The sequence below is a fragment of the Salvelinus alpinus genome, chromosome 2, assembly GCF_045679555.1.
Source record: "Salvelinus alpinus chromosome 2, SLU_Salpinus.1, whole genome shotgun sequence".
Classification (NCBI taxonomy): domain Eukaryota; kingdom Metazoa; phylum Chordata; class Actinopteri; order Salmoniformes; family Salmonidae; genus Salvelinus; species Salvelinus alpinus.
In genome coordinates, this window is record NC_092087.1 from 70,356,589 (window position 1) to 70,642,681 (window position 286,093).

At 42.5% G+C, this 286,093-nt stretch overlaps 16 protein-coding genes and 4 long non-coding RNA genes across 36 annotated transcripts; 12 read left to right on the top strand and 8 right to left on the bottom strand.

Annotated features, from left to right (window-relative positions):
- Positions 1 to 224: 224 nt before the first annotated feature.
- On the top strand, positions 225 to 15,631 carry LOC139567575 (protein disulfide-isomerase-like). The gene is made up of 11 exons (XM_071388937.1): positions 225 to 538; positions 2,543 to 2,749; positions 4,615 to 4,748; positions 5,064 to 5,201; positions 7,049 to 7,153; positions 7,436 to 7,561; positions 7,838 to 8,038; positions 8,629 to 8,749; positions 9,690 to 9,871; positions 11,568 to 11,684; positions 13,996 to 15,631. The coding sequence occupies exons 1-11, from the start codon at positions 400 to 402 to the stop codon at positions 14,062 to 14,064; spliced, it is 1,539 nt and encodes a 512-aa protein (XP_071245038.1). The 5' UTR covers positions 225 to 399; the 3' UTR covers positions 14,065 to 15,631.
- Positions 15,632 to 16,555: 924 nt separating this feature from the next.
- On the top strand, positions 16,556 to 18,826 carry LOC139567578 (protein phosphatase 1 regulatory subunit 27-like). Its single transcript, XM_071388939.1, has 3 exons — positions 16,556 to 16,997; positions 17,287 to 17,437; positions 17,860 to 18,826. Exons 1-3 carry the CDS (start codon positions 16,766 to 16,768, stop codon positions 17,987 to 17,989), a joined length of 513 nt encoding a protein of 170 aa, XP_071245040.1. The 5' UTR covers positions 16,556 to 16,765; the 3' UTR covers positions 17,990 to 18,826.
- Positions 18,827 to 20,005: 1,179 nt separating this feature from the next.
- LOC139567579 (anaphase-promoting complex subunit 11) lies at positions 20,006 to 22,523 on the bottom strand. The gene is made up of 3 exons (XM_071388940.1): positions 22,412 to 22,523; positions 22,081 to 22,200; positions 20,006 to 20,363 (listed from the first exon to the last, which is right to left on the bottom strand). Exons 2-3 carry the CDS (start codon positions 22,187 to 22,189, stop codon positions 20,218 to 20,220), a joined length of 255 nt encoding a protein of 84 aa, XP_071245041.1. The 5' UTR covers positions 22,190 to 22,200; positions 22,412 to 22,523; the 3' UTR covers positions 20,006 to 20,217.
- A 329-nt stretch (positions 22,524 to 22,852) lies between these two features.
- Positions 22,853 to 25,873, top strand: LOC139567577 (THO complex subunit 4-like). Its single transcript, XM_071388938.1, has 6 exons — positions 22,853 to 23,308; positions 24,489 to 24,653; positions 24,766 to 24,913; positions 25,034 to 25,103; positions 25,223 to 25,418; positions 25,585 to 25,873. The coding sequence occupies exons 1-6, from the start codon at positions 23,075 to 23,077 to the stop codon at positions 25,597 to 25,599; spliced, it is 828 nt and encodes a 275-aa protein (XP_071245039.1). The 5' UTR covers positions 22,853 to 23,074; the 3' UTR covers positions 25,600 to 25,873.
- A 925-nt stretch (positions 25,874 to 26,798) lies between these two features.
- Positions 26,799 to 42,916, top strand: LOC139567574 (rho GDP-dissociation inhibitor 1-like). Its single transcript, XM_071388936.1, has 6 exons — positions 26,799 to 26,932; positions 33,287 to 33,478; positions 36,634 to 36,717; positions 37,566 to 37,642; positions 38,600 to 38,663; positions 39,988 to 42,916. Exons 2-6 carry the CDS (start codon positions 33,289 to 33,291, stop codon positions 40,185 to 40,187), a joined length of 615 nt encoding a protein of 204 aa, XP_071245037.1. The 5' UTR covers positions 26,799 to 26,932; positions 33,287 to 33,288; the 3' UTR covers positions 40,188 to 42,916.
- A 3,468-nt stretch (positions 42,917 to 46,384) lies between these two features.
- On the bottom strand, positions 46,385 to 57,960 carry LOC139567580 (protein phosphatase 1 regulatory subunit 12C-like). 4 transcript variants are annotated; one of them, XM_071388945.1, is made up of 20 exons: positions 57,610 to 57,960; positions 56,893 to 57,067; positions 56,652 to 56,782; positions 56,249 to 56,367; positions 55,236 to 55,395; positions 54,890 to 55,034; positions 54,439 to 54,513; positions 54,043 to 54,122; positions 53,069 to 53,178; positions 52,908 to 52,969; positions 52,530 to 52,660; positions 51,452 to 51,539; positions 51,207 to 51,324; positions 49,664 to 49,773; positions 49,098 to 49,162; positions 48,965 to 49,004; positions 48,638 to 48,742; positions 48,218 to 48,268; positions 47,950 to 48,000; positions 46,385 to 47,493 (listed from the first exon to the last, which is right to left on the bottom strand). In XM_071388945.1, the coding sequence occupies exons 1-20, from the start codon at positions 57,831 to 57,833 to the stop codon at positions 47,407 to 47,409; spliced, it is 2,127 nt and encodes a 708-aa protein (XP_071245046.1). In that variant the 5' UTR covers positions 57,834 to 57,960; the 3' UTR covers positions 46,385 to 47,406. The 4 variants fall into 4 exon arrangements, with proteins under 4 accessions (XP_071245046.1, XP_071245045.1, XP_071245044.1 ...); XM_071388944.1 differs by having other exon boundaries at positions 52,530 to 52,663; positions 57,610 to 57,959; XM_071388943.1 differs by having other exon boundaries at positions 52,908 to 52,972; positions 57,610 to 57,959.
- A 491-nt stretch (positions 57,961 to 58,451) lies between these two features.
- LOC139567581 (nicotinate-nucleotide pyrophosphorylase [carboxylating]-like) lies at positions 58,452 to 89,775 on the top strand. 5 transcript variants are annotated; one of them, XM_071388947.1, is made up of 5 exons: positions 58,452 to 58,583; positions 87,986 to 88,277; positions 88,549 to 88,859; positions 89,134 to 89,265; positions 89,506 to 89,775. In XM_071388947.1, exons 2-5 carry the CDS (start codon positions 88,025 to 88,027, stop codon positions 89,719 to 89,721), a joined length of 912 nt encoding a protein of 303 aa, XP_071245048.1. In that variant the 5' UTR covers positions 58,452 to 58,583; positions 87,986 to 88,024; the 3' UTR covers positions 89,722 to 89,775. The 5 variants fall into 5 exon arrangements, with proteins under 5 accessions (XP_071245048.1, XP_071245049.1, XP_071245050.1 ...); XM_071388948.1 differs by lacking the exon at positions 58,452 to 58,583 and adding an exon at positions 72,326 to 72,448; XM_071388949.1 differs by lacking the exon at positions 58,452 to 58,583 and adding an exon at positions 78,830 to 78,938.
- A 3,371-nt stretch (positions 89,776 to 93,146) lies between these two features.
- On the top strand, positions 93,147 to 95,025 carry LOC139567582 (uncharacterized). The gene is made up of 2 exons (XR_011673427.1): positions 93,147 to 93,908; positions 94,684 to 95,025. It is a non-coding gene; the product is annotated as an uncharacterized lncRNA (long non-coding RNA).
- An 18,920-nt stretch (positions 95,026 to 113,945) lies between these two features.
- LOC139567584 (integrin alpha-X-like) lies at positions 113,946 to 141,555 on the top strand. 2 transcript variants are annotated; one of them, XM_071388952.1, is made up of 31 exons: positions 113,946 to 114,094; positions 116,385 to 116,499; positions 119,422 to 119,519; positions 119,756 to 119,823; positions 120,192 to 120,306; positions 120,524 to 120,654; positions 121,570 to 121,712; positions 121,814 to 121,967; positions 125,665 to 125,800; positions 125,993 to 126,069; positions 126,321 to 126,444; positions 126,587 to 126,729; positions 126,962 to 127,102; positions 127,296 to 127,493; positions 127,614 to 127,744; positions 127,919 to 128,073; positions 128,575 to 128,741; positions 128,953 to 129,075; positions 129,230 to 129,300; positions 129,409 to 129,550; positions 129,959 to 130,057; positions 130,406 to 130,485; positions 130,722 to 130,799; positions 130,905 to 130,983; positions 136,198 to 136,305; positions 136,407 to 136,448; positions 136,570 to 136,695; positions 138,151 to 138,264; positions 138,365 to 138,394; positions 138,494 to 138,604; positions 138,700 to 141,555. In XM_071388952.1, the coding sequence occupies exons 1-31, from the start codon at positions 114,019 to 114,021 to the stop codon at positions 138,916 to 138,918; spliced, it is 3,594 nt and encodes a 1,197-aa protein (XP_071245053.1). In that variant the 5' UTR covers positions 113,946 to 114,018; the 3' UTR covers positions 138,919 to 141,555. The 2 variants fall into 2 exon arrangements, with proteins under 2 accessions (XP_071245053.1, XP_071245054.1); XM_071388953.1 differs by lacking the exon at positions 130,722 to 130,799.
- A 3,503-nt stretch (positions 141,556 to 145,058) lies between these two features.
- LOC139567585 (uncharacterized) lies at positions 145,059 to 147,486 on the top strand. The gene is made up of 3 exons (XR_011673428.1): positions 145,059 to 145,777; positions 145,927 to 146,016; positions 146,786 to 147,486. It is a non-coding gene; the product is annotated as an uncharacterized lncRNA (long non-coding RNA).
- Positions 147,487 to 147,489: 3 nt separating this feature from the next.
- On the top strand, positions 147,490 to 147,893 carry LOC139567586 (uncharacterized). Its single transcript, XR_011673429.1, has 2 exons — positions 147,490 to 147,680; positions 147,832 to 147,893. It is a non-coding gene; the product is annotated as an uncharacterized lncRNA (long non-coding RNA).
- An 18,862-nt stretch (positions 147,894 to 166,755) lies between these two features.
- Positions 166,756 to 198,360, top strand: LOC139567588 (integrin alpha-X-like). Its single transcript, XM_071388956.1, has 31 exons — positions 166,756 to 166,879; positions 171,402 to 171,516; positions 173,234 to 173,331; positions 173,565 to 173,635; positions 174,031 to 174,145; positions 174,363 to 174,493; positions 177,014 to 177,156; positions 177,258 to 177,411; positions 183,079 to 183,214; positions 183,409 to 183,485; positions 183,643 to 183,766; positions 185,592 to 185,734; positions 185,957 to 186,112; positions 186,306 to 186,503; positions 186,624 to 186,754; positions 186,929 to 187,083; positions 187,581 to 187,747; positions 187,959 to 188,081; positions 188,235 to 188,305; positions 188,420 to 188,561; positions 191,818 to 191,916; positions 194,235 to 194,314; positions 194,524 to 194,601; positions 194,707 to 194,785; positions 195,028 to 195,132; positions 195,234 to 195,275; positions 195,397 to 195,522; positions 196,567 to 196,680; positions 196,780 to 196,809; positions 196,908 to 197,018; positions 197,120 to 198,360. The coding sequence occupies exons 1-31, from the start codon at positions 166,831 to 166,833 to the stop codon at positions 197,177 to 197,179; spliced, it is 3,423 nt and encodes a 1,140-aa protein (XP_071245057.1). The 5' UTR covers positions 166,756 to 166,830; the 3' UTR covers positions 197,180 to 198,360.
- A 1,898-nt stretch (positions 198,361 to 200,258) lies between these two features.
- On the bottom strand, positions 200,259 to 205,533 carry LOC139567592 (uncharacterized; the record flags this gene model as incomplete). The annotated part of the gene is made up of 3 exons (XM_071388960.1): positions 200,259 to 201,360; positions 204,848 to 204,949; positions 205,047 to 205,533. Coding segments are annotated over 3 exons (921 nt in total), but the record flags the coding sequence as incomplete, so codon positions are not given.
- A 3,716-nt stretch (positions 205,534 to 209,249) lies between these two features.
- LOC139567593 (uncharacterized) lies at positions 209,250 to 212,079 on the bottom strand. Of its 9 annotated transcripts, none has more exons than XR_011673435.1 (6): positions 211,591 to 212,079; positions 211,157 to 211,270; positions 210,872 to 211,003; positions 210,231 to 210,417; positions 209,825 to 210,136; positions 209,250 to 209,678 (listed from the first exon to the last, which is right to left on the bottom strand). It is a non-coding gene; the product is annotated as an uncharacterized lncRNA (long non-coding RNA). The 9 variants fall into 9 exon arrangements; XR_011673434.1 differs by having other exon boundaries at positions 211,157 to 211,273; XR_011673438.1 differs by having other exon boundaries at positions 209,250 to 209,361; positions 209,542 to 209,658; positions 211,157 to 212,079.
- An 88-nt stretch (positions 212,080 to 212,167) lies between these two features.
- LOC139567591 (group XIIB secretory phospholipase A2-like protein) lies at positions 212,168 to 215,176 on the top strand. Its single transcript, XM_071388959.1, has 4 exons — positions 212,168 to 212,557; positions 213,531 to 213,619; positions 214,318 to 214,483; positions 214,824 to 215,176. The coding sequence occupies exons 1-4, from the start codon at positions 212,302 to 212,304 to the stop codon at positions 214,940 to 214,942; spliced, it is 630 nt and encodes a 209-aa protein (XP_071245060.1). The 5' UTR covers positions 212,168 to 212,301; the 3' UTR covers positions 214,943 to 215,176.
- A 13,049-nt stretch (positions 215,177 to 228,225) lies between these two features.
- LOC139567587 (uncharacterized) lies at positions 228,226 to 240,765 on the bottom strand. Its single transcript, XM_071388955.1, has 6 exons — positions 240,535 to 240,765; positions 236,022 to 236,766; positions 234,317 to 234,445; positions 229,868 to 233,043; positions 229,567 to 229,628; positions 228,226 to 229,473 (listed from the first exon to the last, which is right to left on the bottom strand). The coding sequence occupies exons 2-5, from the start codon at positions 236,724 to 236,726 to the stop codon at positions 229,610 to 229,612; spliced, it is 4,029 nt and encodes a 1,342-aa protein (XP_071245056.1). The 5' UTR covers positions 236,727 to 236,766; positions 240,535 to 240,765; the 3' UTR covers positions 228,226 to 229,473; positions 229,567 to 229,609.
- A 153-nt stretch (positions 240,766 to 240,918) lies between these two features.
- On the bottom strand, positions 240,919 to 260,997 carry LOC139567589 (uncharacterized). The gene is made up of 4 exons (XM_071388957.1): positions 260,901 to 260,997; positions 250,304 to 250,803; positions 245,862 to 245,990; positions 240,919 to 244,484 (listed from the first exon to the last, which is right to left on the bottom strand). Exons 2-4 carry the CDS (start codon positions 250,712 to 250,714, stop codon positions 241,944 to 241,946), a joined length of 3,081 nt encoding a protein of 1,026 aa, XP_071245058.1. The 5' UTR covers positions 250,715 to 250,803; positions 260,901 to 260,997; the 3' UTR covers positions 240,919 to 241,943.
- Positions 260,998 to 261,249: 252 nt separating this feature from the next.
- On the bottom strand, positions 261,250 to 268,349 carry LOC139567590 (protein starmaker-like). The gene is made up of 4 exons (XM_071388958.1): positions 268,094 to 268,349; positions 261,912 to 264,548; positions 261,668 to 261,742; positions 261,250 to 261,445 (listed from the first exon to the last, which is right to left on the bottom strand). Exons 1-3 carry the CDS (start codon positions 268,154 to 268,156, stop codon positions 261,686 to 261,688), a joined length of 2,757 nt encoding a protein of 918 aa, XP_071245059.1. The 5' UTR covers positions 268,157 to 268,349; the 3' UTR covers positions 261,250 to 261,445; positions 261,668 to 261,685.
- Positions 268,350 to 268,706: 357 nt separating this feature from the next.
- On the bottom strand, positions 268,707 to 276,433 carry LOC139567618 (secernin-2-like). Its single transcript, XM_071388988.1, has 9 exons — positions 276,321 to 276,433; positions 275,317 to 275,485; positions 274,577 to 274,758; positions 273,155 to 273,354; positions 272,330 to 272,545; positions 271,818 to 271,983; positions 271,173 to 271,353; positions 270,723 to 270,882; positions 268,707 to 270,622 (listed from the first exon to the last, which is right to left on the bottom strand). Exons 2-8 carry the CDS (start codon positions 275,482 to 275,484, stop codon positions 270,727 to 270,729), a joined length of 1,269 nt encoding a protein of 422 aa, XP_071245089.1. The 5' UTR covers position 275,485; positions 276,321 to 276,433; the 3' UTR covers positions 268,707 to 270,622; positions 270,723 to 270,726.
- A 1,385-nt stretch (positions 276,434 to 277,818) lies between these two features.
- On the top strand, positions 277,819 to 278,850 carry LOC139567619 (gamma-crystallin M2-like). Its single transcript, XM_071388989.1, has 3 exons — positions 277,819 to 277,918; positions 278,122 to 278,364; positions 278,504 to 278,850. The coding sequence occupies exons 1-3, from the start codon at positions 277,889 to 277,891 to the stop codon at positions 278,801 to 278,803; spliced, it is 573 nt and encodes a 190-aa protein (XP_071245090.1). The 5' UTR covers positions 277,819 to 277,888; the 3' UTR covers positions 278,804 to 278,850.
- Positions 278,851 to 286,093: the final 7,243 nt, after the last annotated feature.

Below are 286,093 nucleotides of genomic sequence, written 5' to 3' on the forward strand. Positions count from 1 at the left end.
ACCTTTTCTGCATAAAACCTTAAGCCTTCATTCTAAGGCATTTTAGTTATTTGTGTTAACAATTCTGAAATATCATCAAGAATGTGACCGCAAAGAATTGCAATCGATTTCAATACACATCCATTGACAAATTGGATTCACTTCCAGGTACCTTCAGCTGTGGTCCAGTCACAATTCAACACGAGCAGCTTTCAAGCTGATAAATGCGCCTGCGCACTACTGCTGACCCTTCTGGTTCCTGCGCGTAATGCCACGACGTTAGTAGCGGTAGACACAACATACAAGCTACAGTTCTAACTGTAAGACGAGAAAATACATAAATACACCACTTTCAGTCTGTAGCCCATTCACGTGTAGCACGAACACATTTTCTGTTAGAAACCGCAGTCTACAGCAACTATGTTGAAGTTGTTTATACTATGCACACTGGCGGTTTTAAGCCGGGCTGATATCGGCGAAGAAGATGATGTTCTGGTGCTGAAGAAAAGTAATTTCGAGGAGGCTTTGAAAGCTCACCCAAACATCCTAGTTGAATTCTGTAAGTAAACTACCTGATCATATAAAGGCTTAGACAACATAACTTGTTTGCTTGCCTGCTAATTTGTTCACGCATCTATGCTAGCTAGCGGAGTTCGCTTGCAGCTGTGTTATCAGCTTCACTTCAGTTACGGCGAAGGTGGAATGGCATACCAACGTCTTCTAGCTAGCGTTCCTGATTTGTTATCTGGGCAAACGTTAGCGACCAATTTCACTAACTAACGTTAGGCCTGTCTCATACATTAACTGTTGATTGCACTGTTGGCCGTTGAATTTCAAGTAGTAACGTTACATATTTTGAAGGAATCTGAGGCAATGTCATTCCCAGCTAGCTAACTGTAACTAGTGACGGTAACTAGTTACTGCACATTTGATTAACCTTACTAGTACGGGACTTTGTTGCATTTAGCTAACTATCTAGCTAGTGTACCTGACACACAGGCAAATTGAACATTCAGTGAATCCGGTCTAGCCGTCACAGGACTGATAAATAAAAAACCGAGTATCATTCGTCTGTGACCTCTCTTGTTGGTGAAAGTGCCGGTTTCTTTACCAGCCTTGGTTGCTTCATAGATCTAGAAGTTTATAACGTGACTACAGCTTATTGTTTGTTTAGCTTACAAAGGATGGCTTGTGCTTCTGTGTACCCTCAAGAGAATACTTCATGCACGATTTAGATGTGCAACAGTGCAGGCAAAGCATCTCTTGAGTGATGACACCATTCAGTCGTGTGAATACATCAAGCAGACTCCATTAGTTGCAAGAGTGACGTGTATGGTTTGATTCATTCACCACTTGAGTTTCGATTGCTAGATATCGTTTCCTGGTCATGCAGACTTTCTACTCCGGTTTCAGTTAGGAGCTTTGAGTTTTGATTAGGAGTTTTGATGTACGTTTACTGACATTCACATAAATTGCTGCAGTGGTTTTGCGACACATTTGTTAAATGCTTATGAACTTGGTTGTTTCCACTTTTTCTTAAGTGCAATGGGTTTCTTTAATAAATAGTGTTGATGTTACCAGCAGGCTGGTCCTGCTACAACTGTCAAACTCTGAGCTATTCTGAACTTTTAGCTGACAAGCCTACAGACCAATCGGAGAACTCCACGACTCGGACATTCCAATGAGCGACGTGGGGGAGGGCTAAAAACTGTTCGCTCACGTGTCTCACGGACTGGCTGGACCTGAAGGGTTAGATGAGATGCTCAGTTGACGTGTACTTCAAAGTTCAATAATCTGTTCAACTTTTGTTTAACTCTCCTGGCTGATGGAACTTGGTTTTTCTCCACTGAAACTAAGAAACACTGCAATGAAAACGCACCAACCCATTTTTATTTAAGTTTTGAAACGATGATAAAAAAAAATATTTTGTTAAAGTACTTGCTGTAGAACTGTTTTATAATTTGAGGAAATATCCTTTGGTCTTTGAACTTAAAACCAAGCTTAATAGACTTGTCAAGGTTATGGTGATATCTTGACATCTCAAGGCCCATTAATCACACCATCACAGGCAGTCAATAGGTTAAGTTTGTTCAAACTTTCATGGGTTTTTTCATAGGGTTCATACATTCAGAACCTTTACAAGCCATTCTATGTCCTCCATTAGAAGTCAGATTAGAAATCCACCTCTCTTCTCAGGCAACATTCTCACTATTTTAGTTATAGCCCAAGACTAGTCGTTTCAGTAAGCTCATTGAAAACTAACTTGCCGGATTAGGTTTTTCCACGCCCTCTAAATAGCCTACTGTAAGTAAATGTTTTGCTCACTTAACTGGAAATTCTAAATACGCAAGTCTCCCTCCATACAAACATTGTACCAATATTGGTGTTTATTTTGTAATTAGAAATCATCCCTTCGGCCCAAACGTAGCAACACTCACATGTTAACGTAGTATATCAACAGAGTCACTACAGTATTTGCATCTACTTCACCCGTCGGTGTGAATCTCTCAACTCTGAAGCTGTGTGGTCTAATTCTATTTCTATGATTTCCTTCTCGCTCCAGATGCCCCGTGGTGTGGCCACTGCAAGGCCCTGGTCCCGGAGTATGCCAAAGCTGCCAGCATGCTGAAGGCAGAGGGCTCAGAGATCCGCCTGGCCAAGGTGGATGCCACAGAGGAGGCAGAACTGGCCCAGGAGTACGGTGTCCGGGGGTACCCTACCATCAAGTTCTTCAAGGGGGGAGACAAGGAGTCGCCCAAAGAGTACTCTGGTGAGTTGTGGAGTGATGTATGTTACAGCTAGGGCTGGCACGATTGTCGTATAACCGCCAATAACTGTGAACTAAAGAAAGTACTAATCAGAATCGTCGTACCCCGTTAATTTCAGGAGAAGGGATGGGGTTCAACTTCATATTTAAGGAGATGTAGTTCACCCAATAGCAGTTCGTTTTTACATGAAGTGGATAAAGTTTATTCATTTTATGAGCAGAATGTCACGTCCGGGATGAAGCTTTATTTCCAAAAGTTCCAAGCGGTCAAAACATTTGCTTTTCAGACTGGGGGGGTTCACGAAAGCTGTGTTTTCATTAGGTATGTTGTAACTCATTTTCCTATAATGCACTGGTCTATAAGCTACACTTTTTTTTTTTTTACAAAAAATTTAACTATGACAACTGTGTCTTTGCATGACAATTAATCGTTACCTAAAATTCCATAATCGTCACAGCCATTGTTACACCATATACTGCGCTTGACATGATCGTGGACTGAGTCCATAGGCAGAACTGGGCTATTTCTGTGTACTTGGATAGCCATTACAAATTTAGCCCAGTTTTTCACTTTCTCAATTCAATTGGACAAGGCTCTACCCTAAATTTCTTTTGAATTTCAAATAACCAATTATATCAAATAAGATTATCAACTGCTAAAGGATTCTATTGTAAGTTATTGATCTCAATGACTAAATCTGGAACAACCTAATTACTCAATGCCAAAGTACCTCAGGGACTGGGACAACTGTTACCAACAAAGTGATAAGCTGTGTCATGTAGTCCGGTTATGATCATCAGGCATAGATCATGTGTATGATCAGATAATTATTTTCTGAAGGATGGCTCAGACACTAAGTACTACCTTTTTTTATGCTGGTAATGTGATCTTATCAGCCAAGTGTGTGTTAGCCAATGGCCCATTCACTCTTCCCCATATAACTGTGACTAAATGAAGGGGCCCCTCCCTCCTCCACACATTCTATCCATGCTCTCTCCCTCCCATCCCCCCAGCCAGGCAATGTGCAGTTCCTCACGTTTGCTCACTGACTGGCTGCGTTTTCTTTTCTTTTTTTAAGGGGGGGGCGGGGGGGGACAGCCCTAACTTCCAGCACTCGCTCTCTCTGGGCTAAAAGCGGAGCACTCACAAGGCCACAGTATCCCTTCTCCAGCTGTGTCTGTCTGGCCTGGCTACAGCGTCACTCAGCGGTGTTGCTCCGCTGTTGCGTCATTGGCTCGTTTTGGAATTACGTGCAGGTTAATCATGAGTCAGTCCACTTAATTGGGACACGTTGGTTCTTAGAGAGCTTAAGTCTTCTCGGGTGGGGCAAACTAATCTAGCTACCTTTTTCCTTTGTCTACCAGTAACAAGGCTGGTGTGACCAAATCAGTTAAGAAATACTTTATTAAATGATAGGTCTTAAATGGTCCTTTGTCCCTCATAACGACTATTCAAGTAGTATAATGGTAGCAATACTTGTAGCTGTGTTTACTCAAGTACACCACTGTCGTGGCAGAGTAAATTTGCTTTTCTGCCTGTTCACCCTGAAGCATTGTTTGATCTGTCGGTGGCGGCCCGTAGCATTAGTTTCTATTCAGCCAGCCCTGCTCATGTGACCTGGGCCCTGTTCCAATATTCAAAATGCATCCTTGCGTCCGCCCTTGCCGTCATCTCTGATCTGTACATGATTAGGAAACATGAAGGCAGGCTTGCCATTCTCTTGTATTGTTTACCATGGGCAACCTTGTCTGCTCAGTGAATACATTACAGTACAATAAACAATGGAAGTAGGGAATCAATCTCATACATTATTAATGTTTGAACGCTGCCATAGTGACTTACTAGAACTGTTGTTCCCTTCCTGCAGCTGGCAGACAGGCTGATGACATCGTCAACTGGCTGAGGAAGCGCACTGGACCAGCCGCCACCACCCTGGGGGAGGTCGCCGAGGTGGAGTCCATGATCGCCGACAACGAGGTAGCAGTCATCGGCTTCTTCAAGGTGAGACGATGACCTCTGACCTACTACTCTGGCCTAGCTGCGCAAGGTCACTGTGCTACTACAAGGTCAATCTGTAGGAATTCTTTGAAGGAAAGTTTAGTGCCAACTAAGTCCCGTTTCCCACTAGACGGCTAGTTGTTTCACACTTTTTCAGTACTGATCAATGGGTTTGGCTTATTTTCAATAAAAATACATACAAATCATTCTCACAGTTCAAATGAGTTATTAAGGCGTAGATGGGCATGTGTTAATCATTAATGAGTCTTACGGTTCATGTATGATGGCATCTAAGCTAAGCGTCTCTTCGTCTTCCAGGATGTCGAGTCTGAGGGAGCCAAGGCTTTCCTGAATGCTGCAGAGGCCGTCGATGATGTTCCGTTCGGCATCACCTCCAACGACGCCGTCTTCTCCAAGTACGAGGTGTCCAAGGATGGCGTGGTCCTCTTCAAGAAGGTACGGAGCGAATACTTAGATTCATTATGACGGAATCACGCAAATGTTTTCATCTCTTTCAAAATTACTACCCTGATCATGGTGTAATTATGATCATCGAGTTAGACATGCCTAGATGATCACTGATGGGTTAGTGGCAGCCACTGTATTAGGTCATAGGGTTTCCCTGCTAGTCTCATTGGCTGGTCTCTAAAATAAAGTGCAGTGCTTTACAGTTCAAAAGAAGGGGCAAGCTATTTTCTTTGATTTAGCCCCCCTGAGATTCTTCCTTCATACTCAAGTCTCTGTCTGAGGAATTTGAGCAAGGAATTTGAACAAGCATTTCCCCCGGTAATAGCAAGATGAGGGATTCCTCTTAATTCAGATTTTACAGGGAAGGTCAACTGGTCATTAAATTTGGCTCCGACATGTAATGGTCTTAACCTCTCCCCTCCCTCAAATGACAATGATACTTAAAAGGGCCAGATGTGGTAATTGGATATCTGTATTTCGAAGCCAAGCCACATCTTGTCAGATTAAACGGACCTGGGCTGAACTAGGTCACAGTCCACATGGACTTTCCATTAGTTGTTATGCGACATGTTATGGCCACATTCCTGCCTTTTCATAGATATCAGACGTTATGTCAAATACATTCTTCCTTTCACCTGATAAGTCATCACTGGTCAACAAGGAAAGAAGCCAGCCGCTAGTGGGGGTTTGGGTTGAGTAGTTGTAAACATGGTCTGAAAGTCTTCCAGTATGAGGCATATGGCTGAATATCAAACTTGAGAAATAAGGCACCGATGTCTATGGGAGAAAATGTGTGTTAGATCTCAAGTTAGGATTTGGCTCCTATTCAGCAGAAGTAAGATTCCATCTGACATTTGAAAACAGATGCCACCCATAAGCCTTTGGATTTTCATGGCTGGACAAGAGTAGACCAGACCACACTTGTCAACCTGTTTCCATCTCTATCTGCTGAGAATATTTTTTATCCTACTTTTTTATATCATTGCCCTTCAGTGGTCAGGGAGGGCCAGCTTAACGGCAGGCCTTTACACGTCGCAATTCATTAGATTTCTGCCTGTCATTTTAAAGGCTTAACCCTCCATCTCTAATGAGACATAGATGGGATTCCTCCGTCTTATCGCCCGGTAAGCCCCCTGCTCATCAGTCATCATACTACCCCACTATTGTCTGCTTTCTCTCTGTGTGTGTAATTCAACCTTGACACACACACTCCTGCTGTCTCCCAACTTTCCCTTTGTGTACCAGTAAGGGCTGACCGGCACTGTACTGCTATTCTTAACACTCAATAAAACCCCATTTAGCCTAACGTTGATTCCTTCAGCTGGGGTTACCAAAGGGATTCAAATGAGCTTGTTTGGTAAATCTGTTTGGGTTGTGGGGAGTTCACAGGCAGAATATATACTTTCCCTTTGTGTACCAGTAAGGGCTGACCGGCACTGTACTGCTATTCTTAACACTCAATAAAACCCCATTTAGCCTAACGTTGATTCCTTCAGCTGGGGTTACCAAAGGGATTCAAATGAGCTTGTTTGGTAAATCTGTTTGGGTTGTGGGGAGTTCACAGGCAGAATATATACTTTCCCTTTGTGTACCAGTAAGGGCTGACCGGCACTGTACTGCTATTCTTAACACTCAATAAAACCCCATTTAGCCTAACGTTGATTCCTTCAGCTGGGGTTACCAAAGGGATTCAAATGAGCTTGTTTGGTAAATCTGTTTGGGTTGTGGGGAGTTCACAGGCAGAATATAATAAAATGGGACTAAACTGGAAAGTTGGTAACGTATTAACGTGTTTGGCTTCCAACTAATGTTTCCTTCTTTCTTCTCCTCTACAGTTCGATGAGGGTCGTAACACCTTTGACGGAGAGCTGAGCAAGGCTGACCTGCTGGCCTTCATCAAGGCCAACCAGCTGCCCCTGGTTATCGAGTTTACCGAACAGGTAATGGCCGTGCTTCGTACCGATGTGCTCTCAAATATCCTCTCACTCACTGACTCACTCACTCAAGCACTCAGAAAAGACACCTTTTTCCAGATGAACTCCCTCTCCTCTGTCACACTAAGCTACAGAATCTATCGACAGCCTCATCCCCACCAAGGCCCTATGACGGCTGTCACGAGAACCTTCAGTGCCGTTCCCACAACTTTAATACAAGCGTTTTATATCCTGAGCTTTGTTCCCCGTGTATGACATTCGTGCTTCATGACATTGTTTTCTCCGCAGACCGCCCCCAAGATCTTCGGAGGAGAAATCAAGTCTCACATCCTCATGTTCGTGCCCAAGACTGCCGCCGACTTCGACGACAAAATGGTTGAGTTCAAGAAGGCATCAGAGGGATTCAAGGGCAAGGTGGGTGGACCAGACTGAACGGATTCAAAGTGACGACCTTCATTCATTGTCCCTTATCTCCAGTAAAGGCAGTGTGCTCGTTATTCCTGATCTATTTATTATGAGAAAGGGAGAGTTATTTTTTTTTTATCCAGCGCCTTTAAAGTCATTTACTGCATGTGCAGCACTGTCGGTATGTACCATTGAGACTGTACTGGAGTGTACATAGAATACCTACCTAGACTAAAGGCTAGATACATAAGCCTCGTATTTCATCCTCTTCCTCGCCTCCCCCAGATCCTGTTCATCTTCATCGACAGCGAGGTGGACGACAACCAGCGCATCCTGGAGTTCTTTGGGCTGAAGAAGGAGGAGTGTCCTGCCATCCGCCTCATCACGCTGGAGGATGAGATGACCAAGTACAGGCCCGAGAGCGAGGCCATCACTGCCGACAACATCGTCGCCTTCTGCACACTCTTCACCGAGGGAAAACTCAAGGTGTGTGTTGGCCTAACCGACTACAGACATTCCAAGTGTACATGCTCTGTGTGTGTGTTTTAGGACGTAGTGTTACTCAGATTACAGGGTTATGCTGTTACTGGGCTTTCTAGATCATTGGGGTGCCCTTGACTGCTGATAAGTTCAGTAGGCCACAGCCCAGCCTAGACGGTGAGAACAGCCGTGCCCTACTGTAGACATTGATGAACCAGTCTCTCTTACTGTTAGGTCACTGCAGTGCAGTCATCATGCCTCGATGGCTGTGCGTCAATGGCAGTGGCTTGAAAGTGCATATGTAGGCTAACATGCTGTGCCAGTTGTTAGGACTTTTAGGGAGACAGCCAATTGTGGGCCTGCATCACAAACCTGAACTAGCAAGTATTGGTTAGACTCCATATTTATTTTATTGGTGTGAGGGAGTATCTGCGCTGTGCAGGTTTTGCATCATTCCCATTCTATAGGAGATTGCCTCATGACTTGGGAATCAAGTGTTGCTTCGTTTGGAACTAACATAATTCAGCTCATTCTTAGTTTTGCAAAAGTCATGTAATCCATCGTAAATCTCTCCTCTTCGTGTCTCCCCCCCACAGCCCCACCTCATGAGCCAGGACATCCCTGAAGACTGGGACAAGAACCCCGTCAGAGTCCTGGTCGGCAAGAACTTTGAGGAGGTCGTCTTCGACCCCAAAAAGAACGTCTTCGTTGAGTTTTGTAAGTACTACCCTCTCTCATCAATACCATATGTAAGCCCCAGGTGGTCGACAGGCTCACTTTTCAGGGGTCGATGGCCCTGATATATTTTGAGGTGCGCTCTTTTGATTACACCGCCCACGTGGAGGGAGGACGGGAGGTGGGAAGCTGTCCTGAGTCTGAAACCGGAGTCTTTCTCCTAGCCCTGGCGATGCACCTTTGCGCTAAGCCTCAGCAGATGTACAAGAGACCGGGATCTAAGATCATTCCATCAGCCCTCCACACGAATTGATGTGTAACCCAAGACTGAGTAAGGAAACATTGGGATAAATTTAGTCCCGGGAGGAGATTTTTATAGCTCACAACTACTAAACTTTCCTCCACTGTTGTGGTGAGCCAGAGTGAGGAATTTTCCATCCCTGGGCTTTAATATAATGTCGCTTACGGTCACTGACGTGGGGGGTAGTCAGGTTCTCGTACGACTGTGGAGGGTATTTCCTAGCCGGTTGAGGGGAGCGAGGGCGATTAGCTGGGGGTGCATGTGCCATGCTCTCTCTGCATGTTTGAAGTGTCCCAGTGTTTGGGTTGCCGGGGCAGGATGGCATTGTAGGGAGGCACAGCTGTCGTAAACCTAACTGCCAACCTCGGCAACTATAGCCCACAGGCTTGAATTAATGGGCCGTTGGCAAGCCATTCCCCTATTCCTGTCACTTTCCATTGTATAAATGATCCGATACAGCTGTGCATTATGCTTTCCACGCAGGTGTATCTGTGCATCAGTGAGTATTTATATTCATGCTGTTGCAATGTCGTGATACTTCTACTGTGGATACAAATGGAAGGCAAAGTAACATCATGCAATACAATAACCAGCCTAAGCATTCAGGTGATGATCAATGAGCTTGTATGGGACATGAAAATGTTCTTATCCCGGACTGCTCCTCTGCTCACCCCACTGCAGATGCACCCTGGTGCGGCCACTGCAAACAGCTTGACCCCATCTGGACCAAACTGGGAGAGAAGTACCAGGACAGCGCCGATATCGTCGTGGCCAAGATGGACTCCACAGCCAACGAGATCGAGACAGTCAAAGTACACAGCTTCCCCACACTCAAGTTCTTCCCCGCAGGCGATGAGCACAAGGTAAGTCTACTGAAAAGAGGTGGAATGTCTGTCAGTGTTAGCAGCCATTTGTAACTGTTGGCAGTTGACTCCCAAATGTATATCATGACAACGTTTTCATTGACATGGTCCTCGGCTGGTCAGTTCCTCTGTCCCACACTAGGGGATGGAGTTTGAGGTGAGACGGAGGGGCTCTGCTATATACCCAAATGTGATGAGATTATTGCATCACTACAACCCCCTTTTGGAATGGCCAAGGTCTAATTCCACTTTTGGATAACATGACCATTTATTTTTAATTGGCTCATTTCCCCAACATAGCCAGCGTTAAATTGCCTGGCATTTGAGCACGTGTCTCACTTTTGAAAACCAAGCCCTCGCAAGAGAAATATTGAATCCCCCGTCGGTTAGTAGCACAACCATTCTGGGCTTTGACTCTTTCGGTAAACATCTCAGAAGCATGGCTATTGGCCATCCATCCACCCTACTGAAATATCATCTTTCATTTCACAGCATTGCAGGTGGGTGTGCGGTTATTATGATCAGGTTAAGTAGCTGTCACACTCACTAGGAGGGTTGATTTAGCTGCGCCAGCCGCACATGCAGAAACCTAAGCCTGCTGGCCCTCTGAGTGACTCTGCCATTGTGGTGGTGTTTACCACCTCTACCCAACCCCTCTTTTTATGGCTGCCCGATAATGCCCTCGCGTTCTTGGGATCCTCTTGAGACCCTCACCCCAGCTCTTAAAGAGCAGGTTGGCATTTATTGTCATGAGTCTTGTCTTGGAGGCAGAGCTGAGCATTTCCCATTAGATAGGCCAGCTGAAATGTCAAAATTGGCTATATTTAAAAAAATGCTTTTTAATTTCAGGTTAGGCAATAGGTTTAGCAGTGTAGTTAGGGTTAAGATTTTACCACTTCAGAACACGATTCAAGCTGACAAAATGCACATCTGCTCTTAAAGACCACCCTGGCACTCACCCCCCCCAGAGGCATGCCAGCCACCCTACTGAACTATAGCCCATAGCAGTCAACTACAGAAAGCTTCCTGGAAAAGGTTGGCAGCCTTAATCGGGAGCTTTGTGTTGGTATTCCCCTTGCGAAGAGCCCTGGGGTTAACCCTGACCCTGAGCCATTCCTCCCTGTGACAGAGCCAGAGATGGCTAGGGAAGGGGGCAGCTGCACGAGTTGCCCCAGGCTCGGCCTCTGTCTGTTGGCTCACTATGCTCTGTATTAACTGACTGGCTAAGACTACATGGGTCTGGAGGCAGAGCTCTGCGACTGTCCTCAAGACCAGTCCTATAGTAACTGGTTCTATAAACGAGAAGGGCCATAAACAACACACCTTTGGCCTTCTCTCATCCATCAATAGTTGTGCATCGCCTCTTGACTGCTCATTGGTACAGATCTGAACATGGCTGGAGGCCTGAAAGGTTATTGGCTCCTGATTTAAATTAGCACGTGTTGTTGAGGGACCCCACAGGCTGATCTGATTAATTAGACATTTGGATAAGATTTCAGTAGTTATTTGACAAATGGACCACTGGACTTTCTTGGGGTTTTATAGCTCCAATTTTGCCACATTTGATAGTTGGTGGTGCATGCAGTCAGTCTTGCTTGGTTAGAGCATTTTCTTCTGATGGAAAAGCAAAGGAGAATTATCAATTTGTATTTGAATCCCTATAGAAATTTGATGCATGGGATTTTCTTCCATGCAGGTGGTCGACTACAATGGTGAGAGGACACTGGAGGGCTTCACCAAGTTCCTGGAGAGCGGAGGCAAGGATGGCGGAGCACCGGCTGGAGAGGAAGGAGAGGAGGATGAGGGGATTGATGTAAGTACACCCCTTGGATTGGTATGATAAACGGTTTGTCTTCATGCTTAAGCAGACACTACAATTATGTTTGCATAACAGATTTGCAGTAAACCGCAAGGCATTGCTATGCGGTCAAAATGAAATCGTGCAAACCGTTTCAAAGCCCATTCGTTTTACTTGCAGTTTTGATCTGAAAACGCCCACCTTTTTCACAATTACTTATTTTTTACACGGTCATATGCTAAGTGCACGCTGAAATGTGAATGTTGCTCAAGGCCGCTTTCAAACTGTCAAAAAAATGATGCGTTTGAATTACAGCCAACCCCTATCCAGTAAGAGTAATGCATTGCTGGACAGGGCAGGAGAATGCAGCAATGTTGGAGAAGGTGTAGCTTTTGGTGCAACGCATCCTGATCAATTGAATTCTCCCCAGAAACGTATTTATTTGTCAGTGTTGAAGTCTGGTGTCTTTCCCCATCTCACTTTCCAATCCAACCTGGAGGACACTGGGTCTAGTGGAGATGTAGGTCAAGCTGACGAAGACTTCCATGAACTCGGTCTTCAAGCACAGCAGGCAGCCAGACAGACATGCTCAATACATGACCCATTAAGGCAGAGACAGTCATTAGTCCAGCAGCCCATGTCTGTCATCAATGATGGAGATGACAAACCTTACCCACTCAAAATCCTGACCTGAGATTGTAATAATTCTGACTAATAGAATTTATACCAGGGTATTCCCTAATGCCCAGGTGTATGAAGTAATGCACGAAACGGAGTAAGATATTTTGAGAAATTGAATCATGTTCCTTATGATGCCATCATCCAAGACTTCTTGCACAAGGGAATGATGGGATTTTTCTCTCCATTTTGAAGCCAAATGACAAGAGCCAGTAATCTTTATCTAATGCTTCTAAAAAATAAAATAAAAAGCCTAGTGGCTTTTTGAGATGCGGTTGGGGTTTCACTCCTTCCCTGGCACCTAGCTGGGTGCTAAGACCAGGGCCTGCATCCAAAACCCACTGGAGATCCAGCTCAAACTAGTTGAATGGCCTCATCCCACTACCACACACCCCACCTACCACACCCCCTTCTCAGAAGTCTAATTGCAGACCATTCCCCGACTGCGGTCGCTAATGCCCACTGCAGCTGTCGCCGCTGTTTACCAGGCTCTCCCTTGGGACCAGACCTCATGTCCGAACGTGCAAGTCAATATCCTCAACCCCACCTTCCTCACCCCCACATCCTCAGTCAACAGTATCCCTCCCCCCGGCAGCTGTGACTGAATGGCTTCTTTGCAAGACTGTCATTTCAAATTTCTTTGGGTTGCATACACATATTTAACAGATGTTATTGCGAATGTAGTAAAATGCTTGTTCCCAGCTCCAACAGTGCAGTAATATCTAACAATACACACATCTAAAAGGTAAAATAATGGATTTAAGGAATCTATAAATATTAGGATGAGCAATGTCTGAGTCCGAAGTGTTTGTGTGATGTATAGACAATGTGGATAGAATGTGCAGTGCATTCAGAAAGAATTCAGACCCCTTGACTTTTCCACATTTTGTATCACTGCCTTATTCTAAAATAGATTACATAATTTCCCCCCCATAATGACAAAGCAAAAAACAGGTTTTTAGATATGTTTGCATGTTCTTTTTTAAATAAACTGAAATCCCATATGTAAGTATTCAGACCCTTTACTCAGTACTTTGTTGAAAAAAAAAACTAAATTTTATCCATTTTAGAATAAGGCTGTAATGTAACAAAATATAGTTAAAGGGGTTTGACTACTTTCTGAATGCACTGTGTAGATGGCTGGATAAATGGATATGTGAAGAATAGTATATGTACAGCACTAGTTAAATAGGATATGCCTTGTCTACAATGCAGTATATACATACGAAGTTAGAAAAACAGTAAGTGTTATTCATTTTTAATGACATACTGTTTGGGTTACCATGCTGTATTTGTTCATGCGGTCTGCCAAAAGTGATGAATGGGCATTTCAGTTAAACCTCAGTGCCCCACATATGTCTTGTACTTAGGTTGTTTTCATATGTACATATGTTTCGCCATAGATGGACATGGGTTTCTCCAACAACCTTTCAAGCATGTCATGTTGCCCATTTTTTTAAATTTGAGCATATATGGTTTGTGTCAGGACAGCCACACACAATGAGCTGCGTAGTATCCTCCCACCACAGTGTTCAGTATAGCATCCAAGCTTTCTACTCCCAAGAACTGCATGCCCAGTCAGGGCAGACTCGGAGAGCGGCTTCCTCCAGGCAGGTGTTAAAGACCCTCTCCTCTCTCCTCCTCCTAGGATATGGAAGACCTGGACGAACCGGACAGTGATTCTGACGCCGACGGTGGCGACCATGACGAGTTATAAGACCCGGCGAAGGAGAGACGAACCCCCACCCCTTTTACCAACCAACCACCATCACTTCCACCCCTGTTCTGTGAACACTAATACTTCTCCTTTAACTGCTCCTCAGTCAGTCTGCAGATGTGTGCAGGACCCTCGGCCAGCCCCCCTCCTGAAGCCACTTCGACAACCTCTATCCCCTTTCTCCCTCCCGCTGGACCACATGGACTCGTCTGTCCCCTTGTCATGGGAACTCAACAGAGCAGAACGGCACCTCGTGGTCTTAACGGCTTTTTTCATTACCAACGTTCCACATCAATCAAACGATGGCGTTGTATTGCCAAAATGTTAAAAATGGCATTAAGATACTGTGCTTGACATATCCAGTTGGATCCACAAATTGGGTTATGTACCTGTCATTTCTTGTCGAATTACTTTCCCCCAGTCTGCCGCAGTGAGGATGGTGCAGTTTTGTGGTGTAGCTGGTTTTTAGGTTTGGGATTTGGGGGGGGGCTACTTATGTTCTTGTTCCTCTGCTAGGCTTTCTGAGGGCCAGAGGTGTTATATGGTGGGATGTATGGACTGATCTCTCAGGGGACTTGGGGCCATCCTATTGTCTTTTTGTAAAGAGTAACAAAATAAAGAAGCAATGTGTTCCATGTAGCAGAGGCCCCTGGAAAGCAATATATGCATCTGTAGCTGAGACCAATCTTGAGGGTCACTGTATTCTTCTCTCTCTGCCTTCATTCCCTCTAAGTCTGCAAATCATGCTTTTCAGTTCAGTTACCCTCATTTCAGCATGGCTACTGACTTACTTTTTTTAAAGAAAGAAAAAAGATACTTTGGAATTAGCTTGTTTTATTTAATTGTATTTTCATTCAATATATATTTTTTAAAATCTGTCATTAAATAATCTGTGTATACCAGTAATGCCCAGCTAAAGTTTTAAGCTGGGGTAGAGTTGGCCCTCTGACTCTGTTAAACCTGGGATTTGTGGGGAGGCCCAGGACGGTTTCTGTTTGTATCACTGTGTTCATAGCCTGGACCCAGATCTGTTTGTGCAGTCTCGCCAACTCCTATAGTCTTGACCAGACGACACAAATAGATCTGAGACCAGGCTACTGTGTTTATGCCGTCAGATTCCACATGGTTACTGTGGGAAGGGTTGGATACTTAAAAGGAACTGTGTTTTGGGACTCTTGAGAGCGGTCTCTGTCCTGGTTGTCTTTGGGGAGGTGGGGAACAGTGCAACAGCCCTACCCCCACCGTACCTGTACTGCCCCCATCCCTCTTGCTTTGGCTCTAACTGACGCTCTTGTCCCCATGGAGATGTTTGTGTGCCTGGTGGTGTGTAAGCGTGATTGCGTGAGTCTGCTTTTTTTTCTTCTTACGTCCAGGGACAAGGTTGTGAATGTTTTTGTGATGTTTGGCTGGGATGGGAGGGTTGAGTAGGGCAGACCGGGGTGAGGTTCAACAGCAGCTGTTCAAGGGGGTGGGGGAAATGACTTAGAAACAAACGCATTCCATCACATTGAATTTGACGTGGAAAAGTGAAAACTGGTGGCCAAATAAATAAAAATATGAAAAATAACTTGGCTTTTATTCTTGCACTTTTTTAGCACATTGCTTCAATATATCAATACCGTGGAGTTTTAAAGGGAGACTATCTCAACTGGATTGCCTACCATGATAACATATGTATGCCAGTAAATAGTACTTATGCTATTAAGATGGCGCTGACAGATAGGGCAGCCGTGCTTCTAGCTCCCACAAGTATTTCACTACACCCGCAATAACGTATGTAACCAATAAATGTATTTGAAATAGGCTGTAACTAGGGCCCAATGCTTCTAATGGTTATAACACATGGACAGTAAGTACTCCTGTCTGGAACTATGATTCAATGAAGAAAAAGTGCCAATTTTTAAGTCATGCTTACTGGATTAGTCTCTTGCATTAGATTTCTCACGACAACCAAACTAAAGCCAAATTGACTGATTTACACTTCTGTAATGTTAAGGGTATGCATAGTATATGACTGACAGATTCGATGACTGACAGGCCGAAGTCTAATTGAAACGCTTTATCAACATTGCTATTTTCAACAGCCCAGTCATTACACCCCCCCCCCCCCCCCCACACACACACACACACTTGGCCCGATGCCTAGCATTGGCTTCTATGTCCTGTTTACGAGAAGGTTCTCCCCCTTCAGTGGTGCGTGACCAGTGGCTGTCATGCATCTTGAATGGTGAGCATCTGGGAGCTGGAGGGGTCAAGTTCAAAAGCGGGGGGGGGGGGGGTCTAATAGGCTGTGGGTGAAAACAGAAGCTGTGGTTACTGCTACTGTCATGGCTGGCACTATGAGCTGCATCCAGTGCTTGTGACAGGATGGTAGGAGGGTCCCGCCTCTTAGGGTCACTCATCCAATTCTAGAACTTGACCTGTCAGGTGACGGAACCTAAAATAGCCCTGCAGAGAGTATATAGAGGTCTATACGCAGGCCCTGGATTTCAGAACAGGACTTGCCCCGCTGTCTGAAACATACAGGACACTGCACCACGAGAGACGTTGACAGAAGAGGAAAGGCCTTTTTTTTTGAAGGACATATCTTAATTCAATAATTTCACTGCCTTTTGCTTTATCATTTTACCATTGAAAAAGGCTTGAAGATTTTCAACAGATTTTTCTTTTTCTTTGTGCAAGCCTGAACACTTTCATAAGGATGAAGTACTACCAGGAGCCAGTCTGCCAGTCCATGGGCATCAAGGCTTATGGCCCTAAGGAATCCAGCAGCTCTTCTTGCACCCACTCTTCTCCACAGATCAAACCAGTCCGCAGCGTCCACTTCCCCAACGACATTGTGTTCCAGGACTACGTCCGGCAGGGCGAGCTGGACAGGATCGGACTCTTCATCAGAAAGAGGAGGGTCAGCTTGGAAACCATCTACCACTCTGGTGAGTCACATGAAATCAGAACAACATGGAAACCATTTTAATCCATTCAAGAGCTTGAAACATCAGAAGTATCTTCAGACTCTGGTTAGATTTCAACTGGGAGTAACAGTTCCAAAGACTTGATCATTTATAAGCCCTCTAGTATTGATGCAATGACTTGTCTCTGTGGAACATGCAGTAATGGAATAATGCCTCAGTATAAACTGATAATTGAGTGTTCCCTTCATTGTCCCTAAAATGAACCTGTACTGATGCTATTTGCCATCCATTCCCATTGACTGCTCTGCAGGTATGGCAGCGATCCATGAGGCTGTCCTCTCTGGGAACCTGGAGTGTGTGAAGCTGCTGGTGAAGCACGGAGCAGACGTCCACCAGAGAGACGAGGAGGGCTGGACACCTCTCCACATGGCCTGCAGTGACGGATTCCCTGACATTGCAAAGTGAGTCAACGCACATAGCATACCCACATCTAGTCACTAGCTTTAGTTTTTTATCCACACACATTAAGATAGGTCAGTGGTCTCGCACAAGTGGGACTTCAGCTGATGTACTATTAACAGCAACTTGAAGCCTTGAATGCTCTGACTAACTCGTATTTATGCTGCTGGCCATACCATGTCAATGCATCATCCCTGCAGTTCAGGAATTCAATGCACTTCAGGATAGGGGAAGATTCAGATTTTTTATGTTACTAGGACGCAGCTCACACTGCCGGTTTAGTTTCAAGTGCTTGCAAGGAAGACAAACCAAAACACGCTTCGGCTGAATTTTGAGTATCACTCATACGCCAATAGCAGCAAGTTACGCTGAGGATCCGCCACATTCCTCTAATGCTTTCCCCCCCCCCTGCTTCTCCCACTAGGTACCTGCTTTCTATTGGCGCCGACCCTCAGGCGGAGAACGAGTGTGGGGAGACACCTGCCGATCTCATCGACCCAGAGTGCACCGGGGTTCGTGAGCTGCAGGGGCTGCTTGGGGTGGAAGACGACTGAGCTCTCGTCATCTAACCTTAAAACGTCACTGAAACTTCAGTCTCCTTCCTCGCCCAGGCCTCCCGGTTGACCCTCCACAATGGAATGGGCAGATCGGTAGAACATCGTCATTCTGTGCCCTCCCTCCCTTGTAGACGTCCTGGAGACATATCTGGTCTGGTGGGAGGAAGGCGGCCAGCCAACAGTAGATGGTTGCCTTTGAGAGTGAACTGAACTGCTGTGGAAAGGGGCTCCTCCCAGGCAATCTCAGCAGGCATCGCTTTGTAATGCTGTTTGCAGGTGCAGAAGTAAGTTTGAGCTTTTGTACTTTTTTTTTTTTTTATAGAGGGTGAACGCAGCACTGAAATGAATTAGATAACAGTATGGTAATGAGCTTTTCTAATTACTTTATAGTTGATGTGTTAAAGCTTTTTTGGAAGTTGCGAAACATGGATCTGTCATTGTCCTCTGACTCGTAGGGCCACTCTGAATTGGGGCTTACTGCCCACCGCAGTAAACCAATGTGATAGGTCGACTCTACCTACTGGCAGCATTTATAGTTCAAGATTTGTCATTTACATCATACAACTTTTCAATTTGAAACAAAGACCCTGCATATGTACCACATGAATATGTACCCTGCATACTGTATGTACTCTAAAATGTACCACATGAATGTTGTTAGTCTAACGCTTTACCTCTATACTTTTGCAAACACCACTGGAATGGCTAATTGTGTTTACAATTCCTTTTACAATCATTTGTAACTGAAACCGTGTGCAATCAATTGTGGTTACACGGCTTTGTAAATAATTGCCTTTTTATACATTTTTTCATTAAAATTGTTTCATATAAAAACAACTTAGTGGTGATCTATTTGGTCTTCATCAACTTGACAAAACTGTTTGAAGGGAAAGAAAATGTATTCTTTTGAATTTAATTTTAAACTACAGTAACCAATCTTGGTTCCAATTAACCTTGGTGGACTGAGAAGCATTTCCAACATTGAAGCAAGGTACAGTTCCTGGTAGGCTTTCCAAGTAAGATGGCTCTGGCCGGGGATCAACTTAATGCTTGTTAATTGGACCAGCTCTCTGCAGGAAGGTGATTATCCATGCCTCTGCACAATGAGTAATGGCTGAGGTGCTGGTTTCTGATGGATTGAGACAAGTAGAGTTTGGGAAAGGGCGGCTGAGGAAATCTAAAGCCAAGTCAGGATTGTGCTTTAGCCACAAGAAAATACCCATCAGTATTAAGAGTGGAAGTTTCCCGTACACCACGTCTAACATCAAACCTCTCACATATTAGTGGGCTGTATGTAGCTGATACTGTTGAGTGGTTTGAGAGAAGTTTCTATGTACTTCGGGTGGGGCTCCACTTTTGGTTTGTTCTGCGTGGTCCTGACTGTCAAAACAATAGGACATGTACACTGAGTGTACAAAACATTAGGAACACCTTACTAATATTGCGTTGCACCCAAATGCTTAAATTTGTCAGGCATGGACTCTACAAGGTGTCGAAAGCATTCCACAGGGATGCTGGCCTACATTGACTCCAATGCTTCCCAGTTATGTCAAGTTGGATGGATGTCCTTTGGGTGGTGGACCATTCTTGATACACACGGGAAACTACTGAGCGTGAAAAACTCAGCTGCTCTGCAGTTCTTGACACGCTCAAACCGGTGCGCCTGGCACCCTCTTGCCCATTCACCCTCAATGGCACGCAGACACAATCCATGTCTCAATTGTCTCAAGGCTTCTTTAACCGGTCTCCTCCCCTTCATCTACACTGATTGAAGTGGATTTAACAAGTGACATCAGTGAGGGATCATAGCGTTCACCTGGTCAGTCTGTCATGGAAAGAGGTGTTCCTAAAGTTTTGTACACTGTAAATCTCAGGGGCTATCGATACCAATTCAATGAATTTGCATTGATGAATCATTGGTCAGCTTGTTAAAGAGGAGAGTTACTCATTCAATGTAAATACCGAGTTTGAGAAAACCACGATATTTAAATGTAAATCAGTAGCAGCTCAAGATTAAATCCTATTCACATTTATTCACACTCATTGTTATTCACACACCCCTCCACAGAATACAAACTTTGACAGCCTCAGAGAAAAACAAAGGAGCTGGAAATGTACAACAAAAAACAGAAGCATATGTATTCCGAAACACTACAATCCTCTGATTGTGACGCATCAGTCTCAGTCTTTGAAAGGGCATTCAAGTGGACGTTCTCCGGATGAGCTCATTCTTTGAACTTCCACTCCTGCCGACACATGGGGCACTGCTGCTGGACCTGCTGGGAGTTGAGCCATTTGAGGATGCAGTGCATGTGGAAGCAGTGGGAGCACTGGCCCCAGACCAATGGGCAGTCATCTCCAGGAACCTTACCTGGAAAGTAGACATTGTTGCTGAAAGGTCTCCCCTCAATAGAGGATAAGTGTCCACGCTGTCACAATGTTGAACACGTCGTGATGTCAAAGGACAATTTATGCATAACCGTTGAGATATGAAGGCATCGATAGACATACAGTGCATTCGGAAAGTATTCAGACCCCTTGACTTTTTCCACAGTTACATTACAGCCGTATTCTAAAATCTATACACAATACCCCGTAATGACAAGGCAAAAACAGGTTATACATTTTTGCTAATTTATAAAAAAAAATTTAAACAGAAATATCACATTGACATAAGTATTCAGACCCTTTACTCAGTACTTTGTTGAAGCACCTTTGGCGGCGATTACAGCCCCGAGTCTTCTTGGGTTTGATGCTACAAGCTTGGCACACCTGTATTTGGGGAGTTTCTCCATTCTTCTCTGCAGATCCTCTCAAGCGATGTCAGGTTGGATGGGGAGCATTGCTGCACAGCTATTTTCGGGTCTCTCCAGAGATGTTCGATAGGGTTCAAGTCCGGGTTCTGGCTGGGCCACTCAAGGACATTTAGAGATTTGTCCCACTCCTGTGTTGTCCTGTTGGAAGGTGAACCTTCGCCCCAGTCTGATGTCCTGAGCGCTCTGGAGCAGGTTTTCATCAAGGATCGCTCTGTACTTTGCTACGTTCATATTTGCCTCGATCCTGACTAGTCTCCCAGTCCCTGCCGCTGAAAAACATCCCCACCGCATGATGCTGCCACCACCATGCTTCACAGTATGGATGGTGCCAGGTTTCCTCCAGACGTGACGCTTGGCATTCAGGCTAAAGAGTTCAATCTTTGTTTCATTTGACCAGAGAATCTGGTTTCCCGCGGTCTGAGAGTCCTTTAGGTGCTTTTTGGCAAACTCATGTGCCTTTAACTGAGGAGTGGCTCCCGTTTGGCCCCTACCATAAAGGCCTGATTGGTGGAATGCTGCAGAAATGGTTGTCCTTCTGGAAGGTTCTCCTGTCTCCACAGAAGAACTCTAGAGCTCTGTCAGAGTGACTATCGGGTTCTTGGTCACCTCCCTGACCAAGGCCCTTCTCCCCCGATTGCTGAGTTTGGCCAGGTGGCCAGCTCTAGGAAGAGTCTTCGTGGTTCCAAACTTTTTCCATTCAAGAATGGAGTCCACTGTGTTCTTGGGGACGTTCAATGCTGCAGACATTTTTTGGTACCCTTCCCCAGATCTGTCTTGACACAATCCTGTCTCGGAGCTATACGGACAATTCCTTCGACCTCATGGCTTGGTTTTTGCTGTGACATGCACTGTCAACTGTGGGACCTTAAATAGACAGGTGTGTGCCTTTCCAAATCATGTCCAATCAATTGAATTTACCACAGGTGGACACCTGAGCTCAATGTCAAGTCTCATAGCAAAGGGTCTGAATACTTATGTAAGTAAGGCATTCGTTTTTTTATTCCTGTTTTCACTTTGTCATTATGGGGTATTGTGTGTAGATTGTGGAGGATTTTTTTTTACATGTTTTTATCCATTTTATAATAAGGCTGTAATTTACCAAAATATGGAATAAAGTCAAGGGGTCTGGAAACTTCCCGAATGCAATGTACATGCACTAAGAAGCATATTGAGTTTGTGCATACATTCATTTCAGGGAGTTAGTCAAATGGTGATGAGACATGTCGAATAACTCAGTAGTTAGTTAGTAAGCAGCTTTTTATATAAACTCACAATCTGGGCAGCAGCCATTAAAAGACATTCTGCAGATCCCACAGTTCTCATCATTGGCCATCCACAGCCAGGATGCCACGCCGTTCCACTGCTTGATTTTAACCTTCATCTCCCGTGTACCTGATGGGCACACGTTGTATGAATGTTCAAGGTGGCTAACCTAGCTAACTACTAACGTTAGCTTAGTAGCTAGCTAGCTATACACAGTAGTTAATTTAATGTTTGCTCGTCTAGAAAGCTGGTGCACCACATGATGTTACTTCGCTGTTGACATTTGTAATAACTAGCTAGTAAGTAACATGGCAAATGTATTGCAATTCTAAAATCCTACCTTCGATTTTAAAACGAAAACACAAAACATTTCCTGAGAGTTCCGACACATTTAACGTCACATCCTCGAATCGGGGAAATTATCGCCACCCACGCCTGTGGAGGATAAAAATGGGTATTTCAAAAGAGGTACAATACTGCCATCCAGAGAGATGTTTATTTGTTTTATTTAACTAATCAAGTCAGTTAAGAACAAATTCTTTATTACAATGATGGCCTAACCCGTACGACGCTGGGCCAATTTTGCGCCGCCCTATGGGACTCCCAATCACGGCCGGTTGTGATACAGCCTGGAATCGAACCAGGGTATGTAGTGACGCCTCTAGCACTGAGATGCACCGCTGCGCCACTCCGGAGCCTGTCTCGTATTTTCCTTTGGTTTATTTGCACCGGTACCTTTGTGATTGCAATGCTGGATAGAGGCACTAGACAGCAGCAGAGAGGACATTGGTGGTGAAAGAAGCGCAAAATCGAACGGAAATGGTAGTAAGAATACACCTACGTCACTTACTACAATTATTTTAAGCCCACTCACGTCACTCAAACTTTAGCTATTCGCCATTGATCAGCACCGAGGAAAGCGGCTAGATTTTGCTATCAAAAGCGTCATTCTTAAAGTAAATTTTCCATTTATTTGTTGATCTCTAATACGACAAGTGCCACCATGGCTGATAAGATGGATATGTCTTTGGATGACATTATTCAACAAAGTAAGAAAGGCGAAGGTGGCCGCGGAAATCGTGGAGGCCGCAGCCGAGGATCATCGGGTCGAGGTGGGAGTGGAGGCCGACCCGGTGGAGCTGGCTCTGGAGGCCGGACCGGCGGATCCGGGCCCATGAGGAGTCGACAGAACTTCAGTGGAGACCGAAGTGACAGCAGACCCACGCCATACAGCAGGGTAGGAACACGGAGGATCACAGAAAAAGGAGGCATGGCAGAGGCGACGACGACGAATGTTAAATAATTTAGCTGATCTTGTTAAATGTGCTGCGACACGTACCAGGTAGTTCACAAAGTTGCTGATGGATGTGGAATTATCAACGGGAAGTGCGCTATAGGGCACAACTCAAAGAAGAAACCACTGTTCGGAAACGTTTATTCCTTTAATGACGTACAAAGTCGTGTTTGTGGGCCCATGGTCTACATTGCATTTCCCCGCTTCAGGTCAAACAGTTACTAGCCAGCACTATTGAATGTTTCTGGTCATGTCCTACGTTTCTGGGAGTGAAAGTTAACTAGCTAGCTAACATGTTCACCCTCGTGGGCCACTTCAAAACGGAACTGATCCGCATTCATGAACTAGCTAGTTAACAGTTGTTTGTGTAGTGTGAATGCGAGCTGCCCCAGATATTCACTTTTGGTCTGTTTAACGTGTCCCTCGTGGGTTTTTTAGTAGTCCACAAATTCTTAATCTCGTTTGTCGACTGGCGCATTGTTGGCCCTAAATTAAGTTCAAGATTTGTCTAATTATCAAGAATTGGACTGTTTTATGCAACGAAGCTAACAAAATGGCGACACTCAAAATGGATGTTCAGTCAACTGAGTTTTTTTTTTTCTTTGTTTCATATTTTGACCCAGACTGCAAAGCACAACACCCCAAAGAACTTTATTGAACTTTCCATGGTCGGTTAAGGGAGCATGTCAAAATGACTTTAACACGTTTTGAATCAAGGATTTTTCTTTGGATGGACTTTTTCTACACTTGGAGTTGAAGCAGAATCTGGATGCTGTCCTTGCCATCGCGCTCAAGTCAGTTTTTTTGCCTGTACTGCCATTCTAATTACCTACACATTCTTCAAACCACCTGTAGGGCAGGAACCATTTTGAGTTTGAAGTCCTGCCATCTGTCCTACTAGCTTAGTTTTGGTTCTTTCCTATATTAATATAATTGTTTTTATTAAATCATGTGTGCTGTTACACTGACCATGAATCCACCATAGACCAATGTGTCTAATGGTAGTAATGAAGCAAGATTCCCCTGCCTGCCTAAGGAACTGACTCAAATGTGCTCAGTCTGATCAGCAGGAGCAGGGGAACCAGAAGTCAGCAGCTGCATTTTTCTCATTGTACCTTTACAGCCCAGAGAGCTGCCGGACAAATGGCAACACGACATGTTCGAAGGTGGCTTCAGCAGTAATGCTGCTGGTGGTGGTGGTGGGGGAGCAGGAGGTGGCGGTGTGGAGACTGGTGGCAAGCTCCTTGTCTCAAACCTTGACTTCGGTGTCTCTGACGCTGATATCCAGGTAATTTCTACAGTCAAATCGCTACAAAGATGTTGGCCTTTTCGCCAAACCGTTTTGACGTTAAACATGAATTGTACCGGTCATGTTTCTTAATGTGTTATGTTTTTTCCAGGAGTTGTTTGCGGAATTCGGTACGTTAAAGAAAGCGGCTGTGCACTATGACCGGTCTGGCCGCAGCCAGGGAACCGCTGACGTCCACTTTGAGAGGAGGGCTGATGCACTCAAAGCCATGAAACAGTACAACAATGTACCACTCGATGGTGAGTTTTAATTTGAATTAGTTGATTGCTATTATTTTGAAGCTTGTTTGTCATGAAATGTAGTAATTGATGAACTCTTCTGAACAAAGATGCCTAATCTTGTTTTCCTTTTGCTCACAGGCCGCGCCATGAGCATTCAGCACGTCACGTCACAAATTCGAGACGATAACCAGAGACGACCATCACAGAGGTATGTGATTCTATAAGCTTTCTTTATTTTGTCATGTATGATATGTGATATATATATATATATTTAAATCTAGTTAATACCAGTTGTAGCTCATTGATTGTCTTTGAATCTGTTTACAGTTCAAACGGAGGCAGTGGTGGATTCAACAGAGACAGAATTGGACGCCCCAATTTCTCAGACAGGCGGGGAGGTGGAGACAGGCGGGCCGGCAGAGGCTCCAGGGGCAGGGGTAGAGGCGGACGTGGTGGTGGAGGCAAACCGCAGCAGTTGTCTGCTGAAGAGCTGGATGCCCAGTTGGATGCTTACAATGCTAAGGTACATCTTATTTTTTTTTAAATTTAACTAGGCAAGTCAGTTAAGAACAAATTCTTATTTACATTGACAACGGTATGAAAGTATAGAAATATAAATTATTCGATGCAAGTGGCTTGATCTTTGTAGCTGGAATACGGTCCTAATTTTCACTTGCTTTTTATTGCAGATGGAGACCAGTTAGAATTCCCAGAAGCACTCATTTGAATCCCTCATCATCCTGTCGGATCTGAAGCTTGTTATTGTGGACCTGAAATGGACCAGATCTTTTACACTTACTGTTCTTTGGCATCATTTTAATGTGTGGCTGGATCTTGCTTTATTCCCTTTTTAATATTATGAACACTTTTTGTACCGTTTTGGGACTATTGTAGGTTTGAGGGGGAGTATTATTATTTTTTTGGTCCTTTGCCTCCCCTTCTCCTTGTGCATAGTTGTAATAAACCTACAAAACAAACTGTTCGAGTGCATCTGCCTCTTGTTGAAGGTCTGTACAACACTATGGGCTGGTTTCCCACACATTAAGTTTAGTCATGGGCTAAAACTATTTTGGTGTAGATACTCCAAAGAGATTATGTTAGTCCTGGACTAGGCTTTATCTGTGCCCAGGAAACCGGTCCTAAAAGCCTGAGGCACTATGGTCAATATGATGTCTGCATTGGCCGTGCATCATTTGTGGTGATACAGCCTCTTCAGAATTCGGGGCATTCATACTACTTGTGCTTTGTGGAGTGAGTTGGTTTTTACAGGACCTTCCGCCCTCAACTGTCAAACAATCATGTCAATTAGGAGTTGTATGGAGCCCTCTGCATTGTTACAAAATTTGAGGTGGACTGATGTGGTGCGGAGCTTCATTTGGCTGCAGCGTGCCTCTGGAGGCTCCAATTATGTCACACCATCCACATGGTGCCTCCGACCACATTTTCACCTTAGGCATTAATTGGCTTTTAGACCTCGGTGTATTATGTAAAATGTGTGGAAAGTATTGAATTTCCAATGGTAGTTCACTGTACTGCTATATCAAATGCTTGTAAAAAGCTAAAGCATTTTATAACATGCTCAACACTTGTGAGATTGTCAAACACAATGTGTAATGTTAATACCATTTCATACTATTGTGGTTACTAAAATGTAAGGTATTACAGTAATCTTCAAACTAACATCACTGACCTGTTCCATTAGTATTTGAAATGGTCAAAGAACTAGATGGACCAGTTGATTAGTATTCTGTTAGCAATGAAGGATGGGGATAATAAGTTGACCTAAAAATATATATATATAATTTTAACTATTCAAATGAAGTGTTAAATACACTAGCACTACTTGTTCAAGACTTCAAACTAGCCCCACCTAAAATCTATTCAGGGCGCGCGGCACCAGCAATTGCGCGCCGCGGCATAGTTCCCGGAAACGAGTTGTATGGGGCGGCGCCGTTCCTTGTTCGCCATACTTGCACAGAGAAGAGCGACAGAAGCACTTATTCTACAAGCGCCTGGGGAAAAAACAGCAGGAAAACGGTAAAGACATGCTTTCACAACCTATACAATAGTTAACAATCAAGCATATGACGGTTCATTATGTTTTAGACTTAATTTGTATCTGGTGTCATTTCCTCCCAACTTTGCGAGCAATTTGCTGAGTTGTGCTAGCATGCCAACCACGGTAACGTTAGCCTGCCAACGTATCTACATACTTCACACCCTGGCTGCAGCAGTGCCCATTTGTAGCCAACGAAACATGAAATAAACCTTGGTCTACTGTTAAGTTCCACTGCAGCAGAGTAAAATATTATGTAAAAGCACGGTACATGTGTAGCATAGTTTAGTTTAATTGGGTGGCAGGTAGCTAGGGAGTCCAACACCCATGTTGCTAATTAGCCAGCTAGCAATCCTCGTGCAGCTTGGTGACTTGCGGCAGTGTCTAGCTAGCCGGTCAGAGACTAGTTAGCCAGTTGACACATTAGCTAGCTATTTGGCTGTCTGACGTTTGGTTACTTTGTCGCCTGAAACAGTGCTAAATTCGACGATTAGGCAACCTTTGTTCTTAAATAGTTTAACACATGTTTAGCTAATTATTTAGCTATTCGTTGGGATTCTCACAAGTCGGCACCTGTCCCTGTCAGTAACTACAGTAACCGGACAGTCTTTCTTTGCAGCAAGCTAACGCTAAAGCTCAAGCTATCTAGCCACCTACAGACAACAAAAGAATGGAAATGAGATTTCTTTGTTAGCTGTTTCCCTTCCAGGAAGTAATTCAGGTGCATAACGCGATGTTGATAAGATAACAATTGTATTTACGTACTATATTGATCTGTAGTGCACACTGCATACCCAGTTTCATTGCAACACAAATTATAATTTTACAGCTGGTGGCTGTGTAGAGTATTGTCAGTGATTGCACAGGGGAAGGAGACTGTACTGCACCTGTGCAGAGCACAATACATTTTGTTCACAAGTTTGAATAAATTATTAGTCATTATTTAAATTATAATCAATTTCAAATTCTAGTTGGTGAATGTGATGAAGGAAATTCATTAACGTAGTTAGATTTGTGTCTTCTGTCGACCTGAATTTTAAGTACCACATCCTGTCTGCTTGGAAAGATTTGACATCTTCCTCTCAGACTGGGCGGGGTGTAGTGGACCCTTCAGACTAGAAGCCATGGTAACATTGATTGAGCCCTGTACGATGGAACATCACGGCTCATTAAATGGAGCATCCATAAAGTTAGCATTTACTTGGAAATTGCTTTAAATTCTCATTATTTGTCAATTAATAATCAATCCTTGACAAACAATCTCTCGTACACTACTGTTCAACAGTTTGGGGTCACTTAGAAATGTCTTTGTTTTCTACATAATTCTTTTTTTTGTCCATTAAAATAGCATTAAAAAACGACAGATTTTTAATGGATTATCTACATAGGCATACAGAGTCCCATTATCAGCAACCATCACTCCTATGTTCCAATGGCACGTTGTGCTAGCTAATCCAAGGTTATCATTTTAAAAGGTTAATTGATCATTAGAAAACCCTTTGCAATTATGTTAGCACAGCTGAAAACTGTTGTCCTGATTTAAAGAAGCAATAAAACTGTCCTTTAGACTAGTTGAGTATCTGGAGCATCAGCGTTTGTGGGTTCGATTACAGGCTCAAAATGGCCAGAAACAAAGATCTTTCTTCTGAAACTCGTCAGTCTATTCTTGTTCTGAGAAATGGAGGCTATTGCCAAGAAGATGCTGTGTACTACTCCCTTCACAGAACAGCGCAAACTGTCTCTAACCAGAATAGAAAAGGGAGTGGGAGGCCCCGGTGCGCAACCGAGCAAGAGGACTAGTACATTAGTGTCTAGTTTGAGAAACAGACCCCTCACAAGTCCTCAACTTGCAGCTTCATCAAATAGTGTCCGCAAAACACCAGTCTCAACGTCAACAGTGAAGAGGCGACTCCGGGATGCTGGCCTTCTAGGCAGAGTTCCTCTGTCCAGTGTCTGTGTTCTTTTGCCCATCTTAATCTTTTCTTTTTATTGGCGGTAAGTATCTGGTGTGACCATAATTTGCTTCATGCAGTTCGACACATCTCCTTCGCGTAGAGTTGATCAGACTGTTGATTGTTGCCTGTGGAATGTTGTCCCACTCCTCTTCAATGGCTGTGTGAAGTTGCTGGATATTGGCTGGACACGCTGTCGTAAATGTCGATCCAGAGCATCCCAAACATGCTCAATGGGTGACATGTCTGGTAAATATGCAGGCCATGGAAGAACTGGGATATATTTCAGCTTCCAGAAATTGTGTACAGATCATTCCTACATGGGGCTATGCATTATCATGCTGAAACATGAGGTGATGGCAGCAGATGAATGGCACGACAATGGGCCTCAGGATCTCGTCACGGTATCTCTGTGCATTCAAATTGCCATCGATAAAATGCAATTGTGTTCGTTGTCCGTGGCTTATGCCTGCCCACCATGGGGCACTCTGTTCACAACATTGACATCAGCAAACTGCTCGCCCACACAACGCCACCTGTCCGGTACAGTTGAAACCGGGATTCATCCTTGAAGAGCACACTTCGATGGCCACTGGCACGCTAGAGAAGGTGAGCGTTTTCCCACTGAAGCCGGTCACGACGCTGTACTGCAGTCCGGTCAAGACCTTGGTGAGGACGACGAGCACGCAGATGAGCTTCCCTGAGATGGTTTCTGACAGTTAATGCAGAAATTCTTTGCTTGTGCAAACCCACCGTTTTATTAGCTGTCCGGGTGGCTCGTCTCGGACCATTCCGCAGGCGAAGAAGCCGGATGTGGAAGTCCTGGGCTGGCGTGGTTACACGTGGTCTGCGTTTGTGAGGCCGGTTGGACGTACTGCCAAACAACGTTGGGGGCGGCTTATGATAATTTAATGTCTATTTCTCTTATCTGGCAACAGCTCTGTTGAACGTTCCTGTAGTCAGCATGCCAATTGCACACTCCCTCAACTTGAGACATCTGTGTTGTGACAACACTGCACATTTTAGGTGCCTTTTATTGCCCCCAGCACAATGAGAGATGTTTTGTGAACAGTTGTTTCCCAGGCAAACTAGCCTTTTGTGAAATAGGCTACAGTTTTCATGTTACAAACTCTGACAGTAATCTAACATCAAATAGATCGTTATTATAGATGCGTGGAAAGGCTTTTTTTATACAAAAGTAGAATGCATTCGTCCAATTAGTTGGAGTGTTTGCTGTCAAGGTTCCACGCTGTCTTCAAGATAAGATGACACGCCTTTCATATTAGGCCTGAATCATACTTGCAGACTCGGGCGGTTTGTCTTGCTGTCGTACCGGCCCATTAGCCACTTTGGCTCTTGTATATGGGCGGTGGTAAAGTACTGGCATTAGGTCAATGGTGGAACTACGACGCTGTCACACGGAGGGTGGGCTTCTGTGAAACTCTTGAGGCCAGCTCACATAAACACATTAGAAACAACTCTAAATTCAGCACAAGGTTTCCGTTAGGAAAATGTGTGCCTGACGTTTGACCGGCAGCATTTTTATTTACTGGACCCATATGCATCGGGTGCGTAACCTAATTAGGGCGTCCACCCACGGTGCTCAGTAAGACACAAATCCCGTTTAGGTTATGGTAATTCATTTCAACAGAAAATGCAAGTCGAGAATGCAACGATGTTACCTAATTCCGATGCCCGCATATACTTTTCCTCAGCCAATAAGATGAGTAACGAACAGCAAAATCACTAGCCTATGTTAATTTACTATCCCCCATAGTGTAAAAGTTGACCTATTCTATTGTTCAGCTTGTTGAGAAAGAAACAGCCTATTCCAATAAGACTCTGGGACAGTTGTGCGACGATAGATCCCAAATTCATACAACCAGTAGCCCTAGGCTACATAAAACAAACGTTAAAAAGCCATGAGTCTGTTGCAACCGATAAGAACATTTATCCTTAAAAATTTGATCAACTATTATTTCTTAAGATTTTTCAGCGCACAAGGCAGTAGGCTACGCGTGAATGTTCGTTCCATAGTGCAATTAGCGGGTAAACAGCATTGTCAAAAGCAAGCAGTTAAATGTGACAGAGATGAAAATATCCGTTAGAAATGTGAAAGAGGGGAGATCTAATATGCAACAACTAGCATGGGTTGCTAATATAACAATGAGTTGATATACAATAATTGCCTTTACGGATATGGTCTGATTTTGACTAGGCTACTTTGAAGCATGGTAAGATATTTAGTAAAACGTTCAGGACTCCAAAAAGGAAGTATATGTTTTCAAAATGCATACTGCCTCCAGCTGATTGCAAAGTGGTGTGTGAAGCCCTGATGAAGCCTGCCTTCTATTGCTTATGCATTTGCTGTTTGAGATGCTGTATCGGCAGCTCTCTCGCTGTCTTGCAGATTTTCCACTTAAAGGCTCTGTAGCTGTATGCTGTGCGAGTGTGATAAATGAGATGCATAACAAATATACACACACGGAAATGTAATTCAGCTAAATTATGTAAATGAACCTATAGACCGATAAGCATGACCAGTCAAATGTATTTAAAATGACTGGTATTTCCATCAATGAATAGGCTAAAAAGCATTATTTCGCAATGGGATTCTATTTCCTCCTTCAGGATAATTGGCCAGTGCCAATTGTATTCATTGGCTTTTCGAGAGAGAAAAAATGTATCTCCCAAAAGCCGGGAAACCCCGACACAGCAGTACTTATTTATTTCCGATTTATTTTTCTTTTGTTTTATGATGTACTTTTTGTCCTTATGTCTTTGTTCCTCTGTAGATTGGCTTTAGTGAGTGATTTGTTATCTAATACTTGTACTATGCACTGTACACCATACAAAACTCCAAAACGAACTGCATCATTCTTTCTCCCTGCTTCATTTTCTTCCAAATCAAAGTCCCACACCATGCTGCTAGTCAGATTTTTAAGTCTTACACTCTTTGATTAACAAGGATACAGATGTGCATTTAACTCTTATGACTAAATGCCAACATTGAAATACTTTCCCTCCCCAAGCCCCAGCAAAGAATGATAGATCACCAACATCAAGTGGAAAATAACTTTATTAGTCTAAAAACACATGGACGTTGATGGAACTGAAGCTCCATTCCGAGCGCTGGCGCTGCAGTAGTAGTGGCAGACACAGACAGAGGATTCATGATTAGGCTATTGTGGGAGAGAACGCCTTATTGGGAATGTTGGACGCTTCTTGGCATAAACACAGCTCTTCCTGCTTTTGTGAGCCCCTCCAGTTGTCGTGACTCGAGTATATTGAGGAGAGGCCTCTCATTCCAATTATAACCCCTAGATGGGGATGATGCATCTGGAGTGTATTTTATTGGCCATCTTGTTTGTTGTGAATGCTATTAGGCTTGCTGTCAAACGGTTTTAGTTAGCATCAAATTAAGTCGGCATGAGTTCAAAGGACAGAGATGGGCAGGTTGAATTTTGAGAAGCAATTTCAAGAACAGTTTCATTCAGATTTTACGTGAGGAAAGCCCCACAAATTAAGCCTGGAGGTTGGCCCAGATCCAAACATAAGTTTTGTCATTACAATGACCTTAGGAGTTGGCCATTACAGATCTGGGGCAAACAGGCAACAACAACATCTAAGGACCATGTTCATTGATCGCATTGATCTAAAGAATGTAACCTACATGTGGTCTATTTTAGGGGCATGTGAATTCTGTATGTCAACATCGTTTTGACCACATCTGTCAGTGTAGTTGAACTTACTTGATACAGTGACGTCTTCCTTTCATTCTTTAACACATGACAGGCAGTGTAAGTCGATTGGTGTGAGCTTGTCAGGCTAAGAGGCCCCTGGAGACCAATGGTTGTGAGAGACTGACTGTGTTTGATTGGTCTTTATTTATCCCTCAATGCTAAGGAACACAGCCCCTGCTCCTCTGACCTCAATCTTGTGTGTTTTAGGGGCCCATGTACACATGACCTCATTCGATGGTGATGGTCTCCCACCAGTGCTGACGCTGTTTCAGTGTGCCCAGATTTTTCACATTTGACCCAGGATTAAGTCATTGGTAGTAAAAGAGGACTTCTCACTCAATGACCAACACTTTTTTTTAGTTCTGCACCTTTTTTGGTTCTTCTGATCAGGGAACCTTTCTGCATTTTAGTTCCTTATTTGTTGCCTTATGTGATGTCATAGCAGCATTTCATAGTAATTGATGAGATGCTGTCATCCTTTTATTTGATTAGAATATTCTACATCCTCTGAGAAGAAGCCACATGGGAGGAGTAGCGATTAGTGGAACTATTTATTTGCCAATAATCTTGGTCGTAACATTCCTCCTCTCTCTCCCTCTCTTCTTCCTCTTCCCCGCTCTCTCTCTCTCTCTCGCCACAGACATGGCTGAGGACGATTTGACTCCGGAGCAGCTAGCAGCCATCGCTGCGGAAAACGATGTGGGCGAGACGGTCAACTACAAGCCCCCGGCCCAGAAGACCCTGCAGGAGATCCAGGAGCTGGACCAGGATGACGAGAGCCTCCGGAAGTACAAGGAGGTTCTGCTAGGAGCCGGCGCTGCTGCTGTCGCTGGTGAGTGTGTGTGTGTGTGTCATTTCTCTCTCAATACGTGTGTGTGTGTTTGTATGCGTGTCTGCCTGGCGCCTGCTTAGTATCAATAAGACATTGCTTAGCTCTGGGAAAAGGCTATAGGTAATGCCCAGGGACTGTTTATCTCAGAATAAACTAATGTTTCTTTAATGTTGGGGCCCTTCCAAATAATGGATAGCTGTCCTGATTTCAGCTCTCATCTGGGGCAGACCGTTGGACAGCTGGTTATTACTGATAGTATACATGCAGTCCTCGTTCCTAAATGTTGCTTCTAAGAAAGAATGATCTGACACCAGGACTGGTTTTCATAGCTGATTTTGAAAAGGCTTTTGATAAAGTACGACTGGAGTTTATATATAAATGCCTAGAATATTTCAATTTTGGGGAATCTCTTATAAAATGGGTTAAAATTATGTATAGTAACCCTAGGTGTAAAATAGTAAATAATGGCTACATCTCAGAAAGTTTTAAACTATCTAGAGGAGTTAAACAAGGTTGTCCACTATCGGCATATCTATTTATTATTGCCATTGACATGTTAGCTGTTAAAATTAGATCAAACATTAATATTAAGGGATTAGAAATCCGTGGCTTAAAAACTAAGGTGTCATTGTACGCTGATGATTCATGTTTTCTTTTAAAACCACAACTAGAGTCTCTCCACGGCCTCTTAGAGGATCTAGATACCTTTGCTATCCTCTCTGGATTAAAACCAAATTATGATAAATGTACCATATTACGTATTGGATCACTAAAATATACACATTTTATATTGCCATGTAGTTTACCAATTAAATTGTCTGACGGAGATGTGGACATACGTATAAAAATCCCAAAAGAAAGAAATGATCTCACTCCAATAAATTTTTATAGAAAGTTAGCAAAAATAGATAAGATCTTGCTACCATGGAAAGGAAAATACCTGTCTATTTGTGGAAAAATCACCCTGATTAACTCTTTAGTCATATCACAGTTTACCTATTTGCTTATGGTTTTGCCTACACCTAGTGACCTGCTTTTTAAATTATATGAACAAAAAATATTCAATTTTATTTGGAACGGCAAGCCAGATAAAATTAAAAGGGCCTATTTATATAACGAATATGAATTCGGAGGGCAGAATTTATTAAATATTAAAGCATTAGACCTCTCACTAAAGGCATCAGTCATACAAAAGTTATACTTAAATCCAAACTGGTTCTCTGGTAAATTGGTACGAATGTCTCATCCTATGTTCAAGAAGGGCCTTTTTCCCTTTATTCAGATTACACCTGCTCACTTTCGGTTGTTTGAAAAGGAAATAATCTCCAAAATATCCTTATTTTTTAAACAAGCCTTAGAAAGTTGGTTGCAATTTCAGTTTAATCCACCTGAAAGGACGGAACAAATAGTACAACAAATATTGTGGTTAAATTCAAATATAGTAATTGATAAAAAAAACTATTTATCTAAGACATTTTTTAAAAATGTATAATTTTTGTGAATGATGTCATAAATAGGACTGGTAGAGTTATGTCACACATGCAGCTAACACAGACATATGGAAATGTCTGCTCTACCCAAAATTACAACCAATTAATTGCAGCATTACCACAAAAATGGAAGAGGCAAGTAGAAGGGGGAAAAAGTAAGGAACTTGTATGTCGGCCCTATATTAAAGAACATAAATGGTTAAAGAAAAGTGTGATAAATAAAAACATATACCAATTTAATTTAAGGACCAAAAAACTGACAGCGGTGCCATATAAATTGCAAAATAGTTGGGAAGAGATTTTCGATGTACCCATTCCATGGCACATGGTTTATGAATTGATACGCAAAACAACGCCGGATTCAAAACTTCGAATTTTTCAATTTAAATTACTGTACAAAATTCTTGCAACTAATAGAATGTTATATATATGGGGGATACAATCTTCCCAGCTCTGCAGATTCTGCTGTGAGGAGGCAGAGTCATTAGATCATTTATTTTGGTATTGTCCATATGTAGCTCGTTTTTGGTCACAGGTCCAGGAATGGCTGAAGAATTGCAACATTTGCCTAGAACTAACGCTACAGATAGCAATACTGGGGGATTTGAAAAGCCATAGTCAATCAATCAATAATATAATAATTATTTTAGGGGATTTTTTTTTTTTTAATTTACAATCTGTAGAAGCTATGAGAATAGGAAGGTTCAAATCTTTTGTGAAGCATCACAGCACAGTTGAAAAATATATGGCAAATAAAAATCCGAAATGGATGATGTTGGAAGATAGATGGGAAGGGTTGAGTGGAACTGAAGGGTGGGACTAATAACAAGATAAACAATGTAGGGCATACGGGATATGTGAAATGTGTATAGGTGCGGAGCTTTTGTGAAATAGCACAGTTACAAGTGGAAATAAAACTGGATGGACAACAGAAATAGAGGAAGGACTAAGAACAAACAAGAGAGAACTATTATAAAGTAGACTGTGTCTGTAAAATGGGTATAAGATGTAAATTGAAGGTAAAAGCAGAAATGTTTATCAGTTTACTCCAATTGGGGGATCGGTGGTAGGGTTGCGGGGAATAATAATAAAGGTATATTCTTTAAAAAAGTATATATGTCTATATAGGTATGTGTATGTATATATGTATGCTTGCGTGTATGGATATATATATTTACCCCAAAAAATATGGGGGATTGGAAATGATGCAGACAATTACATTGGAAGCAATATTCTTTCCGCAATATTAAGCTGATCCACCCCTAAAAAATAAAAAAATAAAAAAGAATGATCTGACTAAGAAGTCTTGGTCTGTACAATCGATTAAAAGTTGTAATGTTTAAATGGAAGCCTAGGTAAGGGCCAGAAGTTCACATATATCCCTACTTGGATGTATTTAGTTCAGTTGTCATTCAGACACAAATGCAGAATTATATAAAAATACATTTAAGTGATGTCTTTGTGCTAAATGTCAGATTATAAAATATGTTTGTGATGTATTTTCACACCGAATGACCTATAAAGTTTAAAGGTCTGAAACCAACCATTTACAAACATTACATATCAGCAAACCAATGGTTAAGTAAGTAGGGTGTAACTGTGTCAAGGTTGCTGTGGGTCAGTTACGTGATCCATATGGATGTTCTTTGTCTGGTCTTGTTACAGATCCCAGTGTTCCCAACGTCCAGGTGACACGGTTGACACTGATGTGTGAGACTGCCCCGAACCCACTGACCCTGGACCTGCAAGGTGAGCTATAATACTGTAGTACTTTGTTTACTGTAATCCCCAGAAATGGACATCTTATCGTACGCGCGTCTCAAAACATGGGGGAAATGGTTCCGAGTGTGTAACTAACTGACGTTGACAAACTGATCTGTTAGCCTGTGTTCTAAGAAAAGACCTGCTACTGTCACCTGATTCTCTTGAGGTGAGCAAGAGACCTTGTGCTGCTGAACAGAATGACCTGAGTCATCCTGAATGACGCAGGCCAGTGCCAGTAAAAGATGCGTGCATCATACTCGTTCGTGTATGTACTTGTAGTGATGACTGGTCAGTCATAAACTAACACAGAGAAAGGGTTCCTGGGGAACAGTATAACACAGCCACTCGTGTCAGCGGTAACATGCACTAAACTGTGAATGAATAGGAATAAATTGGGTGTCTTTTGAACATTTCAAAGCCTTCCCTCATGGTCTTTCCATGTACAGCACGTATTGCAAATTCTCGGGTAAAAACTGGTTCGACGCATTCATCGTGGGGGGAATAAAGAGGAGAATACTGTATTGCTTCTGTTTCCCCAGTCCAGTGTGTTACACTGCTAGATGTTGAGGGAGAGTGCTGCAGCACAGCTAGAAGGCAGCATTAATACCCCTGATTAAGTGTGCTAATGAGGCAGTGCCACCGCTGGGCTGAGATAATGACCCCCGCTGAGGTGTCAGAGCTGCCTAGGACTCTACATGACTGTTAAAGACATCCTGCTTTCACACTCCACACTGGGGCCTTGTGGATGGCAGTCCCCTGCTGCATGCCCTAGTTAGTGTGTGTGTGTGTTGGAGAAACCTTACTGTTTTTTCCCCTCGTTGTCTTTCTAACAGGAGATCTGGAGGCCTTTAAGAAGCAGTCCTTTATCCTGAAGGAGGGAGTGGAGTACAGAATAAAGATCAGCTTCAAAGTGAGAGCACAGCCAAAATAAAGGAAGCACCAACATAAAGTGTCTTAATAGGGCGTTGGGCCACCACGAGGCAGAACAGCTTCAATGCACCTTGGCATAGATTCTACAAATGTCTGGAACTCTGTTGGAGGGATGCGACACCAATCTTCCACGAGAAATTCCATCATTTTATGTTTTGTTGATGGTGAAGGAAAACGCTGTCTCAGGCGCCGCGCCTGAATCTCCCATAAGTGTTCAATTGGTTTGAGATCTGGTGACTGAGACAGCCATGGCATATAGTTTACATTGTTTTCATGCTCATGTAACCATTCAGTGACCACACGTGGCCTGTGGATGGGGTGCATTGTCATCCTATAGCCAAAATAATCGCCCGCCCAGCATTTTTATGCAAGACTCGAAGCATGATGGGATGTTAATTTCTTATTGAAACCAGGCGCCACACCTGTGTGGAAGCACCTGCTTTCAATATACTTTATATCCCTCATTTACTGAAGTGCTTCCATTATTTTGTCAGTTACCTGTACAATATGTAAGATATTGCACAAAACAATTAAATTGAACTACATTGATTCTCTTTTTGTTATATTTGATTGAATTGACCTGAAATATAACGAAAGAGAATCAATGTAGTTAAATTTACGTGAATGAAAGCTCTTTGTATGAAGACCCCATCAGTTAAATGCAGAAGACACATTTCAGTTGAATGCATTATTGTTCAACTGGCCAGGTATCGTCCTTTCACTTTCCCCATAACAAGGTGGTGGCTATACTTTTCTCCCCCACTAGAAATCAAACACTCAGATTGTGCTGTTAATGAACTTGGCTTACCTGTAGGTATTGTTTTTTTCTCCAGATTTCATGGTTCCATAGGTCTTTAAATGGCCTGTTTCTGTCAGATGAGCTTGCGATAAGCGAGATTGATTTTCCATGCCACTAACAATGTCTCGTTCTCTGTAGGTGAACAAGGAGATTGTTTCGGGACTCAAGTATGTCCAGCAGACCCACAGGAAAGGAGTGAGAAGTGAGTGCTTGCTGCTTCCTATCCCTCTTGTTTGTTCCCTCCTGACCTCCGTCTCAACCGCACAGGCCTTCCTCCCATACTAACTGTGGAAAATTATTGCCTAGACTCAAGCGAATGTTGACATCAACATTGAAGTTTCCCACCACCATCAGTTTCTGCAGATTTCTCTGTTATGGGAATGTACTAGGTGATACATTGTCATGGTTTCCAAATGTTGGTCTTAACAGAATTGAAGAGATAAGTGAGGGAATCAGTTTAAATGAATTAGTTCAATGAAGAGCTGTAAACACTTAAGTCCTGTGGAGACTACCATTGTTTAATGACGTTGACAGACAGCCCCGGCCCACACACTGCCTTCCCTTTTTAATCTGCCAAGAGAAACAGGCAGAAGGGCCAGGGACTGAAATTGAGATATTGTTTGAAACCGGATGCACAAGTCAAGGCTGAAAAACAGACTCAACACTGTCAATAGGGATATTATTGAGAAATAGTTTTGAGGCTTTCATCTCACATTTTTCCTGGGCAGAAAAAGGCAGAGGGGCAGGGTGTGAAATATGTTTGTTTGAAACTGGATGCAAGTTGAGGCACAAAACAGCCTTGTATCAATTGCTTTATTAGTGAGTCGTGTTTGTGAGGCTTATTGAGAAATCGATAGATTAAAAATAAATTAGAGCAGGCCTCCTGAGTGGCACAGCGGTCTATGGCACTGCTAAGCAGTGCTTGAGGCGTCACTACAGACCCGGGTTCAATCCAGGGCTATGTCATAGACGGTGGTGCGAAATTGGCCCAGTGTTGTTAGGGAAGGGTTTGGCCGACTGGGATTCCCTTATCCCATTGCGCTCTAGTGACTCTTCCCTTATCCCATTGCGCTCTAGTGACTCCTTGTGGTGGGCCCGGCACCTGCAAGCTGACTTTAGTCCCCAGCTGGACAGTGTGTCCTCCGACACATTGGTGCGGCTGGCTTCCAGGTTAAGCGAGCTGTGTCAAGAAGCAGTGCGGATTGGCAGGGTTGTGTTTCGGAGGATGCGTGGCTCTCGACCTTCACCTCTCCCGAGTCCGTAGGGGAGTTGCAGCGATGGGGCAAAACTGTAACTACCAATTGGATATCACGAAATTGGGGAGAAAAGGGGGTAAAAGTACAAAAAAATGCAATAAACTGGAGCAAAACAGTCATTAGTCATGTTTTTCATTAGAGCTAGTATAGTAGTTACTAGTTACTCCTTGTTTCATTCACTTTTCTGTTTAGTGCCTAATGAACACCACCCTGTATTTTTTGTCCTCCCTGGTGAGTCAAACAGCCCTTCTTTTCTCTCTGTCTCTGTAGTTGACAAGTCAGACTACATGGTGGGGAGCTATGGGCCGAGGCCGAACGAGTACGACTTCCTGACCCCGCTGGAGGAGGCTCCTAAAGGCATGCTGGCCCGCGGCACCTACAACATCAAGTCCAAGTTCACCGACGACGATAAGCACGACCACCTTTCCTGGGAGTGGAACCTCAACATCAAGAAAGACTGGAAAGACTAAGAAAGAGGCCTTCAAAACCAAACCCCACAACCATGTCCCCATTTCTCCATGAGTTTATGTTCTTCTACTTCATTCCATCCTCATGTCTTCAATCTTCATTCCGACCCTTCCTCTTCATTCCGACCCTTCCATCCCTCTCTCGTCTCCCACGTTTCTCCCCATTTATCCGTCTGCATTAGTAGCAGCAGCAGAAGCAACGGCCCCCTCTGTCCGTCCATCCCCCCTCTGCTTTCATTGGTTGCACAAAGTCCACCATAATTGATTCACTGTCCTCAACCTGCCATCCATGCAACCTTAAAGGCCCAGTGCAGTCAATAATGAGATTTTGCCGTGTTTTGTATATACATATATATCCACACTATGAGTTTGGAATAATATTGTTAAAATTATGATAATGCCCTTTCAGTGTTGGCGCTGTTTGAAAAGACTGCCTTGGTGGGATGGAGTTTTGGCCCCCTGGTGACTTCACCAGTCAGTAAATTTGTTAAAAGACCAATAAAAATAGTTCCAAACCTCTCTGCCAATAACAGCTAGTTTTCCCTTCCCCACTGAGGCCACTCCCAGACAGTCCTAGCCAAATTCTTGCTTGAGAAATTGCTCTCTGCTAAGAAGCTATTTTTGTTTATTTTTGACCATTGTTTTCAATTAAAATCACAGTAAGGTACTTAATTGTTACCCAGAAATGAATAGATATATAAAAACGGCTGCATTGGACCTTTTTAAGTCTCTCATAGCTGTACTGTGCAGGATCTATCCTCCAACCCCACCCCTCATGGTTTGTCCTGCTTGAAGAGATTAAACCCCCCTTTGCTCCCTAAATGGTCTTCCTGTCAGTAAGAAGTACATGTGGAAAAGCAAGTGTACAATCAACTTATAATTTTGCCTTTTTTTTTATATATATATAATTGTATGAATACTAGTATACTGTGGCTTTGTTCATGTCACTGTTGATATTAATCAGCTTTTATGGTCATTCCTTCCCCGCCATCTTGTTCTGCCCCCTTTTAGCATTCCTTTGCTTGCCTCCTTGCTATTTTTTTTTTTTTTACCAAGACCTGCCTTGTTAAAGATATTCTCCTGAACTTTTGTATTCTTTTTTGCCAGTAGTTCTGATAGTAGCACCCACGAGCCAAAAGTAGTCCCCAAAAATTGCACGTGTCACAAATGTGCAGATATGTGCACCACGTCATTGCTCTCTCTCTCTCGCTCTACTGTGTGTGCGTCTTGCTAGCCGTCACTGGTGAGGGGCTGAAGGTCATTGGCTGAAACTTGAATTATTAAGGGGCTTGCCCAAGTGTGGGTAAATATAGGGAAAACAGTTCTGGAGCATGTCTTTTAAGCATACAGTGAATTAATAATGAGCTGCTTTACTTCAGCTCCTCCCACCCCCCTTAAATGTATTAACCCTTTCCTCTTACATGGGGATTGGGGCCAAGGTAACCTAATGTAGCAGGTGTATAAAAATAATAAACACCTCAAACTAGATCCCCTACATAAGGGGTATTCAACTCTTACCCTACGAGGTCCGCAGCCTGCTGGTTGTCTGTGGAGGAGGCGTTAAGGTGGCGTGTCGCCTTGTTAACGTCCAAAAGGAGAAGTCCATTTCCCCTGAAAAACTGGAAGTTCCTGTTTTGGGGACTCGGCAGAGGCTAGGGCCAAGGAAGTGAAAGGTATTATAACATTGGATAAAAAAGGGCGTAAGCCCCAGTGTTGCCTTATACTGAAATATCAAAATAATCAGTTTACTATTGCGCAGTTATCATGGTGGTGCACTAACAGATGGTGCATGACTTGGGCTGTATGTTGTGTATTTCATGTGGTGCTTGCCATCGGGTAGACTCACTCAAGGGCATATTGTACTATCAACTGTTCACCATCTTAATCTCTTTGCTAGTTGTGATTCTCCCTGTAAAGTTTACACACATGCTGCTCCTGGCTTGTTTTGTCTAAACTCAACCTCCGCTAGTAAACACAAGTTAACATGGTAGTTAGAATGAGAATAGAATACACCACCTAGAATTTACCGATGTGTTGTTTTCCTTGCCCACCCCAGCAGGCCACGTCATCATTATTGATAACACACTTGTGTTCCTTAGCCATGAGGCCTTATCGTCGACTTTGGTCGCGTGAAAAAGAAAGACCACGGTTTTGTATATTTTTTTTGCCTTAATGTACATCAATCCCAAGTCCGATTTCCCTCCTCCCCCTCACTCACATTTTGTTACGACCCTTAGAGCCTGCTGTCGGAGGTCAAAGGTGATGACAAGTACCAGAGAAAGCACAGGAGTAGAGAATGACTCACCGTCTGCTGCTGGAGACATTGACGGTGTTTCAGCTCTCATTAGGAACAGGAGCTGGTAGGGTTAAGATGTACACCTCCACAGTCAGGCCCCAGCCTTTCCCCAATGACATATTGACGAAAAGAGACGTTGATGGAAAAATTGTAGCGTTTGCACAGAGTAGGATGTGCTAGCAGAAAATGCGTGATACTGTTTGAGTATGTTAAGAGGGAGGGATTTTGGATCAGAAAGTGGAATTGACATGTACTGTACCCTAAGCATATGGATGTAAAAGTGTTTCAGATATTGTGAATGATCTTATGCTTTCCCATACATTCCTTCACACATTGTACAGTTTCAATGAAGATGCTGGCATGCTGGTGGGGTTGTATAAATATTTGATCAGTTGTGATTGCTCTTCTTGGACAATAAAGATGTTGCTGAACTTGGCCTGTTGTGTACAGAGTGTCTCTGGTTTTCAAAGTAGCTAAGTTGATTTGTAGGTAAAATAAGTGAAACCATTATTTCCAGTATTGATCTATTCAGCAATCACATTTGACAACTTCTCAAAAGATTTTTACTAGTCACATGATCTTTTTAGGCTAGTGGCCAATCTTCAAAAATAGGCTTAAGGTTTTGAGAGAACCCTACCTGAGGTATAACTAAGCACAACCATGTCTAAGGTCTCCCATATATGGATGGTTGTATACAAAAATCTTAATGCAAAATTGGTTAAATTGAAAGATATGGTGACAGACACCCTTAACTCAAACAGTGCAGAATAATGCCTGGCTGGAGGGGGAGTGGGCCACCTAAGCTCATGTAACCCAAAATTGCAAGCTCTGATATTGCTCAAATTTGGTATACAAGTAATCAATTGTCTGCTCTTCATAGACAAATCAAGAGCAGTAGGATATCTTAAAGCATGTAGGAAATAGACCTGTAAGCACACAGATACAATATGGCGACATGTCATTCATGAATATTTATGATGAATAAACTTCACTTTTTTGGTAGCTGTTCAATCGACAGCTTTTCATGTCAAATTTACTGTCATTCAGTTCTGTATGGTCCAGTCTGACAAAAATGTATAGTGGCCAGGCACTGAAAACTGAATTTATTTCCAGTCAAAGGTCCCTCTGTGAATTTTATATGTTTAGCCACTACTCTTGCAATTACGTTAGGGGGTCCCCCTAGATTTGACTCCAAATCCAATATGGCTGCCACATTACCATTAAATGGTAGTTTTATTACCATTATATGTACATGTATTAATAACATTTTTTGTGTGCTGTGCTTATGACCTGTACTCAAGACAATTTCTACGTACTTCAACTATGTTTGGAATCCAATATGCCCACCATATACAGTCAAACACCTTTATCTGGTTATATATATATATATATTTAAAGGCAGCAGACTGCTTGTCATTCGAACACCAAGTATTCCAAGTCACGAGCCTCTTTGGGGATCAATGAGGCATCTGGGAGGCTCCAACTATAGGAAAGAGAATCTTGGACTAACAACCTCTCACTATCTCTACAACTTTCCCCCACTGTGGTATAACTTGCCCCTCCAGGATTGGGCTCTTAAGTCACCTCTTTACAGATCCGGTGCCAGGTTTGTTTCTTGGGGGGGGTTTAGTAATGAATATAGGCTACAAGATAGATAGGGTAATTCACCTATTATAAACCGTACTATGTGAATGGAGCCATACACACAGCTGTCTTACCAAAATGATGCAAACTAAATGCTGAAAGTAGTCACCTAGTTATTCATACATACAAATAAAAAGAGGGCCCAATTCTGACCTGAGTTAAGCGTGTGTAAATGGACCATAGCGGATGAAAAATATGAACACAACATGCAACAATTTTAATAAAAGGATATCAGTCATATAAGGAAATCAGTCAATTGAAATAAATGCAATAGGCAATAATCTATGGATTTCACATGACTTGGTCACAAATACCATTCAAAAAAGGTAGGGAGTATCAGTATCTGTGTGACCACATATCTCCATCACATAGAGTTGATCAGGCTATTGCTTGTAGCATGTGGAATGTTGTGGAATGATGTCCCACGCCTCTTCAATGGCTTTGTGAAGTTACTGGATATTGGCGGGAACTGGTACACGCTGTCGTTCACGTCAATCCAGAGCACCCCAAAACATGCTCACAGGGTGACATTTCTGATGAGTATGCAAGCCATTTCAGCTTCCAGGAATTGTGTAAAGATCCTTGCGACATGGCTCTGCGTTATCATGCTGAAACGTGAGGTGATGGTTGAGGATGAATGGCACATTTGTGCAGAAATTCTGACAGTTTGTGCAGTACCATGGTAGACCCAGGTACTGCACAAACTGTCAGAATTTCTGCACAAATTGTCAGAAACTGTCTCAGGGAAGCTCATCTGCGTGCTCGTCCTCACCAGGGTCTTGACATGACTGCGGTTCGGCGTCGTAACCGACTTGTGGGCCAATGCTCAGCTTCGATGGCCGCACGCTGGAGAAGTATACTCTTCATGGATGAATCCTGGTTTCAAATATACCGGGCAGGTGGCAGTCTGGGCTAGCAGTTTGCTCATGTCAACGTGGCGGTGGGGTTATGGAATAGGCAGGCATAAGCTACGAACAGAGAAAACAATTGCATTTTATTGATGGAAATTTGAATGCACAGAGATACCGTGACAAGATCCTGAGGTCCACTGTTGTGCCATTCATCCTCAACCATCACCTCATGTTTCGTACCATGGTAGACCCTCATACTTCAAGGCTAAAACCATGGTACATTTCCATGGTATAAGTGAAAGTACCATAGTAGTACCATGATATAAATGAAAGAACCGAAGGGTATTATAAGAAACTGTTTATTTGTTATTCATTATTTATTTCAAATGATCCCTTTAACAGTTACTTTAGTTAAGAACTTAGATTTGGTAGCACATTCAAGCAAAAAAAATTATAAAATTAAGCTCTATATGCTTTATTCCATGTGAAACTGTATAGTGGATATGTGACTACTTTATGAAAGTGGATACATTGATCTAGTGCAGGACTCTCCGACCAAGCTACCTGCCTGTAGGTTTTCCCCAGTTGTAACTAACCTGATTGAGCTTATCAACTAGCTAATTAGAATCAGGTGCGTTAGATTAGGGTTGGAGTGAAAACCTACAGGACAGTAGCTCTCTGGGAACAGGGTTGGAGAGCCTTGATCTAGTGGATAGGTTGTATGTTGTAAAATGATACACTTGCAAGTGTTGCAGAAAAAAGAGGAAACTCAGAACTCAGCTGTTTAGTCATTACTGATTGTGATGTAATTATTAATGTATCTTGGTTTTGACTTTTTCTTTTTACCTAGTAAGATTCCTCTTGAAAAGTTCAGTGCAGTCAAAAACTTGATTTTCCTGTGTTATATTTCCACACTAATGAGATTGGAATAATACCATGAAATTGCAAAAATGATAATGCCCTTTTAGTGTAAGAGCTGTTTGAAAAGACTTCAGCCTGTTTTGGTGGGATGGAGTTTTGGTCTGCCTGGTGACATCACCAGGTGTTTAAATTAGTTAATAAACCAATAAGAAAGAGAGATCTAAACATTTGGTTTTCAGTTGCCCCCTCCACACTCCCAGACAGTCCTAACAAAACTTTTGCTTGAGTATTGCTCTTTGCTAAGAAGCTGTTTCTTTACCATTTTAATTGAAAACAATCACAGTAAGGTACTTAATTGTTACCCAAAAATGATTTGATATTGAGATAAAAAAAACAGCTGCATTAGACCTTTAATGAAAAGCACAATATAAATAAAATGAGCATAGACTTCCACATGCAGTGCTTCCCTAAACATCTCCATTAGGTAAGGTGTTGATCATGAGTTTTATTCTCTTCACCACACAAGAACTGTGGGAGGGAGGGCGAGCTTAATTTACCATACTGTATTTTATTTTTGACATTGTGTAAATATTAATTACAAATATATATATATATATAGAAAGGCACATTGTCAAAATACAATTTGGCATGCATTTAAAAAAAACAACACAGTAAACATTCAAAAGACTTGACCCATCTTGCCTGTCTACTAACTAACAGGTCTCCATCACAGTATGAGCACCCAGCATCTCCGTCCTTTCCTAAATAAAAAGAGACCATTACTACTACATCACTGGAAGAGGAGAGGGCCCCTGTACATAAATATACATTCAAAAAAAACTTAACATGCACATACAGTTTGGTCCAACTTTAACAGTAGTCAGCTCAAGTACAGTATTGACCCAGACTCGTCCTGAGAGAGACAAACCAATCACTTCACCTTTCCCCAAACAACATGCCAAACAAGCCGTAAATGGGGGGGGGGGGGGGGTGTTTTTGGCACATTTTTGTGGAATATGCATGTCAAAACCTAATAACAACCTTCTCCGCCTCTCCTCAAAACTGAAGCACCTTCCGTTTGCATCGCCCCCCCCAGTCCTGTTTAGGTGTCTAGTGGTATGTACTCTGAAGTAAGATCATGTTGTTATCGTAAGCACGCACTTTGCATGGTTATTAAAATAGATCTTAAAAACACATGTATCCTTAAACAAGGTAATGCAGAAGCAAAGCACAAAATATTTAGGTCAATTTTTTTTTTACTTTTTAAGAATTTGAACAGGAACACAGTACAGTACCCTGTGAATCCATCGGTGGTGCAGTTCAGCTTGTTATACAGTAGATCGAGTAATGAGTGAAGCCAAACCAAAGGCGAATAATAACCCTGCAAAAACTATTCTTTCCAGTTATAAATCCAAAAACGTCATTGAACAAATGCATCGTTGGTCTTCTATCAGAGCAGAACGCAGTTTTTTTTAATGCTAGGTTTTGTTCCCAGTATGTGCCTTGTGAGTTGGGCAAGAGACAGGAACTTTGAACACTTTTCTCCATCTAGAGGTTTGGGAGATGAGGCTCATTTGGAAAGTTTGCTGATGACACGGATGAGAGCGGCATTCTCGTCCTTTAGCCTCTGGTTGTCTGCTCGGAGATCCACCAGCACCTGGAAATACACGATAAGCAGGGAGGATAGACAACATCAGGGACAAATAGATTATATATTTTTTTATCATCGTGATCAGTTGATGGAAATCTATTGGTTATTGTATTGTGTGTTACAGATAATGCAATGTAGAACAGTACAGAATAAAACCATATTCTCAGAACACATTTTTTGGGTTGTTTTACATAGTGTTTGGGGAAGATTGTCATTAATGTTTGTGTAATTTGGAGTTGGTTTGAGTACTTTTATGTGGTTAATGTTTTCAGTAGTTTACTTTTTTTGGGGGGGGGGGCAGTATGCGGTCAGTATGTTGGGTTGTTTGAAGTTGTTTTGGGTAGTTAGTAGGATCCCAAAGCACATAATCAATGCTAACAATTATGCAGGTTAATTAAAGTCTGAACAGACAAAATATGAGTTAAATAGGCTAGCCCCGGTGACGGAACAATTCCCTTATACCTTCAGCTCATCCTCCAGTTCCACTGCTTTTCTCTGGAGTGCTCTCTTCTCCTGCGAGTAAAACAGACACTGATGTTATAGCGAGTAAAACAGACACTGATGTTATAACTCACTCCCACATAGGTATGTAACCTTTACAGCTAATGACATTAGGTTATATTCCATTTGACCTCAATTGATCCAATAAATAAATAATTTCCTGAATTGGGAAGCGAAAAGTGAAATGGACCCTAAAACATGAACACAGACAGGTTAAGAGGGGACTCACAAATCTCTCCAGTTCCAACAGGGCCGGCCTCTCTGTGTTGCTCTCTTGACACTGCAATAGCGACACAGACACAGTTACAACAGGGCCAATGATTGACATGCACAGCTCAACACAGAAGCGGAGCAGTATAAATTCCAACACATTCTGTGTGCTATAATCTGGAATCCATCTTTGTGTTCCTACAATACTGTGTATTATTTGTCTTACACAACGTAACTTCTCTCCACATTGTCAGAGGCGGACACAGAACACCGCCAGGTCCCGCCACATGACCAGCGACAGCACTTCTAGGATCTGCCTCCCTGACAGAGTCCCAATACTCTTCGTCTCCCTCCTTCCCAATGCTATGTGAATCTAACATATTGAAATGGGATACCTTGAACCATGGTCATCAACATCCAGACAGGATCATATCCTCACCTGTCGGAGTCTCTCCAGCTCCACTTTGCTCTGGCTGAGCAGCAGCGCCGTCTCCTGCAGCTTGTCTCTGAGCAGGCTGTTCTCCTGCAGCACCGACCTGTACAGCTAGGGGGCGACATAAATACGGATTCGGTCATAGCCTAGCCTCTGCAGTTCTAAATACATTCAGTTGACGCGGTTTAAACTCCTATTACCCAGCTAGTCAGCTGCATCCATTCATTCCCCTCAGAGCATGTTATTCTCTCACTTATTAAAACCGTAGCTTCCATCTTTCAAGAGCCTGAAGAATGTGTGTATTTAAAAATCACTGGGAGTTGTCAACAATACCATTTTGTACTCTGGTGAAGAATCTCCCAACTGAGGCTCACTGCAAAGATAGACATAGAGTACATGATTTACGCAATGCAAAATAAGTTTAGTAATTCAGTATACTGTAGTATAGAAATGAAAAAACACTTACCTGGGTGAACTATGACGGTGGTTTTCATCCTGTTGGGCTTCATCCATTGCATCCAAATGTTCATTCTTGTAAAAAAAAAAAAAATAGATACAGTGTATAATGAACATTGTAACAAATACCACATTGACAATGGTAAGTTTGACATTGACCACTAATATTTTACCAGGCATTGTAATACAAGACCACTTTTGTGACAAACCATCAGATTCCAACATTTTGTGTGTGTGTGTGGGGGGGGGTTCCTATATTTCAGGAAAAAATGCAGTCAAAATAGAGAAATGTAGCAATTACACAACTGAAAAAGGGGAAAAATAACATTTCAGGTGGGGTATGGAGTTCCTGTTCTAAGTATGAGGTTACATCATACTGTTGCATTTCCTCTTTGTCTTTGTAGGACATAACATTTATTTTGTACTTGTGGCATGTTGGAAGTGGACAAGAAAGAGTGATATTGGTTGATAGTCAAATTAAAGTTCAATCGGTTTATACAAAGAGGAAATGGTCAAAGACATCAATAGCTCTAGCACGAATACTAAGAATATGTATGAAGGGGTTCCTCTGCCTACCCCTAGTTGAACCACCCCGGTGGAGCGTCTCTCTCTCCTTCCCTTCCGTCGGTCCCTCACTCCTAGCCGCGTCTCTCCCTCGGACCCGACCTCCTTCACTGGGTCAGTGTCTACAATACAATAGGAACAGAATGACATTGATAGATCAAAGGCATTCAACAGCACGGCTCTAAACTCACTTTTTCCACCGGTGGCACAATTCTTCCTGTTGACGGCACCAGCACATGATATGGTCGCACCAATTTTTTGACGCTGCGTGCTGATAATGACCTGACCGGTGTCTCATAATGTGCCTGCATTCCATACAGAACCAGGCTAATAATGACTAGCCGTCTCTTACATTAGCATGCCCTTGCAGGGTTTGACATTCAGATGAATTTGCCAGTGGCACACTGGGCCAATGCCAACTGAAAGTTACTGGCCCGAATGAAAAGAATGCTGGCCAAGGAAAGCAGATGATGCGCGCCTCAATTAAAATGTTTAATTTGCAGGCTGCGTAAGTAGCCTATAGCAGGGCTCTCCAACCCTGTTCCTAGTGAGATACCGTTCTGTAGGTTTTCGCTCCAACACCAATCTAGCGCAACTGATTCTAATAATTAGCTGGTTGATAAGTTGAATCAGGAAAGTTACAACTGGGGTTGAAATGAAAACCTCCAGGAACAAGGTTGGAAAGCCCTGGCCTATAATGACCTACCCTCCATTAAAAAAATAATAATCTTTGAGCAATCTTAAAAAGGGTGTTATTGCTAGCGATTGTAGGGCCCGTTAAAATATATGTTTTAGTTTCCCTCAGGATTTCACTCGCAAAAATCACATTTTTGGGGTTGAAAAACTCCTCAAATTTGATGTTCTGTGTCCACAATAAATGCTTAAACCACATCGGGAGAACACTTCTGAGATCTGGGAACAATAAAAAACTAAATTAGAGGGTGTAGTTGCCCTTCAATTCAAGTGTGCGACTAGCAAGAGGCCATTGTGTTCGGCTAGCGGTGTTTTTGTACTGTACAATGTAGGCTACATGTGATGGCACAGTTTGATGAACAAATGCCTTGCAATTGTTACAAATCATCAAGATATCATTTGGCCAGGTATTTAATTGGAAAGGTTTTTCGGGAAAGCCTTTAGGAATGTTCATTCAAACAGCGCATGACTCAATTTTGCTTTGCAAAGATTAAACCAAGACTTCGGACCAAACTTTATGAATACCTGGTCTGCATACCCATTGTTCCATACCTTTATAATAATTTTTAAAAAGCCGAAAATTGTGAACCAAAAAGTAACGTGAAAAAAACACTGGCACCCTAGCGTCCAATTAAAACTGTGTGTTGCACTGCCAAGTCAAACGGTCGCAAATACGTGTTTTGGTTGCAATTTTGAGCCCTTAACAGACACCAAGGCTAGAGGATGCATTTGATATTGCCAACTTGATGTTTTCATGACACTAAAATACTTTTTAACTAGGATTCATAATCCTGTCTTCCTGAATGGCATTACTATTAATAAATGAAAACGGCACATTTTTTCCCACCACAGTCCCACTCACCTCTCTCAGCAGGTGTTATGGTGACTATAGGGCTGACATGCAGGATGTTGCTAGGCGGTGGATCAGCTGGCTTGGCTACGCTCTTCTCTGCCTCCTTCAAGTCAGTGAGCGTCACACCCTGTCACAGGAAACAAGCAAAAAAATAATGTTTATTATTTATGCTGAAAGGTGGTCAGTTAAGGTGACAAGATCCATTTGAAGTCCTCTGTAAGAGACGTAAAGAGATGGTTTATTGTGGCCAGTACCTGTGTGGAGCGGCGAGACTGGCGCATGAGGCGTGATCGTGCTTTCCTCTGAGACTCAGACTCCTCGTCTCTTACAGGGGCCTGGAACCTGAGGGGCAAACATCCACACAGCTCCATTAGAACCCGTAGATTCACAATGCTCCAAAAGAACACATAAATTCAGCTCTATTAGAACCCTTAGATTCAAAGCCGTAACCAGGGTTGGGGTTTTAGTGAGGATTTTTTTCTCGCATTTATATACAATTAAATAAACTTTAAAATGCTATTTGGAGAACAGTAAAAACGACCCCAGCCATTATCACCTTGGCTGCTGTAGGTTTATTCACCTCAGTCGCTCTACAAACACAAAGCCTATTAGCTATACACAACTGTAATGTTATACCCCTGAAAGTGGGGAATTATCAGAAATGATCCACACTAACAAGTAGCATCAGAAAATGTTCAGTTAGTTGTAATGATGAATTGCATAAAATAATCAACTCTATACATAGATATCCATTTTATCAAATGATGTAGCGTTCACATTTCTTTCCCAAGGCATTACTAATCAAGCTCCGCACAAACAGACATCAATGGAGCACACAGATGATCGTTTTATCACATTCACATGAATGATTAGCATATTAACTTACGATTCTGTATTAGCATCAGTGATGTAGTGGTAAAAAAGGTGGGTAATGGGTAAACTATAAACTCCAGAAACTATAAACTCCAGATCAAGACTAACAAGAGCGTTGGGTCAGTAACCGAAATGTCGCTGGTTCGAAGAACAGATCCACACAGCTCCATTAGAACCCTTGGATTCAGAATGCTCCAAAATAACACATCCACACAGCTCCATAAAAGCACATCCACTGAATTTACAGCAGAAGACACACACTCCTCTACTAAAACACATTGATAGTGCTTGAACAACTGCCGGTGTGTTGAGTCTTTCATTCATTAGCTCTCATCATCACTTCCTTCTTATGTGCCACACCCGGCCTCCTGCTACACCAACTATTCACGTATCTTTCCTATAGTTGTGCCAGGCCACGAAGCTTTAATGTGTGTTTACTGTGTGTCGTGTGGCTCTTACTTCCGTCTGTCTGGGTTGGTGTTGTTGGGACTATCAGCCAGGGGGTCTTTCCTCTGGGGGGTGGGCTGGACCCGGGCTGTACGACTGGCTCTGTCCTGGTCCCGCTCCTCCACATCCTTCTCCTCTGGAGTCTGCTGAACCACGGGCAAGACAGGACCACGTTGATACAGAGAAATAACAACATTTCTCTTGACAGTAATCGAGTCACTGTTGCTAGGCTGATGATTCACATTTTTCTTTGACGTTCAAATGGAAAGGAGTGAACATCAACAGCTAAGATAGGAAATAAGGAATAACTACGTGTGTAAAGCACGACAGGCCCAGGTAGACTACGCAACATCTACAGTACAGCTTAAGATGCATCGAGACATGTCTTACCTTTTCAGCAGGGCTGACGGTGGAGGTGACACTCCCTGTGTCTGGACTGGATAGAGTGGAGCCTTCTAGGAAAGACAGACAGGAGGTGTACTCTGGTCAGTGGGTAATCATGAATGGGTATTCAAAATGTCTGTGTGTGTGAGATCAGACATATTTTATACCAGGGCTGCTCTCTCTCTCCTCGCTGAGCTCCAGGCCTTCAGACCTCCTCTCTTTAGACTGGTCCTGCACGTTCATCTTCTCCCTACTGCTCATCCTGCACACGGAGGTCCTGAAACACACACACAGATGATTACTATCAGCATTTCACAGAAATAGGCGGCATTAAGATTCTTTACCCTTCTCCCAAAGTGTGCTCTCGTTCACTCCCCTCCGTGCATTGAAAAGCTTTGGATTGGTGCATACATGGGAGATAATGCTCGAAAAGTAGCCATGAAATTCATTGCAGGAACGCATCCAGTTCTGACACTGTCCAACAGAATCCCTGCTATTATTTATAAGGAAGATGCCTTTTTCATAGTCAGCCATCTTTGTAAAATAACAGTCAATGAAGAACTATCCAACTGAATCTCATCTACATTTCTAATGAAGACAAAACCATCATTCTGCATGAAAATAATATATATATATTTGATACTTGAGGCCAAGCCCACCACATTTACTCCAACTAAAGCCTAACTGCAAAATAAATACTACAGATCAGAAGAGGAAAAGAAACAGGAGAAAATAAGATGCAGTAATAATAAGGCATATCCTGACCTCCGTTGTTTGTTATCAGATGCAGTAATAATAAGGCATATCCTGACCTCCGTTGTTTGTTATCAGATGCAGTAATAATAAGGCATATCCTGACCTCCGTTGTTTGTTATCAGATGCAGTAATAATAAGGCATATCCTGACCTCCGTTGTTTGTTATCAGATGCAGTAATAATAAGGCATATCCTGACCTCCGTTGTTTGTTATCAGATGCAGTAATAATAAGGCATATCCTGACCTCCGTTGTTTGTTATCAGATGCAGTAATAATAAGGCATATACTAACCTCCGTCATTTGTTATCAGATGCAGTAATAATAAGGCATATCCTGACCTCCGTTGTTTGTTATCAGATGCAGTAGTAATAAGGCATATACTGACCTCCGTCGTTTGTTATCAGCTTTTGCAGCAGTAGAGCCTGCAGGGTTCTGTCTGTCCATGATGGACTGCTCATTACGCCACTGTGAAGGGACACTCGGTCATCAGTGACAAAAATATGACCACTGTCATTAGATAACGCATATAATAATAATATTGCAAGGCAAATATAGTAGCAAGAGTCATGACAGCGTCACTCATCAGTAAGAGAAACATAGGAAGACTGCCTTTTGCAGAACAGCCCAATATTACATGGCAAATATGGCAACAAGTCAAATTATACTATTCGGAAAATGTGTGAAATCTACAATGAATATTTCCCAATCAGGCAGTTTTGTATTGGCCATCTAGAGAAATATTTTGCACACATGAACAGTGACAAAAAAACGGAAGTCTCACGTTGGCTTGTTTCTGTGACAGCTCCTCCAGCAGTGACACAACACTCTCGTCAGCGACATCAAACGGAGTCTGACCCTGCGGGGTTGACGTTACAAAATGAAAATAGAGCACAAAGGAAGCAGCAAGACATTTTGTGGCATCACACTTCCTACCAAATGACGAAGCTATATTAGCCTAGCATTTCAAAAAGTATTAACAAATATTACAGAGACCTGGTATACAAGCAGTCGACAATATTTCCCAGTACATTGAGTGTCTTGAGGAGGACGGGCTCACTGTAATTAGCTGGAATAGAATAAATGGAACAGTAATCAAACATACTGAAATCACGTTCGTCTCCGTTCCATTAATTCCATTCCAGTCATTACAATGAGCTCGTCTTCCTATAGCTCCTCCCACCAGCCTCCACTGGTATACATGTGTATGGCTCTAGTCTGTCTGTCGGTCTCACCCCATTGCTGCAGGCCTCCATGTCGCAGAGCTGTTCAGCCAGTATCCTGCAGGCATCTCCCTGCCCCCAGTGTGACGCTGCGTGGAGAGGTGTCCAGCCATCACAGTCCATCTCTGACACGTCCAGACCACACTGGCATAGCAGTCTGAACCACAACAACACCAGAATGGCTTAGCACAGAGAGCAAAGCAGAAAGCCTATTCAATTCATTTTGTCTCTTTGTTTTTTAACAATGCACTGCTTTTCCATAAACTCAAGAGTTATTGAGCTTGTCAGAGTGGCTGTGAGGGAGAAACAAGAAAAATTGGGGTTTTGAGAGAATTGGGACACGGTCATGGACACTCACTTGATGGCTTCCAGGTAGCCCTTGGCTGCAGCCACATGCAGGGGAGTAGCCCCAGTTTTGGGGTGGCGTAGTTCTGAGGGAGGCCCCTCTGTCAGCCAGGCTCTGGCATCTTTCATGATCTGCTCCTCCTCCACCCGCTTAGCTGCCTCTACGTCCACACCTGAGACAAGAGACGGGAATGAAATGTATAATCAACAACTGAACAAGAATGTTGAAAATGTGGTAGTCATTAAGCTTTTTCCTGTCTCAACTCCATTGAAAAAGGGGGAGCCTTATTCTTGTTTAGCTCGATATGGAACGTGGCAGCATCACAAGCCAAAAATTGGCTAAGAGTGTGCCCTGGCTTCCCTTCCTTCTCAGTACCTAAGTAAGTCTTTATAAATCAGACACCACAACACGTATCACCCTGAATCTCTCCTTTGTTTCATTTACATTTTACATTTAAGTCATTTAGCAGACGCTCTTATCCAGAGCGACTTACAAATTGGTGCATTCACCTTATGATATCCAGTGGAACAACCACTTTACAATAGTGCATCTAACTCTTTTAAGGGGGGGGGGGGGGTTAGAAGGATTACTTTATCCTATCCTAGGTATTCCTTAAAGAGGTGGGGTTTCAGGTGTCTCCGGAAGGTGGTGATTGACTCCGCTGACCTGGCGTCGTGAGGGAGTTTGTTCCACCATTGGGGTGCCAGAGCAGCGAACAGTTTTGACTGGGCTGAGCGGGAACTGTACTTCCTCAGAGGTAGGGAGGCGAGCAGGCCAGAGGTGGATGAACGCAGTGCCCTTGTTTGGGTGTAGGGCCTGATCAGAGCCTGAAGGTACGGGGGTGCCGTTCCCCTCACAGCTCCGTAGGCAAGCACCATGGTCTTGTAGCGGATGCGAGCTTCAACTGGAAGCCAGTGGAGAGAGCGGAGGAGCGGGGTGACGTGAGAGAACTTGGGAAAGTTGAACACCAGACGGGCTGCGGCGTTCTGGATGTTTCCTCCCTGTGTTGGTAGTACAGTACTTGCCTTGTCTCACTGTGTATTGGTGCAGGAGCGACTCAGTGGCCTCGTCTTCAGCTATATCTAGGGGGACGTCGCCATCGCAGTTCACAGCAGTGAGAGACGCACCCTGCTGTAAAAGGAAACTGATATAGAAAGAGAGTTTGAAACCATCCACAAGAGAGAAACAGGCCACATAACCAAGAGTAAACAAAAAGCAGTTGGCCAGCTTCACAGGCCCTGCTGTACCAGACAACAATACAGCATTGTTGAATGGAGAAACATTGGCACAGGGAGGCTAAGGCTACAAAACCAGGTTAACTCAATTGCAACGACTGCCCAACACTATAACAGAGGAATGTAGAACGCTTTCATAGGTAGCCCCTATTCTATTGCCTGATGTTGAAGTGATATAGTGTACTGTACATACTCAGTGATCTCCAGGTTCCCACAGGTGGCTGCCACATGCAGCGGAGTCCAGCCCTCACTGTCCACCTGGTTTATGTTGGCACCCTGAGCCAGGAGAAAGACCATCACCTCCATGCTCCCATCTATACAAGCCTACAGTGAATGAGGAGAGAGGATGATGATATTCATAGCTCCAGTATGACTATAGGTTGTAGAGTCAATACACAGACACTAGATTCTACTCATTTACCACAAGTCCTTACCTGGTGAAGAGCTGTGATTCCGTCAGCATTGGCACAATTCACAACCTCTCCCTGATAGTCTCCATTTTTGCCTTCCGTCTCTCTTTCCTCTTTCAGCATCTCCTGGGCCTCATCTGTGTCACCACTGGCACAAGCTGCCAGGAACTCTGCAGCAGTATCAAACCGCACTCGCCTCCTATAGTTGAGGTCATCATTTAGTGACATTATTCAGGATATTAAAGTTAATATTTTACCAGCACTCCATGGCAGCTACTCAAACCTCATTATTTGCATACATGAAAGGCAGATCATATTCCCCTCCTCCAAATAGTCTATGTTATACCCAGTGGTTGTCAACAACAGTGGTGGTCTGTAACTAACTAGATATGTAGTTAGCTAACTTAACTATGTTGCTGGCTGACTAGTTAACTGCCTGCTAGCTTTCCAAAATGACTAGCCAGACAATGTGGGTGTGTTAGCTACATATCCTGTCGAATACTGTAGAGAACTGTTCTAAATCTACTACTAGACAGTAGACAAGCACATACGAATGTGCCATTGTTGTGATTACAGACATAGCTAGTTAGCGAGATAAACATTCAAGTCTCAGCAAAGCTAGCTAGCAAGTGCCTAGCCCACGCACAGCATTCCTGAATAGCATCCGGTATAGTACTACCTAGCTAGCGAGAATCTTGCTAGCTGGTTAGCTAGTAATACATCATTCTGACAATACAGTACCTTCGTTTGGGTAGAATACTATGGGCTTCCCCGGTGGTCAATCCGCTTCCCTCCACATCCCGAGAATGGTCATTTGAAACGGCGTTGTTCACGGCCTCCGAGCCGCCTGCATCCTCGACATTGCCCCGCCACCTTCGCCTGGGCACAGCCGGTTCTCTGTCGGTGCTTGAACCGGACCAGCGCTTCAATTGTTCCTGCCGTTTATCCTTTGCTGTGTCCCCCATTATTATCCGACGAGGACTTTATTCAATAAAATATATATTCGATAGAAAAAACACACCCTCCATGTGTATAGTTTCACTTCCTTATTCAAAACACTGGGTGTGAAGCCAAAGATGGTGCATAAATGAAGATGTCCCACTCAGGCCGTTAACCATTGAAAAAAATTGTTACAGTTCCGGTCTGCTTAAGGAGCGGCTCTCCCATAGATGGGTTAGCTGACAACGAAAACGATGCGCACGCTTCAATCGAGGCAAAAGTCTGTGTGTTGTTGTGATTCTGGATGGCCAGATAGCAACAATGACAAGAAGCTGCCATGTTGGGGAATCGTAGGTGGCTCATTTCAGCTAGTTTAATCTTGTTATTGATACCATGTATTGTGTTGGGGTGTTTAGACTGATGCAATGTCTATGCTAATGTGACAAAAATTGACTAGCTAATTAACGAACAATGTAACTATGTATTTGAGAGACAAGTGCTCATTGTGCAAATGTATTTATGTTTTCAATAAACATTGGAGACAAAATATAGTTTACATGTTGTCAACAATCTAAGCCAACCCTGTCTGTTTTGCCCAATAGTCCGCTACAGTGGGCGGGTCATAATACCTATAAAACCTAGCGGTAAAACATGGAAATAACTCCATACACTTTTCACGTTGGGAATTTTACAAACACTTTAAATTAAGTGTGTGTTTGGTGTAGGCTTACCTTGCTGTGACGTTTTGACAGCCGTTTAAATCTCTCTCAGACAAGGTGAGTTTTATCAATATATTTGCCTCAATTTACTCTCACATTCGAAACGCTAATTACCAACATAGAAGACCTCAGCAAGCGCAATCAGAGACCTGTATCCAATCCAAGATGATTCCATGTGCTGTATTTAAATTAATTGAATAAAGTGTAGAAATTATTCTGTCCCCTTTCTCTGTCTTAGTTAGCGACTGACTACACTTTAACTAGCTAGTTAGCAAAGCAGTAGATTAGAAGATATGTTTGTATTACTTTGCCTAGATAATTGTTCAGCTAGCAGAGCAGTAGATCATAAAATAATTTTGTATTACTTAGCCTAGATAATTGTTTGTACAGTATGTCGACTGTGGTGTCTATTTCAGACCTTATGGCATTTTTAAAGGATAAGCATAAGAGCATTAAAAAGGCAGAAGACCACTATAAACTTGGCCATGAGGAGAAGTACAGCCAGAGTGACGGGCAATTTACCGGTTTGGTCAGGGCCATGAGGGATAGTTTATCCTGTGTCAGTGAGTTAAAAAATACAATGTTTTATACTGCTGTCAACATTCTACAGGGAAGAGCTACTTTATCAATTATACAGTGCATTCGGAAAGTATTCAGACCTCTAGACTTTTCCCACATTTTGTAACATTACAGCCATATTCTAAAATGAATTTAATCAATGTTTTTCATCATCAATCTACACACTACCCCATAATGACAAAGTGAAAACAGTTTTTTAGACATTTTGGCACATTTATAAAACAGAAACCTTATTTACATAAGTATTCAGACCCTTTGCTAAGAGACTAGAAATGTATCTCGGGTGCATCCTGTTCCATTGATCATCCTTGAAATGTTTCTACAACTTGATTAGAGTTCACCTGTGGTAAATTCAATTGATTGTACATGATTTGGAAAGGTACACGCCTGTCTATATAAGGTCCCACAGTTGCCAGTGCATGTCCTAGAGCTGGCCGCCCCGGCCAAACTGAGCAATCTGGGGAGAAGGGCCTTGGTCAGGGAGGTGAGCAAGAACCCAATGGTCACTCTGACAAAGCTCCAGAGTTCCTCTGTGGTGATGGGAGAACCTTCCAGAAGGACCATCATCTCTGCAGCACTCCACCAATCAGGCCTTTATGGTAGTGGCCAGACTGAAGCCACTCCTCAGTAAAAGGCATATGACAGCCTGCTTGGAGTTTGCCAAAAGGCACCTAAAGACTCTGACCACAAGAAACAAGATTCTCTAGTCTGATGAAACCAAGATTGGACTCTTTAGCCTGAATGCCAAGCGTCACGTCTGGAGGAAACCTGGCAGCATCCCTAGGGTGAAGCATGGTGGTGGCAGGATCATGCTGTGGGGATGGTTTTCAGCGGCAGGGACTGTGAGACTAGTCAGGATCGAGGGAAAGATGAACGGAGCAAAGTACAGAGATTGTTGATGAAAACCTGCTCCAGAGCGCTCAGGACCTCAGACTGAAGAAACAGTTGAATCAATTTTATAGTAAGGCTATAACGTAACAAAATGTGGGAAAAAATCAAGGGCTCTGAATCCGTTCCGAATGCACTGTATAATCATTCATCAGATATGATATATTTTAGTTTCATAACCAATCTTGAAAGGCTTTACTTATTCGGAGTGGTACATGCATTGTCTTGATTTATAGGATCCTTCCCACTATTTGATTGATGTGTCAAGTGTTATCAATTAAATGTTTAATGAAAAACTGCACTTGTCATGTTAAAATGACAGTTAAATATTCTACAGCTGTAATGTCATCAATCAAATCAAACTTTACTCATGAACATCCACAATGGATCAAATTTAATGGTGAAAAAACTATTGGAACCATTTCCCTGTTTGACCACTAGGTTTTATGGGTATTATGACAACTCCACTGTGTCCCACAGTGGACCTGTCATTGTACCCATAAAACCATTGTGGATTTGAGAAACACTTCAAAAAATGGCTGTGTTTCGTGTAGACTTACACTGGCGTGATGTTTTGAAAACGGTGCAAATCTCTCTTGGACAAGGTGACTTTTATCAATATATACACATGTATTTTCCCGCCAAAAATGAAATGCTAATCTGAAATCATACAGAACTACAAATGTCTGTCTCAAGCTTCACATCTCACCAGGTCCATGATGATCTGAATCTCTGGATTAACTGCTAAATTTAGTAAATCATAAATTGGTTCAAGTTATTTAAATGGACAATTCTGTGAACTGTCTTCTTGGGAAAGTTTTTCATAAAAAAATGCCTGTTATCTAGCTAGGTAGCTCATGGTTGGTTGGTTAATTAGTTAGCAACATTAGACTGCTATTCGCCATCTAGCCAGGCTATTTGCCTAGCCTTTTAAATGCATGAGAAATTCCTAAAAACAAGTTTCTTTCTTTGGCTTTTATAAACCAACAGTCTAGCATGGTAGCTAACTTGGGGAAGCTATGGCTAGGTGTTCTAGATAATCAAATACAAATGTATTTGTCACATACACGTGTTTAGCAGATGTTAATGCGAGTGTAGCGAAATGCTTGTGCTTTTAGTTCCGACAGTGCAGTAATATCTAACAATTCCCCAACAACTACCTAATACACAAATCTACAGGGGAGAATAAGAATATGTATATGGATGAGTGATGGCCGAGTGGCATAGGCAAGGTGCAATAGATGGTATAAAATATAGTATATACATGTGATATGAGTAATGTAAGATATGTAAACATTATTAAAGTGGCATTATTTAGAGTGCATTGTATAAAGTGACTAGTGATCCATTTATTAAAGTGGCCAGTGATTGGGTCTCAATGTAGGCAGCAGCCTCTCTGAGTTAGTGATTGCTGTTTAGCAGTCTGATGGCCTTGAGATAGAAGCTGTTCTTTAGTCTCTCGGTCCCAGCTTTGATGCACCTGTACTGACCTCGCCTTCTGGATGGTAGCGGTGTGAACAGGCAGTGGTTCGGGTGGTTGATGTCCTTAATTATCTTTTTGGCCTTCCTGTGACATCGGGTGCTGTAGGTGTCATGGGTAGGTAGTTTGCCTCGGTGATGCGTTGTGCAGACTGCACCACCCTCTGGAGAGCCTTGCAGTTGCCGTACCAGGCTGTGATACAGCCCGACAGACTGCTCTCGATTGTGCATCTGTAAACGTTTGTCAGGGTTTTGGGTGACAAGCCAAATTTCTTCAGCCTCCTGAGGTTGAAGAGGCACTTGCGCCTTCTTCACCACACTGTCTGTGTGGGTGGACCATTTCAGTTTGTCTGTGATGTGTATACCGAGGAACTTAACTTTCCATCTTCTCCACTGCTGTCCCTTTGATGCAGATAGGGGGCTGCTCCCTCTGCTGTTTCCTGAAGTCCACGATCATCTCCTTTGTTTTGTTGATGTTGTGTGAGACGTTGTTTTCCTGACACCACACTCCGAGTGCCCTCACCTCCTCCCTGTAGGCTGTCTCGTTGTTGTTGGTAATCAAGCCCACTACTGTTGTGTCGTCTGGAAACTTGATGATTGAGTTGGGGGCGTGCGTGGCCACACAGTCGTGGGTGAACAGGGAGTACAGGAGGGGGCTGAGCATCCACCCTTGTGGGGCCCCAGTGTTGAGGGTCAGCGAAGTGGAGATGTTGTTTCCTACCTTCACCACCTGGGGGCGGACCGTCAAAGTCCAGGATCCAATTGCACAGGGTGGGGTTGAGACCCAGGGCCTCAAGCTTGATGATGAGCTTGGAGGGTACTATGGTGTTGAAAGCTGAGCTGTAGTCAAATCAAATCAAATCAAATCAAATTTTATTAGTCACATACACATGGTTAGCAGATGTTAATGCGAGTGTAGCGAAATGCTTGTGCTTCTAGTTCCGACAATGCAGTAATAACCAACAAGTAATCTAACCTAACAATTCCACAACTACTACCTTATACACACACACAAGTGTAAAGGGATAAAGAATATGTACATAAAGATATATGAATGAGTGGTGGTACAGAACGGCATGGCAAGATGCAGTAGATGGTATAGAGTACGGTATATACATATGAGATGAGTACTGTAGGGTATGTAAACATAAAGTGGCATAGTTTAAAGTGGCTAGTGGTACATGTATTACATAAAGATGGCAAGATGCAGTAGATGATATAGAGTACAGTATATACATATGAGATGGGTAATGTAGGGTGGCTTAGCAGTTCAGACGTCTTTTTCTGTTCCGTATTGTTCGTGTCCTGTATATATATATATTTACACCTTTCTTCGCATATCTTTTATCTATTTTATTATCCAAGAACTCAACTACAAAAGCTTTCCTGCAAAAGCTTTCCTGCAACCCGCTTCACCAATTACAAAAAGTATTACTTACCTCAATCTGAAAATCCATCGTGGAAGCTAGCCAGGGGCTAATTCAGAAGCTAGCCTGAAAGCTTAACCAGAAGCTACTCCGATAGCTAGCCAGAAGCTAATCTGTAGCTGCCCCGAAATTAGCCGGTTTGCTGGCTAGCGTTGGTGTTTCAGCTGCCCACGTTTAGTGGTCATCAGCTATTCCTTTAGCTCGATAATCTACCGGCACTTTTGTGCAACGCGACTCGGACCGGAGCATTCCGGGACTCTTTTTTTCTCTCAGTTTCCCCGGATTCCAGCCGCAGGCTCTGGACACTTGTACCTTGATTTCGCAGCTAGCTAGCTGCAAACCGTGTGACTATTGGCTTACGTCGACCCCGGAGCAAACTCTAATCATTCTGGAGCTAGCCAGCTGAGGAGTTCCATCACCATCCGGACCCGTTTCTTTTGTTGCTGCTGCAGATACGGAACCCCACCGGGCCTTCACGACTGACTGCCGCGACTGACTGCCGACGTTATCTGCCCGAGGGATTTATCCAACTGGCACCTCCGTCCCGACGTTACCTGAACGCTCATCTGAGGCCCGCTAATCGTTAGCTGTCTTATCGGCTGCTATTTGAACAAGTATATTGGACAACTATTATTATTATTATTATTTATTTATTTTATTTTTTCCTTGGGTCACTATATCTATTTTGCCAATTTGGATTGATCCCCTCTACCACACGGAACCCCACTACACGGAACCCCACTAACCTACCGACGGAAACGCACGAGGTATCTACAAACAGACCTCCATCCTATGCTGCTACCGATAGCCATATACCCGGCCAGCTGTCTGGATCGCCACGACCCCAACCAACCTCTACTCACTGGACCCTTATTGATCACTCGATTAGCATGCCTCTCCTTAATGTAAATATGCCTTGTCCATTGCTGTTCTGGTTAGTGTTTATTGGCTTATTTCACTGTAGAGATTCTAGCCCTGCTCTCTATACCATATCCAACCTCTCAGTTCCACCACCCACATATGCGATGACATCACCTGGTTTCAATGATGTTTCTAGAGACAATATCTCTCTCATCATCACTCAATACCTAGGTTTACCTCCACTGTATTCACATCCTACCATACCTTTGTCTGTACATTATTCCTTTAAACTATTTTATCGCCCCCAGAAACCTCCTTTTACTCTCTGCTCTAGTAGCTCTAGGCGACCAATTCTCATAGCTTTTAGCCGTACCCTTATCCTACTCCTCCTCTGTTCCTCTGGTGATGTAGAGGTGAATCCAGGCCCTGCAGTACCTGGCTCCACTCCTATTCCCCAGGCGCTCTCTTTTGATGACTTCTGTAACCGTAATAGCCTTGGCTTCATGCATGTTAACATTAGAAGCCTCCTCCCTAAGTTTGTTTTGTTCACTGCTTTAGCACACTCTGCCAACCCGGATGTTTTAGCCGTGTCTGAATCCTGGCTTAGAAAGACCACCAAAAATTCAGACATTTTCATCCCCAATTACAAGATTTTCAGACAAGATAGAACGGCCAAAGGGGGCGGTGTTGCAATCTACTGCAAAGACTGCCTGCAGAGTTCTGTTATACTATCCAGGTCTGTTCCCAAACAATTTGAACTTCTACTTTTAAAAATCCACCTCTCTAAAAACAAGTCTCTCACCGTTGCCGCCTGCTATAGACCACCCTCTGCCCCCAGCTGTGCTCTGGACACTATATGTGAACTGATTGCCCCCCATCTATCTTCAGAGCTCGTGCTGCTAGGCGACCTAAATTTGAACATGCTCAACACCCCAGCCACCCTACAATCTAAGCTTGATGCCCTCAATCTCACACAAATTATAAATGAACCTACCAGGTACCACCCCAATTCCGTAAACACGGGTACCCTCATAGATATCATCCTAACAAACTTGCCCTCCAAATACACCTCTGCTGTTTTCAACCAAGATCTCAGCGATCACTGCCTCATTGCCTGCATCCGTAATGGGTCAGCGGTCAAACGACCTCCACTCATCACTGTCAAACGCTCCCTGAAACACTTCAGCGAGCAGGCCTTTCTAATCGACCTGGCCGGGGTATCCTGGAAGGATATTGATCTCATCCCGTCAGTAGAGGATGCCTGGTCATTTTTTAAAAATGCCTTCCTCACCATCTTGAATAAGCATGCCCCATTCAAGAAATTTAGAACCAGGAACAGATATAGCCCTTGGTTCTCTCCTGACCTGACTGCCCTTAACCAACAGAAAAACATCCTATGGCGTTCTGCATTAGCATCGAACAGCCCCCGTGATATGCAACTTTTCAGGGAAGCCAGAAACCAATATACACAGGCAGTTAGAACAGCCAAGGCTAGCTATTTCAAGCAGAAATTTGCTTCCTGCAACACAAATTCAAAAAAGTTCTGGGACACCGTGAAGTCCATGGAGAATAAGAACACCTCCTCCCAGCTTCCAACCGCTCTGAAGATAGGAAACACTGTCACCACCGACAAATCCACTATAATTGAGAATTTCAATAAGCATTTTTCTACGGCTGGCCATGCTTTCCACCTGGCTACCCCTACCCCGGACAACAGCACTGCCCTCCCCTCTGCTACTCGCCCAAGCCTTCCCCATTTCTCTTTCTCCCAAATACAGTCAGCTGATGTTCTAAATGAGCTGCAAAATCTGGACCCTTACAAATCAGCCGGGCTAGATAATCTGGACCCTTTCTTTCTAAAACTATCTGCTGAAATTGTTGCCACCCCTATTACTAGCCTCTTCAACCTCTCTTTCGTGTCGTCTGAGATCCCCAAAGATTGGAAAGCAGCTGCGGTTATCCCCCTCTTCAAAGGGGGGGACACCCTTGACCCTAACTGCTACAGACCTATATCTATCCTACCCTGCCTTTCTAAGGTCTTCGAAAGCCAAGTCAACAAACAGATTACCGACCATTTCGAATCCCACCACACCTTCTCCGCAATGCAATCTGGTTTCAGAGCTGGTCATGGGTGCACCTCAGCCACGCTCAAGGTCATAAACGATATCGTAACCGCCATCGATAGGAAACAATACTGTGCAGCCGTATTCATTGACCTGGCCAAGGCCTTTGACTCTGTCAATCACCACATCCTCATTGGCAGACTCGACAGCCTTGGTTTCTCTAATGATTGCCTCGCCTGGTTCACCAACTACTTCTCTGATCGAGTTCAGTGTGTCAAATCGGAGGGTCTGTTGTCCGGGCCTCTGGCAGTCTCTATGGGGGTGCCACAGGGTTCAATTCTTGGACCGACTCTCTTCTCTGTCTACATCAATGATGTCGCTCTTGCTGCTGGTGATTCTCTGATCCACCTCTACGCAGACGACACTATTCTGTATACTTCTGGCCCTTCTTTTGACACTGTGTTAACAACCCTCCAGGCGAGCTTCAATGCCATACAACTCTCCTTCCGTGGCCTCCAACTGCTCTTAAATACAAGTAAAACCAAATGCATGCTCTTCAACCGATCGCTGCCTGCTCCTGCCCGCCTGTCCAACATCACTACTTTGGACGGCTCTGACTTAGAATATGTGGACACCTACAAATACCTAGGTGTCTGGTTAGACTGTAAACTCTCCTTCCAGACTCACATCAAACATCTCCAATCCAAAGTCAAATCTAGAATTGGCTTCCTATTCCGCAACAAAGCATCCTTTACTCATGCTGCCAAACATACCCTTGTAAAACTGACCATCCTACCAATCCTCGACTTCGGTGATGTCATTTACAAAATAGCCTCCAAAACCCTACTCAATAAATTGGATGCAGTCTATCACAGTGCCATCCGTTTTGTCACCAAAGCCCCATATACTACCCACCACTGCGACCTGTACACTCTCGTTGGCTGGCCCTCGCTTCATACTCGTCGCCAAACCCACTGGTTCCAGGTCATCTACAAGACCCTGCTAGGTAAAGTCCCCCGTTATCTCAGCTCGCTGATCACCATAGCAGCACCTACCTGTAGCACGCGCTCCAGCAGGTATATCTCTCTAGTCACCCCCAAAACCAATTCTTCCTTTGGACGCCTCTCCTTCCAGTTCTCTGCTGCCAATGACTGGAACGAACTACAAAAATCTCTGAAACTGGAAACACCTATCTCCCTCACTAGCTTTAAGCACCAGCTGTCAGAGCAGCTCATAGATTACTGCACCTGTACATAACCCATCTACAATTTAGCCCAAACAACTACCTCTTTACCTACTGTATTTATTTATTAATTTATTTTGCTCCTTTGCACCCCATTATTTCTGTCTCTACTTTGCACTTTCTTCCACTGCAAACCAACCATTCCATTGTTTTTTTAGTTTTTATTTTACTTGCTGTGTTGTACTCACTTCGCCTCCATGGCCTTTTATATTTTTATTTATTTATACATATATTTGTTTGCCTTCACCTCCCTTATCTCACCTCACTTGCTCACATTGTATATAGACTTATTTTTTTTCACTGTATTATTGACTATATGTTTGTTTTACTCCATGTGTAACTATGTGTTGTTGTATGTGTCGAACTGCTTTGCTTTATCTTGGCCAGGTCGCAATTGTAAATGAGAACGTGTTCTCAATTTGCCTACCTGGTTAAATAAAGGTTAAATAAAATAAAATTAAAATTAAATAAAAAAAAAAAGGGTATGTAAACATTATATTAAGTGGCATTGTTTAAAGTGGCTAGTGGTACATTTTTACATAATTTCCATCAATTCCCATTTTTAAAGTGGCTGGAGTTGAGTCAGTATGTTGGCAGCGGCCGCTAAATGTTAGTGGTGGCTGTTTAACAGTCTGATGGCCTTGAGATAGAAGCTGTTTTTCAGTCTCTCGGTCCCTGCTTTGATGCACCTGTACTGACCTCGCCTTCTGGATGATAGCGGGGTGAACAGGCAGTGGCTTGGGTGGTTGTTGTCCTTGATGATCTTTATGGCCTTCCTGTGACATCGGGTGGTGTAGGTGTCCTGGAGGGCAGGTAGTTTGCCCCCGGTGATGCGTTCTGCAGACCTCACTACCCTCTGGAGAGCCTTACGGTTGTGGGCGGAGCAGTTGCCGTACCAGGCGGTGATACAGCCCGACAGGATGCTCTCGATTGTGCATCTGTAGAAGTTTGTGAGTGCTTTTGGTGACAAGCCGAATTTCTTCAGCCTCCTGAGGTTGAAGAGGCGCTGCTGCGCCTTCTTCACAACGCTGTCTGTGTGGGTGGACCAATTCAGTTTGTCCGTGATGTGTACACCGAGGAACTTAAAACTTTCCACCTTCTCCACTACTGACCCGTCAATGTGGATAGGGGGGTGCTCCCTCTGCTGTTTCCTGAAGTCCACAATCATCTCCTTTGTTTTGTTGACGTTGAGTGTGAGGTTATTTTCCTGACACCACACTCCGAGGGCCCTCACCTCCTCCCTGTAGGCCGTCTCGTCGTTGTTGGTAATCAAGCCTACCACTGTAGTGTCATCCGCAAACTTGATGATTGAGTTGGAGGCGTGCATGGCCACGCAGTCGTGGGTGAACAGGGAGTACAGGAGAGGGCTCAGAACGCACCCTTGTGGGGGCCCAGTGTTGAGGATCAGCGGGGTGGAGATGTTGTTACCTACCCTCACCACCTGGGGGCGGCCCGTCAGGAAGTCCAGGACCCAGTTGCACAGGGCGGGGTCGAGACCCAGGGTCTCGAGCTTGATGACGAGTTTGGAGGGTACTATGGTGTTAAATGCTGAGCTGTAATCGATGAACAGCATTCTCACATGGGTATTCCTCTTGTCCAGATGGGTTAGGGCAGTGTGCAGTGTGGTTGCGATTGCGTCGTCTGTGGACCTATTGGGTCGGTAAGCAAATTGGAGTGGGTCTAGGGTGTCCGGTAGGGTGGAGGTGATATGGTCCTTGACTAGTCTCTCAAAGCACTTCATGATGACGGAAGTGAGTGCTACGGGGCGGTAGTCGTTTAGCTCAGTTACCTTAGCTTTCTTGGGAACAGGAACAATGGTGGCCCTCTTGAAGCATGTGGGAACAGCAGACTGGGATAAGGATTGATTGAATATGTCCGTAAACACACCAGCCAGCTGGTCTGCGCATGCTCTGAGGACGCGGCTGGGAATGCCGTCTGGGCCTGCAGCCTTGCGAGGGTTAACACGTTTAAATGTTTTACTCACCTCGGCTGCAGTGAAGGAGAGCCCGCAGGTTTTGGTAGGGGGCCGTGTCAGTGGCACTGTATTGTCCTCAAAGCGGGCAAAAAAGTTGTTTAGCCTGTCTGGGAGCAAGACATCCTGGTCCGCGACGGGGCTGGTTTTCTTTTTGTAATCCGTGATTGACTGTAGACCCTGCCACATACCTCTTGTGTCTGAGCTGTTGAATTGCGACTCGATTTTGTCTCTGTACTGGGACTTAGCCTGTTTGATTGCCTTGCGGAGAGAATAGCTACACTGTTTGTATTCGGTCATGCTTCCGGTCACCTTGCCCTGGTTAAAAGCAGTGGTTCGCGCTTTCAGTTTCACGCGAATGCTGCCGTCAATCCACGGTTTCTGGTTTGGGAATGTTTTAATCGTTGCTGTGGGTACGACATCGTCAATGCACTTCCTAATGAACTCGCTCACCGAATCAGCATATTCGTCAATATTGTTGTTGGACGCAATGCGGAACATATTCCAATCCGCGTGATCGAAGCAGTCTTGAAGCGTGGATTCAGATTGGTCGGACCAGCGTTGAACAGACCTGAGCGCGGGAGCTTGTTGTTTTAGTTTCTGTTTGTAGGCTGGAATCAACAAAATGGAGTCGTGGTCAGCTTTTCCGAAAGGGGGGCGGGGGAGGGCCTTATATGCGTTGCGGAAATTAGTATAACAATGATCTAGGGTTTTTCCAGCCCTGGTAGCACAATCGATATGCTGATAGAATTTAGGGAGTTTTGTTTTTAGATTAGCCTTGTTAAAATCCCCAGCTACGATGAATGCAGCCTCAGGGTGTGTGGTTTCCAGTTTACAAAGAGTCAGATAAAGTTCGTTCAGGGCCATCGATGTGTCTGCTTGGGGGGGAATATATACGGCTGTGATTATGATTGAAGAGAATTCCCTTGGTAGATAATGCGGTCGACATTTGATTGTGAGGAGTTCTAGATCAGGTGAACAGAATGACTTGAGTTCCTGTGTGTTGTTATGATGATCACACCACGTCTCGTTAATCATAAGGCATACCCCCCCGCCCCTCTTCTTACCAGAAAGATGTTTGTTTCTGTCGGCGCGATGCATGAAGAAACCAGCTGGCTGCACCGACTCCGTTAGCGTCTCTTGAGTTAGCCATGTTTCCATGAAGCAGAGCACGTTGCAATCCCTGATGTCTCTCTGGAATGCTACCCGTGCTCGGATTTCATCAACCTTATTGTCAAGAGACTGGACATTGGCGAGTAGTATGCTAGGGAGTGGAGCGCGATGTGCCCGTCTCCGAAGCCTGACCACGAGACCGCCTCGTTTGCCCCTTTTACGGCGTCGCACAGGGTCGCCGGCTGGGATCAGATCCATTGTATTGGGTGGAAGGCAAAACACTGGATCCGTTTCGGGAAAGTCATATTCCTGGTAGGAACGATGATGAGTTGACGTTAATCGTATATTCAGTAGTTCCTCCCGACTGTATGTAATGAAACCTAAGATTACCTGGGGTACCGATGTAAGAAATAACACATAAAAAAACAAAATACTGCATATTTTCCAAGGAACGCGAAGCGAGGCGGCCATCTCTTTTTCGGCGCCGAAAAAGTCAATGAACAGCATTCTTACATAGGTATTCCTTTTGTCCAGATGGGATAGGGCAGTGAGCAGGCGATTGCGTCGTCTGTGGACCTGTTGGGACGGTATGCAAACTGAAGTGGGTCTAGGGTGGCCGGTAAGGTGGAGGTGATATGATCCTTGACTAGTAACTAGTAATGTTTTTGTCTGTGGGTGAGGGGTGGGTAGCCTACTTCAAGGACTACTTGACTTGTAGCTACCCTAGCTAGCTGAATTATTTTAGTCTGGCTTTGAGGTTTCAGAGATGGACAGATTCATCCTCTCGAGTCAAGTGTGTTTACTGCGGGAAAACATTGTTTGCTGTTACCCTCTGGACAGCAGATCATTAGTATGGGCAAGGTTATGTAACCTTATTTATGACTGAATGGTGTAAAAATGATTGTAACCATTTCCGTGTTTGACCGCTAGGTTTTATGGGTATTATGACTCATACTGTGCTAGACCAATGCATTATGGTGCGTTCAAGACAACTGGGAACTCTGAAAAATACAAGGTGAAATCATGACGTCAGTGATCTTCAGGTCAGAAAGTCTGAGCTCTAGAAAGAGGCCAGAGTTCTCGAGTTGGAATTCCGAGTTGGATGACTGTTCAAAATGATTTTTCCCAGGCAGAGCTAGTTTTCTTCTTTTTTTTTTCTCTCAAGTTCCCAGTTGTCTTGAACACACTGAAGTTGTAAGTCTGAGATTTCTGAGTTCCCAGTTGTTGGTAATGTATGGAACTGAGTCATGATCAAGGGCTGATGCTGATGCTATGTATTGGCCAATGAGAGGCTTTGAAAGCACCGGTCAGCAATAATGGCACTCCTCAGAAGAAGCAGGTTTGAATTAAATGGTTCAAGGACAAAATTACATTTATGTAGCTTAGATAATATAATTTTAAAGTGCATTAAGGTGTCTGTAATAGAATAAACGTGGCAAAACAAATGTAGACCTGAATGAATTTCTATAGCTTCCAAAATATTTTTTACAATGGTGGGGGAGTTCCAAGATGGTCTGGTCTGCTCAGCTAGTTAATTGACTATACATCATATGAAACAGAGAAAATGGAGCGAGTGAGATGTTTTGTTTGCTCTTCCATCTCTAGTGAAGCTACGGGATGTGGTCGAGAGCATCCCGTCTGCGCGCAGTGCTGCGCAAGAGTTGTCTGACATCATCATAAATTATCTCTGTTTATATTGTGCAGTGTTATGAGTTGTAGGTTTAAGGCAGCCCTGCATGCCTTTCACTTGTCAGAACTGCATATTGCACTACACTCAGGTGAATATGTCCAAAACCAAACCACCACTTTGCATTTAGGAAAGTGACATCTTTTGTGCTTTAGAATAACTTATAGTTCCAGAAGTAAGACTATCATAATGAATTTAGATTGCAACTTTTAAGGCTTTGGGACCAATAAGGGGGACTCTGAAATTAAATTGACATGTCGGTGAAGATCTTTGTCTGAATGAAAAGTATTCCAACATAATTTACTGATATATATATATTTTTTAAATTAACATTACTTTTTGTATTTTTTGTTGTTGGACTTTGACCTCCCAAACTTGAAATGTCTCTGAGAACTGTTGTGTTACTCAGATTGTCGGGTTCAACAGAAAAACAAGACTAATAGTTTTTTCAAAACTGTAACTCAATGTGACTGACTTTCACATTCTTCGCTTAGCTTGTAAACATTACAACATGAGCAAAGGAGCAAATTCCACTTTTCTGGTGTTGTCCTCTTTGAATGTCCTAAACAATCACTGAATCAAAGTTAAGAGGAACATTGTTACTTTTGTGGTGAGTAAACATTCCTCTGTAGCCCATTGTGTATCCATAATAATAATTTCATTTGGATATTTGATTTATTGTATTTGTATTGTTGAATAGTGTTTAAATACACAAAAATTGTAAACATTACTATAACATTTGTTGCGGTAGGTCCTGAGATACGTAAGAACTTGCACATAAGGGGGTATTTTGGATCAGAGCAAAATGTGATTGGAGATACAATAACTCAAAGGTTTGAGAACCACTGTTATACACAACCATCGCTGTGGACCAAATGTGATTACAATGGATAATCTCTGCAGACAAAATTACTTTTTACTGTACAATAGACTTTTTGTATCAAAATAATTTTTGCAAGTCTCTAAAATTGTCTTCAGTTGATAAGCACATCATAGCTGCCATTTGAGGATACAAACAGGTGTTTGCAACAGGTGCAATAGGATGCAAACAGCTGTGGTTCAGAATAACCTAGCCCTTGATCATGGGGGGGGGGGGGGGGGGGGGGATTTGTTAAGATCCCAGATGCTCGTTCTGAACCTTAATATGCAACGCTTTTGGTACTGTTTTGGAAGCATAAGGACCTTATCTTTCATATCAGTGAGAAATAATTTTCAAAAAACAAAAGGTTAAATTGATACACACCTTGATAGGGTTAGTGTTCCCACATGGCCCATATCAATGTTACAGACTAGGCGACCACCTGTGGCGACCACCTGTGCTAATTGGCTATCTAGCATGCTCCGAACACCCAGTTGTGGAAAAAGTACTCAAGTACTTCTTGTACTTGAGTAAAAGTAAAGATACCTTTTTTAATAGAAAATTACTCAAAAGTGAGTCACCCAGTAAAATACTACTTCAGTAAAAGTATTTGGTTTTTAAATATACTTAAGTATCAAAAGTATAAATCATTGAAAATTCCTTATATTAAGCAAACCAGACAGCACCCATTTTTAAATATATTTATTTATGGATAGCCTGGGGCACACTTCAACACTCAGATATATAATTTACAAACGAAGCATTTGTGTTTAGTGAATCCGTCAGATCAGAGACAGTCGGGATGACCTGGGAGGTTCTCTTGATAAGTGTGTGAATTGGACCATTTTCCTGTCCTGCTAAGCATTCAAAATTAACTTTTGGGTGTCTGGGAAAATGTAAAAGTACATTTTCTAAAAGTTGTCAAAAATATAAATAGTAAAGTACAGATACTTAATTAAACTACTGAAGTAGCAATTTTAAAGTATTATTACTTAAGTACTTTACACAACTGCGAACACCTGTGTAAGCGTAACTCGGGAAGTGTAATTTCGTTGGATGGAAGTACCCTTGGCTGTATTGATCTGTGCAGAACTGCTACAGTAAATATATTTTTTTTATTTGAAGGATTCTTTCTCGCTGATGAAAGATAAGGGTCATATGTTTCGAAATCCGTATCGCAAGCGATGATTATTGACATTTCTAAAGGTTAAAGCACAGAGTCAGGATTGTAGTTCACGAGGCAGCCATGGGCAGAATGGCTGCCTAGAATGGCAGAAAGGCTGCCTAGCGTTTGAGAGCTAAGAGTAACCTAACCTTTAACCTACAAGTATTAGTCTGAACTTGGAAACTGACATTTCCGACTAACTAACTGGGGGTAGTTGATGGTGTTATTACAGATGACCAAAAATTAATCGCTAAACACTGTAGCAATTTTTACAGAAAATTGTATAGCTCTACGTACTGTCAGGAATCCGCTTTTCTTTTTTTTTTACTCACTGAATAATGTTCACTCTATCAGTGATATAGAATCTAACAGTGTGATGAACCCATCAAAGTTGAAGAGATTATAGTCTATCAAACATCTAAAGAACAATAAATCACCAGGTGTTGATGGAATTACATCAGAATTTTACAAATTGTTTTCTGAACAAGTAGCTCCCTTCCTATTTGAAGTCTTTTTAGAGAATATTAAAAACAATGTTCTCCCTCCTACAATGAGTCAGGGGTTAATAACACTGATACCTAAGCCTAAAAAAAAAGAAGTGCTGCTCATCGATAACTGGCGTCCAATTTGTCTTCTTAATAATGACTATAAGATATTAGCCTTACTACTTGCAAAAATAATTAAAGAAGTCCTGGATGCAATCATTGATGAAACACAGTCTGGCTTCATGTGGAACAGACATATTTCTAACAATGTCAGACTAGTATTAGACATACTTGACTACTCAGACCTAATAACTGAGGATAGCTTCATACACTGCTCAAAAAAATAAAGGGAACACTAAAATAACACATCCTAGATCTGAATGAATGAAATATTCTTATTAAATACTTTTTTCTTTACATAGTTGAATGTGCTGACAACAAAATCACACAAATGATCAATGGAAATCAAATTTATCAACCCATGGAGGTCTGGATTTGGAGTCACACTCAAAATTAAAGTGGAAAACCACACTACAGGCTGATCCAACTTTGATGTAATGTCCTCAAAATGAGGCTCAGTAGTGTGTGTGGCCTCCACGTGCCTGTATGACCTCCCTACAACGCCTGGGCATGCTCCTGATGAGGTGGCGGATGGTCTCCTGAGGGATTTCCTCCCAGACCTGGACTAAAGCATCCGCCAACTCCTGGACAGTCTCAGTGTGAACCTGCTTTCATCTGTTGGTGGATGGAGCGAGACATGATGTCCCAGATGTGCTCAATTGGATTCAGGTCTGGGGAACGAGTGGGCCAGTCCATAGCATCAATGCCTTCCTCTTGCAGGAACTGCTGACACACTCCAGCCACATGAGGTCTAGCATTGTCTTACATTAGGAGGAACCCAGGGCCAACCGCACCAGCATATGATCTCACAAGGGGTCTGAGGATCTCATCTCGGTACCTAATGGCAGTCAGGCTACCTCTGGCGAGCACATGGAGGGCTGTGCGGCCCCCCAAAGAAATGCCACCCCACACCATGACTGACCCACCGCCAAACCGGTCATGCTGGAGGATGTTGCAGGCAGCAGAACGTTCTCCACGGCGTCTCCAGACTCTGTCACATCTGTCACATGTGCTCATGTGCTCAGTGTGAACCTGCTTTCATCTGTGAAGAGCACAGGGCGCCAGTGGTGAATTTGCCAATCTTGGTGTTCTCTGGCAAATGCCAAACGTCCTGCACGGTGTTGGGCTGTAAGCACAACCCCCACCTGTGGACGTCGGGCCCTCATACCACCCTCATGGAGTCTGTTTCTGACCATTTGAGCAGACACATGCACATTTGTGGCCTGCTGGAGGTCATTTTGCAGGACTCTGGCAGTGCTCCGCCTGCTCCTCCTTGCACAAAGGCGGAGGTAGCGGTCCTGCTGCTGGGTTGTTGGCCTCCTCCACGTCTCCTGATGTACTGGCCTGTCTCCTGGTAGCGCCTCCATGCTCTGGACACTACGCTGACAGACACAGCAAACCTTCTTGCCACAGCTCGCATTGATGAGCTGCACTACCTGAGCCACTTGTGTGGGTTGTAGACTCCGTCTCATGCTACCACTAGAGTGAAAGCACCGCCAGCATTCAAAAGTGACCAAAACATCAGCCAGGAAGCATCGGAACTGAGAAGTGGTCTGTGGTCACCACCTGCAGAACCACTCCTTTATTGGGGGTGTCTTGCTAATTGCCTATAATTTCCACCTTTTGTCTTTTCCATTTGCACAACAGCATGTGAAATTTATTGTCACAGTGTTGCTTCCTAAGTGGACAGTTTGATTTCACAGAAGTGTGATTTGACTTGCAGTTACATTGTGTTGTTTAAGTGTTCCCTTTATTTTTTTGAGCAGTGTATTATTTTTAGATTTTTATAAAGCATTTAACACAGTAGAGCATCAGTTTCTCTTCCACTCCCTTGAGACTTGGCTTTGGGGATTTTTTTCTGTAAGGCTATTAAGACTCTCTATGCAAATGGTAACAGCTCTATCAAATTGAAATATGGCACCTCACCTAGATTTGAGTTAGAGGAATTAGGCAAGGTTGTCCTCTATCTCCCCGTACCTGTTTTTATTAATCACCCAACTTCTTGCAAATTCTTTAAATAATAGTCCTGTACAAGGTATTTCCATAGCTGGTAAAGAAATTATTATAAGCCAGCTGGCTTCACTTTTTCTGAAAGACGCTATTCTAATTCCCATATCGATCAATGTGATACAATCCTTTTCCAAAGTGTCTGGTCTATCTTAACATTAATAAATGTGAACTCATAGCTGTCAAAGATTGTGTGACACCTTCCTATTATGGTATTCCAGTAAAAGAATAACTTACATATTTAGGCATAACCATTACAAAGGATCAGAAGTCTAGAGGCTTACTAAATTTGAACCCTCTTATTAAAAATACCCAGAAGAAGCTAAATCAATGGCTACAGAGGGACTTATCTTTAAAAGGAAGAGTCCTAATAACCAAGGCCGACGGTATCTCTAGACTAACATATGGCGCTCTATCTTTATATCTTGACAGTAAAATAAGCAAGGAGATAGACCAGATGCTTTTCACCTTTCTGTGGAGAAACCGTACCCATTACATTAGGAAAAATGTTGTAATGAACACTTATGAAAATGGTGGACTGGATTTTCTGGACTTTACTACTTTAAATAATACTTTTAAGATCAATTGGATAAAACAATTCCTAAGACCCACTTCTATCTGGAATTGTATTCCTCGTGTCTTCTCTACTTTTGGTGGCCTTAACTTCATGTTGTTTTTCAATTATAATATTGACAAAATTCAAGTCAAACTTTCTGCTTTTTTTCTGCCTTATTGGAATGGATTTATTGACAATATCTGTTGGGAAAAAGTTTGGATGTTGCCACACACATACCTACTTGTTAACAAAATTTAAGGAAGTTTCCTTTAAAATTATTCATAAATATTATCCTGCCAACCACTATATGAAGACATTTAAGGAAAACATCAACTCAAATTGCTCCTTTTGTAATGACCACCCAGAAACAGTGTTGCATCTTTTTTGGCATTGTATTCATGTAAGAAAACTGTGACAAGACATCAGTAGATTTATAATTGAACACATTTATGAAGATTTTACACTATTGTGGAGAGATGTACTGCTTGGATTCTTTACATAAGATAGAAATAAGCTGAAACAATTTTATGTAATTAATTTCATTATTCTTTTGGCCAATTTCATATACACAAATGTAAATTTACAAACAAAAAAACAAATTTTCTTACCCTACAAAAAGAAATTGAACTGTATTTTCAGACAGTTTAATACTCTACTAACAAAAAAGCTGTTAGAATTGTAAGTGTATGTATGGTCCTTATGTAATTGTAATGTGATATTGTACCCCCTAGCTCGATTGCCCATTGTATATTTTATTTTTTTATTTTACCGTTATTTTACCAGGTAAGTTGACTGAGAACACGTTCTCATTTGCAGCAACGACCTGGGGAATAGTTACAGGGGAGAGGAGGGGGATGAATGAGACAATTGTAAACTGGGGATTATTAGGTGACCGTGATGGTTGAGGGCCAGATTGGGAATTTGCTATATATACTTGTGTTCCCTCATGTACTTTCTGTATTGATTTGTTGTTAATAAAAATAATTAATAATAATAACTGGGGGTAGTTAATTAAACAGTACAGGACTTGGACCAGGAAGTGGGCGGGACAAAACAAACAGCAGGTATGTGCAACCAGTTAGCAAGTCGGACATTTTGGCGTTTCCTAGTTCCCACTAGCACGTGAATGCACCATTAGACTTTTCCATGTTCTTATTGCCCCTGATGATCCATTATGCAAATGCTTAACATTTCATATTTTGGCACTTGCAGGGCTCTACAGGGCGACCATTTTACTCGCGAACAGAAAGGTCATGAGCACGTACCCGCCTACTTCCTGGGCCAAGCCCAGTACTGTTTATGAATGGGCTTTCAGTTTATATAATCACATTATTGAAAATTGGGTCATTTTTAAGAAATGTTAAATAATATTCGTGTTCATGGATTAATTTACCTTTAACCAATGCCTTTTATGAAAATTTCGAATATGAAGGGGAAAAAACGCTCAGATAGAAGTAAATATAATTGTACATATCTTAAAGGACAACGTTTTCATGAATTTGATAGTCAAATATATTTTTGAACTAAACCAAGAGACCACAGCCTGTCTTTTCAAATGGGAACAATTGAGTTATTGTGGGCTGAAAAGCAATGACGTGTGGCGAGCTAGTGAGTTCCTATTGATGCGTTCTAGCATATATTTTTGCATATTTCCGTTAGGGAACGCCTACTCTGAACGCTGTGCAATTAAATTTGCCTTTGCACTCCTAAACGACGCAATTAAAAAAAACTCTGTTCGTAACAGATTTTTAGTTTTGTGAACCGAACTATATTGAGATCAAATGTTTCATCGATGAAAGTTTGCAGAATGTCGGTAAAAATCCATCTCGTTCCATCTTCTCCCACTGCCGGCCACTGGGCTTCCTCTGAGTGGAAACGCAAAGCGGATGCTTCATATTGATACATCCGGTAAGATGTCTGTCTCATTGTTCTATGATATAAGTCCATTAAAAAAACTGTACGGACCTTGAACAAGAAAGTAAGCAGGACGACGCGCAGCTCAACGAGCCAATAGTAGCCGAGTTCAATTTTGCGTAGCTGAACGCGCCAATCATAGCCTAGTCAGAGGCTGGAACCGCGAGCCTTTGAGACGAGTAGCTACCGTGCGCCCGTTTTGGCTCGCGACTAAAGAAGAATGAAGAGCATCCAATTGCATTTTAGGCGACAATGTCAACAGGATCCCGAGGAGGCCAGTGATCTTGTCGATATTGATTTTGCCGAGCCACCAGCAACACAAGATGAAGATTCGGCTAGCAGTAGCCTTAACACGGGCACCGGCTTTGCCCCGGTTTCGCCAACCACTGCCGGTGGGAAACAATACAAATACAACGCACACTGGGAGAAAGCTTTCCCGTGGTTGCATTTTGAAGGAAATGTTATGTTTTGCAAATATTGCAAGGCCGAACCACAACTTGCAGGCAAGCTTTCTTCGTTTGTGGTGGGGAATCCTCACCTGAAGAAGGACACTGTTAAAAAACACAACGCGTCGAAAAAGCACATTGAGTGCAGAGATAACCACATCATCAAGAGTACCAACGAATACCCGATGACAGTTCAGTCGGCTCTGAGGCAGGTGAGGATTTCGGAAGAAGATAGATCATTATTAACTGGGTGGTTAGAGCCCTGAATACTGATTGGCTGACAGCCGTGGTATATCACACCATATATCACGGGTATGACAACACTTATTTTTACTGCTCTAGTTAAGTTGATAACCAGTTCATAATAGCAATAAGGCACCTCGGTGAGGTTGTGGTATATGGCCATATACCACACCCCTCGGCTCCCCGATGCGTCGTGAATAAGAACAGCCCTTAGCCTTGGTATATTGGCTATATACCACACCCCCCAGAGCATTATTGCTTAAATATAGTATGCTTGATCACTACATTTCGACCAATGAAATGGGAACTCGAAAAAAAACAAGATCAAATCATGTCAGTTATCTTCAGGTCATAAAGTCGATGCGCGAGTTTCCGAGTTGGAATTACCGTGAAAAATATTTTTTTTTACCAGTCGGGGCTTGTTCCCCCCCCCCCCCCCCAGACGTTGCATTTGTCAACCAATGGTTGCGTACAACATCATCGACTGACAGATTGCAACAACATATGTGGTTAGCGGATACTTAAAATACCTGTCCGGCCGTTGTAAGATATGGCATGCGTAAGCAACGCCTGGGCAGAGGAACGCGTCCATATAGCTCGCCAGCTTGTTGTCCTAAAAAACGGAAAGGAGTTACCTCTGTTTCGTTCAGCCATTCATATGGGGGAAGTGAATGGGGTTTCGGGATAAACGCCGAAAATAAGGTCTAGGAGTTCTTATACTTTTTGTTTTGCGACTATCAGTCCGTTAGCATGACCTTTATGAATTGTGAAGCCTTTGTGCTTGTTTTGATTACATAAAGGGTTCAAAGTACACAAGTGTTAGCTGATGAAGATTGTTATAGAACAAAACATAAGATATCCTAAGCCTGTGTTTACCACAGACCTTTGGTGTTTATCCCCCAAAATACTTAATTTTCCCTTACATGGAACCTAAACCGGCTGCGCGCGTGCGCCATCGTGCATGAATTTATTTTGTCCCCCTACACCAAACGCGATCACGACACGCAGGTTAAAATATCAAAACAAACTCTGAACCAATGACATTAATTTGGAAACAGGTCGAAAAGCAGTAAACATGTATGGCAATTTAGCTAGTTAGCTTGTACTTGCTAGCTAATTTGTCCTATTTAGCTAGCTTGCTGTTGCTAGCTAATTTGTCCTGGGATATAAACAGTGAGTTGTTATTTTACCTGAAATGCACAAGGTCCTCTACTCTGACAATTAATCCACACATAAAACGGCCAACTGAATCGTTTCTAGTCACCTCTCCTCCTTCCAGGCCTCTTCATCTTTGAACTTATATGATGATATAAACAGTCGATTCTACTTTAAAAAATTCACCTTTCCAGATATAAGTCTCTCACTGTTGCCGCTCGTTATAGACCCCCCTCAGCCCCCAGCTGTGCCCTGGACACCATATGTGAATTGATTGCCACCCAACTATCTTCAGAGTTCGTACTGTTAGGTGACCTAAACTGGGATATGTTTAGCACCCCGGCCATCCTACAATCTAAGCTAGATGCCCTCAATCTCACACAAATGATCAAGGAACCTACCAAGTACAGCCCTAAATCTGTTAACACGGGCACCCTCATAGATATCATCCTGACCAACTTGCCCTCTAAATACACCTCTGCTGTCTTCAACCAGGATCTCAGCGATCACTGCCTCATTGGCTGCATCCGTAATGGGCCCGCGGTCAAACGACCGCCCCTCATCACTATCAAACGTTCCCTAAAACACTTCAGCGAGCAGGACTTTCTAATTGACCTGGCCTGGGTATCCTGGAAGGATATTGACCTCATCCCGTCAGTAGAGGATGCTGACGGGAAAGTGCTTTCCTCACCATCTTAAATAAGCATGCTAAGAACAGATATAGCCCTTGGTTTACTCCAGACTTGACTGCCCTTGACCAGCTCAAAAGCAGCCTGTGGCCTACTGCATTAGCATCGAATAGCCCCTGGGATATGCAACTTTTCAGGGAAGTCAGGAACCAATATACACAGTGTTACAGAAATCTGCATCCTGTAGCACTAATTCCAAAAAGTTGTCACACCTTAAAGTCCATGGAGAATAAGAGAACCTCCTCCCCACTGCACTGAGGCTAGGAAATGCTGTCACCACCGATAAACCTGCGATAATCGAATTTCATTAAGCTTTTTTCTACGGCTGGCCATGCTTTCCACCTGGCTACCCCTACCCCGGCCAACAGCTCTGCCCCCCCCGCAGCAACTTGCCCAAGCCCCCCTCCCCCCAACACTACTCCTTCACCCAAATCCAGATGGCTGATGTTCTGAAAGAGCTGCAAAATCTGGAACCCTACAAATCAGCTGGGCTAGACAATCTGTATCCTCTTTCTAAATTTATCTGCCGAAATTGTTGCAACCCCTATTATTAGCCTGTTCAACCTCTTTCGTATCGTCTGAGATCCCTAAAGATTGGGAAACTGCCGCGGTCATCCCCCTCTTCAAAGGGGGAGACACTCTAGACCCAAACTGTTAGACATATATCCATCCTGCCCTGCCTTTCTAACGTCTTCGAAAGCCAAGTTAACAAATCAGATCACCGACCATTTCGAATCCCACCATACCTTCTCCACTATGCGATCTGGTTTCCGAGCTGGTCATGGGTGCACCTCAGCCATGCTCAAGGTCTTAAACGATATCATAACCGCCATAGATAAAAGACAGTACTGTGCAGCCGTTTTCATCGACCTGGCCAAGGCTTTCGCCTCTGTCAATCACCGCATTCTTATCGGCAGACTCAACAGCCTTGGTTTCTCAAATGACTGCCTCGCCTTGTTCACCAACCACTTCTCAGACAGAGTTCTGTGTGTCAAATCGGAGGGCCTGTTGTCCGGACCTCTGGCAGTCTCTATGGGGGTGCCACAGGGTTCAATTCTCGGGCCGCCTCTTGCTGCTGGTGATTCTCTGATCCACCTCTACGCCGACGACACCGTTCTGTATACATCTGGCCCTTCCTTGGACACTGTGCTAACAAACCTCCAAACGAGCTTCAATGCCATAAAACACTCCTTCCGTGGCCTCCAAATGATCTTACATGCTAGTAAAACTAAATGCATGCTTTTCAACCGCTTGCTGCCTAGCATCACTACTCTGGACGGTTCTGACTTAGAATATGTGGACAACTACAAATACCTAGGTGTCTGGTTAGACTAAACTCTCCTTCCAGACTCACATTAAGCATCTCCAATCCAAAATTAAATCTAGAATCGGCTTCCTATTTCCCAACAAAGCCACCTTCACTTATGCTGCCAAACATACCCTCGTAAAACTGACCATCCTACCGATCCTCGACTTCGGCGATGTCATTTACAAAATAGCCTCCAACACTACTCAGCAAACTGGATGTAGTTTATCACAGTACCATCCGTTTTGTCACCAAACCCCCATATACTACCCAACACTGCGACCTGTATGCTCTCGTTGGCTGGCCCTCGCTACATATTTGTTGCCAAACCCACTGGCTCCAGGTCATCTAAGTCTTTGCTAGGTAAAGCCCAACCTTATCTCAGCTCACCGGTCACCATAGCAACACCCACCAGTAGCACGCGCTCCAGCAGGTATATTTCACTGTTCACCCTCAAAGCCAACACCTTCTTTGGCCGCCTTTCCTTCCAGTTCTCTGCTGCCAATGACTGGAACGAATTGCAAAAATCACTGAAGTTGGAGTCTTATCTCCCTGACTAACTTTAAGCATCAGCTGTCAGAGTACCTGTACACAGCCTATCTGTAAATAGCACACCCAACTACCTCATCCCCATATTGTTATTTTGTTGCTCTTTTGCACCCCAGTATCTCTACTCGCACATCATCATCTGCACATCTATCACTCCAGTGTTAATGCTAAATTGTAATTATTTTGCCACTATTGGCCTATTTATTGCCTTACCTCCTAACCTTACTACATTTGCACACGCTGTACATAGATTTTTCTATTGTGTTATTGACTGCATGTTTGTTTATCCCATGTGTAACTGTTGTTTTTGTCGCACTGCTTTGCTTTATCTTGGCCAGGTCACAGTTGTAAATGAGAACTTGTTCTCAACTGGCCTACCTGGTTAAATAAAGGTGAAATTAAAAAAATACAAAAAATAAATAAATCCCATATTTGAAATATGATATGCCTACTTGTCTTTGAAAATTAATTTTATTAGGCTATACATTATTGCTGCCCTTCATGAGTCATACAAATAAGCATTTGATATTAAATGCTCCAGGAATCCAATATGATTTGAGATTTTAGTATTGTGCTAGGCAGAGATAAGGGGACTCAACTCCTAAATGCGTCATATTTTGTCTATATAGTCAGATGATGGGAAGGATCTACAACTAGTAGGCATAAACCACCTGAATATTGATATTCATTAGATTTTTTGGGAAGATTGGGTGATTTAGAGAAATTATTGTTACAACATTTTCAAACCACCAGCACTTGGGAAACATTGATCAGGGGTAGCCAACCCTTCTGGAGAGAGAGCAGGATTTTCTTCCAGCCCTATTTTAAAGAGCGAGTTCACCTAAATTACAAAATGCTAAATGTTTGTGTCCTTACCTTGAAAGCATTCTATGGACAATGAGACTGGAATCTATGATTTGGTTAACCACTGCCATCAACCATTATTACAATTTGCTGTGCAGAGCCTTGGTGCACTGTTTCTAGCATTTGCCTGTCTCCCAATATCATTTAATTACTGTCTGAATAAAGTGTCAAACCACCCCAAAAAGATGTTATTTTTTATTTTTTAGCATTCTTAAAATTTCACCCCCCCCCCCCCCCCCCCAGGTTTTATATTAAAAAAATAAAACCTGGTCATAGGCCTAAGCCATGTCAAAATACGTAGAATTGCAGGAAATGAGCTTTAAAACAGTACCATCTAGGGGTTGTGGCAATGAAATTCAAATAGCAAATCTCACTCCAAACTTTCTTCAAATGTTGGCAGCCCTGTAATGGGTAGGATTCTGTTTTCACGTGCAAAGGTGAGTGCTTTTGATAAAAACACTATCTGCCTTTTATGGAAAAGAGATGTATATTTCTGAACGATAGACCATGCTGCCTTGTTTATAACATGACCGGAGCACCGCAGATTACGGTTCGATTTGAGAAGAGCGCTCCTCCCTCACCACTTTTGCCCGTTCCCCACGCAGGCCATAGACCGGTGCACCTCGGTTCTGCTTAATCCTTAATCGAACACTGCCATTGCAAAGAGTGCTCTGTAAGCCACGCCCCAGTGGGCAGAGCTAGGCATGTTGCTTTGTTCACTGGGACACATTTTATTACCGAGAGGCCTGTCGTTTTACAATGGGTCTGCGGTGTTTCTGTTTAGTTAATCTAATATTTCAGAACATGTGTATTGCAGTTAATTTTGTCTATGACTTAAGTAAAATATATTTGAGTAGCAAACAGGGAAACAAGTCCTAGACACTTCTCAATAGAATGTTCTCCCAAAAGGGGTCGCTGTTTAACAATTCTTTGGATTATCTAGTGACCACCAGTGCTCGGGAAATAAATAGCTTTTTCACAAGAGACCTGGTTGACATGAAATTTACATTGTTATAGACACACTTTGTACTTTTCACAACAAAAAAGTTGTTGATTTCATTGTATGTTTTGTACAGTCTGATTTGGACATTTTGTTCTCTGTTGTAGAGCAAGTAAAATAAAGACTATGTAAACTGGAATTGTGACTAATAGTTTACTAAAGGTTGAGATCTCTTGATATCAGAGATGTGCCTTACAGCGTCCACATGCTTCCCAGCCGAAACAGTTCGGAAGAGTTTGTGCGTAATATTATGATGGCATTTTGTGATGTTTTTTTGACATCGGATTTGTGTGTTCCCGAACAGCTGAAAAAACCCTCACCGAAGACTACACCCCTTTATCGGTGATAGGTCAACAATAAGGATTATTCAATAATGTCTTTGTCATTCAACAAGAGATTACTAGTTTTCATGCACATTTTTGCATTGAGAAATACTGCACCAAACATCTTAGATGTAAAATTGCGTGACTTTTTTGACTGAATTTATGACCGATTTTGAGTTTTTAGATTAATTCTGATGAAGTGTATACTGGCTACGGCATCTCAAAATGGACAATCTGTACTCTTGCAGGTTTTTTCTTGTTTTTCAAACTTAAGGGAGTATGCAAGCACACTCGTTCGGTTCAGCTAGGAGCCAGCCGAACTGGAGCATGCTGACGCCTTTACCCAGTCTGTTGGGGGGAGCGAAGGGAACGACTTACAGTAGTAGTGAGTGCATACATTTTCATACTGGTCCCCCATGAGAATCAGACCCACAACCCTGCAAGTGAGCCACACGCGACTGCACAGATGCTAGACCGTGCAATCACAGTTGACTTGAAGTATCAATATTACAAGTATTTATTTTATTGACAAGTTGTGTTGAACACAGTGTACATGTGTGTCCAGAGTCTCTCACTCGCTGCCTAATCACCTGGGAGCTAACACATCAAAGGGAATTACAGTCCCTTTGGTTAACCCCAACAAAGGCGAAATACTAGGCCTACATGGCAACAAAAACACTTCCAATTGTTACATGACTGTTCAGAATCTGTAGAATATAAAGATCCACTGGGCTGAATTGTCATTCAATTATTAGCAATTTATTATAAACATTGACCCATCCATCACACAAGCGCACAAAGGTACACACCAACAGAATAATGGATGTTTATTCCGCTATTGCAACAGCCTGGCCCTGTCACGTTTTTGTAAACTGGGGGATAGGCTGGGAAAATATAACCATTCATGAAACAGATTTATAGATGGTCTAATACAGCTTTAGCTCTTGGGTTATGATAGGCAAGGTTCAAATGATTCTGCATTGCTTTCCCATGGAATTGACCTCAACCCTAGTAGTAATAATTTATTGATCCTAACTTGGATGATTGTGTATGTAATGTACAGAGACAGGGCAAGGTTCACAAAAGGTCTTATTGACAACAATGAAGACAACCATACTGATTCCATACTGTATTTATTTATCTTGCTCCTTTGCACCCCAGTATCTCTACTTGCACATTCATCTTCTGCACATCTACCATTCGTGTTTAATTGCTATATTGTAATTACTTCGCCACCATAGCATATTTATTGCCTTACCGCCCTTATCTTACCTCATTTGCACACACTGTATATAGACTTTTTTCCCCCCTACTGTATGTTTGTTTATTCCATGTGCAACTCTGTTGTATGTGTCGAACTGCTTTGCTTTATCTTGGCCAGGTTGCAGTTGTAAATGAGAACTTGTTCTCAACTAGCCTACCTGGTTAAATAAAGGTGAAATTAATTTGATGTTTTTAAAAAAACCAGGGCTGTCTTGTCAATGAGCAGAATTGACAAATCGGACTGTACAAAACATACAATCAAGACCGCTGTTGTTAATTCGTTGTCATTTGCATTTCATACACTTGACACATTGACCTCATTATACACCATGCATTTCAATAAGGAATCGCAACAGCCTGTTTTCCATCCAGTATTAAATCACGATCATATGTGACCAGCAGGCTCAGACAGTACCCATAGCTAGGCTATAGAGGGTACAAACACTTCAAGACCCTATGGTCAGATGGCTTTTCATAAAGATGCCATGATAAGTAAAGAAATCCACATTTGTGTGGGTGGGGTGTCAGTGACTTGAGGGGGAAACTGAAGCAGTGGAGGCAGCAACAGGCAGATCGAGGAGGGGGGGGGGGGGCAGGCACGTCCATGTGTCGGCCAGGGTGCCCTCAGCCGTTGTCCTGGGAGATGCAGAGAAATAGAAAAGAGGGGTTAGTGAGCGCATCCCTAAGATCTTACTTATTAGGTCATAGATCAAATTGACTGCAATGTACTTGACTCATATATTAGTATAACTACACAGAACCACCGCAGACCCATTGTAAAATGAGATTCTATCTCCATATGATATCTCCTTACTACAATGTGTCTAAGTGCACGAACAACATGCCTAGCTCCGCCCACTAGGGTGTGGCTTACAGAGCGCTCTTTGCAATCTGCACTCGTTACTTGTACTCCAGTTATATTACCACAGGAGCAGACTGGGATCAGAAATCGGCTGTGGCATTTCTAACACATCGGCCCCCTTGAGGCCACCACACCAGCATTCTTTGTTTGTGGTGAATCTTAACCTGAAGACGGACACTGTTACAAAGCAACAGGTCGAAAAGCACATTGAGAGCAGGGATTCATTCATACCAGAACTCAAGACATTTTGTAGGGTACAGTTTAAACTACAAACTTAACTATCATCAGTGGATAGCCAGATTTAAAGCACTGGAACTAACCCCTTTCTCCATTCTTAACAGAACAACTTTCCGGCGTCACGTTTTACCTCCCCTCTCAAGATGACGACTCTACATTATGACTTGTCACACACCCTCCCTCCCCACACGCTGTCCCGGCTGGCACGGGAGTGGCTGGCAGAGGACACACCGAACTTTGACCCTGCAGGGCTGTGTGTGGGGTCACATGAGGTCGAGGCCAGGTTGTTGTGTAAAACGCCGTGCAGCATGCTGGCAGGCATGCCTTTCTTCACTGCTGTCTTCACTGAGCTCAGCTGCACTGTGGAATGGGCACACAAAGAGGGAGCACAGCTGGGTAAGAGACCAACTATGAACCTGGTCAGAAGCATGCTAGAGGTTTAAGAGAATACACAGATCCCTCACAAATGTGATGACAACACACCAACTCTGATCACACTGCCAAATTCATTTGGAGAAGGTATGGTGGAAACAAGCTTTGAGTTTGGCATTCACAAAATTCCATTGGAATAGATTCCAACTGATTACAATCTAACCATTAGATACAGTTCACTCACATGATGATTGTAATTTTTAGGTAAACTCTACTTTGACCTCACCTCCACCAGGTCCAGATGCGGTGGCCCAGAGTGCTGTGGTCAGAGGCCCAGCAAGGTGTATCCTCCTCGGGGAGAGACCGGCCCTCAACTGCCTGGCCCGGGCCTCGGGGATAGCCACCCGCTGCTCCCAGCTACAGAGCATCGTCAGGGAGGCAGGCTGGCATGGCCATGTGGCTGGCACGCGTAAAACCACCCCTGGGTTCCGGCTGGTGGAGAAGTATGCCATGCTGGTGGGCGGCGTGTCCATGCACAGACAGGACCTGAGTGGAATGGTGATGCTGAAAGACAATCATATATGGGCATCAGGGAGTATCACACAGGTAGGCAAGGGTGGATGTCTCAAACTGTACAACATTTGACAGCAACCTATACTATGTTGTGGTTGTCGATTCCTCTGAAATGCTTTCACAAGTGCATGAAAATCAGAGTGCAAGAATACATGTAAGTCTTTCATATTCCAAGGTGTACCATTTAGATCTGGCCTTTTTCTAATATGAGAGCTGAAGTTTTCCCTCTGTGCATTTTGAATATAAATTAATTTTGCATTCTGATAGAGAACTGATTTGATGTAATACCTACCTGTGGGTCTTCCAGGCGGTGAGGGACGCCCGCTCGGTGTGTGGCTTCAGCAGTAAGATTGAGGTGGAGTGCGGCAGCCGGGAGGAGGGCAGTGAGGCGGCCATGGCAGGAGCCGACATCGTCATGCTGGACAACTTTAAGCCACAGGTGAGACTGACGAAGGACTTCCCAAAGGCATCAGGGAAGTAATGTAGAAGAGGTAGAGACGTACTGGAGGGCTTGTGATAAAGCAGATGACAAATGTCCGTTGGACATTCATGTACATTGGACTATCAATGTAATATTCTTCTTCCTCCTGTATGTCAGTGCTGTGGATTTTGTTCAATCTCTTCTTTCCTACACCGTCTCTTCCGGCCTCTATTCCTCCTCTGTCCCTTCCTCTCTCAGGATCTCCATGCGGCAGCTCAGCTTCTGAAGGAGGAGTTCCCTTCTGTGCTAATCGAGGCCAGTGGAGGGGTGACCCCAGACTCCCTGCCCCAGTATCTCTCCCCCCATGTGGACATCATCTCTCTGGGCTGCATAACCCAGGGCTGCCCCGTGGTAGACTTCTCCCTCAAGGTTCAAAAGCCTGTTGCCTTTCCAATTATTTTCCAATCAAAGTAACTGTGGCAAATCAGGATTTTTGTTAATAAAGTGAAAATAAAAAGCAACGGTCAATTTCCTGACTTTTCAATTTATTTTGCAACGCGGTGTGGTCAGCAAGTTTCAGTTTTGATTATGGTTAACGTGTACCATTTCCCTGATATGACGTGGGTGGCTAGGGCATAAAAGACAGGAGGGTTTCAGGAAATCAGTTCCATTTAGGAAGAGATTATCTGGCATTATAACCAGAGTTCTTTCAAGACACGTTGCTTGTTGGTAAATTAGATTTAAGTTAGCTATTTGTTGCTTTTTCTGATATTTGTAATTATTAAAGGAACAAACTATGACGTAACCATACATTTTGGCATATAGAACTGTACATTTATGTGAAGTTCGTGATGGCAAGAAAATCTGTCCATTTTAAACATTGCTTCAATCTGCTTTTGACTTCAGAAACTCAAAGTTGATTTTGGCTCCATAAATGTCGAAAGTGGTTTGTATTTAACTATGGTGAGGTGCTAAATAGGATGATACATTTGCAAACAGGAAGATATTTTGGGCTCAGTCTACCTAAAGGTGGTGCTTTCCTGGTTCCTAACCACCAGGAGTGGCATGACATGCAGGACCATAAAGGACAGCTGCATTTAATCCTTAAACTGATAGAAAAAAATGACAAATGACAGTAGCTTTTTTGATAGAAAAAAATTACATTATTTTTCTCCTCTATTGCAGCCAGCTTCATTACAGAAACACCAAGAATCTCCAATTGACTAGACCTAGAGGAAAGCGTGCTATGGTAATCTGAGACGGCTAGCAGTTGTAAAATGAACGGTTCAAAACTAAAGTACAGGACGTGTTATGTGATTGATACTGAAGGCTCTATTCAATCTGTATCGCTAAAGTGTTACAAATAGAGTAATTTCCTATTGTGACGACATCTGCAGCATTTACCATGAATGCAGTCTACGCCAACGCGGGAACAATGCTTTTAAATTTGACGTAACACTGAATTTACGCGATGGGGATTGAAATGACACTATCGGCTGAAAAGCCACGGATGACCGGCTGAAATGCCACATACGACCGGCTCGAGTGCCACTGTCAGATAAGTCATCTTCTGTCAAGTATACTTTCATTAATTTTCACACAAAGAAGATAGCATATTTTGTGCATTTGTCACAGTCATAATCAGTCATTTAATGTTAATGACAGGATATAACTTCATGCATCAAAGCATTTGGGCCAGAAGTAATTTGAGAAACCATGTCCCCAGGATTAGTGAAAAGAGAGAACACTTTCCCAGGGACATTGGAGAAAAGGAACAGGGTAAATTACAGACTAGGTCATGATACACCTCGTCACCATATTAACTGGCCCTAGCCTATTCAACAACTAGGGCCTATATTAAAATCACCCAGACTAGTCATTCAAAATAGCATGGTCCCTGGTTGTTACCCTAGCATTCAATACAACATGAAAGAGACAGTACAGACATATTTGTAAATCAGCTAGTATAAAAGGTCTTGGTCTTGACTATCTTTTTCATGCAGAACCTTATCGATCTCATCTCACAATTCCAACATCTACACCTGTGGTGAGGGAGAGGAGATGGACTGGGTATGGGCAGTCACCAGAAGTGTACACACACACACACACACACACAGGGTGGAATGGACAGGACATGAAATGGCTTTTTCTGTTATAACAGATTGATCAAGAAATGGGAGTGACCTGCTGCCAGGAAGAGGAACACAATGAGGAAATGGACTGGGTATGATGATGACACATTTGTCTGCATCATTTCCAATCCCCCATATATACTGAAATATAAATGCAACCATTTCAAAGATTTTGCTGAGTTAAAGTTAATAGAAGGAAATCAGTCAATTGAAATACATTCATTAGGCCATAATCTATGGATTTCACGACTGGGCAGGGGCGCAGCCATATTTTTGTTCAGTATATATTTTGTGTAAATATATACAGTACCAGTCAAACGTTTGGACACACCTACTCATTCCAGGGTTTTTCTTTATTTTTACTATTTTCTACATTGTAGAAATAGTTTGTGGCTGTCCATGGTACTGGTGTGTGTGTGTGTGCGTGTAGAGAAATGCCAATGACATCCTCCTCTCTTGACAATGTCATACACTACAAGCTTTTAGTTTTTGTTGCCCTAGTCTACCTGGCTTACACTTGCTCGCTAGCCTAACTTCCTTTCATGGGCAACTATGCGACAGGCCAGCTAGTTAACATTAGCGTACTACATCTAGCCACGTATTGAACATCAATCCACTTGGGTCAGGGGCACAATGTATGAATTTATGGTTGGATCAGACTTACCATTATAATCATTGGCCAGTATGGATAATTAAGTAAAACCACAAGTCCAATTCCTCATCACCATCCATGGCTAATTTAGTAAAGGGAGGATTTTAGCCATCTAGTCACCGGAGGACAACGAGATGCAACAATTAAAGTTTTTTTCCCTGTAAATTACGTTCTGCTTTTGATGTGATTGGTGTGAAGCCAAATCCAAACTAGCTTCCTTTAACACTTTTTTTGGTTCACCAGGACCAGTCACCGTTGAGCTCACTGAGTTTAGCTCAGCGCTGATTGGTTATTATTTTATTTGTTTTTTATCAAGGGACACAATGCTTGCTGGGTCCCTAGCATTCAATGATACGGGCAGCAACAATGTTAAACTCTTAAAAATGACCTCCAGCAGGCCACAAATGTCCATGTGTCTGCTCAAACGGTCAGAAACAGACTCCATGAGGGTGGTATGAGGGCCCGACATCTACAGGTGGGGGTTGTGCTTACAGCCCAACACCGTGCAGGACGTTTGGCATTTGCCAGAGAACACCAAGATTGGCAAATTCGCCACTGGCGCCCTGTGCTCTTCACAGATGAAAGCAGGTTCATACTGACCACATGAGCACATGTGACAGAGTCTGGAGACGCCGTGGAGAACGTTCTGCTGCCTGCAACATCCTCCAGCATGACCGGTTTGGCGGTGGGTCAGTCATGGTGTGGGGTGGCATTTCTTTGTGGGGCCGCACAGCCCTCCATGTGCTCGCCAGAGGTAGCCTGACTGCCATTAGGTACCGAGATGATATCCTCAGACCCCTTGTGAGACCATATGCTGACACATGCACATTTGTGACCTGCTGGGGGGCTTTTTGCAGGGCTCTGGCAGTGCTCCTCCTTGCACAAAGGCGGAGGTAGCGGTCCTGCTGCTGGGTTGTTGCCCTCCTACGGCCTCCTCCACGTCTCCTGATGTACTGGCCTGTCTCCTGGTAGCGCCTCCATGCTCTGGACACTACGCTGACAGACACAGCAAACCTTCTTGCCACAGCTCGCATTGATGTGCCATCCTGGATGAGCTGCACTACCTGAGCCACTTGTGTGGGTTGTAGACTCTGTCTCATGCTACCACTAGAGTGAAAGCACCGCCAGCATTCAAAAGTGACCAAAACATCAGCCAGGAAGCATAGGAACTGAGAAGTGGTCTGTGGTCACCACCTGCAGAACCACTCCTTTATTGGGGGTGTCTTGCTAATTGCCTATAATTTCCACCTTTTGTCTATTCCATTTGCACAACAGCATGTGAAATTTATTGTCAATCAGTGTTGCTTCCTAAGTGGACAGTTTGATTTCACAGAAGTGTGATTGACTTGGAGTTACATTGTTGTTTAAGTGTTCCCTTTATTTTTTTGAGCAGTGTACATATATATATATATGTGTGTGTGTTTTTAGGTGAATTTTGTATATTTTTTGTTAGAATGTTTTTTTCTTGGTAATCATGAGTACGTACACACCACTGAAAATTCATTATCCTCATGATTGCTGTAATGAAAGAGTCTGCCCTGCCTTGTGCCTGTTTCTCTGGGGCCTGCTGATGTGATGAGCAAGGCACTCTCCTCAACCCAAGCGCTAGAAAAATGTGTTCTGATTGTATAACATTTCAAAGGAAAAACACGGCTTTGGAAGCTTTGTCTTCTTGTCCCCTTCGAAGAGAGGAGAGTCTGCATTTATTAATATGATTATTTGTACATAACCATGGGAATTAAGTTTCACTTTTAGTTCTTGTAAGTAGGCAGTATTTCCCTCATATGACGTGGCTGGCTTGTGTAAAGTCTGTGCTGGCTGGAGCATAAATACCTGTGCACTACAAGTTTGAGCAGGTGATCTCCTTATTGTCACTGGTAAGTAACATTTTTTACTGGCTTAGCTTGTTTCTTGCGTTATGCCAAATTATACAAATGTGATCTGTAAAGTTATGTTGCTTACAGTTGCTTACATTGCTTATGGATTCTAGACAATTAAATGGATATGGCTCAATAAAATTGTTTAACTTCAAAGAGTGTCTGGATAAGAGAGTCTGCTAAATGACTAACATTTTAAATGTAAAATGTTATATGCTCTACAGAGTGGTGCTAGAGAGGAGGATATACACAAACAAAATATGTATTTGGTTAGACAACTGACACAGACAACATTACTGTGTAACCAGAAAGGGAGTGGCACCATGAGCCATGACCATTCAAATCCAGGCTTCTATGAAATATGACCTATATTAATTACAATATGAGTGAAACATTCTTCCTTCCAATTAACAAAAAAAAATATAAAAAAATATTGAAAAGCAGTAGACCACTGATTGGCCAGCTCATTCTCCTCAGGAGGATGACATCATCCTCTATGATGAAAGCAATACTTTTTGAAACGTCTGTTTGAGGTGGGGTTTTTGAAGAGCTTTTTTTATCTCTCCAATTTATGCTTTGGCCACAAATAGGAGGATAGGATGAGTCAACAACATTATTTGGGTATAATTTAACAGAATATTAACTTTTAAAAGTGAGATTTTCACTGGCCAGTTACTTTAATGTCTGCATCGTTGAGTTGTTTGAAAAAAAGGGGATAACAAAATAATACACTAGGTTAGGCCTCGATGAGAATGGCATTTTCTCTACATTGCAGCTTCAGTGGACAACATCAAGAAGCTCCTACAACACCTTGAAGAAAATAACACCATTTGCAGCTAAATCACGATGGTAATCTGTGGCAGTTCACCGTTGGAAAAAGATCAATTCAATATTCATGAATTTTCAGGGAGTTATTTCGATTTTCTGAATGTGCTTAAACTAATGTAAACTAATGTAAAAAACAACTCTTCAAGTGAAAATTATATAGTTGATGATGTATTGAGTTACACTAATGTTTATATGACTCTTCTCCTCTCCTTTTTGAGTGTCTCTCACTCACCTCTGGCCGAAAGGGAGCGAACAGGCTGTATGCTGCCTTACAACATACAAACCAAAACCGACAATTACAATTACACCAGTCGTGGGTTCAGTGACGCGGCCCATGTCCAGAACAGTCAGCTTTCTCTTCTCTTCCGTCTTCTCATTTAAATTACATACGTTTTGTGCACTTATTGCAAGAAATTGTATATCTATTCATAAAGTAGGCTATTACCTTGTATTTGTAAAATCAAGTAACATTCTACAATTTAATTTAATTGATAAGACGTCAAATGTTTCCTTTATATAAGTTATGTATGGAAACATTTGAGGGCTAAAGTCAATTACTAACTATTATGAATAATTTCCCCAGAATTATGAAGTGACAGATGGTGTTTCCCCTGCAGCAAAGGACAATGTGGATGGAGTAAGTTGTATACAATAATATGTCATACACATCTTTTCACCATGGCTCTGTCCACATCAGCATGCTTTCTCCATCTGAACATTTACAGTTTAAAGCCAACAAGAACTACACTCAACACTAGTTCAAAATGAACAGTAATATTCTTTACCTTTGAGTAGGCTATGTCGGACCAGATAAATCTGTCATATTAAAAGTAATACCATGTTCAAGTGAAGCAGATAGGGTGTACTTCAATCCACCAAACACAATATTTTATGAAGATTTTCAGATTTTGGATATTTTCTCATCTTTCAGGATTTTACAGATCTCATCAAAAACTTCCACCATCTGAACATGTATGGAGATGAAAAGATGGACTGGGTACGTGGCTGATTATTCTTCATTAGTGTACACATGCCACACACACACATGCCACACACACACATGCCACACACACACACACACACACACACACACACACACACACACACACACACACACACACACACACACACACACACACACACACACACACACACACACACACACACACGCGCCAAAGGGTGTGGTTATGGAAACTATGTGACAAGCCGTTGTTGTCTTGTCTGTCTAAACAGGCTGATCAGGAAGTGGGAGTGACCTGTTGCCAGGAGGACGAGCACAATGTGGAAATGGACTGGGTATGTCACTGGTCCTCCTATGTCAAAAATGTCAGAGCTAAAGGGATTTATACTGTACATCACGTGTCTGCACATTTGTAGTACTCGCACTAACAGCTTTGGGGACAATCACTCACTTCTTCAAATATTTGAGCAAACATATGGTGCAAACACTGTCATCTGGGTGTCTTTACAGATCACCTCAAGAAATCCCAGCTTCTGCATCTGGAGAGAAAGAAACGATGAAGACAGCCTTTAAAATCTTCATTAGCTACCCATCTGTTGGGTGACTTGGTCATCAAAACATTGGCCTAGTTCACACTCCTGTTGTACAACGCATCTCACACACCAGCTGTGATACAATTTAAAGATCCTTTTAATGGGTTTGTCTCCACACAAACAAATTGGCAATAGTTGTGTAAAGAACAGTTGTATCACCTCAGTGTGAACTAGGCCACTGTAGCCTAAATATGGCATTGGTACCCTCTTAGGGTTTTGTAAATACTGTACAGTAGGATATATCCTTATACAATCTAGATTTACATGTAAATATGTTGAGTATCTATTTATTTTCTCACTCATCTGTCATTTGTTGGCCTCTAATATTCTGGTGAGTGGTATAGGTGTAGCCAAAGAGGTAAGGGTAGATGTACTTTTCTGAGGAGAATTATCTACACAAAAATACATCCAAGGACTAATGGGAAGAGTGAATGTTGTGGGGTAATATATACACTGAGTGTACAAAACATTAAGAACAGCTGTTTGTATCAAGAACTTCAACGCTGCTGGGTTTTTCTATGCAAAAAAATGTCCCTTGTGTATCAAGAATGGTCCACCGCCCCAAACGACATTCAGCCACACAACTGTTGGAAGCATTGGAGTCAACATGGGCTAGCATCTCTGTGGAATGCTTTCGACGCCTTGTAGAGTCCATGCCCCGATGAATTGACGGTGTTCTGAAGGAAAAAGGGGGGAACTCAGTATTAAGAATGTGACCCTAATGTTTTGTACACTCAGTGTATATATTACCCCACAACATTCACTCTTCCCATTAGTCCTTGGATGTATTTTTGTGGAGCTAATTCTCCTCAGAAAAGTACATCTGCTGTCTATTTGTTTGTCAATATTTATGTGTTCAGTGTCTTGTCTCCTTGTCAAATGAGTGTCTGTCAATTTAGTTGTATTTCTGTATCACATGAAGTTATCCTTTGAACAAGGAAAGGGTGGTGCCTAGTGAGGGTGGATGGGTAAAATAAATCAACACAAACTATGAAGTACTGATATTCATTGATTTGCATAAAATGACTGTAAATTACATTCTTATTGGCATTGATTTTTTGTTGATTTTATTTGACAATTTTCAACAATTTAACTAACCACTGTGGTTCTCTTGGAAATACACGAAAACAAAATATACACAAGATTATAGCATATATAAAATACATCTCATCAGTAAGGAGGAAACAGTAAAAGGAATAAAATAGATGATCAAGTAGCATTCATTGATACAATTATACTTTCTTTTAGCATGTGCAGTTTTAAAGCATGTTGCCCATAAACTTTTAAGGTTTATCTTAAAACTAGCGTAGGATGGATTTTATATACACTACCGTTCAAAAGTTTGGGGCCGCTTAGAAATGTCCTTGTTTTCGTTGTACGAGATCTTCAGTTTCTTGGCAACTTCTCACATGGAATAGCATCCATTTCTCAGAATAAGAATAGACTGACGAGTTTCGGAAGAAAGTTATTTGTTTCTGGCCATTTTGAGCCTGTAATCTAACTCACAAATGCTGATGCTCCAGATACTCAACTAGTCTAAAGAAGGCCAGTTTTATTGCTTCTTTAATCAGAACAACAGTTTTCAGCTGTGCTAACATAATTGCAAACGGGTTTTCTAATGATCAATTAGCCTTTTAAAATGATAAACTTGGATTAGCTAACACAACGTGCCATTGGAACAAAGGAGTGATGGCTGCTGATAATGGGCCTCTGTACGCCTATGTCGATATTCCATAAAAAAATGACCAGTTTCCAGCTACAATAGTCATTTACAGATTTAACAATGTCGACACTGTATTTCAGATCAATTTGATGTTATTTTAATGGACAAAAATATTGCTTTTCTATCAAAAACAAGGACATTTCTAAGTGACCCCAAACTGTTGAACGGTAGTGTAGTTTGGTACACCATTCAGTTCCTCTGCACAAGTGTTAAGGAAATAACTTTTTTTTGGCAACAATGGCTCTGGTGTGATGACAGAGTCTCCAATGAAATTAAGATAACCACAGGTAACTGGGGGCAAGGCCATGAATAACTTTAAAAAACATAAAGTTTAATCTGCACCTCCCGGAAATCAACTGGAACCCCGTTCAGTTCCCTGAAATGATTAGGACCAATGTTCATCCTAGGGCTGAGATGAAGTATAATTAATCTGCAGGTTTGGGTAGGTTACTTTCTAAATGTAATCAGTTAGTTACTAGTTACCTGTCCTAAATTGTAATCAGCAACGTAACTTTTGGATTACCCAAACTCAGTAACGTAATCTCATTACTTTCCCATTAAGAGCCATTAGAATAATACAAAAATGGACACTACTGGTCAAAAGTTTTAGAACACCTACTCATTCAAGGGTTTTTCATTATGTCTTAATATTTTCTACATTATAGAATAATAGGGAAGACATCAAAACTATGAAATAACGCATATGGAATCATGTAGGCAAGGGCTGATTTCAAGGTTTTACTGTTAACCTATAAAGCGTTACATGGGCTTGCTCCTACCTAACTTTCCGAGTTGGTCCTGCCGTACATACCTACACGTACGCTACGGTCACAAGACGCAGGCCTCCTAATTGTCCCTAGAATTTCTAAGCAAACAGCGGGAGGCAGGGCTTTCTCCTATAGATCTCCATTTTTATGGAATAGTCTGCCTACCCATGTGAGAGACGCAGACTCGGTCTCAACCTTTAAGTCTTTACTGAAGACTTATCTCTTCAGTAGGTCATATGATTGAGTGTAGTCTGGCCCAGGAGTGTGAAGGTGAACGGAAAGGCTCTGGAGCAACGAACCGCCCTTGCTGTCTCTGCCTGGCCGGTTCCCCTCTCTCCACTGGGATTCTCTGCCCCTAACCCTATTACAGGGGCTGAGTCACTGGCTTACTGGTGCTCTTTCATGCCGTCCCTAGGAGGGGTGCGTCACTTGAGTGGGTTGAGTTACTGACGTGATCTTCCTGTCTGGGTTGGCGCCCCCCCTTGGTTTGTGCTGTGGTGCAGATCTTTGTGGGCTATACTCGGCCTTGTCTCAGGATTGTAAGTTGGTGGTTGAAGATATCCCTCTAGTGGTGTGGGGGCTGTGCTTTGGCAGAGTGGGTGGGGTTATATCCTTCCTGTTTGGTCCTGTCCGGGGGTATCATCGGATGGGGCCACAGTGTCTCCTGACCCCTCCTGTCTCAGCCTCCAGTATTTATGCTGCAGTAGTTTATGTGTCGGGGGGCTAGGGTCAGTTGGTTATACCTGGAGTACTTCTCCTATCTTATCCAGTGTCCTGTGTGAATTTAAGTATGCTCTCTCTAATTCTCTCGTTCTCTCTTTCTTTCTCTCTCTCGGAGAACCTGAGCCCTAGGACCATACGTCACGGCAAACCGGGCATGATGACTCCTTGCTGTCCCCAGTCCACCTGGCCTTGCTGCTGTTCCAGTTTCAACTGTTCTGCCTGCTGTTATGGAACCCCTACCTGTTCAACTCTTAATGATCGGCTATGAAAAGCCAACTGACTTTTATTCCTGATTATTATTTGACCATGCTTGTCATTTATGAACATTTTGAAAATCTTGGCTCTCTCTAATTCTCTCCTTCTCTCTCTCTTTCTCTCTCTCGGAGGACCTGAGCCCTGGGACCGTGCGTCGGGGCTGCCGGGCGTGATGGCTCCTTGCTGTCCCCAGTCCACCTGGCCTTGCTGCTATTCCAGTTTCAGCTGTTCTGCCTGCGGTTATGGAACCGCCATCTGTCCCGGACCTGCTATTTTCAACTCTTGATGATCGGCTATGAAAAGCCAACTGAAAATTATTCATGATTATTATTTGACCATGCTTGTCACTTATGAACATTTTGAACATCTTGGCATAGTTCTGTTATAATCTCCACCCAGCACAGCCAGAAGAGGACTGGCCACCCCTCATAGCCTGGTTCCTCTCTAGGTTTCTTCCTAGGTTTTGGCCTTTCTAGGGAGTTTTTCCTAGCCACCGTGCTTCTACACCTGCATTGCTTGCTGTTTGGGGTTTTAGGCTGGGTGTCTGTACAGCACTTCGAGATATTAGCTGATGCACGAAGATCTATATAAAATAAACTTGATTTGATTTGATGTAGTAACCAAAAAAGTGTTAAACGAATCAAAATGTATTTTATATTTGAGATTCTTCATATAGCCACACTTTGCCTTGATGACAGCTTTTCACACTTGGCATTCTCTCAACAAACTTCACCTGGAATGCTTTTCCAACCCTCTTGAAGGATTTCCCACACATGCTGATAACTTGTTGGCTGCTTTTCCTTCATTCTGCCGTCCGACTCATCCCAAACCATCTCAATTTGGTTGAGGTCGGGGGATTGTGGAGGACAGGTCATCTGATGCAGCACTCCATCACTCTCCTTCTTGGTCAAATAGCCCTTACACAGCCTGGAGGTGTGTTTTGGGTCATTGTCAAATCAAACTGTATTTGTCACATGAGCCGCAGATTGGTCACATGCACACGCAGATTGGTTGAGGTAATTTGTACATGTAGGTAGGGGTGAAGGGACTATGCATTGACAAACATCGAGTAGTAGCAGTGTACAAAACCAATGGGGGGGGGGGGGGGGGTCATTGTAAATAGTCTGGTGGCCATTTGATTAATTGTTCAGCAGTCTTATGGCTTGTTGGTAGCTGTTAAGAAGCCTTTTGGTCCTAGACTTTGCGCTCCGGTACCGCTTGCCATGCGGCAGCAGAGAAAACAGTCTATGACTTGGGCGACAGGAGTCTGACAATTTTATGGGCTTTCCTCTGACACCGCCTATTATATAGGTTCTGGATGGCAGGAAGCTTGGCCCCAGTGAAGGACTGGGCCGTACCCACTACCCTCTGTAGCGCCTTACGGTCAGATGCCGAGCAGTTGCCATACCAGGTGGTGATGCAACCAGTCAGGATGCTCTCGATGGTGCAGCTGTAGAACTTTGAGGATCTGGGGACCCATGCCAAATCTTTTCAGTCTCCTGAGGGGGAAAATGTTTTGTAGTGTCATCTTCACGACTGCCTTGATGTGGTTGGACCATGATAGTTCGTTGGTGATGTGGACACCAAGGAACTTGAAACTCAACCCATTCCACTACAGCCCCGTCGATGTTAATGGGAGCCTGTTCGGCCCACCTTTTCCTGTAGTCCACGATCAGCTCCTTTGACTTGCTCACATTGAGGGAGATGTTGTTGTTCTGACACCACACTGCCAGTTTTCTGACCTCCTCCCTATAGGCTGTCTCATTGTTGTCGGTGATCAGGCCTACCACTGTTGTGTCGTCAGCAAACTTAATGATGATGTTGGAGTTGTGTTTGGCCACGCAGTCGTGGGTGAACAGGGAGTACAGGAGGGGACTAAGTACACACCCCTGAGGGGCCCCCGTGTTGAGGATCAGCGTGGACGATGTGTTGTTGCCTACCTTTACCACCTGGGGGCGGCCCGTCAGGAAGTCCAGGATCCAGTTGCAGAGGGAGGTGTTTAGTCCCAGGGTCCTTAGCTTAGTAATGAGCTTCGTGGGCACTATGGTGTTGAACGCTGAGCTGTAGTCAATTAACAGCATTCTCACATAGCTTTTCCTTTTGTCCAGGTGGGAAAGGACAGTGTGGAGTGCGATTGAGATTGCGTCATCTGTGGATCTGTTGGGGCGGTATGCGAATTGGAGTGGTTCTAGGGTATCAGGGAGGATGCTGTTGATGTGAGCCATGACCAGCCTTTCAAAGCACTTCACAGCTACCGATGTGAGTGCTACGGGGCGGTAATCATTTAGGCCCGTTGAAAACAAATGATAGTCCCACTAAGCGTAAACCAGATGGGATGGCGTATCGCTGCAGAATGCTGTGGTAGGAGGATCGGCGTGGCAGATGTGAAGGCACAGCCATGCTGGTTAAGCATGCCTTGAATTCTAAATAAATCACAGACAGTGTCACCAGCAAAGCACCCCCACGAATCACACCTCCTCCTCCATGTTTCACAGTGGGAACCACACATGTGGAGATCTGTTCACCAAGTCTGCGTCTCACAAAGACACGGCGGTCTTTAATTTGAAAAAAATCAGACCAAAGGACAGATTTCCACCGGTCTAATGTTCATTGCTCATGTTTCTTGGCCCAAGCAAGTCTCTTCTTATTGGTGTCCTTTAGTAGTGGTTTCTTTGCACCAATTAGACCATGAAGCCCTGATTCACGCAGTCTCCTCTGAAAAGTTGATGTTGAAATGTGTCTGTTACTTGAACTCTGTGAAGCATTTATTTGAGCTGCAATTTCTGAGGCTGGTAACTCTGATGAACTTGTGTGCAGCAGAGGTAACTCTGGGTCTTCCTTTCCTGTGGCGGTCCTCATGAGAGCCAGTTTCATCATAGCGCTTGATGGTTTTGCGACTGCACTTGAAGAAACTTTCAAAGTGCTTGAAATGTTCCAGATTGACTGACCTTCATGTCTTAAAGTAATGATGGTCTGTCATTTCTCTTTGCTTGTTTGATCTGTTCTTGCCATAATATGGACTTGGTCTTTTACCAAATAGGGCTATCTTCTGTATACCACTCCTACCTTGTCACAACACAACTGATTGGCTCAAACGCATTAAGAAGGAAAGAAATTCCAGACATCCTCTACTGACGGGATGAGATCAATATCCTTCCAGGATACCCCGGCCAGGTCGATTAGAAAGGCCTGCTCGCTGAAGTGTTTCAGGGAGCGTTTGACAGTGATGAGTGGAGGTCGTTTGACCGCTGACCCATTACGGATGCAGGCAATGAGGCAGTGATCGCTGAGATCTTGGTTGAAAACAGCAGAGGTGTATTTAGAGGGCAAATTGGTTAAGATGATATCTATGAGAGTGCCCGTGTTTACGGCTTTGGGGTGGTACCTGGTAGGTTCATTGATAATTTGTGTGAGATTGAGGGCATCAAGCTTAGATTGTAGGATGGCTGGGGTGTTAAGCATGTTCCAGTTTAGGTCGCCTAGCAGCACAAGCTCTAAAGATAGATGGGGGGCAATCAGTTCACATCTGGTATCCAGAGCACAGCTGGGGGCAGAGGGTGGTCTATCTGCAACGGTGAGAGACTTGTTTTTAGAGAGGTGGATTTTTAAAAATAGAAGTTCAAATTGCTTGGGTACATACCTGGATAGTAGGACAGAACTCTGCAGGCTATCTTTGCAGTAGATTGCAACACCGCCCCCTTTGGCCGTTCTATCTTGTCTGAAAATGTTGTAGTTAGGAATGGAGATTTGAGAATTTTTGGTGGTCTTCCTAAGCCAGGATTCAGACACGGCTAGAACATCCGGGTTGGCAGAGTGTGCTAAAGCAGTGAATAAAACAAACTTAGGGAGGAGGCTTCTGATATTAACATGCATGAAACCAAGGCTATTACAGTTACAGAAGTCATCAAAAGAGAGCGCCTGGGGAATAGGAGTGGAGCTAGGCACTGCAGGGCCTGGAGTCACCTCTACATCACCAGAGGAACAGAGTAGGATAAGGGTACGGCTAAAAACTATGAGAATTGGTCGTCTAGAACGTCCGGAACAGAGAGTAAAAGGAGGTTTCTGGGGGCGATAAAATAGCTTCAAGGTATAATGTCCAGACAAAGGTATGGTAAGATGTGAATACAGTGGAGGTAAACCTAGGTATTGAGTGATGAGGAGAGAGATATTGTGTCTAGAAACATAATTGAAACCAGGTGATGTCATTGCATGTATGGGTGGTGGAACTGAAAGGTTGGATAAGGTATAATGAGCAGGGCTAGAGGCTCTACAGTGAAATAATCCAATAAACACTAACCAGAACAGCAATGGACAAGGCATATTGACATTAAGGAGAGGCATGCTTAGTCGAGTGATCATACGGGTCCAGTGAGTAGTGAGGTTGGCTGGGGTAACGGCAATTCAGACAGCTAGCCGGGCCATCGGTAGCAAGCTAGCATAGGATGGAGGTCTGTTTTTAGCCACCTCGTGCGTTTCCGACGGTAGATTAGTGGGGTTCCGTGTGGTAGAGGGGATCAATCCAATTGGCAAAATAGATATAGTGACCCAAGAAAAATTGTACGATAGACCTATTCAGATAGCAGACGATAAGACAGCTAACGATTAGCGGGCCGCAGATGGGCGTTCAGGTAACGTCGCGACGGAGGGGCCAGTTGGATAACTCCCTCGGGAAGATAACGTCGGTAGTCCAGTCGTGAAGGCCCGGTGGGGCTCCGCATCGGCAGTAAAACGGGTCCGGATAGGTGATTGTAGCCCAGGAGTGGCTGATGGAACTCTTCAGCTGGCTAGCTCCGGAATAATTGATGTTTGCTCCGGGATCGACGTAAGCCAATAGTCACACGGATAGCAGCTATATATTTACACTATCAACAGAAATGCAAGGGGGGGAAAATAAAATGTATTTCTTTCTCAAAATGTGTAATTTTCATCCAGATTTCGGGATGAACAGTAACAGACAAAACAAATAGGCTTGTCCTTCTCATCCTCCTCCTTGTCCTCGTCCCCCTCTTACTCTCACTCCTGTTCCTCTAACTCTCTCCAAAATTGGCCTCCATTGTTGTCCAAACCAAGAAAGCCAACCTGAAGCCCATTTATAGTGCTCAAGCTCTGATTTCTAAGTGAAGAAATGAGCTATACGTATTTTCACACGTTAGCACTGGGTGTAGGTAATCGGTAAATGAGTGTGGCATTTGGAATGGCAGTGTTTTCCAAACAAAACACAAGACCTGTTAGTTTTGAATGATGTGTCTAATGTAGAGAACTGTGTAATTAATTGTTTCACTGAGTGTGCCTCAAGTACCACTTTTAGTGTGTAAGCGATTGTAAAAAACTATAATTCAAATGCATTCCAGGTGACTCTCATGAAGCTGGTTGAGAGAATGCCAAGAGTTTCCAAAGCTGTCATCAAGGCAAGGGGTGGCTATTTTGAGCAATCTCAAATATATTTTGATTTGTTTAACACTTTTTTACTACATGATTCCATATGTGTTAATTCATAGTTTTGATATCTTCACTATTATTCTACAATGTAGAAAATCTTTTTTTTTTTATGGAAAAACCCTTGAATGAGTAGTTCACCTTTTGACTGGTACTGTATATCCCTGGCATATTACATAATTTATGCAGCAGCATACAAGACATTTTTGGACCCACCTTGTTGTACTGTGCTCACTTGTACAGGAAGGTGGCGTGGAGGTCCTTTGTGGGCAAATTTTGTCATCAAAGTCTGGCATTCTTTGGATTTATGGTGCTTTCAAGACAACTGGGAACTCTGAAAAAAACAAGGTAGAATCATGATGAAGTCAGTGATCTTCAGGTCATAGCTCTAGAGTTCCCAACTTACAATTCCAAAACGTATTTTCCCAGTCAGAGCTCGTTTATTCCTGAGTTACCAGTTGTCTTGAACTCACTGAAGTCAGATTTCCCAGTTCTGAGTGAACAGTTGTTTTGAGCTCGGCAGAAATCGTGCTGGATTGACAGCATGGCCCATGTGTAACGTTCGTTCTCCTCCTCGTCTGAGGAGGAGCAAGGATCGGACCAATATGCAGCGAAGTATGAAGACATAATGATTTATTTAAAGAAAGACGAACACGAAAAAACTCTTGATGAATTACAAAACAATAAACGACGTAAACAGACCTGAACATGAGAACTTACAGACAACGAAGAACGCACGAACAGGAACAAACTCACAAACGAAACAGTCCCGTGTGGCATAAACACTAACACAGGAACAATCACCCACAAACAAATGGTGTGAACAGCCTACCTTAATATGGTTCTCAATCAGAGGAAATGTAAAACACCTGCCCCTGATTGAGAACCATATCAGGCTAATTAACAATGAACCTAAACATAGAAACACATAACATAGAATGCCCACCCCAACTCACGCCCTGACCATACTAAACAAAGACAAAATAAAGGAAATCAGGTCAGGAACGTGACACAATGTTGAATGTTAATCATTTTAAGCTTGGAAAAGAGACCCTTAAACAGAGAATTGACCACACACCCACTCCACTGAATAGCAGGCTAGTGATTGCTTTGCATTGCTTGCAGATAGCCACTGATTCTTTCCAAACCACTCATTGTTGAATTTGCGATGTTCAACTTTTGTAATGCTTATGTCCAATGGCCGATGAGCACCGATACGTTTTATCTATAATTTCTCTTCATTATTTCTCTTCATATGACAACGAATAAAAAGGATTTGCCAGTAGATTGTCGACTTGATTCATGATGATGACTGCTAGCTAAGATTTTGAAAGTATGATATTGACATGATCAGTCCAATCAAAGCTACTGTACATATAACGTGATTTGGCATCATTTTATCTGTGGCAAATGACCTTGAGCCTTCTTGGATGGGCACTTATGGCAGCACCCAAGGGGCTCGAATTTTCAAGCTCTACCGTTAGATTTGGCAGTGACTTTTTTGGCAGTGACGCACGCGCGCAATGCGCCATCGTGCACTATCGTGCATAAATGTATTTTGTCCCCATACACCAAACGCGATCACGACAAGCAGGTTAAAATATCAAAACAGACTCTGAACCAATGACATTAATTTGGGGACAGGTTGAAAAGCATTAAACATGTATGGCAATTTAGCTAGTTAGCTTGCACTTGCTAGCTAATTTGTCCTATTTAGCTAGCTTGCTGCTGCTAGCTAATTTGTCCTGGGATATAAACATTGATTTGTTATTTACCTGAAATGCACAAGGTCCTCTAATCTGACAATTAATCCACACATAAAACGGCCAACCAAATCGTTTCTAGTCATCTCTCCTCCTTCCCGGCTTTTTCATCTTTGAATTTATATGGGGATTGGCATCTACACTTTCATAGTATTACCACGACAACCGGCAAAACATTTCATCTTTCAATCACCCACGTGGGTATAACCAATGAGGAGATGGCACGTGGGTACCTTCTTCTATAAACCAAATGAGGAGATGGGAGAGGCAGGACTTGCAGCGCGATATGCGACAGAAATAGGAATGACTTCTATTTTAGCCCTTGGCAACGCAGACGCTCGTGTGGGTGGAATAATTGAATAACATAGAATTCTAAATTTATTTTGCAACGCTCACACACGCGAAGCGAGTGGTGTGGTCAGCCTATTAGGCTCTGTATGGAGGGTGTAACCCAATTGCGGCACCTACTGAAGCATGTATAAACGCAAACTCACTTCCTTGACAACTTCCTTCTGCTCTACTCTGCAAAGCGCAAGAAGCATGAGTGCCTTGACTTCTGCTGAGGCTATATCACAGTAAATGCTGTACGGTCACTGCAGATTTCGAATTGACCATCAAATGCATTTGGTGTGTCATCATAGTGGTCTCTGTCTTGCAGAGGTGACCCCAGTCACTATTATTTGAGCCACAAGCAAGTCTCAAGTCATAAGGTCTGAGTCTCAAGTCGAGTCCCAAGTAGTACTAGAAGGGGTCATGTCTCCAGTCAAGTACATGCATTCTAAGAACAAGTCAAGAGCAATGACTTGTTCAACTAAAAATCTTTGTCTATTTATTGAGCATAGGCTACCAGACAGCCTATGGCTCTGACAGTTCCTCAGCTCATTGGTGCTCCAGTCCAGCTCATCTTTGCTCACCTGCACAACAAACAAAAAAACAGTTATGCATGTCAAACACGAGACCTATCGCAGTGAAAAGTCACCTGTACATTACCGATAGAGTACAGTTACACATAACAGTAAGAATACATAAGGGCATGAAATCAGCAGATGGAAAGGCAGGTTGACTTGCTCAGAGTGTAGATTTATTTACTGGTCTTGGTGATCCAATGATGAAAGCACCATATCATTAAGCAATAAGGCCCGAGGGAGTGTGGTATATGGCCAATATACCACGGCCACGAGCTGTTCTTAAGCACAACGCAACGCGGAGTGCCTGGACACAGCCCTTAGCTGTGGTTTATTGGCCATATACCACAACCCCCCAAGATTAATATTGTTGATGGCCACATTTTTGGAGTTGCATATTTACTTAATATGGCAATTCTCTCTCCCTACAATTTGATGTTTGCACTGCACCCAATCCTATAGTTGTACAGAAAATCAGCAACGTGTTCGCTAGCTCACCTGACCTGTGTTGATACGCAGTTTGCTGGTCCAATCAGAGGGCCGAGTGTGCGTTTCACTAGCCAATCTGTTGCACTTTTTATTGCAAGGGCGATGTTGCGGCTACTGTCTCTGGCTGCGTGTGGAGTAATACACGGATTCTGTGCCACAAAATAAGTGACAAAACCTTTTCAAAACATGGACAGATCATTTAAAGTCATCAGTCTTAAATCAAAGTCAAGGTCATGTCTCAAGTTATTACATGTTTTATTTATTTAACTAGGCAAGTCAGTTAAGAACAATTGTTATTCACAATGATGGCCTACCCCGGCCAAACCATAACAACGTTGGGCCAATTGTGCGGCGCCCAATGGGATTCCCAATCATGGCCGGTTGTGATACAGCCTGGAATCAAACCAGGGTCTGTAGTGACGCCTCTAGCACTGAGATGCAGTGCCTTAGACCGCTGTGCCACTCGGGAGCCCAAATCGGGAGCCTGAATCTATCAAGTCGAGTATCAAGTCATCAAATTTGTTACGAGTCAGATTTGAGTCCAAGTCAAGTCATGTAACTGGTGTCCACAGCTTCTGCTGACTTGTGGTCAGACTTCCTTGAGGCAGAACAAACTTAAACTTGTGCCTTTTTCAATGATGATTTGAATGTCATTGAGAAAACAGAAAGGTGTCAAATATAATTTGTTTTTGCAAACATCCTTTCTGAATTTAAAAGTAATCCTAGAAGTAATAATCTAGTTTTTCAAAAGTATCTCTAATCTGATTACAATATTTTAGCTGGTAACATAACAGATTACAGTTTGTTTTTTTGTAATCCGTTACATATAACAGATTGCATTAAAATTATTATGTAACATTGAAGCAAGGAGAATCCGTTACTCCCCAACTCTCTTCAATTAGTTTGTTTCGGGCCCTTTTTAATTTGTCATTCAGATTTGTTGTTATGCCACTGAACCATGAGATACAAGAATAGTCATAGTGTGTAAAAGGCAATTAGTTGTCTGTGCAGATTTAAGCTAGCATGAGGTTGATAGCCCGAGGGCTCAACCGTCTAACTGCATTCACAACAGCAAACACTATAATGTGCTCTTTTCTGCAAATGTACATACATGTGACTTCTTGTAGATAATAAAACCATGGGATGTCACATGCTGTGGCCACACCCAAACAGCTCTTAGGGGTAAGCCCAGTCTTATGACTAAGTAACAGAAAGACAAGTTTGTATCAGTTTAGAAAAAACACTAGCATATAACATGAGACTATTATTTAGGCAGTAAAAAAACGGGATAGCATGACTAATTATGTAATTTTCCACGACAAGTGGCACTGGATCAGAGATGTTGTCAGGGTCCTCATAGTCTCTGTATCCAGGAACTTGGTGACTCTTGCCGGGAACTTTGTCCTGTAGTGAACCTTCAGAACAATGACCTTCAGAACCATGTCATGTCACCTGTCATGTGTTGGTCCAGATTACATCCCAAGTATGTAACGCAGCATTTCTCCTTCACCGCTAGACCATTACACTTGAGAAGTTGGAAGTTTCTAACTTTGTGTTTGGAACCAAACAGGATACATTCTGTCTTGCCTAAATGCAGAGGCAGTTTGTTGTCGGATAACCACTTACTGACTTGAGTCAGTTCACTGCTTAGAGTCTTTTCAATGGTCTCCTTATTCTTATGTGAAACCAATCACTTCTATTCATCTTTTAAAATGGTACTGGTTACCTTCAGATGAGTCTCCTGACACTTGTGGGGGTCATAGTGTTCTCCGTTTTGCTCTATCTTTCCATAAAGTGGTCATACAAGCCAAACCGTCCAAATGCTACAGTCGTTTTCGTGACAAGACCAATTTTCAGGATGTTTCATGGTCTTACAAAAACCGTTGTAGCTCGGCCACCTTCCACCACAGATGCAGAAGTAGAGATACTGGTGTGCAAAAGAACAGAAAATAAAATAAAAACAGTATGGGGATCAGGTCGATAGATTGGGTGGGCTATTTACAGATAGACTATGTACAGCTGCAGCGATCGGTTAGCTGATGTTTAAAGTTGGTGAGGGAAATAAAAGTCTCCAACTTCAGCGATTTTTGCAATTCGTTCCAGTCACTGGCAGCAGAGAACTGGAAGGAAAGGCGGCCAAATGAGGTGTTGGCTTTAGGGATGATCAGTGAGATATACCTGCTGGAACGTGTGCTACGGGTGGGTGTTGTTATCGTGACCAGTGAACTGAGATAAGGCGGAGCTTTACCTAGCATAGACTTATAGATGCCCTGGAGCCAGTGGGTCTGGCGATGAATATGTAGTGAGGGCCAGCTAGAGCATACAGAGCATACAGGTCGCAGTGGTGGGTGGTATAAGGTGATTTGGTAACAAAACGGATGGCACTGTGATAGACTGCATCCAATTTGCTGAGTAGAGTATTGGAAGCTATTTTGTAGATGACATCGCCAAAGTCGAGGATCGGTAGGATAATCAGTTTTACTAGGGTAAGTTTGGCGGCGTAAGTGAAGATTAGATTTGATTTTGGATTGGAGATGTTTAATATGAGTCTGGAAGGAGATTTTACAGTCTGGCCAGACACATAGGTATTTATAGTTGTCCATATATTCTAGGTCGGAACCATCTAGGGTGGTGATGCTAGTCGGGCGGGTGCGGGCAGCAAACGGTTGAAAAGCATGCATTTGATTTTACTAGCGTTTAAGAGCAGTTGGAGGCCACGGAAGGAGTGTTGTTTGGCATTGAAGCTCGTTTGGAGGTTAGTTAGCACAGTGTCCAAAGAAGGGCCAGATGTATACAGAATGGTGTTGTCTGCGTAGAGGTGGATCAGGGAATTGCCCGCAGCAAGAGCGACATCATTGATATATACAGAGAAAAGAATCGGCCTGAGAATTGAACCATGTGGTACCCCCATATCTCAGGTCAGGGTCTGACAGTACCGCCCCCCCACCCCAAAGGTGCGGACTCCCGGCCGCAAACCTGAACCTATAGGGGAGGGTTCGAGTGGGCATCTACCCTCGGTGGCGGCTCCGGTTCTGGACGCAGCTCCCCCTCTTTACGCTGATCCCTCCGCCTTTGTAGAACCGGACCATGGATCATCGCCGGAGGCTCTGGAGGGTTCATCGCAGGAAGCCCCGGACCAGGGACCGTCGCCGGAGACCCCTGCCCGTCGCCGGAGGCTCCGGACCGTGGCCCGTCGTTGGAGGTTCCGGACTGTGAAACGTCGCCGGAAGCTCTGGACTGGGTACTGTCGCCGGAAGCTCTGGACTGGGAACTGGCACCAGAAGCTCTGGACTGGGAACTGGCGTCGGAAGCTCTGGACTGGGAACTGGCGCCGGAAGCTCTGGACTGGGAACTGTCGCCGGAAGCTCTGGACTGTGGAAGCGCACTGGAAGCCTGATGCGTGGTGCCGGAACTGGTGGTACTGGGCTGAGGACACGCACCTCAGGGCGAGTGCGGGGAAGAGGCACAGGCACAGGCCGTACAGGACTGTGGAAGCGCACTGGAGGCCTGATGCGTGGTGCTGGAACTGGTGGTACCGGGCTGATGACATGCATCTCAGGGCGAGTGCGGAGAGGAGGCACAGGACGTACTGGACTGTGGATGCGCACTGGAGATCTGGAGCGTAGAGCTGGCACAATGCGTCCTGGCTGGATGCTCACTTGTGCCCGGCAAGTGCGGGGCGCTAGCACAAGATGCACTGGGCTTTGCAGACGCACCGGAGACACAGTACACAGAGCTGGCGCAGGATATCCTGGTCCAAGGAGGTGTACTGGAGACCAGGAGCGCTGAGCCGGCACCATCCATCCTGGCAGGATGCCCATTCTAGCCCGGCAAATGCGAGGAGCTGGAATTGAGTGCACCGTGCTATGAATGCGAACTGGAGACACCGTGCGCATCACTGCGTAACACGGTGTCTGACCAGTCACACGCTCCCCACGGTAAGCACGAGGAGTTGGCTCAGGTCTCCAACCTGACTCAGCCAATCTCCTCGTGTGCCCCCCAATTTTTTTTTCTTGGGGCTGCCTCTCGGGCTTCCGTGCTAACCGTGTCCCCTCGTATAGTCGCCGTTCCTCAGTCCATAATGCTCCTCCTGAACACGCTGATTGGTCCTTTTCTGGTGGGCTCTTCTGTCACGTTCGTCGTTTGAATCGGACCAAGGCGCAGCGTGGTATGCGTACATTCTTTTAATTAACTGAATGAACACTGAACAAACTAACAAAATAACAAAACGTGAAGCTATACAAAACGAGTGCTGACAGGCACCTACACATAGACAAGAACCCACAAACACAAGGGAAACAAGGGAAAATGGCTACCTAAATATGATCCCCAATCAGAGACAACGATAAACAGCTGCCTCTGATTGGGAACCATATCAAGCCACCATAGACATACAAATCACCTAGACCTACAAAAACCCTAGACATACAAAAAACCCTAGACAATACAAAAACTAACGTACCCACCTAGTCACACCCTGACCTAACCAAAATATAAAGAAAACAGAGATATCTCAGGTCAGGGCGTGACACTTTTTGTTTAATACATATGATTTTATATCGCTTTTATAAAACCCAAAGACGCTACAATAAGCAACTATAAGGAAAACCAACACAAAAAAAGCAACAAATTACCTGGGATAGGGTGGAAGAGGAGGCGGAAGGAAAGAGACAACCCAAACAAAAACTTCTAGATGGTGTGTAGATAGTTCAAAACAGAAGTGAAATGTTGCAATCCCCAGAGGACATCCTCTGAACTTTGCACTCTACAACACACTGCAATAAGTCGTGCACTGACAGTCAAAACACAAATAGCTGGTTCCCAACACTAATGTCATATTTCTTATATTTAACCTTGTTTTGACAGGGAGTCATATTGTGACCAATGTCTCTTTTCCAAATGAGGCCTGTGATTACAAAGATACACACATCAAATTAATTATGACATGAAAAACAGCACAAACAGCAAACATGAGGGTGTTGAAACATTTCACACTCTAAGTGAAAGTGTCATACTGATGTCACTGCAAAGCTGAAGAGCATTGTGGTTATAAAAGGTACCAACACCCTTCCTCTGACATACTTTTAGAAACTAGCTAACTATTTATTTTATTAGAGCAAATGTACAATGTGGCAATTGGGACAAAATTTGATTCAAATTATTATGTAACATTGAAGCAAGGAGAATCTCAATCAAACTGGTATCCAAGAGTGTCTGAGGTTTGACAAAGTAACCTTTCTGGCTCTGCTACTAGGCCTGTGATTTCAAACACAATCAATAAAACTCAAACTATAATCATACAGTATGTGAAATTAAATGAAACTCAACTGAATTGCCAAATAAGCTTTCTCATATGTTTGTTGTTGCCTCTGTAGTATGTATTCGATACCGGTTTTCTTGACAGGATTCTCACATTTTGATACTTATAAGATGTTCTCACTGGGGAAGTATAAAAGAAGGGGACAGGGCAATGTACCAATACCAATCATCCAAAAAAGGAAATTGCAAAAAACATGTTCATCCACTTTCTCACCCAAATGATAGTGATCCACCGCAGCTACTTTGGGGGTGGAGACGCCTCTTATAAGAAGAGGCACACAGGAAACAAAGTGCAGGAAGACAAGTTTCATTTGCAAAGGTTGAGTGTTGCAATATTTTCCTCACTGCATGCTAGTGAACAAAGTGAAGGAGAAGATGTCCAGGCAGGGACCCCTCTCCCTGCTCACCTGGATGGCAGCCATGGGTAAGCGCCGACTCACAGGATTTCCCTCAGCTTAATATTCAATTACATATTAAAGGGGTTGGACAAAACATCAGATCAACTCGTTAAAAAAAAAGTTAATTACTTTCATTACTATATATTTTATATTACAGTTTAGTTTTAGTTTTGCTATGCCTGACTAAATCTAAATCTAAACATGTTGAACTGTTCACACCATTGCAATCAATAGACAAAGTTGAAGTATTGTAGAGGAGGATATGTTTTCAAAACGGATGCTTAACTTGCACAAGGATCAGTTATGAAAAAGAAAGGTGCCTAATGTTGCCATTTCCATCGGCTAATGGGGATCCCAATAAAATCTAAATCTAATGCTCTAAATGTTCTTTACTTGTTAGATGCTCCATTGTCATTATTTTGGGGTCTTTTTAGAAAACAGAACTAGTCATACAGTATCTGTACTCGTGGTTTCACGTCAATAACGGTAACCGACTTCCCCTTTTTTCAATTTGAGGCAGTAGTTGGTTGGAACCTTTTAAACCTAGATACAACTTTATTGTCGATTCATGGTTTTGAGACAGTCAATGAACTATTGGCCATTTATCACACATTTTTCATGGTGAAAAAGTCATAAAGAAGTTATTTACAATGTTACAGCTACATTCACTTTTGAGGGCAGTTCTGGTTAAACCACGGTAGCCTATAGCACACCTATGTTCAGTCAAGAATGTTGAAATTAGGATTCCTCAAAATACGTTTGTGCACCTTTTCATCCATGTGCACAAATTACAGACTGAACTTTTACTTGTTTTCACCAGAGCCTGCGCCAGACTATGATCAGCTGGGGGCACTGCTTTTGATGCTATATTTCTAGTTAGGATATATATAATATATGCAACAAATCGTCCACCAACATGGTTCTGTGGCAATGCACCACATAACCAATAAGCAAAGCATTAACAATGAAGGTTTCAACACACACTGGACCAGAGCCATTTATTTGGGCTGGACTAACCAATTATGGGGCCCAGGGCAAGAACGTCTTTAACCAACTGTTAGCCTAAATGTAATTCAAAACACATCGGCGCCACCGATATGTTATGTTGTAACGATTTGGGAGAAGCCCAGGTAAAATGGAGACACGTTAATGCTCACCTGTGTCATCCAGACTATGTGCCAGCCCAGCGCTTAGCTGTTTTGTGCGTCTCCGCGGTGGGAGCGACAACATCAGGACCATGGCCAGAGGCCAAGCACTCGGCCAAATTGATAACACGACAGTCTCATCATAATGCACAACAACAGAAATGTATGAATTTACTTTAGGAAAAGTTCTGAATGGACATAGAGAGAATAAGCAAACTCACAAGCATACCCGTCAAAAGGACCCAGCATTTAAAGCCACCAGCGCGTTTCAAACACACGAGCAAATCACACTTCTCCTTTCCTATAAACGTTGGCTAATAAAAACCTAGGCCTTGGATAATGCTAAAACAATGTAGCCTACCAAATTAATTGACAAGGAAAGTTTGAAGGGGGAGAGAGTATGCGATAGTATACCTTTATTATGAAGCGTTTATGATTTTTAAATCTGTCTCTGGTGGATATTCTATGACCCGGTCTTGCATAGCACAGGTCAGGGGGTATGACAGCATTGGCCTACGAATGATTGATTAATATATGAATTACCCGAATTTGTAACACATCTCTGTCTTCACTGTTCCCATCTTTCACAATTCACACTTCTCCGCTGGCATCAGCTCCACTGGCCCCTCTCTCTTCCCCTCTCCTCTGTCTATTGATAATAGCTCTTGTACGAGTATCCTAGCTCAACGCAAGTCCCAGGAATAGCAATATAGTTTGGCCACTTATTTTGAGCAATTTTTTAAACTAATATGGAGAAGCAGCTTGCTCTTGCTTCCTGAGCATAAAATAAGCTACAGGGTTGGCAAGGAACTGGTGGGAAGTTTTACTGGCTAGAGCATGTAGCTCTGGTGTAGTAATATTCATATCAATAAATAACTGTATCCAAATCTGTATCCAAATCTGTATCCAAATCTTGCCCACATAGTGCCGGCACTGGTTTTCACTGACCACAATCTAAAATATGAAATATGAAATGATGCCAATTTCCCGTGTTGTAGGGAAGATCGAATATCTACGATTTGTGTGAAATGCTGTATAAATTATGTATCTTATTGTACATCGTGGATTAGGCCTACTAGACAGCTAATATTTACGAATATCATTTTTATGCATCTAACCCAAATAGTTGTGTCTGTCATCCAATTGTACCCTTCTTTCTTTTCTTTGCCAGCTGTCTCTTCAATGGCTTTCAACATTGATGAAGCAAACCCAAAAATCTACAAGGGGGAGGAAAAGGATTTCTTTGGTTACAAAGTCCTGCAATTCATTTCTGGCAAAGACAAAGGGCAAGTGTTATTGTTATCATCATAGTGAAAAATGCTAAGTATTATGTTACAAACTTCTTCTGCAAAATAGTATCACACACCTGAGCAAACAAAAATGACAAAATGCACCTGTGTCTGCAAACATGCACTCTATACAGTTGAAGTCTGAAGTTTACATATACCTTAGCCAAATACATTTAAACTCGGTTTTTCACAATTGCTGACATTTAATCCTAGTACAAACTCCCTGTCTTAGGTCAGTTAGGATCACCTTTCCTCCAAACATAACGATGTTCATTATGGCCAAAGAGTTCTATTTTTGTTTCATCAAAAAGTACCGTCTTTGTCCCCATGTGCAGTTGCAAACCATAGTCTGGCTTTTTTATGGCGGTTTTGGAGCAGTGGCTTCTTCCTTGCTGAGCGGCCTTTCAGATTATGTCTATATAGGACTCGTTTTACTGTGGATATATATACTTTTGGACCTGTTTCCTCCAGTATCTTAACAAGGGCCTTTGCTGTTGTTCTGGGATTGATGTGCACTTTTCGCACCAAAGTACATTCATCTCTAGGAGACAGAACGCGTCTCCTTCCTGAGCGGTATGACGGCTGCGTGGTCCCATGGTGTTCATACTTGCGTACTACCTGTGGTAAATTCAATTGATTGGACATGATTTGGAAAGGCACACACTTGTCTATATCAGGTACTACAGTTGACAGTGTATATCAGAGCAAAAACAAAGCCACGATGTTGAAGGAATTGTCCGTAGAGCTCTGAGACAGGATTGTGTCAAGGCACAGATCTAGGGAAGGTTACCAAAAAATTCTGCAGCATTAAAGGTCCCCAAGAACACAGTGGCCTTCATCATTCTTAAATGGAAGAAGTTTGGAACCACCAAGACTCTTCCTAGACCTGGCCGCCAGGCCAAACTGACCAATCAGGGGAGAAGGGCCTTGGTCAGGGAGGTGACCAAGAACCCAATGGTCACTCTGACAGAGCTTTAGAGTTCCATCTCTGCAGCACTCCACCATTCAGGCCTTTATAGTAGAGTGGCTAGACTGAAGCCACTCCTAAGTAAAAGGCACATGACAGCCCGTGGAGTTTGCCAAAAGGCACCTAAAGACTCTCAAGACCATGAGAAACAAGATTCTCCGGTCTGATGAAACCAAAATTGAACTCTTTGGCCTGAATGCCAAGCGTCACGTCTGGAGGAAATCTGGCACCATCCCTACGGCAAAGCATGGTGGCAGCAGCAGCATCATGCGATGGGGATGTTTTTCAGCTGCAGGGACCGGGAGACTCAGAATCGAGGGGAAGATGAACGGAGCAAAGTACAGAGAGATCCTTGAAGAAAATCTGCTCCAGAGTGCTCGGGACCTCAGACTAGGGTGAAGGTTCACCTTCCAACAGGACAACGACCCTAAGCACACAGCCAAAACAACACAGGAGTGGCTTTGGGACAAGTCTCTGAATGCCCTTGAGTAACCCAGCCAGAGCCCGGACTTGAATTTGATCGAACATCTCTGGAGAGACCTGAAAATAGCTGTCCAGCGACGCTCCCCATCCAATCTCCCCTGATTGGATCTGCAAAGAAGAATGGGAAAAGCTCGAATATAGGTGTGCCAAGCTCGTAGCGTCATACCCAAGAGAACTCAAGGCTGTAATCGCTGCCAAAGGTGCTTCATCACAGTAACGAGTAAAGGGTCTGAATACATATGTAAAATCTGATCTTTCCATTTTATATTTTTAATTCATTTGCAAACATTTCTAATAACCTGTTTTTGCTTCGTCATTATGGGGAATTTTGTGTAGATTGATGAGGGGGGGAAAAAATGATTTCATCCATTTTAGAATAAGGCTTTAAAAAATATATATTTAACCTTTATTTTATTTAACTAGTCAAGTTAGTTAAGAACAAATTCTTATTTACAATGACGGCCTACACCGGCCAAACCTGGACGACACTGTGCCAATTGTGCACCGCCCTATGGAACTCCCAATCACGGCCGGTTGTGATACAGTGGATTTGAGCCAGGGCGTCTGTAGTGACGCCTCTAGCACTGAGATGCAGTGGCTTAGACTGCTGCGCCACTCGGGAGCTGTAACGTAACAAAATGTGGAAAAAGTCAAGGGGTCTGAATACTTTCCGAATGCACTGTATGTGTATTAAAGTAGTACAAATGTTAGTACCTGGTCCCATATTCCTAGAACGCAACGATTACATGAAGCTGTGACTCTACAAACTTGTTGGATGCATTTGCTGTTCGTTTTGGTTGTGTTTCAGATTATTTTATGCCCAATAGAAATTAATGGTAAATAATGTGTTGTGTCATTTTAGAGTCACATTTATTGTAAATAAGAATAGAATATGTTTCTACACACTTCCACATTAATGTGGATGCTACCATGATAACAGATACTCCTCAATGAATCTTGAAAAATGAGAAAGTTACACGTACAAATATCATACCCCAAGACATGCTTAACTCTCACCAGGTTAGCATTGTTTTAGGGGGTATGATATTTATGCCTCTGTGACTTCATCACTCATTACTATTCAAGATTCATTGAGGATTAGCCGTTATCATGGTAGCATCCACATTAACGTGGAAGTGTTCCAAAACATATTCTATTCTGATTTTGTTTCTTAAATGATGTGAGCTGCATCCAATGCCCATGACTAATGTGCATCGGTGAATTGGTTATGCATACGTTGATGGAATGGAAATTCTGACTTGTGTTTCGTCATATCACACCTCTGACAACATCCTGCTTCCCTCCTTCACCATGCAGCTGCTATTCTCACCTTAGTAACCAAAAGAAAACAGATGTACAAAAGTAATTTACCACATTGTCAGAAACCATTCTTGTTCTAAAGTTTGTCATATATATAAGAAGTGGATACAGGCTCATCTAAATCGACCAAACTAACCTTTCACCCACAGGGTAATGGTCAGTGCTCCATATCAGAAGAACGGATCTGGTGGAATCTGTACATGTGCTCAAGACACAACAAGCTGTAAAGACTTTTACACTCCTCAAGGTAGAGATGGAAGTTGATGATACACTATACTGTACTTACTGGACTGCAATTTAGAAAGGTGGTTACCTTAACAAAATGAATAATTATACGAATTATTAGAACATGTAACACCTATCACGGTAACCATGGCTAATCGATATTTGTCAGAGTATTACAATATTGCTGAAATGTCAACAAGATCTTGAAAATGAGAAACACTAGTTGATTCTGCAAGTTTGCCTTTTGCCTTCCAACAGGAACTGACACAATCAAGTACATTGGACTGTCTATGGCTGGACAATCTACTTCTCCTCCAACGTTCACTGTAAGATAACCACCAAACAGTTATTTTGATCATGTTCTTGTTTTCAAATACTCCATGTGAGTGTACTGTACATATGTAATACATATGTTTGGCAGCATTTACATAGGCAGCCCATTTCTGAATTTGTCTTCACTAATTGGTCTTTTGACCAATCAGATCAGCTCCACCAATTAGTGACAAAAAATATCAGAATTGGGCTGCCTGTTTAAACCTGAATGACTTGTTTCACTTGAGCCATAAAACAATAGCTCAGCAATCTAAAAATTATCATGGCAAATTCCTGTAACTCTCTCTTTTGAAGATATCTGCGGTCCACCAGACAATCCATTATTTTATCACATTTACAATGACGTATTCTCCTCATTCAGGCCTGCAGCCCTGGCCTGGCACACAAGTGTGATGGGAACTCCTATCTGAACAGTATCTGTTATCAGTTCAACAGCCAGCTCCAGATCACCTCGAACTTCACACCTGCCTTCCAAGGTATAACGGCGAAACTTGAAGACAATTGTCGATAATAATAACATAACCCAAAAGTTTTAGGTATACATTGACTGTTTATTCATGTCATGCTAAATTACATTAGGATTAGGTCACAAAATATTAATTGTGAATTATAAGATCTGGTTTCCTGAATATGTAAAGAATGTTGTGAGTGTTATCCATCATATACATTTATGTAATTCACTTTCTCTTCCAGAATGTACTAAGAAAATAGTGGACCTCGTTTTCCTCTTTGATGGATCAGGAAGCATGACAAAGGATGAATTTAATGAGAACAAAGGTTTCATAAACAATATCATGACAACCCTAAAAAACTCTTCAATCAAGGTATTTTTCCCTTTTCAATTTCATAACTTGAATCATGCTCGTGAGGTTGCTGAACATACATCTGTTTATCTACACTCTTAGAAGTAAAGGTGCCTAGAAGAACCTTTTGGGTTGCCACACCGGCTGAACCTTTACAGTTCAAACAGGTTCCTTGAGGAACCCCTCTGAAATGGGTCTTGGAGGAACCCCTGTGTAAAGGTCCAAACCGGAACCTTTTTCTGATGGGAGGAGTTACATTTTGAACCTTTTTAATAATATATTTTAGTGGTGGCAGCCTATCAGATTGGAGGTGTGGCTTTCAGACAGGCACTTTTTTGGCCACCCGTTAGCGTAAATGTCATTCCTGTTCATCATGTTAAGTTTCACACTGCAAACCTAAAGTCTTGAATAATTATACATATTATATATTTCAATATAATGTTAATAATATTATCTATTCTGTTTACATATAGTAATGAAGTGGCAACTCTTCCCACTTTGGAAGAGCATAGGCTCTGTAAGCCTCATTGATGCAACAAAAATATTTGGGTTTCACCTTCACAAGTGATGATAATACAGCAGAACAGATAAACAGGAGTGAAATTTACTCTAATGGGTGGCCTAAAAAATATATACAGTATCTTAAAGCCACACCCATACTAAGCCACACCTCCACTCCAGGGTTCCTCCACGAACCCGATACCTCATTGAACCGTTAAAGGTTCCTCCATGAACCCCACAACAAACTGAAGGTGCAAATATGAACCATTGACTAGCAATGGTTCCTTGTAGAACCTCAGTGGTTCCTTGAGGATCTTCAGGGTTCCTCGAGTCACCACTAATTCTAAGAGTGTATGTGCAATACCCATGTCGCTGCATGGAAAGTATGGAAGGAAATCAATATTAGTCATCTTTTCCTCTTTTTTTAAACCACAGTTCGCAGCGGTTCAGTTCTCACAGATAGCCAGGACAGTTTTCAACTTCAATGACTACCAAGAGGGGAGAGCCTTGACTAATCTTTGGAAAGAAGAGCACATGGCTGATCTAACCAACACACATCAGGCGATAGACTTTCTTTTGTAGGTCACAGTTGATCATTATTAATCAGTTTTAGTTGATGAAAGGGGATTGTGGTGTAAGAAAGATAGCTTGATCTGTTGTTTGTATACATCTAATTCAGGAAAAACATTTATGAAAACCAAACCGCCGGCGCCACCGCAGATGCAACTAAAGTACTGGTCATAATAACAGATGGAAATCCCAGTGATACTGATAGAAAGTTTAACTCTATCAAAAGAAGTGATGACAAAAACATCATCCGCTTCGTTATTGGGGTAAGTCCTTAAAATGGGAGAGCCTGCATGCCTCCAACACAACACCACACAATTGTATGACTTAATTCCATTACAACTGTTTCATTCCCATAACTACATGTTGACTAGGAGGTATGCTCTCCTCCTAGTTGAAACAACCAAAGGCCAATGTATTTGCATCTCTGTTAACTTCAAGTGAAATGGTTTGAAAATGTATCTCAATCCAGGGATGGAAGGTGTCGCTGTAGTCCTACTTATCCCACAACAATCTACGGTGAATGAAGAAGATTGAAATACAGCTAGTTTTTTATTAAACTGCCTTGTTCATCCTCATGCCTGTTAGCTAATGTTCTCAATTTACCGTAAATTCTCGATTTACCTTACGTCCCTAAATTGAGGTACATTTTCAAATAATTTCACTTGAAGAACACAGAGGTGCAAATATATTGGCAAATGGCCATTTCGACTAGTTGATCACCAGTGTATACCAGTGTTAGTGCTTTTAATGTATGATTTCAATGTATGCTGCTTACATTCATGTGTTTTCCCCAAATAATACACAAGCTGGGGAGTTTTTTAAAGCTGCAATGTATGTACCTTTTTGGGCGACCCGATCAGTTTCCCATAGAAACGTGTGTTATAGATCTGTCATTCTCATTGAAAGCAAGTCTAAGAAGCGGTAGATCTGGTTGATCTGTTCTATGTGCGCTATTTTTATGCTCCCCGTTTTTATGTTTCGATTTAGTGTCTTTTACTTTCAGTTTTGTACACCAGCTTCAAACAGCTGAAAATACAATATATTTGGTAATGGAAAATATATTTCACAGCGGTTTGGATGGTACAATGATTCTCTATACTTTACTTGCGCGTTTTGTCACAAACTGAAATGAAGCGAACTATTAGAAATGGCAGAGCGATTTCTGCATAGTGCATATTTCACCTGTTAGAATCCTTTGTGCTACATGCCACAGGGCCTACACACAACAAAGGCCATACTCTTGATCTCCTGCTGTCCTATGGTCTGAATATTGATAACTTGGAAACTATTGATGTTTGTCTCTGACCATCTCAGTATTGGTTTTAAAATGCTTTCTCCCCCATCTAAAAATGTGTCTGTTCCCACTCCCATCAATACCTCCACAACTGCTAGTAAATTTACCAATGCTTTTGGTAAATGATCCTGTTCTGTGTCATCACACTGATGATTTGCTGGTTCAATTACATACTGTATGTCAGGCTATTTTAGACTCAGTGGCACCAGTTAAAACCAAGAATAAACTGTCTGCCAGTCTCACCTTGGTTAAATGACCACACACGTGCCTTAAAAAGTATATACAGTATATATATATTTTTATAAATGCTGAAAGTAAAAGGAAAGCTTGCTAACGTCAAGTATTCTATGAGATAATGAAGGATCTGATGAAAAATTACAATGTTGTGGTTAAAGAGGCAAGAGCAAACTACTTCTCTACCCTGATTTAGCAGACAATATATGTTTATGTCCCTTGCCATTATTTTATATTACATGATTTTATAGAAAGTAGAATATAATTCAATTTAGCAAATTAAATAGAAAGGATATTTTTCCCATTCCAGAGTGAGAGTGCACATATTGAGCTTAAAAGTGATCATTTGAAACATGTCCTATAAACTAGATGTATAGTTATTTGGTAACTTTAGTTGTGAATGATACAAACCTTAGAATGCCTTAGAAATCAAAAGATATATGGGCTACATGATGTGACTATAGGCTATTGATGATTCGAGAAAGTCAACAAACTTTCGCTCTGTTCCTTGTCTCAGACTGCACACACTGTTCTCTCATCAAATGATCATATTTTCGCTCCATCAATTACAGATTTTCTTTACTGATAAGACAAATTCGTTTTGATTTAGAATGGCCCATTGTCAAATGGGCAGGAACAGGGGCATGAAAAAAAATATGCACTCGAATCATCCTAATGCACTCGAATAGCGAATGGAGGCCACTTTCCCGGCTGTTACATTTTTCCCTCGCATTGGTCAGGCTACTTCGGTCGGGAACATCGATAGTATGTTTTCACAACGAAACATATTTCATTAAACTGTTGACAGTCCCTCTCTGCACGCACTGTGAGCTATTCTGTAGCTAAAGGTAATGTGTCAGCCTTTTGAAAATATACAAAATTCCCTATTACTAGGCTATTCAAAATCAAATAATAATTCACTATAATTGTAGGCTAACTCAGATTTTTATTTTAGACCAATTATGTACCAAGATATCTTAAATCAGTATTTAAAAAAAAAAACTTTTCTGCCGTGTGTAATATGCAGTAGGCACAGTCATTATTTTCATTCCGGGTTTTTTTTTTGGGGGGGGGGGGCGTATGCATAAGCTCTAGTGTTTTGAATGAATCATCATCACCTTAGAAAGCGCTGTCTATTTCGTTGTGTTGGACAACGAAATGTTTTCCACTCAGTTTCAACCTGTTGTTGAACTTCTTTCTTCAAATTGATCAATCACAATGAGGTGAGTTTTAAAACAACATACTGTTTTGATGATAAGTGTTCATTTGCGAGTTGGGTACTACTAACTCATGTCCAGAGTGCATAAGAGGAGATTACTGTGACTCACAGTTATGTAGAGTTTTTCAATGAGCATGGGTGGTTCAGTATCATCCCCAACACCTATTCACTATGGTGTCCCTCAGGGATCAATTCTGGGCCCCATTTTTCACCCCTTGTACATGCTTCCCATTGGTGAGATCATCCGCAATCATAACATTCAGTTTCACTGCTATGCAGATGACACGCAGCTTTGCTTACCAATCAGACCCAGTGACCAACCTAGTGTAGCTACCATTCACAAGTGTCTTGTTGACATCAAATGTTTGACAATTTATTCAGCTCAACGATAAGAAATCTGAGGTTATTTTATTTGGCCCCCACCTGACCTTGAGCTGCATGTGAAGGTTGTCCAGACCCGCCTTTACGATATCATCTAAGAAATACAGAGCCTTCCGTAATTATTGGGATAGTGAAGCATTTTTTTTATTTTGTCTCTATACTCCAAAAGTTTGGATTTGAAATGAAACAGTTACTATGAGGTTAAAGTATAGATTATCTACTTTTATTTGAGAGTATTTGTGTAAATATTGGTTGTACCATTTAGAAATGACAACACTTTCTATACATACTGTAGTTCCCATATTTTAGGATGCCAAAAGTATTGGGATTGGATTGACAGGTGTTTCTGGTTAGTCAGGTGTGTTCCGTGACATCATTTGTGCAGGCACAAGAGAGCTGTCATTGCCTAGTCTTGATTCTAGGCTTTGCGTTTGCCTTTGGTGGAAGGAGAACTAAGTATTCCATCTTTAAGGCTTGGTTAAGCCCCATTCCATTTCTTAGATATTTTATCTCCCTATGAGCCAGGATGCAGCCTGAGATCCTCTGACAGGGCACTGTTGGCCATTCCAAGGTCCAGGTTGAATTTAAAAAAAAATCTCCTTCCTCCTGTCTATTACTTTTCTTTTTTTTGAATGATGTGAAGCACTTTGTTACTTGTATTAAAAAACGCTATACAAATACAGTTGTTATTATTATTATTATTGTTATTAGTAGTCTCAAGGGTCCAGTCCAACTTCCCAGTTACGATGTGAATGTTTAAATAGCATGCATATTGAAAAGGAAATTAGACATCACTATAATTCCTGTCCTCAAGTGATATATTTCTTGGCAGGTCAAGATTCTCGATTTGACGAAACTCAAGTCCCTGGCATCAGAGCCAAAAGAGAACAACACTTTCCTCATCCAGGACTACAACGGACTAAAAGGAATCCTAGACAACTTTCAAAAAAAGATCTTCAACATTGAAGGTACAACTCCAGATTCAGTTGAAATCCCTTAGTACTACTTACTTATTTTTCAGCAAAGTAGCTGTCAACGGAAATACTGGTCACCTCCTGAAATATACTGGTATTTATTTCTGGTGATAACACCTTACTCAAAACATTCCACAGTAGAAGTATTAATGTATCGCTAGTAATATCAGTGTTCGTATGTTCTAGGTTCCAAGACTGCTCTGGCTGGCAACTTGACAAAAGAGATGTCTCAGAGTGGGTTCAGCGCTGTCTACGTTAATAAGGTGAGATACACGATAGTATGTCCAGTATGTTTTATCATCTTAAATGTTCATTTGTAATATGTATAAATTGTTTTAAAATGTTTACGACAATGCTTCTACATTGTACTACAAATCCATATAAATGCTTAAATACTCATTTAAAAATGTAATGACCACCATTGCAACTAGTTTGTAGACACAATATATAGTTAATGAATGCTTATTAATAAAAATGTCATACAATATGACCCATTGTTTTATTTCCTCTACAGGACACCTTGGTTCTGGGCTCAGTGGGATCAAACAACTGGCGTGGTTCTCTCTTTGAGACTGAGGGTCTGGGATCAGAGGAAAGGGAAATTCAGGACTCCACCTTGGACAAAGATTCCTATATGGGTAATGGAACATTAAGCTCAAAAAAATATATTGCTCAAAAGTGAATTTGAACAAACACTATTTACAAAGCTCCATTAGTTCAGATGTTTCAGAGAAGTGAGTGTAGTTACAATGTACCTACAGTTCTTTATTGTTCCTATAGGATACTCTGTAGCTGTTGGGAAGAAGAACGAGAACCTTCTATATTTTACCGGAGCACCAAGATCTGAACACATGGGACGGATCCTACTTTTCAACAAGGTTAACAACAACTGGACTGTGGCACAAAAATTGTCTGGAGAACAGGTTGGTAACATTAGATATTTCTGTAAGCAACGTGGTATATCAATCAAGTTACACAATAGGGACAGCATGAAACCAGCTTTTGGGGTCACGTCAACGGTTGAATCGCTACTCCCATAGTAAAGAGGAACACAGTCACTTTTTATGTTAAATGATGAGTTCCATTCAACACCTGAGTGCTTCTTAAAATATTTCAAAACAATTTTTGTATGAATGTAAGTTTTGATTTTCTCAGATGGGCTCCTACTTCGGGGCAGAGCTGTGTTCTGTGGACATAGACTCAGACGGCAACACAGACTTCCTCTTGGTGGGTGCACCAATGTTTCACCAACCACCGAGAGAGGGCAGGATCTACGTCTACACACTGACTGATAAGGTGGGCTTAACTGTGAATCTCTGAAAAACAGGTTCAAATGCTGCAATTTGTGGTTGAATATGTTCATCAGGGACAAAGTGATCTGGAAGCTGATATTGATTCATTTGTATATAAATATCCATCCTCTTCAATAACACTGCACAAAAAGACAATGTAATATGGATTTATCTTCATGTGATCTCTCCTTTATTAGCTGGAACTGAGGATGGAGATGAATGTTTCAGTGCTGGCTCGGGGTAGATTTGGCTCCTCCATCTCCTCTCTCACAGACCTGAATGGAGATGGGCTGAAGGATGTAGCTGTGGGCGCTCCACTTGAGGACGATCACAGGGGGGCCGTGTACATCTACCTGGGTGAAAAGCTAAAGGGGATCCGCCCTGAATTCAGCCAGGTGAGGCAGACGAAGATGGAAATCATTCAAAAAGGCTCTTCATGATCAAAGAAAACAGACATCCCTCCTGGGATATCAATATCAATGCCTTTTCATTAAATGTTTGTCTTCTTACTGCAGCACATCTCAGCTGCGAGGATGAGATCTAAGCTCCAGTTCTTTGGCCAGACGATTGATGGGAAGATGGACCTGGGTGAGGATGGACTGACTGACATCGTAGTAGGAGCGCGTGGCGCAGTTGTCGTCTTGAGGTACGAGTCCAAAAAAGGATAAGAAAAGACAGCTGGTTTAAAAGGACAGTAAAAATATCCCACTAGTGTGTGATCTGCACTGAATGGGGGCTGAACGCAATGAGGTGTTGGCGGTGCTACCCAACATCGTACAATGTAAGCTAACATCACTGTCTTTATCTCAATCGCTCACAGGTCCAGACCGGTCCTCAGCCTCTCTGCTCATCTCCACTTCCATCCCTCGGAGATCAGCACTGATAACTTTGACTGTCTGGCAAAAGAGATCATTTCCCCCGTGGTGACTTTAACAGCTTGCTTTAACATGGCAGAGGCAACAAAGAGTAAAGCTGGTAAGAACCCTCAGAACATTAGGAACACTGATGGCTTTGTGCTTTCCAACAGAAATCATGATCTGAGAACACATAATTGTGGCCTTGGTGGTCTAGGTCGGAGCCTTGGTGCATAGCTAAATTACTGACCCCAATACGTGGGTCTTGGTCTCTTCCAAGTCTGAAGACCAGTGGAGGCTGCTGAGGGAAGGACGGCTCATAATAATGTCTGGAACAGAGTAAATGGAATGGCATCAAACACATAGAAACCATGTTCCGCTCCAGCCATTACCACAAGCCCGTCCTCCCTAATTAAGGTGCCACCGACCTGTGGTGAAGACCCAGATGAAGTCCAAGTGTTTTGAAAGGTTGGACCTTGGTCTGGATCTGGGTCACAAGAGTTAAGGTCTTGACTCCATCTCTGCTTTCTACTTTAATGGTCTTCATCAGCAGGCAACCATGAGGTTCAGAACTTCTCTCCCTGATAGGGAAGCCATTTACGACTCTTGTGTACTTTTCCAGAGGCGCTGAGTGCAGGGATGAACGTCTCCTACTCGCTGAATGTGGATCCAGTGAGACAGAGGAGCCGAGCCTTTTACAGTGACACGGAAAAAGGGGACAGAAGTCTTCTCTCTACTGTGGAGCTGAGAAAGAAGTGGACCTGCTTCAACCACTCAGTCTACATGACAGTATGATCAATGCGAAACTGTAGCTATGCAACAATACAACAATCATAATGTCTCTCGTAAAGAGGGGATTTAATGAATAACATTAAGTTGTTAGGTTGTTGAATTATTATTGAATTGTTATTGTGTATTGATCTTATTCAGTGATGAGAAGAATGAGGGTTTTTCAGGACTATGGATAGGGAAATTAATGCCACATTTTCTTTTCTTCCAGCAATGCGTGATTGACACATTATCGCCCATAATCATCCAACTTAATTTTTCTCAATCTGAAATCCAACAAGAGGGTCGATCTGCCATTCTGAATACTGACAGTCCTACAAAGGCTGTGGTCGAGGTACGAGGAAACGTTCTGGGTCTGACTAAAACCTGTTCACTTACAATGATCAACAGTACTAGCAATTACTATGGACTGAGTATTGTAATTTAGCCAAAGACCTGTGAAAACAGGTCATCTAAACACATTCACAGTTGTCTTGAATTCATCACAGGTGCCCTTTGAAAAGAACTGCAAAGAAAATGAAACCTGTTTGGCAGAGCTTGAGGTGGACCTCAACTTCATGTAAGTGTCTGATAAACAGACGCCACATAAAGTAACTTGTTTTTAGCTATAATAATTACTAACTGCTCAAAATGTTTTCTGACTGTACGGTCTTGTCTCTCTTATCAGCACATCGACTTTATTAGTGGTGGACCAGAGTTACTTCAACGTGACTATAAGACTGTCCAATCACGGGGATGACTCCTACAACACCAGTCTAACCCTCCTCTACCCTCCTGGCCTCTCATTCTCCATGATGCATCTTCTGAAGGTAATATCGACACCCCTCCATCTATTGTGTAATTCATTCTGATGTTTTCTTCTTGCTCTCATCTAAACCAGTGTTATTAAATCCTGGAGACCCAAATCATGTTCAGCCAATCAAGGGTTTGATGATTAGTTTAATCAGTGGTGTTCCTCCTGGGCTGGAACAAAAGCTTTCCTTGCACATCTTGTGGGTCTGCAGAACCAGGATAGAAGAACATTGATTTAAACATCAGTTTTCCGCCAAACATTTAAATGTTCCCTACATGTGCTAATTATTCACAAAATTTAGCAACATATTAAGTTTTGAATGTATTAATTCCTTAAACTGTTTGTTTATTTTACACTACGTCAGTGACTCAGATGTACAAACCGGAATTATTTACACACTTGACATATTGTCTGTATTCCATAGTCCACAAGGAGAACTGTGTTCAGCTGTGGCGGTCTGGAAGATGAAATTGACAGAACTACATGCAGTGTCAGCCTCCCTGTCTACCGTAGTAAAACTACAGTGAGTGATTACTTAGATATACCAGTAAAAAATGCTCAAATGTAAATACACTGGTAAACCTTTCAAATGTTCTTAAATGATAAAGACTCAGAGCTAAAAAATGTGACAAATCAGTAACTCAATCTCATTAAAACAGCTTTGATCTTTGAGTGATAATTGCCTTGTGTGTAAAAAATTATACTTAATCAATTTTGAATTCAGGCTGTAACAAAATGTGGAATAAGTCAAGAGGTCTGAATACTTTCTGAAGGCATGCCTTGTACTTTGTTTCCACTTCCACAGTTTTTATGATCTCATTTCAAAATCGTCTTTATTTTTTCTTCTCAACTATGCCATCTTCTTTTCCAGGCCGTGTTCACCAGTAAATTCCATATTTTGAAAGAATACGACTGGAACGACACAATGGAGATGACCGTCATCGGACTGAGGTAGAAATCTGCTTCCACAATGTGAACATGTTAGAGCAGTAGCTAGAAGAGAGATTAGAATCAGCCCAGGAAACACCCTTCATTTCCCCATGTTGTCGAAGCATTGAACATACATTGCTTAAAACTAAGAACTAGTTTAATACAACCCCAATACTTTCTACTCAATTAGCTGAAGGACTTCATAGCATTCCATTTATGTACACAAAAAAATGCATTTGCCTTTGTTTTATTTACAGCGACAATGGAAACTCAACCAATAGTTCCCTAACCAGGACCATCCCTGTTCAATATGCAGTTGATATGGTAGCAAAAGCGTAAGTCTTTACAAGCCTATACTTAACATTTTGTTTGAGAATGACTCCGTCAAGTTTATTGAATAAAATCAAGGTGACTTATGTATCTTTTTGTTGTTGTTGAAGCCTTCCCCAAGACTCCACCACTTACATGAACTTTACTCTGGAGGACACATCACCTAAAAGACTGGTGAATGTATATGAGGTAAACAATCAGCTGCTATTGCTGTGACTGATCTTGAAATTGTGATTCACTCTGTGAGGGACATTTTTTCTGATGCTTTACACTCTAAAAACAAAACATACTTTTACTGTTACTCAAGCCGTTTACATGCATTCAATAATCCGATTAGTGTGAATACTCTGATTAATATAATAGTTTGATAAAAACGTTTAAATGCATTGCAAAAATAACAATTTCCCTTACAATCCGTTTTACATGGACAGCTGAAAATCAGGCTACCTGATGGGACTTCTGTCACAAATACGTTCTATCACAGTGATCATATTTACATTTACATTTAAGTCATTTAGCAGACGCTCTTATCCAGAGCGACTTACAAATTGGTGCATTCACCTTATGATATCCAGTGGAACAACCACTTTACAATAGTGCATCTAACTCTTTTAAGGGGGGGGGGTTAGAAGGATTACTTTATCCTATCCTAGGTATTCCTTAAAGAGGTGGGGTTTCAGGTGTCTCCGGAAGGTGGTGATTGACTCCGCTGACCTGGCGTCGTGAGGGAGTTTGTTCCACCATTGGGGTGCCAGAGCAGCGAACAGTTTTGACTGGGCTGAGCGGGAACTGTACTTCCTCAGAGGTAGGGAGGCGAGCAGGCCAGAGGTGGATGAACGCAGTGCCCTTGTTTGGGTGTAGGGCCTGATCAGAGCCTGAAGGTACGGAGGTGCCGTTCCCCTCACAGCTCCGTAGGCAAGCACCATGGTCTTGTAGCGGATGCGAGCTTCAACTGGAAGCCAGTGGAGAGAGCGGAGGAGCGGGGTGACGTGAGAGAACTTGGGAAAGTTGAACACCAGACGGGCTGCAGCGTTCTGGATGAGTTGTAGGGGTTTAATGGCACAGGCAGGGAGCCCAGCCAACAGCGAGTTGCAGTAATCCAGACGGGAGATGACAAGTGCCTGGATTAGGACCTGCGCCGCTTCCTGCGTGAGGCAGGGTCGTACTCTGCGAATGTTGTAGAGCATGAACCTACAGGAACGGGTCACCGCCTTGATGTTAGTTGAGAACGACAGGGTGTTGTCCAGGATCACGCCAAGGTTCTTAGCACTCTGGGAGGAGGACACAATGGAGTTGTCAACCGTGATGGCGAGATCATGGAACGGGCAGTCCTTCCCCGGGAGGAAGAGCAGCTCCGTCTTGCCGAGGTTCAGCTTGAGGTGGTGATCCGTCATCCACACTGATATGTCTGCCAGACATGCAGAGATGCGATTCACCACCTGGTTATCAGAGGGGGGAAAGGAGAAGATTAATTGTGTGTCGTCTGCATAGCAATGATAGGAGAGACCATGTGAGGATATGACAGAGCCAAGTGACTTGGTGTATAGCGAGAATAGGAGAGGGCCTAGAACAGAGCCCTGGGGGACACCAGTGGTGAGAGCACGTGGTGCGGAGACAGATTCTCGCCACGCCACCTGGTAGGAGCGACCTGTCAGGTAGGACGCAATCCAAGCGTGGGCCGCGCCGGAGATGCCCAGCTCGGAGAGGGTGGAGAGGAGGATCTGATGGTTCACAGTATCAAAGGCAGCCGATAGGTCTAGAAGGATGAGAGCAGAGGAGAGAGAGTTAGCTTTAGCAGTGCGGAGCGCCTCCGTGACACAGAGAAGAGCAGTCTCAGTTGAATGACTAGTCTTGAAACCTGACTGATTTGGATCAAGAAGGTCATTCTGAGAGAGATAGCAGGAGAGCTGGCCAAGGACGGCACGTTCAAGAGTTTTGGAGAGAAAAGAAAGAAGGGATACTGGTCTGTAGTTGTTGACATCGGAGGGATCGAGTGTAGGTTTTTTCAGAAGGGGTGCAACTCTCGCTCTCTTGAAGACGGAAGGGACGTAGCCAGCGGTCAAGGATGAGTTGATGAGCGAGGTGAGGTAAGGGAGAAGGTCTCCGGAAATGGTCTGGAGAAGAGAGGAGGGGATAGGGTCAAGCGGGCAGGTTGTTGGGCGGCCGGCCGTCACAAGACGCGAGATTTCATCTGGAGAGAGAGGGGAGAAAGAGGTCAAAGCACAGGGTAGGGCAGTGTGAGCAGAACCAGCGGTGTCGTTTGACTTAGCAAACGAGGATCGGATGTCGTCGACCTTCTTTTCAAAATGGTTGACGAAGTCATCAGCAGAGAGGGAGGAGGGGGGAGGAGGGGGAGGAGGATTCAGGAGGGAGGAGAAGGTGGCAAAGAGCTTCCTAGGGTTAGAGGCAGATGCTTGGAATTTAGAGTGGTAGAAATTGGCTTTAGCAGCAGAGACAGAAGAGGAGAATGTAGAGAGGAGGGAGTGAAAGGATGCCAGGTCCGCAGGGAGGCGAGTTTTCCTCCATTTCCGCTCGGCTGCCCGGAGCCCTGTTCTGTGAGCTCGCAATGAGTCGTCGAGCCACGGAGCAGGAGGGGAGGACCGAGCCGGCCTGGAGGATAGGGGACATAGAGAGTCAAAGGATGCAGAAAGGGAGGAGAGGAGGGTTGAGGAGGCAGAATCAGGAGATAGGTTGGAGAAGGTTTGAGCAGAGGGAAGAGATGATAGGATGGAAGAGGAGAGAGTAGCGGGGGAGAGAGAGCGAAGGTTGGGACGGCGCGATACCATCCGAGTAGGGGCAGTGTGGGAAGTGTTGGATGAGAGCGAGAGGGAAAAGGATACAAGGTAGTGGTCGGAGACTTGGAGGGGAGTTGCAATGAGATTAGTGGAAGAACAGCATCTAGTAAAGATGAGGTCAAGCGTATTGCCTGCCTTGTGAGTAGGGGGGGAAGGTGAGAGGGTGAGGTCAAAAGAGGAGAGGAGTGGAAAGAAGGAGGCAGAGAGGAATGAGTCAAAGGTAGACTTGGGGAGGTTAAAGTCACCCAGAACTGTGAGAGGTGAGCCATCCTCAGGAAAGGAACTTATCAGGGCGTCAAGCTCATTGATGAACTCTCCAAGGGAACCTGGAGGGCGATAAATGATAAGGATGTTAAGCTTGAAAGGGCTGGTAACTGTGACAGCATGGAATTCAAAGGAGGCGATAGACAGATGGGTCAGGGGAGAAAGAGAGAATGTCCACTTGGGAGAGATGAGGATTCCAGTGCCACCACCCCGCTGACCAGAAGCTCTCGGGGTGTGCGAGAACACGTGGGCAGACGAGGAGAGAGCAGTAGGAGTAGCAGTGTTATCAGTGGTAATCCATGTTTCCGTCAGTGCCAAGAAGTCGAGGGACTGGAGGGAAGCATAAGCTGAGATGAACTCTGCCTTGTTGGCCGCAGATCGGCAGTTCCAGAGGCTGCCTGAGACCTGGAACTCCACGTGGGTCGTGCGCGCTGGGACCACCAGGTTAGAGTAGCAGCGGCCACGCGGTGTGAAGCGTTTGTATGGTCTGTGCAGAGAGGAGAGAACAGGGATAGACAGACACATAGTTGACAGGCTACAGAAGAGGCTACGCTAATGCAAAGGAGATTGGAATGACAAGTGGACTACACGTCTCGAATGTTCAGAAAGTTAAGCTTACGTTGCAAAAAATCTTATTGACTAAAATGATATAGTACTGCTGGCTGGTGAAATAGGCTAGCTAGCAGTGGCTGCGTTGTTGACTTTGTTTGAAAGTGTAGCTGGCTAGGTAACCTCTAACTGGCTAGGTAACCTCGACAATTACTCTAGACTACACAATTATCTTGGATACAAAGACGGCTATGTAGCCAGCTAAGATCAAACAAATCAAACTGTTGTACTGTAATGAAATGAAATGTAATACTACCTGTAATACTACCTGTGGAGCAAAGCGGAATGCAACTACTCGCTCCAAACCAAACCGGAAGTGCGTATCGTAGAGGGAGAGGCAATAGAAGTGTTGTTTCTTGTATTATTGTCTTTTGTGTCTTTAGAGGACTGCTTCACCTTAATGTCCCCTTTCCCTTTTCTTCTGTCCTTATTTTGTCCCACTTTGTCCCTTCTTTGTCCCTTCTTCTCTTCTGCCAACTAGACACTCCTTGTTAGCTAGCTAGCTTCTTTCAGGAATGTCCCTAGCAACTGCCTAGCAACAGGTAAACAACTTAGCTAGCTAAGAAAACGGTATAATTTTATGAAAAATTGTTACTTTTTCAAAAGCCTTTCTTCTTTGTTTGCTGCTTGTTTGGTCTCCTATTCAGTTTGCAGTTTTCTTTTGATTTTTTTTCGATGTACTTTACTCTAAAAAAACATTTAAATTTCAATATTTGTAGGAGCTCATCTTTTCAGCTGCTGCTGCTTAATTTGGAACTCCGGAATCATATCATGTTTGGGAAGCCCAACCTTCCTCAATTCGTTATGGCATGGACTCTACAAGGTGTCGAAAGCATTTCACAGGGATGCTGGCCCATGTTGACTCTAATCCTTCCCACAATTGTGTCAAGTTAGATGGATGTCCTTTGGGTGGTGGACCATTTTTGATACACACAGAAACCTGTAGTGTGTGTGAAAAACCCAGCAGTCTTGCAGTTCTTGACACAAACTGGTGCACGTGACACCTACTACAATACCCCGTTCAAAGGCACTTAAATCATTTGTCTTGTCAATTCACTCTCTGAATGGCACACACACACAATCCATGTCTCAATTGTCTCAAGGCTTAACAAGCCTTCATCTACACTGATTGAAGTGGATTTAAGTGACATCAATAAGGGATCATAGCTTTCACCTGGATTCACCTGGTCAGTCTATATCATGGAAAGAGCAGGTGTCCTTAATGCTTTGTACACTCAGTGTATAAAGTTTGTATGCAACATTTTTTTGTTGCTCATGACCTTGCTCATGCTTAATTTGCTCATGACCTTACGCCTAGTAAGATCATCAGAGAAAGGTGTTTACATGACTAATGCTAAACTGAGTATTGCCATTATTAGTTTAATATTGAATTATTAGTGTGCATATAAACATATTCTCTGTCCACTGGAGGTTGGTGGCACCTTCATTGGGGAGGACGGGCTTGTGGCTATGGCTGAAGCGGATTCAGTGGAATGGTATCAAATATGTCAAACACATGGTTTCCATGGTTTCGATGCCATTCCATTTGCTCCGTTCCAGCCAATATTATGAGCCGTCCACTCAGTCGCCTCCACTGTCTCTGTTGCCCTAGGCTTGCTCTTTTGGGGGCTTAGGTATATGTTTTGTTACATGTTCTGTGACAAATGCCTTTGTATAAAAGCTCAATATAAATGTTATCGTTAGGTTGGTTAATTGAATGTGTCATTGTTTACAGGTGCAGAACTTAGGCATTACTCCTGTACCCATCACAGTCACCTTCACTTTCCCAACTAAGCTTGAGCACAGATTTGAAATGAAGGACTACGAAATATCTGTCTTACAGGTAAGCTGTTCAGATTTCCTACGAAAGTGCTGACATTTTACTGGCACAATTTCTGTCTATAGGAAACAGCCTAATACAAGTTTCCTTTCTTTTCTTTGAAGAACTACACTCAATGTGGAAAGGTTATCAATTCAACAACAGAGGTGAGAATTCAAATATGACACTCACTCTTGACATTGTTGGTAACTGATCCAATCAGGTTACAACTCAGTATAGTAAATCATGTTACTGAAACACACATGTTGCTTCTGGCTGTGTTTACAGTACTGCTCTCCAGAAAAATACTGCAAGTCCATCGAGTGTGACAGTTTCCTTTTGGAGAAGTTTTTGACAGTTACATTTGTGCTGTCTGGAAATGTTTCCTTCAAGGACCTCGATCAACATGCAAAGGTCTGTATTAAGACACCTTTAACAAAAGATGGTACAGAGTAACAACATGCTAATAATTAATAAGACCTTGAGACAGCAAACATCCCACTTTTAATCTTTGTCACATTTATTATTCTTTAGCACGCTACACCATTTAAGCTAGAAACGCCATTAAAACTTTTAAAGGTGCAGAGTGGTAAGGACCAGTGTGCTTCCATACAACTTTTTAAACTATTGAGCTTTTTGTCCTCCATCCACTTCGATGGGATTTCTTCAACATTCTAAAGGTTCCATTGTTAGACTCCCATGAATTCCAAGATATTATTACACAAATCAAGAGATACAGATGTCTTAATAACCGCATCAACTTCATTCATTAAGTTAACTTCCCACTGTTGACAACGCAATGCAAGAGACGTGGCAAGTAGCCTAGTAGTTGTTGAACTTTTGTAGGCTTTTCAATGGTCTTCAATGCGCAAAATCATACCGCAATAGTCTTCATCGCAAAAACATCATAAAAGGCATCTGATTTTATGATATAAACTTGAAGCCCATGCAAAAGACCAGGGACATGAACACGTGTCACTTGCCCGGCTTATTAACTGACAAATCAGCTACTTTCCCAACAATTTAGACAAACACTTAGAGGGTGTGGCATCTTGGTCTACTTCTCTGCTTTTCAAATCCAAAATCATAACAGAAATATATTTTACTTATCAAATGATGCAGCTTTGTTAGTGACTGCATTGACTGCATCAACTGTTACAAACAACTGACATTTTGACCATTTTCCGAGCATTTTATACCACAACTTAGACATTATAACATATGGGTCTACGTCTCTGCTATTCAAATCTGAATTCAGACAGTGTCAGGATGGTGTATTGGAGCCGAAGTCAAGTGCAGGAGAGCAGATACAATGAACATGCGCACTTTCATTATAGTTCCAAAAACGAGAGCACTACATGAAACAAACGCGCTCAAAAAACGGAACATAAAAGTATAGCGCGTAAACTAACACTACCTAACATGAAAACAATTACACACAAAACATGATGGGAAACAGAGGGTTAAATACAAGTAGCTTAATTAGGGAAATGATAACCGGATGTGTATGGAAACAAGACAAGACAAATGGATAGACGAAAAATGGAGCGGCGATGGCTAGAAAGCCGGTGACGTCGATCGCCAAACGTCGCCCGAACAAGGAGAGGGGCTGACTTCGGCAGAAGTCGTGACAGACAGCTGTTCTAGTAACCACATCAACTACTTTTCATCTGTACTTTTTGAAACATCTGCCGTTTTGACCACTTTCCCAACAAGTTCGACGAAGCTCTACGTTTTTGTCTAACTTCTCTGCTATTTAAATCTGAAATCAGAACACTTCTTCTACTACCACAAAATGCTTTTAAAGAATTGAAGCAAGGCACACCATTTCATTTAATGTTGTTCGACTAACAATATCTCACTCTACAGAGCTTGTCATTGCCAAAGAAATTCACTGGGGATAGAGAAACAGTCAACTTCATCAGTTTTGTCAAACTCAGCTATGACAAAAAACGATATGTCCAGACAGCGAGTGACCCAGCGGTAAGTTTCCTGTCAAACTTTTCTTCAACAAAGATACAAATATTTATTGAGCAAAGATTCACAAAAGCATACATTTTGTATATATTTCTTTGCTCATTAGGATAACTCTACAAGCTTCCACCAAACACAGGTAATTCCATTTGTGGAATTAAACTGATTTACTGTATAAGAATTGTTTTTAAAATGCTTGTTCCATCGTCACTCATGATCTCAAAATGTATTCCTCCAGATTGATGTTCAGGCTGAGATCATCATTCCTCCACGTACAGCGCTGATAATAGGTACAGGAGTTGGAGTAGGACTCTTTCTCCTGATCATCATCACAATGGCCATGTATATGGTGAGTATCAATGATGCGACAGAACCTTTGCTTCTGCATTGTAAGGACCAACACTTTGATTCATATTCTTCACACTGTTTTTCCTTTCTACTCAGCTGGGATGTTTCAAGAGAAAAAGGCCTGATGATAATGCACAGGAAGTAGGGAAAGAAGGGGAACAGTGTGACCAAGAGCTACAGCCTGAGAGTGGAGCAGTGGAGTCAAATCCTCTCCTTGACGACAGTCAAACAAAAAACAATGGCTTCCCCACTAGTGAGGCGGTAGGGGAGGGACCAAAAGAAGAACAGGATGTGTCAGAGTCAGAAGCAGGCTAATGGAGTAGAGAAACTCTTTTCACGCCACTTCCACATGGAAGGGACTTTTTCATAGCAGGTTAGGAGAACTTACGCAGCAGGTTAAGATAATTGACGTAGCAGGTTAGAGAAAGGAGTAGAGGTCCAAGCAAAAAAACCTCAGAGAATAATTGTTAGATTAATTAATATAGTCTGTCCTGACCACAGAATCACGCATATCACTCAATATGTGATTAAGTCTGAAATACATTTTTAAAAATACACTACCGTTCAAAAGTTTGGGGTCACTTAGAAATGTTCTTGTTTTGAAAGAAAAGCAAATTTTTTGTCCATTAAAATAACATCAAATTGATCAGAAATACAGTGTAGACATTGTTAATGTTGTAAATGACTATTGTAGCTGGAAATGACCGATTTTTTTATGGAATTATCAGCAACCATCACTCCTGTGTTCCAATGGCACGTTGTGTTAGCTAATCCAAGTTTATCATTTTAAAAGGCGAATTGATAATTAGAAAACCCTTTTGCAATTATGTTAGAACAGCTGAAAACTGTTGTGCTAATTAAAGAAGCATTAAAACAGGCCTTCTTTAGACTAGTTGAGTATCTGGAGCATCAGCATTTGTGAGTTCGATTACAGGCTAAAAATGGCCAGAAACAAATAACTTTCTTCTGAAACTCGTCAGTCTATTCTTGTTATGAGAAATTAAAGCTATTCCATGTGAGAAATTGACAAACTGAAGATCTCGTACAGCGCTGTATACTACTCCCTTCACAGAACAGCGCAAACTGTCTCTAACTAGAATATTAAGAGGAGTGGGAGGCCCCGGTGCACAACTGAGCAAGAGGACAAGTACATTAGAGTGTCTAGTTTGAGAAACAGAAGTCCTCAACTGGCAGCTTCATTAAATAGTACCCACAAAACACCAGTCTCAACGTCAACAGTGAAGAGGCGACTCCGGGATGCTGGCCTTCAAAAACAAGGACATTTCTAAGTGACCCCAAACTTTTGAACGGTAGTGTAGATGTTTCATGGACATTGATGTTTGATAAAACGTGACCAAAGTGATTCAGTATTATACATACTATATACTTTTTCAATGTTTATGTCAAGGTAAACATTTTTTTATCTTTGTATGATTGCTGTAATGTCATTAATTTAAAGTGCTATGTTCTTACTAGAGAAATGTACATTGGCAAAGAGCTTTATTGTTTCATGCGTTTCACATTATTCTGTAAGATGTACACTATATTTACAAAAGTATATGCACACCCCTTCAAATGAGTGGATTTGGCTATTTCAGTCACACCCGGTGCTGACAGGTGTATAAAATCAAGCCCACCGCCATGCAATCTCCATAGACAAACATTGGCAGTAGAATGGCCTTACTGGAGAGCTCAGTAATGCATACCCATAACATGATGCAGCCACCACCATTTCTTGAAAATATTACGAGTGGTAGTCAGTGATGTGTTGTGTTGGATTCTTTGCAGTATTACTTATCTGCATTATATTTCAAACAGGATGCATGTTTTGGAATATTTTTATTCTGTACATGCTTCCTTCTTTTCACTCTGTCATTTAGGTTAGTATTGTGGAGTAACTACAATATTGTTGATCCATCCTCAATTCTTTCATGTCACAACCATTAATAATTCAACTGTAACTGTTTTAAAATCCCCATTGCCCTCATGATGAAATCCCTGAGCAGTTTCCTTCCTCTACGGCAACTGAGTTAGGAAGGACGCATGTATCTTTGTAGTGACTGGGTGTATTGATACACCATCCAAAGCCTAATTAATAACTTCACCATGCTCAAAGGGAAATTCAGCATCTGCTTTTATCATCTACCAATCGGTGCCCTTCATTGTGAGTCATAGACAAATCTCCCTGGTCTTTGTGGTTGAACACAGAATGAGTCCATACAACTTATTATGTGATTTGTTAAGCACATTTTTACTCCATAAATAATTTAGGCTTGCCATAACAAAGGGGTTGAATACTTATAGACTAAAGACATACATTTTCTACAAACTTTCACTGACATTATGGGTGGTGTGTGTAGATCAGTGACACAAAATCTAAATTTAATCCATTTTAAAGTCAGGTTGTAACACGTGGAAAAAGTAAAGGGGTGTGAATCCTTTCTGAAGGCAAGAAAACCTCTACTTTCAGTTGTACATTTGACTTGTTTTATTTCAACTTTAAGTGGGTAGAGTATACAGGGGAAGTACTGTATTGTCAAGATCTAGTGTATTTGTGAATTGCACACCAATGTACTTTTGAGTTACTGTAAATACTTATTTGAGAAAAATTCATGATCATATTATAAAAACAATTAACATGCAAAAGAAACAAAAACTATGAACTAATGTTTAATACTAATCACAGTCAAATCCTGAAACGGCTCAACATAATATACCTTACTATAAGGAGGGAGAACCAATACACGCAATTTTTTTTGTATATAATTTTACACATGGGAACAAGAACCAGTTGAGTGTAATAACATTCCATTGTTCACTCATCGAATAACAGGAAATGTAGTCAGCAAGAGTGGAGGAAGAGAGAAAGTGTAAGTTGTTACTAGTTAACTGGCTAAGTGTTCTAGTATGTTACTTTCTGCTTTAATCAAATTAAAATAACATTAAAATGAACATGATTAGTGTTGATTAATTATGTCAAAAAAACATTTCGAAATTGTTGTGAGCTGTAGGCCTCATCTAACGTAAAATCCCCAAACAATGCACACCGAGACATACCAGGCTGACTATTCATCAGTAACATTAGCTGTTGCTAAGTAAAGATATCAATATGAGTAACACTGTTTTTCAAATGGGCTTAAGGGTTTTGTGGTTTCCACGTGGCTAGATAACAGCCACAATGTCAAAATTGGCTATCATAAAAATAATTTAAACGCACACATTTGGTTTTTGGTCTAAATTAAAAAATGGGCAGGATTTATGACTTTGTGGCTGTGTTAAATAGTGAAAACTAGGTTGTGTGTGTGTGCGCAATGGTTTCCTTCAGCATTTTACACAACTGTGCAATGAATTGCTGTTGTGATAAGTGATGATTATCACGGTTCCAGAAACACTAGAGCGAAAGCATTCATAGTAAGGCTTAAGTGTTTGTGTAATTCTTTAGGTATGTAGTCCTTTCAGTGTTTTATTTGTCACGTAAGTTCCCACTTTTGCTTCTCATTTGTCCATACAGTCACTTTGGTTGTACGTCAATGTGAGGTGGGGTCATTCGTACCATCGCTTGGATTGGTAGGTTGTAAAGGCCGGGGATACCGACTCCTACCTGAATTACTGAAGGGAGTGATATGCTCTCCTGCAGCCTCCTGGGAGTTGGAGTCCTGTGAGGAAGGCTGTGGCCTGATTTCGGCAGAGCTGAAGAGTCCAACCGCAGGACATGATGTTCTCTCAGTAAAGGGGGAGGCATGAAGGGACAGAGGCCTGGGGATGGAGGGGGAGGGAGAGGGGAGAAAGAGGGGAGAGGTCCTCAGGTTTCAGACCAAGTCCATGGCGAAGATGGGCCGTGGCAGGGTGATGTCAACCTGGAGATGGTGGCGAGGGTCGCTGAGTGGCACATAAGGTACTAATGGTTCTAATGGAATCACCAATGGCTCCACTCACTCACTCTCCAAATCCTCAATCTCCTCCTTCGAGTAGGGTGTAATTGCGGCCCTCAATTTGGGGCGTTCCTGCATGTGGGCATTCCAGCATCTGCAGGAACCCGTCTTTATTATTTTATTGGTACATTTTTAGCTAGGACTCCGCAGTGTCATTCGACCCTGCCTGTCGAACAGTGCTTACCCGCAGTTCGGTTAATGTTACATCGAGGGCATCTGTGTCTGTTTATTTACGACATGACTTCCTCCCAGCTTTGATATAAAGAGGGGTGGGGTGGCTGGTATATCTGTTCCATCTGCTATCCAATGCATCAACATATTACACATACATTTTAAGCTAAAACATTGCACATGAATTATATTACAATGATGACATATCCTAAACGAAAAACTTGAGTAATACTTTTATTTTAGTTTTGACCCACATTTTAAATGTGGGTCAGGGGAGGTTGTCTGGCTGATGGGGAGAGGCTGCGAAAGGGTTTTTCCACTGGCTTATCAGACAACTCAATGGAGTCCTTTGGACCTAATGTAGCGCTGGGGGAATCTGGTTAGTTCTGTGTTGGAGGGTGGGGAGTGGTGGTCTGAGTGATGGGGCCTGCAAAGAGGCTACGAAATGGGGAGAGGCTACGTTTTCCAGGGGTTTGTGGGGGTCAAGCACAGGCTCGACTGAATAAGAACCTGGTTCCTCACGGCCTTGGAAGTTTATTGGGGGGCTCTGACAGGGAGGATTCTGAATTCTGATTTAGAATATATTCTCGTCTTCCAGGATCTTAAAGATCTCATCACAAACATCAACCATTTGAACATGTATTGAGATAAGATGGACTGGGTACGGGATTGATTATTCATACTTTACTAGTGTACACACTAGGACAGACCCATTTAGTCGACTGATCGATTGTTTGGTTGATAGGCTGGTGGCCGACAGCTTTTTTTCATCGAGCAGTCGCAATATAATTAAAAAAAATGTCATGGCACATGAGACATTCGTCTGTGTCGCGCCTGTCTCAGTGGACTAATCCCATTGTGAAGGCCACAGGGATGGCACAGTCCTTCATTATAAGACAGGCATCTGCAACATAAGGCATGTTTGCCGTGAAAATGTCCAAATTGGGCCCAAAGTGTCAATATTTTGTGTGGCCACCATCATTTTCCAGCACTGCCTTAACCCTCTTGGGCATGGACTTCACCAGAGCTTCACAGGTTGCCACTGGAGTCCTCTTCCACTCCTCCATGGCGACATCACGGAGCTGGTGGATGTTAGAGACCTTGCACTCCTCCACCTTCCGTATGAGGATGCCCCACAGATGCTCAATAGGGTTTAGGTCTGGAGACATGCTTGGCCAGTCCATCACCTTTACCCTCAGCTTCTTTAGCAAGGCAGTGGTCGTCTTGGAGGTGTGTTTGGGGTCGTTATCATGTTGGAATACTGCCCTGCGGCCCAGTCTCCGAAGGGAGGGGATCATGCTCTGCTTCAGTATGTCACAGTACATGTTGGCATTCATGGTTCCCTCAATGAACTGTAGCTCCCCAGTGCCGGCAGCACTCATGCAGCCCCAGACCATGACACCCCCACCACCATGCTTGACTGTAGGCAAGACACACTTGTCTTTGTACTCCTCACCTGGTTGCCGCCACACACGCTTGACACCATCTGAACCAAATAAGTTTATCTTGGTCTCATCAGACCACAGGACATGGTTCCAGTAATCCATGTCCTTAGTCTGCTTGTCTTCAGCAAACTGTTTGCGGGCTTTCTTGTGCATCATCTTTAGAAGAGGCTTCCTTCTGGGACGACAGCCATGCAGACCAATTTGATGCAGTGTACGGCGTATGGTCTGAGCACTGACAGGCTGACCCCCCACCCCTTCAACCTCTGCAGCAATGCTGGCAGCACTCATATGTCTATTTCCCAAAGACAACCTCTGGATATGTCGCTGAGCACGTATACTCAACTTCTTTGGTCGACCATGGCGAGGCCAGTTCTGAGTGGAACCTGTCCAGTTAAACCGCTGTATGGTCTTGGCCACCGTGCTGCAGCTCAGTTTCAGGGTCTTGGCAATCTTCTTATAGCCCAGGCCATCTTTATGTAGAGCAACAATTCTTTTTTTCAGATCCTCAGAGAGTTCTTTGCCATGAGGAGCCATGTTGAACTTCCAGTGACCAGTCAGTATGAGGGAGTGTGAGAGCGATGACACAATGGCTTGATACGGTTTTATGAATGGCTTGAAACAGTTTTATGAATGGCTTGATACGGTTTTATGAATGGCTTGATACGGTTTTATAAATGGCTTGAAACAGTTTTATGAATGGCTTGATACGGTTTTATGAATGGCTTGATACGGTTTTATGAATGGCTTGAAACAGTTTTATGAATGGCTTGATACGGTTTTATGAATGGCTTGATACGGTTTTATGAATGGCTTGATACGGTTTTATGAATGGCTTGATACGGTTTTATGAATGGCTTGAAGCGGTTTTATGAATGGCTTGATACGGTTTTATGAATGGCTTGATACGGTTTTATGAATGGCTTGAAACAGTTTTATGAATGGCTTGATACGGTTTTATGATTGGCTTGAAACAGTTTTATGAATGGCTTGATACGGTTTTATGAATGGCTTGAAACAGTTTTATGAATGGCTTGAAACAGTTTTATGAATGGCTTGATACGGTTTTATGAATGGCTTGATACGGTTTTATGAATGGCTTGAAACGGATTGCTCCATACCTGCTTTGTAATCATAGGTAGTATTTTACACAAAAATGCACAAAATGAACTGCTCCTACACTAAATTATTTTGACATTTAGAAAAACAGTCCCGATCTGATGGTGAATACCACATTTGCAGTGCCAGCCGTTCATGCCTATGCCCATGATGCTGACTGTCAGGTAATGAATACATTTTTTTCTTTATAATTTATTCTGTTAAAAAAACTATTCTTTGTAGTTGCAGATAGTGGCCCTAATAGTATTAAGAAACATTTAGTTGTAATTTGTCCTAGTCCCTTAATGAATCATCATCACCCATTGTAATGCTCATTATGGTTTCTGATCGTACTTTACATTTCAGGCCACTGATGGTACCAGGTATGTGACTGGTAGTGGGCTTGCTGACGGAGAACAGATGGAGAGGTTGTGGTCCTACCTTAGAACATTTGTGAAGATCACAAAAGAGATGACACCGTCTCATCGTGTTGACACCCTCACTGATGCCCTTCTCTACTACACAGCCAGGGTAAGGGTATAATGTATAACTGGAAATCAGTTAAGTATTGAGACGACCCATTGATCAGGGTTGTGTTGATATCATTTTGCAACAAAAAAAAACACTGATGTATTTTGAACAATCTATGAAATGTCTATTCACCTTCATATATGTTATAGTACCAGCAATACAACTCCGTCGGCAGAAGGTCCTGAAGGAGGAAACCGAGGCAAAGGAGGAGTTGATGGTGCTGCTAAACAGCATTCCAGGTTAGATTCCATGTGTTTTGCTCATAATTTTTGTCAATATGCAATGATCCTTTTCTGATAATTCAATCAGATGAATTGGAAGCAGGGCTTCAGTATCTGGATACAAGGCTTTATTCTACAGAGTTCCTCTTTATGAAATGGTTTGCAAAAGTGAGAGAATCAGACTCAGTCTCAACCTTCAAGACTTTTCTCTTCTGTCAGTCCTATGATTGAGTGTAGTCTGGCCCATGGGTGGGAAGGTGAACGGAAAGGTACTAGCCCCCACAACCCACCCTACCCATAAACCTTGACTTCCTGAAACATGAAAGCCATCTGACCCAAGAGTCTTGAAATGTTTGCACTCTCTAATGCCATTATGGTCTTTACCTGACCCTGCTGGTCATCTATGAACGTTTGAAAGTGTTTTTGTGTGCTCTATCTTGTTCTGATTATCCATCAAACAAGCATGCACACCATGAACCGCTTGTATTGCGCTTCTGCCTCTGCATTGATTTTTCTTTTCGAGTTTTAGGCAGGGTATCTGTAAAGCACTTTGTGATGCTGTTTTACAACTGCTGATGTAAAAAGGGCTTTATAAAATACATTTGATTGATTTGATGATGACATCCTTGCTGTGGTTTCACTGACAATTTGATATTTTAGTTAAACATTGTCCATAAGATATTTTTCTCTAACTTGTGAGCATTGCACATGTAGAACTCAGCACAACTGCCAGTGTGGTTTATTTTGTTCTGCAATATATTTAATTAGGCCCTTGATTGTGTTGTAGGCAGCACACAGTCGGACGTGGAAGTTTGGACCCGTCAGATGAAGGAGAACCCTCACAGACAAGAGGACGTTGTTCCTTACCTGGCAGGAGAGATATGTGGAAACTCTCGCAGAGCAACATCGAGTCACGGAAGTAGTTGCTACATCTCTGACCTAAGGTTTTATCCCATCTCTAAACACCCCTTTCTGCCTGGCTTAGCCCCTACCAGTCATGACTGCCACATTCCTGTGTTCTGTGTCCTAGTCTAACCATCTCTTGGATCTGCATAGCTGTTACTTTATACTCTTATCACCACCTCCTGCTGTCACCTGCCCCTTTCCACTACATATCCCAGAAACATGAGTACCCTCCTCCCCTGCTTCATCTATTCTACAATCTATTCTACAAGTCTTCTGACCTTTGTGCCAACACTTCACGCTGCATAATCCACTCTACACTCAAATCTACACTCAAATGGATGTTGCCTTCCTAAACTGGTTAGTTTTATGTTGAGATGCTTTCTTACCGTTATATATTCGCTTATATATTTGTAGAATATTGTCTAGGTCTGACTTGATGTCCCCGTCAATCACTGATGAAAGGAACGCTCAGTTGACTACTCAGCTTGAAAAGTAAATAGCTTTTTATAGGATGTTGTCTCCATCCTATTTGTCCCACTATATTGGGGCTAGTCAACATATGTTTTAAACCTTTTAACATACATTTTCACATTTCAGCCTGGAGAAAAGTTTGAAGGCCATGGAGAAGGGAAACCGGATTGTACACTGGTCTCTTCAACACTGTGCACCAATTTTGAAAAGTCTGCAGACTAAGAAGACTCACTGTCTGCTGGCCACAATCCATAGGCTGGTCCCGGAGCTCTCTTTCTATTGTGGCCTGGTCAGAAAGTATGCAGGTACTGCAGCCAATTCAGTGTTGTTGAACACTGCATCACAGCCTGGCATATCACTGCTGTTGTTATCTAAGTCTCATTCACCCACCTGCTTTGAACTATATGAAAGACTTCTATCAAACTTCAAGATTTTCATGCCCATTTCTTGAAATAGTTTTTCAGATGGACAAACCATTGCTGTGCGGCTCTCCAGAAAAATCAAGCGGACATCGGAGAGAATAAAACAGCAGATTGACACCTACAATGGAAGGAGCAAATCACCTCAATTCCCCCCAAGACTGGAGTACTTGGAGGTTCTCCAGCAAGATCATCCAGTCTGGTCCCAGGTGTCCAACAGCTTGGGGGACAGTCTGCTCCAGGCAAAGCAGCGTGCAGTGATGCTGCATAACATGTGCCTTAGCGCAGCGGAGGAGAGGCACCTTATACAGGCAGACCTACACAATAGCCTTCTGTATTGCCAGCGAGAGCTTGGGCTTTTTGAAGAGGCCCTTGCTTCTCTTGGGCAGTGTGAGGCCGAGCCAACACGCTTTCACCTGGGTGCTTCTGTGCTGCTCCGAAATAAAATGCAGAACATATTAAAGCTCCAACAAGCATTTTCAATGTTGGCTGGTGATGGCTCGATCAGCCCAGATGTAGAGGAGGACAGTGAATCGGAGGACAGTGATTCAGAAGATGAAAGTGGTTGAGTAATGAATGTCTGTGTATGCATGTGAGTTCTATAGGGACAAACTATACACTAACTATACCTTTGTTGGTGGCATAGCCACCCAGGCCAGCATCCCGGAGTCGCCTCTTCACTGTTGACGTTGACACTGGTGTTTTGCGGGTACTATTTAATGAAGCTGCCAGTTGAGGACTTATGAGGTGTCTGTTTCTCAAACTAGACACTCTAATGTACTTGTCCTCTTGCTCAGTTTTTCTTTCAAAAACAAGGACATTTATAAGTGGCCCCAACCTTTTGAACGGTCGTGTATGTTCTTCATAATCAAAGACAAAATACAGGTTGACTTGTTAGCTACATTCACAGTACATTTTGAAAAAATACCGTCAAACAGATGTGTTTTTAATATAGTGTCTGCACTGAAACACCTCATTCATTACGTTGTGTGGTAATTTAGTTTCTACACATGTACCCAATATCTAATTCTGAACTGACTTTCTATGCCAGCAAAGATTCTGGTCATTGACTAAGCCAAGCACCCCCCCCCCCCCCTCCCCTTACCCTCAGAACAGTCTCAATTCGTCGGGGCATGGACTCTACAAGGTGTTGAAAGTGTTCCTCAGGGATGTTGGCCCATTTTGATTGCAATGTTTCCCACAGTTGTGTCAAGTTGGCTAGATGTCCTTTGTTGATACACACAGGAAGCATTTGAGCGTGAAAACCCCAGCAACGTTGCAGTTCTTGACACAAACCAGTGCGCCTGGCACCTATTATCATACCCCATTTAAAGGCACTTAAATCTTAAATCATTTGTCTTGTCAATTCACTCTCTGAATGGCACACATACACAATTCATGTCTCAATTGTCTCAAGGCTTAAAAATCCTTCTTTAACCTGTCTCCTCCCCTTCATCTACATTGATTGAAGTGGATTTAACAAGTGACATCAATGGGATCATAGCTTTCACCTGGATTCACCTGGTCAGTCTATGTCATGGAAAGAGCAGGTGTCCTTAATGTTTTGTATACTCTGTGTACATGCATATATTACTACCAACTTCCGGGGAATTAGACACAGGTCCTGGTGCAGCCCAACCTCCAGCTCTAGCCTCAGCCCAACCTCCAGCTCCAGCCTCAGCCCAACCTCCAGTTAAAGGCCCAGGCCCAGCACCAACTACAGGCCCTGTTCCAGCTCCAGGCCCAGCTCCACTCCCATTTCCATCTCCACTCCCATAAGATGGCGTCGGAGAAGATGGCAGGCGTTTTACGTGCCCCCAGCAGATTGTGTTTTTTTGTTCGCTTATTTGCGTTGTTTGTACATAATGTTGCCGCTACCGTCTCTTATGACCGAAAATAACTTCGGACCACCTATACTCCTCACACAGAGACACATACAAAGCTCTCCCTTGCCCTCCATTTGGCAAATCTGAACATTATTCTATCCTCCTGATTCCTGCTTACATGCAAAAATTAAAGCAGGAAGCACCAGTGACTAGATCAATAAAAAAAAGTGGTCAGATGAAACAGATGCTAAACTACAGGACTGTTTTGCTAGCACAGACTGGAATATGTTCCGGGATTCCTCCGATGGCATTGAGGAGTACACCACATCAGTCATTGGCTTCATCAATAAGTGCATCGATGACGTCGTCCCCACGGTGACTGTACATACATACCCCAACCAGAAGCCATGGATTACAGGCAGCATCCGCACTGAGCTAAAGGCTAGAGCTACCGCTTCCAAGGAGCGGGACTCTAACCCGGAAGCTTATAAGAAATCCCACTATGCCCTCCGACGAACCATCAAACAGGCAAAGCGTCAATACAGGACTAAGATCGAATCGTACTACACCGGCTCTGATGCTCGTCGGATGTGGCAGGGCTTGCAAACCATGACAAGGGGACTTTGTCTAAAGTAATGGGTCAAGTCACTGCCTGTACATGTCAATGTTATTCATCTCAATAACCAAGACATTACAATTCTGCATTGAAACATTTTAGAGAGCATTTGTTGCATCTTACTTATTGTGAACGTGATGCCAAGGCCTGCCTTCAAAATGGAAGATAGTTGGTCCATGCCATAGTGGAAGGGCTTTTTCAATATCCCAGCTGGCATGCCCTCTACTTCAATGACCACTTTCTTGGCAGTCACAGCCATATGTGGAACTCTGCCCTGTCCACCTGCTTCATCTAAACAGAAAGAGAACGAAGGCTTTAGTGAAGGAAGATCAAGTGTACACATTATTCCAAGCTTCAATCAGTGATCCAGAAATCTGCTTACTTGAATATCAACAATGTAAACCGACAAGGCACAGCTACCACATACGTTTTTATAAATCAAATGTCAGCCCTTTTTAGTGCTTTAGTGGAATTTTAGTGGTACATTTTTTAAAGCTTGCTTAAAACTTCTTATGGCTGCAATCCCGCTAACGGGATCGATATGACAACAGCCAGTGAAAGTGCAGGGCGCCAAATTCAAACAACAGAAATCTCATAATTAAAATTCCTCAAACATACATGTGTCTTATATCATTTTAAAGGTAATCTTGTTGTTAATCCCACCAAAGTGTCCGATTTTAAATATGCTTTTCAGCGAAAGCACTACAAACGATTATGTTAGGTCACCACCAAACCACAATAAGCACAGACATTTTTCCAGCGAAAGAAAGCAGTCACAAAAAGCAGAAATAGAGATAAAAGTAATCACTAACCTTTGATGATCTTCATCAGATGACACTTATAGGACTTCATGTTACACAATACATGCATGTTTTGTTTGATAAAGTTCATATTTATATAAAAAAATCTGAGTTTACATTGGCGCGTTACATTCACTAGTTCCAAAAACATCAAGTGATTTTGCATAGCCACATCGTTTCAACAGAAATACTCATTATAAATGTAGATGATAATACAAGTTATACACATGGAATTATAGATATTTCCTCTCCTTAATGCAACCGCTGTGTCAGATTTCAAAAAAACTTTACGGAAAAAGCAAACCATGCCATAATCTGAGACGCCGCTCAGAACAATAGCCAAATTAGCTGCCATGTTGGAGTCAACAGAAACCAGAAAATACATGATAAATGTTTCCTTACCTTTGATGAACTTCATCAGGATGCAGTCCTAGGAATCCCAGGTCCACAATAAATGCTTGATTTGTTCGATAATGTCCGTTATTTATGTCCAATTAGCTACTTTGGTTAGCGCATGTGGTAAACAATTCCAAAATCACAAAGCGCGTCCACTATAACGTGACGAAATGTCCAAAAGTTCCGTAACAGTCAGTAGAAACATGTCAAACGATGTACTGAATCAATCTTTAGAATGTTGTTAACATACATCTTGAATAACGTTCCAACAGGAGAATTACATTGACTTCAGTTGAGCGATGGAACGGAGCTGCCCCTCACTGTGAACGCGCGTGTTCAATGCGTGATCACCTCATGGCAGTGGTGAATCATTCCTGTCTCCTTCGGCCCCCCTTCAATTAGAGTCATCAGACAAAGTTCTATTGACTGTTGACATCTAGTGGAAGCCGTAGGAAGTGAAAACTCATCCATATCTCGCTGTAATTTCAATGGGAGCTTGGTTGAAAATCTAGCAGCCTCAGAAAAAATCCAAACAGGAAGTGGAACTTCTCAGGTTTTTGCCTGCCATATGAGTTCTGTTATACTCACAGACATAATTCAAACAGTTTTAAAAACTTCAGAGTGTTTTCTATCCAATACTAATAGTAATATGTATATATTAGCAACTATGACTGAGGAGCAGGCCGTTTACTCTGGGCACCTCTGTGCACCTTTCATCCAAGCTACTCAATACTGCCCCTGCAGCCATAAGAAGTTAAAAGCGGAGCAGGACCGTTATTTAATTGTTGAATTACAGATATACAGTACATTTTAATAGTTATTTCAAATAAAATGATACATACTATACTTCTGGTTGAATAAGGCTTGTACTCCTTGCACTCTAGCCTTGTCAAACACCTTTGACTGAAGCTGCAGGTTTGCCTAGATGTAACAATAAAAGAGACACGGTACTGTATGAGTGTGTTTGAAGGTATTATAGATGTACAGATGTAGGATCTTAATTTGAGTCAGTTTGTTACATTAGGAAAATAATCCTGCAGTATCAGGAAAATAATCCTGCAGTAACAGGAAATGTGATATGTGGATTATAATACATTTACATTTTTGATGGGAGTTGATAAATTTATCGCAAAAATCAAGTCTGAAATTTCTACGTGGAAATTAGAAACTTCAGAAGCCTTTTCAAACTTCAAATACACTACAAGTAAAAAACCTCCTGCATTGCAGAAAAGTGGTCCTGCAACAGGGTGATCAAATTAAGATCCTACATCTGTATGCTTGAGGTTAAGCATTACCAAAGTTATTTTAAAAATATGTGTACCAGAAAGTGTACAGAAAACTTGCCGATCAGATCCTGGCCCTCAACAAATTCCTTTCCCCTCCCAGATGAGGCTGTGCTGACTGGTATGGGGTCCTCAGGGTTGTGGGCAAGGAATGCTGTGTCGACCCCCATAGCTTCCAACTCGATAACCTAACAAAAAAATATGTAGAAATAGACAAGATAAATAATAAATTAAATTAGATGTAAAAAAAAAAAAGACAATACCTAAAAATCCTTATAGGAAAAGAGTTGGCGAAAAGACTAAAATCCTTCTGTAAGAAAAATGCCTGTTCCCTTAAACCTTCTCTTAAACCTGTATCTCAGATTCTGTATCTCTAACTCCAACTATCAAATCCAAACACATTACTTTTTAAAGTAAAAGTTTCAAAATGTCACAATTTACTATTGTGACCCTATAGTATATATTCCCAACATTGATTTCAGCCATCTTAAATTATCTTTGACTTTTAATGCCTTTAAGTTCCCCTTCATCTCCTAACCTCCTGCCTGTAGCTTGTCTGCCTCCTCACTGTAATGGTCTTTTGTGGCAGGTGGTAATGCCTGCCATTTGCCCTGTGTACCTGCCATAACTCCTGACATACAACAGAAAACATGACAATGTCAGTGACATTGATAAAACAATCTATTCTATCAAGATATTACATCAACAAAACATTTACATGTTGAAACAAAGTACAAATATGTCTCTGATAGAGTCAGTAGACTTTATAATTTGTTGTTAGACCCATAATGTTCTGAAGAGAAACCCCTCTGATCATTCATCTAAAAATAACTATAATTAACCTATATCAAAGACACACCGATTGAGAAATGCATACAGTCCACAATACATGAATGCCCGCCTTGCTTTTGTAATTGCAAACAGGTAATTAAAGCAAACCTTTAGCTTTACGGTGGTCCCTCATAAACAGGTTGTAAGCTGACACATTACGTTTGTAGAGCTTAGTTTTTTGTTGAGGGACAGCTTTACTCTGGGCCAGTTTTCTTCTTTCATTCCCTAACCAGTTCTAGAGGAAACAATAGGAGGACAACACAATACTAAAGAATACTGCATCACATTTTCAAATCAGCACATAATACTTTATTCAAAGAGTAAACACAAAACTATTGCTCCACCAACTCAGCTTTTTATCTTGCAGATGATTGAAAAAGGAGCCATTATATACTACGAATGATCTGCATTGTGTCACAACCAGAGGGGCAGTGAGGGGTGTTTTGAATCTGGGTTTTACCAGGCAATATGAAACTAGAGGCAAAACACAAAAAGTTTAAATAACATAACAATCAACATTATTATCGCAACAGCAAAGGATACGATCCGAAGGCAAAGGATAAGTACGAATTTGAAGTCATAACCCTTTATTGTTCCATAGCGGCATTTGTTTGGGAATAATGGCAAACATGTACTGTCACACATCACAGAACATTCACCACTTAAACACAACATAAAATATCGCTGGCCATACTTCACATGACAAGGTCAGACAGACAAATAGATAGAGGTATACGGTGAGTTATGGTTTAGTCTTCCTGGATTTAGGAACATGATGCTGGTTGATATGAATGACTTGTGTGCCCTGTTTGTTCTACAGAGTGGGGTTTTGAACCTTCGACCTGACAGAAGCTGTTGGTACTGGTCATATAGTGGTTGTGTCTAAGTAAAATTGTATGGATTTATGGATGGTTCTTGGTTTGTAGAGTGATGGGATGCTTTGAGACTTGACGCTGCTGAACCATACCACCCAAGGAAGCAGAAGGTTAAGATGGTTTCAATTAATGTCTTACATAAAAGGTGAATCATCAGTAAGGCCATAGGAAGTTTCCTAAGTAATCCTAAGCCAGATATTACAAAAAGACAAAACCCTGTCTTATGTTCACAGAATACAAAACAGAACCTCAATGACCCTCACCTCCACCACACTCTGACAGTCCAGTTCTGGTGGCTGTCTCAGCCAGCAGAGGTGATCCTCTCCTGGTCATTCCCTGGTCAAATAAGGCTTTCAAAACCTCTCTTTGACCAGGACAAATGTACAATCTTCTTTGTCCTAAGAACAGAATGACACTTGTTAAGACATATCCTAATCCAGTGTTATATAGGGGTCAGTATACTTATTACAGACTTCATATGAGAAGTGGGCCATAATCAGCTAAGAAATCACTAAGGCATAATACAAGATTACACGCAAGGTAAGCCAAATGGCAGATGATACTGACTTCACATTATTCACATACAGCCATAGGTACTGTATGATGCAATAAGGCATATTTCAGTATAAGCTTTGTGCCGTTAGCCATTAACACACTAAAAACCTACTCCACTGACTATCGTTAGGACTCACTGGCGAGGTCGTTTCCATGATATGTTGGCTGACGTGGTACACTATTGTTATGTTACCGTGTTGTGTTGCTATTGACGTGGTGATTTTGCTTCCGTTTGTAAATAACATTGTAACAACGGGCTGTAAAATCAGAACAAGCTTCACCCAGAACCTTTACATGTACCAGGAATTTGACCTGGTGACATGCTGCTGAGATACACTAGATGGGTTCTAAGAATATTATAAGGCCTCATGTATTCAAGTATGTTGTGCTGGAGTATGGTGATGTTCAGCTTGTCAGTTGCACCAACGAGCTGGAGAAGGAGCTTGAGCCAGCACAATGCAGACCGGCTATATTTTGCCACCTTGCTCCCCAGCTCTACCCTCACGTTTTTGGCCATGGGATGGTGACTTTAACGAAATGTAGATAGGAAGCCATAATTGTACTCCTCAAAGCCATAATTGTACTCCTCGAAGATCCATCGCAACCCCTTCACGACCTCCCTCAACTCAGAGAGCACTGACAGTTCACAGCTTCTCAGTTCTACCTGCTAGGACAAAGACATTCCGACTATTTCCTACATTATGCTGACAGACCCTATACTGTGAAGATACATTTAACGTCTACATGATTATATGATGTATTCTAATAGAATTGTATTGGTTGCATTCACATATTTAGCAGATGTTATTTCTTCAGCCTCCTGAGGTTGAAGAGGAGCTGTTGCACCTCACCACACTGTCTATGAGGGCGGACTATCAGATTGTCAGTGACGAGTACGCCGAGGAACTTGAAGCTTTTCCCCTTCTCCACTGCGGTCCCGTGGATGTGGATGGGGGCGTGCTCCCTCTGCTGTCTCCTGAAGTCCACGGTCAGCTCTTTTGTTTTGTTGATGTTGAGGGAGAGGTTATTTTCCTGGCACAGATGTATAATGTCTGATTTTTCATGTATTTTTAGCTGTTCTATATTATTTTGTCTCTTGCCATTTCAGAGTCAATGCAAGTCACCCTGTGCCTTAAAATGTTCTACTTGTCTACTAATAAATTCAAACTAAAACCTTGTGAGAGGTTTTGCCTATCGTGCTGTACCAAAAGCAATTACCACCAACTCTGATTGTGTGGCAATAAAGAGTCTTGTTGCGACCAGTGTAACAGACCGATCTAAAGACACTACACACAGATGAAATGGGAGACCAGGACTAGTCCGTCACATCATTCCTTTTGAGCTTTCCCGTTTTGAGCTTTTCTGAACTCATAAAGCAGAATCTGGGTCGGCCATCGGTCAATGATCAACGCGAGACTGCTCTCTACAGAAAAACAAAACTGAAACTATAGAAGAGCAAATGAGCCGTCGAGGGGCAGTGTGCCCACAAAAGCCTGGGACTTTTTTGTATTATCTTTATTTAACTAGGCAAGTCAGTTAAGAACAAATTCTTATTTTCAATGACGGCCTAGGAACAGCCGTCAGGGGCAGAACGACAGATTTGTACCTTGTCAGCTCGGAGATTTGAACTTGCAACCTTTCGGTTACTAGCCCAACGCTCTAACCACTAGGCTACCATGCCGCCCCACTTGATTGGAGGCAGTACAGGGTCGTATTCAATAGGAACCAAACAGAATGAAAATGGACTGAAACTGCAAGGGACTTCCTGAACTTGTCCTGTAAGAAATGCTTCTTTTTTTTTTCCATTGAAAAGGGGAATTCTGCTACGGTCCGCACTAATAAATATGACCTAGTACTTACATAGGTTACAACAGATCTACCTAACCCTCTTCCTGGAGATCTACCATCCTGTGGGTATTCAGTCCAACCCTAACCTAACATACCTGATTCAGCTAGTTGAGGGTCATGTTCCAGGCCCTGACCAGATTGCAGATAATGCATTGCATCAACCAATAGTTGCATAGCACGTGATTTGCATGCCACGTCATCGACTGCGCAGTCGGGCTATAGATTTCTATACCGCTCCGCTATATCATATGGGTGGCATTCCTGCCTGGCTACATTGCAGACGCCTTCCTGATCTCGCAAAGCTTGGATAGGTGTTTAACATATCAGCTAACCTAACATCATATGATATAGGAATGTAATGCCCGATAGTCGATGACGTGGCGCACAACCATTGGTTGATGCAATGCAACGTCTTCAACGTAATCAGGCAGGAACACTACCAGTATGTGGTTAGGTGATATGTTCAACACTAGCCTCGCGTGGCCATCCATCCAAATCTTGTCTTGGAAGTCTGGAGAAATCCTATATAGGATTCTGGGTTTGAATGGGAGTGTAGGTTTTTGTTCAGACCCTTATCTAGCGCGCCTAACTAACTGGTTGATAAGTTGAATCACGTTAGTTGGGTTTGGAGCGAAAACCTGCTGGGTTTGGAGCGAAAACCTACAGGATGGTAGCTCTCCAGGAACAGGAACAGAGTTGGTCAGCCCTCCAATAGTGATTTGGGATTTGTAAAATAGAAATAAAAGTAGAGGCCAATAAATCATCAAATAATCTGAACCAATTATGCTAATCGGTTATATTAACGATCCGTTATAATACACACAGAAATGATGAAGCAATGAAGACCACCTGGAACACACCCATGTAGACCTGCGATGAGCCCGCGGGCTAGCAACGCAACCGCAGCCTAGCAATGAATGCAGAGGTAGAGGATGGAAATGGAGTCCCTGGACAAGGCGGGAACGAGATGGTGGTTAGGAGTAGTGCAGTATTATCAATAGGAGAGGTGTACTTGGAAAACTGAGGAGGAATGGAGGGAAATGGAGAGGGAGAGAAGGTCTAAGAGAGAGAGGGAAGAAGAGGTTGAGCTTGAGTCGGATAAGAATGGTCAAAAATAGAGAAATGGTTTGTTAAAGAAGAAGGGAAAAATGTGTAAGCAGAGGGAGCTGAAGACAGGAGGAGAAATGGAAGTGAATGAGGGTGAAGTATCGGAGGTGGTAGGTGTGGTGAAGTTATCGGAGACCGAGATATGCACCGAGGGTCAGGATAAAGATGAGTCTGTGACAGTAGGAGTGAAGTTTATGGAAAAAATGGACTCTTGCCTTTTGGCTGATCCATTTGTGGTTTCACTGTGGGTGAAGAAATAGTTGGGTAATGTGGAATCGGTGAAGGTAACCAGAAGTGGTCTAGTGATAATTGTTTGTGTTTCTGCTGGTCAGAGGGAGAAGGCGCTCAGAGTAAAACAAATGGGGGCAAGAAAAGATAATTGTTTCGCTCTCAAGAAAAGGGCGCTGGGGTAGCTGGGGTAGCAGTAAATATAAAAGTTGACCAGCTGAGGGGAAAGATTCCCGGTGTAAGTGATGCTCGTCGTTTGATGTGACGCAGAAAGGGTGGCGACAGTGGGGAAACAGAAGTCATTGTCTGTTCTTTTGAGTTTTGAAGTTGAGTCTTTGCCTGACAAAGTGAAGCTAGGATATATAAGTTATCCGGTACGAGCGTATGTGCCGAATACATTACAATGTTACAGATGTCAAGCTTATGGCATGAGGCAGCAGTGTGTAGGAGGGAGTGTCCAAGGTGTGATAAGTGTGCAGAAGAGCATGAGACAAAGGAATGTGTAGTATTGGGGAAAGTAGTGGTATGTGTTAATTGTAGGGGTGCCCATGGGGTTGGAGATCAGAAACGTCCCGTACGAGAGAGGCAGGTTGAGGTTTCCAGGGTTAGAGTAGTGCAGAAGTTGTCATATGCTGAGGCAGTGAAGAAAGTAGAGGAAGATGGGTTAAGGGGGAGGAGTGGTGAGAGTAGTAGAGATATACCAGTACAGAGGGATAAGCCAAAAAGTGATATAAGGTTCAGTAAGATTGGATTTTTAGCATTTATAGCAATGGTTATCAACTGTACTGCAGGGATGGAACGGAAGTCACAGAAAATTGAGGTTGTAGTGGCAGCTGCAGAGAGGTATTTGGGTGTGCGAGACTTGACATCAGGGTGTTAAGTGGTGATGTAGGAATAAATACATTTAGTTAGTGGAGTAGGGTGGTGTGAATTTTATTTTCTATCATTTTGAAATTAGTGCGTGTAGTGTTAGATGGTAGGGTATGTATTTTTTAAACATTTTATCTATCAAGCAAAGTGTAAGGGAGTTGTACTCCAGTCTAGTAGGTGACGGTAATGCAACAAATTGGATGCCAACCGCCGTTAAACCTCATAGAAGAAGAAGCAGCAATGAACGCACCCGTGTCGACCTGCAACCTGGAACGCGCCCGAGGGCTAGCAACGCGACCACGGGCTAGCAATGTCAGTAAAGCTAGCCAGCTGAACCACGAGTTGCCGGAGCTCGTTCAGAGGTGACACAAATATTTTTATTTATTTAGGAACTGCAAATGCAATGCTCACTTATTTATTAATTACCAGTTTGCTTCCTATGGCGGTCAATGGAGGTCTGGTTGTCGGCCATGCTGGAAATGTGATCTCACGTTATTGTGAAATTGTCAATACAGTACACCTGTATAGATGTTTTTTGGTGTTCTCTGGCAAATGCCAAACGTCCTGCACGGTGTTGGGCTGTAAGCACAACCCCCACCTGTGGACGTCGGGCCCTCATACCACCCTTATGGAGTCTATTTCTGACCGTTTGAGCAGACACATGCACATTTGTGGCCTGCTGGAGGTCATTTTGCAGGGCTCTGGCAGTGCTCCTCCTTGCACAAAGGCAGAGGTAGCGGTCCTGCTGCTGGGTTGTTGCCCTCCTACGGCCTCCTCCACGTCTCCTGATGTACTGGCCTGTCTCCTGGTAGCGCCTCCATGCTCTGGACACTACGCTGACAGACACAGCAAACCTTCTTGCCACAGCTCGCATTGATGTGCCATCCTGGATGAGCTGCACTACCTGAGCCACTTGTGTGGGTTGTAGACTCCGTCTCATGCTACCACTAGAGTGAAAGCACCGCCAGCATTCAAAAGTTACCAAAACATCAGCCAGGAAGCATAGGAACTGAGAAGTGGTCTGTGGTCACCACCTGCAGAACCACTCCTTTATTGGGGGTGTCTTGCTAATTGCCTATCATTTCCACCTTTTGTCTATTCCATTTGCACAACAGCATGTGAAATTTATTGTCAATCAGTGTTGCTTCCTAAGTGGACAGTTTGATTTCACAGAAGTGTGATTGACTTGGAGTTACATTGTGTTGTTTAAGTGTTCCCTTTATTTTTCTGAGTAGTGTATATATGAGCTTCACCATAGCCCCTTTGACTCTCAGATCAATTCAGTGTCTATAAATGAATTCTCTGAGAGTCCTTACAAAACAATTTTTAGTATCTTTTATAGCCAAGATACACCCCTCTCAACTTACATGACGAACCACAGATCTTAGGAACAGTTCACAAATAACTTTTTACTTGAAAGAGGAGTATCCCATAGCTAGATAGCATTAGCTATAAGTTATCGTTCAGTTTGGTCTCCTAAAACGAGATTCTAATCTCGTTCTTGGTACCACTTAGTACGAAAACATTACCTCATCCAATGGCATATATCAATTGTCAATTGTATATACTCCCATTTCAAATACACCCCCTCCTGGACAAGCTTAGAAAGGGGAGTGATTCTCTAGGTCATATACCAGGTCAAGATTCATACAACATCAGAGGGGTAATACAATGATCCCAGACACTGCCATACAGTATTCCTCCCCCCAATGGGAAAAGAAGGGAGTGACTAGCGTACAGACATAGTGGAGCCCTTCTCCCTTTCTGATATTCTGCATATTATGAAAGTAAATAAAACATCATATTTATCTATGTCACCTAACTAATTCTGATTAATCTGTGACAAACATCAGTTATTTGATTAAGTGGGGGTTATCAAAAAATATGGTTGTATAAACCCCATTAGATTTATTTAAAGCCACTATCTGGAGTTTCAGCAAAGAGCAATCTCACCACTTAGAAGAGGATATCCCCCATTTGACGTGTACCTGTTTCAGAACTTACCTATACTATTGTTTGATATCCCACGACAGTTTGTGGTCCATATCCCAGATATAGATACTTTATAGGCATATCATGTTATGCCATTTGCCCAAAGGATCCCATTTAATGTAGAAATTCACCTAAAATACCTTATCCACATCCTAATACACCAACATTACCTGTAAAGACCTTAAAGAAAGTACTTTTTCTAAAAAAGTCACTTTCTACACTTAAGTCCACTACAAATCAGATTTTATTGGTCACATACACTTGGTTAGCAGGTGTTAATGTGAGTGTAGCGAAATATTTGTGCTTCTAGTTCCAACAGTGCAGTAATATCTAACAATTCCCAAAAACAACCTAATACACACAAATCTAACAAGTTATCTAACAATTCCTCAACAACTACCTAATACACACTAATCTAAAGGTTGAATGAGAATATGTACATATAAATATATGTATGAGCGATGGCCAAGTGGCATAGGCAAGGTGCAGTAGATGGTATAAAATACATGATATACATGTGATATGAGTAATGTAAGATATGTAAACATGATTAAAGTGCCATTATTTAAAGTGGCATTGTTTAAAGTGATTAGTGATCCATTTATTAATGTGATCCACTTTTGACAATACATGCACTTAATTACAGTGCTTATACTTACCGTAAAACTCAAATAGCCCCAGAGTCCCTTTTAATAGCCGGGTAACGGCACACATTTCAGCAAATAAACACCCGTTTTGGCTCTAAATTAATTGTTTCCGTGGTTACCATGGACACAGCTCTGATTTTCCCACGGTCATGTGCATTATTTTTTTATTTTTTTATTCTGTCATTGTCGCTAGCCCTGGCAACAACACCAAAAAGAAAACACGACATCAAGAAGTGCAAAATCGGGGATGTATGATCGGCAACCTAGTCTTTGTAAGTCTGATCTGTGATGGATTTGTTATTATAATGTACACTACCGTTCAAAAGTTTGGGGTCACTTAGAAATGTCCTTGTTTTTGAAAGAAAAGCACATTTTTGTCCATTAAAATATCATAAAATTGATCAGAAATACAGTGCAGACATTGTTAATGTTGTAAATGACTATTGTAGTTAGAAATGGCTGATTTTTAATGTTATATCTACATAGGCCCATTATCAGCAACCGTCACTCCTGTGTTCCAATGGCATGATGTGCTAATCCAAGTTTATCATTTTAAAAGGCTAATTGATCATTAGAAAACCCTTTTGCAATTATGTTAGCTCAGCTGAAAACTGTTGTCCTGATTAAAGAAGCAATAAAACTGGCCTTCTTTAGACTAGTTGAGTATCTTTTTTGTGGGTTCAATTACAGGCTCAAAATGGCCAGAAACAAAGAACTTTCTTCTGAAACTCGTCAGCCTATTCTTGTTCTGAGAATTGAAGTCTATTGCATGCGAGAAATTGCCAAGAAACTGAAGATCTCGTACAAAGCTGTCTACTACTCCCTTCACAGAACAGCACAAACGGTCTATAAGCAGAATAGAAAGAGGAGTGGGAGGCCCCGGTGCACAACTGAGCAAGAGGACAAGTACATTAGAGTGTCTATTTGAGAAACAGATGCCTCACAAGTCCTCAACTGGCAGCTTCATTAAATAGTACCTGCTAAACACCAGTCTTAACGTCAACAGTGAAGAGGCGACTCTGGGACCCTGGCCTTCTAAGCAGAGTTCCTATGTCCAGTGTCTGTTCTTTTACCCAGCTTAAGTGCAGGTGACGTGCAGGTGTGCATAATGATTGATGCCAGGTGTGCGTAATGATGGATCCCAGGACCGGTGGTTAGTATACCGGCGACATCGAACGCTGGAGGGAAGGAGCGGGAGTAGACTTGACAATATTGATATACATTACCCCAAAACATTCACTCCTCCCATTTGTCATTTGATGATTTTTGTAAATTGGATGTAATTCCCCTCAGATGGGTTGATATGTAGTTTATTTGTTTGTAAATATTTATGTGTGTCTTCAGCATCTTGTCTCATTGTCAAACTAGTGTCTGTCAATGCAGTTGTATTTCTGTATCACATTAAGTTGGAGTGGATGTGTGCGCAACAAAAAAGTTATCCTTCAAACAGGGTAAGAGTGGGGGTGGAGGGGTCAAATAAATCAACACAAACAATGAAATACTGATATTCATTGATTTGCACAAAATTACTCTCATTGTAAATTCAATTCTTATTGGCATTGAAAATGTTTTCCTTTACGCTATTAAGCTAGCTTAAAGTTGCACCGATAATTAGCCTTTAACCCAACAGGCTACAGGAAAGACAGGATAAAAATCAACCAATCAAAACAATATTCCAAGCTGGTTCAGAGACTATAATGTTTTTTGTACTGTTATTATGATGAAACTTGCCACAAATAGCAACGGGTAAAGAGAAGGTTTTGAGTAAAGTTCAGTAATCAAATGTTGAGTAGGATGGTGGTTTCATTCGGTGGCCAGATCACCTTGGTCAAATTCTATGGTCTACAGGCTGCTTGACCTATAAGAGAAAACATATTTTTGATATCAATTATGAAACCAAAAGACTAGAAACGACAGGAAATAGAATATACTTAAAAGTGTCTGGATCCCACAAAGAATACAGAAGTCACAGATACAGAGTGGCACTACTTAGTTCTGTTATTTCTAACTAGATCAGTCGAAATGTAGGGCTAACTGAAACTACAGTTCTGCAATTGCAGAAATGAGGCTTTTAGTTTAATACATAGGATTTTATAGCACTTTTCTAAAACCCAAAGGTGTTAAAATAAGCAACTATGAAGAAAACCAACACAAAAATGGCAACAAATTACCTGGGCTAGGGTCGAAGAGGAGGCGGGAAGAAAGAGATAAACAAACAAAACTTCTGTGATGGTGTGTAGACACAAACAGAAGGGGAATGTTGAAATCCCCAGACGACATCCTCAATTCTTCACTATGCAACACACTGCAATAAGCTGTGCACTGACAGATCAAACACACAACGGGTTTATCAACACTTATGTAAGATTTCTTGTATTATTTCTATTTTTTTTAAAAATATTTAACCTTAATGAGGCCTGTAATTACAAAGACAGACACATCAAATACAATTACAAAATGCAAAACTGCACAAACAGCAAACATGAGGGTATTGAAACTCAGCAACAGTTCACACTGTACAGTATCAAACGGATGTCTCTACATAGCCAAAGAGCATTGTGGTTAAAAAGGTACCAATACCCATCTTCTCACAGACTATTTGTGTGCTGAGCTATCATACTCTACTTAACTTATTAGAGCAACATGAGGGTATTGAAACTAATCAACAGGTCACACTGTACGTGTCAGTGTCAAACGGATGTCTCTACATAGCCAAAGAGCATTGTGGTTAAAAAGGTACCGAAACCCATCTTCTCACAGATGGGTTTTTGTGTGCTGAGCTATCATACTCTACTTATCTTATTAAAGCAAATGTCAATGTGTACAATGTGGCAATTGGGACAAAATTTGATATATTCATATGTGAAATAAAATGAAACTCAACTGAATAGCCAAATAAGCTCAGGGTCACCTGGACGAAGGCTGCTGTAGCCACAACGCGTCAGTGTTTTTCTATTTTTGCCATGCATAAGCCAGAAGGCTTTAAACATTTTCCACTACATGAGTGCCTTGAGTTCTTCTGGAAGTTTGTTTGGACAAATGCTTTTCCGGCATTGTTTACTATCTAGTGTCAACTTCTTTTTGTTCTATAGTATTTTATCCCATGATCAAAGAGCACCTTGTGGATTAATTATAGACCACAGAAGCACTCCTGTCCCGTGTCTCTAACCTTTCTCATATGTTTGTTGTTGCCTCATTCAAAACATCCCTTCCAGCCACCTGTTCTGACTCAAATAAGACATTGTTATAGATTGGGTGTAGTATGTAGGCTGTGCCGCTTTTCTTCTCAGTTTTTTCACATTTGATACTTAGGTATCCTCACTGGGGAAGTGTAAAAGAAGGAGCTCGGGGAATGTACCAACACCAATCATGCAAAAGAGGAACGAGATAAAAACATGTACAGTGCCTTTAGAAAGTGTTAATGTTAACACCCCTTGACTTTTTCCAAATTGTGTTGTTACAAAGTGGGATTCAAATGGATTTAATTGTCATTTGTTGTCAACGATCTACAAAAAAATACATTGTAATATCAAAGTGGAAGGGAAATTTGAACATTTGTAAAACATGAATGAAAAATTAAACACTAATATATCTTGATTAGAAAAGTATTCAACCCTGAGTCAATACATGTTAGAATCACCTTTGGTAGCGATTACAGCTGTGAGTCTTTCTGGGTATGTTTCTAAAGAGCTTTCCACACCTGGATTGTGCAACATTTTCCCATTATTCTTTTGTAAATTCTTCAAGATCAAAAATTCTTCAACATCCATTTTGGGATCTTTTAAGTCAAAACAGTTACTCAGCACTCAGGAACATTCACTGTCTTCTTGGTAAGCAACTCCAGTGTAGATGTGGCCTTGTGTTTTAGGTAATTGTCCTGCTGAAAGGTGAATCCATCTCCCAGTGTCTGATGGAAAGCAGACTGAACCAGGTTTTCCTCTAGGATTTTGCCAGTACTTGCTCCAATTTGTAAAAAAAAATTAATCCTGAAAAATTCCCCAGACCTTAATGATTACAAACATACCCATAACATGATGCAGCCATCACTATGCTTAAAATATGGAGAGTGGTACTCAGTAATGTGTTGTATTGGATTTGCCCCAAACATTGCACTTTGTATTCAGGACCAAAAAAATCTTGATTTGCCACATCTTTTGAGGTATTACTTTAGTGCCGTGTTGCAAACAGGATGCATGTTTTGGAATCACAACCATTAAACTCTGTAACTGTTTTAAAGTCATGCTGAAATCCCTGAGCGGTTTCTTTCTTCTCCGGCAACTGAGTTAGGAATGACGCTTGTATCTTTGTAGTGACTGGGTGTATTGATACACCATCCAAAGTGTAATTAATAACTTCACTGTGCTCAAAGGGTTATTTCGTATCTGTTTTTTATTTTATTTTTACCCATCTACCAATATGTGGCCTTCTTTGTGAGGCATTGTAAAACCTCTCTGGTGGTTGAATCTGTGTTTGAAAATAACTGCTCGACTGAGAGACCTTACAGATAATTGTATGTGTGGGGTACAGAGATGATGTAGTCATTCAAAAATCATGTTCAACACTATTATTCCATGCAACTCATTATGTAACTTGTTAAGCACATTTTTACTCCTGAACTTATTTAGACTTGCCACAACAAAGGGGTTGAATATTTATTGACTCAAGACATTTCATCTTTTCATTTTTAATACATTTTCTCATAAACTTTATATGTTAGAATTCATAAATACGCTTCCCAAAAATAACATGTCCGCTGTGGAAGAACATTTATTTTGATTGCCGATTTTCTGCATTTATCAGAGTGCCGTCAGGTAGCCTGATTTCAGATGCGTCCATTTAAACAGGATTATTAAGAAATTGTTATTCTTGCAAAGCATGTAAATGTTTTAATCAAACTATTATTTTAACCGTACTCATTATGGGGTATTGTGTGTAGGCCAGTGAAAAAACAAAAAACGAACTCTATTTAATGCATTTTAAATACAGGCTGTTCAACAAAATGTGAAAAAAAGTCAAGGGTAGATATTTTTGGGGGTGGAGACACCTCCTATAAGAAGAGGCACACAGGAAACAAAGCGCAGGAAGACAAGTAAGTTTCATTTGCAAAGGTTGAGTGTTGCAATATTTTCCTCACTGCATGCTAGTGAACAAAGCAAAGGAGAATGTCCGGGCAGGGACCCCTCTCCCTGCTCACCTGGATGGCAGCCATGGGTAAGCGCCGACTCACAGGATTTCCCTCAGCTTAATATTCAATTACATATTAACTCGTTAAAAAAAAGTAAATTACTTTCATTACTATATATTTTACATTACAGTAAAAAAAATGGTGAGCTTTTCCTCAGTGTGAAATACTCCAGTATGTTGAACCTTTCACACCATTGTAATCAATAAGTATAGTTGAAGTAGTGGAGGATATGTTTTCAAGATGGATGCTTAACTTGCACAGGGATCATTTATGTGAAAGGAAGGTGCCTAATGTACTCATTCGTGTGGGCTAATGGGGCTCCCAATAAAATCTAATGCTCTAAATTTAATTCACAGAACTAGTCATATCTTTATTTGTGGTTTTACGTCAATAACGGTAACCCACTTCCACCAAAAAGCTTTTTGGTTTTGAGGTAATAGTTGGTTGGAACCATAGGTCACTTAATCTTTTAAACCTAGATAACACTTTATAATGCATTCATGTTTTTGAGACAGTCAATGATAAGCATGAACTATTGGCCATTTATCACATTTTTCATGGTGAAAAATTCATCAAGAAGTTACTTACAATGTTACAGCTACATTCACTTTTGAGGGCAGTTCTGGTTAAACCACAGTAGCCTATAGCACACCTATGTTCAGTCAAAAATGTTGAAATTAGGATTCCTCAAAATACGTTTGTGCACCTTCTCATCCATGTGCACAAATTACAGACTAAACTTTGTTTACACCAACGCCTGTGCCAGACTATGATCAGCTGCGGGTCATTTTCTTCAAAGGAGGGAACTCTTCGATGCTATATTTCTAGTTAGGCTATATATAATATATGCAACAAATCGTCCACCAACATGGTTCTGTGGCAATGGACCACATAACCAATAATCAAAGCATTAACAATGAAGGTTCCAACACACACTGGACCAGCACCATTTATTTGGGCTGGACTAAACAATGATGGGGCCCATGGCAAGAACGTCTTTAACCAACTGTTAGCCTAAATGTAATTCAAAACACATCAGCGCCACCGATATGTTATGTTGTAACAATTTGGGAGAAGCCCAGGTAAAATGGAGACACGTTAATGCTCACCTGTGTCATCCAGACTATGTGCCAGCCCCTCGATTAGCTGTTTTGTGCGTCTCCGCGGTGGGAGCGACAACATCAGGACCATGGCCAGAGGCCAAGCACTCGGCCAAATTGATAACACGACAGTCTCATCATAATGCACAACAACAGAAATTAATGAATTTACTCTAGGAAACGTTCTGAAAGGACATAGAGAGAATAAGCAAACTCACAAGCATACCCGTCAAAAGGACCCAGCATTTAAAGCCACCAGCGCATTTCAAACACACGAGCAAATCACACTTCTCCTTTCCTATAAACGTTGGCTAATAAAAACCTAGGCATTGGATAACCGGCGTCAACACCAACAAGCTGCTTGTTACTTTCAGTCTGCTACTCTGTGGCGAAGTACACACATCGCGTGGCCCAAACACCACAAAGCAAGCTAAAAAACTATGGCCAAACTGCGGTAAGGAAGAATTCAAAAGCGGTGGCTTGCGACATTTGTGATTTGTTTGTTCACAATAAGTGTGGAGATATCCAACCCTTGTCATATGATTAAGTTGTAAACTCTCAAAGTAACATTTAGCTTGTTTCCAATCTACTATGCTTAATGAGCACAGACAAAGCAACTGGGCTGGACAACCTTCCGGGAAGATTCATAAAGGATAGTGCTGGTGTCACTGCTAAAAATAATGCATACTGGAAACGTTTCTATTAGTAGTGGTACATTTCCCAATGATCTCGAAATAGCCCGGGTGGTTCCGCTCCACAAGAAGAGCAGTAAAACAAATGTAGGAAACTACAGGCCTGTGTCGATCCTGAGCACCTTATTCAAAGTTGTTGAGAGATTCGTTTTTAATCAACTTTAGGAATATCTTCTCGATCACAAACTTCTTTATGAACTCCAATCTGGCTTTAGAACAGCTCATTCCACTGATACTTGCCTTATCCACCTTTTTGACCACATCAAGCAGGAAAGTGAGAAGGGGAGCTATACAGGTAGGGTCACGTTAGACTTGCAGAAAGCTTTTGACACTGTGGACCATGATATTCTCCTGATGAAACTGAAATGCATGGGTCTAAATGATGAAGCAGTGAATTGGTTTAGGTCTTATCTGACCAACAGAACACAAGTATGTCATGTTGGTGATGTTCTGTCAGAGGCCAAAGAAATATCCTGTGGAGTACCGCAGAGATCAATTTTAGGGCCTCTCTTATTTCTTACATACGTTAATGATATGCCAGATACAGTAAAGTGGAAACTCCTGCTTTATGCTGATGACTCAGCCATACTTGTATCAGGGAATGATACAGTTTACATAGAGGAGACCCTGAATAAGGTATCGCATTTTGTTAGAGATTAGTTGACTGACAACAAATTGTCGCTACATTTGGGAAAAACTTCATCGATTTTGTTTGGAACAAAATGTAGATTGCTTAGGGCTGACAAGATAAAGGTAAACTGTGCAGACAAGAAGATTGAATTTAAAACAAGTGTAACTTATCTTGGTGTGTCCCTAAATCAATCCCTTTCTGGAGACCTGATTTCTGCAAAAATATTTTGAAAATGGTGAACAAATTGACATTTTTATATCGTAACACCAGATATTTTAGGATCAAAGTTAAGAAGCTGCTTGTCTCAACCTTGATTCAGTGTCATTTTGATTATGCTGCTCTGCTTGGTATAGTGGGCTATCAAAAAAAAGGTCATGGTCATGCAAAATAATGTTATCATCAGGTATATGCTGAATGTCCACCCTAGGGCCCACATAGGGGTACAGGAGTTCTGGGAGGTGGGCTTGTTGTCTTTGGAGTCCAGAGTGGACCAATTTAAACTTAATCATATGTTTGATATCTTAAATGATTGTGGCCCAGGTTATATTAAAAAACACATCGATATGGTCTTCAACCAACACAGTTACAATACCAGAGCTACTAGTGTTATGTCTTGTAAAATCCCAAGAGTCAACAGTACTGGAGGGGCACATTTTTCTATACAGGCATTTGTCTATGGAATAGCCTGCCCTTGGAGATCAAGCAAAGAAAAAGTAGAAATATCTTTAAAAAGCAGGCAAAGGTTTTCATTTGGACAAGGTTGTCTAAGTAAGAGAAACCACTCCACTGTTCCTTGTGCCCCCTACTGCTGGTCAGGTGTATTTATTTGAATGATAGTTATGATGTGCAATGAATAGATTGTTATAATGTAAAATGAATATGGTATGATTCTTAAGGCTAAGGAAAACTGCAGCGAATAGTGCCACTTTTTAGGATGTCAATATAAATGAATGTATATATTGTTGTTTGTAATTTTATCTTGCCTTTTATTCATTATATGTGTTATTGTTTTTACCATTGAGGGTCACTTTGGAAACAACATTTTAATACTTTCAAGTGATGTCCTCTGGGTTCACTTTGTACATTTTGTTGTACATGTCTGTTACTCAAAATAAATTCAATTCAATATGTGATAGTAGGCCTAAATTATGAAGGCCTATATGATATCAAAATCTGTCTCTAATGGATATTATTTGCCTCTGTCTTGCATAGCACAGGTTAGGTGGTATGGCAGAATAGGCCTACGAATTATAGATGAACATATTAATTACCCTAATTTTTCATTTACACATCTCTCGATCTTCACTGTTCCTGTCCTGCACAATTCATCTCCACTGACATCAGCTCCACTGGCCTCGCGTACCCTCTCCTTTCTCTATTCCTAATAACTCTTGGATGAGTTGCCTAGCTCAATGCGAGTCCCAGTAATAGCATTAAAGTTTGGTCACTTATTTTGAGCAATTTTTTGGGGGATGATAAATTGATAGTCTATATTTCTGCACTGATACACTGCGAACTTAGGCTACAGGACAGACAGTGATAATTAATTAGTTCACGCAACTCCTGCTGTAGATACTGGTGTGGATTATGTATAAATACATATTCAATTGTTGATAAATTTCCCATGTTGTATGGAAGATCTGATATCTAAGATGACAGGCCTGATGGAAACTAGATAAGGTGGGAACTTTTTTTGACTCAGTAAAATGAATCATGAGAGAAATATTGATATAATAACCATATCGAGTCATGCGATAACATGCTGTGTTGTCCTCCCACTACGACTCACCGGGAAAGCATGTAGTTTATTAGTCTACTGATTAAATAGATGATGATGAACTTCACAGGGTGGTGAAAGTGCAAGATGATGAGCTTGATGATCATTTCCAATAAATATCGAGGGTCTTATTCTGGTGACATGCTCATCAAAAAAATGTATCTGGCTTTTTTTATGTGCACAACGTCATCACGCATACACTTTTATCCTCTACAAGTCAATTTGATCTCTGGTGAGAGTGTATGTTGTTTTTATGGGGGTTTTAGAATATTCGCATGAAAATCTGTCGCCAATTGGATGGACACCTAGCTAATCATCTGATTGTGCTTCTCTACCCTTCTTTACCAGCTGTCTCTTCAATGGCTTTCAACATTGATGAAGCAAACCCAAAAATCTACAAGGGGGAGGAAAAGGATTTCTTTGGATACAAAGTCCTGCAATTCATATCTGGCAAGGAGAAAGGGCAAGTGTTACTGTTGTCATAGTAGTGAGAAATGCAATGCATTATGTTACAAACTTAATCTGCAAAACAGTATTACACACCCGAGGAAACAAAAATAACCAGAAAAATGCACCTACGTATGTCTGCAAACATGCACTATATACAGTACCAATCACAAATGTGGACACACCTACTCATTCAAGGGGTTTTCTTTCTTTATTTTTTTACTATTTTCTACATTGTAAAATAATAGTGACAGCATTAAAACTATGAAATAACACATATAAAATCATGTAGTAACCAAAAAAGTATTAAACAAATCAAAGATTTTAGATTTTAGATTCTTCAAAGTAGCCACACTTTGCCTTGATGACAGCTTTGCACACTCTTGGCTTTCTCAACCAGCTTCATGGGGAATGATTTTCTAACAGACTTAAAGGAGTTCCCACATATTCTGAGCACTTGTTGGCAGCTTTTCCTTCACTCGGCGGTCCAACTCATCCCAAACCATCTCAATTGGGTTGAGATTGGGTGATTGTGGAGGCCCGGTCATCTGATGCAGCACTCCATCACGCTCCTTCTTGGTCAAATAGCTCTTACACAGCCTGGAGGTGTGTTTTGGGTCATTATCATGTTGGAAAACAAATGATAGTCCCACTAAGCGCAAACCAGATGGGATGGCGTATCACTGCAGAATGCTGTGGTAGCCATGCTGGTTAAGTGTGCCTTGAATTCTAAATAAATCACAGACGGTGTCACCAGCAAAGCACCCCCACACCATCACACCTCCTCCTCCATGCTTCCAGTGGGAACCACACATGCAGAGATCATCCTTTCACCTACTCATCCCTTCACAAAGACACGGTGGTTGGAACAAAAAATCTCAAATTTGGACTCATCAGACCAAAGGACAGATTTCCACCGGTCTAATGTCCATTGCTCATGTTTCTTGGCCAAAGCAAGTCACTTCTTCTTATTGGTGTCCTTTAGTAGTGGCTTCTTTTTGACCATGAAGGTCTGATTCACACAGTCTCCTGCTGAGATGTGTCTGTTACTTGAACTCAGTGAAGCATTTATTTGGTCTGCAATCTGAGGTGCAGTTAACTCTAATGAACTTATCCTCTGCAGCAGAGGTAACTCTGGGTCTTCCTTTCCTGTGGCGGTCCTTATGAGAGCCAGTTTCATCATAGCGCTTGATGGGTTTTGCGACTGCACTTGAAGAAACTTTCAAAGTTCTTGTTGAGAGAATACCAAGAGTGTTCAAAGCTGTCATTAAGGCAAAGGGCTATTGCAGCAGACGACCACACCAGGTTCCACTCCTATCAGCTAAAAACAAGAAGAAGCGGCTCCAGTGGGCACATGATCACCAACACTGGACAATTGAGGAGTGGAAAAACATTGCCTGGTCTGATGAATCACGGTTCCTGTTGCTTCATCCTGATGGTAGAATCAGGATTTGGCGTAAGCAGCATAAGTCCATGGATCCATCCTGCCTAGTATCAACGGTACAGGCTGGTGGAGATGGTGTACTGGTGTGGGGAATGTTTTCCTGGCACACGTCAGGTCCCATGGTACCAATTGAGTAACAAACATTTCCGACACCTTGTAGAATCCATGACCCGAAGAACTCAGGCTGTTCTAGAGGTAAAGGGTGTACATAATAAACTGAATATATATATAAGTAGTGACACAGGCTCATCTAAATTGACCAATCCATACTGTTATTTCTCACCCACAGGGTAATGGTCAGTGCTCCATATCAGAAGAACGGATCTGGTGGAATCTGTAGATGTGCTCAAGACAGAACAAACTGTAAAGACTGTTACACTCCTCAAGGTAGAGATGGAAGTTGATGATACACTATACTGTACTTACTGGACTGCAATTTAGAAAGGTGGTTACCTTAACAAAATGAATAATTATACGAATTATTAGAACATGTAACACCTATCACGGTAACCATGGCTAATCGATATTTGTCAGAGTATTAAAATATTGCTGAAATGTCAACAAGATCTTGAAAATGAGAAACACTAGTTGATTCTGCAAGTCTGCCTTTTGCCTTCCAACAGGAACTGACACAATCAAGTACATTGGACTGTCTATGGCTGGACAATCTACTTCTCCTCCAACGTTCACTGTAAGATAACCACCAAACAGTTATTTTGATCATGTTCTTGTTTTCAAATACTCCATGTGAGTATACTGTACATATGTAATACATGTGTTTGGCTGTGTTTACAACAGGCAGCCCAATTATGATCTTGATTTCACTAATTGGTATTTTGACCAATCAGATCAGCTCTGAAAAAGATCTGATGTGATTGGACATAATACCAATTAGTGGGAAAAATATCAGAATTGGGCTGCCTGTTTAAATCTAAATTACTTGTTTCACTTGAGTTATAAAACAATACCTCAGCAATCTCAAAATGATCATGGCAAATTCCTGTAAATCTCTTTTGAAGCCATCTGAGGTCCACCAGACAATCCATTATTTTATACCATTTACAATTATGTATTCTCCTCATTCAGGCCTGCAGCCCTGGCCTGGCACACAAGTGTGATGGGAACTCCTATCTGAACAGTATTTGTTATCAGTTCAACAGCCAGCTCCAGATCACCTCGAACTTCACACCTGCCTTCCAAGGTATAACGGCGAAACTTGAAGACAATTGTCGATAATAATAACATAACCCAAAAGTTTTAGGTATACATTGACTGTTTATTCATGTCATGCTAAATTACATTAGGATTAGGTCACAAAATATTAATTGTGAAAGATAAGATCTGGTTTCCTGAATATGTGAAGAATGTTGTGAGTGTTATCCATCAAATACATTTATGTAATTCACTTTCTCTTCCAGAATGTACTAAGAAAATAGTGGACCTCGTTTTCCTCTTTGACGGATCAGGAAGCATGACAAAGAATGAATTTAATGAGAACAAAGGTTTCATAAACAATATCATGACAACCCTAAAAAACTCCTCAATCAAGGTATTCTTCCCTTTAAATTTCATAACTTGAATCGTGCTTGTGAGGTTGCTGAACATACATCTGTTTATCTACACTCTTAGAAGTAAAGGTGCCTAGAAGAAGCTTTTGGGTTGCCACACCGGCAGAACCTTTCCAGTTCAAACAGGTTCCTTGAGGAACCCCTCTGAAAAGGGTCTTCGAGGAACCCCTGTGTAAAGTTTCAAACCGGAACCTTTTTGTGATGGGAGGAGTTACATTTTGAACCTTTCTAATAATATATTGTAGAGGTGGCAGCCTATCAGATTGTAGGAGTGGCTTATTGGAGGTGTCGCTTTCAGATGATTATTTTTGGCCACCCGTTAGCGTAAATGTTTGTACACTGCAAAAACAATTACTTGAATATTTACACATATTTATTCTAATATAATATTAAGAATATTTACATTTACAGTGAGGGAAAAAAGTATTTGATCCCCTGCTGATTTTGTACGTTTGCCCACTGACAAAGAAATGATCAGTCTATAATTTTAATGGTAGGTTTATTTGAACAGTGAGAGACAGAATATCAACAAAAAAATCCAGAAAAACGCATGTCAAAAATGTTATGAATTGATTTGCATTTTAATGAGGGAAATAAGTATTTGACCACTCTGCAAAACATGACTTAGTACTTGGTGGCAAAACCCTTGTTGGCAATCACAGAGGTCAGACGTTTCTTGTAGTTGGCCACCAGGTTTGCACACATCTCAGGAGGGATTTTGTCCCACTCCTCTTTGCAGATCTACTTCAAGTCATTAAGGTTTCGAGGCTGACGTTTGGCAACTCGAACCTTCAGCTCCCTCCACAGATTTTCTATGGGATTAAGGTCTGGAGACTGGCTAGGCCACTCCAGGACCTTAATGTGCTTCTTCTTGAGCCACTCCTTTGTTGCCTTGGCCGTGTGTTTTGGGTCATTGTCATGCTGGAATACCCATCCACGACCCATTTTCAATACCCTGGCTGAGGGAAGGAGGTTTTCACCCAAGATTTGACGGTACATGGCCCCGTCCATCGTCCCTTTGATGCGGTGAAGTTGTCCTGTCCCTTTAGCAGAAAAACACCCCCAAAGCATAATGTTTCCACCTCCATGTTTGACGGTGGGGATGGTTTCTTGGGGTCATAGGCAGCATTCCTCCTCCTCCAAACACGGCAAGTTGGGTTGATGCCAAAGAACTCCATTTTGGTCTCATCTGACCACAACACGTTCACCCAGTTGTCCTCTGAATCATTCAGATGTTCATTGGCAAACTTCAGACGGGCATGTATATGTGCTTTCTTGAGCAGGGGGACCTTGCGGGCGCTGCAGGATTTCAGTCCTTCACGGCATAGTGTGTTACCAATTGTTTTCTTGATGACTATTGTCCCAGCTGCCTTGAGATCATTGACAAGATCCTCCTGTGTAGTTCTGTGCTGATTCCTCACCGTTCTCATGATCATTGCAACTCCACGAGGTGAGATCTTGCATGGAGCCCCAGGCTGAGGGAGATTGACAGTTCTTTTGTGTTTCTTCCATTTGCGAATAATCACAGAAACTGTTGTCACCTTCTCACCAAGCTGCTTGGCGATGGTCTTGTAGCCCATTCCAGCCTTGTGTAGGTCTACAATCTTGTCCCTGACATCCTTGGAGAGCTCTTTGGTCTTGGCCATGGTGGAGAGTTTGGAATCTGATTGATTGATTGCTTCTGTGGACAGGTATCTTTTATACAGGTAAGAAACTGAGATTAGGAGCACTCCCTTTAAGAGTGTGCTCCTAATCTCCGTTCGTTACCTGTATGAAAGACACCTGGGAGCCAGAAATCTTTTTGATTGAGAAGGGGTCAAATACTTATTTCCCTCATTAAAATGCAAATCAATTTATAACATTTTTGACATGCATTTTTCTGGATATTTTTGTTGTTATTCTGTCTCTCACTGTTCAAATAAACCTACCATTAAAATTATAGACTGATAATTTCTTTGTCAGTGGGCAAACGTACAAAATCAGCAGGGGATCAAATACTTTTTTCCCTCACTGTATGTTAACATATAGTAATAACGTGGCAAGTATTCTAACCTCGGGAGTGGCATAGGCTCTTGAGGATCTCATATGCCTCTATTGATGAAGCTACAAAACTGTCAGTGTTCAACCTTAACATGGGATTACAATACAACAGATCAAATGAACAGGAATAACATTTACTCTAACGGGTGACCAAAAAAATATCTATGTTAAAGCCACACGACTACTACGCCGCGCCGCCATTCCAGGGTTCCTCCAGGAGCCCAATGCTACATTGAACCATTAAACGTCCCTCCAAGAATCCCTCAACTAACTGAAGGTGCAAATATGAACCATTGACTAGCAATGGTTCCTTGTAGAACCTCAGGGGTTTCTTGAGGATCTTCAGGGTTCCTCGAGTCACCACTAATTCTAAGAGTGTATGTCAAATACCCATGTCGCTGCATGGAAAGTATGGAAGGAAATACATTTTAGTCATCTTTTCCTCTTTTTTTAAACCACAGTTCGCAGCGGTTCAGTTCTCAACAAGAGCCAGGACAGTTTTCAACTTCAATGACTACCAAGAGGGGAGAGCCTTGACTAATCTTTGGAAAGAAGAGCACATGGCTGATCTAACCAACACACATCAGGCGATAGACTTTCTTTTGTAGGTCACAGTTGATCATTATTAATCAGTTTTACTTGACGAAAGGGGATTGTGGTATAAGAAAGATAGCTTGATCTGTTGTTTGTATACATCTAATTCAGGAAAAACATTTATGAAAACCAAGCCGCCGGCGCCACCGCAGATGCAACTAAAGTACTAGTCGTAATAACAGATGGAGATCCCAGTGATACTGATAGAAAGTTTAACTCTATCAAAAGAAGTGATGACAAAAACATCATCCGCTTCATCATCGGGGTAAGTCCTTAAAATGGGAGAGCCTGCATGCCTCCAACACAACACCACACAATTGTTTGACTTACAGTGCATTCGGAAAGTATTCAGACCCCTTGACTTTTTCCACATTTTGTTACGTCACAGCCTCATTCTAAAATTGATTCAATTGTTTTTTTTACCTCAATAATCTACACACAATACTCCATAATGACAAAGCAAAAACAAGTTTTTAGACATTTTTGCAACCCCCCCAAAGAAAACTGAAAAATCTAATTTACATAAGTATTCAGACCCTTTGCTATGAGACTCGAAATTGTGCTCAGGTGCATCCTGTTTCCATTCATCATCCTTGATGTTCCTACAACTTGATTAGAGTCCACCTGTGGTAAATTCAAGTGATTGGACATGAATCGGAAAGGCACAAACCTATCTAAATAAGGTCCCACAGCAAAAACAAAGACATGAGGTCAAAGGAATTGTTCGTATAGTTCCGAGACAGGATTGTGTTAAGGCACAGATCTGGGGATGGAAGGTTACCAAAAAATGTTGCAGCATTGAAGGTCCCCAAGAACACAGTGGCCTCCATCATTCTTAAATGGAAGAAGTTTGGAACCACCAAGACTATTCCTAGAGCTAGCCTCCCGGCCAAACTGAGCAATCGGGAGAGAAGGGCCTTGGTCAGGGAGGTGACCAAGAACCCGACGGTCACTCTGAGCTCCAGAGTTCCTCTGTGGAGATGGGAGAACCTTCCAGAAGGACAACCATCTCCAAAGCACTCCACCAATCAGGCCTTTGTGGTAGTGGCCAGACGGAAGCCACTCCTCAGTTAAAGGCACATGACAACCCGCTTGAAGTTTGCCAAAAAGCACCTAAAGGACTCTCAGACCATGAGAAACAAGATTCTATTGGCCTGATGAAACCATGATTGAACTCTTTGGCCTGAATGCCAAGCGTCACGTCTGGAAGAAATCTGGCACCATCCCAACGGTGAAGCATGGTGATGGCAGCATCATGCTGTGGGGATTTATTTCAGCAGCAGGGACTGGGAGACTAGTCAGGATCGAGGGAAAGATGAACAGAGGAAAGTACAGAGATCCTTGATGACCCTAAACACACATCCGAGACAACGCAGGAGTGGGTTCAGGACAAGTCTCTGAATGTCCTTGAGTGACCCAGCCAGAGCTGAGAGGATCTGCAGAGAAGAATGGGAGGAACTCCCCAAACACAGGTGTGCCAATCTTGTAGCCTCATACCCCGTAGACTCAAGGCTTTAATCATTGCCAAAGGTGCTTCAACAAGGTACTGAGGATAGAGTCTGAATACTTATGTAAATAAGGTATTTCTGTTTATTATTTTTTATAGATTTGCAACAATTTCTAAAAACCTGTTTTCGCTTTTTCATTATTGGGTATTGTTTGTAGATTGTTGAGAAAAAACATGATTTAATCCATTTTAGAATAAGGCTGTAACGTAACAAAATGTGGAAAAAGTCAAGGGGTCTGAGTACTTTCCGAATGCACTGTAATTCCATTACAACTGTTTCATTCCCATAACTACAGCTGATTGATCACTAGCCAATAAATTTTGACTAGGAGGTATGCTCTCTTCCTAGTTGAAACGACCAAATGCCAATATATTTGCATCTCTGTGAACTTCAAGTGAAATGTTTTGCAAACGCACCTCAATCCAGGGATGGAAGATTTCGCTGTAGTCCTACAGTACTTATCCCACAACAATTTACGGTGAATGGAGAAGATTGAAATACTGCTAGTTTTTTATTAAATTGCCTACTTCATCCTCATGCTGGTTAGCTCATGCTAAAGCAGCAGTATTTTATCTTCTCCATTTACCCAACATTTTTGTGGGATAATTAGTAGTACAGCAACACCTTCCATCCCTGGATTAAGGTACATTTTCAAATCGTTTCACTTGAAGTTAACAGAGGTGCAAATATATTGGCAAATAGTCATTTCTCCTCCACCTAAAAATGTGTCTGTTCCCACTCCCTCTCCCATCAATAACTCCACAACTGCTAGTAAATTTACTAAATGCTTTTATCCTCTACTAATGGTCCTGTTCTGTCATCAAATCAAATGTATTTATATAGCCTTTCTTACATCAGCTGATATCTCAAAGTGCTGTACAGAAACCCAGCCAAAAACCCCAAACAGCAAGCAATGCAGGTGTAGAAGCACGGTGGCTCGGAAAAACTCCCTAGCAAGGCCAAAACCTAGGAAGAAACCTAGAGAGAAACCAGGCTATTCAAATGTTCATAAATGACCAGCATGGTCAAATAATAATAATCACAGTAGTTGTCGAGGGTGCAACAAGTCAGCACCTCAAGAGTAAATGTCAGTTGGCTTTTCATAGCCGATCATTGAGAGTATCTCTACCGCTCCTGCTGTCTCTAGAGAGTTGAAAACAGCAGGTCTGGGACAGGTAGCACGTCCGGTGAACAGGTCAGGGTTCCATAGCCGCAGGCAGAACAGTTGAAACTGGAGCAGCAGCACGGCCAGGTGGACTGGGGACAGCAAGGAGTCATCATGCCAGGTAGTCCTGAGGCATGGTTCTAGGGCTCAGGTCCTCCGAGAGAGAGAAAGAAAGAAAGAGAGAATTAGAGAGAGCATACTTAAATTCACACAGGACACCGGATAAGACAGGAGAAATACTCCAGATATAACAGACTGATCCTAGCCCCCCGACACATAAACTACTGCAACATAAATACTGGAGGCTGAGACAGGAGGGGTCAGGAGACACTGTGGCCCCATCCGATGATACCCCCGGACAGGGCAAAACAGGCAGGATATAACCCCACTCACTTTGCCAAAGCACAGCCCCCACAGCACTAGAGGGATATCTTCAACCACCAACTTACCATCCTGTGACAAGGCCGAGTATAGCCCACAAAGATCTCCGCCACGACACAACCCAAGGGAGGGCTCCAACCCAGACATGAAGACCACGTCAGTGACTCAACCCACTCAAGTGACGCACCCCTCTTAGGGACGGCATGGAAGAGCACCAGTAAGCCAGTGACTCAGCCCCTGTAATAGGGTTAGAGGCAGAGAATCCCACTGGAGAGAGGAGAACCAGCCAGGCAGAGACAGCAAGGGCGGTTCGTTGCTCCAGAGCCTTTCCGTTCACCTTCACACTCCTGGGCCAGACTACACTCAATCATATGACCTACTGAAGAGATGAGTCTTCAGTAAAGACTTAAAGGTTGAGACCGAGTCTGCTTCAATCACATGGGTAGGCAGACCATTCCATAAAAATGGAGCTCTATAGGAGAAAGCCCTGCCTCCAGCTGTTTGCTTAGAAATTCTAGGGACAATTAGGAGGCCTGCGTCTTGTGACCGTAGCGTACGTGTAGGTATGTACGGCAGGACCAAATCGGAAAGATAGGTAGGAGCAAGCCCATGTAATGCTTTGTAGGTTAGCAGTAAAACCTTGAAATCAGCCCTTGCCTTAACAGGGAGCCAGTGTAGGGAGGCTAGCACTGGAGTAATATGATCAAATTTTTTGGTTCTAGTCAGGATTCTAGCCGCTGTATTTAGCACTAACTGAAGTTTATTTAGTGCTTTATACGGGTAGCCAGGAAGTAGAGCGTTGCAGTAGTCTAACCTAGAAGTAACAAAAGCATGGATTAATTTTTCTTCATCATTTTTGGACAGAAAGTTTCTGATTTTTGCAATGTTACATAGATGAAAAAAAGCTGTCCTTGAAACAGTCTTGATATGTTCGTCAAAAGAGAGATCAGGGTCCAGAGTAACGCAGAGGTCCTTCACAGTTTTATTTGAGACGACTGTACAACCATCAAGATTAATTGTCAGATTCAACAGAAGATCTCTTTGTTTCTTGGGACCTAGAACAAGCATCTCTGTTTTGTCCGAGTTTAAAAGTAGAAAGTTTGCAGCCATCCACTTCCTTATGTTTGAAACACAGGCTTCTAGCGAGGGCAATTTTGGGGTTTCACCATGTTTCATTGAAATGTACAGCTGTGTGTCATCCGCATAACAGTGAAAGTTAACATTATGTTTTCGAATGACATCCCCAATAGGTAAAATATATAGTGAAAACAATAGTGGTCCTAAAACGGAACCTTGAGGAACACCGAAATGTACAGTTGATTTGTCAGAGGACAAACCATTCACAGAGACAAACTGATATCTTTCCGACAGATAAGATCTAAACACTGATCATCACACTGATGATTTACTGAACAGGTTCAGTTTCACCAGTTAAAACCACAAATAAACTGTATGCCTTGGTTAAATGACCACACTATTGCCTTAAAAAGTGTACTTAGAAATGCAGAACGGAAATGGAAGGTCTGCAGACGTCAAGTATTCTATGAATAAATGAAGGATCTGATGAAAAATTACAATGTTGCGGTTAAAGAGGCAAGAACAAACTACTTCTCTACCCTGATCTCTGAGGAATCCCACAATTTGAAAAGGCCGTTTTTTTTTAAAGCATGTTGTTGGTGCCCCCCCCTAACAGGGACAGGCTCGCATCCCCTGATCTCTGCAAACAGTTTTTAAGATTCTTTACAAAATTGTAAAGAAAGTTGCCCTCGACTGGTGCAGGTCATATCTATGTGGCAGACGTTTCTGTGAGCATAGGTGCTTCAGTATCGACCCCAGCACCTATTCACTGTAGTGTCCCTCAGGGGTCAATTCTGGACTTCATTATTTTTTCCCTGTACATGCTTCCCCTTGGTGACATCATCCACAATCACAACATTCAGTTTCACTGCTATGCAGACACCTTTATTTACTAATCAGACCCAGGGTTCTACTAAGCTAGAATATGGAATTGATTTAAGATGGTAATACCATGGATTCTTTAGCTATTTGATTTTGTTTTAGCTATTTTTCCTTTAGCTATCCCAAAAAACAAAACAAAAATAATTTGATTAAATATTAAATTTGGACTTTACTACTATAGACCATAGAAATTCTGTTGAATAACACATTCATAAATGGTTAAAAAAAAGACAGTCAAAAAATAAATACTAAGGAATAAGGATTTGAAGTGTCTGTCCTATATCTAGGAGATATAACAAAGCTCAGGAAATATTGTTGTTTTTTGGATACATTTAACCCCTTTATTTTTGTTGGCACCAAACTACCTCCATACTTCCATTAATTTGTATGTTCGTGAAAGTCTCATCTTTCCATAGAGTGGTCATACTAGTTTTTAGGCCAAACCGTTCGGACGCTACAGACGTTTTCGTAAGAAGACCGATTTTCGGTATGTCTCACGGTCTGACAAACACCACGGTAGCTCCGTCACTTTCCACTGCAGATGCGGAAGACCGACATAGGCGGATGCGGTGGGAAGTGACGCACAAAGCCGAAAAACAGATCTCTATCTTAAACTGACGGATTTTGATGGGGACTTTTTTATTATGTTACTTAGATTGACACACGGGTGAGTCAATAGATGATTAAATCGCTGCTGAAGACGCTTTTATAAAGATTATTTTAATTAGCTTTATTTTGTCATTCTCCTACTGGTACTTGTATAAAAGGGCTATACAAATATAGTTTTTATTATTATTATTATTGTTAGGGTCCAGTCCAACTTCCCAGTTACGATGTGGATGTTTAAATATCATTCATATTGAAAAGGAAATTAGACTTCACTATAATTCCTGCCCTCAAGTGATATATTTCTTGGCAGGTCAAGATTCTCGATTTGACGAAACTCAAGTCCCTGGCATCAGAGCCAAAAGAGAACAACACTTTCCTCATCCAGGACTACAACGGACTAAAAGGAATCCTAGACAACTTTCAAAAAAAGATCTTCAACATTGAGGGTACAACTCCAGAATTAGTTGAAATCTCTTGCTTATTTTTCAGCAAAGTCCCTGTCAGCTGAGAGTTGTTATTCATTTAAAAAAAAACTGAAGTGGAAATACTGGTCACCTCCTGAAATATACACCTTACTCAAAACATTCCACAGTAGAAGTATTAATGTATCGCAATTAATATCAGTGTTCGTATATTCTAGGTTCCAAGACTGCTCTGGCTGGCAACTTGACGAAAGAGATGTCTCAGAGTGGGTTCAGCGCTGTCTACGTTGATAAGGTGAGATATCGCGATAGTATGTACAGTATGTTTTATCATGATCTTAATATTTTTATAAATGTACTGACCACCATTGCAACTAGTTTATGGACGCAATATATAGTTAATTAATGCTTATTAATGAAAAATATTACCCATTGTTTTATTTTCTCTACAGGACACCTTGGTTTTGGGCTCAGTGGGATCAAACAACTGGCGTGGATCTCTCTTTGAGACTGAGGGTCTGGGATCAGAGGAAAGGGAAATTCAGGACCCCACATTGGACAAAGATTCCTATATGGGTAATGGAACATTAACTTAGGGCTAGGCGTCCCGCTAGCCAGACAACTTCCGGTGAAACTGGAGGGCACGCAATTTAAATAAATAATCATAAAATTATGGATATTAAACATTTAGGTACATACAAGTGTCGTATATCGGTTGAAAGCTTAAATTCTTGTTAATCTAACTGCACTGTCCGATTTACAGTAGCCATTACAGCGAAATCATGCCATGCGATTGTTTGAGGACGGTGCCCCACATCAAAATATTTCTCCACCGGCACAGGTTTCAGAAATTCACAAATAGCGATTAAATATTCACTTACTTTTTGAAAATCTTCCTCAGATTTGTCATCCAAATGGTCCCAGCCATAACATGTAGTGTCGTTTTGTTAGATAAAATCTTTCTTTACATCCCAAAAAGTCAGTTTGCGCCATCGATTTGAGTAATCCACTCGTTCAACATGCAGAGAAAGGAATCCGAAAATGTACCCCTAAACTTTGTTTCAACAAGTCAAAATAAGTTTATATTTACTCCTCAGATATCCTAAAATGTTATCAAACTATAATATTTCTTACGGAAAGAAGTATGTTCAATAGGAAACCGATTTTAGCAGATGCGTTCTGTCTTCATCAAGCGCGCATACACGAATTTCCAAGACTGTCCCTGTACTAAAACTGATATTTCTTAATCGTTTTGGAAGTTACAAGCCTAAAACCTTGAACATAGACTGCTGGCACCCCGTGGAAGCCATAGGAATTGCATCCTGGGAGCTAGAATTCAGTATGCCCCTATACTTTCCATTGTAAGAGCATGGGCTCTCAAAAATAAAAATATTCTGGTTGGCTTTTCTTTGGATTTTCTCCTACCATATCTATTGTGTTATATTCTCCTACATTCTTTTGACATTTATACAAACTTCAAAGTGTTTTCTTTCCAATGGTACCAATTATATGCATATCCTGGCTTCTGGGCCTGAGCAACAGGCAGTTTACTTTGGGCACGTCATTCAGGCGGAAATTGAGAAAAAGGACCTAGCCCTAAGAAGTTTTCAGCTCAAAAAAATATATTGCTCAAAAGTGAATTTGAACTGCTGCATCATCGAGAGCATCCTGACTGGTTGCATCACTGCATCACTGTATGGCAACTGCTCGGCCTTCGACCACAAGGCAGTACAGAGGGTAGTGCGAACGGCCCAGTACGTCACTGGGGCCAAGCTTCCTGCCATCCAGGACCTCTATACCAGGCGGTGTCAGAGGAAGGCCCTAAAAATTGTCAAAGACTCCAGCCACCCTAGTAATAGACTGTTCTCTCTGCTACGGCACGGCAAGCGGTACCGGAGCGCCAAGTCTAGGTCCAAGAGGCTTCCAAACAGCTTCTACCCCCAAGCCATAAGACTCCTGAACACCTAATCAAAATAGCTACCCAGACTATTTGCATTGCCCCCCCCTCCACCCTCTTTTACATCGCTGCTACTCTCTGTTGTTATTATCTACGTATGCATAGTCACTTTAATACCTCTACCTACATGAACATATTACCTCAACTAACCGGTGCCCCCGCACATTGACTGTACCGGTACCCCCCTGTATATAGTCTCGCTATTGTTATTTTACTGCTGCTCTTTAATTACTTGTTACTTTTATTTCTTATTTTTTCCGTATTTTTTTTAAACTGCATTGTTGGTTAGGGGTTCGTAAGTAAGCATTTCACTGTTGTATTCGGTGCATGTGACTAATACGATTTGATTTGAACAAACACTATTTTCAAAGCTCCATTAGTTCAGATGTTTCAGAGAAGGGAGTGTAGTTACAATGTACCTACAGTTCTTTATTGTTCCTATAGGATACTCTGTAGCTGTTGGGAAGAAGAACGAGAAGCTTCTATATTTTACCGGAGCACCAAGATCTGAACACATGGGACGGATCCTACTTTTCAACAAGGTTAACAACAACTGGACTGTGGCACAAAGATTGTCTGGAGAACAGGTTGGTAACATTAGCTATTTCTGTAAGCAACGTGGTATATCAATCAAGTTATACAATAGGGACAGCATGAAACCAGCTTTTGTGGTTACTTCAACGGTTGATTCACTCCTCCGATAGTAAAGAGGAACACATGATATCACTTTTTATGTTTACTTATGAGTTCCATTCAAAAACCAGAAGATTTCTTAAAACATTTCAAAACTATTTTTGTGTGAATGTAAGTTTGGATTTTCTCAGATGGGCTCCTACTTCGGGGCAGAGCTGTGTTCTGTGGACATAGACTCAGACGGCAACACAGACTTCCTCTTGGTGGGTGCACCAATGTTTCACCAACCACCGAGAGAGGGCAGGATCTACGTCTACACACTGACTGATAAGGTGGGCTTAACTGTGAATCTCTGAACAACAGGTTCAAATGCTGCAATTTGTGGTTGAATACGTTCATCAGGGACAAAGTGATCTGGAAGCTGATATTGATTCATTTGGATATAAATATCCATCCTCTTCAATAACACTGCACAAAAAGACAATGTAATATGGATTTATCTTCATGTGATCTCTCCTTTGTTAGCTGGAACTGAGGATGGAGATGAATGTTTCAGTGCTGGCTCGGGGTAGATTTGGCTCCTCCATCTCCTCTCTCACAGACCTGAATGGAGATGGGCTGAAGGATGTAGCTGTGGGGGCTCCACTTGAGGACGATCACAGGGGGGCCGTGTACATCTACCTGGGTGAAAAGCTAAAGGGGATCCGCCCTGAATTCAGCCAGGTGAGGCAGACGAAGATGGAAATCATTCAAAAAGGCTCTTCATGATCAAAGAAAACAGACATCCCTCCTGGGATATCAATATCAATGCCTTTTCATTAAATGTTTGTCTTCTTACTGCAGCGCATCTCAGCCTCGAGGATGAGATCTAAGCTCCAGTTCTTTGGCCAGACGATTGATGGGAAGATGGACCTGGGTGAGGATGGACTGACTGACATCGTAGTAGGAGCGCGTGGCGCAGTTGTCGTCTTGAGGTACGAGTCCAAAAAAGGATAAGAAAAGACAGCTGGTTTAAAAGGACAGTAAAAATATCCCACTAGTGTGTGATCTGCACTGAATGGGGGCTGAGCGCAATGAGGTGTGGGCGGTGCTACCCAACATCGTACAATGTAAGCTAACATCACTGTCTTTATCTCAATCGCTCACAGGTCCAGACCGGTCCTCAGCCTCTCTGCTCATCTCCACTTCCATCCCTCGGAGATCAGCACTGATAACTTTGACTGTCTGGCAAAAGAGATCATTTCCCCCGTGGTGACTTTAACAGCCTGCTTTAACATGGCAGAGGCAACAAAGAGTAAAGCTGGTAAGAACTCTCAGAACATTAGGAACACTGATGGCTTTGTGCTTTCCAACAGAAATCATGATCTGAGACCACATAATTGTGGCCTTGGTGGTCTAGGTCGGAGCCTCGGTGCATAGCTAAATTACTGACCCCAATACGTGGGTCTTGGTCTCTGAAGACCAGTGGAGGCTGCTGAGGGAAGGACGGCTCATAATAATGCCTGGAACAGAGTAAATGGAATGGCATCAAACACATAGAAACCATGTTTGTTACCATTCCACTTATTCCGCTCCAGCCATTACCACAAGCCCGTCCTCCCTAATTAAGGTGCCACCGACCTGTGGTGAAGACCCAGATGAAGTCCAAGTGTTTTGAAAGGTTGGACCTTGGTCTGGATCTGGGTCACCTGGGCCATCTCTGCTTTCTACTTTAATGGTGTTCATCAGCAGGCAACCATGAGGTTCAGAACTTCTCTCCCTGATAGGGAAGCCATTTACGACTCTTGTGTACTTTTCCAGAGGCGCTGAGTGCAGGGATGAACGTCTCCTACTCGCTGGATGTGGATCCAGTGAGACAGAGGAGCCGAGCCTTTTACAGTGACACGAACAAAGGGGCCAGAAGTCTTCTCTCTACTGTGGAGCTGAGAAAGAAGTGGACCTGCTTCAACCACTCAGTCTACATGACAGTATGATCAATGCGAACCTGTAGCTATGCAACAATACAACAACCATAATGTCTCTCGTAAAGAGGGGATTTAATGAATAACATTAAGTTGTTAGGTTGTTGAATTATTATTGGATTGTTATTGTGTGTTGATCTTATTCAGTGATGAGAAGAATGAGGGTTTTTCAGGACTATGGATAGGGAAATTAATGCCACATTTTCTTATCTTCCAGCAATGCGTGATTGACACATTATCGCCCATAATCATCCAACTTAATTTTTCTCAATCTAAAATCCAACAAGAGGGTCGTACTGCCATTCTGAATACTGACAGTCCTACAAAGGCTGTGGTCGAGGTACGAGGATACGTTCTGGGTCTGACTAAAACCTTTTCACTTACAATAATCAACAGTACTTGCAATTACTGTGGACTGAGTATTGTAATTAGCCAAAGACCTGTGAAAACAGGTCATCTAAACACATTCACAGTTGTCTTGAATTCATCACAGGTGCCCTTTGAAAAGAACTGCAAAGAAAATGAAACCTGTTTGGCAGAGCTTGAGGTGGACTTCAACTTCATGTAAGTGTCTGATAAACAGAGGCCACATAAAGTAACTTGTTTGTAGCTATTATAATTACTGACTGCTCAAAAAAAGAATGTTTTCTGACTGTACGGTCTTGTCTCTCTTATCAGCACATCGACTTTATTAGTGGTGGACCAGAGTTACTTCAACGTGACTATAAGACTGTCCAATCACGGGGATGACTCCTACAACACCAGTCTAACCCTCCTCTACCCTCCTGGCCTCTCATTCTCCATGATGCATCTTCTGAAGGTAATAACGACACCCCTCCATCTATTGTGTAATTCACTCTGATGTTTTCTTCTTGCTCTCATCTAAACCAGTGTTATTAAATCCTGGAGACCCAAACCATGTTCAGCCAATCAAGGGTTTGATGATTAGTTTAATCAGTGGTGTTCCTCCTGGGCTGGAACAAAAGCTTTCCTTGCACATCTTGTGGGTCTGCAGAACCAGGATAGAAGAACATTGATTTAAACATCAGTTTGCAGCCAAACATTTAAATGTTCACTACATGTGCTAATTATTTATAAAATATAAAAAGTTGCACTATGCAGAAATCACTCCACCCTTTCCTGGTTACTAAAATTGTAATAGTTAGCCTACGTTTGTGACAAAACAAGCAAGTATAGTGTAGAGAATTATTGTACCATCTAAATAGCTGTGAAATATATTTTCCAAAACCAAACATATTGTATTTTCAGCTGTTTGAAGCTGGTGTACGAAACCGAAAGTAAGACACAAAAACAAAACGTAACTGGAAGCCGTGTTAGGCTCCTAACAAACAGAGTAAAAAGTAAAATGGACAACTAGAAAAACCATAAACCAAGTTTATTCACCCACTGGGTCATACAGCTGCAAAGACAAGGTATGATTACACAAGCATATATATTTATAACCTCCTACGGTGTCAACCCCTTTTACATCTCTGTTGCTAGGCAGGAACTTAATTGGTTCCTCTCACTGGTGTAGTCATGGCCCTGCCTGATGCTCAAACCTTTGTGGGCATGGAAGTGTTTGTGTGTGCGATAGGACTGTAGTAGGAGGGTCGTTGTGGCCGGACCCTTTGGCTCCCCTCCCAGAGGTTTCTTCTCTTGACCTCGAGCCAAATTCATCAGTCTTCCCTAGTTCTGCAGGAACTGAAGCTAGACTGTTGCCCTTTGCTTCTCTCTGTAGGAACATTGATATTTAATAATAACATCTTTGAACAGAATATTACATTTGCGCACTCCCCCTTGTCTCACTCAGTAACTTTCCATACACCAAATTCCTATACATCATATATGTCAGAGTCAAGGCCCGCGGGCCACATCCGGCCCGCGAGAAGGTTTTTTACGGCCCCTGGGATGATCTTGATTTATTATTAGAACCGGCCCGCAGACCGCAGCAAGCCGGCAGCCCGCAGATCTTTTACACGCACCAATACTACATTTCCCACAATGCAACGGTGACGCACCGAGCAGTAGGCTGCTGTGTAAATGAGATGGAGCTGCCTTGGGAAAAACTCGTGGGTTTGACAACCGACGGAGCACCTGCGATGTGTGGACACAGGAGCGGACTGGTGGCGAAGATACGGGAAAAGATGCAAGAGGAAAACGCGACAGGTGAGCTGACAGCTTATCATTGTATCATACACCAGGAAGCGTTGTGCGGTAAAGCCTTGAAAATGGAGCATGTAATGAGCATCATCACGCGCACAGTTAACTTTATCAGAGCCAAAGGTTTGAATCACCGCCAGTTCAAGGCATTTCTGACGGAGTTAGAAACGGAGCATGGTGATTTGCCTTATCACACAGAGGTGCGATGGCTAAGCCAGGGAAAGGTGCTTCAAAGATGTTTCGAGCTTCGTGAGGAGATTTGTCTGTTCTTGGACAGCAAAGGGAAAGACACAACACAACTCCGAGACGAAATGTTTCTGTGTGAAATGGCTTTTCTGTGTGACATTACGAGTCATCTGAATGCAATGAACTTGCAGCTGCAGGGTCGGGATCATGTCATCTCTGATATGTACAGTACAGTGAAGGCATTTAAAACCAAACTGACTCTGTGGGAGACGCAGATGCGGAAAGAAAATTTGAGCCACTTTCCCAGCTGCCAGACCATGAAAGAGAAGCTCTCTACCAGTGCGTTCCCGAGCGCACAGTTGGCTGATAAAATAGGTATGCTTGCCGCTGACTTTCGACGCCGATTTGCTGACTTTGAAGCACAAAAAAGCAGGTTGGAACTGCTCGGTAACCCATTTGCTGTTGACGTGGAAAGCTCACCACCAAACCTCCAAATGGAGTTGATTGACCTCCAATGCAATGATGCACTGAGGGCAAAATATGCGGCAGTGGGTGCTGCGGAGTTCGCCCGTTTCCTCCCCGACACAATGCCCCAGCTGCGCATCCAGGCTGCTCAAACGTTGTCTATGTTTGGCAGCACATACCTGTGTGAACAACTGTTTTCTTTGATGAACCTGAACAAAACATCACACAGAAGTCGACTTACTGCTGAACACCTCCACTCAATTCTGAGGATTTCCTCAGCTCAGAGCCTTACCCCGAACATTGATGAACTTGTGGAAAAGATGGGACACCACCAAGTATCACCCTCAACCTCAAACAAGTGAACATTACTGTGCAATCACATATTTAGAGTTTTTACTCAGTTCAAGTTTAAAAGTTAAAGTTTAATATTTGTTTTCACTGCATGTTACTTCTCCTTAAACAAAGTGTTGTTTTTGATTAATAGATTTTTGCACTTTATTTTATTGTATTTCAATCCAATTATATTTTAAAAATATTTCAGTTGAGTGGATGATAGAAAATTGCTATTATTGTTTTTTTCTTTGAAGTAAATTTAGCCCACTTTTGCTAAAATAGAAAATATAGGCTACTGATGGTGCCTTGAATACCGGTTTCTTTCATTTAATGTTCATGTTATGGGGATTTTTATATAAAGGAAATTTGTCTTTTGTGTCTGTTGAAAATTAAAGATTACTGACAGAGCCATAAGAAAATATTGCTTTATTTATCTGATCATATTGGAATATATTTGTTAGGTTTTCAGTAGGTTCAATTAGGTTCACTAGACTATATGCGTCATTTAAAAATTTTTCAATGAACATTCGAACAGTCCGGCCCTCGGCTTGTAGCTAAATTTTTTATTTGGCCCTCCGTCCATTTGACTTTGACACCCCTGCTACATGTAGAGTAATCAATAAGTTCTCGTATGGTAACATGAAGAAGTATATTTGAAGCTTGAATCCAACAGAAATAGCGGACATAGAACAGATCTACCCCTTCTCAGACTTGCTTTCAATGAGAATGACAGATCTATAACTCCCATTTGTATGTGAATTTGGTCGGGTCGCCCAAAAATGTACATATAGCGATTTATGCGTAGTGCACCTTTAAGTTTAGAATTTATTAGTTCCGTAAAGTGGTTCATTTTTAACATGCTTGTTTATTTTAGACTGTCAGGGACTTGGAATTATTTACACACTTGACATATTGTCTGTATTCCATAGTCCACAAGGAGAACGGTGTTCAGCTGTGGTGGTCTGGAAGGTGAAATGGACAGGACTACATGCAGTGTCAGCATACCTGTCTACCGTAGTAAAACTACCGTGAGTGATTACTTAGATATACCAGTAAATAATGCTCAACTGTGAATACACGGTAAAGCTTTAAAATGTTCTTAAATGATAAAGACTCAGAGCTACAAGCAGTAACTCAATGTCTTATTGAGTGACAGCTTTGATTTGACTATATACAGTGCCTTCAGAAAGTATTCAGACCCCTTGACTTTTTGCACATTTTGTTGTTACAGCCTGAATTTAAAATAGATTAAATATAGTTTTTTTTGGTTTATCACTGGCATACACACAATACCCCATGATGTCAGTGGAATTATGTTTGACATTTTTACAAATGAATTAAAAATGAAAAGCTGAAATGTCTTGACTCAGTTTAACCCTTTTGTTATGGCAAGCTTAAATAAGTTCAGAAATAAAATTGTGCTTATGTCCCAAATTGCATGGACTCACTGTGTGCAATGATGAGTAGAGAGCAGAGCATTACTTTATTCATCTCAACTTGGGAAATTGTTTGATCGCAGCATGCATCAATGACTTAAAATGACAGGACACACAACAATGACCAACATGATAAAAACCAAACATTAAGACAAAAAGGCACATACACCATAGTATCCCTAAAATAATAACCTGATTCAAGTGCTGTTTTTTTTATCCTACATTGGGAGAGAGAAAAAACAGGCAACAACATTTTCCAATTGGAAGACCTCATGACCGTTAATCAATTAGTCATTAAAAAGCTTCATGGCTGTCAGTAAAAATGACCATCTAAACCTCTCTGTGGAACATCTGGGCAGGCTTAACCTGCTACCGAAGCTGCTCCTGTGTTGCATTCGAGCCCTGGTGGAGTGGGTGTGTGTCATGTGCAGTTTTATGAACATGTCCTGCATTGATTCCAGCCTGCTGCCAATTGTAGCACTGTCTTTCTTAAGGATTTTGTCAAGCATGTTTATGTCCTCCTTAGCTAAGTTCCCTTTCCAGCACACAATGGCATAGGTCGCTACACTCGCCACGACATTGCTATAGAACATATGAAGCATTTTGTCACATACTTTAAAAGTTCAAATCTTCCTTAAAATACATTCTGGTTTGGGGTATATGCAGCAGTTTGGGCCGTCTGGCTCATTGCGAACTGGTTGAAGTCCATTTATTCCTAACAAAGGCCGTAATTAATTTGCCAGAATTGTACATAATTATGACATAACATTGAAGGTTGAACAATGTAACAGCAATATTTAGACTTAGGGATGCCATCCGTTAGATAAAATACGGAACGGTTCCGTATTTCACTGAAAGAATAAACGTTTTGTTTTCGAAATTATAGTTTCCGGATTTGACCATTTTAATGACCAAAGGCTCGTATTTCTGTGTTATGTTATAATTAAGTCTATGATTTGATAGAGCAGTCTGACTGAGCGATGGTAGGCACCAGCAGGCTCATAAGCATTCATTCAAAAAACACTTTCGTGCGTTTGCATAAAGGCACTAAAGTAATACTGCAAAACTGTGGCAAAGAAATTAACTTTTTGTCCTGAATACAAAGTGTTATGTTTGGGGGCAAATCCAATACAACACATTACTGAGTACCACTCAATATTTTCAAGCATAGTGGTGACTGCATCATGTTATGGGTATATTTGTAATCGTTAAGTGTGGAGTTTTTCAGGATAAAAAATAAACAGAATGGAGCTAAGCACAGGAAAAGTCCGAGAGGAAAACATGGTTCAGTCTGTTTTCCACCAGACACAGATTAATTCACCTGTCAGCAGGACAATAACCTAAAACACAAGGCCATATCTACACTGGAGTTGCTTACCAAGAAGACAGTGAATATTCCTGAGTGAGTTACTGTTTTGACTTAAATCTACATGAAAATCTATGGCAAGACCTGAAAGTGGTTTTCTACTAATGATCAACAATCAATTTGACAGAGCTTGAAGAATTATTTTAATAAATGGGCAAATGTTGCACAATCCAGGTGTGGAAAGCTCTTAGAGACTTACCCAGAAAGACTCACGGAAGTAGTCGCTGCTAAAGGTGCTTTTACAAACTATTGACTCAAGGGTGTGAATACTTACGTAAATGAGCTCTCTGTTTCATTTTCAATAAATTTGCAAAAATAAATCTAAAAACATGTTTTTACTATGTCATTATGGGGTATTGTATGTAGATGGGTGAGATTTTTTTATTTAATCCATTTTGAATTCAGGCTGTAACAAAATGTGGAATAAGTCAACAGGTCTGAATACTTTCTGAAGGCATACCTTCCACTTCTTTTCCACTTCCACAGTTATGATCCCATTTCAAATCAAGTCTGACTTTGTCAACAATGCCATTTCTTTTTTCAGGCAGTGTTCACCAGTAAATTCCATATTTTGAATAGATACAACTGGAACGACACAATGGAAATGACCGTCATCGGCCTGAGGTAGAAAATCTGCTTCCACAATGTGAATTGTGTGAGAGAATCATTCCAGTAAACACACATTTCCCAGTGCAGTCAAAGTATTGTACATACATTGATTAAACCAAACTAGTTGTATACAACCCCAATACTTTCTACTCAATTAGCTGAAGGACTTCATAGCATTCCATTTATGTACACAAAAAATGCATTTGCCTTTGCTTTATTTACAGCGACAATGGAAACTCAACCAATAGTTCCCTAACCAGGACCATCCCTGTTCAATATGCAGTTGACCTGGTAGCAAAAGCGTAAGTCTTTACAAGCCTATACTTAACATTTTGTTTGAGAATGACTCCATCAAGTTCATTGAATAAAATCAAGGTGACTTATGTATCTTTTTGTTGTTGTTGAAGCCTTCCCCAAGACTCCACCACTTACATGAACTTTACTCTGGAGGACACATCACCTAAAAGACTGGTGAATGTATATGAGGTAAACAATCAGCTGCCATTGCTGTGACTGATCTTGAAAGTGTGATTCACATGTGGGGGACTGTGCTAGATCTTTTTATACTCCAAAAACTATTTTAATGTCTCTGTCGCTCTAGCCTTGCTCATTTGGGAGTTAGGGTTTATGTTTTGTAACAAATTCTGTGACAAATGCCTTTGTATAAAATCTCTATACAAATGTTATTGTTAGTATCATTGAGTGATTAAATGTCCCACTGTTTACAGGTGCAGAACTTGGGATTTAAGTCTGTACCAGTCACAGTCGCCTTCACTTTCCCAACTAAGCTTGAGCACAGATTTGAAATGGACTACCAAATATCTGTCTTACAGGTAAACTGTTCACATTCCTTACGAAAGTCCTGACATTTTACTGGCACAATTTCTGTCAATAGGAAACAGCCTAATACAAGTTTCCTTTCTTTTCTTTGAAGAACTACACTCAATGTGGAAATGTTATCAATTCAACAACAGAGGTGAGAATTCAAATATGCCACTCACTCTTGACATTGTTGGTAACCTATCAAATAAGGTTACAACTCAGTATAGTAAATCATGTTACTGAAACACACATGTTGCTTCTGGCTGTGTTTACAGTACTGCTCTCCAGAAAAATATTGCAAGTCCATCGAGTGTGACAGTTTCCTTTTGGAGAAGTTTTTGACAGTTACATTTGTGCTGTCTGGAAATGTTTCCTTCAAGGACCTCGATCAACATGCAAAGGTCTGTATTAAGACACCTTTAACAAAAGATGGTACAGAGTAACAACATGCTAATAATTAATAAGACTTTGAGACAGCAAACATCCCACTTTTAAATCTTTGTCACATTTATTATTCTTTAGCACGCTACACCATTTAAGCTAGAAACGCCATTCAAACTTTAAAATGTGCAGAGTGGACTCATTGATATATATATATAAAATTATACTTTTAAACTATTGAGCTTTTTGTCCTCCATCCACTTCCATGGGATTTCTTCAACATTCTAAAAGGTTCCATTGTTAGACTCCCATGAATTCCAACATTCTATTATACAAATCAACAGATGTCTTAATAACTGCATCAACTTCATCCATTAACTTTCCACTGCAGAATACACCATGCAAGAGACGCCATGCAGTAAGCATGAACTTTTGTAGGCTTTTTGACTGGTCTTCAAATGGGCAAAATCGTAGCGCAATAGTCTTCATCGCAAAAATGTCATAAAAGGCATCTGATTTTATGATATAAACTTGAAGCCCCTGCAAAAGACCAGGAACATGGAAGTATGTTGTGGGAATGTATCACTTGCCTGGCGCAACTGACAAATCAGCTATTTTCCCCAAAATTTACAGGGTATGACATCTTGGTCTACATATCTGCTTTTCAAATCAGAACAGATATCTACCTCTCAAATGATGCAGCTTTGTTAGTTACTGCATCTACAACGTTTTCTGTCAACTTTAACAAACTGACATTTTGACCACTTTCCGAGCATTTTATACCACAACTTAGACATAACATATGGGTCTACTACTTCTCTGCTATTCAAATCTGAAATCAGACAGCTGTTCTAATTACCACTACTTTTAGTTTGAACTTTGAAACATCTGCCGTTTTGACCACTTTCCCAACAAGTTAGACGAAGCTCTACGTTTTTGTCTAACTTCTCTGCTATTTAAATCTGAAATCAAAACACTTCTACTACCACAAAATGCTTTAAGAATTGAAGCAAGGGGCACAATTTTATTTAATGTTGTTCGACTAACAATATCTCACTCCACAGAGCTTGTCATTGCCAAAGAAATTCACTGGGGATAGAGAAACAGTCAACTTCATCAGTTTTGTCAAACTCAGCTATGACAAAAAACGATATGTCCAGACAGCGAGTGACCCAGGGGTAAGTTTCCTGTCAAACTTTTCTTCAACAAAGATACAAATATTTATTGAGCAAAGATTCACAAAAGCATACATTTTGTAATATTTCTGTGCTCATTAGGATAACTCTACAAGCGTCCACCAAACACAGGTAATTCCGTTTGTGGAATTAAACTGATTTACTGCATAAGAGTTGTTTTAAAATGCTTGTTTTATTGTCACGCATGGTCTCAAAATGTATTCCTCCAGATTGATGTTCAGGCTGAGATCATCATTCCTCCACGTACAGCGCTGATAATAGGTACAGGAGTTGGAGTAGGACTCTTTCTCCTGATCATCATCACAATGGCCATGTATAAGGTGAGTATCAATGATGCGACGGAACCTTTGCTTTTGCATTGTAAAGGATCAACACTTTGATTGTTGAACTATTCAACATAGTTTCTTTCCTTTCTACTCAGATGGGATGCTTCCAGAGAAAAAGCCTTGATAATGACAAGAATGAAGGGGGAATAGAGTAAGCAAGATGACGCTGCTAAGGCTAACAATGTCTATGCTAATGCTTTGGAGAAGCAGCCACAGCCCGAGAGTGGAGGCAAAACTTCTCCTTGTTGACATTGACAGTAAAGAAATGGCTTCCACGCTAGCAATGAGGGGGTAGGGGAGGGACCAAAAGAGAAACAGGATGTGTCAGAGTCAGATGCAGGCTAAAGGAGTAGTAAAGTAGTCTAAGCTAAAAAAGGAAATGTACTTGGTATTCAGACTTACCTTATGTTGCTTCCTTATGTACACTGAATACATGTAATTCAACCACTCAAAACCCTCTCACTTGTTGGCCAACAGATTTTCTCATGGAGTTTTCATTCAATAGGTTTTTCAGTACATTTATCTAATGTAAATATCCAATATTTAATTGATTGAAGTACTTAATGGCAACTTTCAGTATTAATCAAACCATTATACTGAGAAAGGCATACATTTTCTAAGGGGCCTGACTCAGATTTAGGAAATGTATGCCTTTTCTATGCACATCTCAGTAGTTGGTATACAGGCTTAACTAATGCAGGTGTGCAAAGGGCATTGCAGGCCTGGTTTCCTTGGGCACACTTAATTTAATTAAACAGCTGAAAACCTTCCCACTTGCTGGCCAACAGATTTCCTTGTGGAATTGTAATTCAATACATTTATCTTAAGCCATCCCTTTAAATACAGTATAGCTTTAATTATAATTTGTCGACAGACTAGAATACATAGAGAACGTGTTCAGAATATATGGATCAATGAAAAATAGCCATCTAAATATGCATATTCATCTGTTTCAGCACCAACTGGTATATTTAGGGACATTTTTGGGTTAGAAAATATGAATCAGAAAAAAACTGCTTAAGAACCTTTAGGCACAATATATATTGATGAATAAAACAAATTGTGGTTTGATTCATCCTGAAAGTTGTCAAATTCAATCCAAATTTTGGAAGGTGTAAAAAAAAAAGTACAATAAGTTTTGAACAATAGTCCTACCCTAATCATGGAGCTGTATGACAACAGTCCAGCCACCGTGCGCCAGGCTCCCAAATTATTGCACAACATGTTGGCTGGGTGGGGGTGGAGGCCATCTTTTTGGTTCTCTTTTCAGTCATTGTAAATAACAATGTTTAAATGACTTGCCTAGTTAAATAAAGGTACAAATAAAATAAATAAATTGTGCTGGATTTATTACTTGTGCTTTGAGATTATCAAAATGATCAATACTTTGTAGTTGTGCCTTTTGTAATGTCTACATGGTGGCAGCCCAGGTGCAATGTGTGAGATGGTGGAAATCAGATTAAAAAATGTATTTATACCCTTTGTAATTGAAAGCCTAAATTTGCTCTGGTGCAATACATTTCCTCAACAAGTCACAACGTGTTGGACTCCACCTGTGTAAGAAATGTATAGATCACCTGCCTTAAATTAATCTGTAAGGATAAATACTGCTCTCTCTGTATGGTCCCACAGTATGATAGAGACTTTCAAAAGAAAGAGCAAGTCAGAGATGTGATTATAGAGAAGCACAAATCTGGGGAAGGGTACACAACCATTTCAACGTCACTGAAAGTCCCTCTGAGCTCAGTGCAGTCCGAGTGGAAAAAATAAACTACCACGACACTCCCTAGATCAGGCCCCCACTCCAAACTTAGCTGCCGGACAGGAAAGGCACTTAGGGAAGCTACTGTGAGGACTGTGACATTAGTCAGTGGCTGCAAACTGTGAGGACTGTGAAATTAGTCAGTGGCTGCAATGGATGATGATGTATCAACAATCTCCAAGGCATTCCACAAAAAGGATCTTTATGGTTGAGTGGCAAGGAAGAAGCCCTGGCTGGAGAAAATCCTTGTCTGCAAAGAGTTCGCAAAACATCCCCTAGAAGATGCTGCAGTTGTGGCAGAATGTCTGGTGATCTGATGAGACTAAAGTGGAACATTTTGGCCTGAACGCTAAGTGGGATGTGTGGCTTTTCAGCAACAGGGACTGGCTATATTGTCTGGATTGATGGGAGTATGAATGGTGCAAAAATACATAGAAATGCTGGTTAAAAACTTGCTCCTCTCTTCCAAAAAACGATAACTGTGGAAGTTTGTTTTTCAACAGGACAATGATCCAAAGCCCACTGCCAGAGAAACACTGGAGTAGTTTAAAATGAAGAAAATAGATGACCTTGAGCAGCCCAGTCCCTTAATCTCATCAAAAATCTGTGGAAAGACCTCAAAATTGCAGTCCACCGTTCCACAACTTGACACAGCTTGAGGCATTTTGCAAGGAGGAATGGGAAAATACTGCTTTATTACAGTGTGCAAAGTTAGAGTTGAAAAGACTACTGGCTGTAATAGCTGCCAGAGGTGGTTCAACCAAGTATTGACTTAGGGGGATGAATACATAAAAATGAACATTTTATTGTTTACCATTTTCTTTTGTGTGGGGGGGGGGGGGGGGGGCTCTGAATAACGTGACTCACAAATAAAAGTTCCCAAACTAATGCATCAAAATCCAAGGTTGTGAGACTTAAAATGTGAAAAAGTGATGGGGGCCAAATACTTTTAAGCACTGTAATTAAACATTCTAAAGTGCATACAATACAGCAACTCTGCTGGTTCAGCCTTAGAAGCCTAATGCCCACCAGATGCATAGGAGTTTTATTTTAGCAGATGTCTATCCCACATTTTCTGTTCCATACACGTGCTTTGCTTTTCAACTAGCTATTTGGAGTCTGTGTGTACTTCCGTTTGTACCGGTAAACCAACACAGGAGTTAAATATTGACCGCATGCGGTACACAGAACACACCGCAGCCTAGTGCGGCTCCCCCAACATAGCGTTGCTGGACTGCTTCTTTGACAATTAATGACTTCCGCCTGAATGCAAAGAGTTTGATGCATCTGGTGGACATAAGGCATAAAGTACTTTTTCGCAGCACCTTACTATAAGAGAAGCACTACATGCAGAGCAGAACTGGTGCAGCATTAGTTTAAATAATGACATTTTCCACATGAGAATAAGAATCAGTTGAGTGTAATAACATTCCATTGTTCACTCATCAAATAAGAGGAAATGTAGTCGGCAGCAGTGGAGGAAGAGGGCAACGTCCAATATGTTGCTTTAATAAAAATTAAATGCCATTCGTTTTTTTAACCTTGAAATGTACATGATTGATTATTTATTCTGTAAAAAAACATCAACATGCCTCATCTAAGAAAATCCCTAAACAATTCTCACCAAGACAGACTAGGCTGACAATTCATCAGTAACATTAGCTGTTGCTAAGTAATGATATCAATGGGAGTAACACGTTTTATCAAATGGAGTTGAGGGTTGTGTGCGCGCGCGTGTAATTGGTTTCCTGCATTTTTCACAATCATTTTTGCAATGAATTGCTGTTCTGATCTGTTAACAGGAAAATACACTAGAGCAAAAGCATTCATATGAAGGCCAAGTGTTTGTGTAAGTCTAGGTATGTAGTCCATTGACCGACAGTGCATACAATATGAGCCATAGTCCAAATGCAGTTACTGTCCGAAGGGAGATGATGTGGGGTCAAAAGTCTTAAAAAGGTCTTTCAGTGTTTTTTTGTCACCCACGTTGTCACTTTTGCCCCTCATTTGTCTAGACAGTCGCTTTGGTTGTACATCAGTGTTACGTCGAGTGATCCGTACCATCACTTGGATTGGAAGGTTGTGAACGCCGGGGGTATCCACCTGGACCTGTCTCCTACCTGAATTCCTGGAGGGAATGAGATGCTCTCCTGCAGCCTCCTGAGAGTTGGAGTCCTGTGGGGAAGGCTGTGGGCTGAGTCCTGCAGGGCTGGACAGTCCAACAGCAGGACCTGATGTTCTCTCAGTAAAGGGGGAGGCCAGAGGGACAGACGGCTGGTGATTTGAGTGAGGGGGGAGGAAGAGGGGCAAGGTCTTCAAAGGACCACACCACGTCCCGGGCAAAGGTTGACCGTGGCAGGGTGATATCAGCCTGGCGATGGTGGCGAGAGTCACCGAGTGGCACGTAAGGCACTAACGGTTCTAATGGAACCACCAACAGCTCATCCGGCTCCTCTCGCTCACTCTCCGGCTCCTCTCGCTCACTCTCCGGCTCCTCCGGGCTCTGCCGCTGCTGTCCTGTGGAAGTAGATCCTCTGGTGATTTGGTCTTCACTGGAACACAGGCCATCGCCTCCTGAAAGGGGTCACAACAGGTCTGACACACTTCCAACGGTAACGTACACAATCCTGAATATATTTTGATACACACTAAGAGCCCAAAAATTCTACATAGTTTAGCCAGAAGTAGGTAAGAGAAAATAAGCATAAAAAACATCACGTCTCATCCAAGATGGGGTAGCAGTCAGATGTCTTGTACCATGTATATATTTATATTTTATTTTTGTATATATTTTAAATATTTTTTACCTCAATTTCAACATACTCTCCTGCAACCCACCTCACCCAATGTGATATGGATCTGCTATTTTCTATACTTTAGAACCCCCAACAGAAGCTAGCTAGCTAACTAGTTACTAGCTAGTAGTCAGTTAGCCACTGCTAGCGGTCATCAGCTAACCTCAGCCCGGTCAACTCCTGCCAGTCTGCACAGCGCGATTCAACCCAGAGCATATCGGACTGCTTTTTCTCTACCACATCTCCGGATTCCTACCGCAAGCTCTGAACCGTTACACTGGATCATCTCAGCTAGCTAGCTGCTATCAGAGTGGCTACTCCTGGCTAACGTCTCTGTCCCGAAGCAAGCACCAGTTAGCCTGGAGCAAGCCTCGTGCTAGGCCCATCTCCAGGCTAGTTGAAGAGGTCCATCGGCCACTTCTTGGGCTACAATACCCATTTTACTGCTTACACGGAGCAGTGTGCCCTGGACACCATATGTGAATTGATTTCCCCCCATCTATCTTCAGAGTTCGTACTGTTAGGTGGGACATGCTTAACACCCTGGCCATCCTACAATCTAAGCTTGATGCCCTCAATCTCACACAAATGATCAATGAAGCTACCAGGTACAACCCCAAATCCGTATACACGGGCACCCTCAGATATCATCCTCACCTACCTGCCCTCTAAATACACCTCTGCTGTCTTCAACCAGGATCTCAGCGATCACTGCCTCATTGCCTGCGTCCGTAATGGATCTGCAGTCAAACAACCACCCCTCATCACTGTCAAACACTCACTAAAACACTTCAGCGAACAGGCCTTTCTAATCGACATGGCCCGGGTATCCTGGAAGGATATTGACCTCATTCCGTCAGTAGAGGATGCCTGGTTATTCTTTAAAAGTGCTTTCCTCACCATCTTAAATAAGCATGCCCCATTCAAAAAAAATGTAGAACCAGGAACAGATATAGCCCTTGGTTCACTCCAGACCTGACTGCCCTTAACCAGCACAAAAACATCCTGTGGCGTACTGCATTAGCATCGAATAGCCCCCATGAACTTTTCAGGGAAGTTAAGAACCAATATACACAGGTAGTTAGGAATTCAAAGGCTAGCTTTTTCAAACAGAAATTTGCTTCCTGTAGCACAAACTCCCAAAAGTTCTAGGACACTGTAAAGTCCATGGCTAATAAGAGCACCTCCTCCCAGCTGGCCACTGCACTGAGGCTAGGAAACACTGTCACCACCGATAAATCCACGATAATTGAGAATTTAAATAAGCATTTTTCTACGGCTGGCCATGCTTTCTACTTGGCTACCCCTACCCCAGTCAACAGTTCTGCACCCCCCACAGCAACTTGCCCGAGCCTCACCCATTTCTCCGTCACCCAAATCCAGATTTCTGAGAGCTGCAAAATCTGGACACCAACAAATCAGCTGGGCTAGACAATCTGGACCCTCTCTTTCTAAAATTATCCACCGCAATTGTTGCTACCCCTATTACTAGCCTGTACAACCTCTCGTATCGTCTGAGATCCCCAAAGATTGGAAAGCTGCCGCGGTCATCCCCCTCTTCAAAGGGGGAGACACTCTAGATCCAAACTGTTACAGACCTATATCTATCCTACCTTTCTAATGTCTTCGAAAGCCAAGTTAAACAGATCACCGACGTTTTCGAATCCCACCGTACCTTACCGCTATGCAATCTGGTTTGAGCTGGTCATGGGTGCACCTCAGCCACGCTCAAGGTCCTAAACGATATCATAACTGCCATCGATAAAAGACAATACTGTGCAGCCGTATTCATCAACCTGGCCAAGGCTTTCAACTCTGTCAATCACAACATTCTTATCGGCAGACTCAACAGCCTTGGTTTCTCAAATGACTGCCTCGCCTGGTTCACCAACTACTTCTCTGATAGAGTTCAGTGTGTCAAATCGGAGGGCCTGTTGACCGGACCTCTGGCAGTCTATGGGGTGCCACAGGGTTCAATTCTCAGGCCGACTCTCTTCTCTGTATACATCAATGATGTCGCTCTTGCTGCTGGTGATTCTTTGATCCACCTCTACGCAGACGACACCATTCTGTACATTTCTGTCCCTTTTTTGGACACTGTGTTAACTAACCTCCAGACGAGCTTCAATGCCATAAAACTCTCCTTCCGTGGCCGCCAACTGCTCTTAAATGTAAGTAAAACTAAATGCATGCTCTTCAACCGATCGCTGCTCGCATCTGCCCGCCCGTCTAGCATCACTACTCTGGACGGTTCTGACTTAGAATATGTGGACAACTACAAATAACTAGGTGTCTAGTTAGACTGTAAACTCTCCTTCCAGACTCACATTAAGCATCTCCAATCCAAAATTAAATCTAGAATCGGCTTCCTATTTCGCAACAAAGCATCCTTCACTCATGCTGCCAAACATACCCCTACCGATCCTTGACTTCGGCGATGTCATTTACAAAATAGCCTCCAACACTCTACTCGGCAAAATGGATGCAGTCTATCACAGTGCCATCCGTTTTGTCACCAAAGCCCCATATACTACCCACCACTGCGACCTGTATGCTCTCATTGGCTGGCCCTTGCTTCATATTCGGTCGCCAAACCCACTGGCTCCAGGTCATCTATAAGTCTTTGCTAGGTAAAGCCCCGCCTTTTCTCAGCTCACTGGTCACCATAGCAGCACCTACCCGTAGCTCGCGCTCCAGCAGGTATATTTCACTGGTCACCCCCAAAGCCAACTCCTCTTTTGGCCGCATTTCCTTCCAGTTCTCTGCTGCCAATGACTGGAACGAATTGCAAAAATCACTGAAGCTGGAGACCGATATCTCCTTCACTAACTTTAAGCATCAGCTGTCAGAGCAGCTTACAGATCATTGCACCTGTACATAGCCCATTCAACTACCTCATCCCCATATTGTTATTTGTCTTGCTCCTTTGCACCCCAGTATCTCTGCTTGCACATTCATCTTCTGCACATCTATCACTCCAGTGTTTAATTGCTGAATTGTAATTACTTCGCCACTTCGGCCTATTTATTGCCTTACCTCCCTAATCTTACCTCATTTGCACACACTGCATGTAGTTTTCTATTGTGTTATTGACTGTACGTTTGTTTATCCCATGTGTAACTCTGTTGTTGTTTGTGTCGCACTTCTTTGTTTTATCTTGGCCAGGTCGCAGTTGTAAATGAGAACTTGTTCTCAACTGGCCTAAAAAAAATTGTTATTACAAATTGACAAATGCACTACTTGTAGCATGATGCGTCTGACTGTACCTGGATCTTTGCAGCTGTTACTGATCGCCTCCTCCCCCTCATGGCGGCATGGGCTCAGGCGTAGGAAGAGGGTCCTCAGAACACAATGGGTTGTGGATGGCTCTGGAGGACAAGAAGTGGTGATGAAATGTCAGTAATATAGTTGCATTTCCCGCAAAGGGACATTTAAAGTATTGTATTAAGTAAAGCAGGCCCTTACCGGTGAGCGGTGTTGGGTCTGGCACCTCCGGTTTATGCACGACTATTGGGGGACAAGGCCGGGTCTGTGTTGGAGGGTCAGGGAGGGTTGTCTGGCTGATGGGGCCTTCAAAGAGGCTGCGAAAGGGTTTTCCCCACTGGCTTCTGAGTCTCAAGCATAGCCTCAACTGAATCAGAAGCTGGTCTGTTACAACCAGTGAAATTTCTAGGGTGATCTGGTTGGGTCTGTGTTGGATGGCCGGGAGTGGAGGTCTGTGTGAGGGGGCCGGCAAAGAGGCTACGGAATGGTTTTTCCATGGACTTCTGGAACTCACTGACAGCCTCAACTGAGGATGTCCGTCTCTTGCAGACTGGAAGAGGCTCAGAAGACCGAATGGGGTCTGGAGGACCAAATGCAGTTCTGGGGGGATTTGGTTGCATCTGTCTGGGAGGGTCAGGGAGGGTTGTCTGGCTGATGGGGCCTGCAAAGAGGCTAAGGAAGGGGTTTTTCATGGGCTTTTTAGAAGCTGGTGCCTTACAACCTGGGGAGTTTAGGGAGTGTGAGGGAGGTTCGAGAGTGGTCTGGCTGATGGTTCCTGCAAAAAGGCTGCAGAAGGGGTTTTCCACAGGCTTATAGGGCTCAAGCACAGCTGTAACATAATACGAAGCCGGCCTTTTACAGCCTGCAGGAGGAGCAAAATCTGAAGGACCAAATGTAGTGCTAGGGGAATCTGGTTGGGTCTGTGTGGGATGTTGGGGAGATGTCTGGCTGATGGGGCCTGCAAAGAGGCTGCTGAAGAATGGCTTCAAAGGTTTAGGAGATCCAAGCACAGCTTTAGCTGAATAATAAGCCGGCCTCTTATAGACTGAAGGATGATCAGGGGGCCGAGTGGAGTCTGGAGGATTTAATGTAGTGCTAGGACGATCTAGTTGTGTCTGTATATCAGGGTGGCGAGAGAACTGGGTGATGGGGCCTGCAACAAGGCTGCGGACGGGGTTATCCACAGGCTTGTGGGACTTTAGAACAGCCTTAACTGAATAAGAAGCTAGTCCCTTACATCCTGGGGTGTTGATGGGCAGAGTTCTGTATGAGAGGTGTAGTGGAGGTCTGGCTGATCGTCCCTGCAAAGAGACTGCAAAAGGGTTTTTTCACTGGCTTCTGGGCCGTAGAGAAAGCCTCAACTGAATAAGAAGCCTTCCTCTTATTCAGACGAGGATTAGACGAACTAACGGGGTCTGGAGAAACGAATGTAGTGCTGGGGGGGATCTGATTGGATCTGTGTGGGGATTGTGAAGGGTTTTTCTACAGGCTTCTGGAATCCAAAGCACAGCTTCGACTGAATAAGGAACATTTCTCTTGCCGCATGTAGAGTTTAGGGGTGGATCACGAGGGTGGATAGAGTCTGGAGGAACTAATGTAGTTGTGGGGGGATCTGGTTGGGTCTGTGAGGTCTGGCTGATAGAGGCTGCCAAGAAGCTGCGGAAGGGTTTTTCCAGGGGCCTATGGGACCCAAGCACAGCCTCAACTGAATAAGAAACCGGTTCCTTAAAGCCAGAGTTTGGGGGAGGATCAGGAGACTGAACGGACTCTGTAGGAGGGGCAATTTCCTTCTCCACGACCACAGCTGACACTTCATTCTGACACACGGGGGTACTTTCCTCAGCATGTGGCTCAGAGGGGCATGAGCTGTTGTAAAAGTTTGGCCTGAAATCCAGACAAATGTAGCCAATCAATAAAACACTAATGAATAACGTTGATTTACTATCAAGTGTAAAATGTAAAGCTCAACCACATACATACACTACCATGCTAACATACCAATGTGGTGCGGGGGCCTTTCTATTCTAATACACCACTGTGGTGCGGGGGGCTTACTATTCTAATACACCACTGTGGTGCGGGGGGGCTTACTATTCTAATACACCACTGTGGTGCGGGGGGGCTTACTATTCTAATACACCACTGTGGTGCGGGGGGGCTTACTATTCTAATATACCACTGTGGTGCGGGGGGGCTTACTATTCTAATACACCACTGTGGTGCGGGGGGGCTTACTATTCTAATATACCACTGTGGTGCGGGGGGGCTTACTATTCTAATACACCAATGTGGTGCGGGGGGGCTTACTATTCTAATACACCACTGTGGTGCGGGGGGGGCTTACTATTCTAATATACCACTGTGGTGCGGGGGGCTTACTATTCTAATACACCACTGTGGTGCGGGGGGCTTACTATTCTAATACACCACTGTGGTGCGGGGGGGCTTACTATTCTAATACACCACTGTGGTGCGGGGGGGCTTACTATTCTAATACACCACTGTGGTGCGGGGGGCTTACTATTCTAATACACCACTGTGGTGCGGGGGGGCTTACTATTCTAATACACCACTGTGGTGCGGGGGGCTTACTATTCTAATATACCACTGTGGTGCGGGGGGGCTTACTATTCTAATATACCACTGTGGTGCAGGGGGAGCTTACTATTCTAATACACCACTGTGGTGCGGGGGGGCTTACTATTCTAATACACCACTGTGGTGCGGGGGGGCTTACTATTCTAATACACCACTGTGGTGCGGGGGGCTTACTATCCTAATACACCACTGTGGTGCGGGGGGGCTTACTATTCTAATACACCACTGTGGTGCGGGGGGCTTACTATTCTAATATACCACTGTGGTGCGGGGGGGCTTACTATTCTAATACACCACTGTGGTGCGGGGGGGCTTACTATTCTAATACACCACTGTGGTGCGGGGGGGCTTACTATTCTAATATACCACTGTGGGGCGGGGGGCTTACTATTCTAATACACCAATGTGGTGCGGGGGGGCTTACTATTCTAATACACCAATGTGGTGCGGGGGGGCTTACTATTCTAATATACCACTGTGGTGCGGGGGGCTTACTATTCTAATACACCAATGTGGTGCGGGGGGCTTACTATTCTAATACACCACTGTGGTGCGGGGGGGCTTACTATTCTAATACACCAATGTGGTGCGGGGGGGCTTACTATTCTAATACACCACTGTGGTGCGGGGGGCTTACTATTCTAATACACCACTGTGGTGCGGGGGGCTTACTATTCTAATACACCACTGTGGTGCGGGGGGGCTTACTATTCTAATACACCACTGTGGTGCGGGGGGCTTACTATTCTAATATACCACTGTGGTGCGGGGGGGCTTACTATTCCAATACACCACTGTGGTGCGGGGGGGCTTACTATTCTAATACACCACTGTGGTGCGGGGGGGCTTACTATTCTAATACACCAATGGTGCGGGGGGCTTACTATTCTAATACACCACTGTGGTGCGGGGGGCTTACTATTCTAATACACCACTGTGGTGCGGGGGGCTTACTATTCTAATACACCACTGTGGTGCGGGGGGGCTTACTATTCTAATACACCAATGTGGTGCGGGGGGGCTTACTATTCTAATACACCACTGTGGTGCGGGGGGGCTTACTATTCTAATACACCAATGTGGTGCGGGGGGGCTTACTATTCCAATACACCACTGTGGTGCGGGGGAGCTTACTATTCCAATACACCACTGTGGTGCAGGGGGGCTTACTATTCTAATACACCACTGTCGTGTGGGGGGATTACTATTCTAATACACCACTGTGGTGCGGGGGGCTTACTATTCTAATACATTACTGTGGTGTGGGCTAGTAAAACAAGGAAAATACTCCAGCGTGAGGACATTTCTCAGGTTCCGATGAGGACTTAAGCTATTATAAGCTTAGGGTTTAGGGTTACAATTAGGATTAAGGGCTAGGGAAAATGAATGAAAATACATTTTCGGTCCCCACAAGGACAGTAAAAGAAACGTGTGCACTTGCATTCTTAACCTTAGGGGATTCAAGAATATGTCAATGACAGGCTTTGTCTCCTCAGCTGTCGCCGACTCCTTTGTGACCACTGGCTCCTCCTTGGATGGAGGATGGAAGAACTTGCAGGGGAAACTCTGTGGGTACTTGGTCAAGGAAATAAAGAAAAAACATCTGCATCTACCCCTACGGCAGCCATTTTGTTGTTAAGTTATTATTTTGTGATCAAATTTGAAGTTTTTCACAAACAAGAGGTAGAAGGACAGATACACAAGGAAACAGTACTAAAAACAGAGTACAGTCATTTCCCCCCCTCACCCACCCAGTGGCAACCACTACATAAGGGACATTTAGAATAAGCTGAGAAAAGGATATTGTGCATGTATATGCAGCTCTCTCCTTTCTAACAGGATTCCTGGACGTAGAATTTACACACTTCGTTGATCGAGTAGTTGACTTCCAGAGCATGTTCTAACTGGCAGTCATCACCTTGCAAAACAAAATAAGTTGTTGGGGTCTCTATACAAATGGGTCAGGCCACTGACAGTATTTACTGTAAAAGTCAACATAAACATACCTGACTATCATTTCAATATATTGGGTTTAGGTTCAATGACAAGTGCCCATTAATATTGTTACAATTTCTAATCATAAAATACAGAAACCTGCCTTGATGTACTTTCCCCTGAGGAAATTTCGACAGATTAACCTTCCGTCAATCTCCAAACCATTCTGGTCTTTGAATTCCTTTGTCATGTTCTTCTTCCCCTTTCCAGTCAAAGTTTCCTGGAAGAGGTTGGAATCAGCTGTGAAAATGTATATTAGACTGAAATCACTGACTTGGGAACCTTTGCTGTAACCGAGCACATCGTAAAGCTACAAATGACATTTCTATGGATATTGACAAGGAAGTACGCATGATTTCATTTTGAATTACCAGTGTTAAACGTACATCATTTGGGAACTGTCGTCCACCTCTACGTGACCGGTCAGTGCCTCGCTTTGACCAATCACCTCTTCTGAGAAAACCGCCCCTCTTGTCACAGCCCCGGCCTCTATTGCTCCACTCTCCACCCCTGTTGGAACCACCTCCACCCCTGTTGGAGAAGTCTCTGGGCTGGTTAGTTCCGTGTCCACCCAGTCCGGTAAAATCCCCACCCCTCCTGGCAGTTTCCCCCTCTGCCCTGGTTGTCAAGTCTCTGCTGCTGAGGCTCCCGTCCTTTCTTCTCGTTTACACCTTGAACATCCTTGTTCTGATCAGGATCTGTGGAACAAGTTAAATGAAATTAAAATCCTACACTCCTTTTAAAGTCTGAATGCATTGTTAATAGTAAAAGGGTTAATCCATAAAAACCCACCCTTCTCTGTAGCATGACCTGGGCATGCACCCTCCTTGCTATCACTGTAGAAGTCCAGGTCTCTACTGAAGTCAAAGCCTGGTTGCTCGAAATCACACTTCACCATGTTGTAGTCTCGGGCCACAGAGTCAAAGTCTTTATAAGATTGTGATGGGCATTTATGAAGCTTACTTTTCTTGGCCTGCTCCTGCAGAAAAACACAAAAAGTGTAACGTTATAACATAAAATCAAAAGGAAAGGGGCAATACCAAATGGTAATGATTTGTGGCCTATTTCTATACCAACTTTTTAATCTACAGTAGGGCTCGCCAACCACGTTCCTGGAGAGCTACCGTTCTGTAGGTTGTCACCCCAACCGTAATCTGGCGCAGCTCAATCTAATAATTAGCTGGTTGATAAACTGAATCAGGTTAGTTACAACTGGGATAGGAGCGAAAACCTACAGGAGAGTATCGCTCCAGGAACAGGGTTGGAGAGGCCTGATCTACAGGTATGTGGTGTGCAATTCGCCTATTAGTATAAAGCACTGCACAAACGCAAGATAGGCCCATGTTAGTTAGGCTTATGTCAATGTTTAGCAAAATAACTTCTCCATTCTGAATTGTCCTATTCAGCATCTGTTTAGTACATGACAAGTTCACCTGTTGGTCCCCTTTTTCCTCTTCCTGGGGCCACTCTGTTGACCCCTTTGCAATGGCCACTTTCTGGACTGGGCATCCCTTTCGTTCTCCTCCAGTTTAACTGGTTCCAGTTGCCTTTCATCCCTTTGAAATCTGAGAAATTGGATACAATCAATTCTCACAGTTGGCTATGTACTCCAATTCAAAGCTGAAACACTTGACTAAGTTAGTTAGCTAGTTACATTAATCCAGCATAGTATAAGAGAGACAGTAGAAATATTTACTACTTGTATTATAGTAACTTACCTATCTCTCGGCTCACAAGGCGCCGTGTCAAATTCTTTGTTTGGAAGACTTGAAAAAAGTATTCTGAATGCCATGTTGCTGACGTACACTGTTGTGTCGGGTAGGCCTACTCGTCTCCTCAAAATAGAAATGAGTGATTATTCATTCATGACCACTACAAAATGTTTCTAGGTCATAGTTATATACTGCAGTAGCTAGCCAGGTAGCTTGCTAACGGCTTAAAACAGTAGCTAGCCAATGCTCACTGCAGACAACGTTGCATGTGCGTGTTGGCTCGTGCACCTGCACCACTCTATCTTGACGCTCGCGCACTTCACTTGCAAGCGGTTCGTCATGTTAGATGAGCGAACAGCACAAATATGTTTCCATGACAAGTACTCCCAAAATATAATTTCGATTACGAAGCCAGTGCTATCACCAAACAAACAACTCACCAGAGAACCTTATGTACTTTCTGTATTGATTTGTTGTTAATAAAAAAAACATGAGTAACACACAACAAAAAAATCACCAGAGAAAGACATGACGTTTTCCTTGCTTACTTCCGAGCACGTGTGCACTACGTCGCCGCCTACGTGCCACTGCCAACTGCGTTCCTTCGGGAGTGGTACTGATCGAAGTGCACGTTCTTCAGCACACTAGAACATGTTGAAAGATAATTATCAGTCGTATTCATGACACCATTAAGTGTCTGGGCCAAGCTTTGCCTATGTTATCTTTGAATTTGTTGAATAAGTCATGTCTAGTAATGCAGTGCATTGATTCTTTTTCTAACCATCATTTGTGTGAAGTACAATTAGTTAGTTGACTGTTTCATGCCATAATCACCAGTCTATTGTCATAGTCAAAACACTGAGACCAATATGATTACAATGAAGCACATTAGCATTACTAACAGATAAATATAGCACACCTTGGGCACCTTTAAAACATAAATACAATCTAGATAGGAGCTGACCTTCGTTCCTCCACAGTGGAGGCTGTCCCGGTGTCTAGCTCAAAGTCCAGGTCTGGGTGCCGGTTGACGCGACAGAGTTGTCTTGTTCCCTCTCTCTGTGTTTGTGCTTCTCTCATTCATCCAGCTGAACTCTGTGGATCATCAACGCTGTGTCCCTAGCTGTCCCTTTGCTTCTCTGAACCTCAATATGACACACTGGGCCTCCCTTGCTCTCCTTCTGGTTTTGGGCCTCTCCATCCAGGGGACCCTCTCCCAGGACGCTGAGGAACTTGCACCAGTGGACCCAAGCCAGGCCCCTGTCGACCCCTCCCAGGCAGAGGATGAGGACGAGTGGGGACTGAACTCTGTTAGAGGAGGCTTTGAAGCCGTCAATGGATACTTTGACTCCATGCTGGAGCTTATGGGCGGACGCGATGGAGTGTGCCAGTACCGCTGTCGATATGGTAAGAACATGATCAACTCCTCTGGCTAGCCTATCATACATGTATCATATGCGTGGCATGCCAACGATAGTCAGAGGAGTTAGCTAAACAAGCCCATCTAGATCTAGACCAGGCTTGTGATTAGTTAGCCGAGATATTCTGTTTTGTACAGAACGCTTCCATGTGATCCTAAATTCAAATTGTGTAATGATTATCCGGCAGGTAGAGATCCATTATAGATTAGGGAGATGGTACACAATGAAGATAAACCTGGACATTAAGATTTTCTGAAGTCTTAACACAGCCTCATGTTAAAGCCATTCAAACTCTTAAATGCAAGAACACTGTATAACTGATTAGGGAGAGCTTATACCTGGAATTAATTTGACATTACTAATAACCTTTATCACCTCACATCTGATAATGCACCTTAGTCAGTGGACTATGAGCAAGGAGAGATAGCTGGCAGAGCTGGCAGAGGTGTCATGAGGTAAAGTGTGAAATACTCAGCGATTCACAGCTAGGCTGTAGTCTTCACCATTGATATCATATGTCCATGGACTTTACCTGTATTGACCATGGACCCTGTTTTGGTTACCACCATTTATGAACTGATAATCTTCCCCAACAACGTCTGTTGTCTGACATATAAGTTACGGCCATCCAACCTCCCATTGGGCACACACTGGTTGAATCAACGTTGTTTCCACATCATGTAACTTAAATTACGTTGAACCAATGTGGATTAGACTTTGAATTGACATCTGTGCCCAGTGGGCTCCCTTTGCTGGGTTGGTCAATCAAGTGTGGATGGCGATCAAGGTTGGGTTCCGTTCCAGTTCAAGTCAATTCAGTCAATTTATGAAGTAAACAGAAATTCCAGTTCCTATTTTCCTCATTGGATTTTAAAAACATAAAAGTGGAATTAAAATATTCCTCATGGCATTTCTTGAGTTGAAGGGAACTAATGTCTCTAACATTCTTTCTACCTCAGGTAAAGCTGCTCTTCCTCGCCCTGACTACCAGATGCAGGAGCCCAACGGATGCAGTGCCTACTTCCTAGGCCTTCCTGTACCCAATAGTGTATGCATATATAGATTATTGGAAACACACGCGCACACACACATTAATGCTCAGCGAAACATTTCCACAATCAAGTATTTTTATAGAACGCAAATCAAAATAGTACATTGGTCATACAACTCCAATAATATACAGATTGAACAGTACACATTCACTGAGTTTACAAAACATTAGGAACACTATGATCCATTATTGATGTCACTTGTTAAATCCACTTCAATCAGTGTAGATGAAGGGGAGGAGGCAGGTTAAAGAAGGATTTTTAAGCTTTGAGACAATTGAGCTATGGATTGTTTATGAGTGCTTTTCAGACCGGGAATGGGCAAGACAAAAGATGTAAGTGCCTTTGAACAGGGTATGAGTACTAGGTGCCTGGCGCACTGGTTTGAGTGTGTCAAGAACTGCAATGCTGCCGGGTTTTTAAACGCTCAACAGTTTCCTGTGTGTATCAAGAATAGTCCACCACTCAAAGGACATCCAGCCAAAGGACATGAGCATTGGAGTCATCATGGGCCAGCATTCCTATGGGACGCTTTCGACACCCTGTAGAGTCCATGCCCGACAAATGGAGGCTGTTTTGAGGGCAAAAGGTGGTGCAACTCAATATTAGGAAGGTGTTCTTAATGTTTTGTACACTCAGTGTATAACACCATCATAGCGCACATGCACACTCACCATCCTTGTCCTGTTCCATAAAGGTTGATCTGGGTATCCCTGCCATGACTAAGTGCTGCAACCAGCTGGATATGTGTTACGACACCTGCGGCTCCAACAAGTACCGCTGCGACTCCAAGTTCCGCTGGTGTCTCCACAGCATCTGCTCTGACCTCAAGAAGAGCCTGGGCTTCATGTCAAAGGTCGAAGGTCAGTCAACCTGATGCAGTGTACATGGAAAGTTCCACAGTCTAACAAGTGTAGAAGCCGTCAAGCCCTTGATTCCTCAACTCTCTCTCAAAGTCCATTGCAGGAGGCTCCAACGTCCCTCCCCTCAAACTTTCTCCAATGAACTTTGAGGGGGTGCAAGGAATTAAGGAAAAACCTAAGATCTGACAGCTTGTACACATTCATACAGAGCCACAGATTACACCTACAGCCCTATACCTGAACTTCATTGCCCTTTCATCAGGCCTATTGATATTTTGCTCAAGATGTTTAAATAGGCCAGTAATTAACTCTCATCCCCATGTCCCTCTTTACCTTCTAGCCTGTGAGACGGTAGCAGACACCCTGTTCAACACAGTCTGGACTCTGGGCTGCAGGCCCTACATGAACAGCCAGAGGGAAGCCTGCCTCTGTGAAGGAGAGGAGAGGGATGAGCTTTAAATTAGGGTTATAGACACACACACACACACACACACACACACAGACAGCTCTCCTATTCACCAAGTAACATGGGATACGTCACTCCAAATGACTGCTGGAGATGCGACTTGGCTATTTGTGTAATTTATTTGGTGTGTTTAACTTTGTTTTGTTTAACAGAACAAGTGCTGTATATTTGCAACAACTGTTGGGTTTATTTTTTAAATCTGCAAAAAAACATGTACTACAATCCAATCTTGTATTTGTCTTCTTGAGTTGTGGAAAATCTGAGAATGCCATGTGCTTCAGACTGCATCTCTTCCTGAAAACAGGGGAACACAGAATGCACACAAATCTGAAGTTTAAACTATACAAATATACTGTACATGAACTTACAAAGATGACTGCCACATTATCTTCTATTAAGTTCAAATGTGTTTTATGTCTCACCATAACTTAATTCATGATTTAAAAAAATTATTTGCCCCATTAGGTAGAAATTATACATTACTCCACACTTATCCCTGAGATACAAAGACATCAGTTTATTGAGTTAAATATATACAACGTGAAACAGGACAGGTTCTATAGAAATGGAATCTTGGAATAAAAAAAGTCAGTTTCCTGGCTTTTAGAACTAAAACAACCTCCTGGTACTGCCCATGCCATAATAACATAAAAGCAATCTGAACATACAGTACACTGAAAAGCTTCAATATGAATCCTCAAAGGATATGGCCAGAAGACAAATCCTAGGGTAGTAGTACTATACTGAACAAAAATGTAATAGCATCATGCAACAATTTCTAAGAGTTCATATAAGGAAATAAGTCAATTGAAATAAATTCATTAGGCCCTAACTGATGGATTTCACATGACTGGGCAGGGGTGATTTCCTGGGCCACAGCAAGGCCCAGGAAATCAGAAAGATTTTTCCCCCACAAAAGGGCTTTATTACAGACAAAAATGCTCCACAGCACCCCCCACGTTGTCTGCGGTTGTGAGGCCGGTTGGACGTACTGCTAAATTCTCTGGCAACAGCTCTGGTGGACATTCCTGCAGTCTGCATCCCAACTGCACGCTTCCTCAAAACTTCAGACATCTGTGGCATTGTGTTGTGTGACAAAACTGTACATTTTAAAGTGGCTTTTTATTGTCCTCTGTACAAGGTGCAACTGTGTAACGATCATGCTGTTTAATCAGCTTCTTTATATGACACAACTGTCAGGTGGATGGATTATCTTGGCAAAGGAGAAAAGCTCACTAACAAGGACGTAAACAAATGTGTGCACAAAACTCAGCACTTTACATGTTGCGTTTATATTTTTGTTCAGTGTAGAAATCTAGAAATATTCTGGTGGTAGAATGCAATCTGGTGGAAAAACGACCAAATTGTCATACTTGAGTAAAGATACCTTAATAGAAAATGACTCAAGTAAAAGTCACTCAATAAATACTACTTGAGTAAAAAGTCTTAAAAGTATTTGGGTTTTAAATATACATAAGTATCAAAAGTAAATGTAATTGCTAAAATATACTTAAGTATCAAAAGTAAAAATTCTAATTCCTTATATTAAGCAAACCAGACGGCACAATGTGTTTTCTTAATTTACGGATAGCCAGGAGCACACTCCAACACTCAGGCATAAATTACAAATGAAGCATGTTTTTAGTGAGTCCGTCAGATCAGAGGCAGTAGAGATGACCAGGGATGTTCTCTTGAAAAGTGTGTGAATTAGACCATTTTCCTGTCCTTCTACGTATTCAAAATGTAAGTGCTTTTGGAGGTCAGGGAAAATGTATTGAGTAAAAAGTATATTCTTTTTCTTTAGGAATGTAGTGAAGTAAATGTAAAAGTTGTCAAAAATATAAATAGTAAAGTACAGATACCCCAAAAATCTACTCATCGGCCAGTTTATTTGGTACACCACCCCATTTATCGATCCCATTTATGGATCGCTCTTACTGAAAGTGAGTCACGTGACTGTGACTCACTATATAAAGCAGGCAGACAGGGATCAAGGCATTCAGTTACTGTTCGGTTGAACATCAGAATGGGGGAAAACGAGTGACCTAAGTGACTTTAAGCATGTTATGATCGTCGGTGCCAGACGCTCCTGTATCTCAGAAACGGCCACCTTCCTGGGCTTTTCACGCACAACAGTGTCTAGGGTTTACTGAGAATGGTGCGTCAAACAAAAAACATCCATTCTGTGGCAGTCCTGTTGGCGAAAACAGCTTGTTGATGAGAGAGTTCGAATGAGAATGGCAAGAATCGTGCAAGCTAACAGGCGGGCCACAAACAGACAAATAATGATGGGGTACAGCAGTGGTGTGCCAAACAGCATCTCGGAACGTACAACTCGTCAATCCTTGTCACGGATGGGCTATTGCAGCAGACGACCACACCGGGTTCCACTCCTATCAGCTAAAAACAAGAAGAAGTGGCTCCAGTGGGAACGTGATCACCAAGACTGGACAATCGAGGAGTGGAAAAACATTGCCTGGAGCATGACAGCAAGTTCAGTTTACTTGAGTGGCCTGCATAGTCCCCAGACCTCAACCCAATACAGCATCTTTGGGATGAGATGGAATGGGCTATTCGCAGCATGAATGTATCACTGTCCAATCTGCAGGAACTGCGTGATGCCATCGCGTCAGCATGAACCAACATCCCTGTGGAACGTTTCAGACAACTTGTAGAAAGCCCCCAAAAATGTAGGCTGTTCTGGAGGAAAAGGAGGGTCCGACCCGGTATGTACCTAATAAACTGGCCAGTGAGTGTATATTAGATAAGGAGAATGTTAGCCAAACGGATGTCCACAGGGTCTGGATGGGTCAGCAGCAGGTTCGAGGGGGATGTGAGCTCATGATGTACTGTGAAGATCAGCAGAAAAGAAGACGTGTGATGAATGATTTGACAAGCGTGTTATTGCATAAGTGTCACAAATAAAAGACTATGGGTATTATCAGTGACATGTTACTTTTTAAGGTGTGATATGAACACACATTCATTGATATGAAACATATGTTGTATTTCAAGCTGTTTTACCTACAACAGCCGCCCTTTCAGGTTATGTTGGGGCTTCTGTTGGGGCTTCTTTTAAATGTGTTGATCTCTGCTTCATCTTCAGGTTGAACTCGGCAAGCTGGGAAAAAACTACAGAATTATTGTCTTTAAAAAGGCTTTGTCATATTGATATATTAAATCCTCACTATTTAATTTGTAGAAATCAAGAGGGACATATATCAAGGTTTTGGTGTTTCTGCCACTCTCTGTGGATGAAATGTATTAACATTTAGAATAGACGCAGACATGCATTCTTCATAGCCAATAGAAGACATCACAAGTTAGGGAAGTTCCTTCATAGCAAAGACAGTACTTTGATTCTTTAGAGCAAATGTAGTCTCAAACTCTAAATGTCACAAAACGTTTCCTTTAATTTCGCCTTCATCTCTTCGTCTGTCCTTTTCTGCTCGGTCTCCCAGTCAGGCTTTTTCTCAGCCTCTGGTTCGGAGGGCAAATAGGTCCGTTGCAGCCACATTCGCCACAGCGTCTGCAAACAGTCTCTGCCATTCTGTCAATGATTTGTCCTCTGCTTCTGGCTCTGTCTTGGGCTCTGGTTCAGAGGGGACCTCAAGGCCTTTTGCAAGCGCTTCCGCCAAACGCAATTTCCACCTTGTCATATAGGTTCTGTTTACCCTCATGGATAAACCTTGGTTGTATATACCTCCTTTTTCTTCCAGTGTTTTCTCTTTTCTCCATTTTCTATTTTGGGATCCTGTTCTAGAGGGTGCCTCAGAATCCTTTGTAGCCACCGGAGGGACCACAGAATGCAGTTTCGCCCCTACTATGACTGCTTCTCCTTCTGGCTCCTTCTTTGTACCTGGCTCAGAGGGGGGCTCCTTGGCAGCCACCTGAGGAGTTTCTTTAAGCAGCCTTAATTCTTGTATATTTTTGCGATGCCTCAAATTCATCTTATAGCGTTGCCTCTTTAGATGCGTGTTTATACTCAACTGGTTAAGTCCGACAGTCCAAGTCTGGGCCACACAGTCTCTATGCCCTGTTCAGGGATGGGTCTGTATCCTGCACTTGTACATCCATGTTTGTGAACTGGGGGTTTCCAGTGGCCTGTGTGTATGCCTGGAAAAACGTTTCTGAAGTGCCATTACAGTAATAAGGCGGGCAGTTGGGGTAGAGTGGATACCCAAGGGGGTTAGGGAGGAGGGGCATGTTACCATGTGGCATTGTAGCAGGGGAAATGGTACCAGGGGGAAAGCTACACCTTGGAGGGAAGGTGCTGGCATAGTGGCTGCTGTGGTATGCCATGTACTTAGAGTACTGCACTGAGTAGGTTGCCATCAAAGATGCATGAGGGTGTGTGGGATCGTTGGAGTTTGGGTAAAGCCCCAGGAAGCTTTCTTTGTCGCCATCCCAGTCTTTGCCTCGCTCCCACTATCTCTATATCTATCCAGGTCTCTGGTACTACAGCGTCTGTCTCTCTCTCTGATCTGTCCCAGTCTCTCTGTCCTGGTCTCTGGTGCTAGAGCGTCTGTCTCTCTCTCTGTTTCTCACAGATTGCCCCCGTCTCTCTCTCTCTGTCCTGGTCTCTGGTGCTAGAGCATCTGTCTCTGTTTCTCTCAGATCTGCCCCCATCTTTCTCTCTGTCCTGGTCTCTGGTGCTAGAGCATCTGTCTCTCTCTCTGTTTCTCACAGATTGCCCCCGTCTCTCTCTCTCTGTCCTGGTCTCTGGTGCTAGAGCATCTGTATCTCTCTCTCTGTTTCTCTCAGATCTGCCCCCGTCTCTCTCTCTATCCTGGTCTCTGGTGCTAGAGCGTTTGTATTCTGCGGTCCACCGATGGCAAGGGGGGGCTGGAGTTGGAGCTATCTGACAACAAGGAAATACTGTGACATTTGCTTGAGCATGCTCTCTCCTCTTTATCTTTCCCTTTCTCCTCTTCCTCTTTGTTTATCTTTCTCGCTCTCCTTCTTGCTCTCCTTCTCTTTCTCAACCTCCCACACACTTTCTTTCTTGCCCCCCTTCTTCTCCTGGTCTCTCTTCTTCCCATACAATCTCTCCTGGGTCCTGTCGTTCAGTCGACCCAACTCCTCAACCCCCAGATCCAGCCCAATTGTCTGCAGCAGGCTCTGGATCCGTTCGTACTTCTGCTCATCCTCAGGCCTCATTTTCCTCAACAGGTGGAGACTTGGACTTATGCCTCCCTTTCCTCAACAGGTGGAGACTTTGGCTTTTTGTTTTTTAAATGTGTATGCTGGTCCGCTTCCTTAAGAGTGAGGTGACTCTCAAAACACAATTGATCCCAGATATGCTACATAGTACATACCTCCGTATTCACCGTGGGATTGCGTCGCTGCTCCAATAAAGCCACTTTGAGTTTCAGAGGATGCTCCTCTTCATGTACGTCCAGGGTAAGGTTGTCCTTCACTATGCTGTCTTTGCGCAGGATGGACTCGTTCATCCGTTCCACAAAGCTTTTGACCACTTTGGGAGAATGGAGAACAAGCTTGGTAGGGACCTGCTGGTCAGCAGCCTGCTGGAGTAAATTGAGGAAAATATTGAAAGTACCAATACCACCAGTATCAGAGAATTAAACAAACAATTCTGACCAAAAAGAAAAACATTTGATTGTGAAACCATTCAATTTTGAGATGGGGTGAAATCCAAAGTTGTGCTATATATTCATTGGCTGTGTCATAGATAATTTATAAATGATAACTATTGATACATTACTAGCCCTAACACTTAATCTGCAAAAATGACAAGTTAATTAGTGGGTCATGGTGATTTCAGAACCAAAAAAACATTGTCCCCCATAATCTGACAGGGGGGTGGTAGATGCCAAGTCTCCCTTATGGCCAGATCAGGTGCCTACATAGTACACACCATAGACATGCAGTGCCGTCGGAAAGTATTCAGACCCCTTGACTTTTTCCAAATTTTGTTACATTACAGCCTTATTCTAAACTGGATTTTTAAAAGTTATCCTCAGCAATCTACACACAATACCCCATAAAAATCTGAAATACCTTATTTACATAGCGTTGAAGTCAGAAGTTTACATACACTTAGTTTGGAGTCATTAAAACTCCTTTTTCAACCACTCCACAAATTTCTTGTAAACAAACTATAGTTTTGGCAAGTTGGTTAGGACATCTACTTTGTGCATGACACAAGTCATTTTTCCAACAATTGTTTACAGACATATTATTTCACTTATAATTCACTGTACCACAACTCCAGTGGGTCAGAAGTTTACATATACCAATTTGACTGTGCCTTTAAACAGCTTGGAAAATTCCAGAAAATTATGTTGTGGCTTTAGAAGCTTCTGATAGGCTAATTGACATAATTTGAGTCAATTGGAGGTGTACCTGTGGATGTATTTCAAGGCCTACCTTCAAACTCATTGCCTCTTTGTTTGAGAAAATCAATGCCAGAACAACAGCAAAGGACCTTGTGAAGATGCTGGAGGAAACAGATACTTTTGTACTTATCTCCACAGTAAAACGAGTACTAGACCGACATAACCTGAAAGGCCACTCAGCAAGGAAGAAGCCACTGCTCCAAAACAGCCATAAAAAAAGCCAGACTACGGTTTGCAACTGCACATGGGGACAAAGATCATACTTTTTGGAGAAATGTCCTCTGATCTGCTGAAACAAAAATAGAACTGTTTGGCCATAATGACCATTGTTATGTTTGGGGAAAAAAGGGGGAGGCTTGCAAGCCGAAGAACACCATCCCAACCGTGAGGCACGGGGGTGGCAGCATCATGTTGTGGGGGTGGTTTACTGCAGCAGGGACTGGTGCACTTCACAAAATAGATAGCATCATGAGGTAGGAAAATTATGTGGATATATTGAAGCAACATCTCAAGACATCAGTCAGGACGTTAAAGCTACTTCTTATGGATAGGTGGGACGGTAGCGTCTCACCTGGCCAAGATCCGGTGAAATGGCAGAGCGCCAAATTCAAATTACTATAAATATTAATTTTTCATGAAATCACAAGTGCAATACATCAAAATAAAGCTTAACTTGTTGTTAATCCAGCCAAGGTGTCAGATTTCAAGAAGGCTTTACGGCGAAAGCAAACCATGCGATTATCTGACAACGTCCAGCACACAAATGCATAACAAATCATTTTCAACAAGGGAGTCATAAATAGCAATATAATATATGCCTTACCTTTGAAGATCTTCCTGTGTTGGCACTCCAAAATGTCCCAGCTACATTACAAATGGTCCTTTTGTTCAATAAATTCCTTCTTTATATCCATAAAAACTCAGTTTAGCTGGCGCGCTTCAGTCAATAATCCACTCGGTTTCCCTCTTTCAAAATGCATACAAAATTAATCCCAAACGTTACCAATAAACTTATCCAAACAAGTCAATCAACATTTAGAATCAAACCTTAGGTACCCTTATACCCAAATAAACAATACAATTTAAGACGGAGAATCGTTATTGTCTTTACCGGAGATAAACAAAAAGAACAAGCTCTCTCAGCCATGCGCTTGGAAACACTACAGCCAAAATGGGAGCCACTTAGAAAAACTACAACTTGTCCCTCATTTTTCCAAAAACCAGCCTGAAACTCTTTCTAAAGACTGTTGACATCTAGTGGAAGCCCTAGGAACTGCAATCGGGGACAAATTCGCCCTATTATAAGAGTGCCAGGCATTGAAATCAGTGGTATGCTGAATTTTTCTTTTTTTTATGGTTTGTCCTCGGGGTTTCGCTTACCATTTCAGTTTTGTTATACTCACAGACATTATTTTAACAGTTTTAGAAACTTGAGTGTTTTCTATCGCTTCTGGGCCTGAGTAGCAGGCAGTTTACTTTGGGCACGCTTTTCATCCGGACGTCAAAATACCGCCCCCTATCCGAAAGAAGTGAACTTGTTCAGAGTGAACTGCCTCCTACTCAGTCCCAGATGTAATATATGCATTTTATTATTAGTATTGGATAGAAAACACTCTGAAGTTTCTAAAACTGTTTGAATGATGTCTGTGAGTATAACAGAACTCATATGGCAGGCAAAAACCTGAGAGAAAATCCAAACAGGAAGTTGGAAATCTGAGGTTTGTAGTTTTTGAACTCACCCCTATCGAATACACAGTGGGATATGGGTTAATTTTCCTAAGGCGTCCACTAGATGTCAACCGTCTTAAGAACGTTGTTTCAGGCTTCTCATGTGAAGGGGGGCCGGATGGGAGCTGTTTGACTAAGGAGTCTGCCTACAGCCTCGTTCTCAGTCACACGCTTTCACTTGCGAGTTAGCTCTCGTTCCATTGCTTTTCTACAGACAATAGAATTCCCCCGGTTGGAACATTATTGAACTTTTATGAGAAAAACATCCTAAAAATTGATTCTATACTTAGTTTGACAAGTTTCTTCAACCTGTAATATAACTTTTTGAACGTTTCGTCCGAATGGAGCAGATCGCGCTTTTGCATTTGTTTACCTAACGCCCTAACAAAAGAAGCTATTGGACATAAATGGACATAAATGATGGACATTATCGAACAAAACAAGCATTTATTGTGGAACTGCGATTCCTGGGAGTGCATTATGATGAAGATCTTCAAAGTGAATATTTATAATGCTATTTATGAATAATGTTGACTACCCAACATGGCGGATATTTCTCTGGCTGGTTTGGGCTCTGAGCGCCGTTCTCAGATTATGCTTTTTCCGTAAAGTTTTTTTGAAATCTGACACAGCGGTTGCATTAAGGAGAATGGTATCTAAAGTTCCATGCATAACACTTGAATTTTCATCCACATTTATAATGAGTATTTCTGTGAATTCATGTGGCTCTCTGCAAAATCATAGCATGTTTTTGAACTAATGAACATAACACACCAATGTAAAATTAGATTTTTGGATATAAATATGCACTTTATCGGACAAAACATACATGTATTGTGTAACATGAAGTCCTATGAGTGTCATCTGATGAAGATCATCAAAGGTTAGTGATTAATTTTATCTCTATTTGTGACTCCTCTCTTTGGCAGGAAAAATGGCTGGGTTTTTCTGTGACTTGGTGGTGACTTAACATAATCGTTTGTGGAGCTTTCGCTGTAAAGCATTTTTGAAATCAGACACTGTGGCTGGATTAACGAGAATGTAATCTTTAAAATGGTGCCTAATACTTGTATGTTTGAGAAATTTGATTTATGAGATTTCTGTTGATTTGTATTTGGCGTCCTGCTATTTCATTGGCTGTTGGCGAGGGTTTCCGCTAGCGAAACGGGGTGCCGCTAGTGGAACCCCTGTCATAGACAGGTTAAAGCTTGGTCGCAAATGGGTCTTCCAAATGGACAATAACCCCAAGCATACTTCCAAAGTTGTGGCAAAATGGCTTAAGGACAACAAAGTCAAGGTATTGGAGTGGCCATCACAAAGCCCTGACCTCAATCCTATAGAAAATTTGGGGGCAGAACTGAAAAAGCGTGTGCGAGCAAGGGGGCCTTACAAACCTGACTCAGTTACACCAGCTCTGTCAGGAGGAATGGGCTAAAATTCACCCAACTTATTGTGGGAAGCTTGTGGAAGGCTCCCCGAAAGGTTTGACCCAAGTTAAACAGTTTAAATGCAATGCTACCAAATACTAATTGAGTGTAAGTAAACTTCTGACCCAATGAAAATGTGATGAAATAAATAAAAGCTGAAATAAATCATTCTTTCTACTATTATTCTGATATTTCACATTCTTAAAATAAAGTGGTGATCCTAACTGACGTAAAACAGGGATTTTTTACTAGGATTAAATGTCAGGAATTGTGAAAACTGAGTTTAAATATTTGGCTAAGGTGTATGCAAACTTCTGACTTCAACTGTAAGTATTCAGACCCTTTGCTATGAGACTCAAAATTGTGCTCAGGTGCATCCTGTTTCCATTGATCATCCTTGAGATGTTTCTACAACTTGATTGGAGTCCAGCTGTGGTAAATTCAATTGATTGGACATGATTTGGAAAGGCACACAACTGTCTATAAAAGGTCTCACATTTGACAGTGCATGTCACAGCAAAAACCAAGCCATGAGGTTGAAGGAATTGTCTGTAGAGCTCCGACACAGGATTGTGTCATAGCACAGATCTGGGGAAGGGTACCAAAACATTTCTGCAGCACTGAAGGTCCCCAGGAATACAGTGCCCTCCATCATTCTTAAATGGAAGAAGTTTGGAACCACCAAGACTCTTCTTAGAGTTGGTTGCCAGGCCAGACTGAGCAATCGGGGGAGAAGGGCCTTGGTCAGGGAGGTGACCAAGAACCCGATGGTCACTCTGACAGAGCTCCAGAGTTCCTCTGTGGAGATGGGAGAACCTTCTAGAAGGACAAACATCTCTGCAGCACTCCACCAATCAGGCTTTTATGGCAAAGTAGCCAGACGGAAGCCACTCCTCAGTAAAAAGCCGATGACAGCCCGCTTGCAGTTTGCCAAAAGGCACCTAAAAACTCTCAGTCCACGAGAAACAAGATTATCTGGTCTGATGAAACCTAGATTGAACTGAATGCCAAGCGTCACGTCTGGAGGAAACCTGGCACCATCCCTACGGTTAAGCATGGCGGTGGCAGCATTATGCTGTGGGGATGTTTTTCAGCGGCAGGGACTGGGAGACGAGTCAGGATCGAGGGAAAGATGAACGGAGCAAAGTACAGAGAGAGCCTTGATGAAAACCTGCTCCAGAGCGCTCAGGACCTCAGACTGGGGGCGAAGGTTCACCTTCCAACAGGACAACGACTGTAAGCACACAGCCAAGTCAACACAAGAGAGGCTTTGGGAAAAGTCTCTGAATGTCCTTGTGTGGCCCAGCCAGAGCCCGGACTTGAACATCTCTGGAGAGACCTGAAAATAGCTATGCAGCAACACTCCCCATCCAACCTGACAGAGCTTGAGAGGATCTGCAGAGAAGAATGGGAGAGACTCCCCAAATACAGGCGTGCCAAGCTTGTAGAGTCATACCCAGTAAGACTCGAGGCTGTAGTCGCTGTCAAATGTGCTTCGACAAAGTACTGAGTAAAGGGTCTGAATACTTATGTAAATATATATATACATATATTTTTCAATTATAAATTAGCAAAAATGCATAAAAAACAGTTTTTGCTTGTCCTTGTGGGGTATTATGTGTAGATTGATGAGAAAAAAACCCAATGTAATATATTTTTTAATCAGACTGTAACAAAATGTAGAAAAAATCAAGGGGTCTGAATACTTTCCGAAGGCACTGTATATACTTTACTCACACACAGCTCAGAGGCCCAGCTCATGAGCTTCATCAGTAGCATATTTGAATTTAGAATGGAAAATGAACGTGTCTATGCAACAAATGAGTGTATCAAACCAAATCTATTAATTCTCTAACCAAAACGAATCATTTCAAACTAAAACATATCGTTCCCGTATCATATCAGAGCCCATGTATCTAGATACCTATCGAATCATCTTGAAAGGGAAAGAAGCACATCCCTATTGTATTTATGTATATGTGGTGAAGTTGTGCTGTTGAGTTTGCGATAAGACAAATTTCCTGAAAGGGACATACAATAAAGAATTAAGAAATCATTTGAAGATTTATGATGCTGATCAAGCCTACGTTGTCCCTGACAAGGTCAGTTTAGTATTTTTTACCTTTAAATGGTTAATGGGACAGGTTTATGGGTAATTGATTCTAGATCTGCACTTGGGGGTTATTCTACTGCCTCTCCTTAGTCTATGTAATGGAACAGAACAGTGCATCCAAACATCAGGAAATAAATCTATTCATAAATACAGATGTAACAAGCACATACATTTGAGCGACATTCATTGGTCCATGCCCGCTTTCTCAAAATGCTATTCACCCTCTCTTTAAGAGTAACATTCTTATTGGATAAAAAAAAAAAAAAATCCTTGTCCTTCGTCTTCTGTTTACGGATGGCCTTTGATTCAGGCCCAAACGTTTCCATAGCAAGAGCAGCTTTTTTTGCTGGCAATCTGTTCCTCTATGATCTCCAGCTCCATCCTCTTACAAAGGAGCTCCAGGTCCTCCCCACTGAGCTCCACAGGATCTCCATCAACGTCCTCATCTGTGTCTGGGGAGAAGGGAGCACCTCTACCCCTCAATGAGCCTTTGCTCCAGTCTCTGGATGATGGGTCCATGATGTAGCTCATAGCAGAGGAAGCACCATACTCCTTCCCACCTTCTCTAGTCCTCCTCATGCTGGAGTATTCACTGTAAGGCTCTCGGGGCATAGCCTGGCCATTGTCTCATTGCCCTGAGCTCTGTTCTCCATACTCCCTCTGGTGACTGCATGTCTCTGGTTCTCCATACTCCCTCTGGTGACTGCATGTCTCTGGTTATCCATACTCCCTCTGGTGACTGCATGTCTCTGGTTATCCATACTCCCTCTGGTGACTGCATGTCTCTGGATCCATTGGGTACATTCTGCCAAGGTGCCTGAGCTGGGCTGATACTCCAGGTTCACTGCAGAGAATAAAAAGTTGGAACTGTACTGTGTGTCTGGGTGACAACTATAACATTAAGTATGTTATGAATATAAACATGTCTGTCGTTGATATATTTGATGTTCTTTGCCCAGATATGCATGTTCAAGGCAAGACATAGGCCTCAAACTAATTAACAGGCTTCTAACAAACAAGTTCCAATATATAGGTAGTTGCATTTGACTTATATAATGCTAACCCGCTTGTAAGATATTGTTTTGAATGTCAGCTGAAATGTGCTAGTTAGTGATGTAATTTTCAGTGCAGGCCCACATATAGCTTGCTAGCTAAATAGTGTAAATGTAAGCATGCCAGGTAGGAGAATATCGACAAATATATAAAATAGCCAAATCGAAATAGTCACGTTGCCACTTAAAAGGTGCAAGCATTGCTTGTAATTATTGTTTACCTCCAGTCTGCCCCTTCTGCGCTAATGCTACCCTCGCGCAGGCCTTTGTGTTCGCCGTCTCATTCTGGATCTTGAGGGTTCAAACAACTTGCATGCACACAACCAGAGTCAGAGAAGTCTGAGTGCTTTGACTTGGAAATACTATTGTATATGGTTACATTTGTTACAACTGATCAAACAATAGACTCGTTTGAGGCCCCTACTTCTAATTAAATTATTTCAGCTTCATAGGATCAAAAATCCAATACTGCCACCAATAGGGCAGAATGCATAAGTGCATGGAATTGTCTAATACAAAACCAATGGAAGTTGTCCCTGAAAAGGAATGTGAAGCTCATTCGGTTGAAGTTCATTTGAAATATGATACACTACACACTTACAATAGACCGAATATTTTATTCAATTACATATTTACAAAGTGAAAGCTCTATATAAATAGGAGGGCTGACTGCACTGAGGAATGAAACAAGGGCAGTTCTTACTTTTAGCTATCAGGCATGATAACTTACAAACATAATGCCGTCAATAGTCTTTTCATCGCATTGATACACATGTACTATGCCTAGGGCCAGGAATTTTTCCTGACCACATGACCAGACCAAGTAAACCCCACGCCCTTATTTGGTTTAGAACAGGCAAATTGTCTCAGGCAGCCAAATACTCCATCTAAATTGCGGTACGGTTCTATAAACATAAAGCAATCTTTCATATGCAAAATGTACACTTACTCTACTGTTATTTAAGCAATAAGGCCCGAGGAGTTGTGGTATATGGCCAATATACCACGGCTAAGGACTGTTCTTAAGCACGACGCAACACGGAGTGCCTGGACACAGCCCTTAGCCGTGGTATATTGGCCCTACATCACAAACCCCAGAGGAGCCTTATTGCTATTATAAACTGGTTACCAATGTAATTAGAGCAGTAAAACTAAATATTTAGTCATACCCATGGTATACGGTCTGATATACCATGGCTTTCAGCCAATCAGAATTCAGGCCTCAAACCACCCAGTTTATAAAACCGGTTTTAACAGTTGCAGCCGACAGTATTTTTCAGTGACAACGAGTTTGTGGCGTCCATCTTCCGTTTACACACAGGGTTTTGGAGATGCAGATCGGTAATTAGCACAGGTAGTCGACTCCAGTCTTCCGTCCGTTTTCCGTAAACAAGCACTGTAACATGGAAATATGGCCGTGTGGGAACCCTAACCCAATAAATGTGCATTTTTGTCCCACTGATATGAAAGATAGTTCCTTATGTTCCAAAATCAGACCGCAAGCGATGCGTGTTAACGTTTAGTGCAAGGGTCGGGGCTCTTAATTAAACGCCCCCGGCCAGAAGATACTATCATCAATAGGCGCTAAAGGTACTTAGCATATATGAATGTGCTAGACCCTACCCATACCCCACACACAATTCCCATAAATTACACTGAAAATAACTTCAATACGAAGCATTTAAGGATAAGATTAAACTTTAACAAATCCTTTGTTAGCATCATTACAAATCTATAAATGGTTGATAGGTAAGAATATAAGCCAACTGATGTCCATAGGGTCTGGATGGGTCAGCAGCAGGTTCTATTCTAGTGGGAGATGAGCTCATGATGCCAAGTGAAGATCTGCAGAATAGAGAAATAGTTGAGACGAATGACTCGCTATAGAATACAATCATGTTCTCTTGAAACAGATGTATTTCTGGTGCTTTTACTTACAACAGCTAGCCATCCTTTGAGGCTATGTTAGGCGTGCCCATCTTCAGGTTGAACTCTTCAAGCTGAGGAACATTTAAAAAATTCAATGTCATTAAAAGTTTTTTTGCCGTAACAAGGACAAAATGTGGTTGAATGGTGAACGCTAAGTTATAGGTAGACAAAAGGTCAACATACCCATACCTTTCACTAAGATGAGGTTAATTCAGATAACCAAGGGAGAACTTCACTTCCATACCAAAGACATTACTTCCAACAATTACAATGAAATACAAATGCAAAAAAAAACAAAAAAAACACCAACCTTATTTTTCCTCCATTAATTCTCATGCCACTGGTTGTTTCTCCCCTTGTCTCCTTCTCAGCCTCTGGTTCAGAGAGGAATCCAGGGCCCGTTATAGCCACTTTCTCCACAGGGTCTGCTAGCAGTTTCTCGCCATCTATAATTGCGCCGTTCTCTCCTTCTCGGTCTTTCTCAGCCTTTGGTTCCAAGAGGACCTGAGGGCCTTTTACAGACACTTTCGCCACATGATCTGCAAGCAGTTTCTCCTCTTCTAACATAGTTTCTTCCTCTCTTTCTGGTTCTTTGTTGGGCCCTGGTTCAGAGGGAAGCCCAGAGTCATTTGTAGCCACTTGAGGAACCCCTTTCTCTATGGTGTCTGCAAGCAGTTCCTCCCCTTCTGTCATTCCTCCCTCCTCTTCAATCTTGGGTGCTGGTTCAGAAATGGCCTCAGTGCCTTCAGCAGCTGCTTTTGCCTTTGACAGTTTCCCCCTTGTCAAATAGGTTCTGTGTACCCTTATGAATATCCCTGGGTAGTATATACCTCCTTTTTCCTCTAGTGTTTTCTTTTTTTTCTTTTTCTTGGGCCATGGTTCAGAAGGGTTCCCAGAGTCCTTTGCAGCCTCTAGAAGAGGCACTTTTTCCTTAGTGTCTACCATTGGTCTCTTCCCTTTGTACTGGAAAGCCTTTTTCCTCCTCTTTGCAAAATGCTTCTTCTTCCTTTTTATCTTGTCCTGATGCCTCTTTAGACGTCTCATTAGAATCCTCATGAAGATACCTGGATACAACTTTTTTTTCTTGGTGCCCATTTCAGAGGGGGCCGCAGAGTCCATTGCTGTCACCTGAGGAGCCACTTTCTCTGCAGCATCAGCATGTAGTTTCTCGCCTTCTGGTTCTTTCTTAGGCCCTGTTTCAGATGGTGCCTCCAAATTATTTGCAGCTTTCTGAGGGATCACTTCTCCAGCAGTGTCAACATGTAGTTTCTCACCTTCTGGTTCTTTCTTAGGCCCTGTTTCAGATGGTGCCTCCAAATTATTTGCAGCTTCCTGAGGGATCACTTCTCCAGCAGTATCAGCATGTAGTTTCTCACCTTCTGGTTCTTTCTTAGGCCCTGTTTCAGATGGTGCCTCCAAATTATTTGCAGCTTTCTGAGGGATCACTTCTCCAGCAGTGTCAACATGTAGTTTCTCACCTTCTGGTTCTTTCTTAGGCCCTGTTTCAGATGGTGCCTCCAAATTATTTGCAGCTTCCTGAGGGATCACTTCTCCAGCAGTGTCAACATGTAGTTTCTCACCTTCTGGTTCTTTCTTAGGCCCTGTTTCAGATGGTGCCTCCAAATTATTTGCAGCTTCCTGAGGGATCACTTCTCCAGCAGTGTCAACATGTAGTTTCTCACCTTCTGGTTCTTTCTTAGGCCCTGTTTCAGATGGTGCCTCCAAATTATTTGCAGCTTCCTGAGGGATCACTTCTCCAGCAGTGTCAGCATGTAGTTTCTCCCCATCTATCATTGCTCCTCCTTCTTGGTCTTTCTTGGGCTCCGGTTCAAAAGGGAAGTGAGGGGCCACTTTCCCTGCTGCTTCTGCAAGCAATCGCTTTCTTTTGCGCTGGTGAGCCTTATTCCTCCTCTTCGCAAGCCGTTTCAAATTATACTGAAACTTCCTTAGATGACTGTGATAACTCTTCATGAATATACCTGTGAAGAATATATTGTTTCTCCCCTTTGCTTTAATCTTGGACCGTGGTTCAGAGGGGGACTTCTTTGTCGCTATTGGAGTGGTCAAAACCGCGGGGGACTTCTTTGTCACCATCTGACAGGACATTTTCATTAGGGCATGCTTCTGTTTCTTTTTCTTGCGTTTGCTAGCGGGTTGGGTGTATGTGCATCTCTGACTTAAGACTGCTGGAATCCTGGCAGGCTGGGTGTATGCGTATGTCTGGTTTAAGGCTGTGGTGCCATAAGAGTAATATGGGGGGAAGTTGGGGTAGGCTGGATACCCAGGGGTGTTAGATAGGAGGGGCTTGTTACTAGGCAGCATGGCACCAGCGGGCATGATTCCAGGAGGCATGGTACCAGGGGGCATGGTACCAGGGGGATAACCCCACCCTGGAGGGAACGGAATGGTGTAGGGGCTGCTGTGGTATGCCATATACTGAGAGTACTGGGTGGTGGAGTAGGTAGCCATCATAGAGGCATGAGGATGAGAAACAGGGAATATAGGGTCCATGGAGTAGGAGTTGAGCTCAATGGAGCGTTCCCTGGACTCATCCCCATACCTATCCCTCTCAGATCTCTCTCTGTTCCAGTCGCTCTCGCTGTCCCAGTCTCTGGCTCTAGAACGTTTGTCTCCGTCTCTGGTCCTTTGCAGCCACCAGTCTAAATCCTTGTCTATCTCCCGGTTTCTGTCTCTCTCAGATCTGTATCTGTCCCGGTCTTTCTCTCGGCCTCCGTCCCTTCCTTTCTCTGGGTCTCTGTCCCTCTCAGATCTGTATCTGCCCCCATCTCTCCTAGATCTGTCCCGGTCTCTCTCTCGGCCTCCGTCCCAGTCCTTCTCTGGGTCTCTGTCACCGTCTTTATCTCTGTTCCTTTCTGATCTGTTTGTTTCTCTGACTACCGGTTTGTCCTCGTCTCGCTCTCTGGTACTAGAGTGTCTCTGCCCGTCTCCCTTTCGGTTTCTCTCAGATCTGTCCCTTTCTCTGACTCTGTCCTTGTCTCTGGTACTAGAGCATCTTTGCCCGCATCTCTCTCTCGTAGAACTTTCCCCTTCTCTGGCTCTGTCCTCTCTGTCCCTTTTCAAGTCTCCCATCTTCCCATACAGCCTATCATTGGTCCTGTCTGTCAGCCGACCCAACTCCTCAACCCCCAAGTCCAGCCCAACGATCTCCAGCAGGGTCTGCATCCGCTCGTACCGCTGCTCATCCTCAAGCCTCACCTTCTCCTCAACTGGAGAAGACTTGGATCTACTGCTGGAGTCAACATGACCCTCGAGCAGAGTCGGCAAAACTTGTGGTAGCTCCTCGCCCACAATGAGTAGCTCATTTTCGTCGTTGACGATCTTTGAGAGCTTGTTGATGTCCACACCTTCATTGAGGACATTGAGGAAGCGCTGGAAGCCTGTGGCTGCTATGTCTTTCTCCTGTGTCCTGAGTGAGTGAACTGGCCTCTGAATGGTTGGATTATGGTGTTTATCATTAGGGACCACCTAACAGGAAACATATGAGGAAATATCAATTAATATCTATCCACTTCAGCTATAAACAAACTAGTGCTGGGCAATTAACCAACATTTTGCGTATGTTCAATTATTTGAATACCATTTCGTTCAGTTTTTTTCTGTGAGCTCAATGCGCACATCGCACAGTTTCTCTCAAGACAAATCAGATCCAGCCTGAACTGTGCGATGTAGTAGGGAATTGTAGTTTCCAACAGGCCAATATTATACATGGTTTAGCTCATAAAATGTGGTAATTAACTACAATGACCATAATCCATTGCACATCTACTTGTCCGGTCTGTTTCTTTTATGCCTGCCACTGAAGAGAGAAGAATGCACAATTGCGAGGTGATATAGAGAGTAGCTGTAGCTCTGTGAGGTATCTCTACCTGAAAATACATGATCTAGTTGGTATTCAGCAGTCATAAAAGTATGCCTTATTTACGTTGAAGAACTACAAAATACTGATTTTGTCAGACGGCAAAGGCAGCAGCTCTATAGAGATGAGATGATGACTTGGAATGAAATAAAGTCATCAAATAAAACAAATGTAATATACACAACTGAAATATTTTATTAAATTAAAGTAATGTGAATAAATGATGGTTAATAAGTGATAAGCAGTAATTGGCAGTTACTACCATCATGGTACTTTTATTAATTGTTTTACTCTGTTAGAGCATTCAACCCACAATGCATTTAATGTTTAAAAAATGAATAATCAAAACCCGAAAAAGCACTAATCGCTCAGCACTAAAACAAACAAAATGTGTTTGATCCGCTTGCATCAACACCGGCCCATCAAACGTAGCTTCATTTACGTATCGCTTATGTGTGCATTTCACACTACCTTTGTGTTATCATGGGCTTGCTATGTTCATCTGAATGTCACAATGAATGTATTTGGTTGCATTTTGTCAACTGCATTTTACTCAGAATGACTCATCCAGCAATGATTGGCTTTTAGCTGGCTAGCTATGCTACAAGTTCATCTCAATGACTGTTCGCATGCTAGGTAGCAATTTATGCATCAGGTGGCTGACAGGGATAACACTAATATAGCCGTGACATTTGAGGAAAAAAAACAAGGCTTATATGAACACAAAAAATATTATGAAGGGTACAAGTAAGTAGGTACTTCCTATCCTGCGTATGTGGGATGGGTGTCAATGGGAGAAATTGATTGCATTAATCGGGGGCCATGGTTTTCTTGACTTCCTTATGATACTTTTGCCGACCTACTTTTGTGATGGCTACATACCTTATTGTTGGGAGAGCGTCGTTGGTTCATTAAAACCTTCACTCTCAGTCCCAAAGGATGGGCCTCTTCATTTTCTAGGGGAGCGCTAATCATCAGCTCCAATGCTCGCATCTTGTTTTGTTTCTTCGGCTTGGCAGGGGTATCACGGAGGAAAAGAGAGAGAATAGTTTATTATGTGTAATGCAGCTGTCTCTGAATAGTGATCTAAGGCCAGTTTTTATTTACCTCTTAGACTCTTAATGGATTAATAACTGATCTTAGATCTGTGTTTGGAGAAAAGTGGGTCTGCTGCTAAGTCCATGTAGCAGAAACATCAGAATCCAAACATCAGGAAAGATCTGATGGTCATCCTGATGAAGGCTGTTGTAGTCACAACGCATTGGTGGATTTTTTAATTTTGCTATGCATAAGACAAACAATAAAGGCTTTTAAATGTTTTACTCTACACGCTAGTACCTTGATTTTTTGGACAAAGGCTTTTTGCCATTGTTTTCTTTTGGATCTATCAGGGAAATTGTATTCATCACAGTGTCGAGGTCAACTCGGAATTTTATTAAATTCAACCCATTAATTGAAATTCGAATTGTTTATAAGCAGAATTTTAAATAAATTAAAAACTTAGACATGGACATATGCGTCTCAAACCTTTGACAAATACTTTGTCAGAATCACCTGACACCTCTTACTAAAGAATACAGATACCATTTTAAATGTTAGTTTGATTATAACTCAATGATGTCAAACAGAATTGTGTTTGTATTTTTGTCATGAAATGTTCTCTTCCATTCTGGAGTGTTTGATCTATTGCATTCTGAGAAATGTATGTTTTTCTATCATTACATTTAATAACAAGTAAAGTGAATGATTCATAAATTAGAGACAACCTACATAACTAACTTTGAATATCTCCAGACCACTGTAATTATAACTTGTTTTAGGAGGATGAGTTAAAAAAAAAAAATGAAGTGTTTGAAGAACATGTTTAGCCCAGGGGTCTATCAGTATAGCCCTTACCCACCTTGCGTCTTATTTCCCGACCCTTATTTCTCGTCCCCTGTTAGGTGACACTTTTCCCACGTCGGAGGGACTTTCCGTGGTTGTTAGACGGTTGCGTCGCCGAGCAGTGCCCAGGAAATAATTAAATTCAATTGATGGATGCTAGCCCCCTCCCCTCCAAATCAAACATGGATTCCAATTTCTGTTATTGCTTTGCGCCACACCTGTGTTTCCCACCTGTTTGGCCTAACTAATCAGCCTCGCAATACAGGCGACGTGCTGCAACAGACAGGAAGTAGAAATGGAGTGTGTGCGAGCAAACATTTGAGCAAACATTGAAATCCACCTTTGATGAATAGTAATTTCAAGCTTCTCCAATGTCATGCCCCAAGACGGAACGTTAAATAAATGTCCTTACACGTTATTAACTGAATACATGACGGCGAGCTTGTAGGTCTACAACATGTCAAACAGTATTGGTCACCATACATGATGTCAGCATGAACATAATGATGTATGGAATAAATTAAGGGGAATTCAACCCAAATCTAGATTTTTGCACGAACTATCCCTTTAATTCAAATTTAATTCTGCTCCTGTGGGGTGTGACCAATTAAAATCCAATACTTTTATGGTAAATAAAGACCAATTTCCAATTCAGAATTGACCCCAACCCTGATGAATAAATACAGAACTAATAGGTACATACCTTACGCATGCACCGTACCGCTGTTCTTCTGAACTTACTCAGAATGTCCAGCACCCTCCGTTTAAGAGGTAGGCATTCGCGTGACGACTTGTCGGTGACATGGTTGTATGTTTTGAATATTGTATTGTTGATTTTGGTCTGTTTAGAGATGCCCTTCACTGTTGTGGATGCAGCCTGTGTTTCAGGCATGTCCTTAGCTCCGCGTTTAACTTTTTGCAGAGCAAGAACAGCTTTCTTGTGAGCTATCTTTTCCTCTATGACCTTCAGCTCCTTCTTCTTACGAGCGAGTTCCAGGTCCTCCACACTGAGCTTCACAGGATCTCCATCTGTGTCTGGGGAGAAGGGAGCACTGCTACCCTTCAATGAGCCTTTGCTCCAGTCTCTGGATGATGGGTCCATGATGTAGCTCATAGCAGAGGAAGCACCATACTCCTCCCCACCTTCTCTAGTCCTCCTCATGCTGGAGTATTCACTGTAGGGCTCTCGGGGCATAGCCTGGCCATTGCCTCTCTTCTCAAGGATATCGTCCCATTGTCCTGAGCTCGGTCCTCCGTACTCCCTCCGCCGACTGTACCTCTCTGGTTCTTCATACTCCCTCTTCTGACTGCATGCCTCTGGTTCTCTAAACTCCCTCCGCTGACTGCATGTCTCTGGTTCTCCACACTCCCTCTGGTGACTGTGCTTCTCTGGATCCATTGGGTACATTCTGCCAAGGTGCCAGAGCTGGGCTGATACTCCAGGTTCACTGCAGAGAATAAAGAGGTGGTGAACTGTACTGTGTGTCTGGGTTAGAGGTCGACCGATAAAGGTTTTACACCTTTATTTAATCTTTATTTAACTAGGCATTTCAGTTAAGAACACATTCTTATTTTCAATGACGGCCTAGGAACGGTGGGTTAACTGCCTCGTTCAAGGGCAGAACGACCGATTTTTACCTTGTCAGCTCGGGGGATTCAATCTTGCAACCTTACAGTTAACTAGTCCAACGCTCTAACCACCTGATTACATTGCACTCCACGAGGAGCCTGCCTGTTATGCGAATGCAGTAAGCCAAGGTAAGTTGCTAGCTAGCATTAAACTTATCTTGTAAAAAACAATCAATCATAATCACTAGTTAACTACACATAGTTGATGATATTACTAGTTCATCTAGCGTGACCTGCGTTGCATATAATCGATGCGGTGCGTATCGTTGCTCCAATGTGTACCAAACCATAAACATCAATGCCTTTCTTAAAATCAATACACAGAAGTATATATTTTTAAACCTGCATATTTAGCTAAAAGAAATCCAGGTTAGCAGGCAATATTAACCAGGTGAAATTGTGTCACTTCTCTTGCGTTCATTGCACGCAGAGTCAGTGTATATGCAACAGTTTGGGCCGCCTAATTTGACAGAATTTTACGCAATTATGACATAACATTGAAGGTTGTGCAATGTAACAGGAATATTTAGACTTATGGATGCCACCCGTTAGATAAAATACTGAACGGTTCCGTATTTCACTGAAAGAATAAACGTCTTGTTTTCGAGATTATAGTTTTCGGATTCGACCATATTAATGACCTAAGGCTCGTATTTCTGTGTGTTATTATGTTATAACTAAGTCTATGATTTGATAGAGCAGTCTGACTGAGCGGTGGTAGGCAGCAGCAGGCTCGTAAGCATTCATTCAAACAGCACTTTCGTGCGTTTGCCAGCAGCTCTTCGTTGTGCTTCAAGCATTGCGCTGTTTATGACTTCAAGCCTATCAACTCCCGAGATTAGGCTGGTGTAACCGATGTGAAATGGCTAGCTAGTTAGTGGGGTGCGCGCTAATAGCGTTTCAAACGTCACTCGCTCTGAGACTTGGAGTGGTTGTTCCCCTTGCTCTGCATGGGTAACGCTGCTTCGAGGGTGGCTGTTGTCGATCTGTTCCTGGTTCGAGCCCAGGTAGGAGCGAGGAGAGGGACGGAAGCTATACTGTTACACTGGCAATACTAAAGTGCCTATAAGAACATCCAATAGTCAAAGGTTAATGAAATACAAATGGTATAGAGAGAAATAGTCCTATAATTCCTATAATAACTACAACCTAAAACTTCTTACCTGGGAATATTGAAGACTCATGTTAAAAGGAACCACCAGCATTCATATGTTCTCATGTTCTGAGCAAGGAACTTAAACGTTAGCTTTCTTACATGGCACATATTGCACTTCTACTTTCTTCTCCAACACTTTGTTTTTGCATTATTTAAACCAAATTGAACATGTTTCATTATTTATTTGAGGCTAAATTGATTTTATTGATGTATTATATTAAGTAAAAATAAGTGTTCATTCAGTATTGTTGTAATTGTCATTATTACAACAACAAAAAATATTAAAAGAAATTGTCCGATTAATCGGTATCGGCTTTTTTTTGGTTCTCCAATAATCGGTCTCGGTATTGAAAAATCATAATCGTTCAACCTCTAGTCTGGGTGACAACTATATAAACACTAACATTAAGTATGTGATGAAAATAAACATGTTTGCTGTTGATTATGGATGTATTGGATGTTATTTGCCCATATATGCATGTTCAAGGCAAGACATCACTAAGGACTCAAACGAATTAACAGGCTTCTAAACAAACAAGTTGATTTCCAATATATACAGTTGAAGTCAGAAATGTACATATACTTAGGTTGGAGTCATTAAAACTCGTTTTCCCACAAATGTCTTGTTAACAAACTATAGTTTTGGCAAGTCGGTTAGGACATCTACTTTGTGCATGACAAGTAATTTTTCCAACAATTGTTTACAGACATATTATTTCACTTAATCACAATTCTATTGTGTCAGAAGTTTACAAACTAAATTGACTGTGCTTTTAAACAGCTTGGAAAATTCCAGAAAATGATGTCATGGCTTTAGAAGCTTCTGATAGGCTAATTGACATAATTTGAGTCAATTGGAGGTGTACCTGTGGATGTATTTCAAGGCCTACCTTCAAACTCAGTGCCTCTTTGCTTGACATCATGGGAAAAATTGTGGACCCTAAGTCTGGTTCAACCTTGGGAGCAATTTCCAAACGCCTGAAGGCACCATGTTCATCTGTACAAACAACAGTACGCAAGTATAAACACCATGGGACCACACAGCCGTCATACTGCTGACCACACAGCCGTCAGGAAGGAGACGCGTCCTGTCTGCTAGAGATTAACGTACTTTGGTGCGAAAAGTGCAAATCAATCCCAGAACAACAGCAAAGGACCTTGTGAAGATGCTGGAGGAAACCGGTACAAAAGTATCTATATCCACAGTAAAAACGAGTCCTATATCAACATAACCTGAAAGGCCGCTCAGCAAGGAAGAAGCCACTGCTCCAAAACCGCCAGACTATGGTTTGCAACTGCACATGGGGACAAAGATTGTACTTTTTGGAGAAATGTCCTCTGGTCTGATGAAACAAAAATAGAACTGTTTGGCCATAATCACCATTGTTATGTTTGGAGGAAAAAGGGGGATGCTTACAAGCCGAAGAACACCATCCCAACTGTGAAGTACGGGGGTGGCAGCATCATGTTGTGGGGGTGCTTTGCTGCAGGAGGGCCTGGTGCACTTCACAAAATAGATGGCATCATGAGGAGGAAAATGATGTGGATATATTGAAGCACCATCTCAAGACATCAGTCAGGAAGTTAACGCTTGGTCGCAAATGGGTCTTCCAAATGGACAATGACCCCAAGCATACTTCCAAAGTTGTGGCATAATGGCTTAAGGACAACACAGTCAAGGTATTGGAGTGGCCATCACAAAGCTCTGACCTCAATCCTATAGAACATTTGTGGGCAGAATTGAAAAAAAGTGTATGAGCAAGGAGGCCTACAAACCTGACTCAGTTACACCAGCTCTGTCAGGAGGATGGGCTAAAATTCACCCAACTTATTGTGAGAAGCGTGTGGAAGGCTACCTGAAACATTTGACCCATGTTAAACAATTTAAAGGCAATGCTACCAAATACTAATTGAGTGTATGTAAACTTCTGACCCACTGCGAATGTGATGAAATAAAGGCTGAAATAAATCACTCGCTACTATTATTCTGACATTTAACATTCTTAAAATAGTGGTGATCCTAACTGACCTAAAACAGGGACTTTTTACTCGGATTAAATGTCAGGATTCGTGAAAAACCCAGTTTAAATGTATTTGGCTAAGGCGTATGTAAACTTCCGACTTCAACTGTAGGTAGTTGCATTTGTCTTCTATAATGTTAACTTACCTTGCTTGTACGTTATTGTTCTGAATGTCAGCTGAAATGTGCAAGCGTTAGCCAGCTAACGTTAACTATAGCTAACTACCTAGCTAGTTTGTAATGTAATTTTCAGAGCAGGCTGGCATATACCTTGCTAGTTAACGTATGTAAATGCAAGCATGCCAGATAGAATATCGACAAATACATGAAATTGCCACATCGAAATAGTTACATTGCACATTTTCCATAATAAGTGGTGGCAAACATTGACTATAGCTAATGATTGTTTACCTCGAGTCTGCCCTCTTCTCCTGCGCTGATGCTACCCTCGCGCAGGTCTTTGTGTTCGCAGTCTCATTCTGGATATTGTGGTGTCAAACAATTAGCATACCAGTCTCTCTTAAAAATCAGAGTGCTTTGACTTTCATATAAATCGTATAGATTAGGTTAAATTTGTTATAAAGGCAACTGTTCAACCAACATAAACTCGTTTCCTGTCTACATCGTCTTTTGTTCTATGATTTCAGCTTCATAGGATCGACATTCCTATACTGCCACCAATAGAACGGAGTGCGAAGAGCATGGCATTTTCTAATACCAAACCAATGAAAATTATGCCTGAAAAGAAATGTGAAGCTTAATGCCTTGTTTAAATTACTTTGACATACTCCACACTTACAATATTAGACAATCTTTTATTCAATTAAATATATACAAAGTAAAAGTGATCTATAGACTCAAGTGGGGAATGAAACATGGGCAGTTTTTTTGCTTTCAGCCATCAGGCATGAGAACTTACAAACATGTAATCAATGGTCTTTTCATTGCATTGACACACATGTACTATGCCCAGGGCCAGGGTTTTTTTCCTGACCACATGACCAGACCATGTAAACTCCATGCCCTTATTATTTGGTTTATAACGGGAGAGAAAATGCGTTTGCTGAGCAGATATAATAGTAAAGAAAAAACGGCCCTACCCATACCACATACAATACAAAACATTACACTGAAAATAGCTTCAACATGAAGAGGTTAAACTATAACAAATCCTTTGCTAGTGTCATGACAAATCTAGCTTCTTAGGGACCACTTCTTCTACAGTGTCAGCATGTAGTTTCTCCCCATCTATCATTGCTACTCCTTCTGGATCTTGGGCTCCTCTCCAAAGGGGAAATCCTTTACAGCCACCTGAGGAGCGAGCCACTTTCCCCGCTGCTTCTGCAAGCAATCACTTTATTTTGTGCTGGTGAGCCTTATTCCTCCTCTTCAAATGCCATTTCCTCTTACACATACACTTCCTTTGAAAATTATGATAACTCTTCATGAAAATACCTGTGAAGAATATATTGTTTACCCCCTTTGCTTTCTTCATTCACCCTGGTTCAGAGGGGGACTTCTTTGTCACCATCTGACAGGACACTTTCACTACATCTTCTGCATGCTTCTGTCTCTTCCATGTTTATTCTTTTCACTTTCGCTACGGCTTCTGCATGCTTCTGCCTCTTTCCCTCGCAGTTGCTAGAGGGCTGGGTGTATGTGTATCTCTGAGTTAAGATCAACCAATCAACTGAATTTATTTATAAAGCCCTTTCTCATCAGTAAATGTCACAACGCGCTTAGACAGAACTCAGTGCTTAGACAATGTGGCCCAGTCTGAAGATACCCCCAGAAAGGGCCAACCAGCAGGATGTAACTGCTTAGGTGAAGTGAAGGCCATCCTCACTTGGGGAATGTTGCTTTTCAGTTAGCTTTTCAACAGTATCAAAAATACATTTTGGATTGTTTTTATTCTCCTCAATCTGGTTGGAAAAGTAGGCTGATCGGGCAGCATTGAGGGCTTTTCGATATTGCGCTTTACTGTCTTCCCAAGCTAGTCGGAAGACTTCCAACTTGGTGGAGCGCCATTTCCGTTCCATTTGTCTGGAAACTTGCCTCAGGGCTCTGTTATGTTCTTTATACCAGGGAGCTAGTTTCTTCTGACAAATGGGGGGGTTACGTAGGAGGGGCAAGACTGCTGCAGTGCTGGCAGGCTGGGTAGATGAGAGATGGAGGTTGCTAGTAGCAGGCTGGGTAGAGGAGAGCTGGAGGTTGCTAGCAGGTTGGGTAGATGAGAGCTGGAGGTTGCTAGCAGGTTGGGAAGATGAGAGCTGGAGGTTGCTAGCAGGTTGGGTAGATGAGAGCTGGAGGTTGCTAGCAGGTTGGGTAGATGAGAGCTGGAGGTTGCTAGCAGGTTGGGTAGATGAGAGCTGGAGGTTGCTAGCAGGTTGGGTAGATGAGAGCTGGAGGTTGCTAGCAGGTTGGGTAGATGAGAGCTGGAGGTTGCTAGCAGGTTGGGTAGATGAGAGCTGGAGGTTGCTAGCAGGTTGGGTAGATGAGAGCTGGAGGTTGCTAGCAGGTTGGGTAGATGAGAGCTGGAGGTTGCTAGCAGGCTGGGTAGATGTGAGCTGGAGGTTGCTAGCAGGCTGGGTGTATGAGTATGTCTGGTTTAAGGCTGCGGTGCCATAAGAGTAATATGGGGGGGCGCTGGGGTAGGCTGGATACCCAGGGAGGTTAGGTAGGAGGGGCTTGTTACTAGGCAGCATGGCACCAGCTGGCATGATTTCAGGTGGCATAATACCAGGAAGCATGGTACCAGGCGGCATGGTACCAGGCGGCATGTTACCAGGGGGCATGGCACCAGCGGGCATGGTACCAGGGGGATAACCCCACCCTGGAGGGAAGGCGATGGTGTATGGACTGCTGTGGTATGTCATATACTGAGAGTACTGGTTGGTGGAGTAGTTTGCCATCATAAATGCATGAGGATCAGAAACAGGGTATATAGGGTCCATGTAGTATGAGTAGTGCTCAATGGAGTTTTCCCTGGACTCATCCTCATACATATCCCTCTCAGATCTCGCTCTGTCCCAGTCTCTAGTACGAGAGTGGCTGTCCCAGTCACTCTCGCTGTCCCAGTCTCTGGCCCAGGGGGATTTGTCTCGGTCTCTGGTCCTTTGCAGCCACCTTTCTATATCCTTGTCTATCTCTTGGTTTCTGTCTCTCTCAGATCTGTATTTGTCCCGGTCTCTCACTCTGTCCCGGTCTTTCTCTCGGCCTCCGTCCCTGCCTTTCTCTGGGTCCCTGTCTCTTCCAGATCTGTCCCGGTCTCTCTCGCGGCCTCCGTCACAGTCTTTCTCTGGGTCTCTGTCCCTGTCTCTCCCAGATCTGCATCTGCCCCCGTCTCTCCTAGATCTGTCCCGGTCTCTCTCTCGGCCTCCGTCCCAGTCCTTCTCTGGGTCTCTGTCCCCGTCTTTATCTCTGTTCCTTTCTGATCTGTACGTTTCTCTGACTACCGGTTTGTCCTCGTCTCTCTCTCTGGTACTAGAGTGTCTGTGCCCGTCTCCCTTTCGGTTTCTCTCAGATCTGTCCCTTTCTCTGACTCTGTCCTTGTCTCTGGTACTAGAGCATCTTTGCCCGCATCTCTCTCTCGTAGAACTTTCCCCTTCTCTGGCTCTGTCCTCTCTGTCCCGGTCTCTGTGCCCATCTCTCTCTCCATCTCTTTCAGATCTCTCCATTTCTCTGACTATATCCTCCTCCCTCTCTCTGTCCTTGTCTCTGGTACCAGAGTGTCGGTGCCAGTCCCTCTCAGATCTGTCCCTGTGTCTCTCTTTGTCCCATTCCTTGTTACTAGAGCTGCTGTATTCAACGGTCATGTTTGAGTGCTGGTTTAGAAGGGGGCGAGGGCTGGCGCTGTCTGATGGTAATGAGGAAGTACTGAGATGTTTAAATAAGGGCTCGCTCTCCTTTTTCTCTTTTTCCTTCTCATTCTCATTCTCAAACTCCTTCCTTTTCAAGTCTCCCATCTTCCCATACAGCCTATCATTGGTCCTGTCTGTCAGCCGACCCAACTCCTCAACCCCCAAGTCCAGCCCAACGATCTCCAGCAGGGTCTGCATCCGCTCGTACCGCTGCTCATCCTCAAGCCTCACCTTCTCCTCAACTGGAGAAGACTTGGATCTACTGCTGGAATCAACATGACCCTCGAGCAGAGTCGGCAAAACTTGCGGTAGCTCCTCGCCCACAATGAGTAACTCATTTTCGTCGTTGACGATCTTTGAGAGCTTGTTGATGTCCACACCTTCATTGAGGACATTGAGGAAGCGCTGGAAACCTGTGGCTGCTATGTCTTTCTCCTGTGTCCTGAGTGAGTGAACTGGCCTCTGAATGGTTGGATTATGTTGTTTATCATTAGGGACCACCTAACAGGAAACGTTATGAGGAAATATCAATTAATATCTATCCACTTCAGCTATAAACAAACAAAAAGTGTATTATCTGCTTGCATCATCAAGACGACCCATCAAACTTCATTTACGTAGCGTTTATGTGTGCATTTCACACTACCTTTGTGTTATCATGGGCTTGCTAAATTCATCTGCTGTTTGTTTTGGTTGTTTCAGATTATTTTGTGCCCAATAGAAATTAATGGTAAATAATGTGTCATTTTGGAGTCACTTTTATTGTAAATAAGAATAGAAAATGTTTCTAAATACTTCTGCATTAATGTGGCTCCTACCATGATTACGGATAATCCTGAATGAATCGTGAATAATTCTGCGTGAGAAAGTTACAGATGCACAAATATATCATACCCACAAGACATGCTAACCTCTCACCATTACAATAACGGGAGGTTAGTTATGTGGGTATGATATTTGTGTATCTAACTTTTTCACTCAGAATTATTCACGATTCATTCAGGATTATCTGTAATCATGGTAGGATCCACATTAATGGAGAAGTGTTTAGAAACATATTCTATTCTTGTTTACAATAAAAGTGACTCCAAAATGACTATACATTATTTACCATTCATTATTTACCATTCTATTGGGCACAAAATAATCTGAAACACAACCAAAACAAACAGCAAATGCATCCAACAAAGCTTGATGTCGTCCTTGTGTGCTATGAATATGGGACCAAATACTTCACTTTTTACTACTTTAATACACATAAGTGAATTTGTCCCAATACTTTTGGTCCCATAAAATGGAGACTATGTACAGAAAGTGATGTAATTTCTAAACGGTTTACTCGATATGGATAACAATACCCTCAAATTAAAGCTGACAGTCTGCACATTAATCCCACAGTCATTGTTTGTTTTTAAATACAAACCTGTGGAGTAGACACAAAATAAGATAAAATGCTTCACTGTCCCAATAATTACGGAGGGCACTGTATTTGGTTGCATTCTGTCAACTGCATTTTACTCAGAATGACTCATTCAGCAATGATTGGCTGTTATCTGACTAGCTATGCTACAAGTCCATCTCAATGACTGTTAGCATGATAGGTAGCAATTGATGCATCTGTGCATCTGAAAGGATACCAACATTTTCATGCAGGTGGTTGATGGACACTAAAATAGCCATGACATTCTAGACAACACTGTAGGCCTATAAGAACACAAAAAAAGACTATGATATGTACAAGTAGGTAGACACTTAATATCTAGCGTATGTGGGATGGGTGTCAATCACAGAAATCGATTGTATTCATCGGGGGCCATGGTTTTCTTGACTTCCTTCTTATGATACTTTTGCCGACCTACTTTTGTGATGGCTACATACCTTATTGTTGGGAGAGCGACGCTGGTTCATTAAAACCTTCACTCTCAGTCCCAGAGGATGGGCCTCTTCATTTTCTAGGGGAGCGCTAATCATCAGCTCCAATGCTCGCATCTTGTTTTGTTTCTTCGGCTTGGCAGGGGTATCACGGAGGAAAAGAGAGAATATTTTAATATAATATATGCCATTTAGCAAATGTTTAATCCAAAGCGATTTACAGTCATGCGTGCCTACATTTTACATATGCCTGGTCCCAGGAATCGAACCTAGTACCCTGGCGTTACAAGCGCCACGCTCTACCTACTGATCTACAAAGGACCACATACTAAAAGGACCATTTTAGTATGTGTAAGGAAGTTGACCCTGGATAGTGATCCAAGGTCAGTTTTTATTTACCTCTTAGCAGCAGAAAAACCTGGTTCTTACATTAACTATTAAGTCCATGTAGTAGAAACATCAGAATCCAAAACACCAAGAAAGATCTGGTGGTCACCCTGATTGTGCGTTTTTTAAATTCTTGCTATGCATAAGCCGTAAACAATAAAGGCGTTTTACTTTTTTCCACTACACGCCTTGATTAATTCTGGAAGTTTTTTGCACAAATGCTTTTTTGTAATTATTTACTATTAAGCATCAACTTCTTTTTCATCTATCAGGAAAAATCTATTCATAACAGGGTTAATTCAGGATAAAAAATTATATTCAAGACATTCATTGAAATTTGAATTGGTCACACCCCACAGGAAGCAGAAATTGAAATAAAGGAAGTAGAATTTAATTCAAATCAAAGAAATTCAACTGAGACATGAATATATGAGTTTCAATCCATTGACAAATACTTTGCCAAAATCATTTGCCACCTCTAGCTAAAGAAAACACATACCATTTTAAAATGCTAGTTTGATTATAACTCAATGATCTCAAACAGTATTTTGTTTGTATTTTTGTCATGGAGTGTTTGATCTAATGCATTCTGAGAAATGTATTTTTTTGTATCATTACATTTAATAACACGTAAAGTGAATTGTGAATAATACTGAAAAAAATATAAACATGCAACAATTTAAAAGATTTGACAGAGTAACAGTTCATGAGAAAATCAGTCAATTGAAATAAATTCATTATACCCTTATCTATGAATTTCACTTGACTGGGAATACAGATATGCATCTGTTAGTCACAGATGCATTTAAAAAAGGTAGAGGCATAAATCAGATAACCAGTCAGTATCTGGTGTGACCACCATTTGCCTCATGCAGCGCAACACATCTCCTTTGCATAGAGTTGATCAGGGTGTTGATTGTGGCCTGTGAAATGTTGTCCCACTTGTCAACAATGTGCGAAGTTCCTGGATATTGGCGGGAAATGGAACACGCTGTCTTACACGTTGATCCAGAGCATCCCAAACATGCTCAATGGGTGACATGTCTGGTGAGTATGCAGGCCATGGAAAAACTAGGACATTTTCAGCTTCCAGGAATTGTGTACAGATCCTTGCGACATGGGGCCGTGCATTTTCATGCTGAAGCAAGAGGTGATGGCAGCGGACGAATGGCACGACAATGGACCTCAGGATCTCGTCACGGTATCTCTGTGCATTCAAATTGTCATCAATAAAATGCAATTGGGTTCATTGTCCGTAGCTTATGCCTGCCCATACCATAACCCCACCGCCACCATGGAGCACTCTGTTCACAACGTTGACATCAGCAAACTGCTAGCCCACACAATGCCATACTGTGGTTGAGGCCAGTTGGACATACTGCCAAATTCTCAAATTTGGTAGAGAAATTAAAATTAAATTCTCTGGCAACAGCTCTAGTGGACATCCCTGCATTCAGAATGCCAATTGCACACTCCCTCAAAACATGAGACATCTATGGCATTGCGTTGTGTGACAAAACTCCACATTTTAGAGTGGCCTTTTATTGCTCCCAGTACAAGGTGCATCTGTGTAATGATCATGCTGTTTAAATCAGCTTCTTGATATGCCACACCTGTCAGGTAGATGGATTATCTTGGCAAAGGGGAAATGCTCACTAACAGGGATGTAAACAAATGTGTGTACAACATTGAAGAGAAGTAAGCTTTTTGTTGCGTATGGAACATGTCTGGGATCTTTTATTTCCGCTCATGAAACATGGGACCAACACTTCACATGTTCCGTTTATATTTTTGCTCAGTGTATAAGGGAGACAACCTACAAAATCATATTTTAAATATCTCCAGACCGCTGTAATTATAACATGTTTTAGGAATGAAATGTTTAAAAAACATTTAGCTCAGGGGTTTAGCAGTATAGCACTTACCCACCCTGCGTCTTATTTCCCGACCCTAGACTGTGCCTGTTTGGTGACACTTTTCCCATGTTGAAGGATATTTCCGTGGTCGTAGACGGTTCTGATTGGGAAATAATTCAGTTCAATTGATAGATAATTCCCTTCCAAATCAAACTCAACCATGGATTCCATGTTGTGTTATTGCTTTGCGGGCACACCTGTCTGTGTTTCACACCTGTTTGTCCTAGCTAATCATCCTCACAATAAGGGTGCCATGCTGCAACAGACAGGAAGTAGAACGGAGTCTGTTCGCGTAAACATTGATATACACTACCGCTCAAAAGTTTGGGGTCACTTTGAAATGTCCCTTTTGCCCATTAAAATAACATAAAATTGATCAGAAATACAGTGTAGACATTGTTAATGTAGTAAATGACTGTTGTAGCTGGAAACGGCTGATTTTGAATGGAATATTTACATAGGCGTACAGCGGCCCATTATCAGCAACCATCACTCCTGTGTTCCAATGGCACGTTGTGTTAGCTAATCCAAGTTTATCATTTTAAAAGGCTAATTGATCATTAGAAAACCCTTTTGCAATTATGTTAGAACAGCTGAAAACTGTTGTGCTAATTAAAGAAGCATTAAAACGGGCCTTCTTTAGACTAGTTGAGTATCTGGAGCATCAGCATTTGTTGGTTCGATTACAGCCTCAAAATGGCCAGAAACAAATAACTTTCTTCTGAAACTCGTCAGTATATTCTTGTTCTGAGAAATGAAGGCTATTCCATGCGAGAAACTGCCAATAAACTGAAGATCTCGTACAACGTTGTGTACTACTCCCTTCACAGAACACCGCAAACTGGCTGAGGAGTGGGAGGCCCCTGTCCACAACTCAGCAAGAGGGCAAATACACTAGAGTGTCTAGTTTGAGAAACAGACACCTCACAAGTCTTCAACTGGCAGCTTCATTAAATAGTACCCACAACACATCAGTCTCCACGTCAACAGTGAAGAAACGACTCCAGGAGGCTGGACTTCTAGGCAGAGTTCCTCTGTCCAGTGTCTGTGTTCTTTTGCTCATCTTAATCTTTTCTTTTCATTGGCCAGTCTGATATATGGATTTTTCTTTGCAACTCTGCCTACTAGAAGGCCAGCATCCCGGAATCACCTCTTCACTGTTGACGTTGAGACTGGTGTTTTGCGGGTACTATTTAATGAAGCTGCCAGTTGAAGACTTGTGAGGCGTCTGTTTCTCAAACTAGACACTCTAATGTACTTGTCCTCTTGCTCAGTTGTGCACCGGGGCCTCCCACTCCTCTTTCTATTCTGCATAGAGCCAGTTTGCGCTGGGTTTTCAAAAGGGTTTTCTAATGATCAATTAGCCCTTTAAAATGATAAACTTGGATTAGCTAACACAACGTGCCATTGGAACACAGGAGTGATGGTTGCTGATAATCGGCCTCTGTACGCCTATGTAGATATTCCATTAAAAATCAGCCGTTTCCAGCTACAATAGTCATTTACAACATTAACAATGTCTACACTGTATTTCTGATCAATTTGATGTTGTTTTAAAATGGACCAAAAAAAAGTGTTTTTCTTTAAAAAACATGGACATTCCTAAGTGACCCCAAACTTTTGAACGGTAGTGTTCATGTTTGATTTTAATACTTTCTTGTGCACAGGTAATGTGAGGGATGCCGATTTAATAAGAACGGTCTTCCGACTATGGATATATCTTCAACGTCAGACACGTGCTGCTAAAACAGGTAGTCATTTCAGTGTGATTTAACTTGAACGCCGAAGACTGAATGCCCCAAGACGGAACGTTAAATAAATGTACTTACACGTTATTGACTGTATACATGACGGCGAGCTCGTAGGTCTACAACATGTCAAACAGTATTGGTCACCATACATGATGTCAACATGAAAATAATGATGTATGGAATAAATTATCTATTTGAATTTCATTGAATTACTCAAAGTAAGGGGAATTTGACCAAAACTATCCCTTTAATTCAAATTAAATTCTGCTTCCTGTGGTGTGTGGCCAATTCAATTAAAATCCCAACATTTTATGGAAATTAAAGACCAATTAGCAACTAAATTCAGAATTGACCCCAACCCTGATGAATAAATACAGACCTAATAGGTACATACCTTACGCATGCACCATACCGCTGTTCTTCGGAACTTACTCAGAATGTCCAGCACCCTCTGTTTAAGAGGTAGGCATACGCGTGACGACTTGTCGGTGACATGGTTGTATGTTTTGAATATTGTATTGTTGATCTTGGTCTGTTTAGAGATGCCCTTCACTGTTGTGGATGCAGCCTGTGTTTCAGGCATGTCCTTAGCTCCGCGTTTAACTTTTTGCAGAGCAAGAACAGCTTTCTTGTGAGCTATCTTTTCCTCTATGACCTTCAGCTCCTTCTTCTTACGAGCGAGTTCCAGGTCCTCCACACTGAGCTCCACAGGATCTCCATCTGTGTCTGGGGAGAAGGGAGCACTGCTACCCCTCAATGAGCCTTTGCTCCAGTCTCTGGACGATGGATCCATAATGTAGCTCATAGCAGAGGAAGCACCAGACTGTACCTCTCTGGTTCCAATTGGTATGTTATCTTCCAGCGTGCCTGAGCTGGGATGACTCTTCAGGTTCACTGCAGCATAAAATAAAAATGTAAGAAGATATTGGTGAGCTTAATGTAAGCTACATGTTGTTGTATACTGTTGTGCTCGGTTGCCTGGCTATCCAAACTCCTTGCTCCGGCCAAACGCTATGCCCAAGGGTGTTAATGCATTTATCTGCAATGAGTCTGGATTGGTTGTCACTAGTTACCACAGCCACAAAGTCAAAATTGGCTATATCGTAAAGATTCAAGAAAACAAAAACAAGCTGTTTGGTCTTAATTTAAGGTTAGGCATGAGATTATCAGTGTGGTTAGGGTTTGGTTTAAAGACATTTCAGAAATAGGCAGCGTTTATGACTTTGTGGTAACTAGTGACAACCGTCTGGATCTGAGTACCTCCCCGACAATTTCTAGAACGCAATCACATTCTAACCGTTCCGATTGGTCCAAGAAACCGATCAGTTGGGTTTTTAAAATGTGTTATTGGCTTTGATACTCTGGTTAGACATTATCCAATCGCTGATGACTGTTTTGTACAACCCTAATTTTGACATCACCACAAACAACTTCAATAATGGCAGTCACTAGCTAGGTTTCCATCCATTTGGAGACAGATTTATGCGAATATTCTAGAATCTGGATAAAGAAAATATGCGCATTTTCCAACCAGTGGTGTGATAGAAATCAGTATGTGATGATATAGTGCACACAAAAAGTACCTTTTCGTAAAGTTTTCATGAACTGAATTCTATCGCATTTTCAACTCTACCGATAGTTTTGGCACAAAATCTGTTGTGTAAAATAGCAAATGTGTTTATGCTAGTATTGGCACATGTACTCTAGACAACAACTCGCAGATACAGTGCAGGTAGGTTGTGCTGGTAGGCTAGTCTACATGATGAGATTATTATGGATAAGAACAAGAATATTTTTTATTTGTCAAATGGCAGTCAAGCATCGATCATCATGTCACTTGTTCAACCTCTCTTTCGTATCGTCTGAGATTTCCGCGGTCACCCCCCTCTTCAAAGGGGGTAACACTCTAGACTCAAACTGCTACAGACCTATATCTATCCTACCCTGCCTTTCTAAGTTCTTCGAAAGCCAAGTTAACAAACAGATCACCGACCATTTCGAATCCCACCGTACCTTCTCCGCTATGCAATCTGGTTTCAGAGCTGGTCATGGGTGCACCTCAGCCACGCTCAAGGTCCTAAACGATATAATAACCGCCATCGATAAGAGACAATACTGTGCAGACGTATTCATCGAACTGGCCAAGGCTTTCAACTCTGTCAATCACCACATTCTTATTGGCAGACTCAACAGCCTAGGTTTCTCAAATGACTGCCTCGCCTGGTTCACCAACTACTTCTCTGATAGAGTTTAGTGTGTCAAATCGGAGGGCCTGTTGTCCGGACCTCTGGCAGTCTCTATGGGAGGTGCCACAGGGTTCAATTCTCGGGCCGACTCTCTTCTCTGTATACATCAATGATGTTGCTCTTGCTGCCTGTGATTCTCTGATCCACCTCTATGCAGACGACACAATTCTGTATACTTGTGGCCCTTCTTTGGACACTGTGTTAACAACCCTCCAGGCGAGCTTCAATGCCATACAACTCTCCTTCCGCGGCCTACAACTGCTCTTAAATGCAAGTAAAACTAAATGCATGCTCTTCAACTGATCGCTGCCCGCACCTGCCCGCCCGCCCAGCATCACTACTCTGGACGTTCTGACTTAGAATATGTGGACAACTACAAATACCTAGGTGTCTGGTTAGACTGTAAACTCTCCTTCCAGACTCACATTAAGGATCTCCAATCCAACATTAAATCTAGAAATTGGCTTCCTATTTCGCAACAAAGCATCCTTCACTCATGCTGCCAAACATACCCTCGTAAAACTGACCATCCTACCGTTCCTCGACTTCGGCGTTGTCATTTCCAAAATAGCCTCCAACACTCTACTCAACAAATTGGATGCAGTCTATCACAGTGTCATCCGTTTTGTCACCAAAGCCCCATATACTACCCACCACTGCGACCTGTACGCTCTCGTTGGCTGGCCCTCACTTCATACTCGTCGCCAAACCCATTGGCTCCAGGTCATCTACAAGTCTTTGCTAGGTAAAGCCCCGCCTTATCTCAGCTCACTGGTCACCATAGCAGCACCCATCCATAGCACGCGCTCCAGCAGGTATATTTCACTGGTCACCCCCAAAGCCAATTCCTCCTTTGGCCGCCTTTCCTTCCAGTTCTCTGCTGCCAATGACTGGAACGAACTGCAAAAATCACTGAAGCTGGAGACTCATATCTCCCTCCCTAACTTTAAGCACCAGCTGTCAGGGCAGCTCACAGATCACTGCACCTGTACATAGCCCATCTGTAAATAGCCCATCCAACTACCTTATCACCATACTGTATTTATTTATTAATCTTGCTCCTTTGCACCCCAGTATCTCTACTTGCACATTCATCTTCTACACATCTATCACTCCAGTGTTTAATTGCTACATTGTAATTACTTTGCCACCATGGCCTATTTATTGCCTTACCTCCCTTATCTTACCTCATTTGCACACACTGTATAAAGACTTTTCTACTGTATGTTTGTTTATTCCATGTGTAACTCTGTGTTGTTGTATGTGTCAAACTGCTTTGCTTTATCTTGGCCAGGTTGCAGTTGTAAATGAGAACTTGTTCTCAACTAGCCTACCTGGTTGAATAAAAGTGAAATATATAAATATTTTTTTAAATTAATAAGACCTTCAATATTTATTGGAAAGAAGCATCAAGATCACCATGCACTAGTGCTGAGCAATTAAATGCCAGTTTTTTTTCTGTTTTTAAACTACAATATTTTGTAGTTGTCGGTTCAATTATTTGAATTCCATTTTGTTCAGTTTTGTCTGTGAGCTCAATGAACACATAGCAGTTTCTCTAGAGATAAATCAGATCCAGTCTGAACTGTGCGATGTGTTAGGGAGTTTTAGTTTCCAACAGGGCCAATATTCATCATAGTTTATAGCATAAAACATGGCAATTAACTACAATGACCACAATTCATTGTGCATCTATTTGTCCGGTCTGTGTTTCTTTTACAGAAGAGGCAGAAGAATGCGCCATCGCAAGGGGATATAGAGCAGCTATTGCTTTGCACCGTATCTCTAACTGAAAATACATGATCTAAATGATTGATAGTTGGTATTCAGCAGTCATGCCTTATTTATTTTAAACTACAAAATAGTGATTTTGTCAGACGGCAAAGGCAGCAGCTCTATAGAGATGAGATGATGACTTGGAAAGAAATAATAGTAATCAAATAAAACAAATAATATATACACAACTGAAATATTTTATTAAAGTAATATGAATAATTGTTGGTTAATAACTGATAAGCAGTAATTGGCAGTCACTACGATTAATTAATAGTTTTATTCTGTTAGAGCATTCAACTCACATAACGCATAGCGAATTTTATTTAAAAATCATCAAAACCTAAATCGAAAACCGTTATTTTTTAATAATCAAACCGAAACCTACCTCAAAAAGCACTAATTGCTCAGAACTACCATTCACTTTCATCACACCGTGAAGTTCTTCATAACTCAGCTGTAGTCTAATAAACTGCATGGTTTCCCAAGTCATCACACAGTATCATCGTGTGACTCCAAGTTTAATATGATGGTTATTAGATCAATATTTGCGGATAAAGGCGTTTCCACCGCCATTTCTTGCGAAATAAATTTACTGACACAAAAAGATCCCACCATGTCGAACGACCAAATTATCTTTTGGCATTTATAAAATTGTACCATCATAGCTTTATACGTACAGTGCATTTGGAAAGTATTCAGACCCCTTGACTTTTTCCACATTTTGTTACGTTACAGCCTTATTCTAAAATTGATTAAATAAAAAATCCTCATCAATCTACACACAATATTCCATAATGACAAAGTGAAAACCGGTTTTTAGATTTTTTTGCAAATGTATAAAAATATATATAAATAAATAATCGACATTGAGCTCAGGTGCATCCTGTTTCCATTGATCATCCTTGAGGTGTTTCTACAACTTGAATGGAGACAACCTGTGGTAAATTGAATTGATTCAACATGATTTGGAGAGGCACACACCTGTCTGTATAAGGTCCCACAGTTGACAGTGCATGTCAGAGCAAAAATCTCAAGGATGATCAATGGAAAAAGAATGCACCTGAGCTCGATTTCGAGTCCCATAGCAAAGGGTGTGAATACTTATGTAAATAAGGTATTTGTTTTTATTTATTTTATGCAAAAATGTATAAAAACCTGTTTTTTCTTTGTCATTATTGGGTATTGTGTGTAGATTGATGAGGACATTTTATTTAATCAATTTTAGAATAACATGCTGACCAAACCGGACACACGCGTGCGCCTGCATGCGCCATCGCGCGCATGTTGTTTTTGTACCCCCACACCAGACACGATCAGGACACGCAGGTTGAAATATCAAAACAAACTCTGAACCAATTATATTAATTTGGGGACAAAAAGTCAAAAAGCATTAAACATTTATGGCAGTTTAGCTAGCTAGCTTGCTGTTGCTAGCTAATTTGTCCTGGGATATAAACATTGGGTTGTTATTTTACCTGAAATGCACAAGGTCCTCTACTCCGACAATTAATCCACAAATAAAACGGTAAACTGAATTCCTTTCTCGTCATCTCTCTTCCTTCCTCAAGCTTATTTTTTTTACTTCTTTGGACTTTATATGGCGGTTGGCAACCAACTTTACAGTGCATTACTACAACCGACTGGAGTGTGGACGTCAGTTCATCTTTCAATCACTCACGTGGGTATATGCTCCTAAAAACCAATGAGATGGGCGAGGCCGGACTTTGCAATGCATTGAGCGTCACAAATAGAACCTATTTCTATTTTAGCGCCTGGCCACGCAGACGCTCGCGAGCAGTGTGGGTCCAATGATTGAATAACATGTATGTGTACATTGATTTTGCAAAGCTCGCACACGCGAGCGGTGTGGTCAGCATGTAAGGTTGTAATGTAACAAAATGTGGAAAAAGTCAAGGGGTCTGAATACTTTCCGAATGCACAGTACCGCGGCTAAGGGCTGTTATAAGCACGATGCAATGCGGAGTGCCTGGATACAGCCCTTAGACGTGGTATATTGGCCATATACAACAAACCCCAGAGGTGCCTGCCTTATTGCTATTATAAACTGTTTAACAATGTAATTAGAAGAGTAAAAATAAATGTTTTGTCATACCCGTGGTACATGTAAGGGCTAAACGCCGATGTTCTGTAAATTACCTTGGAAATAATGGACGATGCAGCGGGACGAGGTGGTCCCTTTTTCCAAGGTAATGTACAGAACGGAGGCGTTTATCCAGCTTATACCACAGTTGCCAAACAAAACAATATGAAAGCACACATTTACCGGTAAAAATACATATCTTTCGCTGATATTTTCATAAGCAAATTCATACTTTCTCATCTTTTGGTTTGCTAGAGACGCGACCCAGTCGTTCGAATAGTTTGATATTTACAGACGCGACCCACTCGTTCGTTCTTAATGTTCCGTTCTTATCCCATGCTTGCTGCTAGCTAGTGTGAACACCCCTTGCGGGTGTAAAACTAGCCAGCCAACTTGCTACAGCTACACAGTCATTACCTCTGCAGCCAGAATAACAGCAGTTTATCCAGTTTATACCACAGTTGCCAAAGAAACAATACTAAGCACACATTTAGTGGTAGAAAAAAAAAGGTTGATATTTTCATTTATATAAACAAGTTCATACTTTGTCTTCTTTTGGACACGACCCAGTCATATGTTCTTTATGTTCTGTTGCCATGCTCTCTGGCAACATTCCTATGACTTACTTGCGGCTAACACAGTCACTACCTCTGCAGGCAGAATAACAGCAAAGTAGCTGTTTTCTATTGACATTCATTTGGATACATCCATAACAATGAGCTGATAATGCCCGGGAATAGATAGAAAACATCTTTCCACTAAATGTTGGAATATTGCTGCGGGGACTTGCTTCCATTCAGCCACAAGAGCGTTAGTGAGCTCCCGGGTGGCGCAGTGGTCTAGGGCACTGCATCGCAGTGCTAGCTGCGCCACCAGAGTCTCTGGGTTCACGCCCAGGCTCTGTCGCAACCGGGAGGTCCGTGGGGCGACGCACAATTGGCATAGCGTCGTCCGGGTTAGGGAGGGTTTGGCCGGTAGGGATATCCTTGTCTCAGTATGTAAAAATGTAATAAAATGTATGCACTCTACTGTAAGTCGCTCTGGATAAGAGCGTCTGCTAAATGACTAAAATGTGTAAAATGTTAGTGAGGTCGGGCACTGATGTTGGGCGATTAGGCCTGGCTCGCAGTCGACGTTCCAATTCATCCCAAAGGTGTTCGATGGGGTTCAGGTCTCTGAGCAGGCCAGTCAAGTCCTTCCACACCAATCTTGACAAACCATTTCTGTATGGACCTCACTTTGTGCACGGGGGCATTGTCACGCTGAAACAGGAAAGGGCCTTCCCTAAACTGTTACCACTAAGTTGGAAGCACAGAATCGTCTATAATGTAACTGTACTGTATATATAGTGTAGATGTCCTGGATGGCAGGGAGCTCGGCCTCAGTGATGTACTGGACTGTCCGCGCCACCCTCTTTGGCGCCATGCGATCGAGGGCAGTGCTATTGCCATACCAGGCTAGATCTGAACACAATCAGACCACATAGCGACTTTTGTGCGTCTAGACCAGTCTTTTCAATGCGATTTCCGTATTCTGATACCGTAGCAGAAGTTGCATGTAAGTATCAAGTGTAGACAGACACCAGATCGTGTCTACACTTGACACTTACATGCGACTTATGGTATCAGCAGGGGTGCAACTTCCACTGGGGACGGCGGGACATTCTGAATTCAAATTTTTGTCATTGCTGTGATACCAAACACAGTATCGGTGTGCTTTAGGACCATGCAGACGCCTCAGAGAGGTCGGGTAGGCTCTTTGGTGGTATCAGCCGGCTGGATTTAGGACCGCGCCGACACCACAGAGCGTGCGGACAGGCTGTGTGAAGGAAAAGCTTCTGAAAGGCTGGCTTATAGGACCGTCACGGGAGACATGAACAGAGGCAGGTGCTGTATGTTGTGCTTTTTCTTTGAGTTGTAAAAGCAAGCAGAGCAGAAACTGGTTACTCTTTATTTGACTGATGCAAGGTAACTGCTGTTTGACTTAACGGGAAATAATTTATTCCTAGTGCTGAGCTAGTAGTGTAGCTAACTGACATGTAACATTAGCTAATGTTTCATCCCCTCTCGACTGAAGTTCTGTCTAAAGTGAATTAACTAGCTACAGTGGCTAGCTAGTAGTTACCACAGCCAGTTCAGCTATAGCTATCTCAGTATCTGTCAGGTAGCAGTATTTAACAGCTGTTGTGTGTATGGAAATGTTTTGTAGCCTTTGTTTTGTCCTGTTTCAACAGAAGTAAATTAACTTGGCTAGTTTTTGCCAGTTGATGTACCATTAGAGCTAGCCAAAAGTTGTCTGATGCTAGCTAGCTCACTAATTTCAGCTATTATTTTTGCCTCAATCACACTAGATGAAACCAGCGGCCAAACGATTGAAGACCAAATTTCAGATTTTTTTTTTTACAGTGCAATGTGAGTTTATTAGAGTCAGTATAGCAATGTAACGTTATTGATCTGGCGTAACTACATGACAGCAGTTTAAAGCTACAGTCTAGGATCTGGGAATAATGGTAATTTCAATTATTGAACCATTGGTTCTATTCTTGGATAATAATGTATAAATGTACACAAAGGAAATTATTTGTAATGCCTCATTTTAGCAGGATCAGATGGTGACAGGGGTCTCAGCAGGATCAAGAAACCAGGGAAGACCAGTCTGTGGTGCGGTAAGGTGAACTTATATGTTATGCTCTTGTGAAGGCTGTCTGAATTCTGGCAAAGAGTATGTTATTTTATCTCAGCATATCTACAGATTCTCCTTTCTCCCCGTTTTTGCTTGGAAATGTTGATACTGGAGACTGATATCAGAAGAAACTATGTAACCTAGCATTTATAGCGGCTAAGAAATGCATTGCTATTAATTGGAAGGTTGGTTATCCTCTGACAATGTCACAAAGGATGGCAGAAATCGGGCTAGAAGGTCGAGGGTTCGAGACCTGCTCCCTGCAGTTTCATTACATTGGTGTCAGAAGTGATTGGACCTTGCATCCACGACAGTGCGTGTGCTTGGCCGGTGAGCGCGTTCCTGTAAGACGTAGAGTCGCAAGCTAGCGCGTGGACGCGCTCTTTGAAAGGAGGGAGTAGTGTAACGACCCTGGGTTTATAAGCGCGGAAATCGACTCTGCCGCTCGAGCATGCTTTTGCGGCACAGTCGATAGCGCGCCGGACCTAGGGCTAGAAGGTCGAGGGTTCGAGACCTGCTCCCTGCTGTTTCATTACAGTACTATTAGGCCTATGATATGAATTGCAGTGCCCTCGTAATTATTGGGACAGTGAAGCATTTTTCTTCTTTTGGCTCTATCCTCCAAAAGTTTGGATTTTAGATCAAACAATGACTATGAAGTTAAAGTGCAGACTGTCAGCATTAATTTGAGGTTATTTTCATCCATATCGGGTGGACTGTTTAGAAATGACAGCACTTTTTGTACATAGTCCCCCCATTTTAGGGGACCGAAAGTATTGGGACAAATTCACTTGTATGTGTATTAATGTTGTAAAAAGTGAAGTATTTGGTCCCCACATTCATAGCATGCAATGACAAGATCAAGCTTGTGAGTCTACAAATTTGTTGGATGCATTTGCTGTTTGTTTTGGTTGTTTCAGATTACTTTGTGCCCAATAAAAATGAATGGTAAATTATGTATTATGTCTATTTGGAATCACTTTTATTGTAAATAAGAATATAATTTGTTTCTAAAAGCTTCTACATTAATGTGGATGCTACCATGATTATGGATAATTCTAAATGAATCATGAATAATTATGAGAGAGAAAGTTAGACGTACAAATATCATACCCCCAAGACATGCTAACCTCTCACCATTACAATAACATGGGAGGCTAGATTTTTTTTTTGGGGGGGGGGGTATGATGTGTGCGTCTAACTTTCTCACTCATCATTATTCACAATTCATTCAGGTTTATCCATAATCATGGTAGCATCCACACTCATGTAGAAGCATTTGGAAACATATATTATTATTTACAGTAAGTGACCACAAAATTATGCCAAAAGGGTCATTAGATTGTGTAGAAATGCAGGAAATTTGTTTGATGTCCCAAAAAATTGAGGGAGGACCCCCATTCCCCCCTCCAGGTTATGTCCCCCCTCACTTCTAAAACCAAAGTTGCGCCCCTGGCTATCAGAATATGAAGATATCACAGAGAAGACTGGTCTAGACGCACAGAAGTGGCTTTGTGATGATTGTGTTCAGATCTTGCTGACCACTTCAGGACGTGGTCAGGAATGCAATGCGGACTTCTCAGTCTGGATGCAATCAGGCTAACGAAAGCGCATACGGTGGGCGACGTCATAAGCAGTCCTCCCACAAGTCTCCATAAAACTTGTGTTTTGGGACCGATTGGCACTTTTTCATTATAACTTGAGGAAATTCGTTCCTAGCGTGTGAGGAACGCGATTGCTGGCTTCAAATGCTAGCCATAAATGCTAACTATGATCAGAATACTAAAGCTGCATGAATCTGAAGCAGAACCTGTTCTACTAAGCTAGGTAGCTAACGTTAGCTTGTAGCTATGCCATTTTCAGAACGTGCTGTGAGCGTGACAGAAGCATATAACGTTAGCCCAATAACTGTTTTTATCATAACCAAACACATTACCTTATTCTTAAAAATAATGTGCAAGCAGTAGCTATAAAACTATTGTTTACCTCCTGTCTGCAACCTCACCCGCGCTCGTCTTAGGCCTTAAAGAGGGTAACTTACCATCTCATTATGTTCGCCTTGTCATTTTAGATTTTGAGGCGTCAAACAAGTTCCACGCAATTGCATAAAAATGCATATATTAGCTAGTACAAAAGCAACGATCTAGCTAGCCAAGGACAAAAAGAATTATATTTTTCTGCTGTACCTGCTTTTGTAGATTTTTTTTCACCTTCTTGTGATTCAAATTCCAATACTGCCACCAACAGGACGGAGTGTGGAGCATAGTTTAGATCATCAACATGACTTCCATATTGAAGTTACTTTTTGAGAAAAATAAATAAAATAACTCTTTATTTGTATATATACACAGTGAAAGAGGATCCACAGAAATGGGTTAAGAGTTTTTCCTGACCAAATGACCAGCCTAGGAAAATCTCCGTGCCCTAATTAAAGCTAAAAGCCTATATAGGGAATCATTTTTGCTAGTCAGATCACGTTTTCAAGAAAAGCCCCATACCGTACCCATGCTACTACATATAAATCCAATCTGAACATACACTGAAAAAAAATCTTTAATATGTAGCCTTAAAGGATGTGGCTCAAGGATAACAAATCCTTTGTTAGCATCATTACAAATCAATAAATGGATGATAGGTAAGAATGTAAGCCAACTGATGTCCAAAGGGTCTGGATGGGTCAGCAGCAGGTTCTATTCTAGTGGGAGATGAGCTCATGATGCCAAGTGAAGATCTGCAGAAAAGAGGAAGAGTTGAGACGAATTATATATTATAGAAAAACAGTCATGCTTTCTTGATTTGATAAGAGAATCACTGTATAACTGACCCAAATCAAATATTCCAGGGTCATTAACTTAACAACTCAACTTTACAAATTTCACCAAAGTGGAGTAAACACGCCAGAATACAGATTCTTTGATGAAATAAATGGAGTATTTCTACTGCTTTTACTTACAACAAACTGCCTTTGAGTTTATGTTGGTGTTTGTTGCGGCGATTTCCGCTTCATCTTCAGGTTGAACTCTTCAAGCTGAGAAAGGGTATACACTCGCATGTCAATAAAAATTATGACTGAATGGTGAATAACATCGTTAGTAAAAAGACACAAGCAATAATGACAAAGTGAGAACAGCATAGAAGTAAGCCAAGGTCTATCATACCAATGATAATACTGTACTTCCAGAAGTAATTACACAAACCTTCTTCTTTAGTTTCCCCTTAATCACTTCTTCAGGCATTGTTTTTTTCTCCCCTTCAACATCGCTCTCTGCCTCCGCTTCAGAGAGGGCCCTGGGATACTTTGCAGCCAACTGAGCGGCCACTTTCGCTGCAGCTCTTGCAATCAGTCCATCTCTCTTCCCTTGGAGATCTCGATATATTCTCCTCTTTCTCAGAACCTCTTTCCTGTATTTATTACACCTTTCTTCAAACGCCTGCCTGTTTCTCGTGACTCTTGACCGTCTCATGCGGCGCTTGCTGCCCTTGGGCACCACCGTCTTAACGTAATGCAGACAGCGGGGGGGTGACGGCTCCTTCAGTTGTTGGGCCTTGCTCAAGGAGATGGGGCCTGGGGTCAACACTTTCAGTGCTGGCGTCAGTACAGCCGTGCTTGTGAACTTGAGTTCGCTATCGGGCTGGGTAGATGTGACCTGGGGATTGCTAGCAGGCTGGATGTATGTAAGCTGGCGGGTGCTAGCGGGCTTGGTAGATGTGACCTGGGGGTTGCTAGTGGGCTGAATGTATGCAAGCTGCCGGGTCCCACCAGGCTGGATAGATTTGACCTGGGGGTTGCTAGCTGGCTGAATGTATGTGAGCTGGCGGGTGCTAGCGGGCTTGCTGTTTGGGAGTTGGAGGTTCATGAGCTGGAGCAGGTTGCCAGTGGACTTGGTGTTTAGCTGCTGGAGGGTGCCAGTGGGCTGGTTGTATGGGAGTGGGATATATGCTAACTGGTGGTTACTGGCAGGCTGAGTAGATGAGAGCTGGAGGTTTCTAGAAGCCTGTGTGTATGCGTATGTCTGGCTTAAGGCTGCTGTGCTATTAGAGTAATGTGGTGGGGCGCTGAGGTAGGGTGGATACCCAGGGGGGGGGTATGGGAAGGGAGGCATGGTACCAGGGGGCATGGTAAAAGGGGGCATAATACCAGGAGGCATGGTACCAGGGGGCCTAATACCAGGAGGCATGGTACCAGGGGGCATAATACCAGGAGGCATGGTACCAGGGGGCCTAATACCAGGGGGCATGGTACCAGGGGGCCTAATACCAGGAGGCATGGTACCAGGGGGCCTAATACCAGGGGGCATGGTACCAGGGGGCCTAATACCAGGGGGCATAAGCCCAGGGTGCATAAAGTTAGGGGGCATAAGGCCAGGGGGATAACCCCAACCTGGAGGGAAGGCATTGGCGTAGGGTCTGCTGGTATACAGAGAGAACTGGGTGGTGGAGAAGGTCGCCATCATTGATGCATTAGGAGGGTGAGAAGGGTCCTTGGAGTATGTGTTGAGCTCAGCAGAGCTTTCCTTGGACTTGTCCCTATACCAATCCATGCCGCTTTCTTCGTCCCAGTCGCCATCTCTGTCACAGTCCCTGGTACTACAGCGCCTGTTCCTGTCCCTGTTACTAGAGCGCCTGTCCCTGTCTCTATCCCTGTTACTAGAGCGCCTGTCCCTGTCTCTGTCGCTGCTACTAGAGCGCCTGTCCCTGCTACTAGAGCGCCTGTCCCTGGTACTAGAGCGCCTGTCCCTGGTACTAGAGCGCCTGTCCCTGGTACTAGAGCGCCTGTCCCCGTCTCTGTCCCTGGCACTAGAGCGCCTGTCCCTGTCCCTGGCACTAGAGCGCCTGTCCTCGTCTCTGTCCCTGGCACTAGAGCGCCTGTCCTCGTCTCTGTCCCTGGCACTAGAGCGCCTGTCCTCGTCTCTGTCCCTGGCACTAGAGCGCCTGTCCTCGTCTCTGTCCCTGGCACTAGAGCGCCTGCCCCTGGTACCAGAGTGCCTGTCCCTCTCGCTGTCCCTGGTATCAGAGTGCCTATCTCTCTCGCTGTCCCTGGTATCAGAGTGCCTATCTCTCTCGCTGTCCCTGGTGCTAGAGCGCCTGTCCCTGTTGCTGTCCCTGGTACGAGAGTGTCTGAATCCAGAGTGTCTGTCCCTGGTACCAGAGTGTCTGTCCCTGTCCCTGGTACTAGAGTGCCTGTCCCTGGGACCAGAGTGCCTGTCTCTGGTATTAGAGCGCCTGTCCCTATCTCTCTCAGATTTGTCCCCGTCTCTCTCTCGGTCTCGCTCAGAACTGGCCCAGTCTCTCTCTTGGTCTCTTTCTCCGTTTCTCTTAGATCCGTCCCTCTCCGTGTCCTCGTCTCGTTCTCTGTCCCAGTCTCTAGTTCTAGAGTGCCTGTCTGATGTCAAGGAACTCCTCTCCTGGTCTCTCTTCATCCCGTACAGCCTCTCCTTGGTCCGGTCTGACAGTCGGCCCAACTCCTCCACCCCCAGGTCTAGCCCGATGGACTCCAGCAGGCTCTGGAGCTGGCCGTGTGGGAGATCCGGCCTCCTTTCTCCACGAATGTGTGAGTGACTGTGGTCCTGTGGCAGAGCTCTACTGTGGGGCCCCGAGCAATCCTGAGAGCTCTGAGCTGGGGCCCCCTTATACTCACTCCTGTAGGTAGTCTTGGGATGGCCCTCCTGCATAGGGGGTAACTCATTCACGTTGTTGACAATCTTTGAGAGCTTGGTGATGTCCACCCCTTTGTTGAGGACATTAAGGAAGCGCTGGAAGCCTGTGGCTGCTGTGTCCTGCTCCTGTGTCCTGAATGAGTAAATGGTGGATTCGTGTTGTTTATCCTCAGGGTCCTAACAGGAGACATGAGAGAATATCAATGGATAACCATCCACTAAGACAGCTGCTTGCTCTATACCTTAAAAATTGATGAAGGTTGACAAGATTCATACCAGTTATATGGTCAAGTGCTGCAAAGACAGACATAGGCAAAGTACAGTTGGCCCAGAACAGAGTAGCATGTCTGGCCCTTAAATGTACACGGAGGGCTAACATCCACAACAGTATGTCAGTCTCTCCTGGCTCAAAGTAGTCCATCTATTTTCTCTAGTTTAATCATCATTTTGACAGTAACACTCAAAAACGTAATTCATATTAACGTTTTTAATTTCCATATGTAAGCTTAAGTGTTTGTTTCTTGGGCTTTTTTTTTTTTCTTCGAACGAAAAAGTGCCTCAGGCCTTGAAGAAAATGTAAAAAAACAATCACTGATTGAGGGGATATCGGTGAACAAATGCCGTGGTCAAGGCTATGACGGCGCCGGTGTAATGAGTGGAGCTTACTCGTGTGTTCAAATGCGCATATCAGACCGAGAACCTAATGCTTCGAAGTTAGTTCTTTATGAATTTTAGTTTAGAAAACGATCTCTCCGCAGAAGCGACTGTTACAGGATTGTAAAAACAGCTTGATTGCCATAGCAACATCCGGGAAATTGGTCAGAAGTGAGTTGTGCTTCAAATACAGCAGTTCTGCAACACCTTTAATTCTGCCTCTCATTCTCCTTAATTGCCGGCTTCAACACGTTACGGAAAGAAATTAACATATAGGAAGCTCTAGGGACATGTCGTCTGGATACTGGACAGACAATACATTTGCAGATGCAAACACAGATTATCATATTTGGCGGACAACCGTTCTTGAGGCTTGAACAAAAAAAGCGGTTTGCGATTTCGTTCATACTGGTGAACCGGTGTTTGAGTTGTGTGGTTGCAAATATGAACAGTCCCTTATCTCAGGTATATCTTGGCATGTATTATTCAAGAATACGTTTACATTTTGTGCAGCGCAATGGACATAGGCCTATAATGCACCATGTCTCAGGAAAGACTGTCTGGGTTGGCAATACTCCTTTTAGAAAACAGTCGGTCCGCAACCTGGATCTACAGGCCGCGGTGAAAAGATTTGCACACAAAAAAAATGAGGACTTCAGGAGACTCTCTCAAGTTAGATTTAATTTACCTTGAATATTGCAGCCCATTTGTGTAGGCTATTAGCCAGTCAAAACCCGCTGAGTTCAACAATAGATAGTGGCTGATTTTACCCTCAAGCCAAGTACTTTTTTCCAGTTTATTTTATTTTAACTAGGCAAGTCAGTTAAGAACAAAATCGTATTTACAATGACGGCCTACCCCGGCCAAACCCTCCCTTAACCTGGACAATGCTGGGCCAATTGTGCGCCACCCTATGGGACTCCCGATCACTGCCGGTTGTGATACAGCCCGAGATCAAACCAGGGTCTGTTGTTTCGCCTCTAGCACTGAGATGCAGTGCCTTAGACCACTGCGCCACTCGGGAGAAAACTTGTTAGGCTATTTGATGTGTAATTTTGATAAAAAGCCGCTAAATACAGTACATAGCTATAGAATGTACATTGAAATAATGAAACAATCCCTAGTAAACTAGTGTTTTGAGGGTGGACTGACTATTAGTTGGCATTAATAGACTGGTTTTACTCACAGCAACTTTCTATCCAAGCTAGGAGCTAGCACGAGGACGGCTCATGTCATGCAGCCTATACAGGACAGTTGTATATTATAAAAATCCATTGGTAGCTGATTAGTATGCTGTTGCGCACAAACATTATTTTACCATCTGCAATGTTTGAATTTCCAACTTTAATTACTGAACAAGTAATTACATTATTGCCACCTGTCAGCAGTCTAAAAATGGCAACATTGCGACAACATGTATAGCTTCGTGAAATGTTAGGCCTAATATGAGAAAATGACTACCAAATAGGCCTACCAATAAACATTTATCCATTTGCCACAGCAAAGCTATAGATGCCCTCGCAATTTCAGCACCATGGACAGCCATCGGTTTATTTTACACCGGTGGTATGACGTTTTATTTTTGTGTTCCCCAGGGAGAGTAACTGCTGCCTTGACAACAGCTAACGGGGCGCCTAATAAAATAAAATACTAAACGGGGGTTTGTAGCTATAGAATGTAGACTGAATAATGAAACAATCCCTAGTAAACTAGTGTTTTGAAGGGGAACTGACTGTATTAGTTGGCATTAATAGACTGGTATACAACAACTTTCTATCCAAGCTAGGAGAGAGCCCTAGGACGGTTCATGTCATGCAGGTTCAGGTAGCCTATACAGGACAGTTGTATATTATTATAAAAAAAAAAAAATGGTAGCTGATTAGTATGCTGTTGCATAAAAACATTATTTTACAATCTGTAATGTTTGAATTTCCAACTTGAATTACATTATTGCCACCAGTCAGCAGTCTAAAAATGGCAGCATTGCGACAACATGTATAGCTTCGTGAAATGTTAGGCTTAATATGAGAAAATGACTACCAAATAGGCCTACCAATAAACATTTATCCATTTGCCACAGCAAAGCTATAGATGCCCTCGCAATTTCAGCACCATGGACAGCCATCGGTTTATTTTAAGGGGGGATGGGGGGGGGGGGGGGGGGGGTCAAAGAAACGGCGTTACACCGGTGGTATTGAAAGTACCAAACTATCTGTTCAATAAGTTAACACACAGCTCAGACACCCATACATATCCCACAAGACATGCTAGTATGCTACCAGGGTTCTCTCTCCCAAAATGTAATGTAGTAGTGGAGCAATGTAAATTTGTATGTACAATTGTGATGTAGTGGTGCGAATGTGGATTTGTATGATGCACAATGTTTTGCATGACGTGATGTTTTATTTCTGCGTTCCCCAGGAAGAGTAGCTGCTGCCTTGACAACAGCTAACGGGGCGCCTAATAAAATAAAATACTAACCTTGGGTTTGTAGTAGTAGATGTAGAAAATAGTAAGTGAGAGAGTTAGCTGTGTGTGAGTTTTATGTGTCGGGAAATACATGGAGGAAACTCATACCTACACTCTGTTCTCTGTTCTGTATGTCGACTGCCAGCGCATGGAACAGAAGAATCCACTTGGCAAACCACACTATTTTCCTAACTTGCAAAATGTACAATATATGCATCTTCAAAATAAAACCTGAAGTTTGGTAATTGAGAGAATTGGTAAGGAATGCTTGGATGTGGATGTGCATGCGGTAGGTCAGACACAGTTTAGTTGGTTGTCATACCCGTTACATTGAATTAAACTTGTAAAAACATTATATAAAAAAAAAAAAATCCAGTCCACATATTTTAGAAGCAGATCAGAGTTTCCTAGCAACTAGCTAGTTTACGTCAGATTAGCTAACGTTAGCTAATGTCATTTTCAGAGCAGGCTGGCTATGTAAACATAAGTACGCCAGTCAGGATGGACCGGCAAATGAATTAAATCACCAAATGTAAATAGTCACATAGCAAATACTTCTGGAAATGCATGTGAAAGAACTGACAAAAATTATTATTTACCTTCTCGTTTTTCCTCCTGGTAGCATCTCGCAGGTCTTCATCATATGTTGTGTGTCGTCTCATTCTGGATTTTGAGGGTTAAAAAAATTTGATCGCCCTGCAACTGAGCTCTTTGACTTGAAAACAAAATTGTAGTATTATAGTAGAAATAAAAAGGTTTATAAACTGTGGTTTCACAGTTAGTTAGCTTTCCCAGTCATACCTCTCCAGCAGGGTTGGGAGAAAGCGGATGTTTCCGGTTTTCACGGATACAGTATTTTCAGCCTAACTTCCGTTTCCACTGAAAAACAGATGTGGAGACTCGTGTCTTCAATCTTTGAGGACATGTATTTCCATTGTTAGAGCGATCACTTAAAGATCTTGTCAATATAATAGACAATCTTTGGTTAGGTGACTTCTGAAGCTGTGAGCTAGGATATTTTATAGGATTGGAAGTGCAACACTTCCACCAACAGCACGGAGTTAGAATTTCCCAAACTTGAACAAAACTGTACATTTATTGAATTCTTTACTTAACTTTACTAAATACGTCAGTACATACTGAATTACTGAATTGAATACCGCAAGTGTTTGTTTTAAACTACAGTGTTAATAAATACAGGACACATCAGCAGACAGAGCTAAAATTTTATTAGTTAATTATCATGGGGCAGTCAGTCAACTAACCCCCATTCACTTGTAACAATGAATAGCACATTTTACAAATAGTGTACTTACAGTAGGTGTTTTAATGTGAAACAGATCTACACATAGTCACATACATACAGTACCAGTAAAGTTTGGAACACCTACTCATTCAAGGGTTTTTCTTTATTTTCACTATTTTCCACATTGTAGAATAATAGTGAAGACATCAAAACTATGAAATAACACATATGGAATCATGTAGTTACCAAAAAAAGTGTTAAACAAATCTCAATATATTTTATATTTGAGATTCTTCAAAGTAGCCACCCTTTGCCTTGATGACAGCTTTGCACACTCTTGGCATTCTCTCAACCAGCTTCATGAGGTAGTCACCTGGAATGTATTTCAATTAACAGGTGTTCCTTGTTAAATGTTAACTTATAGAATTTCTTTCCTTCTTAATGCATTTGAGCCAATCGGTTGTGTTGTGACAAAGTAGGGGTGGTATACAGAAGATAGCCCTATTTGGTAAAAGACCCAAGTCCATATTATGGCAAGAACAGCTCAAATAAGCAAAGAGAAAATGACAGTCCATCATTACTGGTCAGTCCACCCAGAAACATTTCAAGAACTTTGAAAGTTTCTTCAAGTGCAGTCTCAAAAACCTTCAAGCGCTATGATGCAACTGGCTCTCATGAGGACCGCCACAGGAAAGGAATACCCACAGTTACCTCTGCTGCAGAGGATAAGTTCATTAGAGTTAATTGCACCTCAGATTGCAGACCAAATAAAAGCTTCAGAGTTCAAGTAAGACACATCTCAACATCGCCTGTTCAGAGGAGACTGCGTGAATCAGGCCTTCATGGTCAAATTGCTGCAAAGAAACCAGTGGAAATCTGTCATTTGGTCTAATGAGTCCAAATGTGAGATTTTTGGTTCCACCCGCTGTGTCTTTGTGAGAAGCAGAGTAGGTGAACGGATGATCTCCGCATGTGTGGTTCTCACCGTGTAGCATGGGGGAGGTGGTGTGATGGTGTGGGGGTTCTTTGCTGGTGACACTGTCAGTGATTTATTTAGAATTGAAGGCACACTTAACCAGCATGGCTACCACAGCATTCTGCAGCGATACGCCATCCCATCTTGTTTGCGCTTAGTGGGACTATCATTTGTTTTTCAACAGGACAATGACCCAACACACCTCCAGGCTGTGTAAGGGCTATTTTACCAATAAGGAGAGTGATGGAGTGCTGCATTAGATGACCTGGCCTCCACAATCACCCGACCTCAACCCAATTGAGATGGTTTGGGATGAGTTGGAGTGCAGAGTGAAGGAAAAGCAGCCAACAAGGGCTCAGCATATGTGGGAACTCCTTCAAGACTGTTGGAAAAGCATTCCAGGTGAAGCTGGTTGAGAGAATGCCAGGAGTGTGCAAAGCTGTCATCAAGGCAAAGGCTGGCTACTTTGAAGAATATCAAATATAAAATATATTTTGATTTGTTTAACACTTTGTTGGTTACTACATGATTCCATGTGTGTTATTTCATAGTTTTGACGTCTTCACTACTATTCTACAATGTAGAAAATAGTAAAATAAGAAAAACCCTTGAATGAGTAGGTGTGTCCAAACTTTTGACTGGTAATGTACACTCCTGTAGTGGTCTATCACATACTCACTAATGTGGGGCGAGCATTGCTCCCTAAAGTGATACAAATGATAATGTTGCTCCAATCCCATGGAACGTTAAGACATTTATATTCTGTGTTAATGATGGATGGAATGGCATCAGGGAGTTCGTATGCGTGAGACTGGTGGGAGCCAATCTAACAGGAGCACAGGATGTAACAGTCCCAGGGCCATCTCCTGCCGATCTGCAAGCACTAGCAATCTCCACATGAGGGCGCTGTAACAGAGAGAAATTGGAGGCAGCATTGGCGTAATGAGAAGGTCACTGTATTTCACACACACACACACACACACACACACACACACACACACCTTACCTCCTCACTGGTAGAACTTCAGCTCCGTGTCCACACAGTCAAAGAACAGGTCCCCCAGTTCCTCATCTGCTGGTATTTCTCCACTGAGCAGGGCTGATATGTCCGTCAGACACTGGCCCTCCAACATCCTCAATGTCTCCGTCAGAGCATTCCCTGCGTCCTGAGGGACAGAAACACACACAGACACACGCAAAAATACACACATGAATGCCCCCCCACACACAAGCACGTGCACAAGCAGAGAAGACCTGACAAACAGCAATTTGTGAAGTTTATAGGGAATTATAAAAAGTTCAAAGTCGGTGATGTACGTAACACAATATCCATCAGTCCATACCCACACTCATCAATGTAAAAAAAAATAAAAAGATATATTTAAAAAAAATACTCTATGAAAGTGTAGCCTATTACATTCGACCCATATTTCATTCTAACCCCTTCTACACGTACCGGGTTGGTCTCCATAGTCTGCAGGGCCCCCTCATGGGCCTTGTACAGGTCGTGCCTGCGGTCCACTTGGCTCTGGAAGCGCGGCTGCTTCCTGACCGGGTCGTCTGGGCCGTACTGTGGGGAGATCACCCTCGACACTGGGGTCACAGACTCAGAGAAGATAAAAGGCTTGAAAACAGACCTGGCAGGACGGAGGACAGTCCCGTAGGAGGAGGAGGGGAGGGGGTAAGGACCAAATGAAACACACAGACACAGAGAAACTCCTATCAAGAATCAGTTTTGCCAAAGGGGGAAATGATGAAGATGAAAAAGAGCGATACAGAGATAAATGGCAAAGAGCGTATCTGAGTCTGAATCTTAAGAAGCACTTCTAGATAGCCTGAGGGGTTCCTGGGACTGGTTCCAAACCAATCCCTTGCCACTTCTCCTACACCCTTGTTGAGTCCCTCTTGCCAATCTGAAAGAACTGGAAAGGTATCAGCAAAATAGTAACATTACCACATAGCTCTCTGGTAAGCTAGGAGGAGTTTCCTAAACATTTCTCACACACTTATCCAGCTCATTTAGATTAAACACAAGGAGTAGACAACAATGGGGTTCGGGTCAGAGTGATTAGTTAGGGACCAGGCCGGTGAGGTGACGCACCTGGAGGGGTCGGGGGTGGCAGTGAGGAAGTGGATGCACGGCAGGCTGGGGTCGCGGGGCAGGATGGACACCATGCTGCCAGTGGTGCGGAACCCCCCAGAGTCCATGCAGATCCCACTGGGCTTGTCCCTCAGGATGGACATCATCACCTCGGCCGTCACAGAACCTGGGGAACCCAGAAAATGTATCAGCTGAGTAGGTTATTAGTCATCTATTTTTATGGGAAAGCCGACCGGAGAGGAAATGGCAGGAGACATTAAATGGCAGGAGACAGGAAATGGCAGGAGACAGGAAATTACATAGCTAGTTACATGTAACGTACTTTCTATGGTAAGAGGGGATACCAGGCCTTTATTACATGTAATAAAAATAGCTGTATAAGCAATACGACAACCGAACCACCCATGTATAGTGTTGTTAATAGAGTCTGCTTTAACATCATTTCGGGAGTTTTTACAGTTATAAGAAATTGAATTAGATTAGAAAAGAATAGAAAGAATAGTCTCCCTCACCATCATGCTGTTGGAGGAGCTGTGTGCCCCCACTGTAGCGCTTCTTGGCCAGTTCCATCCTGGCGGGGGGGTTTTCAGACTTGAACGCCTCGTTGAAGCAGAACTCTCCCTCGCCGCTCCACCAACCCTGGGCCTGGGCCACACTCCGCAGCTCTGGGTGCTCAGCCGAGATATCCGTCCCGATGGTCAGCGCATTGGAGATGTTCTTCACCCCCTCTGTGGGAAGCAAAGACAGGTGGGGGGTGCATGGTTGTATGCTGCTGGTAGAAGTTGCTCAGATATGCACAGATATACACAGCTTACCCTCCCACTATCCTAACCATAAGGGTAAAACCACAAAAATAATCTCCTGTGGGCAGATTTTTCTTGTAGACTGAAGAATCTGCAGAGACTGAATGGGATGTATGAGATAAGGAGCAGCATTAGTTCCGGTTTTGCGGTTTTCGTCACTGGTTATTTGCACATATCATGATTGGGTGAAGGCAGTGCTAAAACTGCTTTGGTTCTAGGGGGGGGGGGGGGGGGGGTTTGGCTGAGAGATTTCTTTATGCGAGTGTGGAGACTTCATATTTGCCACTCTCAATTTCTAACACGGACTGTGTGAACAAAGAAATGAATCACTCAGCTGACCAAGTTACGTGAGATTTGACTTCCTAACAGAGATTACCCCAAAACTAAACTCTGATTCAAAACGTATGTCCACACTACAGCTCCAGTGATGTTAGAGCAATTTTCTCACCATGTAACTTCCTGTGCCACCCTCAGTTTCCCCCCCCAAAGTCCATTCACACTACAGCTCCCACGGTGTTACAACAGTTTCCTCACCTGTGACTTTCTGTGCCACCCAGAGCTTGCCGGCAGTCTCCAGGACCCAGGCCTCGTTGCGGTCCACCAGGAGGAAGGAGTTGTGGTAGCTGAAGGGCGCCGGGTCCTCCCTGCATGGCCCCCCCTGGCCGTGCTGCTCCAGCAGACCAGTGATCACACTCACCGCCCCCCAGGCACTGTCCGCACGCTCAAGCCCCAAGCTGTCAAGCAATAGAATAGAGTAGTAGTAGAGTAGAGTAGAGCAGTAGAGTAGAGCAGTAGAGTAGAGTGGAGTAGAGTAGAATAAAGTAGAGTAGAGTAGAATAGAGTAGAATACCGGTAGAATAGAACAGTGTTTCCCAACCCTGGTCCTCGAGTACCCCCAACAGTACACATGTTTTGTTGTAGCTCTTGACAAACACACCTCATTCAGCTCATTGAGGGCTTGATGATTAGTTGACAAGTTGAATCAGGTGTGCTTGTCCAGGGTTACAATAAAAATGTGTACTGTTGGTGGTACTCGAGGACCAGGGTTGGGAAACTGGAATAGAATAGTGGTAGAATAGAATAGATCATGAGTAGAATAGAATCAAATAGTACATTCTGTCTTATATTATTCCACGGACACCACACATACACGCAGCTGCGAGGCTGGTAGCAGCATAGGGTCAGCCACAGAGCAGCATAGGGTCAGCCACAGAGCAGCATAGGGTCAGCCACAGAGCAGCAACCCCTGGAGTAGGTTAGTCCTGCTGCTGCTATATCACTGCAGTCAGTGGTACAACAGGACCAACCTGCGGCTGCCATTGCCAACTGCTAACTGTTAAAATGATTTGTTCAGCGTTACACTTCAATACGCTCCATGGTGCGTGCGGGTTATAAAATCCTTTAAATGTTATGCTTATGACAATGTAAAGGCAGCTTTATGACATAAGTGAAAACACACTTGGGCCAGATTCAATCAAAACTTCTATAGAAATGTTTCGGCAGTAGGGCCTATCTTTGTTTACACGACTAGTCCCTACGCACACATGTAAGTATTAACCTGTGATGAAGGAAATCTACCTAGTACATTTACAGTAGCCCGTCTGCTACTGCATAGCCCTATATTGCTTTTCTGTCTACGGGCTGACTAAGTATATCTACTTTTCAACAAATTTACCAATTACATCAATGCATTGATTATTCACACCAAACTTTGAGTGATGTGATTCTGAAGTTAGTAAATTGATTCTCAAAGGGTAGTGCTACCCTATCATTCCTGGTCCTGGGATCCAATGTTGTCTGAAATAGCCCGGCAAGTCAGACCGCTCGGTCAGGAACCTGGAACCTGACCAAACAGCCAGCCAGCCCAGCCAGCTCGTCTCTCTATCTTTCGGATTCACTTGGCCCCCAAAACAACACTACTGTTTGGTATGCTGGCCTACGGTTAGCCGGGCTTACCGGACCAGGTCCATTCCTAGCAGGGCTTCCCCTGGATCGATAGCTTCGCGGGTCCACACAGCCTCGTTCCCGATGCAGACCCCCTTGTCGTTGGCCCCCATCTCGGCCCCCCACAGCCAGGAAGGCCGGCTGAGGACCACAGCATGGGTGTGTTCTGCTTGGGGGATCTGAATGTACGTGCACTGCAGGAGGAGAGATGGAGATTTACATTGTTGTTCAATTCTCTTTTTTAAAATTGTAACATCAAATCTACTGGCAAACCATACCAACACATACTCAGCCAATACCTTAAGCCTGTCGTATAAACCGTTGATAACATAAAGGCGTGAAAATACATATAAATGATAGTCTATCATTCAAACTTTAAACTTTGAGAATAGTAAATTAGAAAATGTTGATTGTGTATACCTAGGTGGGGTATTTTAGAGGTTTGATAACCCTTCTCCGTTATATTGCCAAGACTGACTGCTCACCAGTGAAAACAACTCTAATCCAATTAGTGATGTTTGTCACAGAGCAAAACACCTGTTGTGACCATTTTTAACATAACTCTGACTACAGGCCTACATACAATGTTCAGAGGGCAGATGGTTAAAGAACTCAAATCCATGCTTCATCCAGGTTTAATCTCATTGAGATCAAATCTCTTTTTCAAGAGAGCCCCGATCCAAGATGGCAGCAGGCTTGTAATTTGCAGCAGGGTCAAGCTATGGGGAGAAGTGAAGCTAGGCCTAGCTTACCTCCAGCATGGTCCCAGATGGGTGACTGGTTGCCGGGTAGTAAAGAACCTCCTGGACCTCATCTCTAGGACGGTCTGAGTTCTTCCCAAAAATCACGTGATCATCTTGCGAGCCAGGGGGCAAGGACACAAAGCAGTCACACGAGAGGGGTGGCTCAGGCTCTGCCATTCTGCATGAACAAGAGGACAAACAAACACCATAAATATATTACCAGGAAATAAACTGCTATCATATCGGAGGCCAGGAGTTTTTCCTGGTCAGATCAAATTATCAGGAAAAAGTCCTAGCCTTAGTCATACATTGGTAAAATCAGGAATACTCATAGTTATGTTGGTCAATAAATTGTAGAAGTGTTTAAGCAAACTCAATAATATACACATACCGTGTACCACTGTCACTATTCACTATCAATTAGTCATGTTTTTACAGTTTTTCCATTTAATTTCCCACTCTTGACTATTGTAAATAGCCTAAGAAACCTATAGAATGGGCACACGTGACAAAAGGCATCCATCCCTGTAAAGATACAGTATCTTTAGGGAAGTCTCAGGTATAATATGTTATTCCTGTCAACTAGTGCATTGCCCATCCGTTCTCAAACAGAGCGATAAGGAGGCAGTCTTGTGCACTGCACTTCTCGGTAATCTTTACAAATCCGAATGGTCCTTGCCGTCTCCTTCTTACCAACATGGCTATTTAGTAACGCTGTCCTATTATAAAATTCGGAAACATTTTAACCAATGTGATCGAAGTCTTGTGGAGACATTATAGCCTAAAATGGGCTTTAGTCAAACATGTATTTAAAATAGGGCCTATATAAACGGTAACGTTAGCGATGTGCCCTTGCTGTCCCTTCCCGGTTTCAGGAGATATCACGCTAAAATGCACAAATAAACGACTGTCATTTCCCTTCAATCCAAGGGTTGGCTGTCATTATAATCTGTTGAGCAATAGGGCTACTGTAGCTACTGATATGTTGCAAATTCCTACAGGAAAATTGTTACCTTTTTAATCGCAAAACCAGACGCGGTAGCAAAGAGAACGCAGGTTGTAGTGGAGCTACCGTACCACGTGATCGTATCCAAAGGTTGTATTTAAAGGTCTAGTCTCGTTGATTACTTGCTGCAAATACATAACAGAAAAACAAGTGTATAGCCCTTTTCAACAATTAGCCAACAAATGTTGGTGTACAAAGCGCACACATAAATTGTTCCAAATAAAGTAATTGGGAACATTTCCGCATGATTCAAGAATACATCATCACAACTTTTTAGATTTGAGTCCTCTATATTCTATTATCAAATAGATAATTGAATTGCTCAAAAAGAGCATATCCATCCCATCCATGGAATGTAGGCTACACTATAATGATTAATAACCAGTATGTTTTTATTCTCAGCGCACTAATAGCCTGGTCCCAGATCTGTTTGTGCTAACATGTCAAATCATTGGATGTGCTTGCTGAAAGCCAGAACAACTTCGAACATCCGACATACTTATTATTCTTACATACTTATTACATCCGACGTACTTATTATTATTATTATAAAACGTGCAGATGGTCTGGAATGGTGTGCTTGTATACAGCTTTTTGATACTATGTATACTTTTTGAACATAACTGTTTGAAATTGGCATAAAAGCTTTAACGTAAAATGTGGATTTGCCACTGCTCTTGAACTGTTTCAGCTACAAACACCAACCCAAAGTTGACATGTGCAGACTGACTCAACTTAGATTGCTTTTCAAACAATTGTTTATACCACATGTACTTTTTGAACTATAATCATTTTAAACACACACCCAATGTGGACATGTGCGGACTGAATCAACACAGTTAGTTGCGACCATTCATACTTCATAAACTATAAAGCTTGTTATATCCCATTTCATTTTAAAGGCAGAATGCAGGGTTCAACATTCTAAACTGAAATCACCACCACAAAACTTTCAGAATGTTCAAACTAAAGACCATTGAGAGCTTAAAAACACATAATAAGCCTAATGATGCTATAGTACTCACTCTATCTTACTATACTAGCCCACTATAATCCACTAAAATAACTCCAAACCAACAAACCACCCCAAAATAGGTAACTATAACTAACCCATAGCCTATGAAAATCCAATTACTACCAATACTATTGCTACCATTACTACGGCTGTTGCTACCACTACCACTATACTACTATTTCACAACCATAAATACTTCAAGACTTTCAAGCACACAAATTTACTTCAGGAAATGTCATTTTCTAGTCAATAAAAGTTATCTTTCAAGTAAGATTTGAAAACTTATGTATGAAGAACTTTCAAATTTGAGAGAAATTTGAGAGTAAACTCTCAAAAGGCTTTATGTTACTTTGTAAGATAAACAACCAATTGAAAAGCTGCCTTTCTGGAAAGGTGGACGTAACCTCAGTGGCCTCAATAGGCCTCTATAGCATGTTGCTGGGTCAGGGGTTAGAACAATGGAGCTAGCGATTCTTTGGGTTTGGTCTGGTATAAAAGAAAGGGTTAAACCAGGTAGGAAGTCAGTTCAGGAGCAGCAACCAGCAGCACAGTTAGCAAACATGTCCACCACCAACATGAACAGGGCCAAGGTAAGCACTGGGAAAGTTTTGAAAATACATACCAACATTTTTCTAGATTGGTATACAAAAGGGCTCTAGTGCTCTAGCACCACAAACTAAAACATTAATGTTTGACTCATCCCAATATCCTGGTTTCCATTGTGACTGAATAGTAGACTATCCCAAATTTCTCTAAAATGTTTCTTTCATACAATTATTTAATTCATAATCAGATCGTCTTCTACGAGGACAGGCACTTCCAGGGTCGTTCATATGAGTGCAGCAGTGACTGCAGTGACATGAGCTCCTACCTGAGCAGGTGCCACTCCTTCAGGGTTGAGAGTGGCTGTTGGATGCTGTACAACCGCAACAACTACATGGGAAACCAGTACTTCATGAGGAGGGGCGAGTACGCTGACTACATGCAGCACTTTGGAATGAGTGACTGCATCAAGTCCTGCCGCATGATCGCCATGGTAGGTTGAAAATATTTCAGCTTAAAATAGTCACATCTTGTCATTGAAGGTAAAACATATTTTAATGGTCACACTCTCATATTAAACAATGTTCTAAATAATTATCTCATCAATGAAAGCTGTACTTTTATCCCAACAGCACAGAGGAAACTACAGGATGAGGATCTACGAGAGAGAGAACTTCGGAGGTGAGATGCACGAGATGATGGACGACTGTGACAACATCATGGATCATTACCGCATGTCCAAATGCCAGTCCTGCAACGTGATGGAAGGCCACTGGCTGATGTATGAGCAGCCCCACTTCAGAGGCAGGATGATGTACATGAGGCCTGGAGAGTACAGCAACTTCAGCATGGGCATGGGAATGGGAGCCATGGGCGGCATGAGTGGTATGAGGTTCATGAGCATGAGGCGTATCATGGACTCCTGGTACTAAATACCCGTAGCAAGTAAAGCCATTGAATAAAATAATTCACAAACCTATTAACTCTTTCCCTTTTTTGTGTGACAAAAAATATGCGTGCTGATTTGTTGTTCACACACCTGCATCCCTTGTCATATACACACACCTACATATGTATTTGGACAGTGAAGCTAAGAATAAAAAATTTGAGTATTTTGGATTTGAGATCAAATGTTTCATATGATGTGACAGGACATAATGCCAACTTTTATTTGATGGTATTTTCATTTAGCGCAGGAAGATTCGCAGCAACAACAGAGTGATCAAATTAAGATATGACATATGTATGTATGTAGTTGTCACTCATTGTCGTGCAAAACATGCACTAGGCCTTCTATGCAAATTGTTTCAGTGCTAAAACTCTCAATGTTACATCACAGTTGGTGGTCTTGTAGCTGGACTAGACTGTCAGCCTCAGGACACTGACCCTGTCTGTGAGTTTACTTGTTTTGACAATGATACTCCATGGAAGTAGCTTGGCGATACAAAACAAAACGATATAAACCAGCCAAACAGCATTTCTGAAATTGCTGTCAAAATTAAGTTTAGGACATTGTTATTACATTCTGTAACTAATATGTTTGGCACCAGTAAAGGGGTTGAGTCCATTCCAAGTCTACAAGTCTACAAGTCTCTTCATGCTTTGATCAATTGCTAATGGATTTCCCTTATAGGGTGCCTAATAGGGTGTCGTCCACACATATCAAATGATACCTGTGAAAGTGAAGTATAAACACAAACACCTTTAACCTTCGGGTTTTTGGCTTGTGATTCCAGTTGTCGGTGAACACTTGGCCATATCAGTGCTCAGCTATGCCCAGCTTTGTTTGGGTGTTGAGTGTCTAGGAAAAAGGATGTCAAAGCACTAAGGTGGTGAGAGGTGTTTCCTTGTGGCACTGTGCAGCACACTTGGAATGTATGTAGAGGTGGAGGTGGAGGCAGCAGGCTCGGATTCTTTCAGGTAGACAGCCTGCTATCTGACCGGCTCGACTACCCCCCCCCCCACCCCCACCCGCGTTCTTTCATCTCATGAACCATGCTGACAACCTCTGCACATCCTGTCTGTGCTACACAAACACTAAACTAAAAGCCCTGAAAAGTAAACACCCACCTCTGGCACAGACAGCCACACCCAGTTAACACCGCTCAGACTGACACACACACACGCACACACACACACACACACACACACACACACACACACACACACACACACACACACACACACACACACACACACACACACACACACACACACACACACACACACACACACACACACACACACACACAGAAACACATACAGTCAGACACACACTTACGCACTCACGTATACCACACACAGACTAAACAAAACAGACACACTTTATAACAAACAAACAAACAGTGGGCGTACCCCCCCCCCCCCCCCCAAGTCACTCTCAAAACAAACACCGGTTGATGACGTACACAGCATATTTACGTAAGTTAACATTACATCTCTATATTTAGTTGCATTATGATCAAATCAAATCAAATCAAGTTTATTTTATATAGCCCTTCGTACATCAGCTAATATCTCGAAGTGCTGTACAGAAACCCAGCCTAAAACCCCAAACAGCAAGCAATGCAGGTGTAGAAGCACGGTGGCTAGGAAAAACTCCCTAGAAAGGCCAAAACCTAGGAAGAAACCTAGAGAGGAACCAGGCTATGAGGGGTGGCCAGTCCTCTTCTGGCTGTGCCGGGTGGAGATTATAACAGAACATGGCCAAGATGTTCAAATGTTCATAAATGACCAGCATGGTCAAATAATAATAATCACAGTAGTTATCGAGGGTGTAGCAAGTCAGCACCTCAGGAGTAAATGTCAGTTGGCTTTTCATAGCCGATCATTAAGAGTATCTCTACCGCTCCTGCGGTCTCTAGAGAGTTGAAAACAGCAGGTCTGGGACAGGTAGCACGTCCGGTGGACAGGTCAGGGTTCCATAGCCGCAGGCAGAACAGTTGAAACTGGAACAGCAGCAAGGCCAGGTGGACTGGGGACAGCAAGGAGTCATCATGCCCGGTAGTCCTGACGCATGGTCCTAGGGGTCAGGTCCTCCGAGAGAGAGAAAGAAAGAGAGAAGGAGAGAATTAGAGAGAGCATACTTAAATTCACACAGGACACCGGATAAGACAGGAGAAGTACTCCAGATATAACCAACTGACCCTAGCCCCCCGACACAAACTACTGCAGCATAAATACTGGAGGCTGAGACAGGAGGGGTCAGGAGACACTGTGGCCCCATCCGATGATACCCCCGGACAGGGCCAAACAGGAAGGATATAACCCCACCCACTTTGCCAAAGCACAGCCCCCGCACCACTAGAGGGATAGCTTCAACCACCAACTTACAATCCTGAGACAAGGCCGAGTATGATGAACAAAATGGTATTGTAATCTAAAATGTTAAATTTTCTGATTTAGTCCAAATGAATAAAGTGAAAGGCTATCATTTAATTTTATTTCATCAACAAAAGGTGGAGGCCCTCCAAAATGTTTAGCTATGTAGCACAAGGCTCTTCCCATAAAGCTGTCTATACAGGTAATACATTTTTATAGAACCTCAATTATGACCAAATTCTTATTTACAAGGGTGCTCTGGCATGTGGCGATGTGAACACACTGACACTCCTGCTAATGGGCGTGAGGGCGGTTATTCTCTCATAGACACGCAGGCACTGCGACAATGTGGCCCTATAGCCCAGCCCCAGAAAGTGACTACCATCTACCACCTGAACCAAGAGGCCAGCGGCCCGGGAAGATGAGGGGTGTTCTGGCACGGAAACAGCTGGTGGAGAGCGGAGAGGACATTAATCTGGAGGGGAAGACAGGATGGCAGGGATGAGAGGTTGGATAATAAAGCCTGGTATTAAGGGCGAGGGGAAGAGGGCCGTGTGTGTGTGTGTGTGTGTGTGTGTGTGTGTGTGTGTGTGTGTGTGTGTGTGTGTGTGTGTGTGTGTGTGTGTGTGTGTGTGTGTGTGTGTGTGTGTGTGTGTGTGTGTGTGTGTGTGTGTGTGTGTGTGTGTGTGTGTGTGTGTGTGTGTGGTCTGTTCACACTCTTCCTGTACTGTTTATACAACCTAAGACAGGGCAAACAACTCTGACAGCATTTTCTACTAAAGTTACCTCTGATTCTCACTTTCCTCACATTCGGAAGAATAGTCATGATCTAGCTGATTTAGAGCTAGAATGTTATGGCTCTGCTTCCTGGCATGATGATTATTTTATGATTCTTTCTGATTTACGCAGCTGTCACACACAGGAATATGAGATTCAAAGTCTTTATCTCCAACTGAGATACTTTGGAATGGTGGAATTTGGTTCAAATAGAATGGAGCTCGCCGTACTCTGAGGCCAATTTAAGTTCTGGTTTAAAAGGAACTTAAGTGGAGGAGGAGGAGGGGAAGCAGGGCGGCATCAGTCTCTCAGACAGTAATGGCGGCGCCACTGCTGTTTAACAATCAAAGATGGGAGGCGGGGGCTACTGAGGAAGTCTCTCCCCAAAAATACAGGTGTTTGGTACAATCAAAGTAGCAGCTTGCAGAAATGACTGGGTTTGAAGTTGAAAGGGGAGGCAGAGAGCGAGGGAGAGGGGGCTGCTGTGGTGAGTGAGTGTCTAGGTGCGTTTGCATGAAGAAGGGAAGAAAAAAAAACGTGACTCAGTCAGACTCAGAACCCCCGGCAGCCGGTACCTCCTCTTATGGGATTTTGAATAGTAAACAAGGATATAGGAAGTCTACTACTGTACACTTACTGTGTACTCTAGTTGACTTTTTTTCCCTCAGAGGGGAAATGAGGCTTTACCTGGCCAATCCCTCTGGAGGCTCCAACGATGATATTAGGCTTTAGCCGAGACACCATTGTAGTTCCCGTGGGACTCACGTAAAACATGCTTCATGGTTGGTTAGTCAATGTTAGGCTACTTACAACAGGTTAGATTTAAATGAGATTTTTATCTCTATGAGACAAATCTGTACAAATAAAAGTTAAATAAGGTATAGACATAAACGAAAATAAATTAGTACACCATAGACATGAACACATCATCTATGAGTACGATTATGATACTAATTGTCTTCTTTTATCATTTGCATTTATTTAAAAAAAATTATCATCTAGAAGCCTCTTAATGATATCGGAGGATGAAGGCAACGATGTAACAGAAAACTACAAAAGATAAGGTCCTTGAATTGTTTATCATTGGATACTTCAATGAAACAGCTTTAATCCAAGGAGAATGGCCAACAATGTGACAACGATGTGATAGATGATTCATTTCATAGGGATTTGTGGGATTTTTCTGCCGCATTCGACTAGAGAGATTCAGCTATACAGAATGTGCCTCAGGACTAGAGAGCTATATAAGCCTCCGAGAGTGTGAATGGATTTATATGAGTTGACACATAGGGTGGGTGAGGTCTATAGTGGGTCCTTGGCACCCTGGTTATAGCTGAAGGATTTAAGGTCCAAAATGATGGTGTGTCCTGTCCTGAAATGGAGTCTGTGAGACAGTGTACTGTCAGTATATACGATATACTATATATTTACAGTATATGACTAAGCATCTCCAACCAACTGCTAGAGGTTCAACTCCAGCTGTGAACAGTGTATAGGCCTACTAGCAGCTGTACGCCTGGAAGAGGGCGGACCGAATTTTAGGTAAACCACCTTTGACATCTGAACAGGCTACAGTTTAAGTACAAGCCCTATCAAATGGTCTTTGATGTTAGTTTGAGGGGTTGAAGGTGAAATCCACGAACATACTCAGACAATTTAGAAACACACACAACCTTATGAAAGACGTTTAAAAGAATGCAGCCACTGACAGAAAAGGGGGCAACATGCCATCTAAACAGATTCAAAACCTTAAGAGAATTTGTAAGCCCCTTGTAATTGATCTTAAATGCACTGTAATTAAATGTTATTAAACAGTCTCTTTTGGAGTTGGAAGAATTTTATTCACAAGGAAATATGCCTGACTATTGAAAGACATTGGTAAACATCATTTAGGCATTGTGTGTGGTCCCCAATTCAGCAACTTGATCCCTCTCTGTGTACATGCGTATCCAGATTAATTTCACTAGTGAGAACGCACACAAGATCAATCCCCTATTGAAAGGAATTCTTTCTGTGTGAACTTTTCAATACAGGTTGGGAAAGCTAGTAAGTAATGAAGAATAGCCTACATCCCTTATCAAAGAAGCACTTGTATAGCACAGTGCATGTAGGCTACAGTTTTCTGTTGTAATACACAGTCGGTCTGTTTTATTGAAACACGCTACGCACATACAGTGCCCTCAGAAAGTATTCACACCCCTAGACTCTCTCCACATTTTGTTGTGTTACAGCCTGAATTTAAAATGGATTAAATTGAGATTTTGTGTCTCACTCTGTGTGCAATAATAGTGTTTAACATGATATTTGAATGACTACCTCATCTCTGTACCCCACACATACAATTATCTGTAAGGTCCCTCAGTCGAGCAGTGAATTTCAAACACAGATTCAACCATAAAGACCAGGGATGTTTTCCATTGCTTCACAACGAAGGGCACCTATTGGTAGAAAATAAAATAAATCAGACATTGAATATCCCTTTGAACATGGTGAAGTTATTCATGACACTTTTGATGGTGTTTTAATACACCCGGTCACTACAAAGATACAGGTATCCTTCCTAACTCAGTTGCCGGAGAGGAAGGAAACCCTCAGGGATTTCACCATGAGGCAAATGGTGAACTTTAAAAGAGTTACAGAGTTTAATGACTGTGATAGGAGAACATTTAGGATGAATCCACAACATTGTAGTTACTCCACAATACTAACCTAATTGACAGAGTGAAAAGGAAGCCTGTACAGAATAAAAATATTCCAAAACATGCATCCTGTTTGCAACAAGGCACTAAAGTAATACTGCAAAAGATGTGACAAAGTAACTTACTGTTTGTCCTTACTACAAAGTGTTATGTTTGGGGAAAATCCAATGCAAGGCATTACTGAGTACCTTTCTCCATATTTTCAAGCATATTGGTGGCTGCATCATGTTATGTGTATGCTTGTAATCGTTAAGGACTGAGGTGTTTTTCAGGATAAAAAATAAATAGAATGCAGCTAAGCACAGTCAAAATCCTAGAGGAAAACCTGGTTCAATCTGCTTTCCACCAAACACTGGGAAATGAATTCACCTTTCAGCTGGACAATAACCTAAACACAAGGCCAAATCTACACTGATTACCAAGACAATGGTAAATGTTCCTGAGTGACCGAGTTACAGTTTTGACTTAAATCTGCTTCAAACTCTACGGCAAGACTTGAAAATGGCTGTAAATTTGCAAAGATTTTGAAAAGCATGTTTTCACTTTGTCATTATGGGGGATTGTGTGTAGATGGGTGTGAAAAAAAACATATATTTAATGCATTTTGAATTCAGGTTGTAACACAAAATGTGGAATATGTTAATGAAAATGAATACTTTCTGAAGGCCCTGTATCATTCATTTTTTACTGAAAACGTGAACCAGAGTCAATATTTCATAATTTGATACAAAACAAAATACATATGTATCCTATTATGTTGCAGTCCAAGCCATAGACAAAATGTACATGCATTATTGATACAAACTCAGAGTTTTAAAAACTGCTGCTTCAGAGAAAGAGAAGAAGATGGCAGTAAGTAAGTAAACCACTTCCCGCCGTTCTGTCTGTGGTCTCTGTTTGTCAGTTGATTTGAAGTCACTCCACCAACATGCTGTGACAGGAAAGGAATTAACTGAGAGAGGGAAAAAATAAAAACTTTAGAAGAAGAGGCTAATAAAACAGTGAAGAGCAGTGATGTTGGATTGGATTTAATCCGTATTTTCATTGGTATGACCGACAACAGTTAACAAGTGTTTCCTCTCATTTGGCAAAAGTAAGAGAACCAGCTATGTATTTGGGCACCACTGAGCTTTGATAAGGCACCTACACTGCCTGTAACATGCAGAAGATGAAAGGATATGATACTGTTTTGTAAATTGTGGTCTCTTGACGATTGAGAATTGAACTGATACTGAAGGTTTTATAAAGAGGTTACAGTAGATTGTGTATGCATAACAATTAAGAGATACAATCTGTGCTATAGAGACCTGTTGCCAGTAGTTTACATAGGATGACATAGGAGCCTACATGGTGACCAGACCAGTGACAATAATGACCATTGCAATGGTACCACATGCCACTGTGTCACCATGGGGTCAATAAGAT

Excerpts from the sequence above, each read along its gene's own strand:
- LOC139567578 (XM_071388939.1), top strand. The coding sequence starts at position 16,766 with ATGAAGTACTACCAGGAGCCAGTCTGCCAGTCCATGGGCATCAAGGCT. Across the intron at positions 16,998-17,286 it reads GGAAACCATCTACCACTCTG|GTATGGCAGCGATCCATGAG; the intron begins GTGAGTCACATG and ends ACTGCTCTGCAG. Across the intron at positions 17,438-17,859 it reads GGATTCCCTGACATTGCAAA|GTACCTGCTTTCTATTGGCG; the intron begins GTGAGTCAACGC and ends TTCTCCCACTAG.
- LOC139567591 (XM_071388959.1), top strand. The coding sequence starts at position 212,302 with ATGACACACTGGGCCTCCCTTGCTCTCCTTCTGGTTTTGGGCCTCTCC. Across the intron at positions 212,558-213,530 it reads CCAGTACCGCTGTCGATATG|GTAAAGCTGCTCTTCCTCGC; the intron begins GTAAGAACATGA and ends TTTCTACCTCAG. Across the intron at positions 213,620-214,317 it reads GCCTTCCTGTACCCAATAGT|GTTGATCTGGGTATCCCTGC; the intron begins GTATGCATATAT and ends TGTTCCATAAAG.
- LOC139567590 (XM_071388958.1), bottom strand. The coding sequence starts at position 268,156 with ATGAGACGACACACAACATATGATGAAGACCTGCGAGATGCTACCAGG. Across the intron at positions 264,549-268,093 it reads CCAGGAGGAAAAACGAGAAG|GACCCTGAGGATAAACAACA; the intron begins GTAAATAATAAT and ends GTCTCCTGTTAG. Across the intron at positions 261,743-261,911 it reads AGGGGAAACTAAAGAAGAAG|CTTGAAGAGTTCAACCTGAA; the intron begins GTTTGTGTAATT and ends ACCCTTTCTCAG.
- LOC139567574 (XM_071388936.1), top strand. The coding sequence starts at position 33,289 with ATGGCTGAGGACGATTTGACTCCGGAGCAGCTAGCAGCCATCGCTGCG. Across the intron at positions 33,479-36,633 it reads CGGCGCTGCTGCTGTCGCTG|ATCCCAGTGTTCCCAACGTC; the intron begins GTGAGTGTGTGT and ends GTCTTGTTACAG. Across the intron at positions 38,664-39,987 it reads CCACAGGAAAGGAGTGAGAA|TTGACAAGTCAGACTACATG; the intron begins GTGAGTGCTTGC and ends CTGTCTCTGTAG.
- LOC139567618 (XM_071388988.1), bottom strand. The coding sequence starts at position 275,484 with ATGGCAGAGCCTGAGCCACCCCTCTCGTGTGACTGCTTTGTGTCCTTG. Across the intron at positions 272,546-273,154 it reads GGTGGCACAGAAAGTCACAG|AGGGGGTGAAGAACATCTCC; the intron begins GTGAGGAAACTG and ends TGCTTCCCACAG. Across the intron at positions 270,883-271,172 it reads AGACTATGGAGACCAACCCG|GACGCAGGGAATGCTCTGAC; the intron begins GTACGTGTAGAA and ends TCTGTCCCTCAG.
- LOC139567580 (XM_071388942.1), bottom strand. The coding sequence starts at position 57,833 with ATGGGGGACACAGCAAAGGATAAACGGCAGGAACAATTGAAGCGCTGG. Across the intron at positions 52,973-53,068 it reads GGAGAGAGAGAGCAGCCCTG|AAGGCTCCACTCTATCCAGT; the intron begins GTATAAAATATG and ends TGTCTTTCCTAG. Across the intron at positions 48,001-48,217 it reads TGTTGGAACTGGAGAGATTT|GAGAAGAGAGCACTCCAGAG; the intron begins GTGAGTCCCCTC and ends TTTTACTCGCAG.
- LOC139567589 (XM_071388957.1), bottom strand. The coding sequence starts at position 250,714 with ATGAGCTACATTATGGATCCATCGTCCAGAGACTGGAGCAAAGGCTCA. Across the intron at positions 245,991-250,303 it reads CGGTATGGTGCATGCGTAAG|CCGAAGAAACAAAACAAGAT; the intron begins GTATGTACCTAT and ends ACCCCTGCCAAG. Across the intron at positions 244,485-245,861 it reads GTCGCTCTCCCAACAATAAG|GTGGTCCCTAATGATAAACA; the intron begins GTATGTAGCCAT and ends GTTTCCTGTTAG.
- LOC139567581 (XM_071388946.1), top strand. The coding sequence starts at position 79,165 with ATGAAGAGCATCCAATTGCATTTTAGGCGACAATGTCAACAGGATCCC. Across the intron at positions 88,860-89,133 it reads CATCAGGGAGTATCACACAG|GCGGTGAGGGACGCCCGCTC; the intron begins GTAGGCAAGGGT and ends TGGGTCTTCCAG. Across the intron at positions 89,266-89,505 it reads TGGACAACTTTAAGCCACAG|GATCTCCATGCGGCAGCTCA; the intron begins GTGAGACTGACG and ends TTCCTCTCTCAG.
- LOC139567587 (XM_071388955.1), bottom strand. The coding sequence starts at position 236,726 with ATGTACCCAATGGATCCAGAGAAGCACAGTCACCAGAGGGAGTGTGGA. Across the intron at positions 234,446-236,021 it reads CGGTACGGTGCATGCGTAAG|CCGAAGAAACAAAACAAGAT; the intron begins GTATGTACCTAT and ends ACCCCTGCCAAG. Across the intron at positions 233,044-234,316 it reads GACGCTCTCCCAACAATAAG|GTGGTCCCTAATGATAAACA; the intron begins GTATGTAGCCAT and ends GTTTCCTGTTAG.
- LOC139567575 (XM_071388937.1), top strand. The coding sequence starts at position 400 with ATGTTGAAGTTGTTTATACTATGCACACTGGCGGTTTTAAGCCGGGCT. Across the intron at positions 2,750-4,614 it reads GTCGCCCAAAGAGTACTCTG|CTGGCAGACAGGCTGATGAC; the intron begins GTGAGTTGTGGA and ends CCCTTCCTGCAG. Across the intron at positions 8,750-9,689 it reads GAACGTCTTCGTTGAGTTTT|ATGCACCCTGGTGCGGCCAC; the intron begins GTAAGTACTACC and ends ACCCCACTGCAG.
- LOC139567619 (XM_071388989.1), top strand. The coding sequence starts at position 277,889 with ATGTCCACCACCAACATGAACAGGGCCAAG. Across the intron at positions 277,919-278,121 it reads CCAACATGAACAGGGCCAAG|ATCGTCTTCTACGAGGACAG; the intron begins GTAAGCACTGGG and ends ATTCATAATCAG. Across the intron at positions 278,365-278,503 it reads CCTGCCGCATGATCGCCATG|CACAGAGGAAACTACAGGAT; the intron begins GTAGGTTGAAAA and ends TTATCCCAACAG.
- LOC139567584 (XM_071388952.1), top strand. The coding sequence starts at position 114,019 with ATGCTAGTGAACAAAGTGAAGGAGAAGATGTCCAGGCAGGGACCCCTC. Across the intron at positions 127,745-127,918 it reads GGCGCAGTTGTCGTCTTGAG|GTCCAGACCGGTCCTCAGCC; the intron begins GTACGAGTCCAA and ends AATCGCTCACAG. Across the intron at positions 128,074-128,574 it reads GGCAACAAAGAGTAAAGCTG|AGGCGCTGAGTGCAGGGATG; the intron begins GTAAGAACCCTC and ends GTACTTTTCCAG.
- LOC139567588 (XM_071388956.1), top strand. The coding sequence starts at position 166,831 with ATGTCCGGGCAGGGACCCCTCTCCCTGCTCACCTGGATGGCAGCCATG. Across the intron at positions 187,748-187,958 it reads ACCACTCAGTCTACATGACA|CAATGCGTGATTGACACATT; the intron begins GTATGATCAATG and ends CTTATCTTCCAG. Across the intron at positions 197,019-197,119 it reads TCACAATGGCCATGTATAAG|ATGGGATGCTTCCAGAGAAA; the intron begins GTGAGTATCAAT and ends CTTTCTACTCAG.
- LOC139567579 (XM_071388940.1), bottom strand. The coding sequence starts at position 22,189 with ATGAAGGTTAAAATCAAGCAGTGGAACGGCGTGGCATCCTGGCTGTGG. Across the intron at positions 20,364-22,080 it reads TAATGGCTGCTGCCCAGATT|GTAAGGTTCCTGGAGATGAC; the intron begins GTGAGTTTATAT and ends TCTACTTTCCAG.
- LOC139567577 (XM_071388938.1), top strand. The coding sequence starts at position 23,075 with ATGGCTGATAAGATGGATATGTCTTTGGATGACATTATTCAACAAAGT. Across the intron at positions 24,914-25,033 it reads CAACAATGTACCACTCGATG|GCCGCGCCATGAGCATTCAG; the intron begins GTGAGTTTTAAT and ends TTTTGCTCACAG. Across the intron at positions 25,104-25,222 it reads CAGAGACGACCATCACAGAG|TTCAAACGGAGGCAGTGGTG; the intron begins GTATGTGATTCT and ends ATCTGTTTACAG.